The 288,358-nt window shown below is 44.1% G+C and overlaps 1 protein-coding gene across 7 annotated transcripts; it reads right to left on the bottom strand.

The window, feature by feature from the left end:
- Positions 1 to 60,546: 60,546 nt before the first annotated feature.
- SPOCD1 (SPOC domain containing 1) lies at positions 60,547 to 283,443 on the bottom strand. 7 transcript variants are annotated; one of them, XM_068265400.1, is made up of 15 exons: positions 283,234 to 283,443; positions 276,337 to 276,635; positions 256,185 to 256,229; positions 241,626 to 241,739; positions 232,314 to 232,440; positions 193,805 to 193,949; positions 192,069 to 192,228; positions 191,760 to 191,876; positions 184,621 to 184,749; positions 183,476 to 183,587; positions 178,327 to 178,453; positions 176,351 to 176,480; positions 169,241 to 169,330; positions 72,394 to 72,580; positions 60,547 to 61,305 (listed from the first exon to the last, which is right to left on the bottom strand). In XM_068265400.1, exons 1-15 carry the CDS (start codon positions 283,286 to 283,288, stop codon positions 60,737 to 60,739), a joined length of 2,406 nt encoding a protein of 801 aa, XP_068121501.1. In that variant the 5' UTR covers positions 283,289 to 283,443; the 3' UTR covers positions 60,547 to 60,736. The 7 variants fall into 7 exon arrangements, with proteins under 7 accessions (XP_068121501.1, XP_068121502.1, XP_068121504.1 ...); XM_068265401.1 differs by having other exon boundaries at positions 232,326 to 232,440; XM_068265403.1 differs by lacking the exon at positions 283,234 to 283,443 and adding an exon at positions 282,996 to 283,047.
- Positions 283,444 to 288,358: the final 4,915 nt, after the last annotated feature.

Below are 288,358 nucleotides of genomic sequence, written 5' to 3'. Positions count from 1 at the left end.
AAATGCTTTGTACATTAAAGCTGGCATGTTCTTTGTTAAAAATGATGTCCTGTATTAACTATTCAAAATGCTAGGAGGGCTCTACATGTAGCTGATCTTAGTTTGAATTACACAAGCACAACCAAATGCCTGCCGAAGCAGCTTGTTTGTCTAATATACTATAAACCCCATTGAATCCAGCAATCAAGGCAACACATTTTACTGTAGCAGTGTTTATCTCCTCTAACCGACTGCTTTACTGAGATGCCCAGATTAACATCACAGGAACCTATAGGCACAGATGTCCTGGCACCCTAGACTTCCCCCTCCATGAACCTACAAACACCCATTGAACAAAACTGCAAGTGTGCTGGCTGCCCAGCTGTCACTTCTCCCTTAGTTCACTTGTCCATCATAGATAGCTACAGGTGCTCCTTAGTATTAAGTAGCCAGAGCTATCCTCAGTATTAGGTAGCTAGAGGTGCCGCAGACTGAAGGGAGATCTGGTCAATACAATGGAATGCAGAGACACGGGTGAGTAATCTTTTATTTACACTCCGCTTGGGACTCTGAGTATGTAAGGTGGGAGGGAGGCACTTGAGGAGGGAACGTGCCTACAGTGGCTTATGGTAAATGCAGCCGTATTTACTGATCTTGTCCACCAAAGCGGCCAAGTAAAGTCAGGATGCATAGATACAGTAGAGTTGGGCCGAACGGTTCGCCGGCGAACGGGGTTCGCGCGAACTTAGGTGGTTCGCGTGCGGGTACCGCACGCGAACCTTTTGCGGAAGAAGTTCGGTTCGCCCCATAATGCACCTGAGGGTCAACTTTGACCCTCTACATCACAGTCAGCAGGCCCAGTGTAGCCAATTAGGCTACACTAGCCCCTGGAGCCCCACCCCCCCTTATATAAGGCAGGCAGCGGCGGCCATTACGGCCACTCGTGTGCCTGCATTAGTCAGAGTAGGGCGAGCTGCTGCAGACTGTCTCTCAGGGAAAGATTAGTTAGGCTTAACTTCTTCCTGGCTGCATACCTGTTCTGTTCAGTGAGCCCTCAGCCCACTGCATACCTGTACTGTGATCCTGCCACTGCATAGCTGTTCAGTGATCCTGCCACAGCATACCTGTTCTGTTCAGTGAGCCCTCAGCCCACTGCATACCTGTACTGTGATCCTGCCACTGCATACCTGTTCAGTGATCCTGCCACAGCATACCTGTTCTGTTCAGTGAGCCCTCAGCCCACTGCATACCTGTACTGTGATCCTGCCACTGCATACCTGTTCAGTGATCCTGCCACAGCATACCTGTTCTGTTCAGTGAGCCCTCAGCCCACTGCATACCTGTACTGTGATACTGCCACTGCATAGCTGTTCAGTGATCCTGCCACAGCATACCTGTTCTGTTCAGTGAGCCCCCAGCCCACTGCATACCTGTACTGTGATCCTGCCACTGCATACCTGTTCAGTGATCCTGCCACAGCATACCTGTTCTGTTCAGTGAGCCCTCAGCCCACTGCATACCTGTACTGTGATACTGCCACTGCATACCTGTACTGTGATCCTGCCACTGCATAGCTGTTCAGTGATCCTGCCACAGCATACCTGTTCTGTTCAGTGAGCCCTCAGCCCACTGCATACCTGTACTGTGATCCTGCCACTGCATACCTGTTCAGTGATCCTGCCACAGCATACCTGTTCTGTTCAGTGAGCCCTCAGCCCACTGCATACCTGTACTGTGATCCTGCCACTGCATAGCTGTTCAGTGATCCTGCCACAGCATACCTGTTCTGTTCAGTGAGCCCCCAGCCCACTGCATACCTGTACTGTGATCCTGCCACTGCATACCTGTTCAGTGATCCTGCCACAGCATACCTGTTCTGTTCAGTGAGCCCTCAGCCCACTGCATACCTGTACTGTGATCCTGCCACTGCATACCTGTTCAGTGATCCTGCCACAGCATACCTGTTCTGTTCAGTGAGCCCTCAGCCCACTGCATACCTGTACTGTGATCCTGCCACTGCATAGCTGTTCAGTGATCCTGCCACAGCATACCTGTTCTGTTCAGTGAGCCCTCAGCCCACTGCATACCTGTACTGTGATCCTGCCACTGCATACCTGTTCAGTGATCCTGCCACAGCATACCTGTTCTGTTCAGTGAGCCCTCAGCCCACTGCATACCTGTACTGTGATACTGCCACTGCATACCTGTTCAGTGATCCTGCCACAGCATACCTGTTCTGTTCAGTGAGCCCTCAGCCCACTGCATACCTGTACTGTGATCCTGCCACTGCATACCTGTTCAGTGATCCTGCCACAGCATACCTGTTCTGTTCAGTGAGCCCTCAGCCCACTGCATACCTGTACTGTGATACTGCCACTGCATAGCTGTTCAGTGATCCTGCCACAGCATACCTGTTCTGTTCAGTGAGCCCCCAGCCCACTGCATACCTGTACTGTGATCCTGCCACTGCATACCTGTTCAGTGATCCTGCCACAGCATACCTGTTCTGTTCAGTGAGCCCCCAGCCCACTGCATACCTGTACTGTGATCCTGCCACTGCATACCTGTTCAGTGATCCTGCCACAGCATACCTGTTCTGTTCAGTGAGCCCTCAGCCCACTGCATACCTGTACTGTGATACTGCCACTGCATACCTGTACTGTGATCCTGCCACTGCATAGCTGTTCAGTGATCCTGCCACAGCATACCTGTTCTGTTCAGTGAGCCCTCAGCCCACTGCATACCTGTACTGTGACCCTGCCACTGCATACCTGTTCAGTGATCCTGCCACAGCATACCTGTTCTGTTCAGTGAGCCCTCAGCCCACTGCATACCTGTACTGTGATCCTGCCACTGCATAGCTGTTCAGTGATCCTGCCACAGCATACCTGTTCTGTTCAGTGAGCCCCCAGCCCACTGCATACCTGTACTGTGATCCTGCCACTGCATACCTGTTCAGTGATCCTGCCACAGCATACCTGTTCTGTTCAGTGAGCCCTCAGCCCACTGCATACCTGTACTGTGATCCTGCCACTGCATACCTGTTCAGTGATCCTGCCACAGCATACCTGTTCTGTTCAGTGAGCCCTCAGCCCACTGCATACCTGTACTGTGATCCTGCCACTGCATAGCTGTTCAGTGATCCTGCCACAGCATACCTGTTCTGTTCAGTGAGCCCTCAGCCCACTGCATACCTGTACTGTGATCCTGCCACTGCATACCTGTTCAGTGATCCTGCCACTGTATACCTGTTCTGTGAACCCGCCACTGTATACCTGTTCTGTTCAGTGGACCCGCCACTGTATACCTGTTCTGTGAACCCGCCACTGTATACCTGTTCTGTTCAGTGGACCCGCCACTGTATACCTGTTCTGTGAACCCGCCACTGTATACCTGTTCTGTTCAGTGGACCCGCCACTGTATACCTGTTCTGTGAACCCGCCACTGTATACCTGTTCTGTTCAGTGGACCTGCCACTGTATACCTGTTTAGTGAACACGCCACTGCATACCTGTTGTGTTCAGTGAACCTGCCACTGCATACCTGTTCTGTGAACCCGCCACTGTATACCTGTTCTGTTCAGTGGACCCGCCACTGTATACCTGTTCTGTGAACCCGCCACTGTATACCTGTTCTGTTCAGTGGACCTGCCACTGTATACCTGTTTAGTGAACACGCCACTGCATACCTGTTGTGTTCAGTGAACCTGCCACTGCATACCTGTTCTGTGAACCCGCCACTGTATACCTGTTCTGTTCAGTGGACCCGCCACTGTATACCTGTTCTGTTCAGTGGACCTGCCACTGTATACCTGTTCTGTTCAGTGGACCTGCCACTGTATACCTGTTTAGTGAACACGCCACTGCATACCTGTTGTGTTCAGTGAACCCGCCACTGTATACCTGTACTGTTCAGTGAACCCACCGCATCAGTGCGCATACCTGTGCAGTTAAGTGAACCCACCTACCTACGTGAGTGCACGCAGTGTGATATACCACTCCGTGCATACCCGATATGGACAAAACAGGTAGAGGAAGAGGAAGAGGTAGTGGCAGAGGCAGAGGAAGGCCACCCGGCAGGTCTGCGCGAGGTCGTGTAAATGTAATTTCGTGTGGACCTGGCCCACAGTACAGTGCTCGGAAGAAGGCACGTCCCATCACCTCCCAAGATTGTCAGGACGTGGTTGAGTATTTAGCGACACAGAACACCTCATCTTGCTCAGCCACCAGCGCTACTACTAGCACCACTTCCGCTGCATTTGACACTTCGCAAGAATTATTTAGTGGTGGTGAAATCACTGATGCACAGCCATTGTTACAGCCAGATGAATTTTCACCAGCTCATATGTCTGCGTTACGCGACAACACTATGGATGTAACGTGTAAGGAGGATGAAGGACCTACACATTTGGATTTTTCTGAGGCAAGCGAAGCTGGGCAGGATGATTACGATGATGACGATGATAGGGATCCTCTGTATGTTCCCAATAGAGGAGATGAAGAGGGGGACAGTTCAGAGGGGGAGTCAGAGAGTAGTAGGAGGATAGAAGTTGCTGAAAGAAGCTGGGGCAGCTCTTCGTCAGAAACAGCTGGTGGCAGAGTCCGGCACCATGTATCGCCAGATTCGCCACCTATGTACAGCCAGCCAACTTGCCCTTCAGCATCAGCTGCTGAGGTGCCCACATCCCAGGGTGGCTCAGCGGTGTGGAAATTTTTTAATGTGTGTGCCTCAGATCGGACCAAAGCCATCTGTTCGCTCTGCCAACAAAAATTGAGCCGTGGAAAGGCCAACACTCACGTAGGGACAAGTGCCTTACGAAGGCACCTGCAGAAAAGGCACAAACAGCAATGGGATGGCCACCTGAGCAAAAGCAGCAGCAGCACACAAAAGCAAAGTCACCCTCCTTCTCCTCTTCCTCCTTCAGGTGCATCATCTGCTTATGCCGCTCTCTCCCTTGCACCTTCACAGGCACCCTCCTCCACTCCGCCTCTGCCCTTGAGCGGTTCCTGCTCCTCTGCCCACAGCAGCAGTCAGGTGTCCGTGAAGGAAATGTTTGAGCGGAAGAAGCCACTTTTGGCCAGTCACCCCCTTGCCCGGCGTCTGACAGCTGGCGTGGCGGAACTGTTAGCTCGCCAGCTGTTACCATACCGGCTGGTGGACTCTGAGGCCTTCCGTAAATTTGTGGCCATCGGAACACCGCAGTGGAAGATGCCAGGCCGCACTTATTTTTCCAGAAAGGCCATACCCCAACTGCACCGTGAAGTTGAGAGGCAAGTGGTGTCATCTCTTGCGAAGAGCGTTGGGTCAAGGGTACACCTGACCACGGATGCCTGGTCTGCCAAGCACGGGCAGGGCCGCTACATTACCTACACAGCCCATTGGGTGAACCTGGTGGTGAACGATGGCAAGCAGAAAGCGGCGGACCAAATTGTGACACCTCCACGGCTTGCAGGCAGGCCTCCTGCCACCTCCTCTCCTCCTGCTACATGCTCTTCGCTGTCCTCCTCCTCCTCCTTGGCTGAGTGGCAGTTCTCCTCTCCAGCTACACAGCCCCAGCTCCGCAGGGCCTATGCTGCATGCCAGGTACGACGGTGTCACGCCATCTTAGACATGGCTTGTCTCAAAGCGGAGAGTCACACTGGAGCAGCTCTCCTGGCTGCTCTTAAGAAACAGGTGGATGAGTGGCTGACCCCGCACCACCTGGAGATAGGCAACGTGGTGTGCGACAACGGCAGCAATCTGCTTGCCGCTTTGCATATGGGGAAGCTGACACACATACCCTGCATGGCACATGTCATGAATCTGGTGGTTCAAAGATTTGTGGCAAAGTACCCTGGCTTAGCGGATGTCCTGAAGCAGGCCAGGAAGTTCTGTGGGCATTTGAGGCGCTCTTACACAGCCATGGCACGATTTGCAGAAATTCAGCGTAAAAACAACATGCCGGTGAGACGCCTCATTTGCGATAGCCCCACTCGCTGGAACTCGACCCTCCTCATGTTCTCCCGCCTGCTAGAACAGAAGAAAGCCGTCACCCAGTACCTCTACAACTGGAGTAGAACGAAACAGTCTGGGAAGATGGGGATGTTCTGGCCCGACAACTGGACAATGATGAAAAATGCATGCAGGCTCATGCGGCCGTTTGAGGAGGTGACCAACCTGGTGAGCCGCAGTGAGGGCACCATCAGCGACTTAATTCCCTACGCGTACTTCTTGGAGCGTGCTGTGCGTAGAGTGGCGGATGAAGCTGCGAATGAGCGTGACCAGGAACCGTTACGGCAGGAACAGGCATGGGACCAATTTTCATCAGACCCAGCTGTTTCCTCAACACCTGCGGCAGCACAGAGGGGGGAGGAGGAGGAAGAAGAGAGGTCATGTGCAGAAGATGAGTCAGACTCAGAGGATGATGAGCAAGGTGTTTCTTTGGGGGAGGAGGAGGAGGAGGAGGGGACAGCGGCAGGAGAACAACCGCAGCAGGCGTCGCAGGGGGCTTGTGCTGCGCAACCTTCCCGTGGTATTGTTCGCGGCTGGGGGGAGGAGGTTGACTTACCTGACGTCACTGAGGAAGAGCAAGAGGAGATGGAGGGTACTGGATCCGACTTTGTGCAGATGTCGTCTTTTATGCTGTCCTGCCTGTTGAGGGACCCCCGTATAAAAAACCTCAAGGGGAATGAGCTGTACTGGGTGGCCACACTACTAGACCCTCGGTACAGGCACAAAGTGGCGGACCTGTTACCAACTCACCGGAAGGTGGAAAGGATGCAGCACATGCAGAACCAGCTGTCAACTATGCTTTACAATGCCTTTAAGGGTGATGTGACGGCACAACGCCAGCAAGGTACCACTGCCACTAATCCTCCTCCCGTGTCCACGCAGTCAAAGACAGGACGCTCCAGCGATCTCATGGTGATGTCAGACATGCGGACGTTCTTTAGTCCAACGCCTCGCCGTAGCCCTTCCGGATCCACCCTCCACCAACGCCTGGAACGGCAGGTAGCCGACTACCTGGCCTTAAGTGTGGATGTAGACACTGCTGTGAACAGCGATGAGGAACCCTTGAACTACTGGGTGCGCAGGCTTGACCTGTGGCCAGAGCTGTCCCAATTTGCCATCCAACTTCTCTCCTGCCCTGCCGCAAGCGTCCTCTCAGAAAGGACCTTCAGCGCAGCTGGAGGCATTGTCACAGAGAAGAGAAGTCGCCTAAGTCACAAAAGTGTTAAGTACCTCACCTTTATAAAAATGAATGAGGCATGGATCCCGGAGGGCTGCTGCCCGCCCCAAGACTAAGTCAGTCCCCGCACATACAGCATCTCTGCCTGCACGCCGTGTGACTGGCTGCCTGGCCTGCCCCAAGAAGACTAAGTCGCTCCCAGTCCCTCCACACAGCATGTCTGCCTGCAGGCCGCTTCACTACCTTCTCCGCCACCACCAACAGGGTCCGGGACTCCAGGCGGATTGCTGAATTTTTTAGGCCGCTGCTAGCAGCGGCCGCTGTAATAATTTTTCGGGTGCGTGTACATGACTGCCTAATTTTTCTGGCTGCACTGCGGGCAGCTGCAACAACAAAAGAAAAGGCATGAACATGCGCCCATTCCCCTTCGTGATCATTACCTTGCCGTGGTGAAGGGGCTTGCGTATCACAATGGAGCAATGACCGGCGCCTAGATGAGTGTCTCGGGGGGCACACCCACGATAATAAGGTCGTTGCCTCATTGTGGTCAGACCAAATTTGATCAGCTGGACAGTCACTGTTCTGTCATTCAGCTACATCAGCCAGGTGACTGACCATATGGGCTGTAAAGCCACCAAAACCTGCACTCTCGCCATGGTGCGCACCAGTCCAGCACGGCCGTCACTACACAAACAGCTGTTTGCGGTGCGTTACACGATGAGTTTGGTGCGTCAGTGTGAAGCAGTACCTTAATTACACTACCTGATTGATGTATACACATGCAAGATGTTTGAAAGCACTTTAGGCCTGTCATTTAACATTCAATGTGATTTCTGCCCTTAAAACGCTGCTTTGCGTCAAATCCAGATTTTTCCCGGGGACTTTTGGCATGTATCCCACTCCGCCATCCCCCCCTCCAGGTGTTAGACCCCTTGAAACATCTTTTCCATCACTTTTGTGGCCAGCATAATTAATTTTTTTTTTCAAAGTTCGCATCCCCATTGAAGTCTATTGCGGTTCGCGAACTTTAACGCGAACCGAACCTTTCGCGAAAGTTCGCGAACCCGGTTCGCGAACCGAAAATCGGAGGTTCGGCCCAACTCTAAGATACAGTAGATAAATACCGGTAGATGCATAGACAGGCAGATTGATAGATTGTTAGATAGATAGATAATCTACAGGTAAGTATGAGAGTATGAGGATAGTTTTGGGGATTGAAAAGGACTTGTTTGTAATAAGCTAGGTACACACCTTTTGCGACAGTCGTTTGAAACGGCTCCGAAACAATCAATTGTCAGATAATTATGCACAAAACTTTAACAAACCATGATTAAAACTAACGATGAACAACCGTTTTCAGTGGAAAATGTGGATGTGATTGAACGATTATTGTTTAGTTCTAAACATGTATATTGCTTTCGTTACTTATTGATTATTGTGCGCATGTGCAGAATCGTCACTCAACAAACTGTGACATCATTTTTGTATGCACACGCAATATTTATTATTAATGGTTGTTTGACCATAGAGCCAGTCCGCATATGTTGTATGAGCTCGTTCAATAAGCAGATCAGTTTCCCAGTCGGCGAACACTCGTTCATCTGCTAATTGTGTTGTTCCGAATAATAGTTACCTAAAGTGTGTACATTGCTACAGGTAAAAGGACAGCAGGGTGGGTAGGAGGAAAAATATTTGTACACACCAGCATTAATGAGGTACGTCCATGTCTCTACGGGGCAACTTTATCAACATCTACTGACAAAGCATGCAAGTGGGGCTATGTCAACAATCTGATATTCATATTATACCCAATCTACTCCAGTGCACCCTCTAACAACAGGATTGGTAAGATTGCAGCATACACAGTGATCCAACAAATCAATGCAAGCTGAAAAATTTAGGAAAGCCAGTCACTGAAAATACATGCAAATTACCGTATGTGAAATGTGTGATTTAAAGTGAATGAGAACCGCATTTAAAAAAAAATGAAGCAAATACTTACCTAAGGAGAGGGAAGGCTGTGGGTCATATAGAGCCTTCCGCCTCCTCTCTCGGTGCTCTCTATCCTGTGCTGGCTCCCTCCCGTTTCAATCCCCCACCGAAAGGGTATTTGGAAGTCTTCGGGAGCCGTGTCCTCCCGAAGACGTGTGGCTCCATACTGCACAGGCGTGAGCGTGCAAGAGAGCGTGCTTGCGCAGGTGCAGTACAGGGCCGCCCTTCTTCAGGAGCACTCGGGCTCCCTGAAGACTTCTGAAGCCTCCTTCGGCCGGGTAAAGCAGTATTTGACTAAATTAGTCAAAGACTGCTACCTGGCGAGCCAGCACTGGAACAAGGGGACCAGGAGAGGAGCGGGAAGGCTCTATAGGACCCAGAGCCTTCCCTCCCCTTGGGTAAGTATCTGTGTCATTTTTTTAAATGCGGTTCCCATTCACTTTAAGTGGGTTGAAACAAAAATGTTCAATAATGAACAATTTAGACATTTTAGAATACATTTACCATTCATATTGCTTCAGAGTGGGATAAACAGTGATGGATAGGGGAGCTTTGCTAGATGCAGGCACATATTTAAATCACAGGAGCCTATAGGCAAAGATGTCCTGGCACCCTAGACTTTGAACTTAAAAACCCCCTCTGAACCACACCACAGGTGTACATACCAAGCTGTCAATTGTCTCTTACTCTCCCAGCCCATCACAGCTACAGGTGTCCCTTAGCATTAGGTAGCCAGAGGTACCCCCAGTATTAAGTAGCTAGTGGCACTATGGGAGGGGAGTGAGCCGCCTTTTCATCATCAGACACCTGTAGGCACGTGCCTACAATGCCTTATGGTAAATCCAGCCCTAGCTAGAAGTAGTACACAAGCTAACCTACACAATCTGTTCAAAGTATTTAAAATCTGTTGGCCCTGTGTAACGATCGGTGTCAGCACACAGAGATAATCTGATTATTGGTGATCTGCAGTATCACCAAGAATACAGATTATACCTGATTATTGATGATCTGCAGAATCACCGATAATCCAAGTATAACTAACCTCTGGACACCTTTATAGTGAGAGTGTTTGGTGCAACAGTAATGACTTTGAGTAAGACCACCCGATGAGCAGGTGGTCTTTGGCAGTATGGGCGATACTGCCTTTTGGTAGGAACAGAGACCTTCCAGTAGCCTGAGAACTCCAAAGGGGTGGAGTTTCAGGGTAAGGTAGGCTGAACCTGTGAGTGAGTGACACCTGAGGGTGGTAGTCACTACCAGGTCTGGAGACTATCTCTAACGAGAGACATAGCTCTCGAGGTCGGGCAAGCCAGGTCGGTAATGTTATAATTTAAGTAGGCCTCAGTTATTTGGACTGAGTTAGTCAAAAAGGCTTGGGGTGCAGACCTGCCCTTTAAGGGGATTTTCTCTTAGAGAGAAAATCTACAGTTCTGTCAGCAGAACGAGGACATACCAAGAAGCTGTTCTATGGACAAGGCCACAGGTCTCACTGACCTCAACATGTACACCACAAGAACAATCAACATAGGCCATGTTTACAAAATACCACATTCCAGTATGTAAGCGAAAGGCATCATTAAATATTAATCGAGTAGGTGTGTATTATGACACCACGAGGGGTCTAAGCCAATAGTCCTGTTTGGGGGATGGCTAAGATGGGGTCACATTTAACTCTTTCCTAGTCGGTATTAAAGAGCCAGGTGGGCGAACGGAGCTCACTCTGATTCCTGCTCTGCTTCCTACTTTCATGCTATCTAGATGCTGACTGGGACCTCTAAGTATTTCCATTCTATATGTAATCTGATCTAATGTATGCTGTACATAGGTAGTCTAGAGTAACGTAGTCTAGAAAGAAGGTAACTGACTAACACTCAGGAGGAATGTCAGTCAAGAGCTGTAACGCCAAGAACTTAAACATGAGAATCTGCTTTGCTAGGATATGATGAACTGTTTCTGTATCTTTGTTTCCTGAATAAATAACTTGTACATTGAAGAAGCCTGAGAAAAGTCTATCTCCTGCTTGCTGTGTATAGAGTCAAGTTATCTCACAGTCTGTGAGACGCAACTATAAGAAGTTGCTGGTGTCGAAACAAATAGGTGATTTATAACAGTGGTGCTGAAACCCTTCACTGTCTAGCAAAACAGGCAGACAGGGGCCAGGGGCCGATGTTTTCAAGCGACACAAGCGGAGTAGACGCGGACTGGAAAGCTTATCAAGCTGATAAGTGGTGTGCGTGAGCCAGCACACGGGCTGCAATTCAAAGGAAATCAGTGGCGAAACTCTTGGACGTTAAACGTACGCTACAGGTGTACATGCAGTTAAAAGCCTAAACTGGATCACAGGTTACTGGAACGCTCCAAAGTCGGCCGCAACTGCCGCAGGAGATCGATCCGCTGAGCCAGTGTGGGGACAGAGAGAGATTACGCTCAGAAGTTCCAGGGGGTCCAATCAGAAGTTTCGCGGGAAAAGTTGCAAAAGCTGATGAATTGCCAGGCATATGACGTCCGGGTCCAGGCAAGTATGATTTACGTTGTTATATTGCATTATCTTTTTTGTACAAGGAGTTGATAATGTGTTCTGTGTTATGTGCAGCTTCGGTGTAAAGCGTACATAGTACTAGCTTTAATGTTTCTGTGTTGCATGTTACATAGTGGGTATGTATATATGGTTGTCTGTTCATAGGCAGGATTCTTTTCGCTGGACAGTTGTTAATGGTGTTATTTGCTGTATTTTTTTTTGTTTTTCCTTCGTTCTCATCTCACTGAGTCTGGGAAGCAAGCCAGAGGTGTGTGGGGGGGTCCCCAGCAGCAGAGATAAGCCAGCGGTGTTTCAGTCTATTAGTAGTGGATGAGGGAGAGAGGGAGAGGCTGGTAGAGAGAGAGGCTGGTAGAGGAAAGCATAGAGGACACAGCACGCTCTAGTAGTTCTGAGCTATGTCTGAGATAAGCGGACGGCTGTCTTGTGTATGTTTTTGAGGTATGTTTTGTGTGAGGTATGTTTTTTTCTTCGGTGAGCTGGGTAGACAGGAATGCACAGCCCACGTCTCTGGGTCACTTTGAAGGTATGAAGCAGTTTATAGCCACAGCTGAGATAGTGGGTGAGGTGCTACTGTACTCGGCCGTTTTTTTCGGTCAGCATGTTTTTTCCCTCTGTCCGTAGGGGTGTTTGTGAGATGTTCTGCAGGGTAGAGCCTGTAGTTCAGAGATGTGTGTATTGGGAACATCTGCTTAGGTTTTCCTGAGGTGGGGGAAGATAAGGGACTCCACGAGCTACGGTGGAATTTCTGGTATTTCTTTTGTGGTTATGTTTTTCCATGTATGTAGCGGAATGCTGATTTTCTGCAATGCGTATTGATGGTATGTGTAACTAGGCATAAAATGTTTGTTCTGTTGATTTTGTTTTTTCTCCTAATGTGTATAGGATTTAGAGGTTGCTATGGGAGATTGTATAGCAGCCATCCGCCCCCAAGTGTCATGGCCCCCACACGTCATGGCAGGGGGGAGGAGGGGCTGGGGGATCCACGTCACGTCAAGCTGTGCTCGCGGCTCCGGGCAGAGCAGCTGCAAGGAAGGGATGGTAGAGATAATGAGACATTCTACTGAGTATCTCGGATCCCAAAGTATTTCCCCAGAGCCTGGGTCCAGGGAAAGGAATGCCAGAGTACGTGCACCAAGCAGTTGCTGCGAGACTAGCATGGTCACGGATAGGAATTGTTTCCCAGCTAGGTGCAGGGAGACACGTAGAAGTCAGATATTTCCCAGGGAAGTGATTTGCAAGCGCAGTGCAGATCAGGAAAGTATCTGTAGTGGGTTGCTTATGGGATTATTCCTTTAAGTCAGGCACCTTAATGGGTGGTGCAGCATGAGTTCCCAATAGAGTAAAAGGGGGGACAGTGCATAAGGGGGTGCCGGAGATGGAAAAAAAGGGAGTTGACCAATCCAGGTATCCGTCGCCACGGCTGCAGAGCGGTAACGTTTTTTTCCGGTTTTTGTCGTGGACAGGGCCAGAGCTTGACTAAGAGGTCAATGCTGGGCTGGGACTGTTTGTGCGTTTTTCTCATCCACTGATTGGTCAAATGTGTTTTTTCCAGCTCCTACCAAGTCTAGCACAAAGAACAAGAACTGGCAGCGGTTCATGGGGCAATTATAAAGATGAAAGAATTGCCATTTACAGAGTGACAGGGTATCAGTACAGGTTTGCCATACGACTACCTACCCAGTGGGCATTCAGGGATCTGCATACAGGCATTTACCGCTGGAATGCTTAGCCCTGCACCCTGTGAAGTTTAAGTGCAAAGTACTCCTTCCTACAGGGAGGCAGCCATTTTTTTTGTAGTATGGGGGTAGTAGCACGGCAAACATTGGTCAGAGGGTACAACACACAGAACTTCTAGCAGAGCTGGTATCCCAATGAGGTTCTAGGTGAGTAAATGTGAAAATGAGTAAGAACATTGCAGGCTCACCTGCAAAGCAACAACAGGTGTGTGGCATCCGTAATCTGTGCATGCGATGGCCGCATATGTACAGAAAGGGGGGGATGTGGAGGGAGCTTGCAATGAGGTGAGAGCTTCCAAAGGTGAAGTCCGCGGGAGCATATTTTACACAGGTAAGTACTTAGGAAAGTACTTAGGTAGGGGAGAGAAGTTTAACTCCAATCTACCAAAAAGAGTAAACAGAGTTCATGAGAACCATAAAGCAACGAGATCAATTACGGTATATATTGATCAATCTAAAGTGTACAGAGTACAAGCCGCAGGGCGAATCCCAAATCATTAATAAGAATTGATTTGTTTGTATTTCGATTTCAGGAGTTTCGCAATATGGAATCGAGACAGCTGCAGTGCTGGCAGCAACGATGGAGATGTCAGTCGGATAAGAGAAAGGTTCCAGATGCCAATCTGAGTTTGGAGAACAGCGAGATTCCTGAGATTGGAAAGAGACTAAAAAAACGGACTGAGCAAAGCATAATGCAAATTGCTAATGTTTTTCTTTCCCAAGGAGGTGCTTTTATAATGAAGAGTACCGTGCTGATGGTGATCCTAGGCTGCCATTTCGTCCTAGGAGAACGAAGAGAGGACATTCTCATGAATAATAAGGGGTTAATGAGAACACAAGGCCCAAACATGTTGATGTTGGGTGACAAAGGTACTAATCCTTTCACACCTCCCTCTAATTGGCACAGATGGGCCAAGCAGGGATGGAGGAAAAGAGCACTTGTGCCAGGTGAAAATAAATTAAATGGCACAATGTGGGTGAAAGGTCTGAAAGGTCAGGTGTGCTGGCAGGGTGACTTGAACGGCAGTGTAAATCTGCTATTGAATGTCACACTCCCAGAATCGATGCACCGATCCAAAGTTTTGTTAAAGGGTACATTGCAGTACAATGGGTACATGCAACAGGTGGAGTGTGTGATTCGGGGGTACCTTGTCTTGGTTATACAGAGTGAGATGGTTCCAGATTGGAGAGGAACGAGCAGGAGGCGTCAATTCTCTTACCAGAGAGACGCAGGGGACAACATCACACTCTGGGGTTACCAACGGAGGGTGTCTCTGAAACAACTATACACATGTAAAGGCTGGAAAGCCGAGGGTTTGTGGTTCTCGAAACAAGAAGTAAAAATCGAGATCAAGCCACATTTCCAGGTGACAAAGAGGGTTGGGAGAGCGATCCCGAGGGAGGGAAAGCCAACACATGGAACCCCATTCTCACTACACGGGTCACAACAGGGGACGATATTGCACAGTCCATATGCAACCATTTATCCTCATGCTAGTTGGATAAGTGAAGAGGTATTCTCTTAATTGAAAGATTGCAGAGAGTACAGTCTTCCCGACCCTTAGGTACATATTGTGCTTCAGGACATAAGGGGGGAAGAGGTCCAATCAGGACAGTTGGGGACATATTTTGTCAGGGAGATGCTAAAAGATCCTGTACAACGGAGATTAGACAAGGGGAGGTATATCGATTTTTCTGGAGAAGGATCTTTTGCATGGAAGCTTCGAGATGTTTGGGTGAACAAATGGAAACGCTGCAACATTTCTTTAGGCACCGCCACTTCCTCAGTTTCCACCTCAACACATGTCTTACACCATGACCTGAGAGGTCAACCTTTTTTGGTGCTAGACGGGGAGGTGAAACGAGTAGAGTTGTCCTCATGCGGGTAATTCTCACAGAGGTACCTGTGTTTGCCGGGGCAAGTCAAATTTAGTGAAGAAGCCTGCTGGCTCAATAACACAGAATGCGAGGCTACCATTCAAAAGATCCGCCCTGAAGCCAAACCAATAGTTCCGGTGGCTGAAGGAAAGGTTTGTTTTTTTAGCATCATGTCTAAGGACACATTCAAGGTACATTTTCATAATTGTTCCGAGAAGGGGGATCTGTCAAGGGGAACATATTGTGTGAGCGGAGATCCCATATGGATCAAGTCATCCAGGTTTGATGACGTTATTTCTCAAATTGTTAAGAGAACTCTAAAGTTCAAAGTTTCATGTGAAGTTCCCATCCTGAAAGAGAACACGACATGGGACAAAGGGGAACAGGGTTTGATCCAAGACGACCACACTTTGTTACAACGGTTAAAAAAAACAGTAAGTTAGAGGTAAGATTTCACCATGATCCAGGTGATCTTAACGAGGTAGAACACAAAAATAAGCAGGTGAGTTCCAGTCTGACCTGGTGAAAAAGGTTTCCGGCGATGTTCCTGGGACACTCGGACTGGGCCTCTGCAGTTCAAAAGTTTTTCCTACACCCACTGGTCGTCTGGATGGGGATGACAACTTTGGGCATCATTATCCAGGTGAGGTTGTGTGTTAAATTACGCAAAACAAATTAACCTGGTCAAGAGATTGGTGCCTCATAAACAATCTCATGAACCAATATTTCCAAATTAAGGGATATACAAGGTTACGGGTATAGGTGTAGTAGTACCTGTGATGGAGCTGATTGTATAAAGGCGCTCTTTTAGAAGGCACCTGGCACTGCTCCGTTGTGTAACAAACAAACGAGTTTCACTTTTCTGTGGTCATGCAAGTTTGTGAGTGATACGCAAGTGACGCAAATGTTGAGCATGTGGTATAGAGGGACTTAGAAGTAGGGCCTCCTCAGAGAGCCTGGTTACAGGAAGGCCAAGAGGTCTTGCCCTCTCTCCCAGGGATAACTGCCTAGAGCAGAGAAGTTGTGTGAGCACGAACATCAAAAAGTGAAACATAAAGAAAAGAAACCAGGTACTGCAGGGTTCAGAAGCAGGGATCTGCGGATCAAGCCTTTTTAGGGGGGATTGTTATAATTTAAGTAGGCCTAAGTTATTTGGACTGAGTTAGTCAAAAAGGCTTGGGGTGCAGACCTGCCCATTAAGGGAATTTTCTATTAGAGAGAAAATCTACAGTTCTGTCAGCAGAACGAGGACATACCAAGAAGCTGTTCTATGGACAAGGCCACAGGTCTCACTGACCTCAACATGTACACCACAAGAACAATCAACATAGGCCATGTTTACAAAATACCACATTCCAGTATGTGAGCGAAAGGCATCATTAAATATTAATCGAGTAGGTGTGTATTATGACACCACGAGGGGTCTAAGCCAATAGTCCGGTCTGGGGGATGGCTAAGATGAGGTCACATTTAACTCTTTCCTATTCGGTATTAAAGAGCCGGGTGGGTGAACGGAGCTCACTCTGATTCCTGCTCTGCTTCCTACTTTCATGCTATCTAGATGCTGACTGGGACCTTTCTATATGTAATCTGATCTAATGTATGCTGTACATAGGTAGTCTAGAGTAACGTAGTCTAGAAAGAAGGTAACTGACTAACACTCAGGAGGAAGGTTAGTCAAGAGCTGTAACGTCAAGATCTTAAACATGAAGATCTTCTTTGCTAGGATATGATGAACTGTTTCTGTATCTTTGTTTCCTGAATCAAATAACGTGTCCATTAGAGAAGCCTGAGAAAAGTCTATCTCCTGCTTGCTGTGTTGAGAGTCAAGTTATCTCACAGTCTGTGAGACGCAACTATAAGAAGTTGCTGGTGTCGAAACAAATAGGTGATTTATAACAGGCAACACACAGACAGATAAGGTACAAAGACAGAAGACTGATTCGGTATCTTAAGCGAGCAGGGTTTGGCAACAGGTAATCAGATATGCGAGGTACCGAATCAGAAAGCAGAGGGAAAGTCAGAAATGCAATAGGTCATAACAGATATCAAACAATGCCTAGTCTTGGGTGTGAGGTCCGTGGTCTCTACACCCTGGAACTAGTCTGGAGTATAACAGAATGATAACACAAGTTCCCTAGTCTTGGGTGTGAGGTCCGTGGTCTCTACACCCTGGAACTAGTCTGAAGTGTAACAGAATGATAACACAAGTTCCCTAGTCTTGGGTGTGAGGTCCGTGGTCTCTATACCCTGGAACTGGTCTAAGGAATAACATAGATGATACACAGTATTCCTAGTCTGGGGTGTGAGGTCCGTGGTCTCTACACCCTGGAACTGGTCTAAGCAACCGCAGTGCTGGACGCGGAATCAGCCGCCTTGCCGGCAGTACACACGGCGGCTTTTCCACGTTTTCTTACACCCTGAAACTAGTTGTAAAATTGTCCAATGAAAATAGGATGTGTGTATGTACCCATAGCAATAGGATATTGGAGTAGGCATGGCAGACATCTCTGTGATCTAGTTTTATTGTATTTTATTTCTGCTATACTGTACTTGTATGTAGTTGAGTTTAGTTTCTTATTTCTGATAATTACTTGCATACTCTGTGTTTTTGCACCTCAAGGAAGTGTTTCCTTTTTTGGTTGATACTTATTATTTCTTTTCTAATTGTAATCGGATATTTCTGTGGCCCTGACTCAGAATAGTATTTCTTCCAAGTTCCCTTTCAATATATTTTCACACCTTTTTAATTAAATGCTTTTCAGCTTCCCACATATGACAAAAAACAAACAAACCTCAAAATAAATTGTACCCAGTTACTACAAGTTTGATATTATGTTCCTACCTACTTTTAACTATATACAAGAAATAACTGGCACACCACGCAGTTGAAATGCTTAATTAGTAGTTGTATTATAAACACAAAGGAAATTTGCATATGGAGTACAAACAATGGGCTTTACACAAACAAGGAATGGCCCAAACTGTGACACAGTGTACAAAGCATTACCCTAGGGTAATTTATATTGCTCATTGTACAATCTCTGTTTTTTCCTATATACGCTGCCAGTTGCTTCCTATTGTGGTCTGCCGTTGGGCGGACATTTGACACTGTCATTTGTTTATACAGGCAGCAGTCAGCTCGTATGCAATTGATTGTTCTTTTTGATCCCTTTTGCTGTATATGCCCTCATTGTGTATTTTTGCTTGTACACTGTGTCACAGTTTGGGCCATTCCTTGTTTGTTTAAAGCCCATTGTTTGTACTCAATATGCAAATTTCCTTTGTGTTTATAATACAACTACTAATTAAGCATTTCAACTGCGTGGTGTGCCAGTTATTTCTTGTATATAGGATTTTGTAAGACCTAGTGATAGGTCTGGTTTATTGACTGAGCACCCTCTTGTGTTATACATACACTTGCTACTTTTTGATGGTGTGCATACCAATATTCATTTAATGCCTACCTACTTTTAACCCCTTGCTAAATGCTAAAAAAGGTATTTTTAAGTAAGAAAACCTCCCCTCAGAGAAAACAGAGTAATTACTGAAACAATGCTCATGTTTTTTTTTTCTTTCAGTTTACCAACTGGTGCCTCAACTTGTTATTAACTCAAATGAGGTAAACAGGGTCCCTTTGCCCTCATCTCCCCCCCACCTCCTTCCCCACCACCACCTCCTTGCTATGCACTGGTTCCCTTTTTTTAGCACAAAAATAGGTCTATTATAAGTGTAAGTTGCCATCCAAGTTGTCAATTTCAAGCCCACTGCATCTCTAAAGGCCCGTACCCACTTGTACCCAGCATGCATCTCCGAGACGCACCCCGGTAGTTTTTTCAATGCAAGTACGCATGCAATTCCATCTAGTCATGCCATGCATCTGTGGAGAATAGCATGCGTGTTCTGAAATTATACTGCTAGTTGTCAGTTTTTTTACCCCGTAAACAAATTCAGGGGCAGTCTATTAATTTCAATAGGCTGCAATTCCTTGTCTGAATTTGCATGCTGAGCCGTGTGCGCTTGCGCAGTAGAGCGTACCTGTTCCAGCTCGGCTACTACCGCCGGAGCACTACTGGAGAGCCGCTAGTGCACCCGCACAGGCAGGCAATGTAAATACTATTGCTCTGTGCTTTTCGGGGGGAACGAGCTAGCTATAGAAGATGGTGGGAGCTTCATTAGGATCCTCCTCCCAAGGTAAGTAACCCCTAGGGGCACTTTTTTCCCTTCAAATAATTCAAGATCACCTTAACTTCTCTTATCTTACTGACTAAAATGTATTTTGTCTTAAGCTGGCCATACACTTATATATTCTAAACAGGAAAAAACATTTCTAAAACTGCTGTATGTGTGACTATTGTACTCATTCCGAGCAGCAAAATCCAGACTCAATTCTGGGCCAAACTGTATGCAGTGTACAATGGAGAGGGGAACGCGGGAGCCACAGCTGTTCTCACACTCCAATTGGTCAAATAAATTCAGGACACACTTACTGTTCCTCACAGAAGGGTTAGGTATGAGAGGCTATACCATCCAACCGAGTGCCCATAGTTTTAACACACTCCCCCCCCCCCCCCACATACACACACACACACACACAAACACACACTCAGCTGTAACATACTCCCCAGCACTCGGTTATACTCCCAATCCCCACCCCTGCCACTCACACCCAATTTACCTCCTTTGTGCCGCCATAGCCAGAATGCAAATTGGCAGTGCCCAAAGTACCAGGCTCATGGAACGCCCATTTTACCTGATTCGGCACATCAGACTGTGGTGGGCAACTCTGAGCAAGATTTAAAGGTATTATATGAAACATTTAACAGACAAGACTGCAACATGATCTGCTGTGTATACATTTCTTTCCTTCTTTCGCAATTCAGGCAACTGAAATGAATTGTGACACACGTAAACATTGAAGACAGGTTTGTAGCAGATATAAGACAAGGAACAGTTCCAGAAAGTGTTCTCAGGGGTTTTATTTATGTTCACGACTGCCCTGTTATAGTAAATCTATTACACTCATCATAAATGCCTTTCTATGAGTTCCCAGAGAAACCCACGGTCACTTGTTATCATGGAATACATAGGCAGGTAAATCATTTTTTGATGTATTTTTTCAGCTATCCTGAGATAAGGTCTAAAAACACAGGTAACTCTTAAGTCCCCAGTTTAAATGTCAATGTATTCCAAGACTGTGAAAATTCTCATTCTGCAGTATGCCATCCTTCCATATTGGATCACCACCTAACTCATGCTTCAACAGCCTGTCCTCATTTCAAACCATGAACTGTTCATCGGACTTAAGGATCATTTCAGGATAGTCAGCAATGCACATGTGCACTCTCACCTTGCAGCTCTGGGTCCACAGTTTGAATCCCAGTCAGGGCACTATCTGCAGTGTGTATGTTCTCCCATGTCTGCATCAGTTCTCACTTCCTCCCTTATCCCAAAAATATACAGATAAGTTAACTGACTTCTCCTTAAAATTGACCATAGACTACGATAGATGTATAAATATTTCAGGGATTAGATTGGGAGCTCCTCTGAGGGACAGTTAGTGAAAAGACTATATACGGTATACTTTGAATAGTGCTGCGGAAAATGTCGATGCTATATAAATACAAAATAATAATAATGCACAACTTAGAGAGGCCTGTGCCCCCCCCCCCCCCCTTCATTTGTATGTACCATGGGCATGCTTTATACAATCTCCCTGTACATCATCATTTTCTACAGTAAATAAGTCACTAGAAACATGCCCAATAACAATAAGCAATGACACTGTCAAGCTAGAAGCAAACAGAACAGGACTATGACCTAGCAACATAGACATATTCTTCCTATAACTTTATCTACAGTATTAACACATTGGAATTGGTCTTTAAAGTCTAAGGGCCATATCCTATTACTGAACTCGCCAGTGCTAAGTGCTGGCGAGTTCTTTATTTAGGTGATGGGGGCATCGCCTAATCCTAGTAAAGTGATCCCCCAAGCGAAAAAGAACTTGCTTGGGCAATATAATTGCCTAGCGATTTCTTTACACGGAATGCAGTTACCCTTTGCATTCCTCCGGGAAGCGATGTTTGGCAGACATGAGCGTTAGCTTAGACCTGCAAAGAGCAGGTCTAAACCAGGTAACGCACGTCATCGCTAACAGCATCTGGGGGTCTCCTTTAATAAGGAGACCCCCAGAGCTCCCCGTCAGGTTGCCGCACACCTTAGAAGACCCCCACATAGCTCTGCCGGGCACCCATGTTAACATACATACCGCCGCTGATCACTCGATGCCTCTCGCAAATTCCATTTGCATAATTACAGTGTATCTAACACTGTAATTACTGTCCGAATAGGAGCCCAGGCAAAGCATCTTTAAATCTGAAGCCGGGGCTCCCATTGGCCCGCTGTCTGAACCAATAAAATGGCTCAGACAGCGGATCAATGGGGAGCCTCAGCTGCAGATTCAAAGTTGCTTTGCCCGGGCTCCTATGCGGACAGTAATTACAGTGATAGATACACTGTAATTACGCAACAGAATTTGCGGCGAGAGATGTCGGGTGATCATTGGCGGTATGCATGTTAACATGGGTGCCCGGGCAGAGCTACGTGAGGGCTTCTAAGGTATGCGGCGACCCTATGGGGAGCTCTGGGGGTCTCCTTATTTAAGGTGACCCCCAGATGCTGCGGCGGAAGATGGCGGCGATGTTCGTCATGTGAGTGCACATGTTTGGGGAGCAAGGCCGTGGTGCTGAAGGACAGCACCACAGCGTAAACCTCACTCCCCATCGCCCGGTAATAGGGAGCATCGCTCAGGCTTTCGCCTGAGTAATGCTACCTAACGATCGGCCATCGCGTGAAGGATATGGGCAATAGGATTTGCCGGTAATCGTTGCGCGTTGGCAAGGTGATAAGTAGCTCGCATCTGCAAGCTACTTATCACCTTGAATAGGATATGGCCAAACAGCAAAACCCCACTTATAGGGATTTAATTTTTGGTGCGGTCGCATGACTACTCTCTAAGCAGACTGCATTACTCCTTCCCACACACAGCTGGCTTCCTGGCATCCAGACACCACTTCCTGTCCCTCAACCTTATGAAGGCACTAACACTGATGAAAGGTTAAATGGCATGTCAACCCCAACTCTCTCTGCATAATCCCAAAATGGCACAGAACACATCCCTTAAACCCCAATTGCAAAGCCACGCCCCCTCCCACAGAAGAAAGGCAGATAAGCAGCTCATCTAGCAGTCCCTTTTGTTCTATAAGGAACAACAGGCGAGTGGGTGATTGACAACATGCACCCCCACCCCGGGCCAGAACTATCATAGATGAAAGGGGGGCACTTGCCCCAAGGCCTTTGAGTGCTGCTGAGTTGCCCAGGTCTCCTGCTGACTTGTACTCCCCGGGGCCCCTGTAAAGCTTTTTCTTCATAACACCTCACCTGTTCCGGTGTGCTGCTCCATCCGTGTTTCCCATCTTCATCCCCACTGACTGCCTCTATGTAATAACATTCGGCAGGTCACTGAGAAGAGGCAGCCAGTGGGAATGAAGATGGAGAACATGGACTAATGAGGCAGCAGGTTGGAACAGGTGAGGTGAGTTGCTTCACTGACAAAACTATGCAGGGGCCCTGGGAAGCACAAGTAAGGGGGAGACCTCGGGGAGGCCCGGCAGTGCCTGGTGGCCCTAGGGCAATTGACCTCTTTGTCTCTATGGTAGCATCAGCTCTGTTCACACTACAAGCATTATTCTAAGTGCCAGTAATTTAAAAAGCTCTTGCTAATGTAATGTTATATGTGTGTTCTCACTTGCATGCTGCGATTTTTTCAAAAATCACCTCTAGCATTACATTATCAAAAGCTTTCCAAATCACTGGCACTTAAAAAACGCTTTTAGCGTTAACCAGCCTGCTGGGTCACGCTACAAGAGAATTTCCTAAGCGCTTGTGATTTTAAAAGCTTTTGCTAATGTAATGCTTTGGGTGTGATCCCATTTGAGCAATGTGATTTTATAAAAATCACCCATAGCATTGCATTAGCAAGAGCTTTTCAGATCACTAGTGCTGTAAAGCCCTTGCAGCATGAACCAAGGTGAAACTAAAGGAAACTGAAACTAGAACATTCTCAGCAATGGCTCAGAAAAAAAGACACAGCTTGCAGTTAGTTACATAAGCAAGGCATACAAATTAATTTATTAGATTAGATACCTGAAAAAATACACTTACTGCACTTAAGCACAAATGAAAAATTAACAAGACTGACTAGCATCAATAAAGGATTTAGGTACCAGTCAAGCTTTTTTCCTACCAGGTGTTCCTGACCTGACAAAGCTAATACCATTATTACTACAAGGTATTTATTTTTTATCTTCAGCTTGTGTAAAAAGGAGAGAGCAGAGCTAGATTGTTGAGCTCTTTGAATGTCACCTCCACCCATATCATAAAAGGCCTCCATTTCTGGAGTGTGAATTGTAACAATCGCTCTGAGCAGCGTGAAATTGTTGGACCAAAATGACAGTTGTTTATCAGATTCAAACATTTCCAATAACACAGTCATTGCCCAGGAGATCCGTGGATGGGTGTTTTATTACATGATCTGCCTGCCTGATCTGTTTGCACCAGATAATTAAAGGGAATTATTTATTAACATTTCCACGCAGCAAACTGCAGAAAACCGTGGTTGAAAAATATCTACTGTATCCCATTTAAACTAACAGAAGTGTTTATTTCCTGGAAATGTTGTCTTGTAGGGAATATTTTACCTGGTTTTATAGCCATGGGCCAACTGCAAATTAGGTTCAATAAAGTTCTGAAGGTTAGTAAGCAAAGGGAATGAAAAGTGATTGTGAAATCTAGACAGAACAGAAGTACCCATCCTTTGTGACACAGAATGGGAAAAAAAAGATTGTGAACCATTTTAAAGGGACCCTGAACAGGTTAAAAACCCCAGAAATTATGCTTACCTGGGGCTTCCTCCAGCCCACCATAGGCCTCGAGGTCACCCGGCGTCCTCCTGGCTCCTTCCCTGGTCCCGGCTACATGACGACTTCAGCCTGAAGTCATCAGGTCTGCTTCCCGCTGCAGACGATTGTAGCATTACTCCAGCCGGCTACGCGTGATGGCCAGCGTCAGAGTCCAGCTCATGCGCGGTTCAATCTTAGAGAGTGGCGCATGTGCAGGACTCTAATGCCGGCGTGATGACACGTAGCCGCCGGTGTGATGACACGATCATCCACGTTCCAGCAGGAAGCAGCCCTGACGACTTCAGGCTGAAGTCGTTGTGTAACCGGAGCCGGGACCAGGGAAGGAGCCAGGAGGACGCCAGGGAACCTCTCAGCCTACAGTGGGCTGGAGGAAGCCCCAGGTAAGTGTAAATTCTGTTTTTATAACCTGCTCAGGCTCCCTTTAAATAAGAACATGAAAATAAATATTTGATGAATATATAGGTACATTTTAATTGACAAGGAGCTGTAGTGAAAGTAATGTAGTGAATAAAATTGCTTATTTTCTTACAATATTTCATTTATAAATTATTTTGTCAGTGTTTGCCTGTTCTAAAATCTTTCCTCTACCTGATTTACATTCTGAAATTTATCACAGGTGGCGACATCATTAGTCCTGCCAGGTTATCTGTGCGAAATGTTTGTTAACTGATAGTTCTATGCACAGAGGGAGATATTGCATATTTCCCACAATGCAATGAGGTTCACAGACAGCAAACTGTCAGGGCCATGGTCATGACATCACACTGAGGGAGGGGTTTCACCACAATATTAGCTATACAAATGTCCCCGATGATCTATGTGAGAAAAGGTAAATATTTCTCATGGGAAACAGGGTATCTACTAGGGTAGCTACTGATTGGAATGAAGTTAAATCCTGGGTTAAAGTTGCTCCTTAAATGGTGCAAGCTGAAGACTATTCTCAGTTTTGTTCTTATATGAAGTATAAAAGACATGTATTTTGGAAAGGTGGTACCTTCAGTTTATGTCCCATGGTCATTGAACCCTCACCAGATTTCTGGACTAAAAAAGACTATTGAGTACCAAGTCTCAATATATGAATAACTAGCACAAGAACATTTGTAAAGTGCTTTTCTCCTGTAGGACCCAAAGTGCATAGAATCAATTCACTGTGAGACATTGTAAACCATTGTATTGGCAGCATATACTGAAAACACTTGGCAAAACAGTAATTTTCAACACCACATAATTAAAGGTGCCCTGTGCTAGATTTATTTGCAGTCACCACACTGACAGGAGTCATAGTTTTAGTGTGCCATCAAAGTAAGAATTACTTGGGGACAGAGGGCTCAGTTTGGGGGTCTCAGGGCCGGAGAGCAAGTGATGATTAGCCTAGAACTATTGGTCGGGGGAAAGTATTCCCCACTCAATCAGTCCCTATGCCCCAATCTATCATTGCAATCTTCACCTTGTGTGGAACAGGAGACAGAGTAGCGTCTACCTGACTACCTTTACGTTCAGGCCTTAATGGGAGAGATACCAACAGTACCCACAAGGTAAAAACACAGGCAGAGAAGTCAATACAAGCCAGGGGTCATACAGAAGAGATACTTAACGTCCAATAGAGCAAACCAATCTCAGAGTCGGGTACAGGCAGATGTTGGTCCAGGCAGCAAACACCAATTGTCAATTCCAAGCAAAAGGTCAATCCAGGCAGCAATCACAAATGGTCAAAGTACAGGCAATGGGTTAATCCAGGCATCAATCAAGAATAATTCAGGTACAGGCAAAAAGTCAAATCCAGGTAAACAATCCACGCAGGACCAGATTTACCATAAGGCACTGTAGGCACGTGCCTAGAGGAACCTGGTGATGAAAAGGCAGGCTCACTCCCCTCACCAAGTGCCTCCCTCCTGCCTTATTTATGCAGAGTCCCGAGCTGAGTGTACAGTGGGTTGCAAAAGTATTCGGCCCCCTTGAAGTGTTCCACATTTTTTCACATTACTGCTATAAACATGAGTCAATGTTATTGGAATTCCACGTGACAGACCAACACAAAGTGGTGTACACATGAGAAGTGGATCGAAAATCATACATCATTCCAAACATTTTTTACAAATAAATAACTGCAAAGTGGTGTGTGCATAATTATTCGGCCCCCTTTGATCTGAGTGCAGTCAGTTGCCCATAGACATTGCCTGATGAGTGCTAATGACTAAATAGAGTACACCTGTGTGTAATCTAATGTCAGTACAAATACAGCTGCTCTGTGAGGGCCTCAGAGGTTGTCTAAGAGAATCTTGGGAGCAACAACACCATGAAGTCCAAAGAACACACCAGACAGGTCAGGGATCAAGTTATTGAGAAATTTAAAGCAGGCTTAGGCTACAAAAAGATTTCCAAAGCCTTGAACATCCCACGGAGCAATGTTCAAGCGATCATTCAGAAATGGAAGGAGTATGGCACAACTGTAAACCTACCAAGACAAGGCCATCCACTTAAACTCACTGGCCGAACAAGGAGAGCGCTGATCAGAAATGCAGTCAAGAGGCCCATGGTGACTCTGGACGAGCTGCAGAGATCTACAGCTCAGGTGGGAGACTCTGTCCATAGGACTATTAGTCATGCACTGTAAAAAGTTGGCCTTTATGGAAGAGTGGCCAGAAGAAAGGCATTGTTAACAGAAAGCATAGGAAGTCCCATTTGCAGTTTGCCACAAGCCATGTGGGGGACACAGCAGCCATGTGGAAGAAGGTGCTCTGGTCAGACGAGAGCAAAATGGAACTTTTTGGCCAAAATGCAAAACGCTATGTGTGGCGGAAAACGAACACTGCACATCACTCTGAACACAGCATCCCCACTGTCAAATATGAATAAACATACATATATCCAGGCACATCGCCTCTAGTTAGGACATTAAATAAATTATTAGGGAAAGGGAGGTGCTGAAGAGGGTGTGGCTAGAAACAGCAAAAATCAATTAACCCTTCGCACACTCACATGCAAATGTTCAAACAAATGCATTCACAGATTTACTCATCCAGGCACAACTGTTATCCCTACAGCTAAATTAAAAGCCAGGGTTTTAGTTCACAGAAGAATGCATTCTTATGCTTAGTCACCTATACTGCGTAGAAGTACCCAGGTAAACATAGGTGTCCTAACTCTGGCCCTGTAACATGCATAGTACAGACATGCAAACACATTCATTGCATCAAACCTATCAATGGATTAGGAGCACACATCCTAACTTCCTCTCCTGGGAAAGACAGTGCATCTTACCAATCGCACAAGGGAGCTAACGTTATGTGTCCATGTGCACCATGCGCATACACCAGCATAAGCTGTCTGCATGCTGACAAACATACAGGGGAAGGGGGGAGTGCACCGAATTGGACCCTAGCCACAGGGGTCAATGATAAGAATAAACATACATATATCCAGGCACATCGCCTCTAGTTAGGACATTAAATAAATTATTAGGGAAAGGAAGGTGCTGAAGGGGGTGTGGCTGTTTCTAGCCACACCCCCTTCAGCACCTCCCTTTCCCTAATAATTTATTTAATGTCCTAACTAGAGGCGATGTGCCTGGATATATGTATGTTTATTCTTATCATTGACCCCTGTGGCTAGGGTCCAATTCGGTGCACTCCCCCCTTCCCCTGTATGTTTGTCAGCATGCAGACAGCTTATGCTGGTGTATGCGCATGGTGCACATGGACACATAACGTTAGCTCCCTTGTGCGATTGGTAAGATGCACTGTCTTTCCCAGGAGAGGAAGTTAGGATGTGTGCTCCTAATCCATTGATAGGTTTGATGCAATGAATGTGTTTGCATGTCTGTACTATGCATGTTACAGGGCCAGAGTTAGGACACCTATGTTTACCTGGGTACTTCTACGCAGTATAGGTGACTAAGCATAAGAATGCATTCTTCTGTGAACTAAAACCCTGGCTTTTAATTTAGCTGTAGGGATAACAGTTGTGCCTGGATGAGTAAATCTGTGAATGCATTTGTTTGAACATTTGCATGTGAGTGTGCGAAGGGTTAATTGATTTTCACTGTCAAATATGGTGGTGGCAGCATCATGCTCGGGGGGTGCATCTCTTCAGCAGGGACAGGGAAGTTGGTCAGAGTTGATGGGAAGATGGATGGAGCCAAATACAGGGCAAACTTGGCAGAAAACCTCTTGGAGACTGCAAAAGACTTGAGACTGGGGCGGAGGTTCACCTTCCAGCAGGACAATGACCCTAAACATAAAGCCAGGGCAACAATGGAATGGTTTAAAACAAAACAATATCTATGTGTTAGAATGGCCCAGTCAAAGTCCAGATCTAAATCCAATCGAGAATCTGTGGCAAGATCTGAAAACTGATGTTCACAAACGCTGTCCATCTAATCTGACTGAGCTGGAGCTGTTTTGCAAACAAGAATGGGCAAGGATTTCAGTCTCTAGATGTGCAAAGCTGGTAGAGACATACCCTAAAAGACTGGCAGCTGTAATTGCAGCAAAAGGTGGTTGTACAGAGTATTGACTCAGGGGGCTGAATAATTACGCACACCCCACTTTGCAGGTATTGATTTGTAAAAAATGTTTGGAATGATGTATGATTTTCGATCCACTTCTCACATGTACACCACTTTGTATTGGTCTTTCACATGGAATTCCAATAAAATTGATGCATGTTTGTGGCAGTAATGTGACAAAATGTGGAAAACTTCAAGGGGGCCGAATACTTTTGCAACCCACTGTAAATGAGAGGTTACTCACCTGGGTCTCGGCATTCCACTGACCAGATCTCCCTCCCATTAGAGAGAACCTAAGGTGAAAATAAACTCATAAGATAAACAATTGCATCTATGCTCCTACTCCTATAAATTACTTTTTTTCAGTTTGCTTGGAATCAGTCAAATCGCTGACTGGGCATGCTTGTTGGGGCACTGATTTTTATGCAATTCAATAAATTTAGGATTTGTTTTTTGTAAATAAATCCAGGACACTAAAATTTATATGCATTCAACATCTAGAGGCATGACCACTATTTTACGAATTTACTTACTTATTCTGAGCCTAAAGGCCCATACACACATCTGATTTTTGCGAACGACGGGTCGTTTGAACGTCCCGTCGTTCAGTCGTCCGCACGCCAAATCGGGCGTGTGTACAGACTGTCGTTCGCGTGATAAGACTGAGTTTGAGCGATCCGCCGGGCGTATGGGCCTTTAGTCAAGCAGTTTTGCGGACTCATTTCAGTTGTTTGATCAGACAAATTGATTGTCTTGACTTGTGAACATGAACCAAGTAAAATTATTTAAAATAAACACATAAAGTACTTGCAAATTAATATTACATACTTACCTCGCCATCAGTTCCTCTCAGAAGCTCACCATTTCCTTCTAACAATGATTCCTTCCAGTTCTGACAAAAAAAATTGTTGTCAGAACTGAAATATATCAGTTGCTCGCAGTTGTATATCAGTTCTTGTCAGTTACAACTGAAAGGACAACTGATGTGCAAGGTAATGTCCATGTTTCCCTATAGCTCAAGTGGGAAATATTACAGGTTTATAGTGTGCTACCCAGAAGCTGTTACAAGGTCATCACCATTTTTAAAATGGAGTACTGAGAATTCTATTGATCACAGTGTACAAACAGGACGCGGGAGAGCAGAAAGGGATTGATGAGCAGACTACGCAGTAGGTAATTATGATGGGCTTGATTCAGTAGGACAAATAGCACGCCTTATCAAAGTTAACACACCTTATCAGAGTAGCATAGCGAGCGCTACGAACCCGCAGGGGCTCATGGCAGGACGAGTGGAGCTCTCATCATTGCCAATTAGCAGGCATAATTGCGCTATGCTACTCTGATAAGGTGTGTTAACTTTAATAAGGTGTGCTATTTGTCTTAGTGAATCATGCCCGATGTGTTTATGTTTATTTTGACTTTTCATTTTCAGTTCAGGGTTGCTTATATACATACTGTAATGTTTCCTTTTATCGTAATACAGTAATGTCAGCACTCAGTTACAGCTCTACAGTGAGCAGGCAGTTATGCTCAAGGAAAAATATGAAAAGTCCTCTTAAAATATAACCTTGTGCTCGTATGGATGAGCAACAAAGCAGTTTGTGATATAATAGAGGACACAATCATAAGCATGAGACCCAGGCTTTGATGGCTCCCAGCACTAACAATGTAATGGTAGTCTTGTTATTTTTATTGAATTTTTGGTAAAGCTATGTTGTGTGAAAGGGAAGAAAATGTTTTTACAGGTATTTATTGCAATCTGCAGCAAAACTGGCAGAGACAGAGAAGTATTCTGCACAATGTTGCTAGAGAATTAGGGCCTGACTTTTTATGACTATTTTTAGTCATTAATCAAGAAAAGCAAAACACATGGCCTGAAAGTTTATTGCACAAGTCTTTTGTTCCTTTCAACCAGAATGTCAGAAATATTTCCTGGTTGTAAATATGTCTCCCTGTGCATCACATGCAATCAACAGCTGTAATAATAATCCAAATGATTTTCCAATTCCTGGGCATAGAGCCATATAAATCCCTACCTTGCTCTTATAAAGGCTGAGATATCGTAAAACAGCTGTCTGCAAGTTAAACTATATGGCCCAGTAAAATGGGCATAGGCTATAGGCATGCTGTGGAAGGAATAATTTGCATGTTCGCTCACCAACCTGGAGTGATGTGTTATGGGACTACCTTCTTGCTCAATTTAAGCTGGAAATTTACTAATACCTTCTGCTTTAAGGGGGTAAAAATATATCTGATATACTATTCTGGTTCTCCATGACTTAACTGGGTGCTCTGTAGCAATCATTCCCAACAATCACATTAAAGGATAACCATATCCTATATAATAATCTCCGTCCCCGCATCCTCCTGTGTCAGGGGAGCCACCGTGCACGTGCTTAGGGAAGAGGTCATGATGAGCACCGTGCGCCCCACGCGAGGGGGGGGGGGAGTTGTGGACGTGCGACCAGGGGGAGGGGGGTAGTGGCTGTACGCTCGCATTAGTTTGAAAGCATGTGACATGGCTGTGGACAGCACGTTGCCTAGCGCCCGTTATAAAATGGGCAGGCCTTTTGCAAAGGTATGTATAATGTGTAAATACAGTAATTATTATTACTATTATTAGCTAGTTGGTACATATGTCCCTACAGAAGGCCTAAAACTATCCTTTCACTCTCTAAAGCCACATACACAGGAAAGATGACAAGATAGCTGTTCAGGACCATCGTAAGTGAGAATATAGTGTGTACAGGTGTCCCCTAAGATTGCATAAAGATCCATTTCACTGGGTCACTTTAGCATCACCTAATTAACACTTGAGACCACTGTTCCCCTCCTAACCCTGCCCGCAGGAAGCCACTTCACTGTGCCATCATCCCTCCTCCCTTCTTCCTGGAAACAGATGCCTCCGTCGTACAGCGTTCCTACACAACAGTACCACCTGAAGGATAGAGCTTAATCGTGACGGGTGACACTTATCGAGTGTTTGTACCTAATTTTAGAATGAGTGACCTCTACTGAGGATCATTTCAGCAAAGTACACTGAAGACTGAAAGTCCATTTAAGCACAGTGGAATGCATCTTATCAGAAGGGCAGTAAAACTATCAACTTTTCACACTGCTTAGACAGGGCCTAGGTGTCATGTGCCTTCACCCTGTTTCCACACAAGAGGAACCCTTCAGAACCAGAGCATTTTTATTGCTTATAAACTGTGCACCGTGCTAATTCATTTTCTTTTCAAATACAAAAAAGCTGAGCTGAATGTGGCAACAGGCAGGTAGATGATTCATTAAGAGAAACAAGCTGTAAGATGCCTTCATACTAAGCAATTACTAAGCCATCTTCTAGCTAGAGATCTTCAGCTATCCTGCACCACTTCCTCATTAAAAATTGTCTTTTACTAGGAGGAAAGAGTGTGAAACTCTTGCTGGGGTAAGAGCAGAAAATAACAAACCTTGAGGAAAGTTAGAAAGTACTTTTTAAAATAAATCTTTGAAATATTAAAAACAGTTTGCGGCAAGCGTGCGCAGTTGTGCAAAGACAAAGTCACCAACCGTTACATAAGTGTTCCTATGTTCTGCACTGACCCAGGTAAAATCCGTAAACCCTTGCCACCTAGTAACAGATAATTGGCCCATATGCAATTCACTTTTTCTCCAAAGTTTTTTCCTAGGTGATAATTTTTCATCTTCTCTTTAAAATAACTTTTCAGCATTTCACAATTGAAAAAGTACCAAATGTAGTAGAAAAAGTACTATCAAAATTATTGTGTGTATTTTCTTGCAATGCATTTTTTATTGTCAAAGTGGGCAAAATATCAACTTGGAGAAAACTAGAGAAAAAGTGAATTGCATATGGGCAATGGCTGTTATTAAATTCACTTTTTCTCCTAGGTGTTCTCCTATTCATCTTCTGTTTGAAATCACTTTTCAGGACTTTGCAAACGAAAAAGTACCAAATGTAAGTGGAGAAATACTACTTCAATAATTCTGAATATTCTCTTGCTTGCTGATGGCTTAAAATGCATTTTACTGATAAGGGGCCACATGCAATTCACTTTTTCACCTGAGTTTTCTCCTAGGTGAAATTTTCAAACTTGTCAATAAAATGCCCTTTAAACCACCAGCAAGCAAACAAATACTCGAAGTAATGTTTATAGTACTTTTTCATCTACATCTTGGTACTTTTTTTATTGCAAAGTGTTAAAAAGTTATTATAAATCGAAGATAACTTATGTTCTTCTTATGAGATCTCCAAAGATCTAAAGCCTGTGGAGGTCTAAGTAAAACAGGGCAATTGTTTCCTCAAGTATGTAGACATTTATATGAAATTACCAGCATTGCCAAGCATCAGAAACTTGTATTATAACAGCTACGTTACTGTTACACATCATTTGCTGGTGCTGGATTGTGTATATATGGACACCCTGAACAAACCTGTGAGGAAACAAAGTTTAAAAGTTAGATACTAAATGCAACAAAAAAACAGAAGGGTTTGAAGGCCGTAACTGGATCAAATTTAAAACATAGCTTTAACTCAGATCCTAAAATGATCAGGAGTACAGTCCTTAATTCTTAAAGGTAATACAGTTGTGGTATTTTGTCAATGCAGCAGTGTAATAGCGGCATGTTAGCCCAAATCAGAGCCCAGGAGAGTATTTATCATGTAAACCCTGTGCACCAATACTACGGGGATTTGCCTGTAACCACTGTGGTAATTTATATAGCACCCAAGGAGCATGCACTACTAGGGCATCCCACAATTCCCAGTGTAGCACACTGCACAATACCATCATTCTTTGTACTAGGGTGCAAGTTGTTGTTTTTTCAGGCGAGATGATTCTCACGCTCTGTGCTAGCATCTCGTACTGAAACACAGTGCAGCTTTGTTGTCTATTCTATCCAGTTGCCTAGCTCGTGTTGAAATAAACAAATTAAAGCAAACTCTTTGCAGTGGAGAGAAATCAATTTATCAGTGACCACCTGGTGTCAGGTGGGCAGAAGCAATAATGCACAGCAAGGTGGGCGAGGAGAGTCGCTGCTTAGAGATAGTGAGCATGCATCCGATAGCCAAAGAAAAATGGTTTAGCAGCGCAGGGATAAAAGCAGCTTCTATTTACAGAACAGGTCAGCTGAGAAACCAAGCAATCAGCTAGATATTACTAACCACTCTCCATTATCTGCTGCCTCTTACAGCTTAATCCCCAATGTTTTTGGCTTCTTTTCTTGGCCATTACATTTTCCTTCCTTTATGTTAGCATTACGGGGTCCCCAGAGCAGTGTCTCCTCGACCTCTGCTTTTTCTGCAACGGCAGTAAAGAGTTGGCAATCCTGACCTGAGGCAGGGAGTTTAAGGCTGTATCTTCTCACCTACACATTGCCAGAGGGAGAGAGTTTAATTAACTATACATTCAATCAGAGATACCAATTCCCCTGTCAAATCTTCCTACATAAGAGTTCACAGTGCTCTTTTTGTAGACGTATATTGGAATAAGACAGTTAGAGGCACAGCTTCCTACTTTGCTGCCAGAAGCATCAATTGCAATGGTAACCTTCTTATCCCTTTCACATCTACTCAGCATTAGCTGTGCCTCAATGTCAATGTTAATGTCAATGTACCCACCTGGCACAGGGTCACGTGAACACAAATGGTATTTACTGAACACAACCTAAAGCATTCATAATCACTCCCCAAAGTCCCCACGTTTTGTGCTCACAAGGAAGGTTTGCATTTATATTTACAAGATGTAACTTTAAATTACAGGCAGGGAAAAAAAAACAGTTCTGGAATAAAAATGCTAGTGGTTAATGTAGCAAAGCAAAGGAGTCTTACCTTATTGGACACCAAAGAATTAGAAAGTCTATAAGCCATACAATTAGTTTTCACTTATGGTACCACCACCGGGGGAAAACTAATACTGGAACTCACCAGGATGCTTTGCTTCTGCGCAATTACATGGAGCCCGAATGGGCGAAGCTTTTTCAGCCAAGCCTAGGGGACTCCATGCTGTTGTACAGGCACAAGGTGTCCTGCACCCATGCTGCAGCTGTGCTCTATTACAGATGGGAGCGCGGCTGCAAACTTCCAGAGGGTCCTGCACTGGATCGATGGTCTCAAGAAGGACTTGGTAAGCCTCTGGAAGATCCAGAGGCTTCCCTCTATCGTACTGTTGCCTTTTTTTTTAATTACCAGTTTACTGTAAATAGAAATTTGTAACGTAAAACTTTTTCTTAAATTCTGGTTTTGTAGTTATTGACTGCAAAAGTTCTAACTTCCTTCAATATCCTTCAGCACCAACTGACGTTGTCAGAGTACGTCACAGAGCTGAGTTGAGAGATACTAGAGTTACCTTTAAAGAAAACAAAATGGCTGTTTTCTGCCTGGAAGAAACTGTCTATTGTTATTAAAAGTCAAAGGCGTAAAACTCCTTCTTAAGGTTCATTTAGGGCTCTTCAATTGGGAGGCTTGTCAGGTAGTTTAGCCTCCCTTTTGACAGGCACGAAGCAGGGGCATAACTACAAATCATGGGGCTCCCAGAAAAACTTTGATGCCCCCCCCCCTATGTTTACACCCTTTCCTTTGCCTACCTTTTGTAACCCTCACAGCCTGGGGACCCATCTTGCAAGGCTCATGAAACTAGTGTGAACATTGCAATCATCACACCCAGAACAAATGTAGCCACAGAAACACCTGATTTGAAGAATGGACACCTTTATCGGAGGAAGAGAAGGTTAGAAGTCAGGCCCCATCACAGCTCTGGGCCCCCCTCGGGTTGCAGGGGCGGCTCCCCTGTAATTTTGGTCCTGTCACCGAGCACTTTCCAGCTGCAAGTTAATGCAGCTAAATGGCAGCTTTTGTAACTCCACAAGTGTCAGTAAATCATATTGCCTCTTAATGAAGCTGTGCAAAGATGTGACTCAACACTCTGCTTGTCGCTAGCTTTGTGAAACAGGCCTTAGGCTCTGTTTCCACTTGAGTCACACGTCCATTTCTGAAATCGAGGTGGCACTAGTGCTATCGTGAAAATGTATCCAAATCCCCCTGCTGTGCCCGTGCTCGGCAATTGGAATTCAGATGCGTCTTCCAAAGAAATGCTGAAGACGCAAATTGTTTTCCAGCACGCAAATCCGAAACAGCCTATTGATTTCAAATGGCATGGGAACTCCCTACCCATAAACCTTTATGAGAATATTCATATCTCTGCAGATCGCATTATCCTCATGTGCTGTCTACAATACATTTTTGGAAAATGTGTGCGAAAACACGCCCTTGACAATGCTATGACATCACACACATTTTTATATGAACAGTGTACTACTGTTATACTACAGGCGTTATATATCACACATGGGGCCTGATTCACAAAGCCGTGATAAATGATATCACTTCCGTGATATGTTTAGCGTACGGGTTAGCGCGCGTACAGGTTTGCGCGCATTAACTTCCCCGTTCAAGCGCTAAAATATGGGTTAGCGATTGAACGGGGAAAGTTAATGCGCACAAACCTTTACTTTTATGCGCGCAAACCTGTACGCACGCTAACCCGCACGCTAAGCAGATCACGGCCGTGATATTATTTATCACGGCTTTGTGAATCAAAGTCATGGTGTAGACATGACCATACTAAATAGATTTCTCTGAACAGTCTCATTTATTTTAGAGACACCTTTAGCAAGGAAGTATAACAATTATCTTTAACTGTAAATTACCTAGGCTGCATCGTGGAATTGACTATATATGGAGAATCTCCTTCACTCACAAGAACTGCAGAATTTACTCTGCAGGAGTGATGGAACATCTTGTAGGAGAGAGAATCTATTTCTTCATCATTAGCTATGACTTTGGCTCCAGGTCCAGCCCACAATCTGCTGCTCTTTTCTGTAATCTTCCCAGACCCTCAATTCAACCGCTAAAGTCATTTCAGGTTCAGACTGCATGCCTGAAGCACTGCTACAAAGCCCAATCACATGATTCAGGCCTCCTTCAGACAGACAGCTGAACTGCACACTTGTAGAGCAGTTCAGTGTCCCATCTACCGGCCACGAGCGCCATTTGGGTGCAATTTAAATGCAGCTGAATTACATAATTTGTAACACCTGACGTGTCAGCACTTGACACAGTGGTTTTGCTCCATGGCAGACTGGGCATGGCCATGCTCAGAAGTGACTCCATGGTGGGGCTGCCTTTCTTCTGAACAGTAACCAGTGCCCGGTCGGGGCATGAGAGCAGCTGACGAGCGGTGACCTCACCTCCTTCAGCTGCCCATCTGAAAGAGATCTTTGCAGAATGCCATCACCCAAACCACCTGCTTTCCTCCTCTAAACACCAGTAGTAAGCAACTTTTCCTCATATCACAGTTTGCTTTAAGTATTCTCCCTTTCACATTTTCTACAGATAGATTGATGTCTGCTGTCTTTATACTCATTTCTACAAAAAGCTTCTTGTCAGGAGAGGGTTACTCAGTAATGTAGGAAATGAAATCAATGGGAGCTAATGTAAGTCTGATATGTAAGGATGATGGGATCAGGAGTCAGAATTTCAGTATGACCCGACCACAGTAGGTAAGGAATGGACTCTATCCAGACAGACCTCTATGTATTATTCATAGGACATGAATACACTGTGCAAATAAAAACCCTGAGAGCAGAGTCAGCTCAGGGGAATGGCTTTACATTAAAGGAAAGAGACATACACAGGTCCACAACCAGAAGCACACGCACATAAAATGTCTACAATTTGCTTATTCTGATACATTAAAAAAAAGCCCAAGAAGCAGGATAAATTAAGTTTAAAAAATGTATATAGGTATAGTTACAGATTGCCCTGCAAGCTCATGGTGAATCAGAATACTGATGGTCAAGTAGATGCAAATAACTTCAAGTTGATGCAAATGTATGCAAATGTTTATGCAGTTTAAAACTGAACCAATCAAATCCTGTTGCGGTGACATTTGTTTGGTTCATTTTCAAGCTGTATAAATTGGCACAAAAATTTGCATAAACTCAAAGTTATTTGCATCTACTTGACCATCACGAATTCAGAACTCCTAGGAGTGTGTAAGGGGCTGAAAGAGATCAAAAAGCCTCCTTACTAAAATGTTATGCAAAACAGGTCTGCCTTTTTAAAACAGAAGGTATTTGTGATTATTCAGGTTGGAGTGAGCTCTGAGGTGTTCCACAGTGCATCACTGCTGAATATGTAAATTATTTCTTTGTTGTCCCTGAAAGCTAAACACACCTCCAGAACGCTGGAATGTGTCAGTTTGCTAATATTAAAGAGCCAAACTATCCAACACGCATACAGACTTGTTTGTATCTGTAACTCTGGGTGTTTCAAGTCTTTCCCCATAGAGCCACATTAATCCATGTCATGCGCTGATGAGGATCATCCAATTTAAGACAGTCTGTATGCATGTGGAATTATTTTGGCTCTGTCATATTAACAAGTGGACACGATTGTATTCCAGTGGTTCTGGAGGTGTGTTTAGTTAGCTTTCAGGGACAACAAAGAGATGATTTGCATATTCAGCAGCGATGCATTGTGGGATACCTCAGAGCTCACTCCAGTCTGAATAATCACAAATACCTTCTGTTTAAGAAGGAAAACATCTGTTTTGTATAATATGCATATAACACTAGCAAAAAAAAAAATCTTACCTTTGTATTTTCCCAAAAAATGTATGGTTTTCTAAAGTTTTGGTAGTTCAATTTTCACTTAAACAGCACAAGCGCGCCCAGAGCGCTCCTGTCTGCAGCTTCTGTGTGCAGGCAGACAGGAGCGTATATAGAGGAAGCACACAGTGGGCAGAGTATGTGCTTCTAATTCATCTTCCGTCTAGTCAGAGACACAACGCAGGGGAAGGGGGTTGGGGGATGAGTGATGCAATGGAGGGGAGTGATTCATAATGGGTGGCCTGTAATAATTAGAACCCAATACTGCACACATTGTCATGTATAGTTTAACAATTATGGGGTCAGTTCAGGTGTCCTTTAACGACTTTTCACTTTTCAGCGCTGAGTCCATTCTTCTGCCAATAAATTTATCAGTTCTAATCACACTGAAATGGTCTATACATTGTTTTTTTTCGCCACAAAGGAGGATTTCTTTAGGTGGTGCTTTTTGCTAAGAATTATTTTATTCTAATTGCATTTTAAGGGGAATAAGAAAAGAAATGGAAAAAATTAATTATTTCCCAGTTTTCGACCACTATCGTTTTAAAATAAAACGTTCTACTGTGGATATATTTGCCCATTTGTCCTGGTTATTGCAACGTTTAAAATATTTCCCTGGTACAATGTGTGGCGCCAATATTTGAACTGGAAATAAAGGTTATTTTTTTCAGTTTTGCATCTATCACTAATTACAAGCCCATAATTTAAAAAATAACAGTAATATACCCTCTTGACATACAGATTAAAAAAAGTTCAGTCCCTAAGATAACTATTTATGTATTTTTTTAGTTGTCTTTTTGTATGCAAATGTTTTATTTGGTAACTATGGGAGCATGTGGGAGGTAAGGGGTTAATTTTAAATGTATGTGTAGGATTTTTTTATTAATGACTTCAGGACGAGAGCAACTTTCACATATCAGCGCTGCTCCCATTCATTCACCAATAGCTTTATTACTACTTATCACACCTAAATGATCTATAATGTTTTTTACAGGACAAATTAGGCTTTTAGCATGTGATAATTTTGTTTAGTAATTACCTTATTTTCTATGCATTTTAAAGGGAACATAAGGGAAAAAAATTGAAAAAAAAACACTATTTCTCCATTTACATTCAGTATAGCTTTACAATAAACAGTGCTAACTATACGTTAAACCCACAAATTGTATTTGCTTATTCATCCTGGTTATTTAAACATTTAGATTTTGTTTCTAGCACAATGTATTGTGACATTATTGTATTTGGAAAGAAAGGTGTCTTTTTCTGTTCTTTAATTTTTTTCTTTCTCATTATACACTATCAATGATTACAAGACCTTATTTGCAAAAATAACAGTAATATACCCTCATGGCATACATTTTCAAAAAGCCATGTTCCTAAGGTAACAATATAGTTTTTTTACTTTTATATTCTGTAACTTTGTTATCATTTTACAAGTCTTTTATTTTGGTACAGAATATGCAAAAATTTAATTGCTTTTGATTCAGTTTATGACTAAAAAGAATACACAAGACATGGGCCTCAACCCTAAAACTGTCTAAATTGTATTCTACTACTTATGACGGTTAAAATGTTACCACATATGTCTCTTGTAGATTTCTTACACCTTTCCCAAGTTTGATCATAATTTTGAAAATGAATTTTTATGTTTTGATTATGTTTGTCCCTAGCTATTTTTTTTATGTGACCAGGTCCAAGCTGTAAGACACACCAAAATGTATTCTACAACTCGTCATGGTTAAAATGATACCACATGTGCCACATTTAGTAACAAACTGGTGGTGCATTGGCCACAAATACAATGGACGTATATATACGTCCTTTGTCATGAAGTGGTTAAAAATTTTTTTTATAAAAGTGTAATTGCATTATTTGGCTACAAGATGTCCTCACGCATTATTTTCCAGAATGTACTATTAGTACACGAACAGGAAGTAATGCGTGAACGTGTTACTTCCTTAGTTACAGTGACTGCAGGCATCTCATTGATGCCAGCGATCATTAACACAGGGACTTAGATTAATGAATGGGAACTGCGTTCCCATTCATTCACTTCCCATCTAAAGATTAGTGGCGAGAACGTGAGTGGGAGTGCACGGCGGCAAGGGACGAGTATCTACATCCCTGCGAGGTGTAGTGGTGTTTTGCAGGGACGTAGATACTCGTCCCAGGAGAGGGTAAGTGGTAAAAGGAAATAGGAAAAGAATAGTGAAAATTTCATTGCTGCATGCCTTTTAAAAATTCTCCTTGCCTGGCTTGTGTGACGATTCTTTGCCTTTTCGAAACAGGTGTGCATGTTAGGTGCTCTGATTGCATCCGTTACATTCTTGTTTACAGGTGTGTGACTCAGATACTCCTGAGCCAAAAAGATCAGCATGCGTAAAATAATGCAACAATTTATTAACAATGATCCTCAATTGCAAAAAAAGGAGAATCCATCATGTACAGTACATACCGTAATATCATTGAAAGATTCAGAGAATCTGCATCCACAACGTTGGCAGGACTTATGGGGGAAGGAGGTGTATAATTTTGCAATGGTAGGTGTATTTAGGAAGATTTCACAAAAGCAAAATTGACTTCAGAAGTTCAATTCCACAACAGTTAGTACACCATGCTGTCCGCATGGTCACTGCCATTTAAATATGATCTCTTTACCCTCATTGGTCATGACAGGGAATGGAACTCTTCCACAGTTCAAGCAGGCCTATATTGTATTAGACAAAGAAGGATGTAATGAAATGAATGAAAAACTTAATGAAAATAACGTAATGAATAAAATTGCTTATGTTTTTACAATACTACTTTTTAAATTATCTCGTGAGCGTTTGCCCATTGCAAAATCTTCCCTAACCCTGATTACTATTCGGAAATTAATCATGTTTGCTTATTCAGTGTTCTGAAGACACTAGAAATAATACCTGGTCTCCCACAATGCTCTGGTAGGATAATTCTGCATAGTTAAACAGCCTAGGCTATGACATCATTGGGAGGAAACCCCCCTCCCTAATGGTCTGATGATCTATAAAGACCATTTGGCATCGCCAGAATTTGCAGCGCATTTTTAGTTTTATACCTCTTCCACTATTTTTTGTAGCACAGACCCTCGGGTCCCTTCTTAACACTTTTTATGGGTTTTGAAATTATTATATCATATTGTAAATTATATTTGCCAGTCTGTATTTCTATTTGGCAATCCTACATATATTAGTGCACTGTCACTTTAATTCCCCTTTGTAAAAAGTCCAGGCCGCTATACATTTTTCCTGTCACTAGGTGGAAGCCTTGAGCTCCATCTATGATACGACAGCCTTATGCAGACTTGCAAAGGACTTCTAATAAGTTTGTCCTATTTAGGCCACCGTATCCAGGAAGTGCTACTCCCCATGCGTCCCATGCTGGATTGACCTGTAACCCAGCATGTCATTGGCCGCCCTTGGTGGAGAGGAGGCGGTGCCTTTAGCAGCTATTGGCTGCATGCTGATCTGTTTAGGATTTAAACTGACAGCAAATAGCCGCCCTCCGCAGCCTCCGTAGAAGCGTATTCGCGCGAAACGGCCGTAAGGCTCTCATCCCCCAGCACCCACCGCACAGCTTTACCAGCAAACCGGTATGTTACGTCTCAATATGCATACAATTGAATCCACGATGTTGCACCATGTGTTATAAATAAACAAGCAGTTTACAGCAGTGCCGGCATTTCTCATCCTTTTCTCTGTCTGCATATGATGTCTATCTGAGCCTGAGCACGCTGGTCTATCTGCATCGCACCGAATACCTGGTCTGCACCCCTGAAAACCCCCCCCTGAACCCCTAGCTGCAGTGCCAGCACCTTTCTATTCTACCTTCCTTTGTGACCTTCTATCAGTACAAATGCTTGAGCACGCAGCATGGCTGCAGTAGCAGCAGCACAGAGAAGTGCAGTGTATACAGAGCCAGATGAGGACAATATACACAGTTCAGATGAGCAGGAAGAAGGGGGTGCAGTAGAAAACGGCAAAAGTGATGTGAAGAAATTCTTCAAAAATCCGTCCGTATTTGCATCATGCAATAAGACGGTGGGTGCTGGGGTTGTCGAAACTAACCTGGGAAGGTTGAGTGAAAAGGAGGTCTGTTTTTTTTGGACTAAAACCACTTTGCAACAACACCAGGAGGACGACAAAATTGCAGCAAGCGATTTTAGGTGGTATGTGGAGCCTTCAGAGTACCGTGATGATGATGATTTTGCAGATTTGGAAAGAAGCCTATATTGAGCATGCCACAGAACTACAGAATATAGTTTTAGAAAGGAGCAAACAGGAGCACGCAAAAACTTTGCATGAGATTGGAACAATTAAAACGCATTATCAGGACCTAGTGGATCGAGAGCATTACATGAAGACCCTGAGAAAAATGGATCACAAGCCTAACTGGTACTCAGGACCCCATAAAAGAGTGCACATTTTGCACGTTCCCTGGACCCTTGAATTTAAAATGTTGCTGCTCTGGACACTTAGTATCCTGCACTTACGTGTTTTCTTTAGGAACATCCAACTTACAATACTGGCTCCTATGCTGGGGATATCCCTACCCTTCTTTTCCTCCCCTTTTCCCCTCCCCTATTTTCCCCTCATCCCTCCCTGATCCCATACCTTTCCTCCCACTTTTCCCTCCTAACCCCAGTAAATAACCCGCCCCTCCCCCCTGCACTGTTCTACAATGTTTATTATATTTGTGTTGTTAAATAAGTCTTAACAGCTATATTACTGACCTCCTTACCTCAATCTGAGTTACCCAGGATTATGCGCATATTACAGCGCATTTTTAGTTTTATACCTCTTCCACTATTTTTTGTAGCACAGACCCTCGGGTCCCTTCTTAACACTTTTTATGGGTTTTGAAATTATTATATCATATTGTAAATTATATTTGCCAGTCTGTATTTCTATTTGGCAATCCTGCATATATTAGTGCACTGTCACTTTAATTCCCCTTTTGTAAAAAGTCCAGGCCGCTATACATTTTTCCTGTCACTAGATGGAAGCCTTGAGCTCCATCTATGATACGACAGCCTTATGCAGACTTGCAAAGGACTTCTAATAAGTTTGTCCTATTTAGGCCACCGTATCCAGGAAGTGCTACTCCCCATGCGTCCTATGCTGGATTGACCTGTAACCCAGCATGTCATTGGCCGCCCTTGGTGGAGAGGAGGCGGTGCCTTTAGCAGCTATTGGCTGCATGCTGATCTGGTTAGGATTTAAACTGACAGCAAATAGCCGCCCTCCGCAGCCTCCGTAGAAGCGCATTCGCGCGAAACGGCCATAAGGCTCTCATCCCCCAGCACCCACCGCACAGCTTTACCAGCAAACCGGTATGTTACGTCTCAATATGCATACAATTGAATCCACGATGTTGCACCATGTGTTATAAATAAACAAGCAGTTTACAGCAGTGCCGGCATTTCTCATCCTTTTCTCTGTCTGCATATGATGTCTATCTGAGCCTGAGCACGCTGGTCTATCTGCATCGCACCGAATACCTGGTCTGCACCCCTGAAAACCCCCCCTGAACCCCTAGCTGCAGTGCCAGCACCTTTCTATTCTACCTTCCTTTATCGCCAGAATTTGCCATCCAACTTAACATCACAAGACATGGACTGGACAGGAGTCTCAAAAAGGTTAAAGCAGGACTCTGATTCCAACAAGCGTAAAGTTCCCAGTCCATGGTAATGGAAATACTGAGCAGACAGAAACTTTAATAACTTATTTCATTTCTATACCCTTTTATCTACTGTGGACTGTATTGTTTAAATAAAATGGCACAGTTGCTATATCCTCTGCCTGTGACCGTTGTGAGCATACGTGGCCACGAGCAGGTAAGTAAACTACGCTAATAACTGTGTACATAGTTCATGTATCTGCAAATGTAGACCTGTGCATAGGCAGTATTGCCGCATTGTATGCTTGTGTCGGCCGTGCGGACCTATGTTTACAGCAACAGTAACAATTGAATTAAACAAAGAAAAACATATGACCAACAAGCGGAAGGTGGTCCACATCCTTTGCCCTGGAAGAAAGACCATTCCTGCACAACTGTTCTAGCGCCCATTAACATAACAGACTATGGGCTTGATTCACAAAGCCGTGCTAACCTACTTAGTACCTTTTGGCGTGATAAGCAGGGTGCTAAGTAGGTTAGCACTGTTTTGTGAATCACATCGCGCGCAAAGTCCCGCGCGCAAAACTTTGCGCACGCACCATATCACATAGAGGTGAATGAGCACTTTACGTACACCATGCTGCACGCTGCGCGCACGCAGGACTTTGCGCGTGAACAGAACTTATCATGCCTAAACGGAGTTTAGGCGTGATAAGCGGCTTATCACAAGCGTGCTAACAGTTAGCACGGCTTTGTGAATCAAACCCTATGTCTTGTTTTTCTATAATCTTTCAATGCACTATTCTGTTCTGAGGATTCACACTATTGCACACTCTGGGTGCTATTGTAGAGATATATATTGTGTTTTGCACAGAGCAAAGGGTTAAACCAAGGTTGTTATGTATAACTGTTACTTTTCAGGTCATGTTAGTGATGGTCCTGTCTAGAGCTCATGGATCAGCATATGATCAGAAGCATATGATCACTAGTCCCTATATGGACATGTTTGTAGATTCACCCTCTCACCACCACTCACCAGGTCAGTCGTCTTGACCTGTAGGCCAGTGCAGGTCCCCAGCAGGTACACCACTCCTGCTAAACCACATTGTAGATCATAGAAATCAGAGACCGCACTCAGAAGGCTTTTTCAACCACTGTATTCACAGGAAACCAAGCATGACAAAATACACGACATGTTTCGGGCGTCGCCCTTCCTCAAGTGAACTTGAGGAAGGGCGACGCCCGAAACATGTCGTGTATTTTGTCATGCTTGGTTTCCTGTGAATACAGTGGTTAAAAAAGCCTTCTGAGTGTGGTCTCTGATTTCTATGATCTACTATATGGACATGTGGTGGCAAACAATTTGATTGTATGTGTGCACATTGGTTTTTCTGTTAGCCTACTTTCAGCTGGCTGATACATTGTAGTCCCAGCCACTGAAAAACGTATGTGCTGGGGCTGTAGGGGGTGTGATAGGAGAGTAGAGATTTGTGACATAAGTAATACTTGGTGTGTAGGTGGCAGCTCATAAACCAAATGATGGCAATGTCTTCTTGCATTCCATTTTCCCCCATGGTTATGAAAATAAGATTCTAGATCTGTGTTTGAGGAGTCATAGTTCACAGTGGTTAAATCATACCAGCACATTTAAATTCCTTACAGTATCTAAAGCCACCTTGACATTTGCACTGAAAGCCAGTGTACATCCTGAGCTGTAACTTACATTTTTGCTTTCAAGGTTTACCTTGGATGCTGTTTGCCTGGTAGCTGTCCTACTTCTCATTTCATATGTAATCACAGGGCAATTTTATATTCTTCACACTTACACAGCAAAGTACACAAAAAAAATGTGCTGTGAGGCAAAAACAAGTGCTATCAACATTTTCTGTTTACTGCTCTTTGTAAATGATGAATCGTGTCATGGAAATGTTACCTGCAGTACAAGAGGGTTTTTTTATATCAATTTTCAGAAGAGCTATGTTGTTAGGTGGAAAATTGTCTACACATAAGTGCCACCTGATCATTAGTGACTGCTGGAGAGAATTTCATTAGAACAAGCATTTTGCAATGCCGCATATCTGCAGAAACAGTCTACTTCTTCATGCACATGTGACTTGCCACTGAATTAATTATACCACAGAGAAGAGTAAACTGCATGATTTGATCTGAAATATGACAGCAGGTTAGATGAAATTCAATATGAAAGCACTTTCTGCCACAGGCAGTAACATGCAATAGCATATTATAATAAGGATGAATGGTTGGGGTGACAACTGGGAGCCTGTGGGTACTGTAATTGTAAACCAAAGTCACCACAGCCCACTGCACCAAGTCATTTGCATACATGGAAATATGCGTGATGACAAGTGAAAACTTTCAGGGGTTTAAGTAACGCAACCTTTTGTCACATTATATAACCAGTGTTTTTGTCAGGGAGATTGCATAAGTAAATTTAGTGCAGAAAACACTAGGAAGAGCACCATATAGATAACTACGCATGAGTGGCATTTTTGGCACAATGAGGAAAAACAATGGTACAGAAAGGTTGATTTGCTAAGATTTGCGCATGACCAGTAGAATGAAGCTGCTCAAGCACAGGTTTTTTTCTTCCGTGCATGAGCATTCATTCTACTGGCCATGTGAGGTCCTTACTTGGACACAGTCCCACCATCAGGGCATCACTGGGGTAAGGTGTATGAGGCCCGGGATGAGTCAGGTGACCATTCAGTGGCAGGGGGCCTAGCTGCAATGTTTGGACAGCAGCGGATGGCGTGTGCACTCATGAAGGGGGGAAATGTTTTTGTAAGCAATGTATAGACTTGAACTGAAGTGAACTGGCAGAATTTTATAATTTTTGTAGTGGGCCCAGAGAAGGCTAAGTGCACATTACGGAGAAAATCACTTCTGTCACATTAGGGGGCTTTTAGGTCTACAACAAAAATCCTGGAGGTTTAAATTAATATAATGTATATACAACTTAAAACAAGTAAGTCTATTACTTGGATATTCACAGCTGTCTCCCATGTCATTTAGCAAACATCAGAATCAGAATCAATTTTATTTCGCCAAGTAAGTTTGCACCTACAAGGAATTTGTCTTGGCAGTTGCTTAACAAACACAAACAAAAACAATGCAAGGACAGACAGTGTGTATATTACAAGTCAATGACATTATGCAAGAATAGTGGCAGTAAACAATGTGAGAATTGTTCATTTACAGTTCTATGCTGATTACTTTCAAGTCCTAGCAGCTCTAGCGGGGTTCTGCATTTAGTATGGCTACCGCTTGAGGAAAAAAGCTGTTCCTGTGTCTAGAGGTTTTGGTAGCGATTGACCGGAATCTTACTCCTGAAGGCAAGAGCTGGAAGATGGAGTGAGCTGGGTGAGAGGGGTCAGAAGCAATTTTGGTTGCTCTCTTTCTGCACCTGCTAGCGTAAAGATCCTGCAGGGAAGGTAAACTACAGCCAATTATCCTTTCCGCTGTTCGGATGATGCACTGCAGCCTCACCTTTTCTAATGTTGAGCCGAACCATACATTCATATATGATGTTATGGTGGATTCGATGATTGCAGTGTAGAACTGCACCATTAAATTTTGAGGTAGACCAAACTTTTTCAGCTGCCGTAGATGGTACATCATCTGTTGCGCTTTCTTGACAATAGTGGCAGTGTTGTCCCATTTTAGGTAGTGTGAGATTGTGGACCCAAGAAACTTGAATGACTCTACCTGGGTTATTGTGGATCCATTTATGGTTAAGGGGAGGTGCTGGGGGGGGGGGGGGGAATCTCCTAAAGTGTATTATCATCTCCATGGTTTTGAAAGCATTTAGTTCCAAGTTGTTGCTGCTGCACCAGGAAGAAAGTTGTCCCACCACATGCCTGTATGCAGACTCATCCCCGTTTTGTATGAGACCAACTACTGTTGTGTCATCTGCAAACTTCAGAACCTTAACAGATGGATCTGTGGAGATACAGTCATTGGTGTACAGTGAGTAGAGCAGTGGGGAAAGCACACAGCCCTGGGGTACACCAGTACTAACTGTCAGAGAGCTTGATGTGTGCTTCCCAAGTCTGACCTGCTGTCTCCTGTCGGTTAAGAAATCGGTTATCCATTTGCAGATGGATTCAGGTATGTGTAGCTGGGAGAGCTGGCTGTGTAGCAGGGATGGTTTTATGGTATTAAATGCAGAGCTGTAATCTATAAATAAAATCCTGGTGTATGTTCCTGGGGTGTCTAGATGCTGTAGTACATAATGCATACACATGTTTACGGCATTGTCTGCGAATCTATTAGGCCTGCAAGTTGCTTTACTCTTGTCCAGCTGCCATTGTTGTTTTTTATTGAATTCTCTGCACCAGAATGTCCTCCCCTTCAATAGAAAACAAGTTGCTCAATCAGGAGAAAGCAGCTTTCTTTACAGTGCTCATTCTACAGCTGTCACCAAGAACTATCATTAAAGATTGTTTTGGGTATGAATCAATTAAAGTGCGCATTTAGCTTTATTCTTCTAGAACAGTTTCTTTCTATGGCCTTTATAATCCATATCAGGCCCCAGAATCTAGACGATTAGCTATTACTTTGTTTTTTGAGATCACCTCTTCTATTTTATATTCTTCTATTTTATAATTCAGCTCTAGAATGTTATATTCTTTTGATAGATGATTTTTATTACAAACATGCAGATAATATATGTGCAGGTATACTGTACAGAGAAGAAGGCTGTGAAGCAGGCAGGTTACAGACTGAAGACAATCCTATATAGTAATCAGTCTAGCCAGGCAATCAGTGACATGTTATTCAACTGTGCTCCTAATATTATAAAAAATAAAATAAATTATCGCTCACAGCATATAGTCCTGTTCAGGCCTGCAGCTGTAAGACACTTTGGCTATCATTCATAAAGCATTCCAGCATGCGGTAATGCTGAAAACAGCTGACTTTACCGAGCACTTAGCAAAATGTCCATTCATAAAAGCTGTTACCACATGAAAAGCTGACATTCCCGAGCAGAGCGATAAATTACCGCCTTGTGTGGTGATTATCTCAACACGTCACTAAATGTCAATTCATAAAGATTAGAGCAGGCGGTATCAGGACGGAGAATACTGCTCTCTTGGAAGAGGCGATCAGCATGCGGATAACAGCTAAGTTAATGGAGACAGACCTCCCAGGCAACAGCAGTGAGAGCAGAACAAAAAAGGCTTTCCAGAATACCCAGGCTGTGTTTTTTAACCTCTTGGGTACCTGTTTTCAGGTGTATTTCACATCAGAAAGCCTGCATGTGTAACATTTCTTGAAGTTCTTCTAAGGTGTGGCAATTAACCACTTAAGGACCGGGCTGTGTTTTAGAGATCTGTGCTGCGTGGGCTCTGCAGCCCGCAGCACAGATCGTGAATACAGCAGGGCGATCAGACTTCCCCCCTTTTTTCTCCACTAGGGAGATGACCTGCTGGGGGGGTCTGATCGCCGCCGCTCTGTGTGGCCGAGCGTGGGGGGGGGGGCTCCTCAAAGCCCCCTCCGCAGCGTTTTCCGCCGTCCCTACCTCTTCCTGCCTCTCGCTCTGGCTGTGCTGTGCGCAGGACGGATATCCATCCTGCGCATTGTAGGATAGGCTTCAGCCTATCAAATGACGGCGATCCCCGGCCAATCAGAGGCCGGGGATCGCCGATCTGCCCTACGGCGCTGCTGCGCAGCAGCGTCGTATGATGTAAACAGCGGGGATTTCTTCCCCGCGTGTTTACATTTTGCTGGCGAGCCGCGATCGGCGGCTCTCCGGCTGTTCACGGAAACACCCTCCGTGAACTGACATGGAAAGGCCACTCGATCGAGCGGGCGTTTCCATGGTAACCCACTTAAGACCTGCTGACGCCTAGAACATTACTGAAATGGTTAAACAAAGCACTTTGTCCTGCTATTCAGCTTCAAATTTGCATCCAAAGTGGAGATAACAGTATCTTTGTTTGCATTCCAATGTTGATACATGTGTGTAACACAGTGTAACAAGTGAAAAGGAGCTCTCTGTGCTGCAAGCACACAAACAGCTCAGAACAGCTAATTAGAAGATGTTAATATATAATAAAAAGCAGTTTGAATAAAATGCAATGGCAGGTTTCAGGGCAAGATAAACTACACGTTGGAAACTTGTAATTTGTAAACAGACAATACTACTTATGCACAAAAGCAAATATGATAACTGTATGAGCAATACGAAAAGTAGGAAAACACATTTTTATTGAATGTTATGTCGGAGTTTCAGACCACTTTAATATTGAAAAACATAGCTTTTTCAAAAAAGCTTAAAGGGAATGTCCAAGCATAATAAAAAAAATGAGTTTCACTTACCTGGGGCTTATATCAGCTGCATGCAGACATACTGTGCCCTCGTAGTCACTCACTGCTGCTCCAGTCCCCCACTGGCAGCTTGCCGACCTCGGAGGTCGGTCGGACGCATTGCGTACATTTTTACGCATTCCCGTTAGTGCAGGAACATTAACACATACATTTTTACGCATTACTGGTTCAATGCGTAAAAAATTTACGCATTGAGCAAGTAACGCGTAAAAATGTATGTGTTAATGTTCCTGCACTAGCGGGAATGCGTAAAAATGTACGCAATGCGTCCCGCCGACCTCCGAGGTCGGCAAGCTGCCAGCGGGGGACTGGAGCAGCAGTGAGTGACTACGAGGGCACAGGACGGCTGCATGGGGGTGGTAGAAGCCCCAGGTAAGTGAAACTCATTTTTTTTATTTTGCTTGAACCTTCCCTTTAATGTAATTTGTAGATGACATCCTCAGAATAAGTTACATATTTAAGTAGACATAAATAAGCTTGCATGGCAAAACTGTCACAAGATGTCATCTATAGTGACGCAATTCTATAACCCAGGGTTTACCTGGATTTATTGGCATGGGATAAAAAGATTGTCCATTGTTACAGAGATGTATTCCCAGTATTAAGAGACTGGTTGTAGTGAGCATCATTTTCTATGTTTTTATGACCTTAAAAGTGGACGTGACTGTCTGAATACCAAGTGTTAACATTTTTTTTTTTGTTTGTTTGTTTTACTGCGACAGTATGTGTATAATGCCAGAAATGAATACAGGCGTATGGTTCTTATCACATGACATTATTTTCTTAAGTGAATAGAAAGAAAGGTAAATGAGTATGGCCAGGTTACCAACATCCAATGCTAAGGCTTTGTATTGCTGCTATGTCTGATTCACTTATATCTGTAGACTGCAGTCTTTTTGCTCCTTTCAAGTTATCCCTAAAGCAACAACAGCAAGATGGAAGATGTGGTTGACAAATGTAAGAGCTTCGTAAATAATTTAACACTTGTTTCTGACCTTGATATTAACCCTATGAGCTTTATTCAATATTACACTACCTCTTCACATCATGTATTGTTGCTAGAAAGCCGTGATGGAGTTACTCCAGTAAAAAGCTAAACCTCCATTTTTTATAAATACCATATATTTTGTGTATTTCTTTATGAGCAACCACAGGCATTAACCACAAGAATTCATGGGAATCCACAGCAACTATCACTCCTAGACACGCTTGAGCAGTGGCATCCTACCCCATGTATATGACTAGATACAGCAACATTTGGTCACATACAACACATCAAGATTTTTTGAGGCATAGATTAACCACTTCCATACCAGCAGTCACTGCCCCCGTAAGGATCAGATACTGCTGGCACGGTAAAACGCCACCTTCCGACGAATCGCTGCACATACCCGCCGCTCACAACCCTTCCCCATCGCCGAGGGCTTCTCTCTCTGCCGTCTCTATGATGGCAGAGTGCTGACAGCTGGTCAGGAGCCGCTTCCATTGGCTCCTGACACTGTCTATCAATGGGAGCCAATGTGATTGCTCTCCGTGATCACGCGGTCAGGAGCCAGTGAAAGCGGCTCCTGACCTGCTTACAGAGCTCTGCCTACTTATAGAGGGCAGAGCAAGCGAATTGCGGTGGGTTCAGAACAGCGAGATCAGCGGGGATACGCGACTTATCAGGATGTTGAATCTACGTAAAGTCCTGCTGGACGTAGCTTCATACTGTATCAATCCGGAACTAGTTTAAGTTTTGAACACACACACACGTGTAGAAACTATAGGAAACCAGCGCTGAACTACATGTATTCAAAATAAGTCATCAGGGGTACTTACCCGGTAGAACAGGTGTCCCCAAACGTTTTGGGTCAAGGGCCGCCGGGTCATCATACTTCAGACTGCTGAGAGCCCGGAGTATACATAACATTAGAAGTCTTTGCGGGCCAGACAGTGAAGCATACCCAGGTGACAACCTGCAGTCCAATTGGACAGCAGTGTCACCTGATGTGGAATTTGTTTGAAAACTAGCAAATTACTGCTTTCTGGCTTCTATGTGGATGGGTGGTGCCAGCACTGCTATTCTATATGCGGACCACCAATATTTAAAGATGTAGCTGACTGTGTGTGGGGGCCGGTAAAAAAGCCTCAGGGTGCCACATTCGGCCCGCGGGCCTTAGTTTGAGGACCACTGCTGTAGAGACTAGTAACGTCACTTCTTGCAAGGGGAAAACTCTACGTTATTCAATCAGTGCAGAATTTTAAGCAGAAACAATGCAGCACTCAGCACAGCTTCTGCAGGGCCCACTTATGTGTGTATTCGAGTTATCATAGTCCCAATGCTGTGCACATCCTGCAAATCCTCTTTGAGCTCGGCTGTTCATTTAGAGTAAAAGTGCTTAGTGGTCATAATAGGGCTATAAAAAGGTAAAAAGGGCAGGTTACGGGTAGACTGGGGCCACACTTGTTTCTGGTCCCCATAGCAATATCTATGGCTGCTATACCTGTTTCTATGCTTCTATGTGGAGGTATACCACAAAATTTCAGCTAGTCAGGTAGTAGATTCATGATTTATAGGACTTGTTTTTCCTACCTCCAGACTGCTTATTAAATTGTGAAGAACAGTTCACACCTCTGAGATCTTTTCTGCTCTCCTTTGCCATAAGCTGCCTGAAGTCAATAGTGTCCAGCACACAGTGCTTAATGACCTGTCAGATAAACTACTATGCGAGGCAATAGAGAATAGAAGTCTTACAGGTAAATTTCTGCTGTGCAGGCACTCACAATAAGTTCATATAAAGATAACTGTAATTATTATACTGGCATTACAGGTATAAAACTACTGTTTCAATTAATATATACCCAAGATGTCTTTTTAAAATATTTTTGCCAAACATTTCAAAATGTGCTTAGTTGATACAGTTTCAGGATAGGTTACATATTTCATACTGTGTTATTTCACACTTGATTTTCAAGATAAGTGAATATTCGAGCTCTGTTACTTTCCACTGGGAACTTGCAATCTGGCTGCAGCAGTTACAGCCCAATTACCAGTGACCGGTGTTTTGATTCAACATGCCAGGATAATAGTTTTGTCTATAAAGATAGCATCAGCTGCTCTCTACTCTAATTCCTAGCTAAATGGCAGTGAAAAATATTCTAGAATGAAAAATATTCTAGCATTTTCTTATGTGGAAAACGATCACAACAAAACTGGAAGTGATGACAAGTAATTCGCCTGCTAGGAAGAAAGGTTGTTACAAAAATAATGAACATGTATAAAAAAAAATCACAACACTCTCCAATGTCAAGCAATTGACATTTGATCTAAATATATAATGGGTATAGCATCCAATAGCTTACACAGCATTAAAAGTAACCGGAGGTGTGAGACTTATGGGAGCTGTCATATTTAGGTCCTTTTAAACGATACCAGTTGCCTGGCAGTCCTGCTGATCTTTCTGTTCAATAGGGTCTGGATTACACACCGGAAACAAGCACACAGCTAATCTTGTCAGATTTGTCATAGACCACAATCACTATAGGTGACCCTTTCTCCAACCTCCTTCCAGGAATATTCTCACCTGGCTGCCAGTGGTTCACCACACGCTTATGAGCTATTCAAATAAGATGAGGGAGGCACACTTGCTTGGCAATATAAATTGAAAATGTTTGTGTACTGTTGTGTACAATATAAGATATATTGCCAAGCAAGAGTGCCTCCCTTGTCTTATTTGAATAGATTTGTCATAGACATCTGATCTTCCTGCTTGTTTAGGGTCTATAGCAATATAGTAATAGAGGCAGAGGATCAGCAGGATAGCCAGGGAATGTGCATTATTGGGAATTGTGCATTATTTAAAAGGAAATAAACATGTCAGCCTCCATATCCCTCTCACCTCAGGTTCCCTTTAATGTACAGGATCTGGGTGCCTTGGATAAAAGAAGATTAGTCTTTCCATACATTAAAGATTAAATATGTGCAATGACTCTGAAGCAAAACCAAATCAATAAATTGGTGCATTGAACAACTAGATGCAGTTGGCACATCCTTTTTGTGCAAAAAAGTGTAAGGTGAGCAGGGAGGCTGTCCAGCATCATTGTATAAACCTGTCGGTAACGTCAGATTTCTAATACTTACTGTGAGTAACATCAACATAGGAGAAAAGTAATTTATGGCTCATTTTACTCTGTAAGAAATGTACTTCTTATTTGTATGTTTTAAATTTTAAGATTTTCACGACAGTTCCTCTTTAACCACTTGACGACCAGTGGATTTCTGTCTGATCTGTGTTGCGTGGGCTCTCCAGCCCACAGCACAGATCAGGATTATGCCAGGGCGATCAGACTTACCCCCTCTTTTCCCCACTAGGGGGATGTCCTGCTGGGGACAGTCTGATCGCCGCCGGCTTGCTGCGCTTTGCGGGGGGGGGGCTCTTCAAAGCCCCCCTCTGCAGCGTTCTCTGCGCTCCGTCCCTCTCCCTCCCCCTGTGAGCTGCGCAGGACAGATATCCATCCTGCGCTTTGAAGGATAGGCTTCAGCCTATCATAGGCCGGCAATCCCCGGCCAATCAGAGGCCGGGGATCGCCGATCTGCCTTACGGCGCTGCTGCGCAGCAGCGCTGTATGATGTAAACAGCGGGGATTTCTTCCCCGCGTGTTTACATTCTGCCGGCGAGCCGCGATCGGCGGCTCTCCGGCTGTTCACGGTGACACCCTCCGTGAACGGACATGGAAAGGCCGCTCGAACGAGCGGCCGTTTTCATGGAAACCCGCAGACGACCAGTTTACGCCAATCGGCGTTAGCTGGTCGTCAAGAGGTTAAAGGCTGTTGGTTCAACTTCAACCGACCCTGATTTACATACCCATATTTTAGATAATGTATGACAAAATAATGGAAACACCTTGAAAATAAACAAAATATATTTTAATATGGTGTAGGTCCACCTTTTGCGGCAATTGCAGCCTCAATTCTCTGAGGTATTGATTCATACAAATTCTGAATTGTTTCCAAAGGAATTTTAGCCCATTCTGTGGTTAAAACACCCTCCAGTTCTTTTAGAGATGATGGCGGCAGAAATCGACTTCTTACTTAAATCTCGAATAACGACCATAAATGCTCAATAATATTAAGGTTTGGGATTGTGGTGGCCAGATGAGATGCTCAGCTTCATTAGAATGTTCTTCGTGCCATTCTTTAACAATTCTAGCTGTATGGATTGGGGCATTATCATCTTGAAAGATGGCATTCCCCTCCGGAAAGTTTTTGAACCATAGGATGAACCATAGGATGAACTTGATCGTCCAAAATTCCTAAATAGTCTCGGTTGTTAATTCTTCCATGAAGGGAAACCATTGTCCCGGCGGATTTCAAGAAATAGCACCCCAGATCATCACAGAACCCCCGCCATGTGTTACAGTTGGTAGAAGGCAGTCTGGATGAAACGCTTCTTTCGGCTGTCTCCAAACGTACACTCAGCCGGAGGTCGGAAATAAGGTAAACGATGATTCGTCAGAGAAAGTCACATTTTTCCACTGCTCGAGGGACCAATTCTGGTGGTTTCTACACCACTCTAAACCAGGGCTGGATTTAGCATAAGGCACTATAGGCACGTGCCTATAGGCGCCTTATTGGGATGAGGGCGGCTCCCGCAATGTCTTCTACACACTAGAAAAGTGGGGATCATGATGTCATTGTTAGCCCTGCTCGGCCCGCCCACTGTTGCCACGATCGAGTCTCTCAGCACTGCAGCACTACAAAGTAGCTGCAGCCAACCAGTGTCTCACTGATCAGCGGCTGCCCGCTGCCCTTTCTCACAACTACAGTGATTGTTTTGAATCATTACAGCCAGCCGTACCACTCTGCAGGCATCTGGCCGCCTGGTCTGTCTCTGTGACCAAAGCGGAAGTGAAGCATTCCACGCGTCGCTCACCGCATTCAACTGGCAGGGCACTGTACATTACAGCTCTTCCAATGCCTCTCTCCCTTCCCAGTGAAGTTGATCATTTGCAGGAAACTTGCCATCTCTGTAGAGAGCGGCACTCCTGACAGGCTGTAACACTTGAGGGGTGAGCGATGATCAGGTCACTTCCTCCTGGCTCTGGCCGGCTGTCCATGCGTTTCATCAGAAAGACGCAGCCAGCTGTTCTGCACTCCGTGATGAGGGAAGTCTTGGCTGCAGGCAGACACACAGGCAGGAGCCCGGAACAGAGAGAGCCGTTTGATGAGGTCAGTCACACAGTTAACCTGGCACACAAGCTGTGACTTAAGGTCAGTTTCCATCACAAATCAAGCTGTGCCTGCACCTTCATTCTTCCTACCTCTTACATTTATTTATTTTTTACCCTTGTGAAGGGCTGAAGGATACCAAACCTGTATAGTCCCAAGAGACAGCACATTCCCCCTCAGCCCATGCTGAATTACGCAAAAAAAAGCTGTTCACATTTATAATAATGAAGTTTCTCAGTTCAATCTCACTAGCGATGAGCATTCCTCATCCAAACACGCTGTTCTGAACAACTTGGAACAGAACATGAATTAGTAAATTACCCTTGGCATAGCCGCTGCATGCTGCCCTAGATGGTGTTCCAGCTCATGATACTTCCTCCTTCACAGCCGGAAGGAGGAAGTAGCTCAACCACCCGTGCCGCGGTCCGCTGTGTTTCAAATTCATGTTCTGTTTCGAGTCTTCGGAACTGAGTTCAGATGCATTGCAGAACGCTCATCACTAGATCTCCCGAATGTGTAGGACATGCACCCTAGTGCTAAATCCCCTTCTGATCACTAACCTAGAAACTATCGCAATGTTTGCGCTATAAGTAAATTTCCTTGTGATTTTAATTATTTGTTTGTTGTTGGTAATAAGTTTATTTCATAAGAAATGGGAGCATGATTTGTGGGTGTGGCCTTGCTAAGGTGCGGGGCATAGGGCACTACAACTTTTGTGCCTATTGGCTCCTGAGCTGTAAATTCGGCCCTGCTCTAAACGCTTTGAAACATTTGTCTCTGAGAGCAGAGGTTTTCTAATTGCAGTTCTTCCGTGGAATCCAGATTTGTACAGCTCTCGACGAACAGTTTTTGTGAAAACTGGGTTCTGTAGGTGTTCATTCAGCCCTGCAGTGGTTTTAGGAGCCGTGGTTTTGCAAGATTTTCTAACAATTCGATTTAGAGTCCGGCGATCTCTCTCAGACAACTGAGAGAGACAAGATCGAGAGCCTCAATAGTGCAATATGTCAAACCAATTGGTCAAAAGAGTAAATATATGAGAATATACTCACAAAGGTGGGTTACCTTTGGTAACCACTCCGTAGGCAGGTGGTCGCTCTCCATAGAAGTAGAAAAACGGGGCAACACCCCTCCAATAAGTGTTCAAAACGGAGGCACCAATAAAGATAAAATACTTAAAAACTGTTTACGGATTTTACAATCTTAACCCATTCAGGTTCCGTCGTTTTCACGTGAGAAATGTTCACCTCCCATTCATTAGCCTATAACTTTATCACTACTTATCACAATGCACTGATCTATATCTTGTTTTTTCCGCCACCAATTAGGCTTTCTTTGGGGGGTACATTTTGCTAAGAGCCACTTTACTGTAAATGCATTTTAACAGGAAGAATAAGAAAAAACTGAAAAAATTCATTATTTCTCAGTTTTCAGCCATTATAGTTTTAAAATAATACATGCCTCCATAATTAAAACTCACGTATTGTATTTGCCCATATGTCCCGGTTATAACACTGTTAAAATTATGTCCCTATCACAATGTATGGCGACAATATTTTATTTGGAAATAAAGGTAAATTTTTTCCGTTTTGCATCTATCACTATTTACAAGTTTAAAATAAAAAAAATATAGAAATATTTCATCTTTACATTGATATTTAAAAAGTTTAGACTCTTAGGTAAATATTTACATGTTTTTATTTTTTTTTATTGTAATGGGTTTTTTTTTATTGTAAACATTTTATTTGGGTAGTTTTGGGAGGGTGGGAGGTAAACAATAGATATATAATGTAAATGTGTGTTAATTTTAAATTATTTTTTTTTACAGGTGTAGTATTACTTTTTGGCCACAAGATGGCGGCCATGAGTTTGTTTACATGACGTCACTCTAAGCGTAACACACGCTTAGAGTGGCGCATTGGGAAGGGAACGGCCAGAAAAGGCGCAGCTTCTGAGAGAAGCTGTCGCTTTTTCAGCGGGGGAGAGGAATCAATGATCGGGCTCCGTAGCCCGATACATTGATTCCCTGGCTACCGAATCCGCGGCCGGGAGTGCGCGTGCACGCGCGCGATCGGCCGCGGGAGCGCGCGGTGGCGCGCATAGTTCCTGGACGTAGAAACTACGTCCAGGAACCAAAATAGGTTAAGTTCTTATAAGCCTTCTCTGTCCACCAGCGTGAAAGATGAGAGAAAATGTGTAAAGCCAAGTGGAAAAAACATTCAGAGAGGATATTTTTTAATATCATTTATTAGAAGTTACTTGTGGCGAGGTGAATGAACCCTCTAATCTTACCCAGATGTACACACCTAGCCGCTCACTCCGATCCTTCAATGAACTTCGCCTGACTGCCCCCCACATCACCCAATCCCATGCACGCCTCCAGGACTTCTCAAGAGCTGCTCCAACACTATGGAACTCGCTACCTCCCCCATTAGGGTTTCCCCCTCCTTCAACATCCTCAAGAAGGCCCTCAAAACTCACCTTTTTTACTCTGGCCTACCCCCCCCCCCCCTTAGTAATGCTCTAAACCTGCAGCTGAACTAGTCCCCTATCTTTGGTGTCCCCAACTCTCTTGTAAGCCTTTCGGGCAGGGTTCTCCTTCTTATGTCTCCTACCTGATCACGCATCTCCATTATCGTACTCCCATCCTATGGATCTGAGTGAACCTGACTTGCCTAATCTCCATGCTCCCATCCAGTGACTGACTAAGCATTACCTTGTACTCATACTGTGCTACGTGATTTGGTTTTCATGTATTGATGTATAGTCTTATTGCTGTATGTCACCCCTAAATATTGTCTATAACCTCAACTAATGTACAGCATTGTGTAATATGTTGGCGCTCTATAAATACAATAAATAAAAGTATACATTGAAAATACAACAATACTACCTAGCTAATCCTTTACCATTGTGTAAGTTTTTTTGATAAGTGGGTTGCTGCAGCAAATTCAGGTTACCACCATCTTTAAAAATGCAAAATGCATGAAAAACGCAATAGCATGTAATTTTTCTGCAATTTTGTAATTCTGGAGGCCTGTGTAGTAGTTGTTCCAGCATGCAACACGATCCTGCCGGATCCCTGTGGGCTAGGTCCACACTTGTGCGTTTGCAGATCGGATCCGTTTCAAATGGATCCGTTTTTCTAAAAAGGATTTTGCACGCGAACGGAACATAATGGAGTAGCGCCATTACCACGCACCTCATAACGCAGTACGCGCGCTAAAATAGCACGCGAACAGCAACAGCTTAGCAGTGCAAACTACTTAGCACCCTAGTTTGCACGTGCAAAGCTTTTAGGCATGATAACTAAGTTATCACATTTTTGTGAATCAAGCCCATTGTAACAACATTGGAATGGAAACAAAGATACTGTTATCACTAGTTTGGATGCAGATTTGAAGCTGAATAGCAGGACATCCCCCCATCCTCTTCGATCGCCTCCGGCGATCAAGCCCGTCCTGCAATCCTGTTCTGAACGGGATTTCCATTACGGCTTCCCCCGTTGCCATGGCGACCGGCGGGATGACGTCACCGACATCATTGACGTCAAAGGGGGTCCCGATCCACCCCTCAGCGCTGCCTGGCACTGATTGGCCAGGCAGTGCACGGGGTCTGGGGGGGCTAATCGACGCGGAGCGGCGGCGATCAGAGAGCACACGCTAGCTGCGTGTTGCAAAGAAAAAAATTATGCATATCGGCCCAGCAGGGCCTGAGAAATCCTCCTGCGCGGCTTACCCCGAACGTTACCGCCAGGAGAGTTAAGCCAAATATATAAATAGAAACATTTGGAAAATGTTCTGCAATTGGGTACATGCAATTTGGTCCTGTTCATATGATCCATAGCTCCTAAATTCTGCTTTTACTTTCAAATTAACAAAAAAATAATCACCTAAAATGCATAATATTTATGTATTTATTAACAGGTAAAAAAGTAGCAAACATTTTTGTTTCAAAAGAAATCAAAGAAGCATCTACTAATATTTATGTATTTACTAACAGGTAAAAAAGAAGCAAACAGAATATACATGCCCCTCCCCACAAATCTAAAATTGCAGTTACACTGGTTAACGGGTCATCCCAAAGAACTAGTATTGAAAAGGACAAAAATTGGGGGGCCCAAACATATCCGATAGGTCAAGCAAGTTGGGGGGGAAACTATCATAAAAATGAGGAGAAAGTGGAGGAGGAGGGGGTGGAGGAGGAGGAGGAGAAGGCGGAAGGGGTGGAGGAGGAGGGGGCGGATGAGGAGGAAGAGGGGGCTGAAAGTTGGGGACTATATTAAAACCTGGCCAAAAATGGTTTACTTCTAGCACAGGATTTGGCTGCCCAGGCAACGTATTATTAAAATTGTTATTCTGAGCCACTCCAGCCAGATTATTTGTTAGAGCACTAAGAATACTCATTAGCTCCTGCATGCCTACTTCCCCGATCTCTGTGGTTTGCTCACTGGTAGGAGGATCTGCAGAAGGCAAAGCCTGCTCTGTCATCTGCCTCTCTTCTCTCTCCACATCCTCCAATATTGATGAAAAAATATCATCAGGGACATATAACTCATCTCTCTGCTTGCTGATGTCCTTTTTCGGATGGGATGTCCAGGATGGGTGGTTTGGAAGGAGAAGAGCCAACAGCATGTGAGGATGACCATCTTCAAGGCCTAAAGAAAACACAGTGCACATATATTGCCAAGCTTTCAGTATTATGACTATTAATACTTACTGAACTACACACATTACTACAATAAACACACTGCTATACAAAACAGTTCAGGTAATCCCAAAATGAAAAATAGAATACGTGTTTGATACTACACTTAAGGTTATTTTACCTCTTGCCGACCATGTCACGCCGATGGGCGTGGACGCTGCAGTAGCCCCAGGACTGCCTAACGCCGATTGGCGTAAGGTCCTTGGGGCCTGTTTTGCAGGAGATCACGCGCGCTAATGCGTGTGTGCATCTCTGCTTGGTAGGCGATTGCCACTAGGAGACTGAGAGCTCTGTTGGTGGGAAGAAAAGGGGGGGGGGGGGAATCACTTGTGTGCTGTGTTGTGCGGCCCTGCAGCTAGGCCCTAAAGCTGCAGTGGCTGTTTTTAAGAAAAAAGGCCTGGTCTTTAGGGGGGTTTAACACTGCGGTCCTCAAGTGGTTAAAGTGGATGTTAAGGCATTCCTGTACTGACTGTACTAAATCCTACTAGTGACACAGCTGCATAATATGCAGCCTTACCACCTCAACAGTAATCCCTGCTGTTATTAATGGGGCTTTACTGAGCCCCAGCGGGATACCCTTATCTGGCTGGACCTTCTGGTTGCACCTTTTGCCTGCTGCCCATAGACATAGTCTCTCCAGCCCTGTAAGAATAGGGTGATTAATAAGAGAGAAAAGTCCTATCAGTCTAATCAGGAACAACTTACTTTGAGTACTTTTTAACTTGCTCCATGCTGAAACACTACTATATAAATAAAGTTGCAAACAAGAAAAGTGAAAACTTGTGAGAAAAGTATAATGCGGCAAAGCCGAGTCCCTGGCAAGACAACATGTTGAATACTGAACTGCAACTTAACCATTTCAGCCCACTGGGATTTTTCACCTTATGCATCAGAGCAATCTTCAACTCCCATTCATTCGCTAATAACTTTAACACAATTTATTGATCTATATCTTGTTTTCTCCGCCACTAATTAGCCTTTCTTGGGTGGTACATTTTGCTACGAATTATTTTTTAATAAATGCATTTTAACAGGATTAATAAGAAAAAAATGAAAAAAAATCATTATTTCTCAGTTTTCGTCCATTATAGCTTTAAAGAGACACTGAAGCGAAAAAAAATTATGATATTATGATTTGTATGTGTAGTACAGCTAAGAAATAAAACATTAAGATCAGTCTAATTGTTTCCAGTACAGGAAGAGTTAAGAAACTTTATTGTAGACAGATGAACAGGTGCATTAAAGCATATCAGTGACGTTTCGGAGGACAATCCCTCCTTTATCAAGCTCTGTCCGTGTCTAAATGAATATATTCAACTTTTCACATCACATTTATATATGAAATGAACCAATCATAGTGTTGCAGCCAATGCTGTGTCCATCACAACCACCGCTTCTCCCTTGTCCGCTTGTTTAATTGGGATTATTTTGTTGTTACTAAGTTCCCTAATTGCAGCTCTTTCTTCCGGACTAAGGTTATGAGATATATGTAGATTGTCCAGACTTCTACCATCTCTCAAAAGGTAATCAACCTCATATATCTCATCTGGTTCATTGAGGTTGTTGTTATCTTGTAACTATTTCTTAGTTGAAGACCAATTCTATTTACAGTTAAGGGGTACAGCGATGGGCTCGAATGTGGCCCAGTCCTACGCAAACATATTCATGAACGCGTATGAGGAGGCGTTCGTATATACAAATCAAATATTTACCTCTCATGCCATTTGTTGGTTTTGCTACATAGATGATGTGTTTTGCGTGTGGGCGGGGCCACATTTGAGACTGGTCCAGTTTGTGGAAGAATTACATGCTAGCTGTAGAGATATACGACTTACGTTGCATACTGACAGCCGGGAGGTAAGCTACCTGGACGCAACCTGATGCCGCTTTGCCATCTTCCTCTCTCCACTGGTCGGCGTCTTGCTGGGAGTGTCTGGGCGCCGCTGATGTCATGTCACGCTGTCCCACACGTGACCCGTGTACGGCAGGTTTTCATTGGCTGCCATAGAGTGTGCATATTTAGTAGCAGTCCCCTATCAAGTCCGCTTTGCGGGACGGATGGGGATTGGTCGCCAAAATTGGCTGCAACACTATGATTGGTTCATTCCATACATAAATGTGATGTGAAAAGTTGAATATATTCATTTAGACACGGACAGAGCTTGATAAAGGAGGTAATGTCCTCCGAAACATCGCTGATATGCTTTAATGCACCTGTTCATCTGTCTACAATAAAGAGCTAAATACTTACCTGATGGTGCCGGTCCTCACTTCTTTTGTATGCAAAAAAGCCATTAAGCTCTACGACTTTCAAAGTCGTGGAGAGGGCTGTTTTCTGACTTTTATTATCTCAACTGTTAGTGAACAATTTTCTTTTTCTCTGCCAGAGGAGAGGTCATTGGTTCACACACTGCTCTGAAAGAATCATTTTGAATGCTGAGTGTTGTGTAATCTGCACATATTATAGAATGATGCAATGTTAGAAAAAACACTATATACCTGAAAATAAAAATATGAGAATATTTTCTTTGCTGCTAATCTTCTAGTAATTATTCATAGTACACAACCAATTCATTATTTCATATATTTTATTTCGCTTCAGTGTCTCTTTAACCACTTGAGGACTGCAGGGCTAAACCCCCCTAGTGACCAGGCAATTTTTAGCTAAATTGGCCACTGCAGCTTTAAGGCCAAGCTGCAGGGCCGCACAACTCAGCACACAAGTGATTCCCCCCCCCCCTTTTCTCCCCACCAACAGAGCTCTCTGTTGGTGGGGTCTGATCGCTCCCCCCATGTTTTTTTCTTTTTTTTTAATCAATATTTGTGTTGCTGCTTTTTTTAAAAAAACAAACTGTTGCTTTAAACCCCTTCCCTCCCTCCCTCCCTCCCACCCCACAGCCGGCCAATTACGGCGATCGGCTGTCATAGGCTTCTGCCTATGAGAACCGATCGCTCTCTTGTCCCCCATGGGGACAGCCGTGTCACACGGCTGTCCCCAGTGCAGCGCTGCTGCTCATCGCAGCGCTGCACCTAGTAAATAGACGGCGTGATCGCCGTCTAACAGTCTCCCGAGCGGCAATAGCCGCTCGGAGACTGAAGGCGGGGCGGAGCTCCGCCCTCCGTGCATGAGATGCGCGCGCACCATGCGCGCGATCTCATGCAAAACAGAGCCCCAGGACTTTACGCCAATTGGCGTTAGGCGGTCCTGGGGCTGCCGCCGCGGCCACGCCTACTGGCGTGACGCGGGCGGCAGAAGGTTAAAGGGAAACAGAGAGGAAGCAAATTAAAAAATAGGAAAATATTTTATACATACCTGGGGCTTCCCCAGCCCCATAAGCCTGTATCACTCCCACGCTGCCGTCCTCCGCTGCCTCTATCGCCGGTACCGGGTCCCGTCACTTCCGGCGGACGCGACCAATTTGGGCTCTCTCCATATCTTTACGCTTGCGCAGTATGGAGGCGGATGCGTAAGGATATGGAGGGAGCCCCTGTGCATGCGGAAAATTGGCCGCGTCCGCCGGCAGTGACGCACTATGCGTGCGTCGACTGGCTCGACTGGCCGAAAGTACGGGACCCTGTACCGGCGGATGGAGGCAGACACCATTTAAATTTTGTCCCTATCACAATGTATGGCGCCAATATTTTATTTGGAAATAAAGGTACATTTTTTCCGTTTTGCGTCCATCACTATTTAACAGCTTATAATTTAAAAAATGTTCGTAGTACACCCCCTTCAAATGCATATTTAAAAAGTTCAGACCCTTTTACTTTTTTTCCATTAAAAGTTGTATTTGGGTAATATTTAGGTGTGGGAAATAAACAGTTAATTTTTTATTTTATTATACGTGTAAATTGTAATGTAAAAAATATGTAGCTATAGTTTTACTATTTGGCCAGAAGATGACCACCTTGAGTTTATTTTTTTCTCCTTGTGCTTCTCGCTAACCGGAAGCACAAGGAGGACGGGGAAACTTTTTTTTGCAGAAAGACTGAAGCCTCTAGTAAGAGTGCTTCGGTTTTTCTGCTGGGGACACGGATCGGTGATCGGGAACCATGTTCCCGTTCACTGATCCCAGGGCTACCGGGGGAGAGCACGGGGGCGCGCCCACGATCATGCGCGGGGGCGCGCCGAAGCGCAGCAAGGGCGGCAGAAATACATATAGTTGGAAATTTTCTGATGTTTGTAATTATACATTTGTTGCAGGGATTGTTGTTTTCATCAAGAATGTGGTAATATTGATCCAATGAAACTGAATAACAGTCTGGTATAACACGATAAAATGTTGTTTCTTTGCTCTTTATCGCCAATAAAGTTACCCTACTTGCAGTACAGCAGTGTAGGGAAGTCCCATTGCATGGGCATGTTATATCAAGTTCATTCCCAAATAGCAACTAGTGGTCAAAGATAAATTTGGGGACATATTGCAGCAGAGGCAATGCAACTAATAAGCATCCAAGCAACTTTTCAGCTGCTTGGCCCTGTACATTCTTATGGTGTGGCTGAGCAGTTGCAGCAGGGGATAAATACTGACTACAGTTTCACTTTAATCTGGTGGTCACTCCCTTTAGCCTCCTTGGCGGTAACCCCGTACTATACACGGGGTAGCCGCCGTGGAGTATCACATGGCCCCAGGGCTTTTATTTTTATTTTGAAATGGTGCAATACGCTTTAGCTAGCGGTTCGCTAGCTACGCGTATGCACAAAGTTGCTCCGGTCCCCCGCGATCACCCGCAATAGCTCCCGTTATTTGTACCCCCCAGCGTTCCCACGCCGGCGCAGCTGCCCAATCGGCTCCAGGCTTCGCGATAACGGCGACCGGGATTGCGGATGACGCCATCTCCGCTCGTCGCCATAGCAACGCTGGAAGCCGATCGGGAAACCGCTTTTCGTGGGATCGTGGCGAGGTACGTATAACCGGAGGTGATGGGCGGGCATGGGGGGGGGGCGGAGCAACTTGGTACATACGCTTAGCTAACGAAATGCTAGCTAAAGCGTTTGAATTTTTTTTTTTCAAATAAACCTCCCGGGGGACGCAGCCTGAGAAACTGCGTACCGCCAAGGGGGTTAAACCCCATACTGGAGTGTGTAGGTTTTAATTTTTCTAAAACTGACGTCCTGCAATACTCAGTGAGGCTGATTCATTGAGGCTACTGAGGTTAGAGAACAGTGGTGAACATAAATGATCAACTCTGGCCTGCGTCACATGAGAACCTAATGGGTAGCTGAAAGATAAGTAAATTAGCAGTTGTGGGACTACAATTATATGTAGCACCCACAATAAGAGATAAAAAAAGAAGGCTGCCATTAAAGATAAAGTCTACGGTAGCACACATTCTAGTTGAGAACCTTTAAATAATCAACACGAGAGGATTGCAAACATAACAACCTTGCAACCTAACAGCAAAAAATAAAAGTATATATATATATATATATATATACACAGTACAGACCAAAAGTTTGGACACACCTTCTTATTCAAAGAGTTTTCTTTATTTTCATGACTATAAACATTGTAGATTCACACTGAAGGCATCCAAACTATGAATTAACACATGTGAAAGTATAGTACATAACCAAAAAGTGTGAAACAACTGAAAATATGTCATATTCTAGGTTCTTCAAAGTAGCTTTGATTACTGCATTGCCCACTCTTGGCATTCTCTTGATGAGCTTCAAGAGGTAGTCACCTGAAATTATCTTCAAACAGTCTTGAAGGAGTTCCCAGAGATTCTTATTACTTGTTGGCCCTTTTGCCTTTACTCTGCGGTACAGCTCACCCCCAAACCATCTCGATTGGGTTCAGGTCTGGTGACTGTGGAGGCCGGGTCATCTGGTGCAGCACCCCATCACTCTCCTTCCTGGTCAAATAGCCCTTACACAGCCTAGAGGTGTGTTTGGGGTCATTGTTCTGTTGAAAAATAAATGATGGTCCAACTAAACGCAAACCCGATGGAATAGCATGCCGCTGCAAGATGCTCTGGTAGCCATGCTGGTTCAGTATGTCTTCAATTTTGAATAAATCCCCAACAGTGTCACCAGCAAAGCACCCCCACACTATCACACCTTCTCCTCCTCCATGCTTCACGGTGGGAACCAGGCATGTAGAGACTATCCGTTCACCTTTTCTGAGTCGCACAAAGACACCAAGTGGTTGGAACCAAAAATCTCAGATTTGGACTCATCAGACCAAAGCACAGATTTCCACTGGTCTAATGTCCATTCCTTGTGTTCTTTAGCCCAAACAAATCTCTTCTGCTTGTTGCCTGTCCTTAGCAGTGGTTTCCTAGCAGATATTCTACCATGAAGGCCTGATTCACACAGTCTCCTCTTAACAGTTCTTCTAGATATGTGTCTGCTGCTAGAACTCTGTGTGGCATTGACCTGGTCTCTAATCTGAGCTGCTGTTAACTTGCGATTTCTGAGGCTGGTGACTCGGATTAACTTATCCTCCGCAGCAGAGGTGACTCTTGGTCTTCCTTTCCTGGGGTGGTCCGCATGTGAGCCAGTTTCTTTGTAGCGTTTGATGGTTTCTGAGACTGCACTTGGGGACACTTTTAAAGTTTTCCCAATTTTTCAGACTGACTGACCTTCAATTCTTAAAGTAATGATGGCCACTCGTTTTTCTTTACTTAGCTGCTTTTTTCTTGCCATAATACAAATTCTAACAGTCTATTCAGTAGGACTATCAGCTGTGTATCCACCTGACTTCTCCAAAACGCAACTGGCGTTATAAGGCAAGATGTCCCACTTATCAAACCTGACAGGGCACACCTGTGAAGTGAAAACCATTTCAGGTGACTACCTCTTGAAGCTCATCAAGAGAATGCCAAGAGTGTGCAAAGCAGTAATCAAAGCAAACGGTGGCTACTTTGAAGAACCTAGAATATGACATATTTTCAGTTGTTTCACACTTTTTGATTATGTACTATACTTCCACATGTATTAATTCATAGTTTGGATGCCTTCAGTGTGAATCTACAATGTTCATAGTCATGAAATTAAAGAAAACTCTTTGAATGAGAAGGTGTGTCCAAACTTTTGTACTCTCTGTACTATATATGAAAACCCAAATTTCCTATCTCAAAAAATTAGCATATTTCATCCGACCAATAAAAGAAAAGTGTTTTAAAACAAAAAAGTCAACCTTCAAATAATTATGTTCAGTTATGCACTCAATACTTGGTTGGGAATCATTTTGCAGAAATGACTGCTTCAATGCGGCGAGGCATGGAGGCAATCAGCCTGTGGCACTGCTCAGGTGTTATGGAGGCCCAGGATGCTTCAATAGCGGCCTTAAGCTCATCCAGAGTGTTGGGTCTTGCGTCTCTCAACTTTCTCTTCACAATATCCCACAGATTCTCTATGGGGTTCAGGTCAGGAGAGTTGGCAGGCCAATTGAGCACAGTAATACCATGATCAGTAAACCATTTACCAGCGGTTTTGGCACTGTGAGCAGGTGCCAAGTCGTGCTGAAAAATGAAATCTTCATCTCCATAAAGCTTTTATTGAGTGCATAACTGAAAATAATTATTTGAAGGTTGACTTTTTTTGTTTTAAAAACACTTTTTTTTCTTTTATTGGTCGGATGAAATATGCAAATTTTTTGAGATAGGAAATTTGGGTCTTCATGAGCTGTATGCCAAAATCATCAATATTAAAACAATAAAAGGCTTGAACTACTTCAGTTGTGCGTATTTGAATCTAAAATATATGAAAGTCTAATGTTTATCAGTACATTACAGAAAATAATGAACTTTATCACAATATGCTAATTTTTTGAGAATATCCTGTGTGTATATATATATATATATAGATAGATAGATAGATAGATAGAGATATATATATATATATATATATATATATATATATATATTGTGTGTACAGATTTGCAAATTTGATTCTCCAATATTCTTCGACTTAAAGGAGCCCTATCAATTAACATGTTTTTGGGAAGTGCTTCTAACTAGTGGTGTAAACATCTGAATGCTTATCTCTTTGTTTACTGTTATTAAATTCCTTTCACAATTTGCTGATGGGACAGACTGAGCAGGGTGACGGGCCAGTAAATCATGAGGGGAAGGGAGATCCCTCTAATTACATCTGTTAACCCTGTGTGTGAGAAAGCTCTATCCTAACTGCATCTGCAAGCTGTGTCTTTCTGAATGAGCTGTCTGCACGGAGAGCAGAGGAAATGTATCTTGTTTGTAACTGTGTGTGAAACCTGACGCCCGAGGCTTTTCATATAACTATCTAGTCTCACATGCAAAGAACAGCACTGGCTGTGTAATATTGAAGCAGAGACTCACTTTTGCAAATGAATCATTCTAATGCAGCTAAAATCTACACACAATGAATTAAAGGTTTCGCCTCTGATATTTAACATGAAAAGTGTCATCTTAGAATACTTGGTTAATGAGCGTGTTCCTTTAAGTAAATGAACACCACTGATTTTAACTACCGGTAGTTAACTACTGAGGGGTTTTTCTCCTTAAAGAAAACCCGAGGTGGGTTTGAAGAATGTTATATGCATACAGAGGCTGGATCTGCCTATACAGCCCAGCCTCTGTTGCTATCCCAAACCCCCCTAAGGTCCCCCTGCACTCTGCAATCCCTCATAAAACACAGCCGCGCTGCTGACACGCAGCTTGTCAGAGCGGGCAGTGTTTATCTCTATAGTGTCAGTCTGCTGCTCTCCCCGCCTCCTGCAGAACTCCGGTCCCCGCCTGCGTCCCTTGCCTCCTCGCTGATTGGAGGGAAGGGATGGGGGCAGGGACTGGAGCTCTGCAGGAGGCGGGGGAGCAGCGGAGACTGACACTACAGATGTAAACACAGCCCACAGAGCTGGGCTGTGATTTATGTCTGATTGCAGAGTGCAGGGGGACATTAGGGGGGTTTGGGATAGCAACAGAGGCTAGGCTGTATAGGCAGGTCCAGCCTCTGTATGCAGATAACATTCTTAAAACACACCTCGGGTTCTCTTTAAGGACCAGAGCAATTTTCACCTTTCAGTGCTCCTCCCATTCATTTGCCAATAACTTTATCACTACTTATCACAACAAAATGATCTATATCTTGTTTTTTTCACCACCAATTAGGCTTTCTTTGAGTGGTACATTATGCTAAGAATTATTTTATTCCAAATGCATTTTAACAGGAATAAAAAAAATGAAAAAAAAATTATTTCTCATTTTTTAGCCATTATAGTCTTAAAATAATACAAGCGACTATAATTAAAACCCCCATATTTTATTTGCCCATTTGCCCCTGTTATTACAACATAACTACTGTATATTCTGGCATACAAGACTACTTTTTAACTCTTGAAAATTTACTGAAAAGTCAGGGGTCGTCTTATACGACGGGTGTCATTGATGCCAGGTGATACTCCCTATCTTGTTACTGCCTCTCAGATCTCGCTGCTGAGGACTGAGAGGCAGAGAAGGAGGTAAATAGGATACAAGGGTAGGCCAGACAGGTGAAAGAGGTGTGTTTTATGGGCACAGCGCAATCTATTCTTCCATACCGCTCTGATAAACAGATAAAAATAAATACATTTGCATGCGTGAGTGCGAGGGGTTAATAGATTTGTTTGCTGTTTTCTAGCCACACCCCCTTCAGCACCTCCCTTTCCTTATTAACTTATATAATGTCCTAACTAGAGGCGATGTGCCTGGATATATGTATTTTTTCTTGTTACTGACCCCTGTGGCTAGGGTCTAATTCAGTGCACTCCCTCCTTCCCCTGTATGTGTTTGTCAGCATGCACACAGCTTATGCTGGTGTATGTGCATGGTGCACATGGACACATAACGTTAGCTCCCTTGTGCGATTGGTAAGATGCACTATCTGTCTCAGGAGAGGACGTCAGGATGTGTGCTCCTAATCCATTGATAGGTTTGATGCAATTAATGTGTTTGCATGTCTGCACTATGCATGTTACGGGGCCAGAGTTAGGACACCTATGTTTACCTGGGTACTTCTGCGCAGTATAGGTGACTAAGCATAAGAATGCATTCTTCTGTGAACTAAGACCCCGGCTTTTAACTTAGCTGTAGGGATAACAGTTGTGCCTGGATGAGTGAATCTGTGAATGCATTTGTTTGAACATTTGCATGCGTGAGTGCGAGGGGTTAATAGATTTTTTGCTGTTAAACAGGTAGACAAGGAGAACTGACCAATCCCCACTTAGAGAGAGTTGACCAATCCAATCAGTCAATCGCCTATATACTGTTATATACTGGGTACCACATACATTACAGCACCAGTATATGTTCATACACAGCACCAATATATGATCTTTTCTTATTTTGTGTGCGTTGGAAGAGGTGTAGTCTTGTACGGTGAGAATATCCCAAACACTATATTTTAACTGGTAAAGTTGGGGGTCGTCTTATACGCCCAGTCGTCTTATATGCCGGAATATACGGTATTTATGTTTTTTTTAAATATCTTTTTTTCTAATATGCAAATGTTTTATTTTGGTAACCATGGGAGAGTGGGGGGTGGTAAAGGGTTAATTTTAATGAGCGATGTATGTATTTTTATTTAAGAAATGTATGTAGGTGTGCTTTTACTATTTGGCCTTTAGATGTCCCCCCACTTTATCTTCCTGTGTGTACTGTTAGTATCCTAACAGGAAGTAATGCTTGTATGTTATACTTTTGTTTTATCAATGACCACAGAATCACATTGACACCGGTGGTGATTGATCCCAGGCACTTAGATCGGTAAATGGGAACTGTGTTCCCATTCATTGAACTGTGCACTAACAGGCAGAAACGAGAACGTGCGCAGGGGCCGACTATCTACATCCCTGGGACATAAGATGAAGTCTTGCGGGATGTAGACATACTGCACTCGTTGCAGTAACAAGTTAAAATGCCCTACAACATGAAAATTTACAATAAAGAATAATACAATGAAATCAATTAACATACAACAAAGAACAAATCCAAAATAGTGTAATATTCAGTAATACAAAGTGACTAATTCACACTAGTTAGGTTTTCTCAATGGTTACCAATCGTTCTGCCTTACCTGGACCTCCCAGAGGCCGCAGTTTGGAAGGAATTGGTTGGCATGCTGGCAGAGGAATAACAAATGCTTCCAATCTGTAGGTTCTGATGATTCCATATCTCAGCTTGCGGTTCAAGTAGGAGAAAAGTCGACTATAGGATACAGCATCACTGGCAGACCGGGGACTCAGACGGAGCAAGCACATATCCTTTGTGAACATAAAGCAATGGGATTTGTATGCTAAGCTATCATCCAACAACAAACATGGCAATACTTGTAAAAATGAAGAAAAAAGGAAAAAGACTGGCACTGCGGTCATGGGACTAGCCTAGAGGTGGCAGTTCGATCAGGAGGGATCAGGGTATTTGCCTCCTGTGTGCTCAGGATGCTGAAGCAGACATCAAGTATACATATAACAAGGAGATTGAACCATCCGGCACTACATATCAAGGTTAAGCATATTTGTCATTTATTGTATCCATTCATCTGATCACACAGACAGGTCCATCAATTCAATACATGTAATGACATACCCTTACTGTTCCTAGCTGTGGGGTAGTGTGGGAGCAGCGGTCCGCCTGACAGCTGTTTCGCTCTAAGATGAGCTTCTTCTGATGTTTCCTTGCTGGGTTTGGCACCATCCAGTGGCTTTCTGAATTTCCGCAGTGTAGTCGGAATTGGAAAGCCACTGTGGAGCGCAAAACACTTCCTACTTCCTTATTGTGGACTTCATTGAGTTCCGCGTCACAGGCATATCGAAGTACGCGTGCGCAAGTATTGTTTCATGCGTCATCCGTAGTTACGGACGCATGCGCACGGGACGCATCAAGGAGGAGGGAAAGTGACGCTTAGCGGCGTGACGTATGCGGAAGCCGGAGCGACTGCCCGGCATTATAAATGAACCCGATAACGGGCCGAACACCGCGCACGGAGCCTCAGAAGAAACTCATCTTAGAGCGAAATAGCTGTCAGGCGGACCGCTGCTCCCACACTACCCCACAGCTAGGAACAGTAAGGGTATGTCATTACATGTATTGAATTGATGGACCTGTCTGTGTGATCAGATGAATGGATACAATAAATGACAAATATGCTTAACCTTGATATGTAGTGCCGGATGGTTCAATCTCCTTGTTATATGGCAATACTTGTGATAAACAAAATTACAGAAATTATTGAGCGGCTTCATGCTTCACATATTCACAGTACATTAAGAGCCTGTTCAAATCCTGCTTTTACAATGTATGTGCTTCTTGCAGTGGAGTATAGCACTGTGTTAGCCACCAGTTAAAGCAAAAAGTTTTACATCAGGATGCTACCATTTATTGGACATACAAGAAAAAGAGCAAGCTTTAGTCCAATAAGTGTTCTTCAGACTCGATTCCTGTAGACTCAGGGAGAATCTGAAGAAGGCGTATTGGCTGAAAGCTTACTTTTTCTTTTAAAGTGAATGTTTACCAAGTTAAAAATAAAAAAGTCAAATAATCACCTAAGGAGAGGAAAGGCTCGGTCCTAATGAGCCTTCCCTCTCCTCTCCCGATGCCCGGTCCCGCGCAGGATCCCCCGTGGCAGTATTCGACCAGTTCGGTCAAATACTGCCACTTCCGCAGCCGAAAGGGAGCTTTCGGAAGCCTTCGGGAGCACTCGGGCTCCCGAAGACGGGCTGCTCCATACTACGCATGCGCGAGCGCCCTCTATGATGCACTCGCGCGTGCGTAGTATGGAGCGGCCCGTCTTCGGAAGCCCGAGTGCTCCCGAAGACCTCCGAAGTCCCTGCGGCGGCGGACGCGTACGGGGGAGCCAGCGCAGCACCGAGGGCACCGGGAGAGGAGAGGGAAGGCTCATTAGGACCGAGCCTTCCCTCTCCTTAGGTAAGTATCTGACTTTTTTATTTTTAAATTGGTAAACACTGGCTTTAAGGTTGCCAATAAATAGAGTTGGGCCGAACGGTTCGCCTGCGAACGGTTCCATGCGAACTTCAGTGGTTCGCGTCCCGCAGGCGAACTTTTGTGGAAGTTCGGTTCGCCCCATAATGCACCATGAGGGTCAACTTTGACCCTCTACATCACAGTCAGCAGGCCCAGTGTAGCCAATTAGGCTACACTAGCCCCTGGAGCCACTCCCCCCCCTAATGCAAGGCAGGCAGCGGCGGCCATTACGCTCACTCATGTGCCTGCGTTAGTGAGAGTAGGGCGAGCTGCTGCAGACTGTCTCTCATAGGGAAAGATTAGTTAGGCTTAGCTTGTTCCTGGCTGCATACCTGTTCTGTGAACCCGCCACTGCATACCTGTACTGTGAACCCACCACTGCATACCTGTACTGTGAACTCACCACTGCATACTTGTTCAGTGAACCCACCACTGCATACCTGTACTGTGAACTCACCACTGCATACCTGTTCAGTGAACCCACCACTGCATACCTGTTCAGTGAACCCACCACTGCATACCTGTTCAGTAAACCCACCACTGCATACCTGTTCAGTGAACCCACCACTGCATGCCTGTTCAGTGAACCCACCACTGCATACCTGTTCTGTGAACCCACCACTGCATACCTGTTCAGTGAACCTGCCACTGCATACCTGTTCTGTGAACCCACCACTGCATACCTGTTCTGTGAACCCACCACTGCATACCTGTTCTGTGAACCCACCACTGCATACCTGTTCAGTGAACCCACCACTGCATACCTGTACTGTGAACTCACCACTGCATACCTGTTCAGTGAACCCACCACTGCATGCCTGTTCAGTGAACCTGCCACTGCATACCTGTTCTGTGAACCCACCACTGCATACCTGTTCTGTGAACCCACCACTGCATACCTGTTCTGTGAACCCACCACTGCACATCTGTTCAGTGAACCCACCACTGCATACCTGTTCAGTGAACCCACCACTGCATACCTGTTCTGTGAACTCACCACTGCATACCTGTTCAGTGAACCCACCACTGCATACCTGTTCTGTAAACCCACCACTGCATACCTGTTCTGGGAACCCACCACTGCATACCTGTTCTGTGAACCCACCACTGCATACCTGTTCAGTGAACCCGCCACTGCATACCTGTTCTGTGAACCCGCCACTGTATACCTGTTCTGTTCACTGAACCCGCCACTGCATACCTGTTCTGTTCAGTGAACCGGCCACTGCATACCTGTTCTAGCCATGGTGCGCACCAGTCCAGCACGGCCGTCACTACACAAACAGCTGTTTGCGGTGCGTTACACAGTGAGTTTGGTGTGTCAGTGTGAAGCAGTACCTTAATTACACTACCTGATTGATGTATACACATGCAAGATGTTTTAAAGCACTTTAGGCCTGTCATTTAGCATTCAATGTGATTTCTGCCCTTAAAACGCTGCTTTGCGTCAAATCCAGATTTTTCCCAGGGACTTTTGGCATGTATCCCACTCCTCCACCTGGGGGTCCAGGTGTTAGACCCCTTGAAACATCTTTTCCATCACTTTTGTGGCCTGCATAATTTTTTTTTTTCAAAGTTTGCATCCCCATTGAAGTCTATGGCGGTTCGCGAACTTTTACGCGAACCGAACCTTACGCGGAAGTTCGCGAACCCGGTTCGCGAACCTAAAATCGGAGGTTCGGCCCCACTCTACCAATAAATGGTATCATCCTGATTCAAAACATCTAGTGTTTCTTGCATATACTTTATATTTAATATCACTGGAGAGACGTTCTTCCATTTCATGTCATTTAGGACTTTTTCTTGGGAAGATCTCTCCATTTTTTGTCTAAACAGGAAATAATGAAAATTTTCACAGACAGGGACACAAAACGGCAATAAAGATTAAAAAAAAAATAGATTAAACCCTTATCATCTATCCAAAATTTAAATACCTTTTTGGAGTAATTTAGTTATTCTCAATTATTTTTACATTTACGGTACTCATGGCCTTTTATATTGAGTCAGCTCTGACTCTCTCAACCTTTCGATGAAGGTGTAAAGTGAAATTTTCCATAAGTTAGGCGTTATAAAGTAACTCACAAAAGTGAATACATCTCTCACATTTTTGTAAATATTTTACTATATCTTGACATGGCATAACACTGAAGATATGACATTTTTATACAATGTAAGTAGTCAGTGTAAAGCTTGTATAACAGTGTAAATGTCAAATTAACTCAATACACAGCCATTAATGTTTAAACCGCTAGCAACAAAAGTGAGCACACTCCTGAGTTATGTCAATATTTTGTGTGCCCACTATTATTTTCCAGCACTGCCTTAACTCTCTTGGGCACAGAATTAACTAGGGCATCACAGGTTGCCACTGGAATCTTCTTCCACTCCTCCATGATGACATCATGAAGCTGGTGGATGATACAGACCTTGTGCTTTTCTATCTTCCATTTGATTGTGCCCCACAGATTCTCAATAGGGTTTAGGTCTCGAAACATGCTTTGCCAGTCCAGCACCTTTACCCTCAGATTCTTTAGTAAAGCAGTGGGTCTTGGAGGTGTGTTTGGGGTGGTTATAAAGTTTGGAATACTGCCCTGCGGTCCTGTTTCTGAAGGGAGGTGAGCATGCTCTGCTTCAGTATGTCACAGTACATGTTGGTTCCCTCAATATACTGCAGCTTCCCAGTGGCGGCAGCACTCATGCAGCCTCAAAACATGACATTTCTACCACCATGGTGAACTGTAGACAAAACACACTTTGTGTACTCCTCACCTGGTTGCTGCCAGGCACACTTGACACCATCTGAACTAAATACGTTTATCTTGGTCTCTTTCGACCACAAGACATGGTACCAGTAATCCATGTTCTTAGTCTGCTTGTCTTCAGCAAACTGTTTGCAGGTCTTCTTAATCACTTCAGGACTGTAGGCTTACACCCCCTAGTGACCAGGCTTTGTTTTACAATTTAGGCCACTGCAGCTAGCTGCAGGGCCGTACAACTCAGCACACAAGTGATTTCCCCCCCCCCCCCCCCTTTTCTGCTCACCAACAGAGCTTTCTGTTGGTGGGCTCTGATCGCTGCTGGGGTGCTTGTTTATAAATATTTTTTTTGTTGGATACATTTTGCCATTTTTAAAATTGTTTTATTTCCTACCCTCCCTCCCCCCATCAGCCAATCTCAGCGATCGGCTCTCACAGACATCAGCCTATGAGAGCCGATCGCTCTCTGTACCTCCCAGGGGGGCAGCCGTGTCACACGGCTGTCCCCAGTACAGCGCTGCAGTACATCGCAGCGCTGTACGCTGTAAATAGGCGGCGGTTTCGCCAGCTCTGTCATTCAAGCAGAGATGCGCACGCATTGGCGCGCGATTTCCTGCAAAACCCCGCCCCAGGACTTGGCGCTAATTGGCCTTAGGAGGTCCTAGGGCTGCCGCCGCGTTCACTCCCATCAGTGTGACGCAGACGTTATGTAGTTAATATTAGACATAAGTGGGGAGTAGGGTTAGGTCTGGTTCACACTGGACAGACCAAAAAAGGCTCAGTTTTTATTGTGAATCAGTTTTTGATCCAATTGGTTAGTACCCGGTCAATGCAACACGTCTGTCGGTTTGGATTTATCGCAGCCTCCCCAAACTTGCTGTCTGTTTGGAGGGCAATGTGAATGGATCCCACTGATTAACATAGGATTCGTTCACCTTCGGGCCTTAGCAGCACTTAAAGTGACTCTGTAACAAAAATTACAAAGTTTTTTTCTACCATCCTACAAGTTCCTAAACCTATTCTAATGTGTTCTGGCTCACTGCAGCACTTTGTACTATCACCATCTCTGTAATAAATCAATGTATCTTTCCCCTGTCAGACTTGTCGGCCTGTGTCTGGAAGGCTGCCAACTCTTCCATGCTGGTCTGTTCCGCTATGCACACTACAGTGTGTGTTTTATTTACATAAGCCAGCAGCTTCTCTGCTATCTTATCAGTAATAGAAGAGAGCTGGATAAAAATCTTCCTCTGTTAGGCTGTGAAAGTAGCTGGCTGACACATACTGAGGAATTACAAACACAGGCACAGGCAGAGCTGTCTGCAGGAAGCCTGTAATGTTCAGTGCATGAGAGAAGAAGGGGACAGAAGGTAAACACACAAATGATCTTTTGAGATTCAAAAGGAAAGCTGTATACAGCCTGCTTGTGTATGGATGTATTTTCTATGTGTGGACATATTGTACATCAATCTACTTCCTGTTTTGGTGGCCATTTTGTTTGTTTATAAACAAACTTTTTAAAACTGTTTTTGACTACTTTTTTTTTTTTTTTCCAAATAATTTTTATTAAAGCACTCAAGGAGAAATTTTAACACATATTGAAAAAGTGCATATACATTTTGTGTGCATATAATTTTTAAGAAAGCATGCATTAGAATAATAATAAACAGACATATTTTCTAGAAAACATTTCGTCTCTCTACAGATTATTTATGTGCTAAGAATAAACCTCATAACGACATTAGTCTACTATAAGCTACCACCTACCCTACTCTACTCTCTCCCTGTGCCCTCAATCAGTTCCGCTCCTCTGAATCCCCCCCCCCCCCCCCCTTCCGCTCCAATATATTATGCCCTGATCTCCAATCTCCCCAAGGTACCTGCTATTTTACTTTTTAAATACCATGTAGTATTCTCAAAGGCCTTCATTATATGAAATATTTGGGTATCTGTAAGGGTTTTTTCTATGTAGATGCGCCATGTCTTAAAATAATTAGCCGTTTTGTTTTTGGCTTCTTTTTCTAGATTTAATTGCTCCATTAGCATTATTTTATTTAATAATTCAAGGACTAAAGAGACTGTGGGAGGTTCCGGGTTTACCCAGTGAGTTAGAATGGCTTTCTGGGTAGCTAATAAAAATAAGTGTTCAAATTTTGTGATAGGAGGGGCATCTTGATCTTCCTGAAGATCTTGGGCGTGGAATAAACATAACATGAGATCTAAATTTCGTTTTTTACCTGAAATTCTGTTCATTTCCCTTAAGGAATTTTCCCAGAATCTTTGTATTTCCCCACAGTCCCATAGGAGGTGATTTAAGTCTGGAAGGTCACTAGAACATTTAGGGCATACTGGGGTTGTTTGCTTGGCTTCTGCTTCATGTATAAATGGACCCTTAATGGGGATATAAGCCCTATGTACGACTTTGAGGTGCATCTCTCTCCAGTTTTCGCTCGGCATAGCCTTTCTGACTGCCAGCCAACCACTACAAGCGGCTTCCTTGAATTCCTCCTCAGAAATTGAGAGTTTCTCAGACCACTTTTTTATATAGATTGTGTGTTTACTTAAGACTTTGGCTGATTCCCTGACAACCGCATACAACCATGAGAGTGAGCGTTGCTCCTGAGGTTGATTTAAAATGTCCTCAAATATTTTGCTTGAAAACAAACTACGCTCTCTACCCAAAGTCTGGGTTACATATGATTTTACTTGGTTATAATAAAAATTGTGGGATTCTGGTATGGAAAATTTTGTTTTTAGTTCAATGAAGGATAGAAGTGTATAGTCAGGAGAAAGAAGGTCTGCTAACTGGAGTATTCCTTGGTCGGCCCACTTTTCATAAGTTTTATGCATAAGGCCTGGGATAAATGCCGGGTTGGCCAAAAAAGGCATTCTGGCTGAAAGATGTCCTATCATTCCCATTTTTTTCCTTATCTCTCTCCAACAAATTATTGTGCCTCTTATTAATATATTTTGCTTGATATACCCTGGGAGAGCCCCCAATTTGGTATGTAAAATTCCCAAGAAAGAGTAAGGAGCTATTAGTTCTACATCTAATGGAGTGTTAGTCACATAGGAGGTATTTCCCAGCCAGTCCCTAATATGGCGAAAGATAGCTGTTAGGTTGTATAATCGGACGTCAGGGAAGTTAAGGCCTAGATGGCTCAGCGGAAGCTTTAGTTTAGTTAAAGCAATACGTGGCTTTTTGGAATTCCATATAAATTTGGTAAAAGCAGATTCCAGTCGTTTAATATCTGCATGTTTAATCAAAAGGGGTAACGTTTGGATTTGGTATAATAAACGGCCAAAACTCATCATTTTGATCAAGTGAATTCTACCCATCAATGAGATTGGTAAGGAAATCCATTCCTGTAGTTCCTTGACTACACGAGCAACCACTGGGGAGAAATTCAAATTGTAAAGTTGGCTAATCTCCCTTGGGATCTTAATTCCCAGATAAGTAATGTAAGAAGAAGCTATCTTAATTGGGAGTTGAGCCGTCTCTCTCGTGGATCTCCTATGATCTAAGAATAAAAGTTCACTCTTATGGTAATTAATTACTAGGCCTGATAATCTACCGAAGTCATTTATGTACTGGATTACCCCTGTCAAATCCCTTATTGGATTAGCCATGTATAATAATATATCATCCGCAAATAAGGATGTTCGAAGGATCTGGGTTCCAATCTGCAATCCCTCGAAAATATCCGAAAGAGCAAGGGCACGCGACAGGGGCTCAATAGCCAAATTGAATAATAATGGAGATAAAGGGCATCCCTGTCGCGTACCCCTCCCCAGGGAGAAGGAGGAACCCAGACCCCCCGGAATAGAAATACGAGCCACCGGAGAAGAATACATCAATTGAATATATATAAAGAAATTGCCAGTGAAACCATATGCTTTGAGAACCGCAAACAACCAGGGCCATTCAATACTATCGAAGGCCTTCTCGGCATCAAGTGCCAAGAAGGCCTCCTTTCCAGTAGCTTTTCCCTGTAACCTGAAATGTTCAAGAGCTGCCAATGTTTTTCTTACATTAGTTACTGCACTTCTCTGCTTTACAAATCCCACTTGATTTTCAAGTATAAGATCTGGGAGGACCTCCGCCAATCTCTCAGCCATTATTTTAGACATGATTTTAAAATCTAAATTTAATAAAGAAATGGGTCTGAAAGATGAGGGATCTAATGGGTCTTTTCCAGGCTTCGGAATTAATTTTATACGGGCGTCATTTGCTGTGGGAAGAAAGGTTTTGTCTTTTAATATACGGTTATATAGGGCTGCTAGTGTTTTGGGGAGTTCTGTTTTAAGTAATTTAAAAGATTCAGCAGAAAGACCATCTGGTCCTGGGGCCTTCCCTAAGGCTATTTTCTTAATCACATAGGTTACTTCTTGAGGTGATATAGGGGCATTAAGGGAGATAAGATCTTGATCGGAGAGTATAGGGAGGTTAATTGAAGACAAGTATTGAGCAAAATCTGTATTTGGAGGTATTTTAGATTCATATAATTGCTTGTAATAGGAATGAAAGATGTCAAGGACCTCCTGTTGTTTTGTAATAATCTTCCCAGAAGTATTTTTGATCTGCATAATATTTGAACATGTCCATCTTGGTTTTGAGAGATTGGCTAAGATCCTCCCCGATTTATTACCTAGCTTGTAGAATCTTGCTGCCCAAAAAGATCTGAATGTTTTATCATATTTTTCCAGCCAGACATCTGCCTCCTTTTTAGTAGCTATCCACTTTTGTCTGGTCTCCAGGTTAGGGTTTTGTAGGTGCTGAACGTAAGCCTGACGTGCCTGATCGCATGCCTCTTGGTATCTGGTTGAGGTTTTTTTCCTAGAAGAGCTGGCGTATGCCATGATCTGTCCTCTTAATACAGCTTTAGCTGCTTCCCAAAAAAGTGTGGGAGTCTGCCAATGTTGCTTGTTATTAGAGCAATAATCTCGCCACCAGTTGACTAGTTCTGGTGCAAATTGTTCGTCCGTATACAAAAATGTGGGGAATCTCCACTCACTTCCTCGTGTTATAGGAGGGAAAGTGATATTTGTTAGCAAAGGGGCATGATCTGATATCACTAAAGCCTTGATTTCTACTGTTGAGAAAGATGTTACCATGTTGGCAGAGACTAATATATTGTCTATTCTAGAGTGGGAAGCATGGACCTGGGAATAATGTGTAAAATCTTTATCAAAAGGATGAAGGTGCCTCCATATATCAATTAGCCCAGTAGTGCCCGCAAAAAGTTTTAAATTTTTATCCTGTTTTCTAGCGGATGTGCTATCTTGTGAGTATGCAGATCTATCCAATTGAGGGACTATGACGGAATTAAAATCTCCAATAATCATTACTTTAGATGCTGATGGAATAGAATTAATATCTTCTTCCAAAGCTTGGAAAAATTCTGTGTTATCTGTGTTTGGAGCATATATTCCCCATAGGAACAATGATTTTCCATCAGCTTTTATCTCGACTTTCACCCATCTGCCATTAATACTATCATAATCATGAAGCAAGACTTCCCCCCTAAAGTTCCTATTAACCAAGACCAATACCCCCGCCCTACGACCTTCTGATGGTGCTGCTATCACTTGACCTACCCAGAATTTTGTCATTAAATTTAGGTCCTCCTTCCGGAGGTGTGTTTCCTGGAGGACTGCCAAATCAACCTTCATTTTGTGCAATTGTCTTAATACCTGCGTGTGTTTTTGGGGAGTTCTTAAACCTTTCACATTCCATGTCACAATTTTCATGGTGGTTGGAATAACTTTTCAAGAAATGGGTGTTTGAAGTAAATAAACATATCATTGATCGAGCGATGGGTGTCCCAGCAGCACCACATCACTCGCATAGCTTGAGGGGGGGTAGGGATCCCTACAATTGAGGAACAGGGCCTATATGGTGAGGACATCCAATGGAGAGCAATTATCATCAAACATTCATCATAATACTGAAACATTAATGAAGAACAAACTAACCGAGTAAGAAAACAAATTCCTTCTAGGCACTTATATGAGTATCTTAAGGTGAGTGCACCATCAAATTTTTTGTTTTGTGCATCTCTTCTTTTTACTGACTTCCTTTTTTCTGAAAGTGTGCAAGTAATCAGATTGATCAGAAAAACAATGTAGGGCAACAATCTAGCCCAGCACCGTTTCTCCGCCAGATTGCAATGGAGGGGTAGTTCCCCCAATCCTGCTAAGCTGGTCCGCAAATATCCCTCCCTCTTATAAGATTCCCTAACATGTACATATCATTAAGCAGAAATAGCATTTAGCATAAAATAAATTTCTAAACATAAGAGGAATCTGTAAAAAATAGAATAGTTAGCATACTTAATGTGCTTAATGTCCCCGACCTTGGAATAGACTCCAGGTTGTTTTTAAGAGAACATTACCCTCAGAAAAACCGAGGCTTGTAAATTTCAGTCTTCCCAAGGAGCAGAGTCTTGGCTTGAGCCAGGTTCTCCCAACCTAGGTGTAGTCGGTCGATCTAAGTTTGTCATCTCTTGTTGGAGTTGAGATTCTGATGTTTGTGAACTCGGAATGTCAGTTGTTAGGAGGCGAACATGAGCTTCCGCATCAGAGGGTGAGGTAAATGACACTGGTTTTCCATCATCGGCATATATGAATAAAGTAGCTGGGTAGTTCAGAAAGAATCTAATCTTCCGCCTTACCAGAGTCTGACAAACTGGATTAAACGCCTTTCTTGCTTTACTGACTTCTGCGGAGTAATCCGCAAACAAAAGCAGTTTGCGTCCTTGTATTTCTAAAACCTTCTGATTGCGATATGCTCTTAATAAAGCCACTTTCTCTGAGTAATCAAGGTACCTTACTATCACCGGTCTGGGAGACTTTCTTTCAGGGCGCAGTTGCCCGATCCGATGTGCTCGTTCGACTTTAAGGGCAGTGTTCAGCCCCAAGGCCTTCGGGATCTCCGTGGCGCAGATCTCTGGCAATTCCGCTGACTTTACTGATTCCGGAAGCCCGATAACCCTTAGATTGTTTCTCCGCGATCGGTTCTCCAAATCATCAATCCGGTCAAATATTATAACTTGTTTGTTGGATGTCGTCTGCGCCAGCGTTTGGGCCTCCTCACATTTCTCAGTTAAGGCGTCTACTCGTGTCTCAAGGTGTTTTGTTGCGGCCTGTTGTGCCACGATCTCTTCCTGAAGCCTACGCATTTGTTGCCCGAGGGCCTCCGAGATCATAGCTGATAATTCAGGGCGTAGGAGAGTCACTACCTCCGTGGCCAGTTGTCGGTAGTCCAAGTCCGCTGGCTTACGAGAGACACTATCAGTGTCTGTGTCCGAGGCCTCGTGGTCTGATCCTGCCGCCGCCATCTTAGAGTCGCGGGGGTTACCGCGCTGTACTTTCGGCGGACGTTTTTCTTTGTCCTTGGTGGATCTGGTAAGCTACCGGTCCATTGTCTGGTATTCCACAGCCTCTGACATGGTTCTAATGACTTGAAATCTCGGTCGGGGAGGCTTTTCAGGAGGTTCACGGACGGAGCTCAGCAGTTAAGCTTCCATCCCTCTCAGCGCCGGAACCGGAAGTCTTTTGACTACTTTTAAGGCGGCGGGGAGCGGCGAAATTGTGACAGAGGGTAATAGGAGATGTCCCCTAACACACTGGTATGTTTACTTTTGTGCGATTTTAACAATACAGATTCTCTTTAAAAATAGTGCAGGACATTTGGGCGCAGCCACCTCCACCATAGGCCGTAATAGCAATTACGGCTATAGCAGCGCTCAGTGAGTGATTTGGGCGCTGTCAAAAGATGGAATATAAATTATTCTAAAAGCACTGTAATTCAGCTGCCAGCAATAGCTTGAAGTCGAATTAAAGTGAACCGGAGACGAAGCACCCTCATGTATTTTACCATATATATCAGTGGAAACATTAGAGAAAACACCTACCCTGCTCTCTGTTCCATTCTTCACTGCTCAGCCTGCTTCTAATCAGCCCTGATAAAATCCCAGACTGAGCATTCAGTCTGGCTTTGCTCAGGAATCATTATAGCTGAGTCTGTCTTCTCTGATGTCTTTTCAAGCCCAAGCCTGCCCCCTTCTGGCTCTGCTTTCCTGTTCTGTATATTTGCAGCATCACAGTAAACTGTTATGAGATGGGAGGAGCTGCTGATGTAAGAGTATATTGAAAAACGTTTTTTTAAATCTATATTTGTTAGACATAAGAGGTTTTTAGAAATGGTGATTTAATAATAAATAATAATATGCTTTTCTGACAAACTGTGTTTTGCATGGAGTTTTAGTAAAAAACCCCCACAAAAAAACAGCACTCCAGAGCGACGAAAATACCAGGTATAGTATTTATTTTGTAAAATCTATTGGGGGATATGTTTATTTAGTGCCAAAGCGTTCATCGCTGGTTTCCTTTAAGTCTTTCCCTACTATCCATGGCGGCCTAGAGGTGGAATAGTAATTAACACCACCGGTACGTGTTCAGGTGCAGGGTAAGCTTTTTAACGGCTTTACCCTGCACCCAAAACTTCCGGCGGCAGTTTCATAGGTATGCGGGCCTTAGGCATAGGTAGAGAGGACTAGTGTTAGGAGTAGGTAGCCGAGGGGTAAAGTGAGAGGTAGGTTAGGATAATTGATAGTAGAATATCAGTCAATTTACCAACATTCTACTAACAGAAAAAGCAGATACCAGAATATTGGTAAGTGTACACATATTTTACTAACTGTGAAATCCGCACCCATTTTTACATAGGGCTATTTTAAATGTATGCCAACAAGTAACATGACACTGGTTATGGAAAATTTCTAATATGTGAGAATTCAGACATTCTTTACATAGGGGTGTACTCACTTTTGTTGTCAAACGTTTGTCAAGACATTGATGGCTGTATGTTGTATTATTTTGATGGAAAAGCAAATTAACACTGTAATACAAGCTATACAAGTGACATATCTTCAGTGTTTACTTGTGAAAAGATATAATAAAGTATTTGCACAAATGTGAGAGGTCACTTTTGGAGATACTGGCCACTTACATAACCTCATCAGGGATCTGGTTGAGAGAAGTGTGGTTCAGCATCAGGTCAAATTACATGGGAGATATAGCCAGCTAATGGCATGAGACTGGAGATAATCTACTAGTTCAGAAGGTACTCTGAAGCTGGAGTTCTTTTGGATATGACGAATTTCTTAGCTTTTATTGCAAGTGAGAATCATGTCAAAGTAATATCGGGAACCAGAAACATATTCATATATATCTTTAATTACAATATGCCCTTTCTGGAGTTTACTTCAAAGTTCTAAGTGCTCAAGTAAAGGTTTTTTGAGGGCATTTTGATATAATGTAAAGCTATTTTTACCCTATCTGTAAATTGGTTTCAAGAACTCTGTGTGAAGAGAAGTCATCAATATTTCTGAAATGCATTGAATGGCAAAGACTGTAATTGTAATCTAATATGATTGAATAGATAATCTTAGATTTGTTTTTGCCACAAAACTAACAATGACCATGGCCAGGCAGCCATTACCAGCTTCTGACTTATGACTGTTATCTACTATCACAATTACTTCTAATTGGATGTATAGACTTTTCTAAAAGCTATCAATACCTATTCAGAAGAGGCTAATATCTCTGGTTGGGTGGTTTCCATTGACATTTTTACACCACAGGGCATTGTCACCATGTTAAGCTCCAGTTGTAATTCCAGCAAATAAAAATACACATTCCTAAATGGTTATGCTCAAAACTGTTACTTTTGAAGAAAGCAAAATATTTTAAATCAACTTAAAGAGAATCTGTATTGTTAAAAATCGCACAAAAGTAAACATACCAGTGCGTTAGGGGGCATCTCCTATTCCCCTCTGTCATAATTTTGCCGCTCCTCGCCAAATTAAAAGTGGTCAAAAACAGTTTTTAAAAGTTTGTTTATAAACAAACAAAATGGCCACCAAAGCCGGAAGTAGGTTGATGTACAGTATGTCCACACATAGAAAATACATACATACACAAGCAGGCTGTATACAGCCTTCCTTTTGAATCTCAATAGATCATTTGTGTGTTTACCCCCTGCAGCTCTCATCCACTGAAGAGTGACAGGCTAATTGTTTCTTCCTGCAGACAGCTCTGCCCGGTGTCTGTAATTCCTCAGCATGTGACAGCCCAGGCAGCCAGCTCCTTTCACAGCCTAACAGAGAATGATTTATCCAGCTTGTAAAATATAAGAGAGCAGAGAGGCTGCCTAATGTAAATAACACACACGGGAGTGTGCATAGAGAGGGCGTGCATAACAGATCAACAACACTGAAGAGTTGGCAGCCTTCTAGACACAGGGCGACTAATCCGACAGGGGAAACATAAGTTGATTTATTACAGAGATGGTGATAGTAGAAAGTGCTGCAGTAAGCCAGAGCACATTAGAATAGGTTTAGGAACTTGTAGGATGGTAGAAAACAGGATTAAATTTTTGTTACAGAGTCTCTTTAACCACTTAAGGAACAGGGGATTTTCCAATGATCGGTGCTGCGTGGGCTCTCCAGCCTGCAGCACCGATCAGGATTGAGCTAGGGCGACCAGACTTTCCCCCTTTTTTCCCCACTAGGGGGATGTCCTGCTGGGGGTCTGATCGCCGCCGGCTATTTCTGGTTAGCGGGTGGGGGCTGGCTCCTCAAAGCCCCCCTCCGCAGCGATTTCCGCCCTCTCTGCCCTTACCTCCCTCTCCCGCAGGCTATGGGCTGCGCAGGACGAATATCCGTCCTGCACCGCCTAGAATAGGCTTCAGCTTATCAGATGCCGGCGATCCCCGGCCAATCAGAGGCCGGGGATCGCCGATCTCCTTTTCGGCGCTGCTGCGCAGCAGCGCCGTATGATGTAAACGCAGGGGATTTCTTTCCCGTGTGTTTACATTTAGCCTGCGAGCCGCGGCTCGCAGACTGTTCATGGAGACACCCTCCGTGAACTGACATGGAAAGTTTCCATGGTAACACCACTTCGACCTGCCGACGCCTATCGGCGATAGGCGGTCGTTAAGTGGTTAAAGTGTCATTATACTGATACTTAAAGCCCATTTCTGCTTATCCACTTGGGCCTCGTTCCCACTATACGTGTTGCCATGTACATTTCTCCAGCGCATATGGTGTGCTGACAAGCGGGAACATCAGAAGTGCATAGACTGCACTGTCTTATGTTCACACTATATGCACTGTGCAGCATTGTGATGCGCTATCGCTCTGCTGCACGCATTTTTCAACAAATTGCTGTGCTGACCTATTTACTGTAGTGAATGGGATCAGTAGCGCACCACACAGCGGTGCAGATGGTGTGCGAGCGCACACACTGTGTTCAGATCCCATGGCCATCTGAGTTTCATAATTTGAATGAGGCTTTATGCTTACAATAACTTAGAATTGAACCCTAATGAATAACACAGTACACTTGCCAAATTAATTCTACCCCCCTTTTAAGATAAAAACACCTGGCCCCACTATGACTAAGCTGTCACACTGTGTTTAGCTTGTATACTGGTCTCGACCTGAAGTATACATTTTGAAATTGTCCAAATTGCTTTAACAGTTGTAAAATGACTGTGTGCACTTACTATGATCCCTCTATTCAAGTCCCGATAATGCCTACAAACATGGCGTACAAAAGGAGTAGAGGCTGCTCATGACTCATTTTTTATAATGTTACAACTGGTTGGGGAAAACTTCTGTTCTAGGACAGAAGCAAAACAGTAATATAAGTGATTAAGCCTCATTTTAAAAGCCTACTCCACTTAGGTCAAAAATGTAACATGAGACATTACTACACATGCCATTCTGTAAATGAATGACATTTAATATTATCATTCTACTTCAATCTGCAGCCTCTATATACAGTAGCTTCTTAGGAAACCTTTCCAACGCCTGGGCCAAGCATTAGCAGGGTTCCGGCTGTTGGAATTTAAGTATGATATGCTTGAATTCGGAGCCCGCAGTTACTTTAGATAACTGGTCTTAGTAAAAGGACTTGCTCTGCAGAGTTTCTCTTTAAAGGAATACTATCGATTCACATATTTTTTTCAATTGACACAGAAATTGTTTGGAAAGTGCTGCTAAGTACTGGTGTATACATTTTAGTAGCAACTTCTTTGTTTACTGTTAGCAAAATACATTCAAAGTTTACTGACGCCAAAACTGACGGCTGACTGAGCCATGAGGAGAGGGGAAATTCCCCTCACACTTGATCAGTTAACTCTATGTGTAGCTCTGTGTGTGACAGAGAGAGACAGGACACATGAGCTGCAGCTGTTGGGAGCTCTGTTTCTGACTGAAGTGTCTGAAGAGAGCAGAGGAAATGTAACTAATTGTCACAGCTTTTTCATATTGTTTTTGCTTTCAGAGTTTGATATGTTTGATATTTGCTTTCTGTAGTCTGATATGCAACTCTGGCTGTGTATTGAAGCAGACACCCCATTCTGCAATTGATTTGTCCCAATATAGCTAAATCCTACCCTCAATAAATTACAGCTTTTGTGTGATGATCTGCTCAGCTGCCTGTGCAAGCAGGCAGCTTTTTGACCATTGTTCAGGTCTGCATTCTGCAGGTCTCTTTAAGAGAGACCTTTTGTCAGTTCTGCAGCTTGCTTCTGCTGAGGAATTTGCATACGTTTGTCATGCAGGAAAATTCCTAAATTTTGCAGCATCAAAAGTAAAAGTAATATGTCTAATAAAACTTTTCCTGATGTTGTCGCTATTTCTACTGCAGATGCGTCTTTTTCTCACCCTGTTCACACCTGTAGGGGCCCATTGCCTGGTGACAGTTGCTCCAGTGTTTCTGTCCTGAACACCTTACAGTCTGCCCCGCAGATCGCGGAGGTTTGCGCTATGGAAGCGTCAGTTTCACAACCTAAAGCGATTTTTGATTCGCAGGTTTTGCGTTCTGGCTCCTCGGATTTGACATTGTTAGCTGAATCTAAGAGTGAGACAGCGCTTCGGTTTTGCGAATCTGACTCTAAAACATCTTTGCTGGGTCCAGAGAAAGTTTCTCTGAGCCTGCCCTGTACCATGAATAACAATATGATGTCCAATCACACTGACATTTGTGAGTCCCTTTCTTGTTCTGAGGAAATGCTGATTCTGCACCCTGTACTCTGGATGAGTTAAGATGGCCTTGTTTAGAGTCTCCTGCAGTGTCCCTAGAGGCTCATCTAGGTATTGCCACTATACTCACCTGTTTTTCTGCAGTTTTGGAGATGCAAGCTAGTATGACTGCTACGCAGAATTCTGGGTGCAGCAAGATTAAAGTTAGGGAGTCAGAGTGTGTTCCAGCAAATATTCCTGTACGTTCCGCTCCTGATGATGAAATTCAGTCTCCGTTTATGGTGGAACCTTCCCTGGGACATCTGCCCTGTTCACAAAATAAAGTTCCAGTTTTGCCCTGTAACATAGATAGTTCAGAATCCTTCTCAGAAAACTTGAAAAATGATGTTCCAGAGGTCTTGTCTGATGTCCTGGAGACCTCCGAGTTCCTCCCAAAGGGTGCAGAACTTGTAGGAGACGTCTCCTGCCCCCCAAGCCCTTCTGAGGTGTTGCCCACTTCAGTAGGCATTGCTGCCTTGCAGACTACTTTTTCAGCTCTGGTGGAGCTTCAGTTATGCGTAGTCAATGATGAGTTTTTTTTTGAAAGTCCAGTGCTTGAGACCACTGCTCATGATGATCCTCTGCCCGGTACTGGTTTTGGTCCTGTCGTGCCGGACTCTGAGGTTGGCAGTTCCCCGACATGTTCTGAGGTTTCTCCTGTGCTGTGTACCCCAATGTGCTCTGTGACCCAGAGAGCCCAAGTGTGCCTCGGTTACCAGCATGCTCAGATGCTTCCTCGGTGGAGACATGCTCTGATATGGCTTGCCTGCTTGCATGCCCAGAAGTGGTCCCTGATAGTCTTGATCTTGATGGGTGTCCTCGTAATTCTGAATCCGGAATTGTCATTGGTTCCATGGGGGTTCTTGATAATTCTCCATGTGAGCCTGGTGATTGTTCTGCCCTCTTGGGATCTCTGTGGAGCTTCAAAAGGTTCTGGGAGATTCCGGGAGAAAGTTTGCTTGGTACCCTGGATAAGATCAACAGTGGCTTTTGTGTTGTAAGGGACACTTCGAACAGGTATTGTGGCAGGTTTGGTATTTTCGGACGCTCCTTGGAAGGTGGTGGGTATTGTCTGGAGGGTGTCGATGGCTTCTCCTCTGGCGTTCACAGTCCTGATGGGTGTTATACTGAGACTGGTAGTACTGATGGGCATGTTTCGGTGGCGTTTGCTTCCGATGAGGTCAGTTTCGGCTGGACTGACTCTGGAATTGGGCCTTGTCGAGCTGTCCTGACCTTCATGAGTCTTCAGTTAGAGTCCTTTGCTAATAGCAGTTTTGAGGGTCGTCTGGAATTCGACCCTAGAGGGGGGGGGGGTACTGTGATGATATACTCAGCTGCCTGTGCAGGCAGGCAGCTTTTTGACCATTGTTCAGGTCTGCATTATGCAGGTCTCTTTAAGAGAGACCTTTTGTCAGTTCTGCAGCTTGCTTCTGCTGAGGAATTTGCATACGTTTGTCATGCAGATTGCCTAGCCACATCCATTGTGGGCTTGCCCTATATATGCCATGTGATTTCACAGTACTGCGCTGGTCATAAGGAGTCTTCCTGTGAAACACTCTGGAGAGTGTCAGCCTTGCTCATTGTTTGAAGATAAGCTTAAGATTAATTCTTGGGACTGCACTTAGGCAGGTTTCCCTAGTGCAGTTAGGATTGCATATCTGTTTTGTTTGTCTGTTGCGATTGTCCTGTCCCTGCGGTGGTCGACAGGAAGTCATTCTGATCTTTGTTCTTGGAGTATAGCTGGGGCAGCGGTTGCTACCAGCTATCTCCTCTATCTGTCTTTGCCTGGATCGCACTCGCCTAGCGCTAGTGCTGTGGATCCGTCTGATCTCCATCTCTCTGTCTCCCTGGATCGCACCGGCCTCTTTTCACTAGTGCTGTGGATCCTATCTCTCGCTTGTCCCTGTTTTCGTGTGTCTGTCTTGTCTGCTACGAACGCTTGCTGGAGGCTTGGTGAGGTAACCGTTAAGCAAGCGCTCGCGTCCTCTGTTTCATGTTTGTCTGTCGGTGGTTAGTTAGGCGTGCTTGTCTCTATTGTGCTTATCACGTGGAGACCGCGCATGAACGCGTGCACTGTTGCGAATGAGTGCGGTGTTCGCGTTCAGTTAGCGTTTGTTATTTTCCTTGTCTCCTCATTGTATGATTTGCTGTGCCTTTGCTACTCTCGTGCTCCGCCTTGCTGTAGCCTTGTGTCACGTCTGGCGATCGCACCTCTCGCGATCGCGTTCCTACTTCATATCTGCTGTGGTGTGTGCACCGTCGCGGGTTGGCGACTAGTTTGGGGCACACACACACAATCTGTCTCTGTGCTCACTCTCAATCGCTTCTCTTGCGATAGCGTTCTTCCCTTCGTACAATTCCTGTCTGGCGTGTGTGGTAGGGCAGAGGAGCTGTTCCTCTGCACTCCACAGCTCCACCTGCCGACAGGAATTTCCCTCTGCAGGTGCATTGCACCTTCTGCTGGGTTCCCGCAAATTAAACGCTTGTGGAGGATTTCCACAGTGTCAGCGCACATCCTGTGCGCTGATCACGGAGAGAATTCCACAATCGTTACATTTTGCCTCTGATATTTAACATGAAAAGTAGGAAAATGTTTACACAGCTACTTAGACATTATTTGTACATTGTCATTTTAGAACACTTGGGTATCGATAGTATTCCTTTAAAGGAAAACTTAAGTCAAATAAAAAAAATGACATTTACTCACCTGGGGCATCCCTCAGCACCCCGAAGCTGGATGGTGCCCTCGCAGCCCCGCTCCGATCGTCCTGTCCCCGCCGGCGGCTACTTCCGGTTCGGCGACAGCCGCCGACAGGCTGGGAACGCGGCTGATTTTCCGCGTTCCCAGCCGCTGCTATCACTCTCTATGCTGCTATAGCGTATATATAGACGCTATAGCAGCATAGAGGGTGATAGCAGCGGCTGGGAACGCGGAAAATCAGCCGCGTTCCCAGCCTGTCGGCGGCTGTCGCCGAACCGGAAGTAGCCGCCGGCGGGGACAGGACGAGCGGAGCGGGGCTGCGAGGGCACCATCCAGCTTCGGGGTGCTGAGGGATGCCCCAGGTGAGTAAATGTCATTTTTTTTATTTGACTTAAGTTTTCCTTTAAGGAGGATTTCTTGCAGAGAGAAATAGAGGCATTTCTAGAAGCACGATGTAGAGCATTGTGCTGTGTCTCCCACAAGACCACAGCGCGGTATTAGCTTGAGATGTACAGACATCCAGGCTGCAGTGGGATAAACATTGTGTTTTAATATTTCCTGAAGGTAAACAATTGCCAGGGAACAGAAAACAATGTTCTCCTAAGAGCAAGGGGGCAGGTAACTGTAAAGAAGGGTTTTCCAGTGCATGCAGTTAAGACTGTGCTGGTCATTCTATCACATGGTCTTGCCAGCCTATGGCAGGCTGAGATTACTGAAAGCGGACTCCACCCGCTGGGGGTGGAGTCCAGGGTTAACTCTTGACTGGCTGTTTATAAGGAACAGAGGGTCTAGGGCAGGTATGTTAAACCAGTCCAATGAGGGCCGAGATCCTCACTCATTTTTGATATGGCTAAAATTAATTGATGGGTCTGAATCAGGAAAGGTGTGGTCCATCAGGTAGAACACATTCCTTTCTAATTCCTAAACACTGGCATGGATCTAGCCCTTCAGGCCTGGAGTTCGACACATGTGGTCTAGGGGAAAGGGCTTCCACTTTACTTCTATTCATTTCGGAACCTCTTGTAACGTCATTTATCCGTATGCTGTATATAGCCAAGTGCTGTCTTTCCACAGCATAGCATAGATGTTCATAAGATAAAGACTGGTCGATTCACAAGTGATGGACCAAGAGCATGAAACGTGTTAACGTGCATGATGAGTTAAAGTGGACCCAAATTAAATATACAAGATTTTAGAAATAACATCTATTTTCTAAACTATAATAATAAATAGCAGCCTTTTTTCAGCTGCATGATGACAAATATAAAATATTTTACATTTATTGGAGAAACCCCTCCTTTCCTTTCATATTGCCGGGACAGAATCCGGCAAACTGGTGGAGTTGATGGTGTCCAGCAAAGGAGGAATTGCTAATGGCTGCCACCTGTATAACCCTAGTTATGAAAAGATAAAGGTGAAAAGCATGCACTGAAATGCTCATAGGCTTGAAGGAGTGTTTATTTATCTTTGTATGTGTCAGAGTGGTGCAACTAAATATTTTGAATTAAAAAAATGTTTGGTTTGGGTCCGCTTTAATACAGATTGATTGCTTCGCTAAAGGTAATGAACATGTAACGAAGATTGCTGATGAACACACCTGTATATCTGTTTTGCTAAATAAACTCCTTAAACTTTCATCTAACAGTTCTATCTCCTTTGCTGTTGCTGTGATGAGTGTCAAGTTATTACATGTTCTGTGATATGGTGCCGAACAAAGGTGTTGTGTTGTTGCCCATAGCATCTAACAAATATTTATTACACCGGCCACTGCACAGGAGCATCTGATAGGTGTTGAATTCACCGCCTTCAGCCTCCTGTGAAAAAGAGGCTTACGGGCCCATTCACACTAAAGTTAAAAACACCGCATTTACCGGAACACAGTTAAACGCAAAAACGGAATTTAAATGCATCCTTTGCTCTCAATAGGATGCATTTCAACTGTCAAATGGAATGCAATGCATGATGCAATCACTGGACCGCCAATACAAAGTCCCAACCTGCTGCATTTTTCTGCAGCCACACTGCAAAAGCCAGACCGCAGACACAAATCAGATGCAATAAAAGCCTATGGGAATCGTTCCAGTTCCATTTCCACTATACTTCCCACCGCACATAAACCGCATACCTGTCTCGTGGAAATTCAGCGCTGCCGTCCCAGCTCGTCGCAGAGACCAGAAAACATAAGGGTTCCTGTTTTGCAAAAGAACCAGTGGGAATCCTCCTGCAACAGAGAAAATTCCCACTGGTTCATGTGGACCAATGAGAATCCTCCCTGTTGCTAGGTAGGATTCACATTTTTTTTTTTTTTTTACAAACCATCAGGTCTCCGCGCAAGCCAGCAGACGAGTGGCAACAGCACGGGTGGCAGAAAAAGCGGTAGATGGGTGATGACGCAAATGCAGCGACCAGTGTAGACGACACCTGCGCATCCGCACAGGATGCAAGAGCGTCATAATCATATGCGAAATTGGCACAGTAAGCGCATCTGCTTAGGACGCTTTCGCATTCTGAGCGGATGCGCAGGTGTCGTCTACACTGGTCGTTGCATTTGCGTCATCACCCATCCACCGCTTTTTCCGTTGCCTATGTTGTTGCCACTGGTCAGGATGCAAGAGCATCCTAAGCAGAGGAGCGTACCGTGTCGTTTCCGCATATGCTGCATTTATGTAGTGTGAACCCAGCCTTGCTCTTTTCATCAGCAGCAAATAAAAATTGGCTGTACCAGGTTGGAAGACTGCAATAAATTACTAGTACTGATTTGAATTTGACTACAAATGCAATTAACCAGAGTTTATTGATCACTCTGATCACATTTTTAAATTGATGACTGTAAAGACTGAAAAGTGCATGGCTAGAATTAAAGCAACCCTGAGCTGAAAATAAACGTATTAGGTAATTAATTGTATGTGTAGTGGTTACTGGAAATAGAACATTAGTAACATAGAACTAAGTCTCATTTTTTAATACAGCAAATCTAGCTGCAAACAGCTTGAACAGAATATGATGATTTCTTCCTGTAATACAATGAGAGCAGCCATTTTCTGTTTGTCACATTACACACAGGCAAGCTGATCTGTATTTCCAGCCCTTAGCTTGTGAAAACTCCACCCCCCTTCTTCTCCTCACCTGTCTCTCTGAAATCTCTGGCTAGTAACCACCTCCTGCCCAGACTGAGCTCCCATAAGCCCTTGCTACATGGGTCTGAGAGTGCCAAGGCACTGGAGAAGCTGTGGGCGAGGCTTGTTTAGTTTATAGTGAATTAAGAGTATTAAAACAAAAAAAAGTATTGGGCTTGAGGAATGTCCTATAAACCAACTATATGAAAGGAGCACAATTATGCAATGAGTGAAAGTTTATCTCGGATCCACTTTAAGGGCTTAATTTATAAGACTGCATACTTGGTAACAGTAGGTCAGTCATAACTCAGGTACTACCTGTAAATTGAGGGGGAGGTTGGAGGCTTTAGAAGCACCTTAGGGTAGTGAATGGTATGAGCACCACACCTACTCTCAGAAGTACTAATGGGAAGCCAATCTGCTGCCTCCAGAACATGGTAAAAGCCCCGGCATGTCTTCTTTGTTGAATTTGTGAGGGTCCTGGTTAACTGTGAGGAAATTTGTGTGTGTAAGGAGAAGGGTGGGCAGAGTGAATCTCTTAGGTGTGTGTGTGTGTGTGTGTGTGGTGGGGGTGGGGTGGGGGTTGAGGTATAACTTTAAAGAACAATTATCAAAGAAACTGTAAACTCCAGATACCTGTAGAGGTTTTAACCAGCAATACTAAAATGCTTCTAAGAGGTCTCTCAGCACAGCCTGTGCCTGTGTGAAAAAAAGCCATGTTTACCCAACTGATCACACAAGTATAGACCAGAGGCGCCAAAAGTATAAAATCACAATATTAAAAGTTTTAAAAAAAAGCCTAGGAGGCAGTGGTGGACCCACCTCCTGCAAGCAGACCCAAAAGGCTGTATTAATTCAACAAAAGTATTTATTGGGTATACTCCAGGGGGATTCGCGAAATCCCCCTGGGATTTAATATTGTGATTTTATACTTTTGGCGTCTCTGGTCTATACTTGTGTGATCATATATATCCACCCTTGGTGGAGGGGGGTACCCCTTTTTTCTGCTGTCTACAGAGAGCGACTTTTTAATCCTGAGTGAGGACAGGAGAATCTCCTCACCTGCCTATACAGTGGTTGCCTGTAGGTAACCCTGGTTTGTGAGTATAATATCATACTCTTTTCATAATCCACGTGTTTTTACATATTACACTATTGGGCTCTCGGTTTTTTCTCCTTTACATATGTTTACCCAACTGTTTTGTAACAATTTTGTGTCGGCATTGGGGGAGGGGGAGGCAGAGCTGAACTGTAACCTGGCTACAAACTGTTTACTTTACACTGCGTGGCAGAGAGAGGCACACAGTCAGGAACACAAAGCTTCAGCTGATGATTATTTACACACATTTGAAGCTATATTTCTGCTTTCTATCATTCTGAACAGATTTCAGTCACAGTATTAGAGCCAGTGAAGATTGTTTCTGTTTGCTGGATGTGCTGAGTACATCCTCCATAGTAATGCCCACAGTGAGAACTGTTCTCTGTAAATGTCATTTTCTTCATATAAAACATGAAAAGATGAAACCCTTTGTGTTGCTATTTGCTAGTGCTGTAATTACTGGAAATATATGTGGCATTTAGAACTTTAGCTAACTTTGAAAATTGTCCTTTAGCAGCAGCCATGACAGTCTGGTGTAAAACCTGCTTTGTTTAGCTGCACAACAATCAGAAGTAATGACTCTTGAAATTTCCAGCACTAAAATCTTATCAGCTTTATTTTCTCAGCTAGAGGGTTTTGCCTTCTACTTTCTTTTCTGGACACTAGGTTGAATTTGACAAGCTGTAGGGCCACCTCAGTTTGCAAATATAATAACTCATGTTGTATAACACCTGCTGAACTGGATAACAGAAATGGACTTCAGACAATTTCTAAGTAGCAATAGCAGTATATGTATCTATGTTTATCTCACATTTATCTCATTGTGTCACTTTAGGTATGCTTTAAGCAAACAGATGTGCAGCAATACATTACTTTACAGCAGACATTGTAAGGTGTCAATCCTCTTACAGTATGTTCACTTCCGAAGACTGCACTGCACCCCTGCAGCCTTTCCAAACCTCTAATGCAAGCACAGGGTTTTTGTTTTTTTTACTGTAACGCTGGGGGGTCATACTTTCTGACCAGCCAGCACAACAAGGCTGAGAGCTAAATTATGGAAGAGGCTACACTGGCTGCCCAGAGCAACTGCAGCTCTGGGCTTCTGATAAGACGCAATGGCAGCGCAGTGCGATGTTGCGCTGCTCTTGCGATAGCAAACATTCAGACAGATACAAGCCAGACTGGAATGAGGTAGCTAATAGCAACCACAGCAATGGCTACCTGCAAGGACAGGACTAGGAGGACAGAGGCTGACAGAATGAATGCTTGCTAATCTAGTCACTATCACAGTGACAGCAACCATTCACAAAAACAAGAGTGAGGTAGCCAATAGCAACCACAGCAATGGCTACCTAGCAAGGACAGGACAGAACAGTCAGAAAATAGCAGAATCAAAAGGCAGGCAAATGTAATACATAGACAAATATACAATAGATATGATTTCCTAGCGTATTACAATTTACAGCTATCAATGTAACTACAAACGACTGACTAACATATGTATATATATCGGTAATGAACCGATATATAACATAAGCAAGGAACACTGGCTAGGATCAGGAGCAATACAGCGAACAAGACTAGGCAATACAGAATCTCTATACTAGACGGAGTACGTATATATGTCCCCGTGGGAAATATATAACGTAGCTCCACAGGAATAACTTAACTAAGACAAGGAATATATTTTACAATATCAAGGGACCCAGTAACAGCCTAGACAGAGCTGAAACTATGACGGGTAGAGCACGCTTGCAGGAAGCAGACCTTTATATTGAGGTTATCCAATGAGAGCAGAGATGCAAATCTCCACACAGCTGAATGGTAATCATTCAATCCTGTGCTGGCCTGAACACCACTTGCTAGCTGAAAGACCATCATAACAAATGCATGCAGTACTATGCAAGAACATGCATGCAGGAAATCCAGGGCTATTAGTGGAATAATGACAGCATCCTGAGCTGTCCAGAACTGCAGAGCAATTGCAAATGACAAAGTGACTCACTGCGAATGCGCAACCGAATGCAGACTGACAAACCAGAACTGTCCACTTGCGGCTCCACCTGCAATGGACAGAACACGTCACAGGAGGAATCCTAACATTTACTTTTATTTAAGGCCAGAGGATGATAACTACAGCCTAAACAAAAACTGATTTTCACACAGATGGCTTATGCATGCACTTTTCACATAGTTGCATAGTCATAGTGCATGAACAAGGAGTGGATATACAAGTATATTGCTGCACATTTATGGTGCAACCATGTTTGATATATGTTTTGCTGTTACAAGAACACTCTGAACAAGCCTGATACCAATTTTACATTCATAGCCTGTAGCCTTGCGTTGGAAATCCTTTCAAGAAAGATCAACCTCAATTATCTGCAATGAAATAGCAGCACTACAGAAGAAAGCAGACATATTTTAAAGACTTAGGCCTCAATTCACTAAGCTTATCTCCTGTCTTTAATAACTCTTCTAGAGTTGTTACCATGGTGATAAGGCATGTAGTATTCAGGAAACAATGGCCTCAATTCACTAAGATCATGCTGGAGATAATAAGGCAAGAGAAAACTTATCTCCACACAGTGAGAGAGTTATCTTATCTCTTCATTCCTTACGTTACCTCTTCTGTAGTTAATTTACCTCCTCTGTAGTTAATTTACCTCCTCTGTAGTTAATTTACCTCCTCTGTAGTTATTTTCACATGCAGTTAATGAACAGCCTGTCTTTAACTCTGGAGTTATTTTAAGGATTGAAGAGTTAACTTAAAGACAGAAGAGTTAACATTAGGCTTGCCTGAGTTAAAATGTTTCCTGAATACTACATGCCTTATCACCATGGTAACAACTCTAGAAGAGTTATTAAAGACAGGAGATAAGCTTAGTGAATTGAGGCCATTTTACCTCAGGCAAACCTAAAGTTAACTCTTCTGTCTTTAATTTAACTCTTCAATCCTTAAAATAACTCCAGAGTTAAAGACAGGCTGTTTATTAACTGCATGTGAAAATAACTACAGAGGAGGTAAATTAACTACAGAGGAGGTAACTTAACTACAGAGTAGGTAACTTAAGGAATGAAGAGATAAGATAACTCTCTCTTAGGTGGAGGTAAGTTTTCTCTTGCCTTATTATCTCCAGCATGATCTTAGTGAATTGAAGCCTTAAAGCAAAATGGTGACCTCAGTTTAATCAAAAGCAACCCAAACTGTGCAAAAGTTGATGAAAAGATGGACAAGAATGTAAAATAGAACAGCCGATTATGTTAATGCAGGAGCCAGCAAATGCATTGAATTAAAAAGTACCTGCATTATAAATTTGATTTAAATCTAATAAGTAGCCAAGATATATAAAAACACACGTGTGATTTTCTCAATTATGCAGCAACATAGTGATTGCTTTGCCTTATGTGTGTAATATTGCACAAGAATATTTTGGTACTTTACCTGGTTGCTTACCTGTGATGCAAGGGGAGGGATTAGCCTTTTTGATTGTCATGGGTGGATATCCACCCAGTGGTATATATTTGATGTGCACTATGTGGTGAATTGTTTGTCTGCACTTTCTGAAGAAGGGGACCCGCCGCGGCCCCGAAACAATTGTCATGTATATGTGCTGATGAAGCAATAAACAGAATTGTTTGCATCTTGAAGCTAGTGTGCTGACCTGAACCTACGCTTGACTGCTTACACACTGAAAAGAGATGTAATTTGATCTAGGCAGGAAGGCAGCAAGCAGGGGGGTGGGGGTACAGGGGAGGGGGGGGGATAACCAGGCTGGAAAGGAGGACACAATGCTGAGGGTGTACTTTAGTACAGTTTTCCCCAACCTTGTCCTCAAGGCCCACCAACAGTGAATGTTTTGTATAAATCCACAGAGGTAGTTAATCAGCTCTGCTGAGACACTAATTACCCCACTTGTGATTGTGTGTGGTTTCCTGCAAAACAAGTACTGCTGGTGGGCTTTGAGGACAGGGTTGGGGAACTCTGCTTTAGCAAGGCTTCAGCATGGAGAAAAAAGTGCTACTACAGATATACCGTATATACTCGAGTATAAGCTGAGTTTGTGAGCCCAAAAAGTGGCCCAAAAGTGAAGGTCTTGGCTTATACTCGAGTCACTAGCCTTTGACTACCCCCCCCCCCCCCCAACTAGATTGCCACCCTTCCCTAGTTTGAAAAGAACGCACACAGAATGGATTTTAAGAGCTGTGCAGTGTGCAGCGATCACCCGTCTCTCTTCTCGCTACCCTTCTGCCGAGCTGAGGAATATACTCTGCTTTAGGCTGCCCGGGGCCACCCACCGGCATATGCACAGAGGCGCGGTCACCCCCGAGTCTCTCTTTTCCCATTACCCTTCCCCAGAGCGGAAGCAATATACATTGTTTTTGGCTGTCCCTGGACCACTCACCTAGCATATTCAGAGATGCGCACAGCAGAGTGTTCACTAACTCATCCAAGCTGCCTGCTGCAATCTCGTATGTATGACGTCCCGCAGTAGTGCATGTAATGAGAGGCATCACTGCGGGACGTCATACATACGGGACTACGGCAGGTGGCGTGGATGAGTGAACGCTCTACGGTGCTTGTCTCTGAATATTGTGGGTGGCCTGGGGACAGCCGAAAAAAATGTATATCACTGTGCTCTGGGTAGAAGTAGTGGGGAAAGAGAGACTCGGGGGTCACCTCGCTTCTGTGCATATGCTGGCTGGGTGGGTGGGCCAGGGCGGCCTAAAGCTCTGAGGAAGGGTAGCGGGGAGAGAGGGTTGACCGCGGTGTACTGCTCTTAAAATTCATTCTGCACTCATTCTTTCCAAGCTAGGGGAGGGTGGCAATCTATAAATGTAAGCCAGACCATTTAGACATCAGATGCAGAGTGTTGTATTGTGACAGGTGCATGTCATGTCTATTCCTTCTTACCCTCTAACATACTGCAATGAGCTGGGCTGCTACAGTTGAAATATTTGTTAGCTTAGAGCACTGTGTCAGGGAACTCAGATTTCCATTTTATTTGTATACACACGCCAATTCTGCAAAGTATAAGAACACCTCAAATTAGAGAAGCAATTGAAGTTTAATCACCTGTCGTGTAGCTGAAGCTGCCACATTAAGGATGCTATATGACTGACTGATATCTTGTACTTATGCATATTATATTAGGCACAGTAGTCTTGAATGATTCTCCCCAAGTCTCTGCAGAGTGGGTAAACACTTGGCTGTTGTGGCATTTCCTACCCCTGGCTTATACTCGGGTCAAACATTTTTTCCTGTTTTATAAAGGAAAAGTTAAGGGTTAGCTTATACTCGGGTCTGCTTACACTCGAGTATATACGGTAGATGTGAGTATGTTCTATCCACTTTGATGCACCAGATGTAAACTTTATATGTTCATCTAACTGTACACAGTGCATAGACTACATAAATGTATTGCTATTCAAACCTTTTTTAGTCTGGAGGTGCTCTTTAAAGTCAAGCTGCATGTATGCACTAACTTAAACAGCAGAAAATGAAGCGAGCTGTAATGTCATTAGACCAGTTTGATGACTGATCACTATTCAGTTATGCATTCCATATTATTTGTCTTCCATTTGTCCCGTGTCATTGAAATCTGGCAATTCTTCATCACAAGGCATTCATAATCTGCCCTTTCATTCTGTGTTGCTATTCCATACTAGTTTCCATACCTAACTGAGATCATTACTAAACTGCATGTTGGAATTTATGGGTTTTCTAGGTAAAAACTATCTGAATTGTAAATCCTGTATATCCCATCCCATAGCACAGTGCCGCGGAAAAGGATTGCGCTTTATAAATCAATAATAATAGCCAAGTTACAAAATAATAAGCAATTTTGCAGCCAAACAAGGCACGTATTCCTTCTATGCTAAAGTATGCTTCTATGCAAAAGTACTTGCATCCTGCGACACTAGGACAACATGCTGTGGAAGCCCGATGGTAGCAAACACCCCAATTCCATTTTTGACTATAGGCAAGTGAATGCAGTTCAGACAGAGCAGATAATCCACCAGGCAACCTAGGCAGGTGCCTGGGGCCTTGTGGGTGTCAAGGGGCCCACCAGCCACCTTTTCTGACCTCTCTCCACTTCAGCTTACCAAAAAGACCACAAGGAGGGCCCAAATATACTACCTTGCCTAGGGCCCCATTGCATCTTAATCCATTTCTGAGTGCAGAGGCTGGAGTATGGCCAGGAGGGTGAGTGGAGGAATGGCTATGGTCCATACCATGAAGTCCTGATCCAACAGGACCTCACAGTTCACTTTTGATGATCTAGGTTTGGATAAAATGAGGTGCAAAAACTTAAAAATATATTTTTCTTTATTTGAGAAGGAGTTATCACATCACTATGACTTTACAACATTTTAATGGAAGGCGACCAGACCATAACCTTATAGTTCTCCATAACCTGCCTGGTTATTATTCATCGCTTCTCCCACAACCTTCATCTATAGAGCAATGTTTGTCCATATTACACTAACAAGGAGCTGAAGAAAAGTGATAAATCATATATAAACAGATAATAATAAAATAAAATGAATACACAATGTTAGAACGCCTCATTCTGTAAATTTAAGATGTTATGATGTGTCAAGCATACACCACCAGTTCTGGTTTGACAGTTAACCAGTAGTGACATTAACCACTTGCCGACCGCCCACAGCCCATGGGCGGCGGCAAAGTGGATGCCTTAAGGACCGCAATACGCCTGACGGCGGCGGGTCCTTAAGGCGTGTACGGGGAGCGATCGCGTCATCTATGACGCGCGCTCCCCGCGGCGATAGGCCCCGCCCACCTTGCCCGATACCCCGCCGGCCAATTAGCAGCGCCGGCGGGGTTTAAATTTACGATCTGGCCAATAGAAATGTATAATACACTTTGTTTACATGACAAAGTGTATTATACAGGCTGCCTCCTCCTCCTCTGCACGCAGCTTCGCACGGATCGTCCGAGGAGGAGGCAGCCCTGTAGTGAGAGCAGCAAACAGGTTTTTTGCACCCACAGACCCCCCGATCACCCACCCCAGCCCTCAGGACCCCCCCTGACCACCCCAGCACGCCCCTGTGTAAACCCAAGCACCCCCTAATAAACCCATCAATCACCCCCTGCCACTATCTGCCGACGCTGATCTGTAGATTAGGTCCCTAACTGCCCCCTAGGGTCCCTTGATCACCCCCCCCTACCCTCAGATCCCCCCCCAGCCCCCCACCCCTGTATACTGTATAAATCTGCCTCACCCACTGACCACCTGTCTATCACTTTTCTATCACCCCTTGTCACCACCACCCATCAGAGCAGACCCTAAACTGTCCCTTGGGGGCACCTGATCACCCACCCAGACCCCCAGATTGTCCTCAGACCCCCCCCTGATAACCTCCCCAGTGCATTGTTTACATCTATTCTCCCCTGTAATCACTCACTGACCTCCCATCGGTCACCCCCTGTGTCTGCCACCCATCAGATCAGGACCCAATCTGCCCCGTGCGGGCACCTAATCAACCCCCCTCACCCTCAGATCGCCCTCAGACCCCCCCCCCCCCCCCCCCAATCACCTTCCCAGTGCATTGTATTTGATTGTGCTGTCATTGTATTTCATTGTGCTGTCATTGTATTTGATTGTCCCGTGATTGGCCTGTGATTGTCCCGTGATTGGCCTGTGATTGTCCCGTGATTGGCCTGTGATTGTCCCGTGATTGGCCTGTGATTGTCCCGTGATTGGCCTGTGATTGTCCCGTGATTGGCCTGTGATTGTCCCGTGATTGCCCTGTGATTGTCCAGTGATTGGCTTTGATTGTCCCGCGATTGCCCTGTGATTTGCTTTGATTGTCCTGTGATTGTCCCGTGATTGGCTTTGATTGTCCCGTGATTGGCCTGTGATTGCTTCTGATTCCCCACTCGCCACCACCCCCCTGTCACTATCCTAGTGATCTAAAAACAGTGATCAGTGGAAACTGTCACTTTTTTAGTATCACTAGTGTTAGCAGTTAGGCCAGTTAGCTAGGCCCCTTTGTTAGTGTCAGTTAGTGCTCAGCCCAATGCACCACAGTCACTAATTAGCGTCATCACTGTCGCTAATCAACAATGTTACTATATAGTATCTGTAAGTGATCATTACTGATCGCAGTCAGATCTATTAGGGTCACTAGGATCCACTAAAAAACGCAGTGTTTGCCCGATCAGGTCTGATCGTTCGCCTGCACTTGCGTTCAGCCCACCCCACCGCAGTGACAGAATTTTTTTTTCTGATCACTGCAAAAACCACTGTACACTAGCTGTGCACTGTAAACATCAGTTTTGATTTTTTTTTTATCAAAACTCAGTGATCACAGCTTTCTACCGCTCAAATACTCCCTTTCGCTAAGTAGGTGCTCTTTTTTCTGGGTAGTCTCAGAGGAATACCCCCTAAATTTAGCAGTCCACCATGGCAAGAAAGGGGTATTCCGATGATGAGGTTCTCAGGTACATGGCCCAGTCGGATGAGGACGATTGGGACGAACCATTCGACGAATCATCTGGGTCAGAGTTTGTACCTGAATTGAGCAGTGGCTCACTGACCGATAGTGATGACGAGGTTGAGGTCCCGGCTAGAGCCAGGCGTACCACACCCCATGTCGTTGGACCGCAGGTGGCGCAGGATCAGCCTCAAGGGCAGCAGAGTGGTGCTCGTGCTGGTCTGAGATTTCATGGTGGGGCAGGCACCAGCAGCACAGCATCTCCTGGACCTAGAACCAGTACTTCCGTACACCCTGGTGAAGTGGCGAGCACCAGCGTGGAAGTTGAAACTGGTTCGGTGGCACGTGTAGTAACACCCCAGTCGCAGCCAACAAGTACACGGGCCCGTACTACCCCTAGTTTACCAGAGGTGCTGGCAAATCCAAATTGGCAATCCCCTGATACCGCCGCACCCGTACTGCCCCCTTTCACCGCCCAGTCTGGAGTCCAGGTGATGACAGATAATCTAGGATCGCCCCTAGACTTTTTTTATCTGTTCATCACCCAGGATCTCTTAGACCTAGTCGTGGCAGAGACCAACCGTAAAGCCACACAATTTCTAACCGCCAATCCGAATGTCTTCCTTGCCCAGCCATTTCGGTGGAAACCAGTCCAAGTTTCCGAACTTAAAATTTTTTGGGGCCTTCTCTTAAACATGGGACAAATCAAACAAAATGTGTTGCGGTCTTATTGGTCTACAGACCCATCACAACATGTTCCCTTGTACTCTGCTGCCATGTCCAGGACACGATTTGAGAACATCCTGCGCTTCCTGCACTTCAATGATGATGAAACCTGTCATGAAAGTGACCACCCTGCTTTTGACCGGCTCCACAAAATTCGGCCCCTCATAGACCACCTGTCATCAAAATTTGCAGATGCTTATACCCCTGAACAGCAAATCTGCGTAGATGAGTCCCTCATACGTTTTACCGGGCGCCTTGGCATCAAACAGTACATCCCAAGCAAGCGCGCCCAGTATGGGGTGAAACTGTATAAGCTCTGTGAAAGGGCCACAGGCTATACATCTTATTTTAGGGTCTATGAGGGAAAAGACTCCAAATTGGAGCCGGTCGGATGCCCTGACTACCTGGGGAGCAGTGGAAAGGTTGTGTGGGACTTGGCGTCACCCTTGTTCCAGAAGGGGTACCATCTTTATGTGGACAATTGCTACTCAAGTGTGGCCCTCTATCAGCACTTAAAGTTAGAAGGAATCCGATGCTGTGGCACCGTGCGGCATAGTCGCCGGGGCTTCCCCCAACAACTCATTACCACCAAACTTCAACGGGGGCAAAGGGCCGCATTGAGTGCTGACGACTTGCTCGCGGTGAAATGGAAGGACAAGAGGGACGTTTACTTTCTGTCCACCATTCACGCAGACACGACAGTCCAAATTCAACGGCGAACTGAGGTCATTGAAAAACCCCTTGTCGTCCACGAGTATAATACCAACATGGGAGGGGTGGACTTCAATGACCAGAGGTTAGCGCCCTATTTACTTTCCCGCAAAACAAGGCGCTGGTATAAAAAAGTGTCCTTTTATTTAATTCAATTGGCAGTTTACAACAGCTTTGTTCTCTACAGTAAGGCTGGGAGAACTGGATCGTTTCTACAATTTCAGAGACAGATCACTATGGAACTCCTGTATCCAGGAGGTGCCCGGGCCCAACCCCAAGATGCAACTAGCAGGCTGCATGGAAGGCATTACGCCTATCCGATTCCGAGTACCCCAGGTCACCGAATCCGAAGAAAACGTTGTCGTGTCTGCAGCAGGGCTGGAACAAGGTGTGACACCACTGTTTATTGTCCCCGCTGCCCTGACCAGCCTGGACTATGCCTAGGGGAGTGTTTTGAGAGGTACCATGAGCAGGTACACTATTAGAGAGTAGGGAACTACAGACACAGCGGTAGGCACACAAGGGTCTCTCAGTGCTATTTCACACTGCTGCGATGCGTTAGGGCAAAATGCCTAGCGAAAGTCACACTTTGCGGTCCCCCCCTACGCCGGAAGTGCTTGACTTAACGCTAGTGCATGCCTACGTTACTGCGTGGCTTTTGTGGCAATTTCGATCGGCCCGGAAGTCATGTTAGTCTATGGCGACGCAGTCCATTACTAGGCCGAATGCTACTCTTGTGGTATTCCCTGAAGGTCTGTTTTGGACGATACGGTGCGGCGGGCTCAACCCACCGGATATGTCAATATGCAGTGTGAAACCAAACATCTGGTTTTGAGAGAGCGTAATACACAGGGCTGCCAGAAACCTCTCCTTTCACTTGGGACAAAATGCGTAATGTACTTCGCCACAACTCTGTGCGATTTGCACTTCGCACATTGTCCCATGGGGGAGGAGAGGTTTGTCCTCGGGAGGTAAGTTAAAAAAAACAAAAAACAGGTAAGCAAAGAAGCTAATGTTTAGTTTGCAATGTTAAGGTTTTTATTAAAAAAAGTTCAGTTTTATTAATGTTAATGAAGTAATTGCTTTGCTGCTTGCCTGTTTTTGTTTTTTTTTTTGTGTTTTTTTTCCTTTTTCCATCCAATAACCTTCCAGGTGGACCGAGCGAACGACTAACCAGCTGCAGCACTGATGGTGCATCCTGACAGAACATTGCGCGTCTGTCAGCTTACACATAAGTCGGTGCATGCAGCGCTGCAGGACGAGATTTCTCCTCCGCAGTCAAAAAGATACGTTTGCCGAGGCATATGGGCCGAGGAGTGGTGTTGGGGATTCATATGCTTTGGCAAACACTTTGTATCAAAAAAGAACTCTGGCAATGATTTGTTCATCCACATCGATCAGTGTGAATGGATAAATCAGGTTTGCCAGGGCATACGAGCTGGTGGGTTTGGATTTTTGGGGCGGCAGCTCCTATGTCCTGGCAGACGCCTTCCTCCTCTTTTTTGTATTGTTTTGTCTTTTTTCTTCTCTCTTTTTTCTATCCAGACCGACCAATCAGCTGCAGCACTGATGGTGCATCCTGACAGAACATTGCGCGTCTGTCAGCTTACACACAAGTCGGTGCATGCAGCGCTGCAGGACAAGATTTCTCCTCCGCACTCAAAAAGATACGTTTGCCGAGGCATATGGGCCGAGGAGTGGTGTTGGGGATTCATATGCTTTGGCAAACACTTTGTATCAAAAAAGAACTCTGGCAATGATTTGTTCATCCACATCGATCGGTGTGAATGGATAAATCAGGTTTGCCAGGGCATACGAGCTGGTGGGTTTGGATTTTTGGGGCGGCAGCTCCTATGTCCTGGCAGACGCCTTCCTCCTCTTTTTTTTTTTTTTTTCCAAATTTTTTTGGCAGATATTTTTTCATCCACATTGATTGATTGTTTGACGTTCATTTTTCCTTTCAGCCCACAGTGCATTACCCTTATGCCCAATATAAGGAGTATAGCAGAAACTCCTAATACTGGCCATACATGTAATGATTGCAGAGACCCTAAAATGCCAGGACAGACCCCACGAATGCCATTTTGGAAAGAGGACGCCCAAAAGTATTCCGTGAGGTGCATGGTGAGTTCATAGAATGTTTTATTTTTTGTCACAAGTTAGCAGAAATTGTGGTTTTGTGTTTTTTTTTTTTTTCACAAAATGTCATTTTCCGCTAACTTGTGACAAAAAAAAAAAATTTCCTATGAACTCACCATGGCCCTCATGGAATACCTTAGCGTGTATTCTTTCCAAAATGGGGTCATTTGTGGGGTTTGTTAACTGTCCTGGCAAGTGGGCGGGGTGCTAAATTTTGAGCACCCCTGTAAAGCCTAAAGGTACTCATTGGACTCTGGGCCCCTTAGCGCAGTTAGGGTGCAAAAAAGTGCCACACATGTGGTATCGCCGTACTCGGGAGAAGTAGTACAATGTGTTTTGGGGTGTATTTTTACACATACCCATGCTGGGTGGGAGAAATACTTCTGTAAATGACAATCTTTTGATTTTTTTACACACAATTGTCCATTTACAGAGTTATTTCTCCCACCCAGCATGGGTATGTGTAAAAATACACCCCAAAACACATTGTACTACTTCTCCCGAGTACGGCGATACCACATGTGTGGCACTTTTTTGCACCCTAACTGTGCTAAAGGGCCCAAAGTCCAATGAGTACCTTTAGGATTTCACAGGTCATTTTGCGGAATTTGATTTCCGGACTACTCCTCACGGTTTAGGGCCCCTAAAATGCCAGGGCAGTATAGGAACCCCACAAATGACCCCATTTTAGAAAGAAGACACCCCAAGGTATTCCGTTAGGAGTATGGTAAGTTCGTAGAAGATTTTATTTTTTGTCAAAAGTTAGCGGAAAATTGATTTTTATTGTTTTTTTCACAAAGTGTCATTTTCCACTAACTTGTGACAAAAAATAAAATCTTCTATGAACTCACCATACTCCTAACGGAATACCTTGGGGTGTCTTCTTTCTAAAATGGGGTCATTTGTGGGGTTCCTATACTGCCCTGGCATTTTAGGGGCCCTAAACCGTGAGGAGTAGTCTGGAAATCAAATTCCGCAAAATGACCTGTGAAATCCTAAAGGTACTCATTGGACTTTGGGCCCTTTAGCGCAGTTAGGGTGCAAAAAAGTGCCACACATGTGGTATCGCCGTACTCGGGAGAAGTAGTATAATGTGTTTTGTGGTGTATTTTTACACATACCCATGCTGGGTGGGAGAAATAACTCTGTAAATGGACAATTGTGTGTAAAAAAAATGAAAACATTGTCATTTACAGAGATATTTCTCCCACCCAGCATGGGTATATGTAAAAATACACCCCAAAACACATTATAGTACTTCTACTGAGTATGGCAATACCACATGTGTGGCACTTTTTTGCAGCCTAACTGCGCTAAGGGGTCCAAAGTCCAATGAGCACCTTTAGGCTTTACAGGGGTGCTTACAATTTAGCACCCCCCAAAATGTTAGGACAGTAAACACACCCCACAAGTGACCCCATTTTGGAAAGTAGACACTTCAAGGTATTCAGAGAGGGGCATGGTGAGTCCGTGGCAGATTTCATTTTTTTTTGTCGCAAGTTAGCAGAAATGGAAACTTTTTTTTTTGTCACAAAGTGTCATTTTCCGCTTACTTGTGACAAAAAATAATATCTTCTATGAACTCACTATGCCTCTCAGTGAATACTTTGGGATGTCTTCTTTCCAAAATGGGGTCATTTGGGGGGTATTTATACTATCCTGGAATTCTAGCCCCTCATGAAACATGACAGGGGGTCAGAAAAGTCATAGATGCTTGAAAATGGGAAAATTCACTTTTTGCACCATAGTTTGTAAACGCTATAACTTTTACCCAAACCAATAAATATACACTGAATGGGTTTTTTTAATCAAAAACATGTTTGTCCACATTTTTCGCGCTGCATGTATACAGAAATTTTACTTTATTTGAAAAATGTCAGCACAGAAAGTTAAAAAAATCATTTTTTTGCCAAAATTCATGTCTTTTTTGATGAATATAATAAAAAGTAAAAATCGCAGGAGCAATCAAATAGCACCAAAAGAAAGCTTTATTAGTGACAAGAAAAGGAGCCAAAATTCATTTAGGTGGTAGGTTGTATGAGCGAGCAATAAACCGTGAAAGCTGCAGTGGTCTGAATGGAAAAAAAGTGCCTGGTCCTTAAGGGGTAGAAAGACTGTGGTCCTCAAGTGGTTAAAGGACAGCTATTGAGACAAATTGCAAAGTTTAAAATAAATACATATAAAATGTGCATTTTTCCAGAATAAAATGCAATATAAACTACACAATTTTTCCATGTTGCTGTCACAGTAAGTAGTAAAAAGCTTACAGATTTTGGACTAGACCATCTCTTCATGGGAGATTTTCAATATTACCTTTATTCTTTACAAAAGCACTCTCTTGAAAGAATCTTGTCAGCAAGCTTCCTTATGCTGGATGCACACCATGCGTTTCCGCGTTCGATGCGTCCGTCGATACGCATCGATTCGATTATTTCCGACATGTCCGATTCAAGCTTCGATGGATCGTTAGGTCGATTTGCCATACTTTACATGGCAATCAACCTAAAAATCATCGAAATGCGTTCCGAAATGCTCGGAAAGAATCGAATCGATGCTTATCGACGGACGCATTCGACGCGGAAACGCATGGTGTGTATTCAGCATTAGTCATGTTCACACCAATTTGGCAGTTGGATGGATTGAGCAACTGCATATATATATATATATAGATGGATGGATGCATGGATGGATGGATATAGATAGATAGAAAGATAGATAGAGAGACACCGCTCAAAAAATAAAGGGAACACAAAAGAAAGACATCCTAGTTCTGAATGAATGAAACATTCTTAATAAATACTTCATTTTTTTACATAGTTGAATGTGCTAACAACAAAATCACACAAAAATTATCAATGGAAATTAAATTTATCAACCTATGGAGGTCTGGATTTGGAGTCATACTCAAAATTAAAGTAAAAAAAAAAAACACTACAGGCTGATCCAACTTTGATGTACCGTATTTTTCGGACTATAAGACGCTCCGGACTATAAGACGCACCCAGGTTTATGGGGTAAAAACCAGGGAAAAAAAACAAAAACTAATCCTAGGTGAGTCCATGGTCCAGGGGTGTCTTATGGACCTTTCCTCCCCCCCAAAGATGTCTCTGTCTAAATTACACTTACAAGCTACACCCCTGCTGCCCCCATAGCTACACTGCACTACACAACAGCCCCCATCCTCCCCATCTACATTAATCAATCACTACAATTACATTTCAGGTTCTCACCAGCCCCATGGTGGCAGTAGCTGGGTCCGGTCTGGGTGTCCAGGATGCAAATCATTCAATTGTGGTGAGCAGAGGGGAGGCAGCAGTGTGATCCATAGTAGCAGCTGTAATTACCTGCAGTACATCACCTTTGATCTTAATCTTTAATTATGCCCCGCAGCAGCCTGATCCCTGAAGTAGCCGCTGTTATTACCCGCAGTGCTTTACCATAATCTTAATCTTTAATTGTGCCCCGCTGCGCTTTACCATTGATCTTTAATTGTGCCCCGCTGCGCTTTACCTTTGATCATTAATTGTGCCTCGCTGCGCTACCTTTGATCTTTAATTGTGCCCCGCAGCGCTTTACCTTTGATCTTTCATTGTGCCCCGCAGCAGCGCGATCCGTCGTCCCCGCAGCAGTGAGATCCACAGCGCTTCCAAGCGGCATTGGAGCAGCCGCTGTAATGATTTGCAGGGACTGTCACGTTGTACGGCTGCCTCTATCTTCATGCCCAGCATCAGCGCAATCCCAGCTGACAGGCACATCTTCAGCCGCTTTAGTGGCAGAGTCCTCAGAGGCTTCCGTACTGCCCTGTGTACTGGCGCCCTCTCATGACCACGTGCGCCGCAGGTCATGAGAGGGCGCCCCAGTACGGAAGCCTCTGAGGACTCTGCCACTAAAGCGGCTGAAGATGTGCCTGTCAGCTGGGATTGCGCTGATGCTGGGCATGAAGATAGAGGCAGCCGTACAACGTGACAGTCCCTGCAAATCATTACAGCGGCTGCTCCAATGCCGCTTGGAAGCGCTGTGGATCTCACTGCTGCGGGGACGACGGATCGCGCTGCTGCGGGGCACAATGAAAGATCAAAGGTAAAGCGCTGCGGGGCACAATTAAAGATCAAAGGTAGCGCAGCGAGGCACAATTAATGATCAAAGGTAAAGCGCAGCGGGGCACAATTAAAGATCAATGGTAAAGCGCAGCGGGGCACAATTAAAGATTAAGATTATGGTAAAGCACTGCGGGTAATAACAGCGGCTACTTCAAGGATCGGGCTGCCGCGGGGCATAATTAAAGTTTAAGATCAAAGGTGAAGTACTGCAGGTAATTACAACGGAGTGGAAACACTATGGATAGCGCTGCTGCCTCCCCTCTACTCACTTCAATAGAATGGAAACAAGTGCCAGGATAGGTAGGTTTGTGCTACATTCGGACTATAAGACGCAGTAACTTTTTCTCCCCACTTTTGGGGGAGAAAAAGTGCGTCTTATAGTCCGAAAAATACGGTAATGTCCTTAAAGCCAGGGCTGTGGAGTCGGTACAAAAATCCACCGACTCCGACTGCTCAGATTAGGATTCCACCGACTCCGACTCCTCTAATTTGCATATTACAATCTGGTTTGTTGAAAGTATGTAACATGAAATTCGTCTCTTAACTGCCAACGCTTAGGAATTTTAAAAGACAACTGAAGTGAGAAGGATATGGAGACTGCCATATTTATTCCCTTTAGTCATAGACTAAAACTAGTCCTTGGTAAGAGTACTTGTAAAAGGTCCAACCTGGAACAAAGAACATCTATCAGGCCCTAGGCAATGTAACTGTGGGTACATGTAAGAGTGATGTGCAGGTACTCTGCAGGGGAATAAGGAGATTCTTCCTCTATTACACATTCTTCATGCACACTCTGAACCAGGTTTATGGGTGACAGACAACACCTCTGTGTTCAATGTGCACAACATTCTCAGTGGATTCCCTGCAGCTCTGTGGAGAGTGCATATGTAGAATATAGTACTACTGTGTAACAAAGTAAACCTGAGACAGATGAAATTAAAGTTTTATACATACCTGGGGCTTCCTGAATCAGAAACTTTATTTCGCCAAGCACGACTGGGTCGTGCACGGAATTAGGCTTGGCACGTACAGGGTACTGATATATGATATACAGTAGTTACAAATACAGGACAGGACATGCAGTAGGAACAGAACATTATATAACATTTATGCAGAGGGAGACAATGTGGCATAAGTTACAATACAAAAAACAACCGAAAGGTACGCTTGAGCTGGAGCGCCGTCTATGTGCAGAGTGCTTCATGGTATTGTGGAGTGGGGATGGGCATGTCCATGGAGAGAGTTCAGGAGGTTGACAGCCGAGGGAAAGAAACTGTTCTTATGTCTTGAGGTCCTGGTGTAGATGGATCGGAATCGGAGCTTCCGGCTCGAGGGGAGCTGATTAAAGAAGGTAGCCTGGGTGTGAGGGGTCATTGGCGATCTTTAATGCTCTGGTGTTCAGCCTGGAGTGGTAGAGGAGGTCCAGAGTGGGAAGGGATCTCCCGATGATCTTCTCCACAGATTTGCTGACCCTCTGCAGTTTGAGCTTGTCGCTGGCGGAGGAGCTGGTGTACCAGACCAGGATGGACGAGCATAGGACGGATTTGATTGTGGCTGAGTAGAAATTTGTCAGAAGTTTTTGGACCATACCGAACTTTTTCAGTTGGCGGAGAAAGAAAAGTCTCTGTTGGGCTTTCCTCTGTGTTGAGGCAGTGTTGGTGTTCCACCTCAGGTCATTGGAGATAATTGTGCCCAGTAGGCGGACACTGGGGACTCTTTCCACTTCCATACCATCAATGTGGATTTGAGGCGGGGTAGAGGTGCGCCTCCTGAAATCAACGATCATCCTCCAGCCCCCTTAAGGCTAATCAATCCCTCGCTGTCCTCCTCCACCACCTGGATCTTCTGCTATGAGTCCAGGTACTTGAGCTAGTCTGGCGTAGTGCGCATTATTATTATTATTATTTAGTATTTATATAGCGCCGACATATTACGCAGCGCTGTACAGTATATATATATATATATATATATATATATATATATATATATATATATCATGTCACTAACTGTCCCCCAAAGGAGCTCACAATCTAATCCCTACCATTGCCATATGTCTATATTATGTAGTGTAAGTACTGTAGTCTAGGGCCAATTTTTTTTTTTAGAGGGAGCCAATAAACTTATCTGTATGTTTTTGGAATGTGGGAGGAAACTGGAGTGCCCGGAGGAAACCCACACAGACACGGAGAGAACATACAAACTCTTTGCAGATAGTGCCCTGGCTGGGATTCGAACCAGGGACCCAGCGCTGCAAGGCGAGAGAGCTAACCACTGCGCATGCACACACTCCGACGCCGGGAGCGTACTACACCTGCGCAGCACTGTTGCGCAGGTGCAGAACGCTCCTGGCTGTGGAAGCAGCATGTGGCCGGACTGCGCTGACTGGCTGAATTAGCAGGACTCATAGCAGAAGATCCAGGTGGTGGAGGACAGCGAGGGACTGATTAGCCTGAAGGGTGCTGGAAGAAGCCCCAGGTATGTATAAAACTTTTCTTTTCATTCTTCTCAGGTACCATTTAATTCGTAGTCACCAAACCAAATTTTAACGACATATCAAATTATTTGATTTCATGAGCAAAGAGAGTGCGTACATTTGCATAAATCAGAATCAACGCAGAATTATTTCCATCTCATTGACCATCTCTATTAGTGACACGGCTTCACATCAGGATTTATACTTACAGCATAGATGTTATTTAGTATATATGTTACGGCCAAAACCAGAAATCGGCCAATTCTAGAATTGGCCGGCCGTTTCTAGAACTGGCCGATTTGACGTCGGCCAAAGTCCAAAATGCCGGGAATTTCTGACATTGGCCGGCCAGTTCTAGAAACGGCCAAAGCCAGTCGGCCAAAGTCCAAAACGCACAAATCCCAGAACATCCTGGGTCCTGTCCAGCACCATGAATTGCACTCGGAACTTCCTCTCTGCTCTGAAAGATACAGCATAATAATCTTTTTTTAAAGAAAAGCATTTCTTAGTTACAGCTGATACAAATCCTGCAATAAATTTGCAGTGCGTCTACAGCCTGCTTTCTTTGGAGCAGACATATTGTTAACATACTGTGCTTTTAAATTAGCTGCTCTGCTGTGGCAGTCAGGTGACACAGGGGACAGATCAAATTACAGTGATGATTAGTCACAGATGAGGGGGGATGCATGGCTGGGGAGTGCTTTGCATGGCTGGGGGGCTTTTCTGGGTGCTTTGCTTTGCTGGGCACTTTGCATGGCTGTGGGTGCTTTGCTGGGGGGCTGTGCATGGCTGTGGGTGCTTTGCTGGGGGGCTGTGCATGGCTGCGGGTGCTTTGCTGGGCACTTTGCATGGCTGTGGGTGCTTTGCTGGGGGGCTGTGCATGGCTGCGGGTGCTTTGCTGGGGGGCTGTGCATGGCTGCGGGTGCTTTGCTGGGGGGCTGTGCATGGCTGCGGGTGCTTTGTTGGGGGGCTTATGATTAGTGACAGAGGAGGGGGAATCAGACAGGCTAAATACATACAGGGTGCTTTTCTCTGTTTTCCTTTTACCCTGTGCAAGAGTTCAGCGTGGAGAGCTGAGGGCGGAGGTGGTATCAGCTGCAGCATACAGGCCAGCCCCGGGTCACTGCAGGAGAGGAGAGGAGTGAGGAGGACTACGCCAAGGCGGCAGCAGGGACACCGCGGGGAGAAGTTGGAGAAGGAAGGCGGCGGTGAAATGAGCTGCAGCCGGTATCACGTCGGAACACCGGCAGCATATAGGCAGCCCTGGGTCTTCACAGAAGGTCCTCGAACAGAGAACAGGGGCCAGCAGGACACGGAGCGGGGGACAGTGGGACATGGAGCGGCGGACAGCGGGACTGAACTCAGAGCGGGGGACAGCGGCACAGCAGTACTTAGGTGAGCTTCGGGACTTGGCCGGCCACATGTAGTTAGAACGCGTTCTGGCCGGCCAAAGTCCGACATGGAGGAGCATTTTGTACATTGGCCGCAGCAGCCAGCCACTTCACGTTTTGATCGGCCAGAACGCGAAGTGGTCAGACTTCGGGTTCTGGCCGTAACATATATAAGAGATTCCTGTGTACACAACATATATACAGTCACAATCAGATGTGTATATCTGACTTTAAAAATACGGGGACTGCTTTATTGAAGCAGCACAAGTAACTAATTTTGATTGGTTTATTTCATTTTTGTGGACTAAGCACAGCTATTACTGTATGTATAAATACAAAGAGAAAACACTGCAAATGAACAGGATATCAACCAGAAGCTATAAATAGTATGTAGCGCTCGTCTCACCTCGTAATTTACTCATACAAGAACCAAACATTGAAGAGGGAGCACAGAGCTAATATTGACTTATTTATTGAAAAAACTCTAGTTGCAAAAAGACATAGACTGACAAACCTATAAAAACCCCCTTTAAAACCAAATTGATCAAATGGACTTGTTGTAAGCATGTGTCCCTAAATAGGAGTGCACTTCCTATATACCTAGGATTCAAAACATGCATGCATATTATCTCCGGCCCAGTTTGATCAAAACAACATGACATCCAGTGCAAGGTCAGGATCCGTGTGATCTTCAGTGCTGACCCCCGTGTGCAGCTGTGCACGCCTCTATGGATTAGCACGCAACCAGGGGCGCCTAAAGCCACTGGCACTAAAGGCAGCTGCTTGGAGCGGCATGAGGGGGGGGGGGGCGTGCTGCTGCGGGGGGAAACTGCGGCTAATCGCCGCTATTGCAATCAGCTGCAGCTGCGCTCGTTTCCAATCCTGGTTTATTTACACTCTGGCTCTGCCGCCTGAAAGCACGCCCCCCGCCCAGGCCCATCCAATAGACTTTTAGCCAGGCAGGAACCTCTCACTAGAGTCCCACCCACTCCACCTCCTCCTAATCCCCTGTCCCGCCCCTCTCCCTAGCAGCAGCCGCACGATTTGTTTACTGCTGCGTGTGGTGCTGCCTCTAACTCCGCCCCCCGCCAGCCAGAAGTTTGGGTCCCTAGGCTTGCCGCTGCTGTCTCACCCATCCACCATGCTTCTCCTGTGTCCCCCCTGTGTGATGAGCAGGCAGAGGTGAGGGTACGGTTGACACCCAGCCGGTATATGGCCGTTTTTTTCTCTCAAAAACTGGGGCCAGAATATAATTTATACCTGCACGTCATCTGCCGGAAAATCCCTGCTGCGCAATCTAAGTCATGACACACAAAAGTGTCATTAATATGGAGGAAAGATCTAGCCAATAGCAGCAGCAGCACCAGCTTTCCACTAGCCAATGCTGGAGCTGCTGCTTGAGGCTATCCAATGAGGAGTGGAGGAGGGAGGGACACAATTTAGAAACGAAGCCCGCACTACAGAATAGGGAAGCTCCATGCTTCTGTATGATGTGTAGTGTATATCTTCTTCCTCAGTGACAGTCAGAGCAGCTGCAGGCAGCTGAGAGGGGGCAGAGGAGACCCAGAGAGGATCGTTATCAATAAGGTCAGCTCACAGGAGTCACATGCTGACAGGCAGCAGACATGTAGTGTGATAATGAAACATCACACAATAGAAAGAGGCAGCACTTTGTGTAAGCTCATCAGTGACTATACTTTTTCCAGTTTAGCTCGGTACGTGTGGTTTTTTGTTTTTTTTTCTTGTCACTGCCTTTGAATTGCAGACAGACAAAGAACACTGTGGAGAAAGGACTGTTTAGTATACATTACAGTAAATGTGAAGTGAGGTAAAATCTGAAAGACTGATACTGAGTGACAGGGAAGGCTCTCTGGATCCTATAGAGCTTTCCCTGACTTCTCTTGTTTCCCTCTTTTCAGCGCCATCACTCCCGTTTAAATGTGCCGCAGAGGAAGGCTTCAGAAGCACTTGTGTCTCCTCCCCAAGTGCTTCTGAGGACATGCGGCTCTGTACTGTTTGAGTGTCCATGTGCAGTATACTCATGCACGAATACGGATCCGCCAGTCTTCAACAGCACTTGAGGACCCAAGTGCTTCCCAAGCCTCCCAGTCGTGTATTCGACCAGTTGGTTGAGTACGCACAAGGGGGGAGACGGCGCTGGAACGAGGGGTGCAAGAGAGGACAGGGAAGGGTCTATAGTATCCAGAACCTTCCCTGTCCATAGGTAGGTATCTGACTTTTTTTTTTTTACCACTTCGCTTCACATTTACTTTAAATAGAGTTTGGTACCTGGGCTGTGGTTGACTAAGCAGAACGATGGCCCTACAACTGTTTCATATGCCTGTGCTTCTTATGGGGGCTCTTTGTCATGACAGCTCTATTTACTGCTGTTTTTCTGCACTTTTATACAATGCACAACGTTATAGTACACCTGACCCATGAAAAACATAATGAAAACATGGTGGGCTAGATTACCTTTTCCTACATGTCCAGATGCAAGTTGTTTTCCTCCTCAGAGTCCCTCCCGGTCCACTTACCTCCTGAGCCTTTCCAGAAATCCCTCTGAGCAATTCTAAACTGCACAAGAGCTGGTTTTAAGGGACCCTGAGCTGTACTTAAAAACTGAATTTGGACCTACCTGGGGCTTCATGTAGCCCCCCATAGCCAGCGAGATCCTCCAGCATCCTCCTTTCTTCTCCTGGTCTGGCTGGAAGCTCCGGTAATCAACGACTTTGCTGCGACTGTCACGTCATCTCGCCAGTCGCTGTGAGCGGTTGTTTCTTTAGAGAGGCGCGCATGTGCAGGAGGCTTATGGCGACCGGCGTGATGACATGAGAGGCGTGTGGCGGGGGTGTACACATGTGACTTCACGCAAAGTCGCCGATTACCGAGCCACCAGCGGTACCAGAAGAAGAAAGAAGAGGATGTCAGAGGACCTCGCGGGCAGGAGGAAGCCCAAGGTAAGTCCAAATTCCTTTTTTTAATTGCAGCTCAGGGTCCCTTTTCATTGCACATGGGCAGTGAAATAAAGTGCTTTAGGCACAAATGTTTTGGAACTTGTGCCTGTGCAGTTCTGAATCGCTCTATGTCACTTGGGGGAACTTCCAGGCAAGTATTTGACTGACAGGGGAGATGTCCAATAATGCTTTTAAGATTCGGGGCCCCGATGTGGTCGCTACCTCTGCACCCCCTGTTGCTACGCCCCTTAGAGCAACAATCTAGGACTTTGCTCTGGGTGCCCATACATCTAGCCATGATAGGTAGGTCAACCAAGAGACAAATTTCTCTCTGAACGAATCTGATCAGAGAGAGATCTGTCAGCTGCCCATACACCACAGGCTGATTCCCGATCAATTTCATGCTGAAACTGATCAGGAATTGGTCTTGCGACGCCGCATCTGACCTCCCGACGCTATCCCCTAATGTAAATTGTGTCCCCAGGTTCCCTGTGCAGTATAGGTTACCTGGCAGTGTCCGTCTCTGCTCTGCCTCACATACATTGCTGCATTAGGATTATTTTATGGTGAAACATTGCTGCTTTAGGATTATTTTATGGTGAAACATTGCTGCATTAGGATTATTTTATGGTGAAACATTGCTGCAATAATGTACCCCTGACGCCAGTATTTTTAATGTTTTCCTCCCTGGTGCTGTGTGACTAGCAAACAGCGTCATCCTCCCACCTCCAGCACTCCCTGCGGCCCCCGTTCTGACATCACATATGGGCAGGGAGGAAGTGCCAGTTCTTCCTTCCTGTGCCAGTTCTCAACTCAGCCCCTTCCACCTGCTGCTTCAGTTCCCGTTATGATCTGCTGCACACAGCACGTAGGGGAGCTGCGCTGTGTGCGGTCTTGTGGTGATTGAGGTTGGAGGGATAGCCGACCTCAGTAATCACAAGTCCGCACACAGTCCAGCTCCGCAGCCCGCTGTGTGCAGTGATTCATAAGTGGAACTAGAGCGGCAGGTGGAGGGGGCTGCATTATGAACAGGCAGAGGGGACAAAGAACTGCCACTTCTTATCTGACCATATTCAACGTTCTGCCTCAGTCAAAGATTACGACTGAGCAGAATGGGGTCTACAGGGGGCACAGGAGGGGGAGGATGGTGCTGTGTGCTAGTCGCACCGCACCAATAACGTAATCAATATTAAAAATATCGGGACCAAGGTCTAGGTACTTTAAGATTATTGTCATGGGGGGGGGGGGGGGGGGACACCACGGGAGGGGGGGGCGCCACAGGTTTTCTTGCCTGGAGTGACAAAGTGGCTAGAGGCGCCCCTGCACGCAACCATTACTGACACGTATCAATTCGCATGTCAAACCTCAACTGGCTGCTCTGTATGCCTGTGATGCACGTTTTGAATTTTTTTTGCAACTAGAGTTTTTTCAATAAATAAGTCTCAATATTAGCTCTGTGCTCCCTCTTCAATGTTTGGTTCTTGTATGTATAAATAATTTATGATGACTATTATCTGAGAAATAGAACATTTATCATATTTTCTATTTTAATTACAGTTTAAATTCATTAGGAGTCGGAATCTGTGCATTTTTTCCCGACTCCGACTCCAGGCACCCAAAAATTGCCCAGACTAGTAGTGAGTGACTACGAGGGCACAGGATGGCTGCATGGGGCTGGTAGAAGCCCCAGGTAAGTGAAACTAATTTTTTTATTTTGCTTGGACCTTCCCTTTAAAACAAGTCAGAAGGATGCTCAGTAGTGTATGTGGCCTCCACGTGCAAGTATGACCTCCGTACAACACCTGGGCATGATGAGGTGGCGCATGGTCTCCTGAGGTATCTCCTACAAGACCAGGACTAAAGCATCCACCAACTCCTGGACAGTCTGGACAGTCTTTGCTGCTCCTCCTGTTCCTCCTTGCACAAAGGAGGAGGTAGCGGTCATGCTGCTGGGTTGTTGCCCTCCTACACGTCTCCTGATGTACTGACCTGTCTCTTGGTAGTGCCTCCATCCTCCATGCTCTGGACACTACGCTGACAGACACAGCAAACCTTCTTGCCACAGCTTGCATTGATGTGCCATCCTGGATGAGCTGCACCACCTGAGCCACTTGTGTGAGTTGTAGACTCCGTCTCATGCTACCACTAGAGTTAAAGCACCACCAGCATTCAGAAGCAACCAAAACATCAGCCAGAACCACTCCTTTATTGAGGATGTCTTGCTAATTGCCTATAAATTCCACTTGTAATTTATTTCATTTGCACAACATGTGATAGTCAATCAGTGTTGCTACCTAAGTGGACAGTTTGATTTCACAGAAGCGTGATAGACTTGGAGTTACATTGTGTTGTTTAAGTAATCCCTTTCTTTTTTGGAGTAGTGTGTGTGTGTTGTGTATAAGTATATATATATATATATATATATATCATCTATCTCATCAGCAACACACTCACAAGTTGCCCTGTTGACTGGGCTTGGGATGAAATAGAAGAATTAATAGTGTATTCTCTCAGATAGTCCCATATGGGGGGAGAATATAAAAGCCTGGTGGTTTTGCAGAAACAATTTGCTTATAGATGATATTCATAAGGTAACAGATGTGAGATGTAAGACTTGGCTCTCTGAGTAGAAGCTTTGGATCAATATGTCTTAGAAAGCATAGATGTTTCATGCATCATAAATAAAACCTTGGGGAAAATGAAAACCCAACAGAGCTTTTGTAAGCTTATTACAGTGTCATGAAGGAAGTAATAGGCAATCATTAGCTAATGGATCTCTAAAGGGCACGGATTCATTTTATGAGAGATAGGATAAGAATAACACAGTCCACCCAGAAACTTTGACATAAAATCATATCCGGTAAGTACAACTTTAGTGGTAAACAAAGTTTAAAAAAACAAAGCAAAGCAGTTAAAATGGTTTGTGCCAGTGTAAACAGTCATACAGTTTTATGCAAGTTCAACCATAGTTCCTGTGCGGGTTTTCCATGCAATACATCAGCATAAGCCTGAAGAGAGAGACCAAATTCTTTAGGTGAACTTTTAACACTTCTACACAAAATGTAAACATGATACTACTCTTGTATCCATAAGTACCCACAAGCAAGATTTTTAGATTACCAAAGGCTGTTGCTACTTGTTTATGTTACGGCCAGAACCCGCAGTCTGGCAGCAGCCAATGTCAGAAATAAGTTTGATGCTGGCTCCACCCCCTGCCTCCCTCTTCTCAAGAGTAGGCCCCATGCAGTCCTGCGGCTCCAGCTCCTCCCCTCCTCTCACCACTGGCAGCTACCCAGTAACCACCCTGTATCTTCCTGCTATCATTCGTCACTGCAGGGAAGTACCACAAGGGATTCGTGCCACCAGAGCGGGTGCTGGCAGAAGCAATGTCTGCAGCATTCCCGCTCCTCCAAGTGCTTGCCTACGGCAATGAATGGTGTGCGAGGGGAGATAGAGGGTGGCTAGGGGATAGAGGATGCCAGAAGTTATAGGAGTAAGCAGGGGAGGAGCCGGAGCCGTCAAGAGGAGATTGCTGCTGGCTGCATAGCAACCGAATGGCAACTCTATGGGCCTACTCGTGAGAGGAGGGAGGCAGGGGGTGGAGCCGGCATCAAACTTATTTCTGACAATGGTTGCTGTAACACGGCCACTTCGCATTTTGGCAAGCCAGAACCCGAAGTGGGCAGACTTCAGGTTCTGGCCGTAACATATACATTACTATTTTAACGGCATGCAGGCCTCTGTGTTGCTGGGCCCCATGGGTGTTGTACAGGTTGCTAGGACATCAATTATGCCCTTGAATCAGGGCTGTGGAGTTGGTACAAAAATCTTCCGACTCCAAATCCTCAGTTTATGAAATCCCCAACTCCAACTTCGGGTACCCAAAACAGCTCAGACTCCGACTCCTCGACTCCGACGCCTTAGTCTAATACTTACCAGGGTTGTGGATTTTTTACAAAAATCATCAGACTCCCTACTCTGACTCCTCAGTATATGAAATCACCGACTCCAACTCCGACTCCGGGTACCCAAAATTGCTCCGACTCTTCGACTCCGACTCCACAGCCCTGCCTTGAATAATCGCTAGTTCAAAGTATTTTTCTTTCACAGGAATGCCACATTTAACTCTCTGGTCTGAAAGATGCTGGCACGGTTTTTACATTGAGCTTTTGCTTTGTCTTTTAAAAGAGCTTAAAACACAGTGTGAAGAATAAAATCAAGAAAACCGGAAGAACTTAAATTGAAACGAGCTGATGAAAGAGGAAGCAGGAAAACATGGCTGCTGGGTATGGAAACAAAGGAGTACTGGTATATGCTGCCGGCTAAAATTTCCACAGACGTACCAAATTGTTGCATACCAGGACAAACATACAGGTTTAAATAGTACACCAACTCCTAACAGTTTGGGCTTTTGTGTAACAGCGATAAGCACATCTGTTGACAACCCTGTTTTTGTCTGCAATTTTACAACTGTCATGTGACTCCTAAATGCAAATACCAATTGATTGCTACAATATATGTTTTAAAAATCTTGTGTCTATGTATACAACAAGTTGCTATTATATTCCTATATGAAGGTAAGCATATTTTCCTAATACCTACTATATAGGATGTGTACTTACTGTACAGTCATTGTAATCCCACAGACCTCTCTCACACTGCAAGTTGCCAGTTTGCTAAGGGCTCTTTCACGCCAGAGCCCGTTTTCTGCGGTTTAACGCAAAGTCAAAACTTTGCGTTAACCAAGGTAAAATGGAAGTCCATAGACTTTCATTTAACCTTTCACACCGATGCTGCATTTCGGTTCGACACCCCCGGGAGCTTTTAATCGGCAGGAGCCGGCGTTTTCCCGTCGGGTGAATTAATAGCTACCGCCGCTGATTGCGTCGCACCGCAACATCCCGACGACAAGCCGCAGGCTATTCAACGCGTGCAGGAGAACGGCTCCGGCACGCGTTGTTAGATGTGAAAGAGCCCTAAAGCTGACTGGAAACAAAATACTATCAATCTATTAACGTTAAAGGAGTACTAAAGTCTATATAGAAAACGTTTAGTAAAGCAACTGTAACAAATTTAAAATCCTATCCTTTAAACAGCTTTGCTATTATAAAGCAGTACATAAGATATTTGAGGGACAACTATCAAATTTACCGTAACTCAAATTCTAAATGCCACATATACTTCTAATAATTACTAGTAAATAGCAATACAAAGGCTTTTTTCATCTTTTCATTTCTTATGTGAACAAAATATGACATTTTCACTGTGTGCATTACTATGGTACTATGGAGGACTGTGTCCAGAACATCCAGCATACAGAGACAGTCCTCACCGGCTGTAATCCTATGACTGGGATCTCTTCAGAATGATATAAAACAGAAATATAGCTTCAAATAGTGTTTAAATAACTCATCAGCTGAAGCTCTGTGTGTTCCTCTCTCTCTCTTTCTCTGCCTCATGCAGTGTAAACAGAGTTTACAGCCAGGAACAGCTCATTCTGAATGGGGGGGAGCATGGGGAACAGGAATAAAGTAAGCCTCCTTCTCTTCATATCCTTCTCTGTATCTAAAAATCCCTCAGCTGTTCTCATATGATTTGTAAAAAAGCAGTGTGTGTGTAGGCAAGGCAGAAACAAACAGTAAATCCTTCCTCCGTGAATAGTGACAGAAGTGGAACCTATCTACATGGTACAGCTCTAGCCCGATACAGACACAAACTGTTACAAACAGCTGGTAAACAAAGCATTTTTTCACACAGGCTGTGATGAAAGACTTCTGAAAAGCTTTCTATTCTATTGATGCTGACTAAAAGCTCTTTAGGTATGTGGGGTTTACAGAGCAGTTTATTTGATAGTTGTTCTTTAAGTTATAACTTAACCCCCCCCCAACACCTAGGAGAGTCACTCAGCCCACCCCTCCCCCTTACACACAAAAATGTCCACACAGTTAACCAGGACCCTCACAAATTCAACAAAGAAGTCATGCCATGGCTTTCACCATGCTCTGGAGGCAGCAGCAGCTTAACTTCCCATGAGTACTTCTGAGAGCAGGTGTGGTGCTCATACCACTCCCTACCCTAAGGTGCTTCTAAGGCCGCGGAACTCCCCCTCAATTTACAGGTAGTCCCGGAGGTATGACTGACCTGCTGTTGCATACGCTGAGCCAGGCTCAATTACGTCTTTTTTAGGACGCATGTATTGAAGAAAGGAATCTGCACACAGACTTGTAGGAACGTTGCTTGAAATTTATTGTTCCCCCATACACACATGCAATCTGTGATCTGAGTGTAATGGCCGACGATCGTTTCGGGGCCTGAAAGGGGTCCCCTTTGACTTTTAGGACGCATGCGACAGAGACTGTGGAAAGCCTCTAGAAGTGGCATGGGACTTGCCGGCAGAAAGCAAAAGGAAGCACTTGGAGGCAAAGAAAGTTATCTTGGCGCTGGCCATGTAGCGCTTTAGTTGGGCATCGCTATAACAGCAATGCTATAGTCCATGTGCCCAACTCACCAACAGCGTACTAATATGTATGCTCAAGGTGGACAGGAGGAGGCGCAGTGAGAAGAAAGAAAGGACAGACAGAAAGAAGCATAAGGGGATAGAAGGTATCAGAAGGAGGCACAGAGGGTGAAAGAAAGTGGCACAAGGGGACAGAAGGAGGCACATTGGGATGGAAGGAGGCACAAAGGAGAACAGAAAGTGGCACAAGGGGGTGGAAGTAGGCACAAAGAGATGGAAGCAGATATAAAGGGGTACAGGAGGAGTCACAGGAGGATGGAAGGGGGGACAGAGGTGGCGCAGAGCAGGACACTGAAGGCACATGGGGATGGATGAAGGCACATGGGGAAAGAGGTAGCACAGAGAGACACCGTGGATGCACAATAGGGCAGAAGTGGCACAGAGGGGGACACTAAAAAAAAACAGGGGAACACAGTGGAGGCACGGGGGTGTAGAAGGAGGAACAGGGAGACAGGTGGCACAGAGGGGCCACAGTGGAGGCACAAGTGAGCAGAGCTAGCAAAGGGGAGGACAAAGAAGGCACAGAGACACAGTGGAGGCACAGGAGGGCAGAGTCGAGGCACAGGGGACAGACATAGCAGTGTTTTACCTTACCTTCAAATTCATATACAGTCCCTATCTTGTTAGTTAATCAGGGACAACCTGTACTGAGCAGCAGGGTACATGGTATGCATCACAGAGAATCCAAGTAAAAAGTGCCACACTACTGTTGGAAAAATCTAAATGAGTTTTAACATATACTCATCACTGTTATTTCCCTTTGGGTAAAGATGAGCAACTATTCAGTATACATATACAATAACATAGGAAGTCGGGACGAAGCAAATATTCTATCACACTTTATTACATTAAAAAATCGGTACAAAAATCCACAGACTACGACTCCTCAGTTTAGGATTCCACCGACTCCGACTCCTCTAATTTGCATATTACAATCTTGTTGATTGAAAGTATGTAACATGAAATTCGTCTCTTAACTGCCAACACTTAGGAATTTTAAAAGACAACTGAAGTGAGGAGGATATGGAGACTGCCATATTTATTACCTATAGTCAGACTAAAACTAGTCCTTGGTAAGAGTACTTGTAAAGTTGTAAAAGGTACAGACCGGAACAAAGAACATCTATCAGGCCCTAGGCAATGTAACTGTGGGTACATGTAAGAGTGATGTGCAGGTACTCTGCAGGGGAATGGGGGGATTCTTCCTCTAGTACACATTCTTCATGCACAATCTGAACATGGATCAGGCCCTAGGCAATGTAACTGTGGGTACATGTAAGAATGATGTGCAGATACTCTGCAGGGGAATAAGGAGATTCTTCCTCTATTACACATTCTTCATGCACAATCTGAACCAGGTTTATGGGTGATAGACAACACATCTGAGTTCAATGTGCACAACATTCTCAGTGGATTCCCTGCAGCTCTGTGGAGAGTGCATATGTAGAGCATAGTACTACTGTGTAACAAAGTAAACCTGAAACAGATGAAATTAAAGTTTTATACATACCTGGGGCTTCCACCAGCCCCCTTCAGGCTAATCAGTCCCTCGCTGTCGTCCTCCGCCACCTGGATCTTCTGCTATGAGTCCAGGTACTTGAGCCAGTCTGGCGTAGTGTGCATGCACACACTTAGCCGCCGGGAGCGTACTACACCTGCGCAGCACTATTGCGCAGGTGCAGAACGCTCCTGGCTGTGGAAGCTGCATGCGGCCGGACTGCGCTGACTGGCTGAATTACCAGGACTCATAGTAGAAGATCCAGGTGGTGGAGGTGGGCAGTGAGGGACTGATTAGCCTGAAGGGTGCTGGAAGAAGCCACAGGTATGTATGTAACACTTTTCTTTTCATCCTTCTCAGGTACCATTTAATTTGTAGTCACCAAACCTAATTTTAACAACATATCAAATTATTTGATTTCATGAGCAAAGAGCAAAGATTCTGATTTGCATAAATCAGAATCAACGCACAATTATTTCCATTTCATTGACCATCTCTATTAGTGACACAGCTACACTTACAGCATAGATGTTATTTAGTATATATAAGAGATTCCTGTGTACACATCATATATACAGTCACAATCAGATGTGTATATCTGACTTTGAAAATACGGGGACTGCTTTATTGAAGCAGCACAAGTAACTAATTTTGATTGGTTTATTTCATTTTTGTGGACTAAGCACAGCTATTACTGTATGTATAAATTATTTATGATGTCTATTATCTGAGAAATATAATTTTTTTTTCATATTTTCTATTTTAATTACAGTTTAAATTCATCAGGAGTCAGAGTCGGAGTCGGTGCATTTTTTCCCGACTCCAGGCACCCAAAATTGCCCCGACTCCGACTCCACGACTCCACAGCCCTGATCACAACTGGCCTGCTCTGTAAAATCATTTAGAATGCTGAGTAGTGTGTAAACTACAAACATTAGAGAATGATGCAATGTTATAAAAAAAAGACTATATAACAGAAAATAAAAATATGATAATATTTTCTTTGCTACTAATGTTCTAGTAAATATCCGGACTACACAACCAATTCATTATATCATATTTTTTTTTGCTTCAGTGTCTCTTTAACCTCTTGCCACCCGCGTCACGCCAATGGGCGTGGCCGCGGCGGCTGCCCCAGGACCGCCTAGCGCCGATTGGCGTAAAGTCCCGGGGCTCTGTTTTGTAGGAGATCGCGCGCAGGCTGCGCGCGTATCTCCTGCTTGGGGGGCGGAGTTCCGCCCCGCCTTCAGTCGGGAGACTATTAGACGGTGTGATCGCCGTCTATTTAGCCTGTGCAGCGCTGTGTGACACGGCTGTCCCCCTGGGGGACAAGAGAGGGATCGGCTGTCATAGGCAGAAGCCTATGACAGCCGATCGCTGTAATTGGCTGGCTGTGGGGAGGGAGGGAGGGATGGGGTTTAAAGAAACAGCCTGTTTAAAAAAAAAACACAAACGAAAATATTTATTGAAAAAAAAATAAACATGGGGGGAGCGATCAGACCCCACCAACAGGAAGCTCTGTTGGTGGGGAGAAAGGGGGGGGGGGGGGAAATCACTTGTGTGCAGTGTTGTGCGGCCCTGCAGCTTGGCCTTAAAGCTGCAGTGGCCAATTTTACTCAAAATGGCCTGGTCACTAGGGGGGTTTAGCCCTGCAGTCCTCAAGAGGTTAAACCCTTCAAGAAAATTACTTTTAGGTAAATATTACAATGTAACATCCAAACCTGCACGTACACCATACATTTCCTCTAATCTATGTACAGGCTAAAAAGCTACATGTGTTGCCTGGAGCCAAACAAACACTCAGTGCAGTGATGCTCCATGAGATAAATGCATTGTTACTATTAGAGGATATTAAACCTATGTTTCATTAGTTGCTGACTGTTCCATAGAGACTACATTTAGTGCAGGAAAGCAAGAAACATGTTAAACAGAAATAATTTTCCTGCCACCGCTCATATCAAAAATGTTGCATTGATCCTTACAGAAATTGTGATTTATCAAGAGTGGAGCTGGAAAGGTGTGGCAAAACAATGTATATTGGCAACTGCTCCACATTTGCTCCAGTATGCTTGCACCTGTCTTGATAAATCAGCCCCAATCTCATTCAATCTTTATACAAAGACCTATTGTTTCCCTATTAGATCAATCCATTGCAGCTTCAATAGAGTTATCCCATTTGAGATCAGTGCACTGCTTTTGGCCTCAATTGGCAGAACTCATTGTGCCGTAAATTCTTTGGAATGCTTTGATCTCTCCCTAACAGAAAATACAGAAATGGAAAAAGCAAAAGTCCTCTATTATTGTCTCACACTGCCCCCTAATGACAAGTGGTGATAAGTACACATTAAAGCAGTACTATTTAGTAGCAAGCAAATTTAACAAATAAGAACTAAAAAATGTGCTAAAATAAATTGGCCTGGAGCACTTGCAAGCCTCTAAATAAATGTGCTGCTAAATAGTTAAAAGCATGTATAAAACACATCTAAAAAGGAGCCTAAGCCTGGTTCAGACAGACATTTATGCAGCAGTAGACAGCAGCCGTGACGCTTGTCATCTAAGCGATGTCCATTCAAGTGAATGGACAGCCGCCGGCAATATCGTTAACCAGCACTTGCACAAACAGACACCTGTCTGAACCTAAAGCAAAGTAAAAAAAAAAAATGACCAGAGGATCGTTCCAGGACGGCACAGGCACAGGGCGGCTGCAGGGGGCTGGTAGAAGCCCCAGGAAAGTGAGTCTAAATTTTGCTTTAGGTTCCCTTTAAGATCAAATTGTATTTGCAATGTATTCTTCAAGATCCAGTCTAGGCTGCCAAAAAGTATTACAAATACAGAGAAGCAATGGTCTGAAGTCTGGAATTACAAATGCATTTCTAATCAAATCCATTTAAAAAAAAGCTTTCTGGAATTAATATTCTGAACACTTGACAACTCTGGAAGTGTGTCAGGACCTTACACTGTTTTGTTCATTGCAACAGTGCAAAGTGCATTCTTTTTATTATTATTCTTTACTTATAAAGTGCAATATAAGAAATACACACTGTACTTTGTATTAGTGCATAGTTACAGACTACCGTGACCCAGAATTACTGACATATTCCCAAAAGAACAAAACAGACAGCTATACTTACATTTTCCATAATAGACACAGTAAATAAATAAGGATTTTATCTGTCTTCTATGTGACTTCAGGCAGGAATGCTTTCCCTTTCAACACAAACTGGACCAAGCTTTTCATTTCACTTTCCCTAGATCCACCAAAGGCTTCTGAGGGGGTATTCTGATTTTATTTGTTATTTAATTTAATTGACATATTCTTAATCTTAAGGGCATATGCACACAGATGTTAAATGCAACCAAGTATACAAGCTGGGTAATCAGCAGCTGTGAATCACTGCCCAAATAGAACATGAATAGCTTTATAAATTATTCAGTTTCTGAAGGGAAATCCTAAGATTTACATCAGAAGTCCACAATTGGGGCCTTATGATATTACAGGAATAGAGGATGATTGTGGAACATACATTCTATAGATATATGGGTACACACCACAAGATAAAATGTATACGGTGTAGAAACCAGGGCATGGTACTCTTGTGGAACAATAACTGTACTCATTACAGGTCTCATGTTATTGGGTGTGACTTTAGAACACTTACTATTTCTCTACTAGCAACCAAAGAGCTTCTCTCCTTTCTATTACTAGGGCAGGATAAGACATGTAAGGGGGCACTAATGAGAAGAGAAAAAATGCTCTACAGTCAGAAACTTCATACATGCCCCAGTACATTGATACTAAGGGCCATAGCTCACTTGCACCACTTTTGCAGAAGTTGCTGATCGCTGGTGATTGGCAAAGCACTGCACCAATGCAACACTATGGGGAAAAGTCTAAAGTAGAAATGCGCTGCATGACGGTAACCTGCTCACTACCTCAGAATTTATTTAATCTTTGAAGATAGAACTGGTTGCTTCTGTATTTATAGACTGCCCTTTGCTGGGACTTCACAAATACTCCTCTGCAAGTTTTCAAATGTTTGGATTTGTCCTGATCCATACGTCCTGAAGTCCACTCGCTGATGCATGGGGATTCCTTTTTTGGAATGCATCTATTTGGGTAATGGACATTTTCATTGTGCCCCCTTTATAGTGTATGGACACTTATTCTAGTGCCCCCCTACATATTGTCCTATGGATTCAATGTAATTCAATTGTGCTATGTTCTTTGCATATATAATATATACCTTTGAATTCCACTGTATGCTTAGTATCCATGTGCCCCCCCTGTTTAGGTGTCTCCTTGCTTGCTATTCTAGGCCGCTGTTTTATTTACTAATTATATGCCCCGATATATACATAATTATCGCATATTGCTTGCACTAATGTTAAACCGCAGTTTGCGTACAGAAGCCGGAGTGCACCCCATCTTGGTTTACTACGCTTGTGGTGACGCACTTCCGCTTCCTCACCACTTGGCGATACAGAGATTGGCTCTCTGTGTTCCACTTGACAGGAAGTGCGCCTGTTATCGTGCCTCCATACCCTTCAATGCGCAGATGATCACAATTACGGGCTGGCCAATTCTTGATGCTCTTTTTAAGATATATATTACAGAAGATACCCATAATCCTTAGCTCCTGATGAAGTGGTCACGTGGACCACACTACACGTGGAGCATATCTGCGCCTCCCTCTACCTGGATGGAATGCTGCCTTACCCTCCTTTATTTGTGGAACGCTGGGCCGGTGTAGTATGTTTATTATACACCACTAATTTCCATCTGTAATGCCTGTCATATCATAATGCTTTTTCACTTACTGTATTTTTTGGTGGGGAAAAAAGTAACTGCGTCTTATAGTCCAAATGCAGGGAGTTCCTGACTTGTGAACGACTGCCAATACAAACCTCCAACTCGCCGCAATGTCGGGGACTCCCTGCACTGTGCCCAGGCAGAGGAGGACACAGGGACAAACGGAGGACACAAGGGGGACATAGAGGAGGACACAAAGGAGGACACATGGGGAACACAGAAGGATACAGGGAGACATAAGAGGTAGAAGGGGGCATGAGGTACAAAGGATGCATAATCCACAAGATGCCCTTTCACCATGGATGAACCAGGTATATATTTTTTCCCCTGGTTTTGCCCTCTAAACCTAGGTGCGTCTTATGGTTAGGAGCGTCTTATAGTCCAAAAAATACGGTATATGATTTACTGGTTTGCTATAAGCATATGACTTCCTGTATACCTTGGTTCTCATAGCCTTCTCACTGAGCACTTTCTAATATTAGCAGGCACTTGTCACTTTCTCCACTAGACCCGGCTCTCCACTCTATACTTGAGTCTCATTTTGAACCCCAGGTTAAGTGAATAAGCAGCGGAGGGCATTTCTCAATTTTCAGAGGTGAGGTGCTATTGTTAACTTTTTGACATTATCATGTGTCTAAATAAGTTTCTTTCATTGGTTTATACCCCTTTTTAAATGATTTTATGTTTTTCTGCTATTCAATAAAGTTTAATATTTTGTACATTCTATTGCTGATGCAGTGTTTATGTACAGGTTTTTTTCCTTGTCTGTTTGTTACTAGAAAAGCGCTGCATGCTGCTAATTTTCAATTGCCTTGGAGCGATCGCGATACAAAGCAATGAAGAGCTTTTTGTGATCCTGGACGTGTGGACAAAACCGTGGTATTACAGAGATTCTGAAATGGCGGGTAATTTCTGAACCACTGCCGCAGACTGTAGTGTGTGGCTGGCATTAAGGTGCTTTTCACTTTAATTGAAACATGGAATTTACAATATAAACAGCGTAATTCAGCTGCCAGCACGTCTTTCTCCGGTGTCAATGCCAGCCTGGAGGGGAAATAGTAATTATTGCTGATGGGACTTTTGCAGGTGTAGGTTGAGCCATAACATGTATGCTACAAAGGGGCCCAACCTACTGCTTTGCTCAATTCTGCAAGAACAAAAGTGAATCTGATGAACTGTAACTGTATTTTAAAACCAGAAACACAGCTGATTGATTGCATCTTGATTCATCTACAGTATACTAGTACAATAGTGTTCCTAGAAGTGTGCATCAAGAATTCTATTTTTGCACTAAAGTGGGAGCACCCTTAATGCAAAAGACCAGCATCTTGTTGTTATCTACAAGCATGCAGAAAAGCATTTGTTGGCTTTTGGCAGCACTTCCTTTTGTGCAGAGTGTTTTTGTTATCCCCGCAAGGGGACGCAGAAGTGTGGCGATAAATGATCCTGGAAGCAACTTGACCGGCTAAGCACTGGGCAGACGATGGTGAAAATCGGGATTGAAACGCAGCCTTTGTGCAAACAACAGTAAACGGCGGTAGTCGATCGTACTGACGGCTATCCATTCATCTGGATTGAAAGCATTAAATGAGGAGAGCCTTGGCCATCATTTACTGTCACAGAACCATCCATGTGAACCAAGCCTAAGGCCGTTGCTTTGAGTTTACTAAACCATTAGAAGTTTGAGATTACATATGTGCCGTACCTAGAACCTGCATGAACAGTGGGATGCAAAAGTTTGGGCAACCTTGTTAATATTCATGATTTTTCTGTATAAATCGTTGGTTGTTACGATAAAAAATGTCAGTTAAATATATGATATAGGAGACACACACAGTGATATTTGAGAAGAGAAATGAAGTTTACTGGATTTACAGAAAGTGTGCAATAATTGTTTAAATAAAATTAGGCAGGTGCATACATTTGGAGAAATGAAATCAATATTTAGTAGATCCTCTTTTTGCAGAAATTACATCCTCTAAATGCTGCCTGTAGGTTCCAATGAGAGTCTGGATTCTGGTTGATGCTTTTTTGGACCATTCCTCTTTACAAAACATCTGTAGTTCATTCAGGTTTGATGGCTTCCGAGCATGGACAGCTCTCTTTAACTCACACCACAGATTTTCAATTATGTTCAGGTCTGGGGAGTGATATGGCCATTCCAGAACGTTGTACTTGTTCCTCTGCATTAATGCCTTAGTGGATTTTGAGCAGTGTTTAGGGTCGTTGTCTAGTTGAAAGATCCAGCCCCGGCGCAGCTTCAGCTTTGTCACTGATTCCAGGACATTGGTCTCCAGAATCTGCTGATACTGAATGGAATCCATGCGTCCTTCAACTTTGACAAGATTCCCAGTCCCTGCACTGGCCACACAGCCCCACAGCATGATGGAACCACCACCATATTTTACTGTAAGTAGCAGGTGTTTTTCTTGGAATGCTGTGTTGTTTTTCCTCCATGCATGACGTCCTTGTTATGCCCAAATAACTCAATTTTAGTTTCAACATTCCACAGCACCTTATTCCAAAATGAAGCTGGCTTGTCCAAATGTGCTTTAGCATACCTCAAGCGGCTCTGTTTGTGCTGTGGGCGGACAAAAGGTTTCCTCTGCATCACTCTCGCATACAGCATCTCCTTGTGTACAGTCCCGGCCAAAAGTTTTAAGATTGTCAAAAATATTGGAAATTCGAAAAGTTGGTGCTTAGGTTTTTATAATAGCAATTTGCATATACTCCAGAATGTTATGAAGAGTGTTCAGATGAATTGCATAGTCCTTCTTTGCCATGAAAATTAACTGAAACCCAAAAAATCCTTTCCACTACATTTCATTGCTGTCATTAAAGGGCCTGCTGAGATCATTTCAATAATCCTCTTGTTATCTCAGGTGAGAATGTTGACAAGCACGAGGCTGGAGATCATAATGTCAGGCTGATTGGGTTAGAATGGCAGACTTGACATGGAGGGTGATGCTTGAAATCATTGATCTTCATTGTTAACCATGGTGACCAGCAAAGAAACGCATGCAGCCATCATTGCGTTGCATTAAAATGGCTTCACAGGCAAGGATATTGTGGCTACTAAGATTGCACTTAAATCAACAATTTACAGGATCATCAAGAACTTCAAGGAAAGAGGTTAAATTCTTGTTAAGAAGGCTTCAGGGCGTCCAAGAAAGTCCAGCAAGCGCCAGGATCGTCTGCTAAAGAGGATTCAGCTGCGGGATTGGAGTGCAACCAGTGCAGAGGTTGCTCAGGAATGGCAGCAGACAGGTGTGAGCGCATCTGCAAGCACAGTGAGGCAAAGACTTTTGGAAGAGGTGAAGACTTTTGGAAGATGGCCTGGTTTCAAGAAGGTCAGCAAAAAAGCCACTTCTCTCCCAAAATAACATCAGGGACAGATTGATCTTCTGCAGAAAGTATGGTGAATGGACTGCTGAGGACTGGGGCAAAGTCATATTCTCAGATGAAGCCCCTTTCCGATTGTTTGGGGCATCTGGAAAAAGGCTTTCCAGGAGAAGAAAAGGTGAGCGCTACCATCAGTCCTGTGTCATGCCAACAGTAAAGCAGCCTTAAACCATTCATGTGTGAGGTTGCTTCTCATCCAAGGGAGTGGGGCTCACTCACAATTTTGCCAAAAAAACACAGCTATGAATAAAGAATGGTACCAAAACACCCTCCAACAGCAACTTCTTCCAACAATCCAACAACAGTTTGGTGAAGAACAATGCATTTTCCAGCACGATGGACCACCGTGTCATAAGGCAAAAGTGACAACTAAGTGGCTCGGGGACCAAAACATTGAAATTTTGGGTCCATGGCCTGGAAACTCCCCAGATCTTAATCCCATTGAGAACTTGTGGTCATTTCTCAAGAGGCGGGTGGACAAACCAAAACCAACTAATTCTGAGAAACTCAAAGACGTGATTATGAAAGAATGGGTTGCTATCAGTCAGGATTTGGCCCAGAAGTTGATTGAGAGCATACCCAGTTGAATTGCAGCAGTCCTGAAAAAGAAGGGCCAACACTGCAAATACTGACTCTTTGCATAAAGCTCATGTAATTGTAAATAAAAGCCTTTGAAACGTATGAAGTGCTTATAATTATATTTCAGTACATCACATAAACAACTGAAACACAGATCTAAAAGAAGGTTAGCAGCAAACTTTGTAAAAACTCATATTTTTGACAGTCTCAAAACTTTTGGTCAGGACTAAAGTGTGCCGAATGGTTGAACAATGCACAGTGACTTCATCTGCAGCAAGATGATGTTGTAGGTCTTTGGTGCTGGTCTGTGGGTTGACTCTGACTGTTCTCACCATTCGTCGCTTCTGTTTAGAAGATTTTTCTTGGTCTGCCATCTTGAGCCCCAACTTGAACTGAGCCTGTCTATGGTCTTCCATCTCCTCAATATCTTCCTAACTGTGGAAATAGACAGCTGAAATCTCTGAGGCAGCTTTCTGTATCCTTCCCCTAAACCATGATGGTGAACAATCTTTGTCTTCAGGTAATTTGAGAGTTGCTTTGAGATCCTCATGTTGCTACTCTTCAGAGAAAATTAAAAGAGTTGGGAAACTTACAATTGACACCCCCCCCCCCCCCCCCTTAAATGCTCTTTCTCATAATTGGATTTACCTATGTACAGTGGTGTGGAAAACTATTTGCCCCCTTCCTGATTTCTTATTCTTTTGCATGTTTGTCACACTTAAATGTTTCTGCTCATCAAAAATCATTAACTATTAGTCAAAGATAACCTAATTGAACACAAAATGCAGTTTTAAATGATGGTTTTTATTATTTAGTGAGAAAAAAAAATCCAAATCTACATGGCCCTGTGTGAAAAAGTGATTGCCCCCCCTTGATAAAAAATAACTTAAAGGTGGTTTATTACACCTGAGTTCAATTTCTGTAGTCACCCCCAGGCCTGATTACTGCCACACCTGTTTCAATCAAGAAATCACTTAAATAGGAGCTATCTGACACAGAGAAGTAGACCAAAAGCACCTCAAAAGCTAGACATCATGCCAAGATCCAAAGAAATTCAGGAACAAATGAGAACAAAAGTACTGTAATTGAAATTTATCAGTCTGGTAAGGGTTATAAAGCCATTTCTAAAGCTTTGGGACTCCAGCAAACCACAGTGAGAGCCATTATCCACAAATGGCAAACACATGGAACAGTGATGAACCTTCCCAGGAGTGGCCGGCCGACCAAAATTACCCCAAGAGCGCAGAGAAAACTCATCCGAGAGGCCACAAAAGACCCCAGGACTAGATCTAAAGAACTGCAGGCCTCACTTGCCTCAATTAAGGTCAGTGTTCATGACTTCATCATAAGAAAGAGACTGGGCAAAAACGGCCTGCATGGAAGATATCCAAGGCGCAAACCACTTTTAAGCAAAAAGAACATTAAGATTCGTCTCAATTTTGCTAAAAAAAACCCATCTCAATGATTGCCAAGACTTTTGGCAAAATACCTTGTGGACCGACGAGACAAAAGTTGAACTTTTTGGAAGGTGCGTGTCCCGTTACATCTGGCGTAGAAGTAACACAGCATTTCAGCAAAAGAACATCATACCAACAGTAAAATATGGTGGTGGTAGTGTGATGGTCTGGGGTTGTTTTGCTGCTTCAGGACCTGGAAGGCATGCCGTGATAGATGGAACCATGAATTCTACTGTCTGCCAAAAAATCCTGAAGGAGAATATCCGGCCATCTGTTCGTCAACTCAAGCTGAAGCGATCTTGGGTGCTGCAGCAGGACAATGACCCAAAACACACCAGCAAATTCACCTCTGAATGGCTGAAGAAAAACAAAATGAAGACTTTGGAGTGGCCTAGTCAAAGTCCTGACCTGAATCCTATTGAGATGTTGTGGCATGACCTTAAAAGGCGGTTCATGCTAGAAAACCCTCAAATAAAGCTGAATTACAACAATTCTGCAAAGATGAGTGGGCCAAAATTCCTCCAGAGTGCTGTAAAAGACACATTGCAAGTTATCGCAAACGCTTGATTGCAGTTATTGCTGCTAAGGGTGGCCCAACCAGTTATTAGGTTCAGGGGGCAATTTCTTTTTCACACTGGGCCATGTAGGTTTTGAGGTTTTTTTCTCACTAAATAATAAAAACCATCATTTAAAACTGCATTTTGTGCTCAAATATGTTATCTTTGACTAATAGTTAACGGTTTTTGATGAGCAGAAACATTTGAGTGTGACAAACATGCAAAAGAATAAGAAATCAGGAAGGGGGCAAATAGTTTTTCACACCACTGTAGGTCATGGGTCACTGAGCTTACCAAGCCAATTTGAGTTCCAATAATTAGTTCTAAAGGTTTTGGAATCAATAAAATGACAACAGTGCTCAAATTTGTGCACCTGCCTAATTTTATTTAAACAATTATTGTGCACTTTCTGTAAATCCAATAAACTTCATTTCACTTCTCAAATATCACTTTGTGTGTCTCCTATATGATATATTTAACTGACATTTTTTTATCGTAACAATCAATGATTTATACAGGAAAATCATGACGATTAACAAGGTTGCCCAAACTTTCACATTCCACTGTATGTGTCCAGTACAGTGTCCATTGCAGAGGAGTGCCATTCCTATGATGAATGACGGTGCATTCTGCTGTATGAAGAAAAGTGCACTGCTGCATTGTAACAGTAAATAGAAATACAATGCGCAGATGTGAAAGAGTTTATGCAAGAGTTTTAGTATGTTCACTGTGTATATGCTGTGCACTGCATTATAACAAAAAAGACAGTGTAAACGTGCCCTTAAATTGTTTTATGGCAAGGTTCGGCTGTGGATATGAAAAGTTTCTTTCATTTTATCAGCACAGCTACTGACAGATTTCTGATTCAGCACAAAAATGTAACCTAAAACAGGGACCTGGCTGAAGCTTTCAGGAATTAGTGCTTGCACTGCTAGCCACCTGATCAATACACATAATGAGCCAAAATACATTTCAAATGATATCCTCTGGGATGCATTGGCTGCTCCACTATCAAGAAACAATCCTGTGCAGAAATCCACACTATAGTATATTTTTGCGATAACTAAAAACTCTACCTTCTATTTCTGTTAAAATTTCGGTTGTCACCATCTTTTGCATCTCATAAAACTAACTTAAAGGGGTTCTTCCGCGAATGAGGAAAAAAAAACAAAGTGGTTTATGCATAATCTATTAAAAATCCTTCTAGAATAGTGTGAAAAGTTTTTCAAAAAAATGAATGGTTTCTTCAATACAACATGTAATGTAATCAGTGACGGCTGACGGAATGTGAGGCTAAACCATTTGTTAGGGGTGGGTTTTTTTGTACTTTCATTTAACAAATATAACTGCTGCTGCCTATCTAGTTTTCATTAGTGTAATCCAGGGCTATGATGAATTGCTGTTGAATTGCAGTTATAGCTGTTAAAATAAATGGCTCAGCTGCTCTGTAGTTCCTTGTTGTACTTCCTCACAGAGAGGACCCCCCTCCCTGCAGGCAAATGTCAGGCAGATGTCGGGGCAGCTCCTCATCTCCTCTGTGAGCACATCACGTGTTTACCTGTTGCCCAGCAACCAGACTCCAGTGTCTGTGCAGACTACTTCCTATCCTCTGCACTGCATGAGTCATCTGTTCCTCCCTGCTGTGAGAAACATATAAAATAAGTGACTACAGCTTCTCTGAAGGAGTTATTTGTTATCATAGTCTGTGTTCCCTTATCTTATGTGTTAGCTGCCAGAACTACTAGTTCAATGTTATACAGTGAGTCATGACATTTGTTATTTAGCTGCAAAGAAAAGCAGCAACAAAAAACTGTGTGTTTACACTTTGTTTTCTAAAGTTTATGTACATTGCAATAAAGTTTAGGAATGGATGCTCTCTCTCTCTATATATATAAAATGTGTGTGTGTGTATGTATGCATGTATGTATGTATGGGTGTATAATATATATATATATATATATATATATATATATATATATATATATATTAATGTATGTGCCGGAACGTGAGTATCGCAGGTGGGTGTGTTGAATAGGAGGGTGTATAAGGCATGCTTGGTGGGGTGAGGGTAAACTGGTGTAGGATGATGTGTATGCTAAGGCCTAGCGCCTATTTATTAAACGAAACTTCAAACAACAATGATTTCCCTATGATATACTTACCGGGGGCTTCCTCCAGCCTCTTGAAGCCGACACGTCCCACCCCGCATCTCCGATCGCAGCTACCAGCCCGGGGTTGTTCGCCGTGTACAGAAGCCGAACGTGAGGTCGTCCTTACTGCGCCTGTGTTAAGCGCTGCTGTCAATCAAATCCACGTTGTCTGCAGCTTACTGCGCAGGCACAGAACTACTGCGCCTGCGCAGTACGCTGTGGATAACGTGGACTTAATTGACAGCGGAGCTTAACACAGGCGCAGTAGAGAAGGTCGGACTCTGCACATGGCGCGGACCCTAAGCTGGCAGTGGCAGCTGCGTTTGGAGATGCGGCTTGGGACATGGCTTCAAGGGGCTGGAGGAAGCCCCCAGTAAGTATATCATGGGGAATTAGTTTTTGCTTGATGTTCCTTTAAAGGGTCTTCCAACTAGTGTTCATATATGTTTGTATATATTTTTTTTTATTGAACATATGTATGTTTATATTTTTTTGTAATTATATGTACATATGTATAAAAATATGTATAAATACATATTTATATACGAATCCTCTATAAGAATCTCTGTGTGTCCCAGCGTCACGCTGTCCCTGTGTAGCTTGGAGCTGTGTGCCACGGCTGCTGTTCAGCGCCATCTTGTTCTTGTGAAACAAAAGACTGCACAACAAAAGACTAAAAACCAGGGCACTGAGGATTGCGAACGACCCCTCACACCCAGGCCACTGCTATTTCAACATTCTGCCCTTGGGACGGAGGCTACGAGCCAACCCCACAAAAACCATGAGACACAGGAACTCGTTCTTCCCCTCGGCAGTCAGCCTCCTAAACTCCCTCCACATTCTACCACCAAAGCAAGCCCCAACGAGCGGCGAGGCCGGCGGTGCTACGGCTGACCAGCACACAAGCAGACGCGTAGCTAGGGGGGGTCAGAGGGGTACATTTGCCCCCGGGCGGGAGGAGAGCAAGGGCGCATAAGCCTAAGTGCAGAGCTGGCCATAGACTGAGCGGAGCGACTGTAATAAGTCTCCGCACAGTCATTCTCCTCCAGACTACAGTCTCTGCACTCTCTCTCCTCCTGAGCGCCCCCTCCCCTCTCCAGGGCGGGGCTGAGCAGAGGAGACCGGGTAATTCAAGGGAGTGAGGCGAGCTGAAAGTGAGCTGTGGATGGACAGGTATGCGGGAGGGGGGACTGTGGGGTGGGATGTATCTATGTATATATCTGCACGCAGCGTGTATAGGGGCTCTCCTGTGTGTGCACCTTTCTCCCTCAGCCGTCAGGCCAGCTTTCTGCACTAACACATGCTGCTGTTGTTATGCTGTCCCCCAAGTCCTGTCTCTTGTCCTGGGCCAGTCCCTCGGCTAGCTGAGCTCCAAACAGCATTCCCATTCCTGACAAACCGCATACTGTCCCCCCAGGCAGCCCCCCTTGGCCCTTGCCTAGCAGCATACTGTCATCCCCCCATGCAGCCCCCCTTGCCTGGTAGCAGTAAATATCCACTTTCCCTGACAGTCTCCCTCCTGCACAGCCCTCCCCCTTCTTTTGCAGCCTCAGTGACCAGATCTAAGGTCACTAAACACTAAGTATTGACAGGTAATTGTTCTTAGAAACTCTGTTTTTCATGGCATATACAGTGGTGTAATGTACCTGTCATCCTGTACACACATTACACAGCAAGCTAAATGCATGTGTATTAGTGCATGGTGCCAACATGTTAACCAGACGATGTATGGGCAGATCGACCAAGAGACAGATCTCCCTCTGATCGGACAGAGTTCTGCTGCCTGCCCATATACCGCAGACCGATTCCTGATCAATTTCAGCATGAAAACGGTATTGTGGTGCTGCATTCGCCGCCCCTGGTGCTGTTCTCCAATGTAAAATGTTCCTCTGCAGTGCGGTATACGTTACCTGCTAGCTCTGGGCTCCATCCACATACACGCGTCCCACGTGGTTGCCGGTGTATACGTGGTAGCATGCATGACGTCACACACACACCCACCCACGTTATGCTGGCAACCACATGGGGAACGTGTATGCTGACGGAGCCAGTGATGGACAGGTAAAGTATACTGCACTGGGGGTAAGCATTTTACATTAGGTATAACAGCGCCTGGGGGTTCTGTCACATTCTTCGCTCATCCCGATACTGCACGCCGTTACCACGGCACATCCATAGAAAGAAAGTCAGCCATACATTGCAGCATGTCCGCTCAATACATGCGACCAATTTTGGCCCAAAATTGGTTGCATCGTTGATCGAGCATGTTCATGGGATCCAATTATAATAATAAAATTGGATGGTCGAGCCACCAAGTCACCTTATGTATGGTCACCTTTATATTATCATTATTGTGTATTGTTTACATAATTTTCTGCAGCACGTTAAAGAATACATAGTCATATCACTGACTGTCTACAGAGGAGCTCACTATCTAATCCTACCATAGTCATAGTGTAATGTCCTACCATATTATTATGTATTTATATAGCACTGACATCTCCTGCAGCACATTACAGAGTACATAGTCATGTCACTGACTGTCCACAGAGGAGCTCACTATCTAATCCTACCATAGTCATAGTGTAATGTCCTACCATATTATTATGTATTTATATAGCACTGACATCTCCTGCAGCACATTACAGAGTACATAGTCATGTCACTGACTGTCCTCAGAGGAGCTCACAATCTAATCCTACCATAGTCATAGTGTAATGTCCTACCATATTATTATGTTTTATATAGCACTGACATCTCCTGCAGCACATTACAGAGTACATAGTCATGTCACTGACTGTCCTCAGAGGAGCTCACAATCTAATCCTACCATAGTCATAGTGTAATGTCCTACCATATTATTATGTTTTATATAGCACTGACATCTCCTGCAGCACATTACAGTGTACATAGTCATGTCACTGACTGTCCTCAGAGGAGCTCACACTCTAATCCTACCATAGTCATAGTCTAATGTTCTACCATATTATTATTATGTATTTATATAGCACTGACCTCTTCTGCAGCACATTACAGAGTACATAGTCATGTCACTGACTGTCCTCAGAGGAGCTCACACTCTAATCCTACCATAGTCATAGTCTAATGTCCTACCATATTATTATTATGTCTTTATATAGCACCGATATCTACTGCAGCACATTACAGTGTACATAGTCATGTCACTGACTTTCCTCAGAGGAGCTCACACTCTAATCCTACCATAGTCATAGTCTAATGCCCTACCATATTATTATTATTATGTATTTATATAGCACTGACCTCTTCTGCAGCACATTACAGAGTACATAGTCATGTCACTGACTGTCCTCAGAGGAGCTCACACTCTAATCCTGCCATAGTCATAGTCTAATGTCTTACCATATTATTATGTATGTATATAGCACTGACATCTTCTGCACCACTGTACAGAGTACATAGTCATGTCACTGACTGTCCTCAGAGGAGCTCACACTCTAATCCTACCATAGTCATAGCCTAATGTCCTACCATATTATTATTATGTATTTATATAGCACCGATATCTCCTGCAGCACTGTACAGAGTACATAGTCATGTCACTGACTGTCCTCAGAGGAGCTCACAATCTAATCCTACCATAGTCACAGTGTAAGGTCCTACAGTATTACTATTATGTATTTATAAAGCACTGGCATCTTCTGCAGCACTTTACAGAGTACATACTGTAGTTGTGTTACTCTACCTACCTAAAGGGGAGGGGGGGGGGGCTCTCTTGCTACCTAAAGGTGGCCTCTCTGGTTACCTACAGGGTGGGATCCCTGGCTACACACATGGTGGCCTCCATGACCACGCCCACATACTAATATATGACCACACCCACTTTCTCCGGAAAGGGGGGGGGGGCGCAAAAACTGTCTTTGTCCCCGGGCGTTCAAAACCCTAGCTACGCCTCTGCACACAAGACTAACTATTAGACATCCCAGTGACACACTGGGACTGTAATGTGTTCCACAATGTATTGTTAACTGACACCTGTTGTGTATTCTGTCTCTTTCTATGTACTCTTCCTGAGCTTTTGTACTGTGCCAAAAACAATTCTGGGCATGACCCCTCATGCTTGGCGAAATAAAACTGATTCTGATTCTGATAGCTTGGTCCGTGCTTTTTGCTACTGCGCATGTGTGCAGCACGGACCCAGCCTCAGATAGACAGGAGGACAGGGTGCCGGCCGGGCGTATGAGCGGGCGGCCGGGTGTGCATGCGTATGCAGTAACATGCGGCGGGGCAGCGAGAAACACAGACCTAGAGCCCGTTTTTAAACGGGCTTGGGTCTGCTAGTATAGGTATATTTATATACATTTTTATATTTGCATCTATGCATAAATATATACATATATGTATAGGTTTATACTTAGAGACAATTTAAAAAAAAGAATCTCCCCCTGGCAGATACTTACCTCGGGAGGGGGAAGCATCAGGGTCCCAATGAGGCTTCCCCTTTTTCTGTAGCTTAGGGGAATCCAGCGCTGGCTCCCCCCAAAATTCTTCGACAAAGCCTGACATTTACTGCGCAGGCACGGCAATATTTACCTGCCGTAATCCTGCGTAGGCGCAGTAGTGGCTGTTCGTTCGGGCCAAGGCGGAAATTGTTGAGCCCGATTGTATCCGCTGTACTGTCAAGGCGCAAAGCACTCGCACCTGTACATTAGAGCGGATATGACCGGGCGTGGCTATTTCAGCCGTAGCCCTAATGAAGAGCCACCACTGCGACTGCGCTGGTTTGCGGCACAGCGCCAGGTATGTATTTACCTCATCGTTCTGCGTGGGGTCGCAGGGCTGGATTGTCGGGACGGGGAAGCCTCGTTAGGATCCAGAGGCTTCCACCCCATGAGGTAAGTATCCCCAGGAGAGGGGTATTTTTTCGTTACAGGTTTTCTTCAGATATATGTCATAGTATGTATATGCATATAATTATATGTATATTTAGCAGTATATGACTATCTGAATAGCGATATACGTATATGTGTATGCAGGGGCGTAACTAGAAATCCCTGGGCCCACTTGCAAAACTTTGGATGGACCATACCCCAGGTATTCTAACCCCTACCCTGCGTATTCGTGCTCTCAGTATAAATAGCTAGGTATAGTTGCCCCCAGTATAGGCAGATACAGGTGCCCGCCCCCGGTATAGCCAGGTATAGGTGACCTCAGTATAGTTAGTATTAGGTGCCCCCTGTATAGATAGGTGCCTCCAGTATAGCCAGGTTTAGAATGCCTCAGTATAGCCAGGTATAGGTGCCCACAGTATATCCAGTCATGAATTTCCTCAAGTATAGCTAGGCATGGATGCCCCCAGCATAGCCAGGCATAGGCGCCCCCAGTACAACCAGGTATAAGGGCCACACACAGCGGCGGGGAGGCAGGGGCAAACGCAGGATTTTTAAAGGGGGGATTCCTGAAAGGTCCAGAAGCACTTATGTCCCCGAGTGCTTCCGAATACAGGTGGCTCCATACTGCCCATGCACAAAAGTGCGCTGGCGTATTACGGAGCTGCCTATCTTTGGAAGTACTCAAGGATACAAGTGTTTCTGAGGGCTTCTGGAAGCAGCAAATTTGAACAGTGGACAGCGCTGGAACAACTCCCCGAGAGAGGAACGGGAGATAGACTTAGTTTGGACAATTCAGTGGAATATGTCACATAGCGCAATCGAAACCCATATGATGCAGGGATATATGCATCTGCGGAAGATGGCGGCGCTATATAAATACTAAATAATGGTAATTTGCCTCACCAGGATTGCACTTTTATTTAGCTTTCCTGTATGACAAGAAGACACAGCCAGCCAGCTGTGGGAAGAGGGAAACAAAGGTGAATGAGGGAGGGCTGGTGCACACCAAGAGGGCTTCTGAGCATTTCTCAAATCAACATTGATTTGAAAAGCGCTTGACTAATGTTCCCACAGCAGCGTTGTGATTTTTTCAAAATCGCAGGTATACCGCATGTAGCATTTTTTTGAGTGATTCATTCAGAAATCGCTCTGAAAATCGCACTCACTAATTGCTAGCGATTGCTATTGTGATTTTGGCGTGCACTAGCCCAGAGAGAAGAGGAGTGGAGAGAAATTGAGAATAGCCTGAGATGGAGCATTATCTGTATTGCAGTCCCACATCACACAGAGGCTACTTGCCTGTAATAGGACTCCTGTCCCTGCCAGTCTCTCACACAAGTCAGAAAGCAGCCCTCCTGGAGTCTAGGGACTGTCAAAAACTGTTCACCTTGTTTAACACCTTATCCACACATGCGGTCATTATAACATAGGGGAGAGACAGATTTTTGCCCACGGACCCTCCAGGCAAGCTCTGCATCATGCTGTGTACATTTACCAGCTTGCCTGCCCTTTAATTGCAGTTTTATCAGCTAGCCTAGTATTTTGCATTGCCTTACAACAACAAACCTGAATACACCAGACACCAGCCCTAAATCACTGAATGAAAGGGGACCTGGGGGGAGATTGCCACCCAGGTGGAGTGGAGAGAGATAGAGCAGATAGCGTATCTGTATTGCAGTCCCACATCACACAGAGGCTACTTGCATGTACTGTGTCTCCTGTCCCTGCAAGCCAAATCCAAAAAAGCTTTATTGGCAGGACCAAATACATTTAGCATTGCCAAAGCAAAAACAAAACATTAACAGCGCCACGGAATATGTTAGCGCTTTATAAATCAATAATAATAATAATAATAACATTAACAACATGGTGGTGGGGGGGGTTGTGGGAATAGGGGAAGGATATAGGTATACTGTCCATAGCGGTGTGGAGAATGTAAGGCTGCAGGCAGCCCTCCTGGAGTTTAGGGACTGTCAAAAACTTTTCAACCTGTGACATACTTTATGTAGCTGTCTACATGCAGTCTTTACAATAGGGAAAGAGCTGAGTTTTTCCCACAGACCCTACAGGCAAGCCTCTGTATATTTACCAAGCTTGTCTGCTTCAGTGATTTCAGGGAATTTTTTTTAAAGGTACAGGAGTCTCAGGGGGGTGTTCCATACATCCAGAACCCCCGTCTGGATACGCCAGTGGGAGGGGGCCCTTTCCCTCCCTCTTCAGCGCTCCCTCCTCCAGCATTAACAGCAGCAGCAAGCAGGCAGGGAACAGTGAACACGGACATACTTCCGCGTTCCATGCGACACAGGTTCTTCTCTGTTAGCGCTTGACGCTACTTCCTGTTTTCCAGAAAGTAGCGTGAGGCACTGTCACAGAGAAGACCAAACCTCCGTTGCATGGAATGCGGAAGAGGTGTGGCCGCGTTCACTGTTCCTTGCTCGCTTGCTGCTGCTGTCAATGCTGGAGGGGAAAGTGCTGAAGAGGGAGCCTGAGGTGAGGGAGGAGGGGAGTGGGACCCCTGACTGCCTCTCTGTGTAGCCATAACTCCTCCATCATGCAATGCGCGCCCACCAGCACCTCCCAAAAAAACAATTCCTAGGCAGGTATCCCGTGCAGGCGCCCCTGTGTGTATGTATATATACAGTGGGTTGCAAAAGTATTCGGCCCCCTTGAAGTTTGTCACATTTTGTCACATTACTGCCACAAACCTGCATCAATTTTATTGGAATTCCACATGAAAGACCAACACAAAGTGGTGTACACGTGAGAAGTAGATCGAAAATCATACATCATTCCAAACATTTTTTACAAATAAATAACTGCAAAGTGGGGTGTGCGTAATTATTCGGCCCTCTGAGTCAATACTTTGTAGAATCACCTTTTGCTGCAATTACAGCTGCCAGTCTTTTAGAGACTACCAGCTTTGCACATATAGAGACTGAAATCCTTGCCCATTCTTCTTTGCAAAACAGCTCCAGCTCAGTCAGATTAGATGGACAGTGTTTGTGAACAGCAGTTTTCAGATCTTGCCACAGATTCTCAATTGGATTTAGATCTGGACTTTGGGCCATTCTAACACATAGGGCCTGATTCACAAAGCGGTGCAAACTTTTTTTGCGGACTTTTGCGCGCGCAAAGTGCCGCGATTCGCGCGATCGCGGACTTTTGCACGCGCAATTTGCGGCAAATTGCGCGCGCAAAAGTCCGCAATCGCGCGAATCGCGGCACTTTGCGCGCGCAAAAGTCCGCAAAAAAAGTTTGCACCGCTTTGTGAATCAGGCCCTATGTGTTAGAATGGCCCAAAGTCCAGATCTAAATCCAATTGAGAATCTGTGGCAAGATCTGAAAACTGCTGTTCACAAACACTGTCCATCTAATCTGACTGAGCTGGAGCTGTTTTGCAAAGAAGAATGGGCAAGGATTTCAGTCTCTATATGTGCAAAGCTGGTAGTCTCTAAAAGACTGGCAGCTGTAATTGCAGCAAAAGGTGATTCTACAAAGTATTGACTCAGAGGGCCGAATAATTACGCACACCCCACTTTGCAGTTATTTATTTGTAAAAAATGTTTGGAATGATGTATGATTTTCGATCTACTTCTCACGTGTACACCACTTTGTGTTGGTCTTTCATGTGGAATTCCAATAAAATTGATGCAGGTTTGTGGCAGTAATGTGACAAAATGTGACAAACTTCAAGGGGGCCGAATACTTTTGCAACCCACTGTATATATACATACACACAGGGGCGCCTGCACGGGATACCTGCCTAGGAATTGTTTTTTTGGGAGGTGCTGGTGGGCGCGCATTGCATGATGGAGGAGTTATGGCTACACAGAGAGGCAGTCAGGGGTCCCACTCCCCTCCTCCCTCACCTCAGGCTCCCTCTTCAGCACTTTCCCCTCCAGCATTGACAGCAGCAGCAAGCGAGCAAGGAACAGTGAACGCAGGCATACCTCTTCCGCATTCCATGCAACGGAGGTTTGGTCTTCTCTGTGACAGTGCCTCACGCTACTTTCTGGAAAACAGGAAGTAGCGTCAAGCGCTAACAGAGAAGAACCTGTGTCGCATGGAACGCGGAAGTATGTCCGTGTTCACTGTTCCCTGCCTGCTTGCTGCTGCTGTTAATGCTGGAGGAGGGAGCGCTGAAGAGGGAGGGAAAGGGCCCCCTCCCACTGGCGTATCCAGACGGGGGTTCTGGATGTATGGAACACCCCCCTGAGACTCCTGTACCTTTAAAAAAAATTCCCTGAAATCACTGAAGCAGACAAGCTTGGTAAATATACAGAGGCTTGCCTGTAGGGTCTGTGGGAAAAACTCAGCTCTTTCCCTATTGTAAAGACTGCATGTAGACAGCTACATAAAGTATGTCACAGGTTGAAAAGTTTTTGACAGTCCCTAAACTCCAGGAGGGCTGCCTGCAGCCTTACATTCTCCACACCCCTATGGACAGTATACCTATATCCTTCCCCTATTCCCACAACCCCCCCACCACCATGTTGTTAATGTTATTATTATTATTATTATTGATTTATAAAGCGCCAACATATTCCGTGGCGCTGTTAATGTTTTGTTTTTGCTTTGGCAATGCTAAATGTATTTGGTCCTGCCAATAAAGCTTTTTTGGATTTGGCTTGCAGGGACAGGAGACACAGTACATGCAAGTAGCCTCTGTGTGATGTGGGACTGCAATACAGATACGCTATCTGCTCTATCTCTCTCCACTCCACCTGGGTGGCAATCTCCCCCCAGGTCCCCTTTCATTCAGTGATTTAGGGCTGGTGTCTGGTGTATTCAGGTTTGTTGTTGTAAGGCAATGCAAAATACTAGGCTAGCTGATAAAACTGCAATTAAAGGGCAGGCAAGCTGGTAAATGTACACAGCATGATGCAGAGCTTGCCTGGAGGGTCCGTGGGCAAAAATCTGTCTCTCCCCTATGTTATAATGACCGCATGTGTGGATAAGGTGTTAAACAAGGTGAACATTTTTTGACAGTCCCTAGACTCCAGGAGGGCTGCTTTCTGACTTGTGTGAGAGACTGGCAGGGACAGGAGTCCTATTACAGGCAAGTAGCCTCTGTGTGATGTGGGACTGCAATACAGATAATGCTCCATCTCAGGCTATTCTCAATTTCTCTCCACTCCTCTTCTCTCTGGGCTAGTGCACGCCAAAATCACAATAGCAATCGCTAGCAATTAGTGAGTGCGATTTTCAGAGCGATTTCTGAATGAATCACTCAAAAAAATGCTACATGCGGTATACCTGCGATTTTGAAAAAATCACAACGCTGCTGTGGGAACATTAGTCAAGCGCTTTTCAAATCAATGTTGATTTGAGAAATGCTCAGAAGCCCTCTTGGTGTGCACCAGCCCTCCCTCATTCACCTTTGTTTCCCTCTTCCCACAGCTGGCTGGCTGTGTCTTCTTGTCATACAGGAAAGCTAAATAAAAGTGCAATCCTGGTGAGGCAAATTACCATTATTTAGTATTTATATAGCGCCGCCATCTTCCGCAGATGCATATATCCCTGCATCATATGGGTTTCGATTGCGCTATGTGACATATTCCACTGAATTGTCCAAACTAAGTCTATCTCCCGTTCCTCTCTCGGGGAGTTGTTCCAGCGCTGTCCACTGTTCAAATTTGCTGCTTCCAGAAGCCCTCAGAAACACTTGTATCCTTGAGTACTTCCAAAGATAGGCAGCTCCGTAATACGCCAGCGCACTTTTGTGCATGGGCAGTATGGAGCCACCTGTATTCGGAAGCACTCGGGGACATAAGTGCTTCTGGACCTTTCAGGAATCCCCCCTTTAAAAATCCTGCGTTTGCCCCTGCCTCCCCGCCGCTGTGTGTGGCCCTTATACCTGGTTGTACTGGGGGCGCCTATGCCTGGCTATGCTGGGGGCATCCATGCCTAGCTATACTTGAGGAAATTCATGACTGGATATACTGTGGGCACCTATACCTGGCTATACTGAGGCATTCTAAACCTGGCTATACTGGAGGCACCTATCTATACAGGGGGCACCTAATACTAACTATACTGAGGTCACCTATACCTGGCTATACCGGGGGCGGGCACCTGTATCTGCCTATACTGGGGGCAACTATACCTAGCTATTTATACTGAGAGCACGAATACGCAGGGTAGGGGTTAGAATACCTGGGGTATGGTCCATCCAAAGTTTTGCAAGTGGGCCCAGGGATTTCTAGTTACGCCCCTGCATACACATATACGTATATCGCTATTCAGATAGTCATATACTGCTAAATATACATATAATTATATGCATATACATACTATGACATATATCTGAAGAAAACCTGTAACGAAAAAATACCCCTCTCCTGGGGATACTTACCTCATGGGGTGGAAGCCTCTGGATCCTAACGAGGCTTCCCCGTCCCGACAATCCAGCCCTGCGACCCCACGCAGAACGATGAGGTAAATACATACCTGGCGCTGTGCCGCAAACCAGCGCAGTCGCAGTGGTGGCTCTTCATTAGGGCTACGGCTGAAATAGCCACGCCCGGTCATATCCGCTCTAATGTACAGGTGCGAGTGCTTTGCGCCTTGACAGTACAGCGGATACAATCGGGCTCAACAATTTCCGCCTTGGCCCGAACGAACAGCCACTACTGCGCCTACGCAGGATTACGGCAGGTAAATATTGCCGTGCCTGCGCAGTAAATGTCAGGCTTTGTCGAAGAATTTTGGGGGGAGCCAGCGCTGGATTCCCCTAAGCTACAGAAAAAGGGGAAGCCTCATTGGGACCCTGATGCTTCCCCCTCCCGAGGTAAGTATCTGCCAGGGGGAGATTCTTTTTTTTAAATTGTCTCTAAGTATAAACCTATACATATTTGTATATATTTATGCATAGATGCAAATATAAAAATGTATATAAATATACCTATACTAGCAGACCCAAGCCCGTTTAAAAACGGGCTCTAGGTCTGTGTTTCTCGCTGCCCCGCCGCATGTTACTGCATACGCATGCACACCCGGCCGCCCGCTCATACGCCCGGCCGGCACCCTGTCCTCCTGTCTATCTGAGGCTGGGTCCGTGCTGCACACATGCGCAGTAGCAAAAAGCACGGACCAAGCTATCAGAATCAGAATCAGTTTTATTTCGCCAAGCATGAGGGGTCATGCCCAGAATTGTTTTTGGCACAGTACAAAAGCTCAGGAAGAGTACATAGAAAGAGACAGAATACACAACAGGTGTCAGTTAACAATACATTGTGGAACACATTACAGTCCCAGTGTGTCACTGGGATGTCTAATAGTTAGTCTTGTGTGCAGAGGCGTAGCTAGGGTTTTGAACGCCCGGGGACAAAGACAGTTTTTGCGCCCCCCCCCCTTTCCGGAGAAAGTGGGTGTGGTCATATATTAGTATGTGGGCGTGGTCATGGAGGCCACCATGTGTGTAGCCAGGGATCCCACCCTGTAGGTAACCAGAGAGGCCACCTTTAGGTAGCAAGAGAGCCCCCCCCCCCCTCCCCTTTAGGTAGGTAGAGTAACACAACTACAGTATGTACTCTGTAAAGTGCTGCAGAAGATGCCAGTGCTTTATAAATACATAATAGTAATACTGTAGGACCTTACACTGTGACTATGGTAGGATTAGATTGTGAGCTCCTCTGAGGACAGTCAGTGACATGACTATGTACTCTGTACAGTGCTGCAGGAGATATCGGTGCTATATAAATACATAATAATAATATGGTAGGACATTAGGCTATGACTATGGTAGGATTAGAGTGTGAGCTCCTCTGAGGACAGTCAGTGACATGACTATGTACTCTGTACAGTGGTGCAGAAGATGTCAGTGCTATATACATACATAATAATATGGTAAGACATTAGACTATGACTATGGCAGGATTAGAGTGTGAGCTCCTCTGAGGACAGTCAGTGACATGACTATGTACTCTGTAATGTGCTGCAGAAGAGGTCAGTGCTATATAAATACATAATAATAATAATATGGTAGGGCATTAGACTATGACTATGGTAGGATTAGAGTGTGAGCTCCTCTGAGGAAAGTCAGTGACATGACTATGTACACTGTAATGTGCTGCAGTAGATATCGGTGCTATATAAAGACATAATAATAATATGGTAGGACATTAGACTATGACTATGGTAGGATTAGAGTGTGAGCTCCTCTGAGGACAGTCAGTGACATGACTATGTACTCTGTAATGTGCTGCAGAAGAGGTCAGTGCTATATAAATACATAATAATAATATGGTAGAACATTAGACTATGACTATGGTAGGATTAGAGTGTGAGCTCCTCTGAGGACAGTCAGTGACATGACTATGTACACTGTAATGTGCTGCAGGAGATGTCAGTGCTATATAAAACATAATAATATGGTAGGACATTACACTATGACTATGGTAGGATTAGATTGTGAGCTCCTCTGAGGACAGTCAGTGACATGACTATGTACTCTGTAATGTGCTGCAGGAGATGTCAGTGCTATATAAAACATAATAATATGGTAGGACATTACACTATGACTATGGTAGGATTAGATTGTGAGCTCCTCTGAGGACAGTCAGTGACATGACTATGTACTCTGTAATGTGCTGCAGGAGATGTCAGTGCTATATAAATACATAATAATATGGTAGGACATTACACTATGACTATGGTAGGATTAGATAGTGAGCTCCTCTGTGGACAGTCAGTGACATGACTATGTACTCTGTAATGTGCTGCAGGAGATGTCAGTGCTATATAAATACATAATAATATGGTAGGACATTACACTATGACTATGGTAGGATTAGATAGTGAGCTCCTCTGTAGACAGTCAGTGATATGACTATGTATTCTTTAACGTGCTGCAGAAAATTATGTAAACAATACACAATAATGATAATATAAAGGTGACCATACATAAGGTGACTTGGTGGCTCGACCATCCAATTTTATTATTATAATTGGATCCCATGAACATGCTCGATCAACGATGCAACCAATTTTGGGCCAAAATTGGTCGCATGTATTGAGCGGACATGCTGCAATGTATGGCTGACTTTCTTTCTATGGATGTGCCGTGGTAACGGCGTGCAGTATCGGGATGAGCGAAGAATGTGACAGAACCCCCAGGCGCTGTTATACCTAATGTAAAATGCTTACCCCCAGTGCAGTATACTTTACCTGTCCATCACTGGCTCCGTCAGCATACACGTTCCCCATGTGGTTGCCAGCATAACGTGGGTGGGTGTGTGTGTGACGTCATGCATGCTACCACGTATACACCGGCAACCACGTGGGACGCGTGTATGTGGATGGAGCCCAGAGCTAGCAGGTAACGTATACCGCACTGCAGAGGAACATTTTACATTGGAGAACAGCACCAGGGGCGGCGAATGCAGCACCACAATACCGTTTTCATGCTGAAATTGATCAGGAATCGGTCTGCGGTATATGGGCAGGCAGCAGAACTCTGTCCGATCAGAGGGAGATCTGTCTCTTGGTCGATCTGCCCATACATCGTCTGGTTAACATGTTGGCACCATGCACTAATACACATGCATTTAGCTTGCTGTGTAATGTGTGTACAGGATGACAGGTACATTACACCACTGTATATGCCATGAAAAACAGAGTTTCTAAGAACAATTACCTGTCAATACTTAGTGTTTAGTGACCTTAGATCTGGTCACTGAGGCTGCAAAAGAAGGGGGAGGGCTGTGCAGGAGGGAGACTGTCAGGGAAAGTGGATATTTACTGCTACCAGGCAAGGGGGGCTGCATGGGGGGATGACAGTATGCTGCTAGGCAAGGGCCAAGGGGGGCTGCCTGGGGGGACAGTATGCGGTTTGTCAGGAATGGGAATGCTGTTTGGAGCTCAGCTAGCCGAGGGACTGGCCCAGGACAAGAGACAGGACTTGGGGGACAGCATAACAACAGCAGCATGTGTTAGTGCAGAAAGCTGGCCTGACGGCTGAGGGAGAAAGGTGCACACACAGGAGAGCCCCTATACACGCTGCGTGCAGATATATACATAGATACATCCCACCCCACAGTCCCCCCTCCCGCATACCTGTCCATCCACAGCTCACTTTCAGCTCGCCTCACTCCCTTGAATTACCCGGTCTCCTCTGCTCAGCCCCGCCCTGGAGAGGGGAGGGGGCGCTCAGGAGGAGAGAGAGTGCAGAGACTGTAGTCTGGAGGAGAATGACTGTGCGGAGACTTATTACAGTCGCTCCGCTCAGTCTATGGCCAGCTCTGCACTTAGGCTTATGCGCCCTTGCTCTCCTCCCGCCCGGGGGCAAATGTACCCCTCTGACCCCCCCTAGCTACGCGTCTGCTTGTGTGCTGGTCAGCCGTAGCACCGCCGGCCTCGCCGCTCGTTGGGGCTTGCTTTGGTGGTAGAATGTGGAGGGAGTTTAGGAGGCTGACTGCCGAGGGGAAGAACGAGTTCCTGTGTCTCATGGTTTTTGTGGGGTTGGCTCGTAGCCTCCGTCCCAAGGGCAGAATGTTGAAATAGCAGTGGCCTGGGTGTGAGGGGTCGTTCGCAATCCTCAGTGCCCTGGTTTTTAGTCTTTTGTTGTGCAGTCTTTTGTTTCACAAGAACAAGATGGCGCTGAACAGCAGCCGTGGCACACAGCTCCAAGCTACACAGGGACAGCGTGACGCTGGGACACACAGAGATTCTTATAGAGGATTCGTATATAAATATGTATTTATACATATTTTTATACATATGTACATATAATTACAAAAAAATATAAACATACATATGTTCAATAAAAAAAAATATATACAAACATATATGAACACTAGTTGGAAGACCCTTTAAAGGAACATCAAGCAAAAACTAATTCCCCATGATATACTTACTGGGGGCTTCCTCCAGCCCCTTGAAGCCATGTCCCAAGCCGCATCTCCAAACGCAGCTGCCACTGCCAGCTTAGGGTCCGCGCCATGTGCAGAGTCCGACCTTCTCTACTGCGCCTGTGTTAAGCTCCGCTGTCAATTAAGTCCACGTTATCCACAGCGTACTGCGCAGGCGCAGTAGTTCTGTGCCTGCGCAGTAAGCTGCAGACAACGTGGATTTGATTGACAGCAGCGCTTAACACAGGCGCAGTAAGGACGACCTCACGTTCGGCTTCTGTACACGGCGAACAACCCCGGGCTGGTAGCTGCGATCGGAGATGCGGGGTGGGACGTGTCGGCTTCAAGAGGCTGGAGGAAGCCCCCGGTAAGTATATCATAGGGAAATCATTGTTGTTTGAAGTTTCGTTTAATAAATAGGCGCTAGGCCTTAGCATACACATCATCCTACACCAGTTTACCCTCACCCCACCAAGCATGCCTTATACACCCTCCTATTCAACACACCCACCTGCGATACTCACGTTCCGGCACATACATTAATATATATATATATATATATATATATATATATATATATATATATATATATATATTATACACCCATACATACATACATGCATACATACACACACACACATTTTATATATATAGAGAGAGAGAGCATCCATTCCTAAACTTTATTGCAATGTACATAAACTTTAGAAAACAAAGTGTAAACACACAGTTTTTTGTTGCTGCTTTTCTTTGCAGCTAAATAACAAATGTCATGACTCACTGTATAACATTGAACTAGTAGTTCTGGCAGCTAACACATAAGATAAGGGAACACAGACTATGATAACAAATAACTCCTTCAGAGAAGCTGTAGTCACTTATTTTATATGTTTCTCACAGCAGGGAGGAACAGATGACTCATGCAGTGCAGAGGATAGGAAGTAGTCTGCACAGACACTGGAGTCTGGTTGCTGGGCAACAGGTAAACACGTGATGTGCTCACAGAGGAGATGAGGAGCTGCCCCGACATCTGCCTGACATTTGCCTGCAGGGAGGGGGGTCCTCTCTGTGAGGAAGTACAACAAGGAACTACAGAGCAGCTGAGCCATTTATTTTAACAGCTATAACTGCAATTCAACAGCAATTCATCATAGCCCTGGATTACACTAATGAAAACTAGATAGGCAGCAGCAGTTATATTTGTTAAATGAAAGTACAAAAAAACCCACCCCTAACAAATGGTTTAGCCTCACATTCCGTCAGCCGTCACTGATTACATTACATGTTGTATTGAAGAAACCATTCATTTTTTTGAAAAACTTTTCACACTATTCTAGAAGGATTTTTAATAGATTATGCATAAACCACTTTTTTTTTTTTTCCTCATTCGCGGAAGAACCCCTTTAAGACATAAGATCAGAGTCCAGTCCACTAGTATTAGTCCTTGTGCCTTTAGTCCATTCCTCATGAGATACACAGTAGCTGCTGCAAGTCTTTGTGACAAGTTGCTAAGCAATTGCTTATATAGAATATAGCTGCAAACAAGTACTTTAAGCTGTGGCAACAAGTTGCTCTAGTGTGCTTCAGTTGCTAACTTGTCCCCTATCTGGGACAGCTCCATAAATTGTACTTCTAACACCACCTGCATCTTCACAGCCTTCCTATTCACAGATCTCCACTCTCTGCCACTTCTATTTATAAGGGAGCCCTTCCCCAGTGTGCAACATTTGCACACGTGCAGTGACTTAATTTTGTGGGTCATGCTGGGGAACACCTGGAAGTTCCAGCTGGTTTGGTTCTTTAGCACCACCCTTTACACCAATCTGAGGGAGGTGGAGTAAGGCTGGGTTCCCACTACAGTGGAAGACTGATATTTTTGTCCGTTTTACTGCATCGCAAAATTGACAGTGAATGGATCCTATTTCATAAATAGGATCCATTCACACTTTTCAGTCTGATCCATTGCAGTACCGTTGGCTCCAATGCAGTAAGCGGACCGCAATTCTGTGATGTCCAATATTTTCTTGGACTTGCGGATTAATTTACCATAAAGCCTATTGTTGAAACGCATCCGCCCAGAGCTCCAAAAAGGACACTACCCTGTGTGCTACCGCTAGCCATTCATACTCTGGCTGCAAGTGGGTGTGAGGAAGAGGCAGGCTATGAGCATCATAAGAGAGGAGAGTCCCAGGGTAAACTTCTTTGTGGATATGTAGCTACTTTTACAGCAGGGGTGAAGCTAGGGTGGGGGCATTTTTTAAATATAAGCACTGCTGACCATTGTGGCATGCACATTACTGTGGACCTGTAAGTGATCAGGGCACTTTAGGTCACCTTTAAGACTCACATTGGTCACTAACAGGTAGTGTCTTCACTGCTTCTTTTGCATCAGTTGTTACAGAGTTTAACTGACATTTTCTCAAGGGCTGGCCATACTACGGGTACACTGCTCATAGAGTACCATACCTATTGATGCCAATCTATGCAGTGACAGTGTGGTTCCTTAATGTCTCCCACAACCTCCAAAGCAAAGATCTGTACAGCACTTGTCTCCAGAACTGTCGCTCGAGGGATCAAATCCCAATCCCTTTGAGTGACAATTACTGTGTGTGTGTGTACACACCTTTAAAGTGGCGCAAGATACCTTCAGCCAGTCATTCCCAAGGGAAAAGGTAATCAGCTAAGTAGCTTTTCTCAAGCCAAGCTGAGGGCACTACAGGAGTTCGTGTCCCATCTATCTCTACATAGGCTGATCCCAGTAGGCATTACAACAGAACAATGGCAAAACTATGATTGGTGGATTGACCTCTAGCTAAACTCTACAGCCAGCTTAACACTGACACCAAAAGTCTTTCTTGCTCTGGCTGAAAATTGGCCTGGATATGGTTAGATTAAGCCCGAAATTTATTTAAGATTTCTCAGCTCAGTGATCTTTAAAACTCAGCCATATCCTGCTTCCAAAAAATATCTGAAGAATTTCACAGTGAGATAAAATTATGCGCTCAGGATCACACACACACAGCAAGTGCCTTGAGCATTTCGTTATTGATAATCTACACAGGCAGCACTTTAAAGATCAGATAACTTTGTGATTTCAACATAAAGGCTGCAAGTGTACAGTACAAATGAGGCGTGAAGAGTAGATAAATAAATGTTTGTGCCAAGACAGATAACAAAAAGGAGAAATAACAAGGTTATGAAGCAGCCCGTTATTGTATCAACACACAATGAGCATCGGTTCCCACAACAAAAGGAATTATAACAAGTCTGTAATCACGCTTAACTTCTATCAACTGTTATTTTTTTCCAAATGACATAAACGAATGTGTAAAAATATATAAATAGTGCCTGACACAGGGGTAATTACAGCTCTGAGCTATCTTCAGATCTAAATATACCATCTAGTGCCTTAGTAAGCAGAGTTTTCAAATGTTACCTGTTAGTGTAAAAAAATCTACTGCTAAAAATCTTGCTTGAAAAATAAGCTTACATGACATTAAGCATGGTAAATGAGCTGAAGGACTCACAGCAAAGTCTGTGCACAGGAGCTTGGCTTGCATCATCACTCTGGCCAGAATGCAAGGACCTGTCACAACTTCCTGGGATGATTCCTGCTTCCAGCCCAGAGCATGCAGTCAGTGCTGTGGGAGGTCGGCATTCAAGGGGCTACTGACCAGCTATTCTGAAAGTGATTTATTAGACATCTACAAAAGTAGCTTATACTCAGATAAAAAAAGGTTCAACCAAGGAGTTACACAGACTTTAAATTAATTCCCAATAAACTATAATTAAAAATCAGTGCTGCTTAACAGCACGACATCGGGAAGATGGAAATATCCAACCTGACGGATCGTATCTACCGACAATCGTTACAAAACTATAGTGTGTACAGACATCGGCCGAGAACGATCGTTACAAGGGCCAATGCGCCTGCGTTGAATTCTGCCCAGCTTCCGTACTTCCTTTGTAGCGCGTCCGTAAAGATTGTTACATTGCTTATTTCAATTAAACTTTGTTTTCAAGTTAAAAATCATATATTTGTATCTATTGTAACTCCATGTTGGTGGGTTTTTTTTTATTTTCTATAAATATGTACGCAACATTTCCTTCTGATCGTTCTTTTCTGCGAGAACGATCGTTAAAATGGGTATGATGATCGTTGCATCGCATCGTTGCATTCCTATCGTTGCCATATCGTTCGTCTTTCAATTATCGTTCCTAGCGAACGATCGTTATCGCCAGTGTGTACGTAGCATTAGATGTGTCTTGTTACGTAGACTATGATTTATAGATGATTAATATTGTGTTGCAGAGGGTTAGTTGTGGTGCCTTGGGGGCAATGTGCTTCCAAACATTTCCCCATTGAGCACTGAGGCTAAAATGGATCATATGAGATCTGAGATGAAAATGTAGTGTCAACAGAGCTGTCCTATGATATTGCTTAACAATTCACAATGATGGATCACTAAGCACTAGTGTTCAATTATTGTAGACTTTCAATGTAAACTTTCTAAATTGTTTGCATTTCTGATATACAAGACCCTGACATTTTACATACTTTGTAGATGACCTGAGTAATTGAGTATGAAAAAGGGAGTTTCCTTGGCAGTCATGGCTACCCCTTTGCGTTTCATGGTTATTCCCATCTAAAACCTACTCAGTGTAGTTGTCTATTAACCACTTGAGGACCTAGCCTTTACCCCCCCTTAAGGACCAGTGCTGTTTTTTCAGATCTGTGCTGGGTGGGCTCCACAGCCCCCAGCACAGATCAAATGACAGGCAGAGCGACCAGACCGCCCCCCCTTTTTTCCCCACTAGGGGGATGATGTGCTGGGGGGGTCTGATGGCTCCTGCATGCTGCGGGTGGCGGGGGGGGGGGCACCTCAAAGCCCCCTCCACCGCAGGATTCCCCCTCTCCCTCTCCTCCCTCGCTTCCCCGAGAGATCGGAGGCTGCACTGGAACGGATCTGACCTGTGCAGCCTCTAACAGGCTCCCCGCTGTCATGTGACAGCGATCCCCGGCCGCTGATTGGCCGGGGATCGCTGATCTACTACAGTGCTGCTACTGTAGCAGCGTTGTAAAAATGTAAACAAAGAGGATTATTTCCGCTTGTGTTTACATTTAGCCTGCGAGCCGCGATTGGCGGCCCACAGGTTATTCACGGAGCCCCCCGCCGTGAAATGACAGGAAACAGCCGCTCGCGCGAGCGGCTGTTTCCTGATTAATTAGCCTGCAGCCGGCAACGCAGATCTGCGTCGCTGGTCCTGCAGCTGCCACTTTGCCGATGCGCGGTATGAGTGCGCGGTCGGCAAGTGGTTAAACTGATGGATCAATAATAATGAACAGAAAAAATACAGTGGTAGAATTCCTTACAAACGCTCTAATGTTTTTGCACATTTAAGTGATCCAGGTATTAAGAACTTCAGCATTATAAATGTCACGTGATTATGCATGAAAATAGCTCCAAGAGTCAGTCTCCACTAGAAGCAAGTTTGAGCATTTCAAAGGCACACAAATACGCACAGCAATAATTTCCTATGGGCATTATTCCATAAGATGCGAAATTCACATGCAGAGAAAAAACGGACAGCAGTGTTACTTCTTGAATCAATATGGAAATAAAAACTAAAATTATGCAAATGTGCATGCAATTTTGCATTTAACCACTTGAGGTGTGCGCAGGCATGTTTATTTATTTATGATTATTTTTTAAATACATTTTACCATTTTTCTTTATTTTCTATTACCCCGCCTTCCCTCCCCCCACTAGCCAATCAGCACAACCGGCTGTCATAGGCATCAGCCTATGAGAGCCGATCGCTCTCCTGCCTCCCTGTACAATGTAAACAGACAGCGGTTTCGCCATCTAACAGTCTCCTAGCGGCTGGGAGACTGATGACGGAGCGGAGCTCCATCACTCAAGCAAATATGCCTGCGCAGCGGCGCGAGCGATCTCCTGCAAAACCCCGCCCCATGACTTCACACCAATTGGTGTTGAGTGGTCCAGGGGCTGCCGCCGCATCCATGCCAATTGGTGTGGAGCGGTCGTTAAGTTATTAAAACCACATATATGCCTATGCGAATTTGCATTTGCATGCAAGTTTTGCATCCGAAAAATGACGAATCGCATGCCTTTAGTAGAAATGTATCCTTATACTTCTTGATGATCAGGCCTCATTTGTACCAAAAATCATGGAAAAGCACAGGAAAGTGAATGCATTTTTCAAGCCCTTTACCCATGAAATTATGTGCATGTGCTGTGAATTTGTAGTTCAATAAAAATTACTGCATTGAGATGCATGCTTTTTTATTTTCACAAAAATGTATGCAGCAGACAGTTTGCTTTTTAGCAAAATCACAAATGCACTGGGGGAATAAAGTAAATGGGTTCCAATGGAAAACAATTCACACTTTTATTATTGGACTAATTGTTTTTTTGTTAAACACTGGGGCCCATATGCAGTTTTTTCACCTGCGCTTTCTACTAGGCGAAATTTTCACACCTTGCCATAAAATGCCTTTTACAACACCAGCAAGCAAGAAAACACTTAAATAAAGTTGATAGCACTTTTACACCAATTTTTGGGTACTTTTTTAATCGTAAAATTGAAAAGTTATTTTTTGAGAAGATGAAAATTATCTCCTAGGAGATAACTCAGGTGAAAAGGTGAATTGCATATGGGCCAGGCTGTGACAAATCAGACCAAGTAAATGCCTCATAGACCCATATGCAATTAACTTTTTCTCCTGAGTTTTCTTCTAGGAGATCATTGTTCATCTTCTATTTAAAATAACTTTTCATCACTTTGCAACTGAAAAAGTACCAAAAGTAGGTAAAAAATGTATTATCAAAATTATTTTGAGTATTTTCTTGTTTGCTGGTGTTTTAAAAGGCATTTTATTGACAATTTTAAAAATATCACCTAAGAGAAAAGTAAGGAGAAAAAGTTAATTGCATATGGGCCATAGTGATAAGTTCTGGCACGGTCACTAAATGTCTAAAATTCCCTGACACGTCTACTTAAAGGAGTCGTAATGAAAGTGTCTTCTTTTACTTACCTGTGGTTTCTTCTGGCCCCGTGGTCTTGTAGGTCTCTGGCTGTCCTTCCGGTCCCCTTGCTTAATTTGCTGTGCGGCCTGGTAAAGTCCGAGACTTAGCTAAGTCACACACTACTGTGCATGCGCTGACTCGGCGGCGCGCCTCCTTGGTCATGCTTCCATTCTGCACATGCGTGGTTACAAGTCTTCTCAAACTGCAAATTCACTTATGGGGTACTCTTGAAGGGGTAGACGCTTTCAGTGATAAACCTCGTTTTGAGGTCACTCTGCTTGATTAGTCTCACTTCTATAGAAATGCATAGTTCTATTAGACACTACATTGATTGCTGTTACTCTTCTTTAAGCTGTTATCTCTAGGAATTCATTGTGAAATATTTGCATACCTGTTGCAATTTTTTTTTATTATGTAATAATCTTCTTAAGGTGTTCTGATGATACACAAGCAAAATGTACACCAGTTGACTTATTGCTATAGTCATGTTACTTGTTTGCAAAAAACAAAACTTTTCTTTTATTCAATAAAAATCTATTGAAAACAAACTGCAAATTCGCAGAACGCTCCTGTCCATAGGAGTGTGATCAAAGAGCATTGCCAGGTTAGCACATGCGCAGTATTGCGCAAATTAGTGACTATCGGGCCTCACGGCAAATCAAGGAAGGGGACTAGGAGGACAGCAAGAGCCACTGTAATTACGATTTCGGTATCTTTTAAATCCCAAGTAAATAAACATGATCTCCTAGGTATGTGGGGGCATTCAGTTGCAGAGCTTGTTATTGTCCGTCTATAAGCAATTTGTAAGCAAGTGGTCAGAAGGCCAGGCCACTTCCTGAACACATACTGCCATAGCTATAGCCTGCAATTTTTTCAATCTATGCCTGTCCTCTCACAGTCTGAATCAGGGGCGGACTGACCATTAGGGCACTCAGGCACGGACCGAGGGCCCATGGTCAGGGGGGGGGGGGGCCCGCCACCCGCCAGAGAACCCTGAGCAGGAGGGGAGACAGCCAGTGAAGGAGGGCGATGGGCATAGCAGCGGAGAAGGGGGGGAAGTTCCCCCCCCCCTTCTCTCACCTTGGGGCCCCCCTTCCTGGCTCTCCCCTCCGTAATCTGCAAAGTGTCGCACAGCTGGAAGCGGCTGACAGCGGGGGGAGACTTACTGCTGTTCAGCCACCGGAGGGAGCGCTGTTCTGTGTGCCGCTAGTCTGGGCTTCTCCTGGAGACACCTACAAGCCTGGCTGCATATACTGAGGGCAATTACAGACCTGGCTATACTGGGGAGACCTATACACCTGGCTGCATATACTGGGGAAACCTATACACCTGGCTGCATATACTGGGGGCACCTATACACCTGGCTGCATATACTGGGGAGACCTATACACCTGGCTATACTGGGGAGACCTATACATCTGGCTGCATATACTGGGGGCACCTATACACCTGGCTGCATATACTGGGGGCACCTATACACCTGGCTGCATATACTGGGGGCACCTATACACCTGGCTGCATATACTGGGGGCACCTATACACCTGGCTGCATATACTGGGGGCACCTATAAACCTGGCTACATATACTGGGGAGACCTATACACCTGGCTGCATATACTGGGGAGACCTATACACCTGGCTGCATATACTGGCTGCATACACTGGGGAGACCTATACACCTGGCTGCATATACTGGGGGCACCTATACACCTGGCTGCAAATACTGGGGAGACCTATACACCTGGCTGCATATACTGGGGGCACCTATACACCTGGCTGCATATACTGGGGGCACCTATACACCTGGCTGCATATACTGGGGAGACCTATACACCTGGCTGCATATACTGGGGAGACCTATACACCTGGCTGCATACACTGGGGGCACTTATAGACCTGACTACATATACTGGGGGAACTTATAGACCTAGCTACATATACTGGGGGCACCTATAGACCTGGCTGTATATACTGGGGGCACCTATAGACCTGGCTGTATATACTGGGGACACCTATAGACCTGGCTATACGGGGGACACCTATACACCTGGCTACATATACTGGGGACACCTAAAGACCTGGCTATCTATACAGGAGACACCTATAGACCTGGCTATCTGTACTGGGGACACCTATAGGCCTGGCTACCTATTCTGGAGACACCTGTAGACCTGGCTACCTATACTGGGGACACCTATAGACCTGGCTATCTTAACTGGGGACATCTAAAGACCTGGCTATCTTAAATGGGGACATCTATAGACCTGGTTATCTATTCTGGGGACACCTGTAGATTAGGCTACTTATACTGGGGACACCTATAGACCTGGATACTTCCACTGGGGATACCTTTTGACCTGGGTACCTATACTGGGGGCACCTATTTTGGGGGAACTGTTGCCAGATTAACTATTTTTGGGGAACTGCTGCTGCCAGATTAAGTGTATTTTGAGAAACAGCTGCCAGATTATGTGTATTTTTGGGGAACCGCTGCCAGATTGTGTATAATGGGGAAACTGCTGCTTCCAGATTCTGTGTATTTTGGGGGAACCACTGCTGCTACATGTATTTTTGGTGATCCGCTGCCAAATTATGTGTATTTGAGGGAACCGCTGCTGCCAGATAACGTCTATTTTGGGGGAACGACTGCCATATTATCTGTATTTTGGAGGAACCTCTGCCAAATTGCATGGATTTTTGGTGAAATGCTGTCAGATTACATGTATTTTGGGGGGAAACACTATGGCAGAGTTCAAACTTCCCCGGCAGACCTTTTACACCACTGCTAAGGTCATGTATATTTTGCCCCACCCATGACTACGCCCACATTCTGTTGCGTGACCACACCCATTTTTTGGCGCGCGTTTTTGTCAGTGTACAATATCACAATATAACATATTTACTGTTGTCAGTAAATTATTATATCTTAGTCTGTAAAAATATAACGTGAAAGGTGGGAAACACTGGTATGGGGGCCCCATAATCTCCTATTGCCCGGGGGCCCTATGAGTTGTCAGTCCGCCCCTGGTCTGGACAGTGGGATAAGCAGGGGTATCCACTAGGGGCTTATTCAATTCACTTTGTATCCAAAGTTTTATCCTAGGAGATAATTTTTCATCTTCTGTTTAAAATTACTTTTCAGCATGCTGCAATTGAGAAAGTGCCAAAAAGTAGGTGAAAAGTACTGTCAATTATTCAGAGTATTTTCTTACAGGCTGATGGATTAACAGACATTTTATTGATGAGGTGTAAGAATATCACCTAGGAGAAGACTTAGAAAAAGTGAATTGAATAAAGGCCCTAAAGAGAAAGAAAATAAAACAAAAACTTTAGTTGCAAAAGTCACTCTCTACAGAGAAAGATAGCATTTGCATTTTAGTATTTTAGATTTTTGCCTGGAGGTGGACTTTAAACTGTATGTAATAGCTAAAGCAGCATCAGTGTGTCATGATCGCTGCTGCAGCAGGTATTGCTGGAAGTAGTAGTGCTGCAGCTCAGGCAGTTCTGATCTCTTTCCATGCAAGCTGCATAGCTTTGTCTGCCTTTCCCTGCTGTCAGCTTGTGACTGATTATCATTCACCTGTGTGGGAATCTGCATGTCTGCTCCCATTGGATGACCTCAGTATAAAGATCTGCTTCCTGCAGGACTCCTCGGGTTTTCATAGCTTCAGTTTAAGCCTGTCTTGCTGTTGCTTCAGCCCCCGATCGTGTTTCTTGTTCTAAAGATACTTTGCTGGTCTTTGCATCATATGTTGGTTCATTGCCAATGTATATGCATACCAGCACGTTTATTATTTTCCTTGTATTCGTGTTACGTTGATACATCAGTGTCGCTGATGTATACGTACACGAACTGTTAATATCCTGTGTGCAGTTAGTCAGCTTTCCAGCACGTTTTGGTAGGTTGCGCGTATCGTGATCACCCGTGCTGAGTTAGTTACCCTGCTCCTGGTTCTGTTTGTGGATTGCGTTCATCTCTGCAAAGAGAGAACGAATCCTTCTGAATCCTGTTCTGTTACTGTTTGTGGATTGCGTTCATCTCTGCGAAGAGATAACGAATCCTTCTGAGTCCTGTTCCCTGTATTACTCCTGTCCTAGTCAGAGTTCCTGCTTATGTCATATATCGGTTCATTGCCGATATATACATATGTTAGTCAGACGTTACAAATAGTTTCATTGATAGCTGTAATTGTAATACGCTAGGAAAACATACGTATTGTATTTTTGTCTGTGTTACTTTCATCTATCTCTATCCTGCTATTTCCTGACTATTCTGTCCTGTCTTTGTGAGGCACGCCATCGCTGCAACGCATTGGCTGCCTCATTCCAGTCTGTCTTGTTGTGGACGCTTGCTGTCACTAAGTAGCGGCTAGCTAGCAAGCGTTCATTCTGTCTACCTGTCCTGATCTCCTCAGTTCTGGTTTATGCGCTCAGCGCTACCTTGCGCTGAGACGTTATCGCAAAAGTATTGTTTGTGGCTGTCGGATCTGCACCGGCTCTGTGCGCCACAATCTCGTATTGGAGTCAGTCCTCCCCTCCACTATACTAGGGATAGCCTGTTTCCTTGTGCTAGTGTGTGTACCTCCTTCATGTCAGCTCATGCGTTGCATGCTGACTGTGGAGAATACACCACCAAGCCTTACACAGTGCCTGTAGTTTACACCCATCGTTCACAAGAATGTTAAAAACAATAACAATCTATTTAATTCTGGTGTTTCACTTAAAATGCATACCAGTTCTTCATCATTGTAATTCAGGTGACTAAGTGGCTTATTAGCTTTAGCCCAGCAATTCTTGGTGGTAATACTGACAGAGGGCACCTCTGCATGCACACTGTGTATCAATACCTTTATTATTATCTCTTCTGTATCCCTTCTTCAGGCTTTTGACTGTGCTCATGGGAATCCCAAGGACCCTTTAGTTAAGTTCTTGTTATCTGACTCCCACTGCACTTAGGTTGCTATGAGACCAGTATTAACTCAGGTTTTTAAATGAATTAGTATTGACTGATCCAGGCCCAAAGGAGTTCCACACTGAAGTCTTATTAACCTACTAGAAAATGTGTGCATGTTGTGTGCTGTGAATGGCTCTGTGAAGCTGAATATAGGCATTTATGAGTATGTGAGGCTTTAATGTGGACTTTCTTTGGGTGCTTGATTTATTTACTTGCCAGTCACTGCTCCTTCTAGGCTGCCCTTTCTACAGTTGAGACAATCTCACCAAATTGAGAGGCTATTGAATGTCTAGTCAAAAGTGACATCTAACTTCTAGTAAATAAATAAAATGGCAGCTTACTAAGGCCCTGATAGTACAACTGAGGGGGGAAGATGGGGGAAGCAGGTATCCGGGTCATTTGGGGATCATAAGGATTTAAAAGGGTATTTCTGATGACTGCACTTAGTAAATGTAGTTATCCTTTACGTTTACACTAATCATTTCAAGCTATGGTGTCCTTGTAGTAATTAATTCTTCATTACCTTAGTACAAGCTGGCCACACAAGTTCCACAAATTCCCAAATGGATTCCGGACAGATTAAACCTTTGGATGTCATGACATTTGGCAGTTCCTGCACAAGAAACGAACAAAAAAAAAACTTTAGCTCTGAAACCCGGCGAGCTGGATGAAATACACCACACCCAGAAACTCCATGCAGGGCGGAAATGAGAATCTTCAGTGCCCACCACCACAAAGCAAAATGAAGGCTCACCAGAAATTGAAAACCCAAATAATAATTTCTCTTTTTCTGCCAATAACCATTCTATTCACAGCCATATAGTCTCAAATCTTGAAATCGTAGCTCAGTAGTGACCCAGCATGCATAAGTATGAATCGAAGATAATAAAAAGTGCCTGAGTACAGACTTACTTTAAGATAATTATTATCACACTGCAAACAAAGTTAAAAACAAAAACACTTACATTCAGGACCCAGTCCCCTGAAGAAGATGCTGGTGCTATATAAATCCAAATTTTTTTTATTAATATCGTTAATACTGCCCTTACTATCTTTAAGTAGCAATAGATATATTAATAATAACGGATACATTTTACTTCAGTCGAAAATGACATCTTTAGTATATTGGAAGCTCCATTTCCCCAGGTACAGGCAGTATTAGAATCTGCAAAGAGTTGATTTGACTGCTGATCTTGACAAATGGGTAACTGGTATGTAGGAAGCAAATTATCTTCAGTATGGTGTTGTTTTGGTAAATCCCCGGTTCAATCAAGTAGGCTGGGTTGAGGTCCGTACACACGCCGGACTGGAGGCAACGACGGGTCCGTCGTCACCTCCTGCTGGGCGTGTTTTCAGCAGACAGTCCGGTATGTGTACAGTCTGTCGGGCGGATCGCTCAGAAACAGCCGTATCAGTCTGCAGACAGACTGTACACACGCCGGACTGTCGCTGGAACACCCACCCAGCGGGAGGTGACGACGGACCCGTCGTTGCCTCCAGTCCGGCGTGTGTACGGACCTTTAGCCCAATTATTTAATGAATAAGCAGATCTGACCAGTTCTGGGCACAGCTGTGTTTTACTGGAAAACGTTACCTAATTTGCCATCTTGTACACATAATTGATATAAAAAGTGTACACGTCTGTAAAAATGCCAGGTTTTTGTTATGTAAACAGGCAGAATATGCCTCTGTGTCCCATCTGCCCACCTCGGGTTCTCATTAATGCGACCTACGAGCTACACTTTAGTGTGACCTCACATAATCTGTATAACGCTATCGAAAAACAACACATCTGTTAGGGGAAAAATATTATAAATAATAGAAGGAAAATAAATGTGCACACCATCCCATCTAAACTCTCCGTTGAAACACCTATTTATTAACCACTTAACATCTCAGTCGTTTTCAGCTTATGCATCCGAGCAATGTTCACCTCCCATTCATTAGCCTATAACTTTATCACTACTTATCACAATGAACTGATCTATAGCTTGTTTTTTCCGCCACCAATTAGGCTTTCTTTGGGGGGTACATTTTGCTAAGAGCCACTTTATTGTAAATGCATTTTAACAGGAAGAATAAGAAAAAAAATGAAAAAATTCATTATTTGTCAGTTTTCGGCCATTATAGTTTTCAAATAATACATGCCTCCATAATTAAAACCCACGTATTGTTATTGCCCATTTGTCACGGTTATTTCACCATTTAAATTATGTCCCTATCACAATGTATCGCGACAATATTTTATTTGGAAATAAAAGAGCATTTTTTCCGTTTTGCATACATCACTATTTACAAGCTTATAAAAAAAAATAGAGAGAAATATTTCATCTTTACATAGATATTTAAAAAGTTTAGACCCTTAGGTAAATATTTATGTGTTTTTTGTTTTTTTATAGTAATGTTTTTGTTTTTTTTTATTAAACATTTTATGTGGGCATTTTTGGGAGGGTGGGATATAAAAGTGTTTTATTTGGGGAAATATTGGTGTAGTGTAATCTTTTTGGGTATTTACTTGTAGTTTTACTTTTTGGCCACAAGATGGCAATCTCGATTTTTTTTACATGACGTCACTCTAAGCGTACAATGTACGCTTAGAGGGACACAGCTTCAGAAAGAGCGAAGCTTCCGAGAGAAGCTGTCGCTTTTTCAGCGGGGGAGAGAAATCAATGATCGGGCTCCATAGCCCGACACATTGATTCCGTGGCTACCGACTCCGCGGCCGGGAGTGCGCGCGCACGCGCGCGATTGGCCGCGGGAGCGCGCCTGTCCTCCTTGACGTTTTTATACGTCAAGGAGGACAATACAGCTACAGCATTCACTCTTCTTGGGCACCAACCTGCCATGATTAAAGAGCTTATATTAAAGAGACTTAAAATAATTTACTCCTCTCAGTTTACAACCCAATAATAATGATTCCTATCAACAGAAACAACCTCGATTTGATTTGATTGTTTTGGTCAAACGTGAAAATCTGACGTTTTTATTGTACCGTGTATGGGCACCATTAGGAGGATAAACCTGACAATGTAGCCAACAGTTTTATAATGTGAGTGCCCAAGGCTGGATGGATTAGATGATGCCACTCCTGCAGTAGATCAATGGAGTTAAAGCCGGCACCTCCTTCATTATATGTAGCAATTCATTGTGACCCCAAAAAAGTGCAATTTATTGTGACAAAAAAAGAAACAACACCAACGCTTCCGAAGCAGTTGCACCGAAGACGGGGTGAATCCACCTCGGCAAACCTGCCTACAAGCAGTGTCAGCAGTCCTTGATGGCAGCAGATTTTTACAAGTTGCAAGCGCTGGAGTGGAATGACTTTTATGAAAATTGTCTTAAAGATATGGAAAATATCTAGAACTAAATTCATCATTCATTCATAATCCTGAACTTTCACACTGTAAGGCTAAGTTTCCACTGCTGTGAATCCTGTCCGTTTCCCCGCAAAACCCCCTGGGGGATACTTACCTCAGGAGGGGGAAGCCTCTGGATCCTAATGAGGCTTCCCCTGTCCTGGCAATCTAGCGCTGCAACCCCCCCTGAACAGCGGGGCGGAAATAGCCGAGCCCAATCACATCCACTCTATTGCGCAGGGCGAGTCCTTTGCGTCTGCACAGTACAGCGGATACGACCAGGCTTGGCTATTTCCACCTAGCCTGAACGAAGAGCCGCTACTGCGCCTGCACTGGATCGTGGTAGGTAAATATGTATGCTCAGACGTAGAGTTTGTAAAGCCTTGTCGAGATGGTTTCGGGGGAGCCAGTGCTGGATTCCCCCAGCTACAGAAGACGGGAAAGCCTTACTGGGACCTTGAGGCTTCCACCTCCCGAGGTTAGTATCCCCCAGAAGGTTTTTTTTGTTTGTTACAGAGTCTATTTATATCTGTAACAAAAAAAGAGCCCCTGGGGGGGGTACTTACCTTGGAAAGGAGAAGCCTCTGTATCCTAAAGAGGCTTGCCCCTTCCTTTTCAGTAGAAGTAATCCAGCGCTGGGACGTCCGAGGATCTCCTTGTCGGCTTGTGCACATGCGCAGTGGCGGCTCTCCATTCGGGCCTCGGTGGAAATAGCCGAGCTTGATCAGGTTCGCTCTACTGAGCAGGTGCAAGCTGTATGCGACTGCACAGTACAGCGGACCCAATCGAGCTCAGCTATTTCCGCCAGACCCTGAACAGAGAGCAACTACTGCGTATGTGCACAGCAGCATTTGTAAATATTATTGTTGCTCTGTGTCTTAGGACCCAGAGGCTTCCCCCTCTTGGGGTAAGTACCCCCCAGGGGCACTTTTTTTTATTACAGGTTTACTTTAAGGCTGCTTTCACAGTGAGACGTTAGTGCAGCCTGTAACGCACCCCACCGCACAGTAATGAAAAAACAATGTGCTGTTCACAGTGCCCACGTTGCGTTACATTGTAACGCAGGATGTCAGTTGAATGTGCTGCATGCTGTGCGTTATGCACGGCGTTAGACTGTTTGCACATGCTCAGTAGTGTTGGAGGAGGAGGTCTTCCCTCCTCCTCCTCGGCCAGCCACATGGCTAATTAATATTCACTGCACGGTGTGACGTGCAGTGTTTACTTCCGAGAGCGCCGCTCTGTGCGACGATTGGCTGGTAGGAACACGTGATGCTGCATGCGTCCAAGAGTACATATCACAGTACGCGTGAAGAGCCGCTTAACGCGGCTCAATGTAATGTCCAGCTTCAACCGCACTATGCATCGCGTTAGGTGCACGTTATGCGACCTTAACGTGGCATCTAACGCAACGTCTTAGTGGGAGAGAAGCCTAAAGGTGGGGTAAATTTATAAATGAATTGTTGTGGTTTACAACACAAAAACATTTTAACAGGAGTGCATATACTTTTTATATATATATATATATATATACAGTGGGTTGCAAAAGTATTCGGCCCCCTTGAAGTTTTCCACATTTTGTCACATTACTGCCACAAACATGCATCAATTTTATTGGAATTCCACGTGAAAGACCAATACAAAGTGGTGTACATGTGAGAAGTGGAACGAAAATCATACATCATTCCAAACATTTTTTACAAATAAATAACTGCAAAGTGGGGTGTGCGTAATTATTCGGCCGCCGAGTCAATATTTTGTAGAACCACCTTCTGCTGCAATTACAGCTGCCAGTCTTTTAGGTTATGTCTCTACCAGCTTTGCACATCTAGAGACTGAAATCCTTGCCCATTCTTCTTTGCAAAACAGCTCCAGCTCAGTCAGATTAGATGGAAAGCGTTTGTGAACAGCAGTTTTCAGATCTTGCCACAGATTCTTAATTGGATTTAGATTTGGACTTTGACTGGGCCAATCTAACACATAGATATGTTTTATTTTAAACCATTCCATTGTTGCCCTGGCTTTATGTTTAGGGTCATTGTCCTGCTGGAAGGTGAACCTCCACCCCAGTCTCAAGTCTTTTGCAGTCTACAAGAGGTTTTCTTCCAAGTTTGCCCTGTATTTGGCTCCATCCATCTTCCCATCAACTCTGACCAGCTTCCCTGTCCCTGCTGAAGAGATGCACTCCCCGAGCATGATGCTGCCACCACCATATTTGACAGTCAGGATGGTGTGTTTAGAGTGATGTGCAGTGTTAGTTTTCGGCCACACATAGCGTTTTGCATTTTGGCCAAAAAGTTCCAATTTGGTCTCATCTGACCAGAGCACCTTCTTCCACATGGTTGCTGTGTCCCCCACATGGCTTGTGGCAAACTGCAAACGGGATTTCTTATGCTTTCTGTTAACAATGCCCTTCTTCTTGCCACTCTTCCATAAAGGCCAACTTTGTGCAGTGCATGACTAATAGTTGTCCTATGGACAGATTCCCCCACCTGAGCTGTAGATCTCTGCAGCTCATTCAGAGTCACCACGGGCCTCTTGACTGCATTTCTGATCAGCGCTCTCCTTGTTCGGCCTGTGAGTTTAGGTGGACGGCCTTGTCTTGGTAGGTTTACAGTTGTGCCATACTCCTTCCATTTCTGAATGATCGCTTGAACAGTGCTCCGTGGGATGTTCAAGGCTTTGGAAATCTTTTTGTAGCCTTAAGGTAGCCATACACTGGTCGATTTGCCATCAGATTCGACCAACAGATAGATCCCTCTCTGATCGAATCTGATCAGAGATGGATCGTATGGCTGCCTTTACTGCAAACAGATTGTGAATCGATTTCAGCCTGAAACCAATCTGCTGAGCTGCCGCTGTCACCCCCCTGGCCCTCGCATACATTACCTGAAGCCTGGTCCCGGGCATCTTCTCCGCATCGGCTCCCGGCGGGCATCTTCTCCGCATCAGCTTCCGCATCCCGCATAACTTTCTGTCACTCCAGAGCGCCCTCTATTTGTACTTCTGCTGTCACTGCAGTGACACAGGAAGTTATGCTGGATTCCGGGATGCGGAAGCTGATGCGGAGAAGATGCCAGCCGGGAGGTGATGCGGAGAAGATGCCGGGAGCCAGCTTCAGGTAATGTATACCTGCGTCGGTCGTACGCCACTAGCGATGCGCTCATTACCCTGCGGCGATCGATGGTAATTTTCCGCACGGCGCGATCGACGGGACAAATCTATTTCGGGCCGAAATAGATCGAAAATTAGCGTGTTGCGTGAACGATTTGACAGCAGATTCGATCCCAGTGATCGAATCTGCTGTCGATCGGCGGGAAATCAGGCCAGTGTATGGCCAGCTTAAGCCTGCTTTAAATTTCTCAATAACTTGATCCCTGACCTGTCTTGTGTGTTCTTTGGACTTCACGGTGTTGTTGCTCCCAATATTCTCTTAGACATCTGAGGCCCTCACAGAGCAGCTGTATTTGTACTGACATTAGATTACACACAGGTGCACTCTATTTAGTGATTAGCACTCATCAGGCAATGTCTATAGGCAACTGACTGCACTCAGATCAAAGGGGGCCGAATAATTACGCACACCCCACTTTGCAGTTATTTATTTGTAAAAAATGTTTGGAATCATGTATGATTTTCGTTCCACTTCTCACGTGTACACCACTTTGTATTGGTCTTTTACGTGGAATTCCAATAAAATTGATTCAGGTTTGTGGCAGTAATGTGACAAAATGTGAAAAATGTCAAGGGGGCCGAATACTTTTGCAACCCACTGTATGTATGTATATATATATATATATATATATATATATATATATATATATGTACACTTGATATACAAGACCATTAAATTATTATGTAGGAGGATAGACAGTTCCATGCTATAATGATATCTAGCACAGCTGTCATGTTTTTTAATGTTGCGTGCTATGTGATGAATGCATTGCTCTGATAGATCTATGCATTTTATGGTCAACAAGTTCATTATTACAACTGCAGTAGTTTAAGAGCAAGAAATTGATAGTGTAGAGCAGTTTATTTGACAAGCATAATATACTAAAACTCAATTAGAGGAATAAAATTGCACAGATGGAAAACATAAAAATGAAAGGTTTTTTTTTTTACAATCTTAAACCCACTGGATAGATTCCAAGGCAATACATTGTAAAATGTGTTTAGGTCTATACAACTAATTGTCAGCTCGTTAAATAATGTAATCAGCACTAGGAAACTGAATGTTTGATTTGATTTTTCTGACATCTCAATTACAAATGACATACCTGGCAAAGATGGGTGCTGTACCCAGAAACTTGAAAGGCTGTAACTTTAAACTGTTTTATAGAAAACATCTGGATCAACCCTTTCCAGACTGGAGGGGACGTCTCTTGATTGTCAATATTTAGGTCATCTCTGGAGGAGGTAACAGAATGAGTTAGTAAGTCAAAAGTTCCAAGTTTATAAGATTTATCTGTATGATACAAGAAATATTTGTAAAATAACATTTTTTGTAGAGCACTGTCACAATCATGCCGTATTGTAACTGGAAACATTGGTTAGATGATTGAGTATCCATGGGGGGATACCAGTGACACTGTCAGCGTCAACTATCTAGAAAGAAAGTCATTTACAGTGCTACAGTGCATTTTACTCTAAGACAAATGTACATTGTATACATGTGTACACAGTTGTTTTAATTTTTTACAGTATTCCATCATAGTGACCCTTTAATTCAACAAATACCCTTTTTTTTGTAAAGCAATGTGGAAAAGTCTCCTCATTGACTCACAGACTCCTGCCTATGTACGTCAATAATTTGCTCACGTTACTGCTATCCATGTCACACCTTCTCTTTCTCTGATCCACGTCTCTGGACTTGCCATCCAACAGTGTGTACCTAAATTATCTGCTAGTGGAAATGACAAACTGCATGCTGTGAGCAGCCTCCATGATTCTGACACCACAGATTTAATCTTAAAAATATGTTCAGGGTAAAAAGACTTCTTGTCCTGGGTTCTACTTCTCTGCACTTCTTACTGTCACATTGCTTCATTTTTTGCCTGTTTGCTGCCTTACCTTCACTTTCTGGCTGAATATGAGCTGTACTGTGGTTCCTTGAATACAGACTGCGGAATTTGAACTCCCCCCCCCCCTTACATGATTTTTTAGTGGTTACTACCGTTTATCCAGGAAATATTTTATCCGCAAGTAATTTTTGTTGTCTAGTGGTTATTACCGTAGAGTGTCATATTTTACACATACATATATTGTTATAATTTAATTATGTTTTTAGATTTTAACTCTGAGTGCCATCCTTGTTCTTGTTTTTAAAGCATGATATTTGACCTGAAGAAGCGACATTTGGTCGCGAAACGCGTTGTCCTTAGTGCGAAATACATTATTTATCATTTACCCTGTTTATGAGTCTTCGTTACCAGGTAAGACTTTCCACTCTTACCTCAGCATACTGATATCAATATTACCAACTGGGCGCCTCCCTCAGTGTTTTATACTATATGAACATGAGCTATGTCAGTTACCTATTCCAACCTTATGCAGGAGAACAGAGGCGCCAAAAGGATAAAAGGAAGCTAAATGAGCTTAAAAACCAAATTCTTGGTAAATAGAGGAGGTAGTGGTGGACTTACCACGTCCAAGTAGACAAACAACGACTGTAGTAAAGACAGTCAATATATTTTATTTAAGAACTCCAAATATGCAACGCATTTCGCAGGTTTGATCCCGCTTCATGAGGCAATAACAAAGGAGCAATAGCATATGTGGTCAGTAGAAGAGCCAGGCACCTATTCCAGCCTGTACATGATTATAATTATAAGCTTCATTACAGTTGTTTAATGCTGTAAGCCAGAGGTGCCCAAATTTTTTTGGGTTTGTGAGCTACTTTAAAAAATTAGCAAGTCAAAATGATCTACCTATGTACAATTTTAGGAGCACACTTGTATATACAGAATGGAAAATGTAGTGGGGTCGGGATCTACCACAAAGTACTTCGTGATCTACCTAATGGGCACCCCTGCTGTAAGCTATTGCCAGTCAGGCAAAACCAGGGGTCGTCACCTGGTGCCACCATTACAGTGTGAAATTTTCACCATCAGCAGCTGTTTTCAAACCTAAGGGTGGTGTTTTGCCTGCACTATGCCCCATTTTAGGGCTATAAACTACCCTGGTGATGCAATGGGTCTATGTCATAACAATAAATGCCATCTTCAGGTCTTCAACATAAATACAGACACTCAACTTTTCCTCATGGATTGCTTCTGTCTGAGAAATAAGTTCTCCTGCAGTGCCATTTTCTATTGCTTTATTCTGAGAGTTGCTTGATGTCCACGATTCAATGTTCCCTTGATCTGAGGGCTTAATTTTCCCTATGGAACACAGCAGAATATTGAAAAGCAATCAGAAGATAAACATTTGTAGTTAATTTTATTTTTTGCAGGACTCAACATAAAGCAGAGCTTTTTGAATCTTATTTACAATGGAAAAGACATTTAGTATCAATGACCCTGATTCACTAACCTACCGATAGATTGCCAGGCGCAGGCAGCACTACTAGGTTCAGTACCCTAGCAATGCTAACACGGGTTGAGCTAGTGAGGCAGCACACGCCATGCTGTCAGTGATAGTAATAGTACAATTATGTATGTCAATCTTCCCGTAGGTTAGTGAATCAGGACCCACAGTCCCAAGCTTATCTGATCACAACAGGAAGTATTATAAAGTACTCATACATGAAGGCTTTTATTCCTGAATCAATGATCAAAAACATAGAAGGTTCCTTACTTATCCACATCTGCTGTTCAAGGCATCCAAACTCCCTACAGACAGCAACATGCTGTGATGATCTAAACTCTGTTATGCAACAAACTGAATCTATGTATGTGTTTAAAGTGTAATCAAAACATTTATGCATTTATCCCACGTGGACATTTGCTGAGTAGTGCATGTATGCAGAGCACAGACGTATCTCCCTTTTATCAGCAAGTACCGTATTTTTCGGACTATAAGATTTTCTCCTCAAAAAATGGAAGGAAAAAGTCACTGCGTCTTATGGTCCAAATGTAACTATTTTGCCCAGGTATGTGTCCCCTTTCCTGAGTCCCCGGCTGCTGTCCCATGTCCCCTCTTCTGTCCTGTGTTCCCTCCTCTGTCCCTGTGTCTCTAGGGGCATTCCACAACAAAGTGTTTAGGCTGTGGCCCCCGGGGTAATGTGCGGCTCAGGAGGGACAAGTTTTACCTGGACAGAGGGAGAAGCCATCCATATCCCTCAGCTGCAGCGATCGCATCCCTCACCAATAACAGCCCGCACCTATAACAGCCCGCACCGATGAGAGAGGGAAGAGAGCAGCAGGGCATGCCGGCTGACCTGCAGGCTGCGGCTTACAGCATAACGGGGCCATAGAGCAGGGATGAGTAGCGGTAATCGTCCATAGCAAAGTCGCTCGGAGCAATGTAGAGAGAAAGGTGCACAAGACCACTGTACAGGACTTTCCTGGGGTGCTCTAGGCTCAAAAAGCTTTAACCATGACTGTATAGCGAAGAGTAGAGCAGCCGGGCACATCCAGATAAAAATGCCTTTATTCAAAAAATGTTAAAAACAATTCAACAACAGGCCATGGCAACAATCCACCAGGAGAGAGAGGGTGGACATGTGCTTCCTGAGGAAGCACTCTTTTGTGTAGTGCGAAACAGCTGTCGACACCTTTACATGTCCACCCTCTCTCTCCTGGCGGATTGTTGCCATGGCCTGTTGTTGAATTGTTTTTAACATTTTTTGAATAAAGGCATTTTTATCTGGATGTGCCCGGCTGCTCTACTCTCCCTCTGTCCAGGTAAAACTTGTCCCTCCTGAGCCGTACATTACCCCGGGGGCCATGGGTGCCACATGCTTCTCCTGAGGGTAACGACATGCTGGGGGAGCAGGGGAGGAGTGTCATGTGCTGTTTGTGGCCATATCATGTGAGGAGAGGATGAGGGACAGACAGGGCAGGGGTGTAATTTACTGGAGGGCAACAGGGTGTCATGTGCTGGGGGGATAGGGGTGTGTGTGAGCACATATGAGGACACAGGGGGCACAAGTAAGGACACAAGGGAGACACAAAAGGTACAAGGACATAATAATGGGGGGGGGGGGGAGATACTCAAGATGCCCCTGCACCATGGACGCACCAGGTTTGGTACAGTATATTTTTTCCCCGGGTTTTTGTCCTCTAAACCTAGGTGCGTCTTATGGTCCGGAGCATCTTATAGTCCGAAAAATACGGCAATAAAAAAAAATCATCTACCCAATAGAAAAAATACCCATCAGCATTCACTTGCTGTATTAGTCATTTGTGGTCATTATGTAGTCTAATAATTAGATTACTGCATCAAAACTCTACGTATAGGTATATTTGTTATATCACTTTCATGTCAGAAGATCCAAGTGCATCCCATGCGCTGTTTCCGGACTGATGAATGCAATTTATTCTCCAGTATGCTCTGGTAACATGCTGCATTCATCCTGCCATACCAGATGGTATACTTTTTGTCATGGGCATTGTTCCTTTCTCTTTGAACACAGTATGTATGGTTGTGACTATGAAGTTCAATTTTGGTCTCAAGACTTCAAAGGACTTTGTTGTCTAGATGTTTGGCACATGGTAAGTGGGCTGTTTTGTGGATTTTGGCCCAGTAAAGGTTTCTTTCTTAACTTATTTGTTCAAGTACCTCCTTGTAAACATCTTGACAGAAACACCAGTTGTTTGCGCAACTGAAATGATTTATGGGTGTTTCTTGGCATTTAAGACAGTGACCCAAGCAGTGGTGACTGAAATCTTGCTATGTCCACCTGAGTGACAAGTAGAAAGCCACAATGGCAGCTCTGCTCGATCCGCACTTCAGTCTACCCCTCTGATTCTACTTTATCTTTCCTGCTACTGTAACTCTGTAATTCTGCTCATGTGTATTTTACATCCTAGCTTACTTCATGTGTATTCTACTGTACTGTCCTGTTATATTATTCCACCACCAACCCTGTGATAAATCCAATTCCAGGTACAGCTCCTATTGTACTTGGCGAATAAATCTGATTCCGATATTGCCTTGACAATAACAGAACTTTTCACTTTTTTTTTAACACACTTTGAACGCTACTGACAGATGTTTTCAGATCTCTGAACATCTTTTATATCCTTTTCCTGGTTTCTACAATTCATCAGCCTTTGCTTACAGGTCTTTTGACAGTTCTTTTGATTTGCACATGGCTTGATATCCAGCACAATTAGTGCAGCTCTAAATTAAAGATAAGACTAAACTGATTATGCATACCAAGACATGGATTACAATCAAAAAAGTTATAGGTGCAGACACTCTCCCTTAATTTAAACCTTTGTGTCAACCTGTGCGCATATTATCAGCTACAACATTCAGGCAGGGGTCACACTTGGCTTTCAGTTTCTACACTTTTCAGAAAACTGAAAGACAAGTGTGACCTCTACCTTACAACAGCTAATGTAATGTATAGAGAAAACTGACAAATTGCGCAAGATGTCAGTTTTTTTCTGCGCGCGAAATCTACATTCAAGTGTGACCTAGCTCATTGATTAACATGAGTTCTCAGTTGAAAACAGTTTTTCTGTGCAGAAAACGCGCACGAAAGCCGACAAGTGTGACCCCTGCCTCAAGGGTATGTAAACTTTTGATCAGGTGCATTTGGGTTATTTCATTATCATGATTTAAAAAGGGCACGCAGAATAATGAGGAAATTATTTGCTTCAGCTAAGCACACTCCCTAATTGAAAGGAAAGCTTTCTGCATGATTACTTATATTATTCTAACAAGGTGTGTAAAATTATGAGTACAACTGAATAAAGGAAGTCAGTAGCATTCTTTGCATGGTACTATTTAACTTCTAAACCCACTAATCCAGATTCAAATAATTAGTAGTCTTAAAATAATAGTTCTAACTTAAAAAAAAAAACCTAGAGGAACAAATGCAGAAATCTGATTATGTAGCAATTACAAAATGAGTCTGGTTAGCTAAAGACCTATACACATTTGCAATTTGGGACGCCTGAAATGATAGTCCAAGAACGTTTTGCATGCCTATTGCAAGTGAGTACAGACCCCACCCCCACCAGAGCAATAGCTGAATGGCATTGTAGTGTAACACTGCAAGTGATTCTCCCTCATGGCTCTTTTCCACTATGAAACATGATCGCCAGCGCAATTGCATTTCAAACCAATTTCCACTACGCGATTGGGAATGAGCTACAATACTCAGTATAGTAGAGCTCAATCACATCCAAAATGCAGCAGGATGACAACTGCCCTCGGGCTAAAATCGCAACAAAATCGGATCGCACTACTGGAAATGTACCCTGCGTTTTGCGCTCCGTTAGCAATCAGAATCAGATCGCAAAACGCAGGGTTGTGGAAACGGGCCCTCACTCCATTTAACAGAAAACACTGATTGAGAGACATATCGGTAATGAACGGCCATTCAAAACAATAAAGGATGATCATCTTGGACAGCCATTATTGTAAATGATTAGGGGCCTTACAGTGTCCCTGTATGGAGTATGCCATCTTGTTTCCTTTTAAATAAGATCTATTGGCTCTCTTTGTCATTGATTCTCAATACTTTAAGCCACAGACCCAGAACAAGCACGCACATTGGGCTCGATTCACTAAAGTGTGATAACTGCTATCACAGCAGTTATCACGCGCGCTGCCGCGCGCAAAGGTTTGCGAGCGAACAGCGTTACTTTGCGTGATTAGCAAAGGTTTGCGCACGATCACATCATGCGCAAACCTTCGCTTATCACGAGAAGTAACGCTGTTCATACGCAAATCTTTGCGCACGGCAGCTCGCGTGATAACTGCTGTGATAGCAGTTATCACACTTTAGTGAATCGAGCCCATTATGTGCTCTGAATAAAGCTTGACCCCACACATTTGATTTAAGTGTGCGATCCAGATACCTCTTAGGCAAGAACAAGAACAAGAACAGCAGGACAGCCAGGAAACTGACATAGTTTAAAAAGACATAAATACGGCGGCCACATTCCTCCTATTGCAGGGTCACTTTAAGGCCTACTTCAAACAGTAACTTTCCTGGAGATTATAAGATTAAACTGACAGGAAAAATTACCTACAGAAATAACGTTGGAGGTAGTTTACACATGCAGTCATTTGTAGGATTTGTTGTAACTGCATTTTAGGCAGCAGCAGAAAAACAACCAAATGCAGCATAATTCCCCCTCCAAGTTGTCACAACTTGGAGGGATATGTAATCCCGAATTACCCTTACGCGCATTACATTGCTGCTACGGAGCACCTAGTTTCAGTGCTTGGCGCCATAACAATCTGCATCTATCTATCCATCCATCCATCCATCTTAAGCTTACCCATGCAAATTAGACAATTCACATCCAAAAGATGGCTCTTGTGTTGGGATGTGGTATCCATGTTTTCTGGGATAATGGACTTTTGGCGACATTGCTCCTTTGGAGTTGTGTCCTAGGAAATAAATACTCCTAATTTAAAAAAAAAACTTTAAAAATAACTTTTGCTCTACCCCTTCTCATTAAAAGACATGGCCATATAAACAAAAAGGGTTGAGAGAAATCGAGACATTAAAATTATACAAAAATAGTAAGACAATAATAAATGTATTTACAACATGTAAAAGCACTAGATAAACCTCTTCCTTCCAGAGAATTGAATAACTTTAACCGCATATGGTAGCCTAGGGATTTATTACAAGCATAGTAAGTCTGACAATGTCCCAAATTACCCTTCACAATAGTGCTCATGACAGGAAGTTAATTTTGTCATCTGCGTATACCTGGAGAAAAAAGCAAAATACTATAGAGAAAATATGATATAGAGAAAAAAAATCAGGCAAACTCAACATTTTTCCTTGCTTTCTGTTTTGATATTGGGAAAATGTCTAAATTGAGAAAGGAACTTAAAGCAAACCTGAAGCGAAAACAAACATTTGAGATAATGAATTGTATGTGTAGTATGGATAAGGAATAGAACATTAGTAGCAAAGAAAAAAGTATCATGTTTTCCAGTACAGGATGAGTTAAACTTCAGTTGTTATCTAAGCAAAAAGGCTTGAGCTCTTCGACCCACTCGGTCAAATACAGTCCTGTTTTCTGAAGCATATGAAAGAAACAGTGAGAGATGGCTTGAGATAAGGTTCAGGCGCAAATGTGATAAACAGCTGTATCTATCAATCTAATCCTTAATGGGACTTTCCTGGAATACTTACCCGTACTATGGTTTTAAGGGTTTAAAATCTAGGTTTGAAGATGTAAAGCAGGCTTGAAGTGGAAATAAGCGTATAGGATAATTGATAGCATGTGTAGTTTAATGGTAAAAAAATGTTATAAAAAGGAGTGTTCGCCAAACCAAATTTGAACAATGCAAGGAAAGACAAATTGAGAATGCATGGCTGCAAAATTATAAAGTCACATCATAAAGTGACTCAAAATGTGCTCTCAAAGTGGTGCAATTTTGTTTTTAAAGAGAAGCATGTACTCACAGACAGATCCTCCAAAGTGTACATCTGATCTATGGACGCTTCTATTTCTATAAGCCCCTTGTGTGTAAGTTTTGTCTTTTGTTGGATATGCTGATAGTCTTTCTCAGCTCTCTCAAGGATTTCGAAAGCCTATGAAAAAAAAGAACATGAATATTGACATGACGGGAGAAAGGAAAAAAATATTCTGACTACAGACTTTTCCCACTTACAAACTTGAGTTAGAAAGGTCTCATACATACAAAGTTGTCATGTCTAAAATATATTGAAGTGTTTGTGTTATTATGTGTTTGAGTTATTACATCTTACAGCATTGAATGAACTGATATAAGTAGGTAAAAGAGAACGCGAGGTGGGGATCTTAGAACGAAATCTATACACAGAAGCTTTGTCTGGCTATAGTGCCCTGCCTCTGTTGCTATTTGAATCCCCCCTAAGTCCCCCCTGCGCTCCGCTCTCCCCCATAAATTACAGCCGTGGTGGCGACACGCAGCGTGTCGCAGCGGGCTGTATTTACCTCCCTAGTGTCACCCACGCCGCTCCCCCGCCTCCTGCAGAGCGCCGGTCCCCGCCCGCGTCCCTTCCCTCGCCGCTGATTGGAGGGAAGGGACGCAGGGCGGGGACCGGCGCTCTGCAGGAGGCGGGGGAGCGGCGTGAGTGACATTAGGGAGGTAAACATTGCCCGAGAGTGCGGCTGTAATTTACGGGCTAGAGCGAAGCGCAGGGGGCACTTAGGGGGGATTCAAATAGCAACAGAGGCTGGGCACTATAGCCAGAACCAGCCTCTGTGTATAGATTTCTTTCTAAGATCCCCACCTTGGGTTCTCTTAAAGGGTTCTTTCACACAGAGAGAAAAACTGTATTTATCAGCCTCCCCATTTGTCGAGAACAACCTAAACTGCCTGCCCAGAGTTGTCTGAAAGTAATTTATATATATATAACTGTACAAGTACGTATAAGACATGGCTTGACTTACAAACAACTAGGAATGGCAATGCTTAGGAGAATTAATGGAAAGCACGTTGCTTGGGGGTAATATTCGACTCATCTATCTCTTTTATTCCTCATGTTCACTCCATAACCAGCTCCTGCCATCTCCAACCCAAAAACATATCTCACATCCGACCTTTTCGCACTCAAGACACAACTAAAATGTTAATATATGCTCCGCTCAAGTCGATACTGAACTCAGCTGCTCATCTTGTTCATCTTTCTTCTCGATCGTCCTCTGCTGCCCCTCTCTGTCAAGCTCTTCCCTGGCTGCCAATTAACCAAAGGATCCAGTTCAAACTCCTAACCCTAACCTACAAAGCTCTCTACCCGGGACATATCCTCACTAATTTCCAGATACAAACCCAATCGCAATCTCAGATCTGCACATGATCTTCTGTTGTCCTCCTCTAGAATTACCTCCTCACATTCACGTCTACAAGATTTTGCATGCGCTTCAACCTTCCTCTGGAATGCCTTCCCACAACACTCGCCAACCTTTGTTACCTTTAAACACACTCTAAAAACTCATTTGTTCCAACAAGCATATGCGCTACCTTAGGCCACATCCCTTTGTCCTAAGACCAAATTGCACTCCTACTAGGTATCCTAAAACACACTGCCTCTATATATTTGTTGTATACTACCCCTCCTCTTGTTTCCCCCCATTCCCTTTAGATTGTAAGCTCGCAAGGGCAGGGCTCTCTGCCCCTTTTGTGTCTTGGAAATCATACATTTTATTTATCATGTTACTTTTATCACTGTCATTACCAATTCTGTATTTTGTATCATTTTTGTATTTTGTCACCAATTATGTATCTTGCATATTGATGTACACCATTGTCTGTATTATTATGTACCCCATGTTTGTTTCTTACTTTGTACAGCGCCATGGAATATGCTGGCACTTTATGAATCAATAATAATAATTAAAAAAAGCATGTGATCAGTTTGATCGGCTGATAGACTTGTAAGGCTGATTTCCTGGTAATGATAATGCCAGGAAATCATCACAGAAAATCAGCACATTACAAATATATCAGCTGACCAACCTGATCACATGCTTCTCCATGAGTTCTCCTAAGCATTGCCATACCTACAAACAACCTCCTAGAACACAACCTGTTTTTAACCACGTGCCACCCGCCCATTACCTATGGGCGGCAGCAAGGTGGTTCCGCCATGATCGCGTAACGCCGATCGGCAGCGGCACCTGAGGGACTAATTAGACGGGGATCGCGGGCAGGGATGTGCGTGCATCTGCCAGCATTAGGCTCCGCCCACCCGCAACGTCGGGCCAATCACCTGCCGGTCAATTAACAGTGCCGGTGGGTTGTAAACACCCTGATCTCCCGTTACTAAGTGTATAATACACTTTGTTATGTATACAAAGTGTATTGTACTGGCTGCCTCCTCCCCTGGTGGTCCCAGTGATCGAGCGACCACCAGGGGAGGAGGCAGCTGTGCATGTAATCACACAAGCACACTGATCCTGCCCCCCCCCCCGCCCCCTGATCGCCCACAGCAACCCTCAGACCACTGTTTGCACCCAATCACCCCCTAATCACCCATCAATCACTCCCTGTCACTGTCAACGCTATATTTTAGATTAGGCTCTAATCAGCCCCCTGGGGGCTCCTGATCACCCCCCCACCCTCAGATCCTCCCCAGACCCTCCCCCCGTGTACTTTATACATCTATTCTCCCCTGTAATCACCCACTGATCACCTGTCAATCACCCATCAATCACCCCCTGTCACTGCCAACCATCAGATCAGACCCTAACCTGCCCCTTACGGGCACCTGATCACCCGCCCACACCCTCAGATCGCCCTCAGACCCGCCCTCAGATCACCTCCCAATTGCATTGTTTACATTTGTTCTCCCCTCTAATCACCCGCTGATCACCCATCAATTACCCCCTGTCACTGCTATCCATCAGATCAGACCCTAATCTGCCCCTTGCGAGCACCCAATCACCCGCCCACACCCTCAGATCGCCCTCAGACCCCCTCTGATCAACTCGCCAGTGCATTGCTTACATATATTCTCCCCTGTAATCACCTACTGATCACCTATCAATCACCCCGTCACCCCCTGTCACTGCTACCCATCAGATCAGACCCTAATCTGCCCCTTGCAGGCACCCAAACACCCGCCCACACCCTCCGAGACCCCTCAGACCCCCCCTGATCACCTCCCCAGTGCACTGATTGCATCTATCCTCCCCTCTAATCACCCCCTGAGACACTCATCAATCACCTCCTGTCACCCCCTAGCACTCCTACCCATCAGATCAGGCCCTAATCTGCCCCCTGCGGACTTCTGATCACTCGCCCACACCCTCAGATCCCCTTCAGAACTCCCCCCCCCCCATTCACCCCCCTGTCACTATACTAGTGATCTAAAAACAGTGATCAGTGAAAACTGTCACTTTTTTAGTATCACTAGTGTTAACAGTTAGGCCAGTTATTTAGCTAGTGCCCTTCGTTGAGTAGTTAGCGTCAGTTAGCACCCAGCCCACCACACTGCAGTCACTAATTAGTTGCTGATTAGCATCATCACTGTCGCTAATCAGCATTGCTACTATATAGTATCTGTAAGTGATCATTACTGATCGCAGTCAGATCTATATTAGGGTCACTAGAATACACTAAAAACGCAGTGTTTGACCGATCAGGCCTGATCGTTCGCCTGCAGTTGCGTTCAGCCCGCCCCACCGCAGTGACAGAATTTTTTTTTCTGATCACTGCAAAAAACACTCTACAATAGCTGTGGCGCTGTAAAGATCAGTTTTGATTTTTTTTTAATCAAAACTCAGTGACCACAGCTTTCTACTTCACAAGTAGAGATGTCGGCGAACGGTTGCCGAACCGTTCGCCGGCGAACTCCTCACCTGTACTACTTCCGGGTCGCTATGACCCGGAGTAGTACGCCTGCGCTAGCCCAGAGATGCGCCTCCTAGATCGCGCTCCTGTTGCCGGGCACTTTCTGCGCATGTGCGTGACGTCATGAGTGACGTCACGCTCATGCGCAGAGAGTGGCCGGCAACGGGCACGCGATCAAAGACGCGCACCGCCGGCCCAGAAGCTGTACTACTCCGGGTCATTGCGACCCGGAAGTAGCAGCGGCTCCATAGAGGTTCACCCACGAACGGTTCGGGCCATCTCTATTCACAAGTACTCCCTTTTACTAGGTAGGTGCTCTTTTTCCTGGGTAGTTTCAGAGGAATACCCCCTAAATTTAGCAGTCCACTATGGCAAAAAAGGGGTATTCCGCTGAAGAGGCTGCCGGGATTCTGGCCCCATTGGGGTGAGTGCGATCGGGAAGCCTCATCCAACGAATCATCCGGGTCAGAATACGAACTGGTGAACAGCAGTAGCTCTCTGACCGATAGCAGTGCCGAGGTTGAGGTCTCAAGGGCAGCAGAGTGGTGGTGCTAGCGCTGATCCGAGTTTTCTTGGTGAGGCATGCACCAGCAGCGTAGCATCTCCTGGACCTAGCACCAGTACTACCATAGACCATGGTGAAGTGGCGAGCACCAGCATGTTAGTAAAAACTGGTTCGGTGGCACGTGCATTAAGACCCGAGTCGCAGCCAGCAGCAAAATGGGCCCGTACTACCCATAGTCTCCCAGAGGTGCTGGCAAGTCCCAATTGGCAATCCCCTGGTTCCGCCGCACCCGTACTGCCCCCTTTCACCGCCCAGTCTGGAGTCCAGGTGGAGACAGATAATCTAGGATCGGCCCTAGACTTTTTTCATCTGTTCTGCTCCGTGGATCTCTACGACTTAATTGTGGCTGAGACCAACTGTTATGCCACACAATACGCAACCGCCAATCCAAGAAGCTACCATGCCCAGCCTTTTCGGTGGAAACCACTCCAAGTTTCCAAACTTAACATTTTTTTGGGCCTTCTCCTTAACATGGGTCTAGTCAAAAAGAATGTATTGCGGTCTTATTAGTCTACGCACCCAACACATCACACGCCCATGTTCTCTGCAACCATGTCCAGGTCACGATTTGAGAACATCCTGCGCTTCCTGCACTTCAGTGCCAATACAACCTGTCATCTAAGAGGCCACCCTGCTTATGACCGGTTCCACAAAATTCGGCCCCTCATAGACCACCTGTCATCAAAATTTGCAGATGCTTATACCTCTGAACAGTCATTTTGAGGCATTTGGTTTCCAGACTACTCCTCACGGTTTTGGGCCCCTAAAATGCCAGGGCAGTATAGGAACCCCACAAGTGACCCCATTTTAGAAAGAAGACAGCCCAAGGTATTCCGTTAGGTGTATGGTGAGTTCATAGAAGATTTTATTTTTTGTCACAAGTTAGTGGAAAATGACACTTTATGAAAAAAACAATAAAAATCAATTTCCGCTAACTTGTGACAAAAAATAAAACCTTCTATGAACTCACTTGTGGGGTTCCTACACTGCCCTGGCATTTTAAAAAAGTGTCACACATGCGGTATCGCCATACTCAGGAGTAGTATAATGTGTTTTGGGGTGTATTTTTACACATACCCACATACCCATGCTGGGTGGGAGAAATATCTCTGTAAATGAGAATTTTTTTGATTTTCTTTTTGTCATGTCCTTTTTGATATTTACAATAAAAACTAAAAATCACAGCAGCAATCGTATAGCACCAAAAGAAAGCTGTATTAGTGACAAGAAAAGGAGGTAAAATTCATTTAGATAGTAGGTTGTATGACCGAGCAATAAACTGTTAAAGCTGCAGTGGTCTGAATGGAAAAAAAGTGTCTGGTCCTTAAGGGGTTTTAAGGCTGCAGTCCTTAAATGTTGGTATTATCCAAGATGGTGCCGGGTTCGGTCGCCGCGGCCACAGGGCTCCGGCCTTTTTTATTTTTTTTACTATAATCCAGTCTCCTCCGAGCTCCGCTTCCTGCGGGGTAGTATGCGGAGGGCAGGGGCACGCAGGTCTCGCTCTGCATCCGAGCCTTTTGGTCCCAGTCTGCCTGCCGAATTATCAGCTGTTTGGGACCCACGTGCTCATCGCGAGATCCCAGGAGTCAGCTGCTGCGGACGTGGGGGAGCCAGGAGCGTCGCCTCTGCAGCCGCGAGGGAGCAGGACACTGAGCCGGCCGAACTACCGCTGCCGCTTGCTGGTTCTCTGGCATCGCCACCTGCGTGGAGCCCACCATGGCAACGCTGCACAGGACGCATCGAGTCCTGTATCGGCACTGGGCTGAGCCGCCGCCGGGGTGACCAGACGCCGCTGAGGGCCCCCCGCATCCACGTGGACTGTGATGCTGCAGCTGCTGCCAGGGAGGACAGTCGCCGCGGATTGTGAGCGGGCCACCCACCTCACAGCTAGGTGAGGTCTGACTGCCGCTGCTTCCCCCCGCTGGGTCAGGGCTGCTACATCGCTGTGGCCACAGCAGGCCAGTGTTCCGCTGCCTCTCCGGCCATGCCGTTTCCGCTGCCTCTCCGGCCATGCTGTCCTCTCCACTCCACCACAGAAGTCAAGTGTCCCCTCCCAGCGTCCCCTGGATGAATTTCGGGCCATCCTCGCACCACACGTTGACGGGACAATATGGGGTAATGCGCATTCGAGCCCTTGAGTAGCCAGGCTGGCCAGCCAAGACACCGCGGCAGCCATAGGAGGACTCTTTCTTTTTCTCTGCAGCAGCCAGGGACAGCCAGGTTACCTTAAATCCAAAGGGAGCTCTCTTTCACTTTCACTGTATGCACTGTACTGTATGCATCTGTTTATCTTTTTCTCTCTCTCTCTCCCCCAAGATGGACCAGGGGCATCTGATCAAAGTATCGCTGCAGAAGCGTTTTGAGTGCCATAGATGGCAGCAGATGTCCCCATGGTCTTCTCTTTGGGTCCATTCCATTCTACCTATGTTCTGCTTCACTCCGTACTATGCATTGTACCTACTGTATGTATAGCCGTATATATGTATGCGTTATATGTATCTACTGTGTACCTACTGTATGCTGCCTGTTCAATTTCTGTACTGTACCACCACCGACCCGGTTGTGCCAAAACCAATTCCGGGTACAACTCACGTTGTACTTGGCGAAATAAATGATTCTGATTCTGATTCTTAAGTGGTTAATAGGGGACTCCTGTTTTTATTAATAAACTGTATTGCTTCAGGACAAATCACACTCACATGTCGTCTCTTTTCATTTCTCCAATCTGATAATTCTTGTCCAGCCATTTCTGTAGTGCTCATATGAACAAGGCTCTGAGGAGATACCTCACCAAGCGCTACACGCTGAAAGAAGGCCTGAAAAAAAAAAAAACCCAATATCTTAATACACTATTACTATACTAACATCCTAAAACTATGCTGACAGCAAATATAATGAGGAAACAGGGCAGCGCATTACATTTGGCTTTTGCTGGATATGGAGATTTTACAGTCGGTAATGTCCCAGACACACTCACAGATCATTTTCAAAGGAGCAGGATAATGTACCTTATTCTTGGGGTCTTTCAGATTGAAGATCAGACTTCTGTATTTGTTTTTATATCTCACACCAGTATCGTGATACATGTTAAATATCTCCTGCTCCACATTCTCTGCCAAGCCCTTTATTGTTTCCTCCTGGACATGAAGATCTGCTGTCTCTTGAACCCTGGAATAGATTAAATTTTAAATGAAGACATTTCTATAACTGAAACAAAAACAATGATGAGTAACCTTTTGAGGATTTGCAGGCTAACGAGAATGCAGGCTAGCCATGCATCTGTTGCTATGGAGTAGGGCAGAGGGATGACAAGTGGCACACAACCAAGCGGACATCCATCATCTTATCAGATCTTGTATACTGCTGGGCCAGTGCAGGGCTGTTAGGTGATGGAGGAATTCTTCTATACAGTGTTATAGGCTTATCATCCTCTGCATAACCTTGCCAGACATGAATAAACAGCCCATGCTGGCCCGACAGCAGAGGGACTTCTTATGTGAGGGCAGATTTCACACGCTGTAGTGAGAAATTCACTGATTCAACACTGATTTAATCAGTGAATTTCTCACTACAGCGTGTGAAATCTGCCCTCACATAAGAAGTCCCTCTGCTGTCGCACCAGCATGGATTGTTTATTTACACCTGGCAAGGCTGCTCAGAGGATGAGAAGCCTATAACGCTGAATAGAAGAACTCCTCCATCACCCGTCAGCCCTGCACTGCCCCAGCAGTGTACAGGATCTGATAAGCTGACAGATATATTTTTTCCCCATTTACTACCATTATCTGCTATTACAAATCCCTTGTAACTCCTAAATGGCTTCTGGACAAAAAAACCAAAAACTTAAACTTTGATAGTTTTCTTTTAAAGAAGAACTGTACCCCATAATTGAACTTCATCCCAATCAGTAGCTGCTTGGGATGACATTGTGGTGAAATCCCTCCCACAGTGTGATGATGTGAGGACTTAGGTCCTGACAGTTTCCAGTCTGTGAACCTCATTGCATTGTGGGAAATAACAGCTGTTTCTAACTGTCAAGCAACCAATATCTCCTTCTGTGCATAGGTATATCTATAAAAAACAACCTTATAGCCTATTGGAATGTTGATGGGTGTGGTTATAAATAATGGCAGTTAGTGCTGTCTGTTTTTTCTCTTGTCTGCCAGTAGTAAAGATGATGACATGCAGGCTCATTGTGATCAAACAGCATGAACAAATGGCATGGCCAATATCAATCAATTCTTGATCTCTCTTCTATTATTTAACATTTTTTCTTATCTATGTACTGATTTATTTTTCCCCCTTTTTGCTATAGCTCCTTTTTAAAGGACAACTGTAGCAAGAGGGCTATGGAGGCTGCCATATTTATTTCCTTTTAATAAGTCACAAAGATGGATAGTGACATATTATAACAGAATCTTGACAACATGGCCATATGGGCAGGTACATGGCAGATGAAATTTAATGTTGATCAATGTAAAGTCATGCACCTTGGAAGTATCAATGGCAGAGCTTTACACGCAATGAAGAAACATTTGTGTATTGCAAATTATGGTATAATGCACTAAATATGTATGAAAAAAGACAAAAGTCCCATCTAGGGCTTTAATGTGCAAAGCCAGTGTAAGAGTTTATAGAAAGCAATCACTACTGACAAGTTACTATGCAGTACAATTCTACCCAATTCTAGCATTTGACTGGTATGCAAAATGTTCTGAAATATAAATTCACTTGTCAGCAGTACCTGTTTAGCAGAACATCATGCAGCCCCTGTACAGTCATGGCCCGGATATATTCCACAGACAGTTCTGGGGCATGCTTTTTTGATCTACTCTCCTTACTATTTATTTTTGTTTTCCGCGTCCTTTTGCGTCTGTTTACTCTTGAGCCTAGATATTAAGAGAAAAAAAATCTTTAGCATGCATTCATGAAAAAAATAATGCTAATGCATACACAGTAAACAGCAGTGTAATGTGCAAAATTTCAAATGCGTCCAACGGCTAATGAATATACAATATATATGTTTAGTAATTTTCACTAGTTATTTAAAACAGAGCAAAAGTAAAAAAAGGAAGCAGCCCAGCTTATAACAGGGCTCGTGTGAAAAAAGCGTTTTAAATGCTTGCCTTTTAAAATGACATTGTTTTAATTAATTTGTCCTTAGAAATTATAAGTGCTCTCAGCTCATATAAAGCTTGCCCAGTACTGCATGCTGCGTTTTTTTCTTCGTTTTTTTATAGCATCCAGGGAAAATCAAAATCGCAAAACGGAATTGGAATCACAAAACGGAATCGCAAATCGGATCTGCAGTGTGCAGGGAGCCTCAAGTGGACCTGAACTCTTGCACAGGACAGAAGAAATACAGAGAAGTGCATCCTGTATGTATTTACAGAGTTTAGCCTGTGTACTGCCTCCTCATTTGCGTCTAATCACAAGTTGTAATCTGATCTCTCCCCCGTGTCACATGACTGCTTATGGCAGATAAGCAGATAAGCTCATTTGAAAGCACAGGCTGTTAACAATATGTCTACTTCTATGAATCAGGAAGTAGAAACAGTGCAGATTTAGTTCAGGATTTGTATCAGCTGTAACAGGATTTGTATTAGCTGTTTAAAGGTTATTATGCTGTTGTGTATCTTTTAGAGCAGAGAGGAGTTCTGAGTTCAGGTCCACTTTAAGCCTTCTGTATACGCTAGATGATTGTCATGCCAAGGTGGCCACCTCACTCAAGAATCCAATCTAAACCAGGACACCAACTGTATGGAGTACATACAGGGGTTGGACAAAATAATGGAAACACCTAACATTTTGGCATTATAATCTTTGAACATGTTTTAAGCAATAAAAACTTTTTATTATTTTTGTTATTTGATATGTTGATTTAAAATAATTGTTTTTTACAGATATTTAAACAAAAGTTGGTGATCATTTATAAAAATGGCAGATCTCTTACACTTTCAAAGCGGCCAAATTGTTGGTGCTTGTATGGCAGGCGCTACTGTAACAGAAATTTCCTGAATGCTTGGCATTTCAAGAGGTACTGTCTCAAAAGTAATGACTGCCTTTGAAAGAGAAGGAAAAACGTCCTCAGCAAAGCACAGTTGTGGCTGAAAGTCGAAGTTGTCTAAGAGAGACCGTCAGACTCTAAATCGAATTGTTAGAAAAGCTTGCAAGACCACGGTTCCTAATATCACTGCAGAGCTGAATGAACACCTACAGAACCCAGTTTCCACAAAAACTGTTCGTCGGGAGCTGCACAAATCTGGATTCCACAGGAGAACTGCAATTAGAAAACCTCTGCTCTCAAAGACAAATGTTTCAAAGCGTTTAAAGTGGTGTAGAAACCACCAGAATTGGTCCCTCGAGCAGTGGAAAAATGTGATTTTCTCTAACCAATCATCGTTTACCTCATTTCCGACCTCCGGCCGAGTATACGTTTGGAGACAGCCGAAAGAAGCATTTCATCCATGCCTTCTCCCAACCGTAAAACATGGCAGGGGTTCTGTGATAATCTGGGGTGCTATTTCTTGGAAATCCGCCGGGCCAATGATTTCCCTCATGGAAGAATTAACAGCCAGACTATTTAGGAATTTTGGGCGACCAAGTTCATACTATGGTTCAAGAACTGTTTCCGGAGGGGAATGCCATCTTTCAAGATGATAATGCCCCAATCCATACAGCTAGAATTGTTAGAGAATGGCACGAGGAACATTCTAATGAAGTTGAGCATCTCATCTGGCCACCACAATCCCCAAATGTCAATTTATCAAATGGCGCTGCAAATTATACCAATATTAGGCCATAAACTGGAAAGTTCAAACTTAAAAGAGAGTCTCTCTGTATGCGCTTTTCTATGGGGTGTAGCAACTCCCTTCTGTAAAGTCTCTTTATGTAGATAGCGCTCCACTGTAATAGTCGATTAGAAAATAGGGGGTCCCCTTTAGGACCGCACTCACCCGCTCAGGTGGACCACTGTCAGACTGGTCATATGCATTTAAACGATCATCCGATTAGAATCAATGGGGTCCTCCGTCCGTTATCCAGATGATAGCGTCCCCACTATAGTAAGATGGCTCCACTTATAGGTAAATTTTCCCAACGCTCCTCATGGAGGGTGTGTGACTCCAGGCGTACCTCACAGAGGGAATAAGTAGACCATCGCGTAATTCCGTAAAAATATTTGACAGATTTATTGCTTAAAGTATACTCACAAACATATGTTTGGTACAGGCGTTTAGAGTGGGTAACTAGCTCTCCCCCGTGCCTCCCGGGTAAGGCCTATAGGTGGTAGTCCGTGCCGCTCGATCTCCGCCGACCGTTCCTGCTCCGAGATGTTATTCCTGGTTGTCCTGTGGCTCCACCCGACGCGTTTCGTCACACGCGTGACTCATCAGGGGCGTGTGACGCGCCCCTGTTGAGTCACGCGTGTGACGAAACGCGTCGGGTGGAACCACAGGACAACCAGGAATAACATCTCGGAGCAGGAACGGTCGGCGGAGATCGAGCGGCACGGACTACCACCTATAGGCCTTACCTGGGAGGCACGGGGGAGAGCCCGTTACCCACTCTAAACGCCTGTACCAAACATATGTTTGTGAGTATATTTTAAGCAATAAATCTGTCAAATATTTTTACGGAATTACGCGATGGTCTACTTATTCCCTCTGTGAGGTATGCCTGGAGTCACACATCCTCCATGAGGAGCGTTGGGAAAATTTACCTATAAGTGGAGCCATCCTACTATAGTGGGGACGCTATCATCTGGACAACGGACGGAGGACCCCATTGATTCTAATCGGATGATCGTTTAAATGCATATGACCAGTCTGACAGTGGTCCACCTGAGCGGGTGAGTGCGGTCCTAAAGGGGACCCCCTATTTTCTAATCGACTATTACAGTGGAGCGCTATCTACATAAAGAGACACCACAATCCCCAGACCTCAACATTATTGAGCATTTATGGTCGTTATTAGAGATTTAAGTAAGAAGTCAATATCCGCCTCCACCATCTCTAAAAGAATGGGAGGGTGTTTTAACTGAAGAATGGGCTAAAATTCCTTTAGGGACAATTTACAATTTGTATGAATCAATACCTCGGAGAATTGAGGCTGTAATTGCCGCAAAAGGTGGACCTACACCATATTAAAATATATTTTGTTTATTTTCAAGGTGTCTCCATTATTTTGTCCAATCCCTGTATGTTCTCACCTCGTTTGCGTGAATTTCCTCCTGGTCTAACCCCACCCCCACACACACACACTCAACCTCCTCCCACTTCTCGGAAACATGCCAGTAACTTAGCTGGTCTACTTATAAATCATTTCATTGCAAAGTACAAGTCATATACATCAAAATCATAGACTCCCCTATGATTCCCATAAAAAAATCATAGTATCTACGCAGTAGTTGCAAGGTGTATTAATCTGAATATACTGTCTCTACAGAAGTTACACTTGGCCCTATCCCTGCTATGGCCTCATAGGATAATGACACTTATTATTATGATGTATCAAAAAATAACTGCAGGAGATAGATGAGACTTTCCTGAACTGCTTGAAATTCCTATTCCAGCCGCTAGAAGAACTACTTCCATGAAAATGTTATATTAGGTAACCCCTTTAGTAAATCATGTCATAGCAAAAGAATTAAATTCTTACTATATTCCGTTTTGAAAAATTTCTCAGAAGTGTAAGTTTGTAGTAGCAGTTACTTTGCTGTGAGCAGAGTGACATTGGCATCACTGAGATTATCCCCAACCTACTCTCTCTGCTTTCTCCAACACTCTATGGATGATAAACACTCCCATCACTTGCTCAGCTCCAGGACTTCTCCAAAGCAGCCTCTACTCTATGGGACGCACAACCTCACCCCATCAGGCTCAACCCCACCTTCAACTCATTAAAGCAGGTGTTAAAGTGTACCTGACAGAAAAAAGTGCCCCAAGGGGGTACCTACCTTGGGGGGGGGGGGGGGGGAGACTCTGAATCCTACAGGCTTCCCTCGTCCTCTTTCTGAGGTAAGTATCTAACTTTTATTTTTCCTAACTTACAGGTTTACTTTAAAAAGACTTCTGTTCGCCAATGTTTACTAATATTAGTACTTTATATACAGTATAACGTTTACAACAACAGTAATACTCTGTTAATGTCTTTCCCCTCAACGAATGATCCCATCCTACTGCCAACTGTCAAGTCTTTATGTAAACTGCATCTGTATGCTGCAGCTCAGAAGCTTGCCCATATTCTTCATAGCCAGTTGTTTTCCTCAGCAGGGGAATATCTTGCAGAAAGCACTTTGCAAAAAGACAAACATCCAAAAAGTGCAGCACACATGTAAATAACTCAAGACACATTGCTGTGCTGTCAGGCTCCTCTCCTCTGCATTGCTAGATTACCAGACTGCATTCAAGATAAGAATTCACTTTTAGTTTCCTTCCCCCATTTTTCTCTGTTTTATCTCAAGAGCAGGCACTGTTGATATGACAATACTGTACTAATCATTCCCTTTCCTCTAGCAGTTCTCAGGTAGCTTACATGGATTTCTGCAGCTTTGTACATCTAATGACGTAGGTTCAGTTTTGGGATGTACTGTGACTTAAAATGTTTATATTTGTACGCCTGACACATTTTCTCGCGGCATCCATTTTTTTAAACTGACTTTGCCAGAAAATACTAGGTATATAACCTGTTCAATCTTCTAAGCTACAGAAAAAATGCTGCCAGATTTTGAGTTTCATCATACAATCTACGGGAAGATTTAACATTTCGCTCATGCAGCTCAGCACAGGAGGACCACACCATGGGCTTGATTCACTAAACCGTGATAACTTAACCACTTCCCGACCGCCGTATGTACAATTGGCGGCCGGGAAGTGCACCCCGCAAGGACCGCCGTATTGACAATTGGCGGCGGTCCTTGTAGGGGCATGGGCGGAGCGATCGCGTCATCAGTGACGCGATCCTCCGCCTCCGCCTGGCGCCGCTCACCCGCCGCAACATCCCGCCGGCCATACGGAAGCGCCGGCGGGATGTTAACCCCGCGATCGCCGCATACAAAGTGTATAATACACTTTGTAATGTTTACAAAGTGTATTATACAGGCTGCCTCCTGCCCTGGTGGTCCCAGTGTCCGAGGGACCACCAGGGCAGGCTGCAGCCACCCTAGTCTGCACCAAGCACACTGATTTCCCCCCCCCCCCCTGCCCCAGATCGCCCACAGCACCCATCAGACCCCCCCCTGCCCACCCCCCAGACCCCTGTTTGCACCCAATCACCCCCCTAATCACCCATCAATCACTCCCTGTCACTATCTGTCAACGCTATTTTTTTTTTTATCCCCCACCCTGCTCCCTGCCCCCTCCTGATCACCCCCCACCCCTCAGATTCTCCCCAGACCCCCCCCCCCAGACCACCCCCCCTGTTTACTGTATGCATCTATCCCCCTGATCACCTGTCAATCACCTGTCAATCACCTGTCAATCACCTGTCAATCACCCATCAATCACCCATCAATCACCCCCTGTCACTGCCACCCATCAGCCAGCCCCTAACCTGCCCCTTGCGGGCAATCTGATCACCCCCCCACACCAATAGATCGCCCGCAGATCCGACATCAGATCACCTCCCAAATCCATTGTTTACATCTATTCTCTCCTCTAAACACACACTAATTACCCATCAATCACCCATCAATCACCCCCTATCACCACCTGTCACTTTTACCTATCAGATCAGACCCTAATCTGCCCCTTGCGGGCACCCAATCACCCGCCCACACGCTCAGATTGCCCTCTGACCCCCCCTTATCAATTCACCAGTGCATTAATTACATCTGTTCTTCCCTGTAATAACCCACTGATCACCTGTCAATCACCTGCCAATCACCTATCACCCATCAATCACCCCCTGTCACTGCCACCCATCAATCAGCCCCTAACCTGCCCCTTGCGGGCAATCTGATCACCCACCCACACCATTAGATCGCCCGCAAACCCGCCGTCAGATTACCTCCCAAATGTATTGTTTACATCTGTTATCTTCTCTAAACACCCACTAATTACCCATCAATCACCCATCAATCACCCCCTATCACCACCTGTCACTGTTACCTATCAGATCAGACCCTAATCTGCCCCTTGCGGGCACCCAATCACCCGCCCACACGCTCAGATTGCCCTCAGACCCCCCCCTTATCAATTCGCCAGTGCATTAATTACATCTGTCCTTCCCTGTAATAACCCACTGACCACCTGTCAATCACCTGCCAATCACCTATCACCCATCAATCACCCCGTCACTGCCACCCAACAATCAGCCCCTAACCTGCCCCTTGCGGGCAATCTGATCACCCACCCACACCAATAGATCGCCCGCAGATCCGACATCAGATCACCACCCAAGCGCAGCGTTTACATCTATTCTCTCCTCTAAACACCCACTAATTACCCATCAATCACCCCCTATCACCACCTGTCACTGTTACCCATCAGATCAGACCCTAATCTGCCCCTTGCGGGCACCCAATCGCCCGCCTACACGCTCAGATTGCCCTCAGACCCCCCCTTATCAATTCGCCAGTGCAATATTTACATCTGTTCTCCCCTGTAATAACCCACTGATTACCTGTCAATCACCTATCAATCACCCATCAATCACCCCCTGTCACTGCCACCCATCAATCACCCCCTGTCACTTCCACCCATCAATCACCCGCTGTCACTGCCACCCATCAATCAGCCCCTAACCTGCCCCTTGCGGGCAAACTGATCACCCACCCACACCAATAGATCGCCCGCAGATCCGACATCAGATCACCACCCAAGCGCAGTGTTTCCATCTATTCTCTACCCTAAACACCCACTAATTACCCATCAATCACCCCCTGTCACTGCTACCTATCAGATTAGACCCCTATCTGCCCCTAGGGCACTCAATCACCCGCCCACACCCTCAGAATGCCCTCAGACCCCAGCCCTGATCACCTCGCCAGTGCATTGCTTGCATCTATTCCCCCCTCTAATCACACCTTGAGACACCCATCAATCACCTCCTGTCACCCCCTAGCACACCTACCCATCAGATCAGGCCCCAATTTGCCCCGTGTGGGCTCCTGATCACTCGGCCAATCCCTCAGATCCCCCTCAGACCCCCTTCCGATCACCTCCCCAGTGCATTGATTGCATCTATTTTCCCCTCTAACCACCCCCTGAGACACCCATCAATCACCTCCTGTCACCCCCCTAGCACTCCTATCCATCAGATCAGGCCCAATACAACCTGTCATCTAAAAGGCCACCCTGCTTATGACCGGTTCCACAAAATTCGCCCCCTCATAGACCACCTGTCATCAAAATTTGCAGATGCTTATACCCCTGAACAGTCATTTTGAGACATTTGGTTTCCAGACTACTCACGGTTTTGGGCCTGTAAAATGCCAGGGCGGTATAGGAACCCCACAAGTGACCCTATTTTAGAAAAAAAGACACCCCAAGGTATTCTGTTAGGTGTATGACGAGTTCATAGAAGATTTTATTTTTGTCAAAAGTTAGCGGAAATTAATTTTTATTGGTTTTTTTTCACAAAGTGTCATTTTTCACTAACTTGTGACAAAAAATAAAATCTTCTATGAACTCGCCATACACCTAACGGAATACCTTGGGGTGTCTTCTTTCTAAAATGGGGTCACTTGTGGGGTTCCTATACTGCCCTGGCATTTTAGGGGCCCTAAACCGCGAGGAGTAGTCTAGAAAACAAATGCTTCAAAATGACCTGTGAATAGGACGTTGGGCCCCTTAGCGCACCTAGGCTGCAAAAAATTGTCACACATGTGGTACCGCTGTACTCAGGAAAAGTAGTATAATGTGTTTTGGGGTGTATTTTTACACATACCCATGCTGGATGGGAGAAATTTCTATGTAAATGGACAATTGTGTGTAAAAAAATCAAACAATTGTCATTTACAGAGATATTTCTCCCACTTAGCATGGGTATGTGTAAAAATACACCCCAAAACGCATTATACTACTTCTCCTGAGTACGGCGGTACCACATGTGTGACACTTTTTTACACCCTAAGTACGCTAAGGGGCCCAAAGTCCAATGAGTACCTTTAGGATTTCACAGGTCATTTTGCGACATTTGGTTTCAAGACTACTCCTCACGGTTTAGGGCCCCTAAAATGCCAGGGCAGTATAGGAACCCCACAAATGACCCCATTCTAGAAAGAAGACACCCAAAGGTATTCCGTACGGAGTATGGTGAGTTCATAGAAGATTTTATTTTTTGTCACAAGTTAGCGGAAAATGACACTTTGTGAAAAAAAACTATTAAAATCAATTTCCGCTAACTTGTGACAAAAAAATAAAAACTTCTATGAACTCACCATACTCCTAACGGAATACCTTGGGGTGTCTTCTTTCTAAAATGGGGTCATTAGTGGGGTTCCTATACTGCCCTGGCATTTTAGGGGCCCTAAACCGTGAGGAGTAGTCTTGAAACAAAAATGACCTGTGAAATCCTAAAGGTACTCATTGCACTTTGGGCCCCTTAGTGCAGTTAGGGTGCAAAAAAGTGCCACACATGTGGTATCGCCGTACTCGGGAGAAGTAGTATAATGTGTTTTGGGGTGTATTTTTACACATACCCATGCTGGGTGGGAGAAATACCTCTGTAAATGACAATCTTTTGATTTTTTTACACACAATTGTCCATTTACAGAGGTATTTCTCCCACCCAGCATGGGTATGTGTAAAAATACACCCCAAAACACATTGTACTACTTCTCCTGAGTACGGCGATACCACATGTGTGGCACTTTTTTGCACCCTAACTGCGCTAAAGGGCCCAAAGTCCAATGAGTACCTTTAGAATTTCACAGGTCATTTTGAGAAATTTCGTTTCAAGACTACTCCTCACGGTTTAGGGCCCCTAAAATGCCAGGGCAGTATAGGAACCCCACAAATGACCCCATTTTAGAAAGAAGACACCCCAAGGTATTCCGTTAGGAGTATGGTTAGTTCATAGAAGATTTTATTTTTTGTCAAAAGTTAGTGGAAAATGACACTTTGTGAAAAAACACAATTAAAATCAATTTCCGCTAACTTTTGACAAAAAAATAAAATCTTCTATGAACTCACTATACTCCTAACGGAATACCTTGGGGTGTCTTCTTTCTAAAATGGGGTCATTTGTGGGGTTCCTATACTGCCCTGGCATTTTAGGGGCCCTAAACCGTGAGGAGTAGTCTTGAAACGAAATTTCTCAAAATGACCTGTGAAATTCTAAAGGTACTCATTGGACTTTGGGCCCTTTAGCGCAGTTAGGGTGCAAAAAAGTGCCACACATGTGGTATCGCCGTACTCAGGAGAAGTAGTATAATGTGTTTTGTGGTGTATTTTTACACATACCCATGCTGAGTGGGAGAAAGATCTCTGTAAATGGACAATTGTGTGTAAAAAAAATTAACAAATTGTCATTTACAGAGATATTTCTCCCACCCAGCATGGGTATGTGTAAAAATACACCCCAAAACACATTATACTACTTCTCCTGAGTACGGCAATACCACATGTGTGGCACTTTTTTGCACCCTAACTGCGCTAAGGGGTCCAAAGTCCAATGAGCACCTTCAGGCTTTACAGGGGTGCTTACAATTTAGCACCCCCAAAATGTCAGGACAGTAAACACACCCCACAAATGACCCCATTTTGGAAAGTAGACACTTCAAGGTATTCAGAGAGGAGCATGGTGAGTCCGTGGCAGATTTCATTTTTTTTTGTCGCAAGTTAGAAGAAATGGAAACTTTTTTTTTTTTTTTTTTTTTTTTCACAAAGTGTCATTTTCCGCTTACTTGTGACAAAAAATAATATCTTCTATGAACTCACTATGCCTCTCAGTGAATACTTTGGGATGTCTTCTTTCCAAAATGGGGTCATTTGGGGGGTATTTATACTATCCTGGAATTCTAGCCCCTCATGAAACATGACAGAGGGTCAGAAAAGTCAGAGATGCTTGAAAATGGGAAAATTCACTTTTTGCACCATAGTTTGTAAACGCTATAACTTTTACCCAAACCAATAAATATACACTGAATGGGTTTTTTTTTATCAAAAACATGTTTGTCCACATTTTTCGCGCTGCATGTATACAGAAATTTTACTTTATTTGAAAACTGTCAGCACAGAAAGTTAAAAAAATCATTTTTTTGCCAAAATTCATGTCTTTTTTGCTGAATATAATAAAAAGTAAAAATCGCAGGAGCAATCAAATAGCACTAAAAGAAAGCTTTATTAGTGACAAGAAAAGGAGCCAAAATTCATTTAGGTGGTAGGTTGTATGAGCGAGCAATAAACCGTGAAAGCTGCAGTGGTCTGAATGGAAAAAAAGTGGCCGGTCCTTAAGGGGTAGAAAGCCCTAGGTCCTCAAGTGGTTAAATATCACACCATATCAAAGATATCACACATTAACAAAGATATCACACCTTATCAAAGATATCACACATTATCAAAGTTAACATGCCTTATCAGAGTAGCATAGCGAGCGCTACAAAACCGCAGGGGCTCTGGGCAACATGAGTGCCACTGCTAATTAGCAGGCATAAGTTCGTAGCGCTCTCTATGCTACTCTGATAAGGCTTGTAAACTTTGATAAGGTGTGATATCTTTGATAAGGTGTGATATCGTTTATAAGGTGTGATATTTGAGTTATCACGATTTAGTGAATCAAGCCCCATGTGTGAGGGGAGAGAGAGAGTAACACAGTAGGGTCACTGTTATTTGCTTGGGGGAGGAGGGGAGGCTGATGCTAGATTTGTGTAAATACAGTTGCTTGAAAGTACAATCAACTGGTGGCCTCAATTTAACACTACCTCCCCCACAGAGCACAGCAGAAAACACTTGCCAGAGCTCTGGGCATGGTCTTACATTTGCCAGCTGTTCTGCTGCATTCTTCCTATGGCTCCCGATCCATACACATGATCTGTGGTGGGTCAGGTGACACATCAGGAGCCTACGGAGGATGCATCAGAGCAGCCAGCAGCTGCAAGAAATGAAGATGTCCGGCACCCATAGCTCTGGTGTTTCCTGCTGTGCGTTGCTCTGTATTGGTGAGAGAGGCATGTCCTCATACGTGCTGGTTTGTTGAGAGAGTCCCGGTTGTCTCAGTTAAGGCTAACAGACTGGACTGTACAGAGCACGATTCTAATACCAGTTTGCATACTACAGAGCAGCTTTGATTCTGTAAGAATAACATGACTAAATCATTGAGATAAATATATTAAAAGTACCTGGGTGGCTGCATCCTGCAGCTCCTTGCAGCTAAAATAAAGAAGTGGGAATGGCTTCTCTTGCTAAGACCTCCTTTGTTTGCTAATAGTGCTTATTTCTATGTGGCCGGGCACTGCAGTTTCACCATTGCCCCACTTACCCAGTGTGTAATAAAGCATCCAACCATTCCCAAACTCTCCCTGGTATATTTTAAAACCCATCTATAAACTCTGCCCCTCTGTTCTTTATTTAACCATTTTACAAAGACGGGCATTGTAAACATTTTTTAACACACTAAGGAGAAGCAATGAGATTTGAGCTACAAAGCAGCAGCACATGGAAGAGGTAGGCAGGGTCATATCTGTGCATACACAAAAAGACTGGCTGCTTCCCCCTTCCAGCATCTCCTCTCAATGTGATCTAAACTGCTGTCTTTTTTCATTTAACTCACTTTCACTGTCATCTCAGCAGGAATTAGAGCCTGGCAGTCAGGTGCTTTCAATATATTTATTGCAAAATGTACAGGTGTGCAATACAAAAAACTTATGGCATTGTTAATTACTGAAATTTTGCTATGATACTGTTATGCTCGTCACAGGCGGTAGACAGATAACAGCTCTTTGCAGCAATATACTGATGATGAGACACTAGATAATAGAGAATAAAGTTTTACAGAAATGAGCTGCAACTGAAGATGGCAAACATATGGTGAACAACAAATAACCCAGCAAGCCGTACAGAACCTACGCTTACCGATGAGAACAAAACAATGAATACCAATATATAGAAATACGTATATACAGCAGTACACAGTGAAAGTTAGAGAGCAATTGCAAAGTCAGTGGAAGAATGCAAGGTAAAAAGCAGGTCATTGGAACAGCAAGAACAAAGGTAACAAGAACAAGTTGTCTAAAAATCAGCAGTACACAGAGGCCCAACAACTGAGATACTCTGGCAAAATCTTAGGGAAAGAGAAACCGTTATATTGGAAGCTCTCAGGTGAGCTGCAGGCAGATGAGTTTCACAGTAACACCTGCTTGTGTGGAGATGGAACTCTTTAATAAACACATGATGCCACCTGCTGGTGAAACAGGGTGTTGCAAAGTATCTCAAAGTTTGCAGAAGCCCACCTCCCAGTGGAAAGCCACTATAGCTTAGACCAGGGCCCGGGAGCCTGATGTGGCTCTTATGATGGCTACATCTGGCTCACAGACAAATCAGTAGGGGTTGATTCACTAAGCTACACTGCTCAAGCAACGCAGCTTAGTGTGGCAGAGCAAGTAAAATTTTCAGAGTAGGCACGCTACTGCTGCTCTCACAGAATTACTTTTTAAAATATGTGGCGTTTATGGCTCTCTCAGCCAAAAAGGTTCCCGACCCCTGGCTTAGGCACATACTGCAAACAGCAGGTAAAACAGGCACTGCACAATTTCTGGTACATATGGATTTCAAAAATGAGTCTTTAAAGTATAGTTTCAGCTCATGTGAGAAAGTCAAAGTGCTGATTTTTCCCCTGGCTTTACCTATATATTGTAGTCTGAGCCTCATCTCTGGCCATGTATATATATATCCACTGAAAGTCACTGACCGACAAGAAATCTCCCGCATGTGCACCGTATGACCTGGTGCAGTATGCAGAGTGATACTGTGATCTCTTGGGACTTCGTCCAACATCACCCAATAATCTCATGTACTTCCCTTAGTATCTTCCTGCAATCTCACACTCTTACTTGTGGCCATTCTACAGCCACTAACACGCTTTAAATTATGACAAAAGGCCACAGGCTCAAGATAACCTGTCAGAGCTGTGAAGCAGGAAATCAGTCATTGCAGTGTATATGTTACGGCCAGAACCCGAAGTGTGGCCACTTCTAGTTCTGGCCGGCCACTTCGGGTTCTGGCCGGCTGATGCGCGAAGTGGCCGCAGCGCTGCGGCCAATGTGAGAAATGTAATGTTTACAGCCGTCTCGCCCGGCCCAAATGGATGACAAACTTGCTTAATTTTAATGAAATGTAGCCGGCGGCAATGTCATAGAATAGATGAAGCCGCCGGCTTTCGCGCACTGCCTCTCCCCGATCCACCCTCCCTCCTCTCCCCGCCTCCCATTACAATACGTAGCAGCCGGGCGGGGACATGCAGCCGGAGAGTCGTTCGTCGCAGCAGGGGCAGCAGAGCGGGGGAGGCTGCAGGCATCGCTTCTGCCAGCACCCGCTCTGCAGGAACGGCAGGATTCCCCTGCCGCGACGAACGACTCTCCGGCTGCATGTCCCCGCCCGGCTGCTATGTATTGTAATGGGAGGCGGGGAGAGGAGGGAGGGTGGATCGGGGAGAGGCAGTGCGCGAAAGCCGGCGGCTTCATCTATGACATTGCCGCCGGCTACATTTCATTAAAATTAAGCAAGTTTGTCATCAATTTGGCCGCGGCGAGACGGCGTCAACAAAACATTTCTCACATTGGCCGCAGCGCTGCGGCCACTTCGCGCATTGGCCGGCCAGAACCCGAAGTGGCCGGCCAGAACTAGAAGTGGCCACACTTCGGGTTCTGGCCGTAACATATATAAGAAATGTATCTTCACAAGGAAAATGTTACTTCAAGGATCTGTGCCTCTTAAAGGGACTCCGAGCAGTGCAGAAACTATGGAAAGATGCATATCATTTTAAAGCTCTCTTTCTCCTCTTTCCAATGATATATAAACCGCCGCCCTACGCCTTTTAGTTATCGCTATTTTTACGATTGAAATTGCCGCGGCCGCGATTTCAATCGCGAAAATAGAGAAAACTAAAAGGCGTAGGGCGACGATTTAGGTGTCACCAGAAAGAGGAGAAAGAGAGCTTTAAAATGATATTCATCTTTCCATAGTTACTTGTATTACACAGGGCGACACTTTCCCCAGTGTCAGCAGCTCCATTCAGCAGAATGGAGCTGCTGACTTTAGGAAAAAGTCGCCCTGTGTAATACAATATAACTACGGAAAGATGGATATCATTTTAAAGCTCTCTTTCTGGCGACCCTGTAGCGAAGCTGGCAATGAAACTGACACCTATTGATGTCCGTTTCTATGGCTACCAGACTTCGCTATTTGAAGTGCGCAGTGTAGAGGCGGCGGAGGCATGATAGACTCTATAGTAGGTAAATCTGTCAGTAAGGTAAATCTGCCGACGTGACTCTAAAACTATACAAGGATGCTATCAGGTAAAAAAAAAATTGTACAGCCACATTACATGTTACTACCTATGCTCCACATACATCCATAAATATTACAGTGACAAAAAACAAAGAATTTAGCCATAGTGCCACTTTAAAGGGACGAATTAACAAAGAAATTGAGGCAAATTAACGATTCTTAACCTTCTGTGCCGACTTGGAATTCTTAGCACAACTCAAGCAGCAATTATTTTGTCTCATGTCAGGCGTAAAGATAAAATAAACAGCCAGTGAGGGAACTGCAGAGGCATTATGAACCTGGTAGCATCTGAAAGTGTTCTTTAAAAAAAAATGTATAGATTTTTTTCCAATTATTAGTGAACTGAGCCCATAGTTCAAAACACATGTTTAAAATACCACTTTCACGAGCCACACAATAATGCTTTTAAAATCACTGTCCTTGAAGACTCATTTTATATCTCACTAACTGATATGCCTTGATGTCTTTTTTTATTTACAGAAAAACTACACTCCCAACCAAACCAAAGTTGGTAATAGACTGGCAAACAAACAAATGGCCTGTCAGCTATAGATTAGAATATAATAGTTATATTAATAAAGCGGGAGAGATGTATCTTCTTTCAACTAAAATCAGCTTATTTACAGGGGGAATTTCCCATCTATGGGCATATTAAATAGATGCAATGACAAATGAACAAGGAACGTATTTGTGGATTTGTTTCTGTATGCCTGCTATCTCTTTACACTAATGGTTTATCTCTCAGCTTTGAAATTTGCTACTGCTATAAAAGAAACGAAGCTTAGAAAAACAAGATATAATATCACAATCGTAACATTTCAAAAGTGCATTAGAAAGAGATCTCTGTACTCTCAGTTATGTTATTTTCTCATCTTCACAGTGCTATTTTCTAGGGTGTTTGTCGCTGATCTCCCCAGGAAGTGATAAACATGCTATTTTCTTCCAGCATTTACTTTAAAGCTTAGGCAAACCATCGAGAAGGAAAGCAGAATACAATAAAATCATGGTTGGAAAAATACAAATGCTCCTTTGCAGGTAACTCCAGCTCACAGGGCATACTGAACTGAATTACATGCTGACACCACAAGGATTCAAGTGCCATTGTAAAACTTCCAGCTTCTACTGAGGTAATTTCTGTACAAAAAATGGATAATAACGCAAAGCCTTTGAATTCTAAAATAAAAGCTTGGTACAACAAAAGTCCCATTGTACAAGTTAATTGTAGCGCACTGAATTAAACCATTCTCTCTTAACTAATAAACTTACATAACCATAGGTGAATTGGAACATGCATACCACTGTGTCGTGGGGTTGATTTACTAATGTTGGAGAAGAATGGAGAACACTGGAAAATTTAAATGATCAAGCAAACTTTAATGGCAGGTTCTAAAAAATGGATGTATGTTGTTTGCAATCTTTGTCTGGGTCATTTCAGAATACAGCAAGGACTGCTGAAAGGATGATGAATGATCAGCCACATGTATGCACCCAGGTCAAACACAGGATAATATAGATTTATTAAAAAGAACAGTGCTGACTGTGGATTTTGCACAGGACTGTGTCACACAGCTGCTTCATTACTAACATATTAGCAAGCTCACTATGTTCTAATATGACAAAGGTTACGATGCAAACTTTTCTGCCTAACAGGAAAAAACTGCAGAAACTACATTCTCCACTGTTCCTTAACTGTGCTAACTCAACCCATAGGACCCATTCAATCTATACACCCACCAGTGCATTAAAAATATGCTGTGCATTATTATGAGTTTAGTGTAATGATCTGCATTCAATTAATTTAATGCTATGCGTTATTCCAGACATGCCCCCCTTATAATCAGCTTCAAAGGTCTTCATCTAGCCAGACCACTGTCTAGACACTACACCACTGTTTAGACACCAGCCCGGGCTTGGCTCCATTCAGTACACTTTACTCAGTACACTATCCCAAATCCACCCCTTTCATACCACCCCACAAATCCCCATACTGCTCCCAAAATGCCACATACCCCTTACCACATCAATTGCACAAAGTCCCCTCCTCCCCCATTGCTCTGTATAGACTTTAATTCATAAAGGGTTGTTTCGATAAAAAAAAAAAATCAGGTTGGTTCCGTTTTGTTACGTGCCGTTTTCCCACTTCTATGCAGTGACAGCATTACAATTGTAAAAGGTATTCCTGGCATCCCTTTAGATATATCCCTTGTTCTACTCCCTCTGAATCTGTCTCTTAGGCTTTATCAACATTTTATTTAATGGACAGCGTTTAGATGAACTTCCAAGAAACATAAATGCTAAGATGATTTCCCCACTTGCTCCTATGCATCTTCAAACAGGAACCTAAAGGGTTAAACACCCGAAGGGCTGCAGGGGAAATCTCTTTTGTGCTGGCTCTCTCCTTTGCAGCCAGAGGGGGGTAAAAAAAACTCATCCCTCCACAGAACATATCAGAGCCTATTAGAGGGACTTGCAGAAGAGGGAGGCTGTACCCCTGATGAGTCACTGTTCCTAGTGATGAAATGCGTAGGGCGGAGCCTAGACACGCATGCTTCCTGGATTGCACTAGACGGAGGTTACCAGCGCTGATGTGGGGAGACCTGGCGGCCGTCAATGGAGGATATGTGGGATACGCTGTTATTTATTTTATCTGACTTTCGACTACAGTGTATTGATGTGCCTGGCATAAAGAATCTATTCGGTGAGCAGGGTACTGAAGGGGGGAGTGTGACCCCTATCCTGCATGTGGTGACAGCTTTCCTGCACAGTGTGTTGTACGACACAGGGTGTACTGCTGTTGGAAGATTACCCGCTATGTGCCTGAATTTCTCTTCCTTAGGGTTATGAATATAATGGTATAAACCAGGAAGGAATACCAGACGCGCAGCTGCATCTACACTACAGGCTGTTCCTATTGGATCTCTGCTTCCATCAGTGATGGGCTATTGCACAATGAAGATAGTTTCCGGCACATCAGAGCTAAAAGTAATTACCAAACATGTTACTTGGCTTTACCGTATGTTCTAATCTTTATGAATTGACATTAACTGACATGTGTTGAGGTTTTTACCGCACAGGTTGATAATTTCACTCACGGCTCTGTAATTTCTACTTGCCATGTGGTAACAGCCTTTATGAGTCAACATTTTCCTAAATTCTCAGTAAAATCTTTCCAGTTTAAGTCCATTTCGTCAAGCTTCTCCATGTACCAGGCTCACCCTCCTGATCTGGAGAACCTTCCCTTATTCACTCTCTCTCCAAGCCAGACCATCTATGTATACAGATTTACGAGGGTCGCCAGACTTTAGGCCTGGTCTTGATCCCGCCTTTAAATGGCTATATGATTCCCAACATTTTTGTTTAAAGTATTTCTTGTCAGGGGGAGGCTTCAGCCAATGCACTCACTATTCCCTTTATGGCCCTTATCTTTCCACAAACATTTCCAACTATCTCACGTATATCACTATCTATGATCACTGCTTCCCTCTGGCCGACTGGATCCTCGTGTTACTTATTTTGAAGATTGGTGAATGCATAGACCTCTGGAAGATGGCATCATCTCTTATCTTTATGCTGAGTTATCTGTAATGGGTTCTAACCCTATTTAGTCAATTCTCTCAGCCTGGGAGAAGTACTTGTCTCCCTCCTATTCCCCCACCACCTGGGCATCCTGCTATGACTCTTTATTTAAAGGTAGCTTATACTACTCAAAAATTGAGACCAATGTTATATTATTCCACCGCACTTACATGACCCCCTCTAGATTAGATATGATCTCCCCATCCAATAGCAAAGCTTGTTTTAGGGGTTGCTGCTCGACTGAGGGCACTTTATATCATATTTGGTTTGATTGCCCTAGGGCAGCTTATTTTTGGCATAAAGTCTCTAATCTCATTTAGTTCGTATTGGAAGGACCTTTCTCTAAACACCCAGCCATCCTTCTACTAGGACATAAAAAATCTACTACAAAATATCCAGCCCACTGTCTAATTCAATTCATCGCTATGGCAGCTAAATCTTACCTGGCCTCAATGGCTGCAACCCAGATTGGTTCTTGATCTGGTGATAAGTAGAGTGCACAGGCTTATAATATATGAGTGGATGTATGGAACATTTTCATGACATGGGACCCATTGTTGGTGTATGCTGATGCCCTGAGCCTGAGGTATCCAATTTACTTCTCCTAAGGTAACCTCTAACTCTGTCACCCTGCTGTTGCTCTGTTGTTCTTACTCTTTTTATATCCGATCTGACCATGGATGGATTGTTTATGTTAAGTTGCTACCTTTCCTTCCTTCCCTTTTTTTGAAGTACAATTTTGACTGTGCTACTTCCTGTTGTAATATTTAATTCCCCTTAATTGAGACTATGTAAGTGCTTTTTGTGGATTGTCTTCAATATTATCCCCCCTGCGAGGAATGTACTGCATGTCACCTATAGAGATCTCCAATAAAACCTTTTGAAACTAAATGCTCAGTAAAATCAGCTGTTTTCTGTGAATTGAAGCCCTAGCGGAAGGAGGTCTGTTGGCTTTATCAGCCGCACCTCCAATCCAATCAACCTCAAAATATTCCTGTAGCCTCAGTTCACACTAGGGGCTTGATTCACTAAACCATGATATTCACTAAACTGTGATAACTCATATCACGGCCACGGTAGTGTTTTTGCTGTCGCAAATTTTCCACGCGCAATCGCACATTGAAAATTCACGATTACGCACAAAAACGCTAGCGCGGCCGTGATATGAGTTATCACGGTTTAGTGAATCAAGCCCCAGGTCTACTGCCCTGCATTTTTGGTAGGCCGGCCCCAGTTAAAAATTGGAAAGAAGCAAGCAATGATTTCTCTAAGGGCCTGTTACGCCAATCCACGTTTGACATGTCTGGTTTGTCTGTTCTATTACTACAGTCTACAATCCTGACAAATACAATTTTATAGAACACCAGACTGCATTGCTGTTCGTTGTATATTTACTATGTGCCATTTTATCTTACAACTGGCTTCACTTAACATAAGTGCATTGGTCTCATGGGTTTCCTTACCATATCTTCCCATTACTTAGACCCGCTACTCACTCACTCATTGACCAGGTCTTGATCTCCTGCATGTGCATAGGGTTTGCCCTTTTACACGACATCACACTAGGGGCTTGATTCGCTAAACAGTAATAACTCATATCACGGCCGTGCTAGCATTTTCACGTTTTTGCGCAATTGCAACTTCGTGATTGCGCGTGAAACTGCTAGCGCAACCGTGATAGAAGTTATCACGGTTTAGTGAATCAAGCCCCATATGCCCATATGCGCTGCTGCAGTTTTTACCATTTCATCCAGTAATTGTACAGTTTGTGACAGCGTGATTGCCTGGAGGGCAAAAAAATCTTTAGGGCTCTTTCACATCTAACAACGTGTGCAGGATCCGTTCTCCTACACGCGTTGAATAGCTTGCGGCGTGTCATCGGGATGCTGTGGTGCGACGCAATCAGCGGCGGTAGCTATTAATTCACCCGACGGGAAAACGGCGGCTCCCGACAATTAAAAGCTGGGTTAACCTTGGTTAACGTCAAAATGCAGGAAACGGGCTCTAGTGTGAAAGAGACCTTATAGCTGTTTGCATTACCATGATGCCCTGGTATATTAAAGAGCCAGTATTAAATGAACAGGTTTCTTTTTCTCTGCTGCGTTTTTCATTGTTTTAGTCATTTTCCAGTCATTTTGTAGATATAGCATTGTTAGGCAAAATGTAATTGGTTATTGGATGTAAAATAATATAGGCTTGTGGACTGTAACTGTCCCCTGTGTGGGAGATCTATGCAGAATACTAATCCTGCCATAAAACAATTTTTTCATTAGCTGCTATTACTGGACTTACAAGACACTTGTACCCATCAGCTAGAGCAGGAGTGCCTGTCTAATTGTTTTTCTGGTTAAACAACATTTTTATGTCTAGGGTCTACTAAGACTAATGGTGGCCTTACACGGTACAATAAAAATGTTCTATTTTCCCATTTATTCAACCATAACAGTTGAATCAAATAAAAGTTAAAAATAATCTTTTTTTCGATTAAGAAAATGAACGGTTATCCCGTTTAATGATAGTACGATCAGACATGTTGGAAAAATCTTCATATTCGATCTAATGGAATAATCAAAGGAAATTATCTAATGAAAAAAATTGTATTATCTATGGGCATCGGAAGAATAACTTGTTATTTTTTTACTGGGAATCCCACAAATTCTAGCGGAATTTGAGGGTGGTGCTTTGCAAGGACAGAAGAGCTGCATTTTCATATCGTCAACTTATAAGTACAGAAATTCTGATGCTCTAAACTACACTCTCTGCTGAACCCCCAAATCTCTATGTGAATGCAGGCTGGTGGATTCCTACACTAACTGCACCAGGACTGTGCTGGCCGCCCCTGTTCCATGGTTGGCCTGGCCGTCACGTCTTCACTACCCCGCTGTGCTCACCCTCATGGAGCCCTGCTGGCGTCACGGCTCACGGGAGCACAGGGGAGGCTGGATGGAGCTTTTTATAGACATACACCATGAAGCCAACATTTTGAGATCAGGGATCTCTTTATCAAGGCAAGACAAAGAGAAGTATTGGTTGTATTTATTAGCTTACCTACTTAATCTGTTCATAGTATTCAAAATCTGTTGAACCACATACTGCATGGAGGTGGTAAAATTGTCCATTCATTGTCTTGGGTATATGTGTATCCATGGGTCAAGATAAAGTAGGCCCTGAACACTGGCAGTGTATGTGCATGCTCTCTCATTTTCACTGTTCCTCCTTTATAGTGATCTTCATGTTATAGCGTCACCATAAACACTGCCCTCTATATTAGTTCCCTTGGCACCCCTCGAGAGCTGGAAGCAAACCAAACGTCTTATATTCTATTATCCTGACCAACCATTCCTGCAGACTCATCACCTTCCTGGGCCTCATGCTGAACCTCTCCTCTGCTTTCCTACCACAGCATGGCATGGAGGGCAGGAATCAGACAGACACATGAGGAAGAAGGTCCCAGAAAACCATGGATGATGTGAACATGAACAGAGTCAAACTTGCATTCACTTTAGGTAATGACATTTATTTACACATTTTGGGCTTGATTCACTAAGACACATAGCATGCCTTATCAGTGTTAATACGCCTTATCAGAGTAGCATAGCGAGCGCTACGAACTTATGCGTGCTAATTGGCAATGATGAGAGCTCCACTCAACCTGCCCTGAGCCCCTGCGGGTTCAATCATTTTAAAGGACATTATCCCCGCACTCTGATTGTCCCAATCCTGTCACTTGACAGGAAACTTGACAGGCAGCCTATTGGGCCAATCAAAGTGCGGAGATAATGTCCTAAGGTGAATGGACCCACAGGGGCTCAGGGCAGAACGAGTGAAGCTCTCATCATTGCCAATTAGCATGCATAAGTTCGTAGGCGTAGCGCTCGCTATGCTACTCTGATAAGGTGTATTAACACTGATAAGGCATGCTATGTGTCCTAGTGAATCAAGTCCTTTGTATTTTATTTGCAGGTTTTCCCTTTTTTGTGCATTGTGGTTTGCTCACATTACTCTTTTCCAAAAATGCATATTGCAGTATTCAAGGCAGTTAGCAATAAGCACTTGCCATAGTAATCCTACTCTTTTAAGACTACAAAATATTACTTAAACTGCTTCAAGTTTATCACAATAAAGATGGAGGCTTTGTGATAATATGCATAAAAATTAAAGCTTTCTAAACATTATCACTTTTCTTCATTACGCTAAGTGGCTATAATTTTAAAAAGCCTTTCAGTGTTATAAACAAAGAGAATTTTAAAGGTGCAATAAACAAATAAGCTATTAAAAAGGTACACAAAAGTATATACATAGCCAAAAATAAATCATTCTAAACTCCAAAGAAACAGGCAAGCAAGCCCATGTTAGAAATGTTGTACGTCTATTAAGCATTAGTAAATCCACTTTAATGAATTTGTTTTAAATATGAGTTGTTTGTGCAGTTTTACTTTTAGTGTTTTTTTTTTACTTCACTGTTACACTGCAACAAACTTAGATGGTTATGTCTGTATCATTCCACTTAGAGGCAAGGTGGAGATGAAAGGGGTATGTCAAAGAGGTGTGTATTTTTAGGCACAGCAGGCTATTTGTCCTTGTTGTCCACCCATCCCTATTATATGTCTTCCTAAAAGATATTGACTATAGATGTATTTCTCAAAGGAGTACCTGAAAAAGGTCCATCTGATCATTTACCTTATTTTCAAAGTTAAATGCACAGCAAGGTAGCAAATCAAAAAAACATAAAATTCCTTTTAAAAAGGGAGCACTTCCTTTCTATAAAGAAAACAGGTCTGTCTGGTGTATACGTTTGTTCATAAAGTCCAGACTCCAGATGATTCCTGCTTATAAGCTTGCTATTGGTGTGGTGGATTGGGTCAATATGTCATTTTGATGTTATCTCTAAAACTGTGTTTTTGCTTTATTGCTCCTGCCTGTTTGCTAGTAGTTCATTTGCCATTTGCTTGTGCTGTGCTTGTTCACAGTCTTCAAAACCAGCAATGAAAAGATGAAAAATAGAGGTTACGAGACGAGAAGCACAAAACAACAGGTAAGGTTATATAGGGACATAGAAGAGACATTAGCAAAGCCTGTGTAAAATGATCTGTTAAAGTGTACCTGTGGGGTGCAGCGCTCCTGATCAGTACTGCAGTGAGTTGCAGTGGGGGCAAGCAGAATGTAATAAGCTCCTACGAAGATATTGGAACAAAAGTAGAAAAAAAAGCAGAAGGATAGAAGAAATTAAAGGTGACCCAAAGCTGAAAGAAGAATTAAAGGGGAACTTCAGCCTAAACAAACATACTGCCATTAAGTTACATTAGTTATGTTAATTAAAATAGATAGGTAATATTATCGCTCTCCCACCCTGTTATAAAAGAACAGGCAAATGTTTGTGATTTCATGGGGGAAGCCATCTTTTTTGGTTGAAAGGAGGTGAAGGGAGCACGAGACACAACTCCAAATGTCCTGTCTTTGTCCTGATCACCCCTCCCAGCTGCATGCGCTAGGCTTCAAATCTCACTCAAAATAAAAATAAAAAAATCACATTTGCGCCAAAACAGCAGAAGGAGAACAACAACATCAGAAATCCCATCATGCTTTGCACAGCAGGGAAAAATGCCCGGGCAGTTTTCTTCTGTGCAGCTAAAAATGAGGCTTTGGTAAGAAAAGCAAAGTTCTGATGCTGTGAAACTGTTAAAGAAACACCAATGCTTTTCAGTTCTGCAGAGCAGATTTTTAGTCTGGAGGTTCACTTTAAGAATTAAAAAAAAAAAAAGTTATTGTATCGTATATTGTATCAGTTACAAGTATACAGATGAAAAAAAGAATACAGATCAGAAAAAGGAAGAGCATAGATGATAGTACACAAAATGCTATCTACAGAGCCCCTACAGAAAGGGTCATTAGCAAACCTTTTTATTATTGTACATTACCTATATATGAGTGGGCACCTGCTACTCCTATTGGAATTTTCTTAGAGGGAACCTCCACCCTTTCCAAATCCCTCTACTGGTAGCTCAGGCCCACAACTTCCTCTGAGGACTTAAAGGGAACCTTAACTGAACGGGGGGTAAAGAGGTTTACTTACCTGGGGCTATTACCAGCACCCTGCAGCAGTCCTGTGCCCTCGGCGCCGCTCTGGAATCCTCTGGTCCCCCGCTGTCACTTAGTTTTGTTTTTGACGACTCACCAGTCGCCGGCCGCCATGCGTATTATTGGACGCATTCACCAATGCAATTAGCGCTATTGCGGACCGCAACGCGTACCGAAATACGCGTTGCCGCATTCCGCACGTGTAGATATGCGACAAAGCGTATTTTTGTACGCGTTGCGGTCCGCAATAGCGCTAATTGCATTGGTGAATGCGTCCAATAATACGCATGGCGGCCGGCGACTGGTGAGTCGTCAAAAACGAAACTAAGTGACAGCGGGGGACCAGAGGATTCCAGAGCGGCGCCGAGGGCACAGGACTGCTGCAGGAGGCTGGTAATAGCCCCAGGTAAGTAAACCTCTTTACCCCCCGTTCAGTTAAGGTTCCCTTTAAAGAGAAACTCCAACCAAGAATTGAACTTTTTCCCAATCAGTAGCTGATACCCCATTTTACATGAGAAAGACAATGATTTTCACAAACAGACCATCAGGGGGCGCTGTGTGACTGATTTTGTGCTGAAACCCCTCCCACAAGAGGCTCTGAATACCGCGGTACTGCTGGCAAACTGCCACAATGTAACAATGTTCAGAGACAGGAAATAGCTGTTATTAGCTGTCTAACAGACAGAGCAGCTAGAAACAGCTAAATAACCTGCCCACAGTAACAATGTCACCATGTAATAAATGTCAGAATGTGAATCTGGGAGAGGAAAGATTTTACAATGAGCAAACACTGACTAAATCATTTATACATAATTATGGTAAAAAATGAAGCACTTTTTTAACTACATTATTTTCACTGGAGTTCCTCTTTAACTGCCTTGAGGATTACAAATACCTGCAATTGGAGGTTGAGCACTCCATCATGAGTTTATATGGCCCAACTGTCAGAAAATGTTCTAGGTTTTCCAGTGACAGTGGCTTCTTATGGTCTAGCATTTAAACCCCCTAGTTAGTTACACTCCTCTTTTTACTTTTATTTACATATAACTGACTGCTGTATAACATTTTTAACAGTGTTTCCCACAAAGGCATCAATTCACAGAGTGTTACCGAACGTATTACCGCACGTTCGATAATAATTTCAGTTTGGTAATTCAAAAGCAGTACAGTAATTCACAGAAAAGTATCAAACAAGTTTACGACCATTCAGGGAATGGTCGATAAATGTTCGTTACATGTGTGATATGGAATCGGTAACATTTGACAGAAATGCAATTCAAAGAGGAAAAAAGGAGGCGGGAATTAAGAGCAGTTTAACACCTAAATCTAGCTGATATTATTTCATTCTCGCACAGCTGCTCTCCCACATTGGCTCTCGCTTCACTTTATGGAGTTCTCAACCATTCTGACACACACACACACACACACACACACTAATAAATATAAATTACTCAAAATAAACTACATTACAAGTTTCTGCCTGCTCCACGTTTACCGAACAAAATATCAAACACTTTACACCTCCTATCGTACACTCCTCTCATTTGGTAAAAAAGAATGAATTGCTCTAAAAATGTACAACAATACCACATTCAGTAAAATACCTACTTTTTTTCCTACTACCGCAGTTCATTCTGTGAATTGAAGCCTCAGTGTGTTTGAGGCACAACTCATTTATCTACCTCATTTATTAATACCCCTTCCCAACCTGTTCAACACATCCCCAAATAATTTTTTGACGGGAAATGACATAAGTGTCTCCCAAAAGATAGTAAGAGGATGTACAAGAGGAATTATTGTGGGGAAAACCATTTCTCAGCTTTTATTTACATTTGAGCTAAAAGTGTCCAGTCCAAAATTATTCATACCCTTCTCAATAATCAATAGAAAATCGTTTAATAGCTATTACAGCAATCAAACGCTTCCTATAATTGCAGACCAGCTTTTTGCATGTCTCAACAGGTATTTTTTCCCATTCATGAGCTCCAAATCTTTCAGATTGGAGGGCTTTCTTGCCATCACTCTGATCTTTAGCTCCCTCCATAGATTCTAAATTGGATTCAAGTCAGGACACTGGCTGGGCCACTCCAAGACGTTAATGTTGTTGTCTGCTAACCATTTCTTCACCACTGTTGCTGTGTTTTTGGGTCAGTCATGCTGAAATGTTCATTGGTGGCCAAGGCCAAGTTTCTCTGCACACTACCTGATGTTGTCGTTGAGAATCCTCATGTACTTCTCTTTTTTCAAGGTGCTGTTTACTATGATTAAGTTCCCTAATCCATTGGCTGAAAAAACAACCCCAAAGCATTAGGTTCCTGCCACCATGTTTGACAATGGGGATGGTGTTCTTTGGGTTGAAGGCTTCTCCTTTTTTACACCAAATGAAGGAAACCTCATTGTGACTAAACCATTACATTTTTGTTTCACAAAAGACCAGAAGCCTTCTTCTTTGTCTAGATGAGCATTTGCAAAAGCCAAGCAAGTTTTTATGTGCCTTATCTGGAGAAGTGGTGTCTGCCTTGAGACACAGCCACCAGCAGAGCCCAGATTCACCAGGATGGCCTTGGTGGTTATCCTTGATTCTTTATCACCTCTCTCACTATCCTCCTGGCCAGCACAGGTGTCACTTTTGGCTTCCGACCATGTCCTCTGAGATTTTCCACAGTGCAGAACATCTGTTTTAATAATACTGTGCACTGTAACCACTGGAACTGGAAAACATTTAGAAATGGCCTTGTAGCCCATTGCTGACTTGTGAGCCACAATGCTCAGCCGCAGGTCCTCACTTTTGTCTTAGCCATGACTGTCCACAAACCAACTGCAGAGAGCTGCTGTTTTTCACCTGCTCAATTGATTAAAACAGATGTTCCCAATTAATCAGGGTAATTAGGATGATTTAGAAAAGCTTGGACTATTTGGAATGGTATAGAACTTTGGATTTTCCCACTGTGACAGTTTGTGAAGGGTATGAATAATTTTGGACTGGACACTTTTTGCTCAAATTTAAATAAAAACTGAGAAATGTTTTTTTTCCCACAATAATGTCTTTAGTACATCGTCTTATCTTTTGGGAGACACCTACAGTATGTCATTTCCCATCAAACAATGACTTGCTGGTTGAATAAAAGTAACTTTAAGTCAAAATTTGCCAGGGGTATGAATAATTATGGGCAGCACTGTACATGCACAACCCAGTGAAATAGTTTACACAGTTTACACTGTATGAATGGGGATTACTTTTTTAATTATGTGAAATCTGCATAACCTGTTCCTGTAAAAGCAAGAAGTTTAGAATCAGGATAATATCCTATAACACATTCTAAAGGCTCATTTCCATATAGCATTCATGTGCAATCGCAGGGACAGCAGACAGTGCAAAGACTGCACTGTCTGCCGTTTACATACATGAGCTGTGATTCACCGCTGAATCGCTGTGCATGGTTTGCTACATTTCGGGGCGCTTCAGCACGTGATCCCATTCAGTATAATGAATGGAATCGCAAGCCCTGCAAACCCCCCCGCCGGGAATGACGTGCCAACGCAGAGCCACGGGGCTCTGCGCTGCATGGAAACGAGCCCTTACTGTAAGTTGAGAACTCACTGTATATAAAAGAATACTGCATATACTGAATTTGCTTTGTAATACTTTCAGTAGTACGCTCAATTAAGTTTGCCTGTATCATATTTATCATGAGTATCTAAAGCAGTACAATTGTGGTCAAAACTGTAAGATATAATGCTTACATATAAAAAAGGATGTTACATGAGTACACATTATTAACCATATGTACAGTCCAAGCTGGTGCCATAAAGCTTTCTGCCAGTATAGGTAGTGCTGCAGTTTTGAAGGTCACATAAATCCCCATTATATACCATATGTTTGTGCCGTAAATCTGTGAGACAGTGCAATAGCAAAGACCTTTCACTTTTTATGAAGCATCCCAATGCAAACATAACAGCAAAGATTTAGTTAGTTTGCTGCTATGAAGACTTTAAACTTCATAGCGCTATCTGTCCTCAATGCAGTAGCTGTTATTATCATTCTGGTCTTTATCAAAGGAATGCCATCAACCTGACACAGACTGCGCTATCAAAACAGCACATACTTCTATGTCTCTATCATGGGCTATCTACAGGGCAGATAAGGTGTCATGGTGTACAGAATAATACATGGAATTTGCACCTGTTGTTTTACTATAGCATCACTGCCTGCACTGGCAAAAGGCTATATGACACTGAGGCCCAGTGCACACCGAGCGGTTTTTGGAGCGATCCGCCAGCCGCATCCGCCTCTAAAAACGCTTGTCTAATGTATTGCAATGGGATGGTGCACACTGGCGGTTTGCGGTCTTTGCCAAGCCGCAAACGCGCCTCCTGCTGCGCGCTTGCGGTTTTCGGAAGCGTTTCGTCCTCAATGTAAAGTATAGGAAAAACGCAAACCGCTCTGAAAAACGCTAGTTCAGAGCGGTTTGCCAGGCATTTTTGATACAGTAGCTGTTCAGTAACAGCTTTTGCTGTAACAATATGTGTAATCTGCTACACAAAAACGCACGCAAAACCGCTAGGTATGTTTAGAAAACCTACCTAGAATCGCTCTGAAATCAGCTCCCAAAACCGCTAGCGTATTGCGGATCTGCTAGCGGTTTTGGTGTGCACTGGGCCTAACATGAATTGAAGATAGGAACCACTTGATTGAAGTACATCCTTGAAGTATTTATGTTCAACTAGATAAATTAACCCTTAGACTGGAGCCCTGCAATGGGTGGGATACCCAGGCATGGGTTACCCAAAATGTGGCTCAGAAATAGCTCAGTCTATGCCCCACCCATTTCTGTCTGAACAGCACGATGATGTTGAGACATAGTCATGCTCATAGATTTTGATCAGCTGCGCAAAAATAGGCGGGGGGAGCTGTGGAGAACTGCTTCTCCTTCCTCTCCTAAGCCGCATGCAGAGTAGCGCAGGAAGCAGTGTAAAGTTTTCGGCTTGAATGCTGCAGATCTCCTCCATGCTTCACAGCTGCACACTCTCTGCTGCCATTCCCCAGCTCCCAATCACATGACTGGTGCGAGTCATGTAATCGGGGAGCCAGAGAATGGCAGCAGAGAGTGTGTGGCTTTGATGCATGGAGGAGACCCGCAGCACTGCAGCAAGTAAATATTACACCTCTCCCTTCATGGCAGGAGGAGGGGGGGGGGGGGGGTAAAAATATTATTTGTTTTCTTGATTGGCTGCATTTGCATGGGAGAGCGAAGTTGAGAGACCTAAGGACCTAGAGGGACCATGCTATCTTTTTCGAGGGAGCTCCCAACATTCTATTGACGACCCTGATTGTGATACAAACTCCTCTAGATAAGCTGATAATGTGACCAGGGATTTAAATAACAGCCATTTTTGTAACATTAATTTCCCATTTTCAGGAAAGGAGGTCAAGAAAATCTGTAATATTTATCTAAGTAAGGTTTGGGATTCCTAACTTACTAGTTTGAAGTCCTTTTCTTGACCCCTCATGCTAGCAGGAGACCAAGGCATTACAAAAAAAAAATTGGGGAGTGTGGGAGGTAATGAGTTAATTTATTGTGTAAAACTAATGTATTTGTATATGTAAAATGCTTTAGGGTGTAGTTTTACTATTTGGCCACAAGATGGCCACAGTGACTTTGTTTACATGCGACCTGTAAGCGTCCGGAAGGACGCTTACAGGAAGCACTACGAGGCTGGGAAGATCACAATGATCGCGCTGTTTCTCAAAGAAGCAGCAGATCATTGCGGGGGCTTAGATCAACGAACGGGAATGGATTTTCCCGTTCATTGATCTCCGGGCGAGCGGGCGGCGGCGTGCACGAGCGGCGGGAGCACGCGCACGAGCGGCGGGAGCGAGGACAGCGGCGGTAGCGCGGAAGGTACGGATTTCTCGTTCCCTTGGTTTTTTAGGGGGGGAAAAAGGGACGTGGTTAATAGGTCTATAATTACAAAACTTAAAAAAATTGTCATGATTCCTAAACAGAAAAAAATATGAGAATCATTTCCATTTGTCAGTAAAAAGACCTCATTCTGTGTAAGGAGACAGCAACTGCATCAGTTTACTGCTGACTGAACTGGTACATATTTCTGTTTTAGACAAACCCTGTGTCAAGCTAAAGGTGCCCATTAACGGTACAATTTTTCACTAAATGTGATCTTTCACTGCGATTTGAATGATCGTAATTAATCTAAAAGCAATTATCGAATGTTTACATGTACTGAACGATTCTTTCTTGAAATTTGATCCTATTTTCCAACTTTTGGATAGATTTTATCCTATAAAGCAATCGACCAAATAATCATTCACTATCAATTGCCTTTATAAATGGCAAATTTTCTATACAATTTGATTGTAAAAATCGCATTGAAAGATCGCATTTGGTGAAAAAATTGTACCGTTAATGGGCACCTTTAGAGGAAGTTGTGACATCATCACTAGAGGCAGTACTGACTCCAGCAGTTTTGAAATATAAAAACAATGGCATCAATTTACAAAGCTTTTCTCCTGACTTTATTCAAGAATTTAAATAATTTTTCTTATCACATTCGTGATAAATTGAGTAGTATTCAGTAAGATTTCTAATCCTTAATTTCAAGATTTCATGCAATCCTGAACTTTTGGATTAAATCCGTAAATTGTACCCAAAGGGGAAAGTAGTGCACCAAATGGATACTTACCTCAGTAGAGGCAGGCCCTTCACCGATCCAGCGCCAAAAACACTGGAACCCACTCGATAAGGGCTTTGTCAAGTGGTGCACGCAGTGCACAACTGTCCGCAAATGAATGCAGCCACTCTGTACAGGTGCGCTTGTGCAATAGCATGGAGCCGATCAGGCTTTGCTCTTCCCCCAGGCCTGGACAGGCTCTGTGTTACTGCACATGCGCAAAGAGGCCTGCGCAGTGTGTCCACGCTCGTTCATGGATGGGAGGGGGTAAATTATTGCCTTGCGGGGGTATGGATTTGAACCACTTTCTAGCCACTAAGCTGGGAGCAGTAGTGCAACAGAGTTTGGCTACACTATAGCCGACCTCTGGGCTTTATGTAGGTAAGGGGACGGTTAGTGTTAGGAGCAGGTAGGGGAGGGTTAGTGTGAGAATTAGGTTACAGAGAGCTATAGTACAATATTGGTATAATTACTGATACCCTTCTATCAACAATCATAGAATACTGGTAAAATGACTGCTATTCCAGTATCGGTATTACCTCATGCCCATTTTTCCAGGAGCCCTTATTACATATACACTGGTAAGCCAAAGCAATCAAAATTCCTCTTTCAGCAAGCACAAGATCAGTGTTACCGTCTATACGCTCACTACTCTTTATGCTGCCTCACTAAATAAACTCATACTAGTACAGATCTTATAAAACAATATTGCTTTTTTATCAGGCCACTGACCTTTGTGTTACTGTTTTTTTCCCTGGCAGTGGTTAATGACCCTCGTATATTTTATAACTTTAAACTGTCATTATTTGCTATCTTGCTCAAACTAGGTCACTATGGAAGTTCTTTAATAGGGTTTTCGCACCAGTATATCAAAAAACAATAAATGAAAATCAGTACACAGCTCAGATCTTGCCATCACACTGAGTATCAAAGCTTTTATCACATGCTTGTGGACATGTTAACGGAAAAGTCTACAGAACACAAAGATACTCTATTCTAAAAGCTGCATTTCAGGAACCAAATATTTTAGTTGCAGTATATGACTCCACAGCAACAAATTATAATAGGCTGCTAGTGAAGATTCAAGAGAGGCAGCTTGAATTCATGTAAAACCAGAGTTCAGGTTCCAGTGTATAAACTGTATTTCATATAAATGCAATTGTAAAAAAATATGCATTCAAAATTACTTTGCGGGAATTACTGGGTTTTGCAATAAACAAAAGCATAAATGCGCAAGTGCAATGGATCACAGGTACCCACATCCACACCATCAGCAGCAGACAGCTTATTCTCTGTCAATCCCCTCTCACCACAAATAGTAGTGAAAGGTTCCATGTCAAGGGGGCATCTGTGATATCCACCACAGCCAATGTCTTGCTGAGAAATGGTCTGTCCAAGGCAAGTGTTACAAACCTCATTTAACAAATTTACACTGTAGAAAGGGCAGAATAGTCAGTATTGTGTTGCCTTATAATCACTGCTAGATTTTATGCAACACAAAGTGACCTGTTTATAAATATGAAATAAGACACCTTAAAGTGTACCTGAGACGAGAAACATCTCAGGTACCATACTTACCTGGGGCTTCCTTAAGCCCCCTTAACCTCCCTGGCGTTCTGGACGAGCTAGGCTCGTCCAGAGACGCCGGAGGTCCCCGCTCAGGCCCCACTGGGCCGATTTGAATATTTTTGTTTTAAACATGCAGCAAGCACTTTGCTTGCTGCATGTCCTACCTGATCGCCGCCGGTCGCCGCGATACAGGCCCCCCAAGACCCCGTGCGCTGCCCGGCCAATCAGTGCCAGACAGCGCTGAGGGGTGGATCGGGAGTGGATCGGGACTCCCTGTGACGTCACGACGTCGATGACGTCACGACGTTCGTCGCCATGGCAACGGGGGAAGCCCTCAAGGAAATCCCGTTCAGAAGGGTCTTTGCGCCGGCGGCGATCGGAGGGGTGGGAAGGATGCCGCAGGGAGGGGGGAATCATGTAGCTAGCGCTAGGCTAGCTACATGATAAAAAAAAAGTGCAAAAAAACGTTCCCGCAGACGCAGGAATCAGAACGCCAGGCAGGTTAACGCTGCTTGTTCCTTGCCATCTCCCCGGGAGGCCCGTCACCCACAATAGTGCCCAAAAGCCTGGCCGAGTCATGCAAGCGCGGCCCGCTCCCGCGACCTTCCTGCACTTGCTTGCGAAGCACTTCTACAGAACACTCCCAGGGTCAGGAGCACGACGGGGGACCACACCTGGCTGGGCCGTGCAAGCGCGACAAGGCCAGGCTGTCATGGACAATTGCGGGTGACAGGAGCCACCCGGGGAGACGATGAGTAACGAGCGGCCTCAAGGAGGCTTAACCACTTCGCATCTAGACCTTGTTTCCCCACTTATGGACCAGAGCAGTTTTTACATGTTAAAACCAAGCACACCATTGTTTTTCTTGTGAAATTCCCAATAAGTTTGATGTGTCACATGACCCTCTTCCTATTGAAAAAAACAAAAGTTGGATTCAAAATGGCCACCATGGTCACCACCCATCTTGAAAAGTTTTCCCCCTCACATATACTAATCTGCCACAAACAGGAAGTTAATATCACCAACCATTCCCATTTTATTAAGGTGTAGCCATATAAATGGCCCACCCTGTATTTATAGATTATGGCAGATGAATTAAGAGCTGTGTTGACAGGAATTAGTTGGAGCACCATAAGCATAACCTGAAATGTACAATGGTGGAATCATCTACATTTTAATCAGCTTTACTGCAGGTAGCCACCAGAGGGCTCTCCCCATCCACACTGCTTATTTATGGCAATGAATGTAAGAAGCTACCCTCAGTACAGCATAACAGTAATAAATTAAAAAGAGCCCAAGGTGGGCTCAAAAAAATAAAAAAAACCTAAGCTAACTGATCTAGGGGACTGATTGGATCAGGTAGCCTTAAAAAACGCCGCTCCTGTGGGCCGCAATGGCCAACTTTCACTTTTATGACCTATAGGTCACGACTGTGTGTCTCTCATACAAGCAGGGAGGCGAGGGAGCGGCAGGGGGTGCGCCCAGGGAGAGCTGCCCAATGGCAACTCTGTAAACCCTGCAGGAACGCCCCTGGCGGGCATTTTGAACAGGGAATCCCTTTCCCTATGTTTACCTCCAAGATAGCGACAAATATTGTCGCTGATCTTGGGGGGCTATAGCACGGCGGAAGGGGGGGGGGAGAGCAGGGGGTGGGACAGAGGCATGTTATGAGGCAGAGAACATGCCTATGTGTCCCATCTGCCCACCATTTGCCCACCTCGGGTTCTCTTTAAGAGTTGCAAAAAGCTTAGATGTAGGCTTTGATCCACACACAGAAATTGTTTATAGAAAATGTAATCTTTCTGTAGTGTTAGATGCATGATGGGATTAAAAGATTTTAAAGCCTATAATCAAAATAGCCCAGTGATGATTTCTACCATCCTGACTGGTTGATCTGGCAAACAAAAGCCCTAGAAAGATCACATCTAAGGCTCCTTCCACACTGCAAACAGTCCATTGCATTGTGATTCTTCTGCAATAATTGCAATAACACTGCGGTGCAATGAAAGTATGCCTCACTTACATGGTACATGCACAAGTCGTACTGTTGATGCACTGCAAACAGTGCATTACTGCATTGGAACCTACCGCACTGCAATCAATGTCATAGCTCCATAGGGCTATAACTGCTTCGGCAATGGAATGCATCATTTTTGTGCGGCACAAGGGAGCACAATAAATATGAAAGAGGCCTAAAGACCAGCTACAGCAGCACGTTTTACTACTGGTACATTCATCTATAGGTATAAAGTACTGCATCCAGTTCTGCAGACTGTCAGGGGGAGTTGTAATAATTTCCCCACAGTCTGTCATCCTACCAGTGAGATTGCACTCAACAAGAGGTGTTGTGCTGCAATTTTACATCACTTTGAGGCTTCTAATTAAAGTCAATGGAAACCGTGCTTAAGAAAAAAAAAGCCAGATACTTACCTAAGGAGAGGGAAGGCTCTGGGTCCTAATGAGCCTTCCCACTCCTCTCCCGATGCCCATTCCAGAGCAGGATCCCCCGTAGCAGCATTCGACCAATTCGGTCAAATGCTGAGATCTCCGCCACCGAAGGGAGGCTTCAGAAGTCTTCAGGTGCTCAAGTGCTCCCGAAGACAGGCCGCTCCAGACTGCACACTCGTGAGAGCCCTCACTCGTGCACTCACAGTATGGAGCCACCTGTCTTCTGAAGCACTCGGCTCCTGAAGACTTCCAAAGTCCCCCGCAGCAGGGAATTCAAACGGGGAAGCTAGCGCTGCACTGAGGGCAGAGGAGAGGGAAGGTTCTATAGGACCTAGAGCCTTCCCTCTCCTTAGCTAAGTATCTGGCTTTTTTTTTTTCTTAAGCACAACTCCCAATTGCTTTAACTGTCCTGCCCTGCTGTCCTCTTGCATAATTATGGGGATTGCCTCTTATAACTAATTTTTACACCTGTTTTTAGGATACACCATCAAAAATCATTAGGAATCCGCCGCTAGAAGTGCCTGCACAATTTACAAAGTAAGCTCAAATCCTCTGTAAATAAGCTGCTAACATCAGTAACAACTGATTTCCGATGAAAATGTATTACTGAGCCAAAGCAAGTGCTTTGACATATGCCCCCTCAGGGTTCTGTGTAGTGCTGTAACAAGTCTAGGGAGCTTTTAGTAGCACATATATTTTATACATAAAAATGAGGGCTTCGAGCTTAACATTCAGAGCTACTGTTGTCACAACCTAGTTTGCAGCAAATTGACATCTATGACCAGCAATAACCTTCAAGTCATATCTAACAATATAATAACTCACTGGTGGCTGCACCACTCAATTGCTGGCTATATTTGTAAGATTAAATCCAGCAACTGGACATTTACAATACTGCATACAAGGGGCTTGATTCACAAAGCGGTGCTAACTGTTAGCACGCCTGTGAAAACCCCCTTAGCACGTCTAAACAAGCTTTTCGCGCATAAAACTTTATGCGCGCAAAACTTTATGCGCGTAAAACTTTACGCGCGTACTGCACAGAGCGCAGGGCGCTCCGTGCGAAGTGCCTATTAAAGCCTATGGGACTTAGCGCGCGTAAAACTTTGCGCGCACAAAGTTTTACGCGCGCAAAATTAGCGCGTGATCTGATTGAGAACTCCGGTGCTAATCTACTTAGCACCCTGGTTAGCACGTCTAAAGACTTTAGACGTGCTAAGTAGGTTAGCACCGCTTTGTGAATCAAGCCCAATAAGCTTTAAAGAGAACCCAAGGTGGCATATTGCTATCCTAACAGGACCCAGAAGCATGTCATGTGCACAATAACATGCCTCTGGGTCATTGTACTGCCGCGGCCAGCCCCCCCTGTTCCACGCTGCACCCCCTTAAAAGATCACCAGGCTAGCGACAATCTGCTTGTCGCTAGCCTGCTTTATTTATATGAGGCTGTTAGTCAGCCTCGTAGCATCTTGCCCTCGATTCCAGGCTCCCCCTGCCGCTCCCGCCTCTGTTAGCTTCCTCCAATAGGAAGCCAAGCTGCAACCCAGGAGTATTCCACACACGACATGCCTCTGGTCCTGTTAGAACAACAATATGCCACCTCGGGTTCATATATCGGGTTCAATATCAGTATACAGTGGCTTGCAAAAGTATTCGACCCCCTTGAAGTTTTCCACATTTGTCACATTACTGCCACAAACATGAATTAATTTTATTGGAATTCCATGTGAAACACCAATACAAAGTGGTGTACACGTGAGCAGTAAAACGAAAAGCATACATGATTCCAAACATTTTTTTACAAATCAATAACTGCAAAGTGGGGTGTGCGTAATTATTCAGCCCCCTGAGTCAATACTTTGTAGAACCACCTTTTGCTGCAATTACAGCTGCCAGACTTTTAGGGTATGTCTCTCTCTACCAGCTTTGCACATCTAGAGACTGAAATCCTTGCCCATTCTTCTTTGCAAAACAGCCCCAGCTCAGTCAGATTAGATGGACAGCGTTTGTGAACAGCCATTTTCAGATCTTGCCACAGATTCTCAATTGGATTTAGATCTGGACTATGACTGGGCCATTCTAACACATGGATATGTTTTGTTTTAAACAATTCCATTGTTGCCCTGGCTTTATGTTTAGGGTCGTTGTCCTGCTGGAAGGTGAATCTTTGCCCCAGTCTCAAGTCTTTTGCAGACTCCAAGAGGTTTTCTTCCAAGATTACCCTGTATTTGGCTCCATCCATCTTCCCATCAACTCTGACCAGCTTCCCTGTCCCTGCTGAAGAGAAGCACCCCCAGAGCATGATGCTGCCACCACCATATTTGACAGTGGGGATGGTGTGTTCAGAGTGATGTGCAATGTTAGTTTTCTGCCACACATAGCATTTTGAATTTTGGCCAAAAAGTTCCATTTTGGTCTCATCTGACCAGAGCACCTTCTTCCACATGTTTGCTGAGTCCCCCACATGGCTTGTGGTAAACTGCAAACGGGACTTCTTATGCTTTTCTGTTAACAATGGTTTTCTTCTTGACACTCTTCCATAAAGGCCAACTTTGTGCAGTGCACGACTAATAGTTGTCCTATGGACAGATTCCCCCAACTGAGCTGTAGATCTCTGCAGTTCGTCCAGAGTCACCATAGGCCTCTTGACTGCATTTCTGATCAGCGCTCTCCTTGTTCAGCCTTTGAGTTTAGGTGAACGGCCTTGTCTTGGTAGGTTTACAGTTGTGCCATACTCCTTCCATTTCTGAACGATCGCTTGAACAGTGCTCCGTGGGATGTTCAAGGCTTTGGAAATCATTTGTAGCCTAAGCCTGCTTTAAATTTCTAAATAACTTTATTCCTGACCTGTCTGGTGTGTTCTTTGGACTTCATTGTGTTGTTGCTCCCAATATTCTCTTAGACAACCTCTGAGGCCGTCACATCACTCATCAGGCAATGTCTATGGGCAACTGACTGCACTCAGACCAAAGGGGGCTGAATAATTACGTACACCCCACTTTGCAGTTATTTATTTGTAAAAAAATGTTTGGAATCATGTATGATTTTCATTCCACTTCTCACGTGTACACCACTTTGCACTGGTCTTTCACGTGGAATTCCAATAAAATTGATTCATGTTTGTGGCAGTAATGTGACAAAATGTGGAAAACTTCAAGGGGGCCGAATACTTTTGCAAGCCACTGTATATTACCAATATTTTGCTATCGTCATTTTCACTGTAATAGTAGAATATATGTTAATTCACTGATATTCTACTATCGAGTTTTCTGGACACTCCAATTTCCCCGGCGCCCTTTTTGCATGTATATATTTCTACATCCTATTTAATCTACACATGATTTTGCCTTTAACAATAATACAAGATATTATCTTCAATTACTGAGAGCACTGTAAATCATTAAAACAAATGAATATGTATCATGTTTGGTAAAAACTACTTACACAGTGGCTCACCTGACCCTTGCTGGCTGATTCCTCCTTGGGGTTCATTAAGGACATCTGTTTGTGGCTGGCAAAAATTATCATCAATCTCACATATAATGATATCGTTGACATCAACAGCAACATCCTGCCAAAGCAAACAGTTATCAGCAAAATTGCATTACTGATTATAAACTCCACTTCTTAAAGTGGACCTGAACTCTCGAACGTGACAGAAGGAAAACATAAGGAGAAATGCACCCTGTATATATGTAGGGAGTTCAGCCTGTCTAATTCCCGCTCATCTGTGTCTAATCACAAGTTGTAATCTGATCTCTCCCCTGTCAGCTGACTGCCATGGCAGATAAGCTAATTTGAAAGCACAGGATGTTAACAATATGTCTGCTTCCCTGAATCAGGAAGTAGAAACTGCAGATTTATTTCAGAAATTGTATTAGCTGTAACAAAGAAATGTTTTTCTTTAAAGGTTATGCTGTTGCGTATCTTGTAGAGCAGAGAGGACGTTCTGAGTTCAGCTCCCCCTTGGTTGTTGTCTTTTTGAATATACTTTCACCTCACACACCTCTGTATTTGTCCTTAAGGTGCATGCCCACATCCAATGTTGACTGGCCGATTATATCACTTCTATGTATTATGAGAGCTTACCTGAGGCCTGGAACCCACTACAAAACGCTATCGCTAATGGCAATCGCTAGCGTTTTGAATGAGCAGTTTGTAAGCGATTTCATGAGCGATTTTAGAAAATGTATTCAATTTGCCAGCGGTTGTGTAGCGATTAGCGTTTTAAAGTCTGATTGGTCCTTTCAATTATTTGTTACAGTGTACATTAACTTTAAAACACTAGCAAAATGGCTCAGTGCAAGTTTTGATGAGCGATTACGCCAGTGATTATATACTTTAGAATCAGAAGAATCAGAATCACGTTTATTTCGCCAAGTACAACGGGGGTTGTACCCGGAATTATTTTTGGCTCAGACAGGGTCGGAGATGGTACAAACACATGCGTGCAATCCAACATATACAGTCAGGTACAGTAGTACAAGTAGCATATACCTATATATACAGCATACTGGCTATAACGACGGACGCGTGGGGGAGTCTGGAGAGCTGTGTGAGGGGAGCAGCCGGTGGCCATCTGCCGGTGGTGCTCGCTCAGCTCCGCAGCAGCTCCAGACGCCCCGCCGTGTGTCCTGGAGAAAAGTGGACAGTGAAAAGAGAGAAAAAGAGAAGGAATATCTAAAGAGACTGAGGAAGGAAAGAGAGAAGAGAAAGATTGCAGTGCAACCCAGTCCATTTAAATGTCTCACTTGGCAGGCAGCTGCTGCTCTGGCACTGTGTGGTAAGGTGCTAGTGGGTGCCAGTTCGGTGGGCCCCAGCCAGATGCTGGAAAAACTAGGGCCCAGCAGCCTGAGGACCAGGATGGCCCCAGCAAGGTTCCTGATCAAGGTACCTCTGTGGAGGGCCTGGATGCCTTCAGTGGCAGGCACCAGCAGCGAGGAGACCCTGGACAGTCGCGGTGGAGAGGCAGCGGCAGAGAGCCACGGAGGCATTCACTGTGCAGTGGTGTCTCTGTGGTTGTTGTCCACATGGTGGATGGCTGAGGCTCTGTGATGGCGGCGATCCCAGGATCCGGAGCACAGCATGCCCAGGCTCTCCATGGTGCGGAGAGCAGCGGTGGAGTGGCCTGACCTCCCCAGAGCGGCTGCAACTGCCTCTGACCTCCCCCGGCGGTGGAGCGGCTCCATGTGTGGCCCACGTGGTGGATGGCAGCGGCGGAGTAATGGCGGCGATCCGGGTGTTCTGGAGCACAGTGCGCCCTGGAGAGCAGCGGTGGAGCGGCCTGACCTCCCAGAGCGGCCGCATCGGCATCCGCGGCAGTGGAGCGGCTCCGTGTGTGGCCCACGTGGTGGATGGCAGCGGCGGAGTAATGGCGGCGATCCGGGTGTTCCGGGAACCGGAGCACAGTGCGCCCTGGAGTGCAGCGGTGGAGCGGCCTGACCTCCCCAGAGCGGCCGCATCGGCATCTGCGGCAGTGGAGCGGCTCCATGTGTGGTCCACGTGGATGGGTGTGATGGCGGCGATCCGGGTGATGCAGAATCCGGGTGATGCAGGAACCGGAGCACAGTGCGCCCAGGCTCCCCGTGATGAGCAGAGCAGAGGTAACTCCTCTGTCCTCCCGGCGCAGGTGAGACACAAATGGAAGGGGGGAAAAAGCTAGCAGAGCCGGAGCCCCGTGTGCCTAGGCGTCCTACTCAGGCGCCATCTTGGAATTGAAGCGCAAACGCTAACAAAATGCTGCATGTCCTGCGTTTGTGATTTTGCTAATCGCAATCGCTTCTGTGGAATTTGCACCATCCATTTACATTGACAGAGCGTTTAGGGAAATCGCTAGCGATTTATCACGCTCCCTAAACGCTCAAAAAAATCACTCTAGTGGGTTCCAGCCCTTACACAATCCGTTGAAATCTGTTCAACCTCATTACTATATGGAAGTGGTAGAACTGGCAAACCAAGATTGGATGAGTGTACCAGGCTTAAAACACACCTGAAGTAAAAGAGATATGGAAGCCAACATATTTATTTCCATTTAAACAATGCAAGCCGCCTAGCTGTCCTGTTGATCCTTTGTCTCTAATACTTTTAGCCATAGACTCTGAACAAACATGCAGATCAGATGATTCTGACTGAATTCTGAATGGATTTGCCACATGCTTGTCTTAGATGTGGGACTTAGACACTACTGGTGCCAGAACAATCAGGACTGCCAGGCGATGCACATTGTTTAAATGGAAATAAATGTCAACCTCCATATCCATGACACTTTAGGCATGCTTTAGGAATGATAAACAGCTCCACTAATAGAGAAGCTCTGGGCCCAATTAATTTTGCATTTTTACCAGATTTAACCACTTGAAGACTGCGGTGTTAACCCCCCCTAGTGACCAGGACATTTATTACTAAAATGGCCACTGTAGCTTTAAGGGCAAGCTGCAGGGCCGAACAACTCAGCACACGAGTGATCCCCCCCCCCCTTTTCTCCCCACCAACAGAGCTCTCTGTTGGTGGGGTCTGATCGCCCCCCAGGTATTTGTTTGTTTTTTGTAAATATTTATTTATTAAATGTTTAATAAAATGTACTATTTTTTTTTCTTATATCCCTCCCCTGGGCAGCCAATTACTGCGATCGGCTGTGATAGGCTTCAGCCTATCACAGGGGATCGCGTCCCTGTGTCCCAGGGGGACAGACGTGTCACATGGCTGTCCCCAGTACAGTGCTGCTGCAGATCGCAGCGCTGTAGAAAGTAATTAGACGGCGAAACAGTCTAACAGTCTCCTGAGCGGCGATTGATCGCCGCTCGGAGACTGAAGGACGGGGCAGAGCTCCGCCCCCCAAGCAGGAGATGCGTGTGCAGCCTGCGTGCGATCTCCTGCTAGCCCCATAGACTGCGTGGAGCGGTTCTGGCGTGGAGCAGTCGGCAAGTAGTTAAGCAGCCTATATCTCTACTAACAACTGTGTTGTTTGTTTCAGAAAAAATATGATTAAAGTAGACTGGAACTTGAAAAAGAAAGAAAATAAAACTAAATATAAAATATACACATTAGACTAAGCCAAAACAATAATTTACAGTGGCAAGAAATGTATGTGAACCCTTTGGAATTATAGTGATTTCTGCACAAATTGGTCATAAAATGTGATCTGATCTTCATCTAAGTCACAATAATAAACAATCACAGTCTGCTTAAAGGGGAACTGAAGAGAGAGGTATATGGAGGCTGTCATGTTTATTTCCTTTTAATCAATACCAGTTGCCTGGCAGCCCTGCTGGTCTATTTCTCTGCACTACTATATGATTAAAACCAGAAACAAGCATGCAGCTAGTCTTGTCAGATCAGACTTATAAGTCTGAACCACTGAAACACCTGATCTGCTGCATGCTTGTTCAGGGGCTATGGCTAATAGTATTAGAGGCAGAGGATCAGCAGGGCTGCCAGGCAACTGGTATTGTCTAAAAGGAAATAAACATGACAGCCTCCATATACCTCTCTCTTCAGTTCCCCTTTAAACTAATACCACACAAATAATTAAATGTTTCCATGTTTTTTTTGAACACACCATGTAAACATTCACAGTGCAGGTGGAAAAAGTATGTGAACCCTTGGAGTTAATAACTGGTTGAACCTAATTTGGCAGCAATAACTTCAACCAAACGTTTCCTGTAGTTGCAGATCAGATGTGCACAACGGTCAGGAGTAATTCTTCACCATTCCTCTTTACAGAACTGTTTCAGTTCAGCAATATTATTGGGATGTCTGGTGTAAATCTCTTTCTTGAAATCATACCACAACATCTCCATCGGGTTGAGGTTAGGACTCTGACTGGGCCACTCCAGAAAGCGTATTTTCTTCTGTTTAAGCCATTATGTTGTTGATTTACTTCTATACTTTGGGTCATTGTTGTGTTGAAACATCCATCTTCTGCTGAGCTTCAGCTGGTTGACAGATGGCCTTAAGTTCTCCCGCAAAATGTCTTGATAAAAACTGGAATTAATTTTACCTTGATGCCCCACCACCATACTTCACAGTTGGGATGAGGTTTTGATGGTGGTGTGCCGTGCCTCTTTTTCTCCACACATAGGGGTTGATTCACTATAGCATGCTTTATCAGAGATAACACACCTTATCAAAGATAACACCCCTTATCTAAGTTAACACACCTTATCGGAGTAGCATAGAGAGTGCTACGAACTTAGGCCTGCTAATTGGCAATGGCACTCATCCTGCACTGAGCCCCTGTGGGTTCGTAGTGCTCGCCATGCTACTCTGATAAGGTGTGTTAACTTTGCTAAGGCATGTTATCTTTGATAAGGCATGTTATCTATGATAAGGCTTGCTATCTCTGATAAGGCGTGCTATTTGTCATAGCACATTTTAGTTCATCAACCCCATAGTGTTGTGTGTTTTTTCTAAACAACTAAATTTTGGTTTCATCTGTCCACAGATTTTTTTGCCAGTACTGCTGTGGAACATCAAGGTGCACTTTTGCAAACTTTAAACGTGCAGCAATTTTTTTCCTCTGTGCTATCCTCCCATAAAGATCCAATTTGTATTTAGTGTTTTAAGTATCATAGATTTGCTAACAGGGATGTTAGCATATGCCAGAGACTTTCGTAAGTCTGACACTGTATGATTCTTCTTCACCTCATTGAGCATTCTGCGTCGTGCTCTTGCAGTCATCTTTACAGGATGGCCACTCCTAGGGAGCGTAGCAGCAGTGCTGAATTTTATCCATTTATAGACAATTTGTCTTACCGTGGACCGATGAACAGCAAGGCTTTTGGAGATGCTTTTATAATCATTTCCAGCTTTATGCAAGTCAACAATTCTTAATCGTAGGTCTTCTAAAGAGCTCTTTTGTGCGAGGCATCATTTACATCAGGCAATGCTTCTTAAGAAAAGCAAATTCAAAACTGGTGTGTTTTTTATAGAGCAGGGCAGCAGTAACCAACACCTCCAAGCTCATCTCATTGATTGGACCCCAGTTGGCTGACACCTCACTCCAATTAGCTCTTGGAAATGTCATTAGTCTAAGGGCTCACGTACTTTTTCCACCTACACTGGGAATGTTTACATCGTGTGTTTAATAAAAACATGGAAACATTTAATTATTTGTATTGTATTAGTTTAAAGGGAACCAGAGATGAACGTTTTACACAAAATAAACATATCAGTTGATAGCTTGTAAAGAATAAATGCTCTACCTGATAATTTTGCCACTCTGGTGTGCCTTTTTTAGTGTTTTTTATCCATTATTGCTCCAGGAAAAATCAAATATGGCCGCCGGCTCATATCCCTTCTCCTTCCGGGTTATATGAGTTGTTCTGGATGTGCTGTCTAGGCTATATGAGACTATGCTGCTATCTAGGCTAAATGCAGCCTTTCATCTATGTGCTTTCATTTTGGTATGATCTGCCTGTAGGAAGTGTCACTGATAATAACTGCAGTTTCATTCCTATGAGAATCTAGTGCACACAGAGCACACAGGGATCATATTACAGCCACAGGGCTTCTCTCTCAGGAGCAGCAGCCCCTCCCAGTCATCACAGCTCTCAGTATGCAAAGCAGAAGATCTAAGCCAGGAGGGGGAAGGCTTGGGCTTGAAAGGACTCCACAGAAGAATGACTCAGCTATAATGATTCCAGGTCAAACCTCGACTGAATAGTCGATGGATTCTTATCACAGTTGCTAATAGACTAATTAAGCAGATAACAATGAAACTAAAAGCAGGGTAGGTGTTTACTGTCATGTTCCCACTGATAAATGTAATAAAATACATGAGGGTGCTTCATCTCTGGTTCTCTTTAAGCAGACTGTTATTGTCTATTGTTGTGAAGATCAGATCACATTTTATGACCAATTTGTGCAGAAATCCATACAATTCCAAAGGGTTCCCTTACTTTTTCTTGCAACTGTATATATTCCGTTGAGATAATCAGAAAGTGTGTACAGGTTTCCCCAGTGTTGGCCTACTCTTCAACGTTCTGGTGGGACCAATCGCTACCACTCATGCAGCAGGCTACCTCTTATTCCTCCCTCTGGTCTTTAATGAACAGAACACTGTCTTCGGCCTGCAGGCAAGTTGAGTGTCTGTACAGCACTCATTCATAATCTGCGCCCCAAAAACGATCTGATATTTGAAAATCAGGCATAAAGTTTTGGGCCTACAGGACCCTTTCTCAGGTGGAGGCACATGAGAAAGGCAGCATGTGGCCAAAATGTTGTGCCTGTTTTGCATGTATGGCCATTTGTAAATATAGAATAGACCAGCAGAAATTCACTGCTTTCATTCCAGCTGAGTCGTTTTGAATATTTATAGAACCTCTCACTTCTGGTTAAAATATTTGCTTTAAGGAAAGGTGGGGGGGAAAGGCTGCGCATCCCTAAACACATGTTGCAATTGAATGGTTAATCGCACAGGCATACACCGCCTCTGCCAGACTGAAAAATGCATGCCCTGCATCCAAGACAAGTGCTAACATTTATTAAACTAGAAGGTAGCTTCAAATATGGTTTGCATGCAAAGTATATTATACTAGACACTTGCGCCACGGTGAGGCAGACCTCCGGGCAAGTGACCTAACCTAAATTTAAAACCTCGGGAGCAGCTATGCAAAAAAAATGTGTAACTTACATTTGGTAGAGCAGCAAGGAGAACGCCTGAGCTGGCGTTCTCCTTGCTGCTCTACCAAAATATTTGCTTTGTTTTTTATTTTTTTTCTCCTGCCAATAAATAGTAAAATGGCATTCCAACTGTAGTGAAGGCCGTAGTTATTGAAGAATGAACATGAGTCACAGTGAAGACATTTGCACAGCAGCAATGTTATTTTCTTCGAGTGACACTTACTGTTTAACAGCTTGATTCGATGGGCATTCATTTATGAAATAAGCTGCTTAATTTCTGGCTGCTGCACACTGCCATTTTCCAGTGTTTTCACGACCCTCCCATTTGTTCCATAAACTGTTCTTATCCCTGCTGTACAGTTAGCAGATCCGACTGAGCATGAAGTAGCTAAACACACAAAGTATGTGCCAAGCACTCTTGGGAAACAGTGGAGTGTGTAGCAGCATGGGATATAATAAAACACATAGGATGGGGGAGTCATGCTCCATGAATTAAAATATCGCAGTTGCACAGCAAATGGAAAATATATGCCTAGTTAAGATTTTTATGTATGAATGCAATAAGACAACTGTGTCGGCTGAAAACATGAAATTGTGCTTCTTTACTAAACAAAATAAAAACTAATAGTAAATGTGAAACAACGACATGTAAATAGCAATGCTTACCATAAACTACTGGTAGCATTTACAAACAAGTCTATTCGCGAGTGAATAGAGCTCTAAAATCACTAGGCTATGTTTCATTCATTGAAGAAAGATCTGGAAGAAGATCACACCTAAAGAATAGTGGGTGTAAGTGAAAGTGTCAGTTATGCCTGTAGAATTTCTGACGTGAAATAATATACAATTTCCTGCAGCAAGCTCCCTGTACCAGAACATGTTCACATCATAGTACTCCTCCACAACATACTGTATAGAGATTATCCATTCATTCCATAAAGATTTTCCTTGAAGAGAATCCATGAATAAGCAGGTGATTGAATTAAGAAGCTAAAATATTTGTCTCCAGTTCACTCAGTGTGATGATGAGATTATGTCTCACTTCATCCTGTTTCAAACTACAGAGGAAGCAGATATAAGACATGATCACAAATAGTCAAAAACCTCTAAACCAATCACTTCATCACACCAATTACAGTCTTCTATATGATTTTCAGAAGAATCTTTGTGGAATGTACTGATCATCTTTAGTGTTAGTAACATAGGTTGAAACATCTACCCATCATGTCCAATCTGGCATAACTGAAGTTGTTTTGATCCACATTAAGGCAAAAAATACATGCTCTGGGAAGCCAAAGCCAATTTGACCTGGCAAGAGCAGGTCCTTCCTAATCACACAAAGCAGTCAGATAAATTCTCCAAATCACAGCACCACCCTTTAGGCAACGCAGATGGCCATGCAATCGAAATGCAATGCAAGCAATCGTACTGCCATCAGCGTTGCCATGCACTGCTGCTATCATTTATTACGGTGAATGGGATCATTGTCTGCATTTTGCTGAAAATGCATGCAGCAGTGCGATAGCGCATCGCACAGCTGCACATCACACACAGTCTGAATGTCAGAAGTGCTGGCCATGCACTTCTGACGGTCTTGCGTGTTGCTGACTATACGTGCTGCTGAAATACGCACGGCAGCTTGTATTGAGTGAACAACGCCTTAGTAATTGAAACTAGGCATACCAGTAGCCTGGCATACTGAACAACAAATTAATGGGGAGACATCCCTTTTCCTCTTGCATTGCCTTAAGGGAGGGACAAGGGATAGACTATTAGGATTCTGCCCTCCAGCAAAGCTCTATGGGACAGAATGCAAGGCCCAAACCCCCAGAGATTGTGTGACTTTGCTTAGCTTGAAGGGGTTGTAGGTACCTCAGATTTTATTGGAAAGATGGGAGTGGAAGCACATTATTTGCCATTCAGATATATGAAGAGTGAGATAACTAGAGTACTAGAAAGAAGCTGCTGTCTTTCTGATGACCAGGTGTTCTTTCTTTTTATCAGCTAGCCATTAACAGTAGAGTCTAATCGGGTAAAAAAAAATGTAAAAATATTAGTTATTGACATTTACAAATTTGATTAAAAAAATGCAAGTATAGTTATTTCTACTAAAGTCTTTTAAACTTTTCCTACCTTTGGACTTTGCTCAGGCTCATCCAAAGGATTCTCCAGCTCATCTAGTATCTGCATTTCTCTGGAATCAGCATCCCATGATCCCAAAAGTCTTATATTTTCTCCTTCTTGTCTCTGTAGCAATGATATAATAAACTTTAGAACATCAAAGTATCCCTCACAGAAGATAAAGATTGCATTTACAGCTTTGTATGTGCAGAAATATGCATGTGTCACCTCAATGTGATATGAAACATGGTGATTTGCAAAAATGTCTCTTGAAACTAACCTTGCAAAAAGCTAATTTCCAAAAGCCCCTAGAGCAGAGTTCCCCAACCCTGTTCTCAAGGCCCACCAACAGTACATGCTTTGCAGGAAACCACATACATTCACAGGTGGGGTAATTAGTGTCTCAGCAGAGCTGATTACCTACCTATGTGGATTTCTACAAAACATGCACTGTTGGTGGGCTGTGAAAACAGGGTTGGGGAACACTGCGGGCCTAGAGGATTTCTCTAGGAGAGATTTGTTATGCTACCTGTGGTCAATCCCTCTGGGTATACTGGCTATGATCTTGGACCTCCTGGCCGTGGAGTCCACCAGCTACATGCATAGCTATTATACCTCCATTTTGCATGCACTGTTGCGTTATGCTGAGACACACTTGATTTTGTTTCTTATAATTGTACCCCTTCACCCTTCCTTCATCGCCACTTTACCCTTCTCTTTTTTCCCCACAGCAGCTGGGGCCCAGACCCATTGAGGACCAATATGCACTTATGATATGGATAACATCCTTGAGGTGCCTAACCTTGAACACTAAGGGGTTAAATGTCCCTGAAAAAAGATCAGCATTACTTACAATGTTGTATAAAGACAAAATAAGCATAGCCTGTATACAGGAGAACCATTTCAAAGCATCCATGGTACCCAACCTTTCTAATAGAAGGTTTCCATACATTTATCATAGCAACAACCAATACTCAGTCTAGAGGAACAGCCATTCTCCTTTGTGAGGATGTGCAGCTTGCCAACCTTCAGATACTAAGCGACCCCAATGGGCATTTTTTCTTATATATAAATATAAAAATCATATGCTCACTATAGGCTCCTTTTATGCAGATAACGCATAACAAAATAATTTCCTAAAAGCCTATGAATACGAATTAGACACATTTGTAAAATGTAATATCCATCTGGAAGGGGACTTGAACTTAACCCTTGAACCTGACTTAGACATCTCATCATGCAAATAAGCTATCTCTAAGAAGCTCCTACATAAATTTCATGATGTTCTCCAGAAAAGTGAACCAGTGGACTGGAGAATATACTGTATAATCCAATTGTAAAAGACTATACTTTTTTCTCATCTCCACACAACACATATGACAATTGACTTCATCTTTATATCCCTTATATAATGGGCTCTCTGAGGTCCAAGCAGCTGATATTGGTCCTACCACTTAATTTGCCCCAATTTTGGTTGATCTGTCCATGCGGATTGGCACTTTGAGAGCTCATTTTACAAACCAAACAAATCAGCTAGCAAGCTGCCTCCGAACTACAAGCATACTTTGAACAAAGAAGAACTATCTCCTTATTATACATGGGAAGCACACACATGCTATATCAGAGTAAATCGGGAGGTTTTGGTGCACAGGCGCCTGTCATAATTTAGTATCTCCATGGACCACAATGCACGTTTACAGCTAAGAGGGTGATGTGGGGATCTTTTTGACAGAACATTGCAAATATGGGAGCGCCGTGTGCGAAACAGGTGGTTTCGGCAACTGGTGCTGAGCGCCAAAACCAAATGGCCCATAGCAGCAATGTTATGCTGCGTGGGGCACATAAGAGTAGTTCGGGGCTCCTCTCTCCGAGTTGTGACGACTTGGAGGGGGAATAGTATTTAGCGCCACCGGGGAGTTTAGCGGCAGTAGGGAGAGCCGTCATTCGGTTCTTCCATCGTCCAACTCAACGACTGCGTACTAATATGTCCGCCACCGTTTGGATCATTCTGGTGTGGCACTGCGGTTTTGGGGGGGGGGGGTGCGCTGGGTGGTTCTTTTCATGCCCACTACAGAGAACGGCAGGGATGGGTGAACAAATCGGCAGTGGGTTTGGCTATATTTTAGTCAAACACATATAGCGGCAAAATGGGCAAACTCACAGGTAAAATAGTACACTGTAGCCCAACCTTTCTCAAACTTTTTAGGTTCAAGGAACTTCTACAAAATTTAGTGGATCTCAGAGAACCCCTGCATAAAAATGTGGGATACAACTCACGCCAATTTTCCCTTCTACCCACTATTATATATCTCTAGGTTAGCAATAGTACTATAGTCATAATACATATACATCAATCACTACACCATGTTACAAATGCAGAATGTCCCACATATGAAATGCAACCATCACCCCCATATGAAGTGCAGAAATTACCTCCCCATATAATATGCAGCAATCATTTCAGATATGAAATGCAGCAATCACCTCACATATGAAATGCAGCAATTACCTCATATATGAACTACAGCAATAACCCACATATAAAATGAAGCAATCGTCCCCACAATGTAGCAACTGACTCCACATATGAAATGTAGCAATCACCCCACATATAAAATGTGGAAATTACACCCATCTGAAATGCTGTAATCACCCCAACATAATAAATGCAAAAATGATCCTACATAGGAAATAAAATGCAGCAATCAACCCCATATAAAACACAGCTATCACCCCAAATATATAATGCAGCAATCCCCAACCACCCAAACTGAAACAATCATCCCACATATACAATGCAGCAATCACTCTGCCATATATGAAATGCAGTAATCAACCCCCCATGAAATGCAACAATCACCCCTATATAAATGGCAACAATTATTCCACACATGAAATCAAAACAATCACTCACGAGCATGAAGTGCAACAATAAACAAACATTCTATCATTGGTGTCAGTGGGCTTTGATTATACACCTCTCCTCCACTGCCACCAACTGTCCCTCTCCATAGCCAATCTCCATCATTGGGGTTAGTGGGCTATCAAACCCCTCCCCATTTCGCATTACTAGGACAAAACCCATGGATCCTGGCATAAGTGGGTGACTTAGGCTCTCCCAGGGCATGGAATCTAAGTGATTCACCAGAGTGCCCGGACTTCTTTGCTGTGTGGCCAGCAGGTCCCTCCCTGGATTACCCAACTGAAGATGTACAAAAAGGGAGTCAGAGTACTGAAACTGGTCAAGGTCTAGGCCAAAGGCAATCATATCGCCAGGTCAAGTGGCATTTGTACCTTAGAGGGAGGCAAGGGAACACTAATACGAACTCTTAATATGATTTATTGAGACAGTTCTCAGTCCATCCGTAAGTTGCTCCTTTCAACAGATGCTTAAAAAGCATTTGATAGGTAGACTGAAACTACACAAATAGCACTTTGAACTACATCGATATTCCAAATAGCATGTGTTCCACCTTATATTCCCATTCCAACACTAAAGTAAAAGCGAATGACGCTTTTGACAGTCAAAATGGCACAAGGCAGGATGTCTATTACTCTGGAGCCTTTCTTTTGCACTGCCAGGGCTAATCCCTCAGTCCATGTCTTCCATTTTCCCAAATCAGAACACAAGGAAGCAGATTACGTGGTTGACTTATTATTCCATCTTACTACTCCCCACATATCACCTAACCTTATGCAGTGTTCTCCCTAGCATGTGTTAGGTGGGCGGCCCGCCCGGACAAGTCAGGTGACCTCCCGGAAGAGAAACCAGGCCGTGCCTGAAAAAGAATCAGTCCATTTGATTTCAATTGCAGCTTCCACATCGTGGCAATTTGTCTCTCTTGTCTCCTCCCCACCCACTCAGCTTGCAGTACAGTAGCCAATTGGTTAGGAGAGGCTTTGAGTAATGTTGTTATTCAGAGGCCCCGCCCCCGTATCAGGAAGAAGAGCGGCACATGCTGGAGCTGGCAGGGGATCTGCACGCTGTTTATCATGGGAGGCATTGCCCCTCACTGCTAACTTCCAGACATCAGTAAAATGAGAGCCGTGCTGGGTCTGGAATTTATATACAGTAAATCCCACTGGTGGAGGATTCAGCCAACATTTCCTCCCACTCTGTCACAGCTGCACTCACCATCTCATTCACAATGCCAGCATTGCTGAAGAAAGATAATTCTGTAGCTGGTCAATTAATTTTTCTTTTTAAAGGAAAACTTTACTTATACGTAGGATGTGTTTTTTTTTACTCTTCAACATGAAGTAGTAGCTCTCCCAGGGTCACTCTCTTCCCCATCTCACACAGACACAGTGCATAACTTACACTGCTACTACTGGGCTGCAAAAAAAGTTATTAACTGTGCATAACAATGTTTTATGCACGTTTTGGTACTGAATGGAGGGGATTTATTTGCAGCGCTAGTATGATGTAAAACTTTAGGGCTTATTCACACAATGTGCTATGGTGTCAGTTATGACAAACTGCACGTGTGTGATCCATATGGTAACATGATAGTCCATAGACTTTCATGTTACCATTCACAGTACAGCTTTGGGTTCCTGCGTGTTCAGATGTAACATGTTCAAGAATATTTTATTGCACGAAGTGCACATTTTCCCAAGGTTCCATTGTGCTGCGGCTGCCCACGTGCTTTAATGCATAGCAACATGTCAAACGCATGCACAAAATTCCATTTGTGCATGCGTACTGTAGTGTGAATGAGCCCTGTCTGGCTTTACAGTGGAAACCACTGAAGCATGAGGATGCGTGGAACATATCCGACAAGAGCTTTCAGACATGGTATTGCAGCAGCATTCGCCGATGTTTAGAAGCGCAGCTGTTCTGCTTTGGTATGGCTGTGCCTGCGCAGTAAGCCAAGATATTTCTATCTGTTGAACAGATAGAAAGGATGCTAAAAAGTCAATGCCAAACTTCAAAATCAATCTTACTTTTTTTATTGAAGGTTAATATTAATTCTCATGTCCCCAGCTCTTACTCGTACATCAGCCGCAAAAGAGAAGTTGCAGTGCATGCTGGGGAAGGTTCTCCTTTACTTTTTCTCCCCTTCTCCGCAGACACAGCTAGTTCACCCTGATTGGCTGCAGCCTGTGTCAATCTCACACCTATTCCTCTCTCATTACCCGCCTCAGTGTCTGCTACCGTCCGCCCCCTCCCCGCACTCCAGCCGCATCGATGGGCATCCCCGCTGCTTCAGTGGGCACCTCCGCATCCATGGGAACCCTCCGGCCCTGCTACCATTTCCATAGGGACTCCCCCTGAATTTACCCTCAACCCTGCAGCATCCCCGCTCATCCCGCAGCATTACATAGCTTAGCGGGGGAAGAATAAATGCAGTTTCATCGCCTGGAACCATGTTAACATGAGTAGCATGGCTGGGGGGTTCCCGTGGATGCGGGCGTCCCACTGATGTGGCGCTCTCTATTGCTGTGGGGAAATGGGGGGAGTAAGGGAGGAAATTACATCAGCATTGGCTTCAGCCGGAGGGACTAAAGATGACTCCTGCCAGGGAACAGAATTCTCCTTATTTACTTTTTTTTACTTTATAAAATTCACTGAAATCAAAACGTAGACAGTGCAATTAATCTGTTATGTAAATAGAGCAAGTATTTATCTACTTAGATATGTCGGGTTTTTTTGCTAGCATAGTATGGCTGAAAGCTCCTCTTTAAGAAATGGGTGGGTATGGAAGAGGAACTTATCACCTTTTCAGTGAACCTCACTCCATAGGTTATCAATACCTATAAGCCAGCCGCTTCCTTTGTGGAACAACCTCTGAGTATCTTTACTAAATACAGGGATAGGCAGAATGTCTCCCCTGGCCTTGTCAATCCAATTTTTGCCCCGGGGCCTTCTACACATAGCCACTTAAGATGGAGAACACTGTCCAGATTAAAATTCTCTGAAGACAGAAGAGTGGGTATCCCTAGACTTCCTTAAAATCACACTAAAGTCCACAAACTTAGAAACTTGGAGCCACTTCTTTCAATTCTTTTGTCATAAGGTTCTCGGCTAATCTCTCCCTCATTTTGCAGATGTCTGCCTTGGAGAGAACCCCATCAGGAGCATGGTCTAACTCAGTGATCTGCAAATTTAGCTCTCCAGCTGTTAAGGAACTACAAATCCCACAATACATTGTGGGAGTCTAAGAGCCACAGTCATGATTCATAAAGGAAAATGAATTGTGGGACTTGTAGTTCCTTAACAGCTGGAGAGCCAAGTTTGCAGATCACTGGTCTAACTGACATGCTTGATGTTAAAAAAAAAAAAACTTAGTTCCCATCTTAGTAGCTTCACTTCAAATGAAAGAGTGATCTTTCCTGGACATTCTCTGACCAACAATGGAAGAAAATCCTGATCTTAGCCCACAAAGCCTCTATATCCTCGAGAAGCCAGGAGTAGGGATACAAAATCTTTTCAAGATGGTATTATACTCCTGCTAAACTGAGCAAAATGTTTAAACTGAACAACCTGTTTCCTAGCTCTTTGTCCCTATGCTGGAGCAACAGAAAAGAAAGGGGAACCCTCATTCATATACTTTGGCAATTCTCAATGCTCACCCAAGCCTGGAATGAAGTCAGATACTTTATATTCAAAACCAGAGACTGCATGCGGTCTAAGTCAGAGAAAAAGTAAAGGGCAGCCAACTAAACATACACTTTCTCATTTAAGTTTTCCTTTGATACCTGGTAGTTTTCTGCTCTAAAGTTTCACCCCAGCAGCTGTGTCGCAGATCCAAATTTTAGTAGAACATCAGTACCAAACAGGAGCAAAAGGACAAGAACTGAGCAACAGTGAGAGCTTCATGATGGGAGGCTAATAAGAATGCTGTGCCTGCTGCTTGTGTGGAAAACGTCCCAACTCAGTTAGATTTAGTGATTTCCTGAGGCAGACAGGACAAGATAAAAAGCCATCTTTTTATATAATGAACAACTGTGCAGACTGGGTCTGTGTTTAACGGAGCCTAATATCTTGCATTTCATAACTAATATGAATGTTGAGGCTATGAATGAGGTTTATAAATATAGACACAATGGGGAGTCTTCACACGCTACATTCAGGTGAAAATAAAGCTTATGCTTTTTTTATCAACCGCAATACAATGTTTTAGTCTAAAAACCTGTGTTGGTCCTACAAGTTGCTTCAAGAGATTTGTGACAGCTTTCAGGCAGAAAATAGGAAGTGCCTATAATAAGAAATCTAGGATACGTTTTATTTTGGTGCAGTACTATTCCTGAGGGAGATTTATGAATCAAGCATCTTAGCTATTGTATATATGTCTTGCACTACTCTGGAACTAGACACTGTGTGCTATGTAACGAGATTGATAAATCGCTCCCTGTGAAATTTTCTTGCTTATCTTTGGAGGAAGAAAGATATTTTGAGCTACTCAGTAACTAATGTAACTAAAGCTGCCTGCAAACTTTAATTTTATTCCACCAAAATACACATTTGTGATTGTCTCAGTCAGAAATCTAAAACATGTTGAGGTGTTCCAAGACATGTCTGGCCTCCTCTTCTGCAATTATTTAATGTCATTTGTTCCATGGGAACATCAAAGTAAGTTCCAGCAACATGGTGCCATTCGCTCATCCAAACCCATCCACTCCCCTCCGAGAGATGAATAGCTTGTGTATACAGTGATCATTCGAAGACTCCTGCTCAAAATAATCTTTACATATTGTTGTGGGAAATATAACTCTAATGTGTGTATGGGGCTTAAGAACTTTTCATTAAATAGTCTGTTCTACAAAAGATTGCTTTAGTATGGCAACAGCTTGTCTTATATTTCTTTGACCAAATTACTCATTCCTCTGCACTGGAATGGCACCAGCATTAGTACATAAATTTGGATTCATGGCTAGTTGCCTTATGAGTGTTTGAAAAAATATCTTCCTGTACCATATTAGACATGTGAAAGAGACACCATGAGTGGTCAACACAAACAGTCCCCTAACTCTGTAAGATCCAGTAAAGCTTAAAAGATGTACCTGGATATAAGTTTACTTTTCAAGCTAATAAAATTAAAGGGATACTGTAGGGGGGTCAGGGGAAAATGAGTTGAAGTTACCCGGGGCTTCTAATGGTCCCCCAGACATCCTGTGCCCGCGCAGCCACTCCCCAATGCTCCGGCCCCCCCTCTGGTTCACTTCTGGAATTTCAGACTTTAAAGAGAATCTGTATTGTTAAAATCGCACCAAAAACATACCAGTGCGTTAGGGCAGGGGTCCCCAACCACCGGGCCGCGGCCCACTGCCGGTCCGTGGGCAGTTGCCACGGTGGGTCTGGCCTCTCACCCCCCTCCCCCCGCGGCCGCCGCTCCTGTCACCTTATGAGCTGGCGGCCGCTTCCTGTCACTGATTCCCCGTAGCCGCTTTGAGGATTGCAGCATCTCCTTTTACAGCAGCGCTTCCTGCGCAGCTGCTGTAAGGAGGGAAGAAAGCGAGACAGCGCCGGTTTCCATGGTAACGGCAATCGCCGCTACAGGAAGCCGCTGCCCCGCTTTCTTCCCTTCTTACAGCAGCTGCGCAGGAAGCGCTGCTGTAATAGGAGATGCTGCATTCCTCATAGCGGCTACGGGGAATCTGTGACAGGAAGCGGCCGCCAGCTCAAAGCAGGTAACAGAAGCGGCGGCCGCGGGGGGAGGGGGGCTACACTGGGGCACTATACTAGCTATCCTGGGGCACTATACTAGCTGCACATGGGGCACTATGCTAGCTATACTGGGGCACACTGGGCACTATACTAGCACTATACTAGCTATACTGGGGCACACTGGGTACTATACTGGGGCACACTAGGTACTATACTAGCTATCCTGGGGCACTATACTAGCTATACTGGGGAACACTGGGCACTATACTGGTGCACACTAGGCACTATACTAGCTATCCTGGGGCACACTGGGCACTATACTAGCTATCCTGGGGCACTATACTAGCTATCCTGGGGCACACTGGGCACTATACTAGCTATCCTGGGGCACTATACTAGCTATACTGGGGCACACTGGGCACTATACTAGCTATCCTGGGGCACATGGGGCACTATACTAGCTATACTGGGGCACACTGGGCACTGTAATAGCTATCCTGGGGCCCACTGGGCACTTTACTAGCTATCCTGGGGCACTATACTACCTATCCTGGGGCACATGGGCACTATACTAGCTATACTGGGGCACACTGGGCACTGTACTAGCTATCCTGGGGCACTATACTAGATATACTGGGGCACACTGGGCACTATACTAGCTATCCTGGGGCACACTGGGCACTATACTAGATATCCTGGGGCACACAGGGCACTATACTAGCTATTCTGGGGCACTATATTAGCTATCATGGGGCACTATACTAGCTATCATGGGGCACTATACTAGCTATACTGGGGCACACTGGGCACTATACTAACTATACTGGGGCACTATACTAGCTGCAGCGGGGTACCTAGACTCCCTATACTGGGGCAACTGTGCTTGCTGTGCCGCGGCGAATAACCCCCCCCCCCCCCCCCGGGCCCCAGAGAAAATGTTGGACGGTTACCGGTCCCCGGGCTGAAAAAGGTTGGGGACCCCTGCGTTAGGGGACATCTCCTATTACCCTCTGACACAATTTTGCCGCTCCTCGCCGCATTAAAAGTAGTTAAAAACAGTTTTTAAAAGTTTGTTTATAAACAAACAAAAAGGCCACCAAAACAGGAAGTAGGTTGATGTACAGTATGTCCACACATAGAAAATACATCCATACACAAGCAGGCTGTATACAGCCTTCATTTTGAATCTCAAGAGATCATTTGTGTGTTTCTTTCCCCCTGTTCTCATGCACTGAAGTTTCAGGCTGCTTGTTTCTTCCTGCAAACAGCTTTGCCCTTGTCTGTAATTCTTCAGTATGTGAAAGCTCAGCCAGCTCAGAGGACGATTTCTCCAGCTTGTAAAAGATAAGAGAGAAGAGAGAAGCTGCTCTAATCCTAAATAACACACAGGCAGTGTGCATAGAGGGGCCTGGAAGGGAGAGTTCATAGCAGAACCACAACACTGAAGAACTTGGCAGCCTTCCAGATACAGGCCGACAAGTCTGACAGGGGAAAGATACATTGATTTATTACAGAGACAGTGATAGTATAAAGTGCTGCAGTAAGCCAGAACACATTAGAATAGCTTTTTGAACTTGTAGGATGATAAAAAACAGGATGCAATTTTTGTTACGGAGTCTCTTTAAAGTCTGAAAACCACTGCGCCTGCGTTGCCGTGTCCTCACTCCCACTGATGGCACCAGGAGCGTATTGCGCAGGCCTAGTATGGTCTGTGCCTGCGCCATGCACTCCTGGTGACATCAGGGGAAGCGAGGACACGGCAACGCAGGCGCAGTGGTTTTCAGACTTTAAAGTCTGAAATTCCAGAAGTGAACCGGAGGCGGGGCCAGAGCATCGGTGAGTGGCTGAGCCGGCACAGGATGTCTGCGGGGGACCATTAGAAGTCCCGGGTAACTTCAACTCCCGACCCCCCCTACAGTATCCCTTTAAGCAGAGGATAAAATTATCATTATTTGTAAATTAAATAGGTCAATCATAAAGAGCTGAATTAAGGAAAATTATGATTGGCTGAGCTACAGAAGATTCCAACTCTCCTCAATGTATCTAGTATATGGAAAGTTTGCGAGGTTTTGTAACAAATACAGTATCTCACAAAAGTAAGTACTCCTCTCACATTTTTGTAAATATTTTGTTATATCTTTTCATGGGACAACACTGAAGATATGACTCTTTCAGACAGTGTAAAGTAGTTAGTGTGCAGCTTATATAGCAGTATCGAATTACTGTCAGAATAACTAAAAACAGCCATTACTGTCTAACCCGCTGGCAACAAAAGTGAGTACACCCCAAAGTGAGGAATGTCAAAATACTGCCCAATTAGACATTTTCCCTCCCCGTGGTCATGTTACTTGTTAGTGTTACAAGGTCTCAGATGTGAATAGGGAGCAGTGAGTTCATTTTAATCAAAGTTGGTGTTATTGCTCTCATACGGGTCACTGGTAGTTCAACATGGTACCTCTTGCAGAGAACTGTTTGACCATCTTAAAGGATACCCGAGCCGAGTCGTAATAAAACAGTTTGCCTTTACTTATTTGGGGCTTCTTTCAGGCCCCTGTAGTCTTGTAGGTCCCTCGCTGTCCTCCTGATCCCTTTCATTGATTTGCTGTGCAGCCTGGTAAATGGTAACGTGATCATGGGGGCGCGCTGCCACGTCAGTTCATGTGCATTAATGCGCCGAGTCCCAGACTTTACCGGTCTGCATGACATTAGCTCTTCACTAGTAAAGTCAGAGCAAATGCTTACAGAATGGCTTAACAGCACACGCGAGTGTATATCCGGTTTATCATGGACAGCCAAGATGATAAAAAAAAAAAAGAAAAGCCCTCACCTGGGGAGCCTTCCAATTAGGATCATATAAATTGCTCCTCCTTGTCCACAAAATTTCATGCAGAGCTCATATGATAAACTTATGGATTAATACAGCAGGTCCATAAGTATTGAGACATTGATACAATTCTAACATTTTTGGCTCTATACACAACTACAATGGATTTGAAATGAAACAAACATGTGTATAGATTATAGGACACAGAGGAATGTTCTCTGCCCAATGACATGCCTCTGTGACCTTTTGGTGCTACCATCAGTCCCCCCTGGGCTCTGTTGTCCCCCCTCAAAGCTAGCGGCAATTTGATTGTCTCTGGCTTCCTTTTCCCTTTCAGCCATCAATCACTTGCTCCCCCCGTCTCCGTCAGCTCACACCCCCACCTCTGTCAGCTTGCTCCCCCACCTCTGTCACCTCACTACCCCACTTCCCAGCTCCCTCCAATCAGCAGTCCAATCGGCAGAAGAAATCCAAGATAGCCATGACACAGAAGTACTTCCTGGGTCATGGCCATCTTGGATTTCTTCTGTCGGTGATCGGAGGATGAACTGGCGGAGGAGGATGAACGGGGCCATGGAGAGCGGCGTGGAGCAGTGCAAATTGTTCTGGGAGGCGGCGTGCAGCAGGTAGCATGTTTCTCTTTTTCGATGCCGCCTCAGGTTTTCTTTAACTGCAGACTGTCAGCTTTGTTAGAATGTTAGAATTGTGTCGATGTCCCAATATTTATGGACCTGACTGTATGGCTCTTAATCCATGCAGCCACTCCACAACAGCAGTATGCATGTTGGATTAGTATGGCTCTGTAAAATTAAGAGTTATAGGCACATTTTACACTCCAGCAGTTTTGGTTGTGTATATCGCTTACAGGGACATAAAGAGACAATCATGGGAGAACTTCCTTGCTCACTTAAAGCTGTATTATTACAAATGCCTAGATACAAAAATGGGATGGTGACTGAAAATACCAAATTGCTTTATTCAAACATCAAGGATCACATAAATATACATGTAAACCATGTTGATTACAAAACGGTGATAGTGTGGCAGCTGGAAATGCAATAGGATAACACTGAGATAGTTCCTCCCACAATCCCGTGATCAGGAGGGGATATTCATGGTCACAACATAAAGTTCTATATAGATTGCAGTTATGCAGATTGCAGCAACAAACTATTTAATTACATTCTCCAAAAGGCAAAAGATCATTCAAAGGAGTTAAAGTCTGGCAGGAAACATGGCTGAAAAGTGTACTAGTTAAGGGCTCTGCCTCTGATACAGGAGACCAAGGTCTGAATCTTGGCTCTGCCTGTTCAGTAAGCCAGCACCTATTCAGTAAGGAGTTCCTTGGGTGGGTCTCCCTAACACTGAGTGCGCTCTTGTGGCTGCCTCACAAGCGCTTTGAGTCCGACAGGAGAAAAGCGCTATACAAATATAGGAATTATTATTATTATATTATAGGATAAATCCTTATGCAGCCTCCTGTTGCATAAGACAAGTGCTCCATAAAGCTTGACAAAGGATTATGCACGAAGTAGCAGAGTGCAATACAATGCATTCATAATTGAATAGTTGAGGAGTTAAAGCCCACCAGAATGAATCCTTATGCAGCCTCCTATTCAAATACGTCACATGTTGATATACTGTACATCCTGTATGATAAGTGGATCAGGGATGAAGATGAATCAAAAAGGCATGCAGAAGCATGCACCACCAAATCTAAAAATCAAAGCCACAGTCAGAGTGGTTTTGCAAAGTTCAGTAAGCAATAGCATTGTTTTGAACAGCATACTTATCTCCAGTGTAAAGAAGGTGGAAGCAGTAGTCACTCTGATGATGCCGGTTCACTCACCGGTGAAACCAGTTGGCCTGTGACAATGGCGGCGGTGGCAGTGTGGAGCAATTACTCATTACATTGAAGATATTAATGCTGTTCAACACAACCCTATTTCTATTGCATACTGAACTGCAAAACAACTCTATGACTGCAGCACAGTGGATAAATAAGCTTTTGAATTGCACTTGTTGCTGCAACTGGCCTCAGGATTAACATTTAGAACTAAGGATTTTGATGTGATCTCACTGCAGTGATCGCCAGCAATTCACAATTTGTGGAAAATGAAAAAGTGGTGCATGCAGCGCTTTTCTGAGATTTTGGAGTGATTGAGATTCAAATGTTATAAGATCACAGTCAGTGAACAAAACGAGAAAAATCACTCTGTAAAACACTAGCTATTTTGCAATCCTTTGTGAATGGGACCTACCAGAGGAAAGGCAATTCCCTCAGTAATTAGGCAGCAGCTTACAAAGGAAGAATAAGTCTCTCCAGCTGGTGCTCTTGGGAGTAATCTACGCAGGCCCAGAATAGTGTGTAGATAGCGGACCACAGCTTATGGGTCTCCGACTGACATATTGCAAATGCCCCCTCCCACTTTCCACTATAGCTGGATTCAGAATACTGCAGGGGTCAAATAACAGGCTTCCTATAACGTAAGTCCTACTACATCTGGGTTTACTATAACAAATAAAAATTCTGTGAAATCCAAACGTGGACAGTGAAATGCATATGTAATGCAAGTACAGCCAATATTTAGCTACTGATATATGTGTTTTTTCTCTCTGAGACACTATTCCTAACAGCTCCTCTTTAATAACATCATAGTAGGTGGGTGAGCATGAGCTTTCTGTGTACTCTGTGAATCAGTGCTTGGAGTTTTTCCTAGTCCAGTGTTTGGAATTATCATTTAATTGTTCTTCTTTTCTTGATATATTCTTTATTAGTGAAAGATTTCTAAAGCTACCATCAGCCAGTCAAACACAAGATTGCTAACATGAGTACGAGGATACTTGTGTCACCCAACGTTTTTCAGAAAGCAATTTCAAAAGGCATTACAAACATTTGCATCCATTTAACTCATCCATCAAGCAATGCCTTCTATTTGTTCATTCAACAAATCAAATAATGTTTTCTTGCAATTAATTGAATGCCAAATTGCAGTTCATAGACTCTGTTATGGGTGGATGCACAGAAAATCTTTCTAGCCTAATTGCGAATGCTAACATGACCTTTCACTTTGATGTGTTTGCAACTTAAATGAATCTAACTAAAGTTAAACAGGAATGTAAATGACATACATACATAAAACACAACTTTGACACCATTTGGCTGGACAAAGTCTTCTTCCTGAGTCACAAAGAGAAGATACACACTGTAATGTGGCGATATTACAAAGTCAGATGATGTAACCTCTTAGCAAGATGTGGTTTGTTATAGTGCAAGGAAGCAAAGAGTATGCTCTACAGATAAATAATACAGCTTTCAGTTTCTTACAAGGTGCATTACAAATCATATGTGATCAGTTGGAATGGATGAACTAGACCTAATTAGTGCTCCAAATTGTGCAGGTTCACAAAGCATTAAACACATCCATCCTCTCATTCTATATTTCCTTCTTATTTTTTTCTTGTTAAAGAGACTCTGAAGTCTCCAAAAAATTAGGTTTTTACTTTAAAACCGTCTTTAGCATAATTGCCCCACCTAAACCCCGTGGCTGAAAACTCGATTAATCACCTCAAACTCCCCGGGGCACATTGCAGGGAACGCTTCCGTATAAAGGCAGAGCTTTGGGTTGTAGCTCTGCCTCTACACGCATCCATCAGCGTGGATCACCACCTCTCTGTCTTCTTTCACGGAGAAGGGTGGGGGAGAGGCGGCAATCAGTGCTGATTGACGCGCATAAAGGCAGAGCTACAGCCCAAAGCTCTGCCTCCCCGGGCAGCAAAATTCACGACCAAAAAAGTTGTGGATTTTTGCCCAGCGAGTTTGGGGTGATTAATTGAGTTTTCAGCTGCGGGGATGTGGCGGTTTAGGTGGGGCAAATATGTTAAAGACGTTTTTAAAGTAAAAACCTGATTTTTTTTAGAGGCTTCAGAGTATCTTTAACTCGGCCTTCAATTTTTTTTACATGCGGCCGATGTTAACTCCTCTCAGTGTAGTCTACTTTCAGAATTCTACTGTTGGGTGGAAATCTACCAAGTGTCACCAAATCCCATTATAACTTGAAAAATGCAAGTATCAAGTATAACATTTAGGGACCAGGATAACACCTCATTTGGCACAATTCATAGGCTCTAAACATTTTTTGATGGCGTGACAATCTTTTTATTCCTGATCACAGAAGTGTGGTCGCACTGGACCCGTTCGGGCTTTGACAGAAAGACCTTACAATGCAGGCACAAGCCGTCAACAAAGCCATGTTGACAGTCTTTCTAGGGATGCAGAACTGGAGTGGTGGAGGAAGACGGGAGAAGCCTCTGGATTATCCAGAGGCTTCCCTCTATCCAGGTAAGTACCCATTTGGGGCACTTTTTCTGATACAGACATCCTTTAAAACTCCATCTGAACCTAACAGAACATCTACTTTATAAATATGAATCTAGTGCTCCTACAAACTCATTCTTGTGAATACTAGATTCAGCAATGAACAAAATGTATACTGCCATATTAATGTGCCAGAAAAAAAGAAACTTATGTGTAGGCAAGTATTTCATTTTCCAATTTCCCGGCACATACATTGCAGCAAGCATGTGTGAAATAACTATAAAACATACAGGGAGGTTAGTGTACAAGAACAAAAAATGTATTATTATACAACATTTTGAGACAGAATCAAATGACCAAGGATAAAGAAATAATTCTGTGCACAGAAGTTTAGCTTTTTTGCTGCTCTACAGATGGTTTCTGCTGGTACTTTTGAGGTGGCTGCCATTCCTCTGGTGGATTGAGAAAATACCTCTTTTTGAATTGAAATTGATATGCCTCCTGTATAGTTTTAACTAACCAAGATGTAAATGTTCAGGAGAATACAGCAAACTCTTTTGGGTCAAAATTATCCGTCAGAATTTTGGAATGTAACAGTACCTTTCAAGAATGCTTTCATGCATCTGGTAACATCTAAGGGGTTAAATTATCCTTTTGTTTAGAAGGTGGGGAGGGAAAACCCTTGATTAATATGAAATAAAGTAGCCACTTTAAAGAACTACCCAAAGTACTACTCTGTCTGGGAAACAAAATTGAGGAAGGGTTCCATATGCTCAACACTTGTACTTCCAAGACCCTCTTGGCTAAGGAGATAGAAAACAGGCCTACTGTGTTCAGAGTTGAGCACCAGTTAGAAAATGATTGAACATCCAGCACCACGCACAGAGAAAAAAGGTTTTGTGGGAGTCAAAGTTTTGTAACTCCATGTTTGATCTGTATGACTAGAGGGTAAACTGATGATTTCTAACCCAGCAGAGATGACATAGCTAATACCTGAACTTTAACAAGTGTAAGTCAAGAGCTGACTGCTGAAAGCCCACAACATTTTGTATTTGCGGCCAGTGAGGGCTGAAATTGTTTTCAGATACAAACTTTGTTAATTTCCTGCTCATTTTCTGACAGGAAGAAGCTTTAGATGGCTTCTGGGACTAAAACAGGGTAGAAGATAGTTCGTTTGAGCAGCCGAAGATTGTAGGTTTTGCGCTTTCAAATTCCACGCCATTAAATGAAGCTTTAGTAGATATGGTTGAAGCAGGTTTACTTGTGATAATATGTTCTGAGTTATGGAGAGTTCAATGGGAATTATTTAATTCAGTTCCCAGAGGAATAGAAGCCAGGGTATCCTTGGCTAATAAGGCAAAATAGTAATGATCACGATTCCTTTCTCAATTGTTGTAGAAGGTTGGGAATTAGAGGAGTGGGAGGTAATCCAGAGTGAAGTTCCATGGATGAGCAAGGCAATCTACTCCTGCTGCTGTAGGGTTCTGGTACATGGAGGAAAATACTGGAATTGCGGTTTTCACAGATGTGGCTAAAAGTTCTACTTGCAGTGTGCACAATGCTTGCGGTAGATGAAGGAAATTTTCACTGTCCAATTCCCCTAGACTGTTTTTCCCAAACTCTCTGCTGAAATGAGTGTAGAACGAAGGCGGTTACCCCTTGTCCCTTTTTCTTTATGTATGATATTGCTGCTGTGTTGTCGATTTGTAAGAGCACTGAATAATAATTTCACACCAGACAAGAAAGGATTTCATCACAATGAATGCTGCCCAGAGTTCAAAATATTTGATGGAGATGCATCAGACAATTTTATCTTTATTAGGTTGTTCTGGCAATGTGGGTGTCATTGTTTCATTTACCAAGTATGAAGAAGGTGAACTAAGTATTTATCCAGGTCCTAGTCAACTTTTCACCAGGTTTATACATTTTTGCCTTTCAAAATGTGCTTTTTAAGAGGTCTTCTAAAGTTTAGTCACCTAGGATGATGTGGCTTTGGGTTCTGCACAATTTATCCAGATTTTGCTCCTGTTACTATAAATATTGCTATATCCATTTTTGGTCCAGAAATAGTGCTATCAAACACTATCGATTTCCGATTCAATTCTGTTATCTTTTCTTATCTACTTCCATTCACTTCTAGGAGAAATCGATCAGAAAAACGATCAAAAATAAGATCGGACAGGTTGGATATTATCTATCGAACCATCTATCTAACATTTTGTATGGTGTGTACCTAGCATGATGACTGACAAAGCTGAGTGACAGGACTGACTGGTGACTGACGGTTGACTAGCAGGCTGACTAAACTGACAAACAGCATGGCCACTGGCTGGGGCAGTAACGTGGACTAAAGAGCACTGGATGAAGATTACTCAGAGTTTAAATGCACGCATGCGCTTCTCAGAAGCCCGCTTGATGGGAGGAGTTGGAGGACTGCATCCATGCTATCCCAGCTGGCCTCCGAGAACAGCAGAAGCCAAAGTAGCGGAGAGATCTGTTGGATCCGTGGATGGGTAAGAGTGTCCCAAGGAACTCCGTGGAACTTGTTGGATTTGAAAAACTAGTAGTTAGGGACTGCTCACTGCTCACACATAAGCATTAAATAAAAAATCTTCAGCATGAACAAATGGTAATGCTGTGAAGATACATTAAAGAGTCATGGGAAGGCCCATAAAAGTACACTGACATTAAAATGTCTTCAAAATGCCTACATCTGAACCACTGTAAAATGACTATTTAGGAACAATTCTAATAATACCTCTGAACAAGAACTGAACCCGGTTCACACACTGAACATTCAAATAATTGCAGTCTTATACTTGTTTGCAATAATGCCGGGGATTTCAGGTTTCTTCACAGATAGGCATTTCAAAATTATTCATAATGCCTCCCTTCCAGAGCCAAATTTACATTTTGTCATCCCCTAGACACGCCCTGCCTACCAAATACAGTTGTAATTTTCATGTACTGCAGACCCTCCTCCTGTGTGCTATAACACTCCTCCTGTTTCATGCACACCCACCTCCCCCATTTGCAACCTTCATGTGCAGTAACCCCTTCCTCCATGTATATAGTATCCCACAAAATTAAGTACACTTCTCACATTTTTGTAAACATTTTATTATATCTTTTCATGGAACAACATGGAAGATATGACACTTTGATACAATGTAAAGCGGTCAGTGTACAGCTGGTAAAACAGTGTAAATTTGTTGTCCCATCAAAATAACTCAACGCACAGACATTAATGTCTCAACCACTGACAACAAGAGTAAGTACAGCCCTAAGTGAAGAATGTCAAAATTCTGCCCTAAGTGTCAATATTTTGTGTGCCTACTATTATTTTCCAGTACTGCCTTAAAGGGAACCAGAGGCCCCAGGAAAAAGATACTATACATACCTGGGGCTTCCTCTAGCCCCATACGCACGGATCGCTCCCACGCCGCCGTCCTTTGCTGCCTGGATCCGCCGGTATCGGGTCCCGTCAAGGCCGCCAGTCGGCCGGCAGACGCGGCCAATTGTCCGCATCACACGGCGCTCCCTCTATACAAGTACGCATGAGGCTGCCTACTGCGCAGCCGCATACGTACGGGTATGGAGGGAGCCGCTGTGATGCGGACAATTGGCCGCGTCCGCCGGAAGTGACGGGACCCGGTACCGCCGATCCAGGAAGTGGAGGATGGCAGCGTGGGAGCGATCCAGGCTTATGGGGCTGGAAGAAGCCCCAGGTATGTATAAAAGCTTTTTCTTTATTTTTGTACGTTCCTCTCTGGTTCCCTTTAACTCTCTCGGGCATCGAGTTCACGAGAGCTTCACAGACTGCCACTGGAATACCCTTCCACTCCTCCATTACCAAGCTGTGGATGTTAGAGATCTTGCACTTCTTGATATACTTATGGCAACAGCTGCAAATATTTTTTAAAAGTTTGAGGTCCATGAGGCTATAACCAACTGTCCTTAATGTGGCCACAATAGGAAAATCAGCCCAGAATGGGTAGAAGTTTAGTAAGAACATCGGTATCTGATAGCACCATCCACTGGTTTTTGACTAACAGCAAGCACAATGGAAGAGCAATAAAAAAAAAAAAGTCAGAGCGCAATTTTCTAATATGTATACTGAAAAGCATCAGTTCTTCATCCATACACCAAAAAATTGAAGCTTTTAAAGTCAAGTATACCACACTTACCTTAAAGTGTACCCGAGCCAAAGCACAGGTACATCATCAGATACTTACCTAAAGAAAGGGAAGATTGAGGATCCTATTGAGGCTTCCTTCGCTACTCCGTGGTCCCCCGTTGCTTCCCCGGTCATTGCGCACACTTAATCCAGGGGGCTGCGCTCAGCAACGGAGGACCACGGAGTAGCAAAGGGGGGCCGTGAGTTTTGGGGTGGGGGGGGCGCCCAGCAATGGGGTGCTTGCAACAACCGAGGTGAGCCTCATTAGGATCCTGATCTCTTCATAGTGAGTATCAGATTTTGCACCTGAGCTTCGGCTCAGGTTTGATTTAAAGAGACACTGAAGCGAAAAAAAATGTTATGATATAATGAATTGGTTGTGTATTACAGATAATTACTAGAAGACTAGTAGCAAAGAAAATATTCTCATATTTTTATTTTCAGTTATATAGTGTTTTTTTATAACATTGCATCATTCTCTAATATTTGCAGTTTACACACTACTCAGCATGCTAAATGATTTTACAGAGCAGTCTTGTGAACAATTGACATGTCCTCTGGCAGAGAAAAAGAAAATACAGTGACTGACAGTTGTGATAACAAGTTCCAGAAGACAGAGCGCTCTGCGACTTTGAAAGTCGTGGAGCTCAATGGCTTTTTTTTCATAGATAACAACTGGAGTTTCTTAAATCTTCCTGTACTGGAAACAATATTAGACTTATGTCTCTGCTCCTAATGTTTTATTTCTGAGCTATACTACACAAACAAATCATTATATCATAATTTTTGTTCGCTTCAATATCTCTTTAAAACATGAACAGTGTTCTCCCCAGAATTTTTTTTTCAGCCGGAAATGAAAAAGTAGCCAGGTAGGGTTGGATTTCATAAGGGGGGGGGGGGGGGAGTTGCTGTGATTTTTACATTTCACAAGGACGCTATTTCATATAGATGTTATTTGCTGCTGGGGTTGAGGGGTATTGCAGATAGTGTAAAGGAGTCAGTATCATACTAAATTAGTATAGAGTTGGTCCCTGTACACTATCTGCAATACCCCTCAATGCCAGCAGCAAATAACATCCATATGAAATAACATGCATGTGAACTCTGCAAGAATCACCCCCCACCCACACACTGCCCTTTCAAGCCACCTGCACAGCCCGCCCAGCCAATCACTGTTCCACCAGGAAGCGTGAGGTCACACATGCATAGTAGCGCTCCTGCAGTGTACAACGGCAGCTTTTGCTAATGTGCGAGAGCCGGGCACTGATTGATAGCAGGCAACTGAATGCTCCTCCCTGCAGGTTAAGGTTTACAGCGCCGGCTTTTGCTAGCTAACCAGGCGCATGATTGCTCCTGGGCGGTGATTCAAAACAGTCGGGCAGCCTGCCCACCTACCTAATTAGGTGGGCAGGTGTTCTCCCCAGAATTTTTTTTTCAGCCGGAAATGAAAAAGTAGCCAGGTAGGGTTGGATTTCATAAGGGGGGGGGGGGGGAGTTGCTGTGATTTTTACATTTCACAAGGACGCTATTTCATATAGATGTTATTTGCTGCTGGGGTTGAGGGGTATTGCAGATAGTGTAAAGGAGTCAGTATCATACTAAATTAGTATAGAGTTGGTCCCTGTACACTATCTGCAATACCCCTCAATGCCAGCAGCAAATAACATCCATATGAAATAACATGCATGTGAACTCTGCAAGAATCACCCCCCACCCACACACTGCCCTTTCAAGCCACCTGCACAGCCCACCCAGCCAATCACTGTTCCACCAGGAAGCGTGAGGTCACACATGCATAGTAGCGCTCCTGCAGTGTACAACGGCAGCTTTTGCTAATGTGCGAGAGCCGGGCACTGAATGATAGCAGGCAACTGAATGCTCCTCCCTGCAGGTTAAGGTTTACAGCGCCGGCTTTTGCTAGCTAACCAGGCGCATGATTGCTCCTGGGCGGTGATTCAAAACAGTCGGGCAGCCTGCCCACCTACCTAATTAGTCCTGGGGAAAAGACTGATATAAGGTGTGTAAACACACGCAATGGTTCACAGACTGAGTTCTGTACGGACACTTCACTCTGCTGTAGGGATGGCCAATGAGTTGCAAATAATCCCCAAGGTGATGCAGGATTATGTAAATTCATGCATCTTGAAAACCAAATCCTGGCATTGTGACATTTGATCGGTTCATTTTTAAGCTGAATAAATGTGGATACAAAACTTGCATAATAATGAATCAACTTGCAGTTATTTGCATCTCATTGACCTTGCACTTTCCTGTAGCAAAACAATGTGTTTTTTTCTATGGAAGGGCAGGAGGGACAAAAGCACATAATAGAGCGACTTCTGGCAGAAGACTAAGCATTCCGGTTTATTAAATCATCTTGGGGACACCCGTACACATTATTCCATTTCCAGCTGATGAAGCCACGAACAGCAGCAAGCCATCTATGCACTCATCTGGGCTCTTGCACAAAGTCAATAGCTGCACCGCACAGATCTCATTGATAAGCCAAATGCCACACGGCACCAGTTCCTACACGTATTTAGATGTTGCAGAGTAAAAATTCCTGCAATACATCCCATAATGCATATATTCCTGCACTGCCTCCCGTGGTACATAGATTCATGCACTGCATACCAATCCCTGCACTGCCTGCCATGCTGCATACCAATTCCCAGTCTGAAATCAATCCTGTATAGCAGTTCTTGCCTACTGGACTGAGTCTCGGGTTTAACTACACTGCTCTGCAATCAGCGTGCAGCTCACACCTTAAAAAAGCACCATTATATTCTCATTTACAGCACTCGAACAACACAAGAAAGCTGATCAGCAAGCTGCAATAACTGCCTTGTGGAACTTGTAAACAGCATAGAACAGCCCAGCACCAGCCCCCCGCACTGCACGGCTGAATGAACGGATGCAGTGATGGCCAGCAACTGCACCCAGCACGTGTTCTCTCCAGTGGTGCTAAACTTTGTGCGGGGCTCCCATCCAGCCACGTGCAGTGTGGGCATCCCATGTGCCGTGTGGAGATACGGCGGCCGCTCACCTTCGCTGCTCTATCCTTAGGCTGGGGGGGAGGGGGGGGGGAGGGGAGCTCCTTCAGCACTTCATACGCAACTGTTGATCTTGAAGACATCAGTGTATACGCCATCCTCCAATCTCAGTGAAGGGGAGGGTGATAAAGGCACGCTCCTGTAGTGTTCAGCTGTAGCTTTCGAGAGCCGTGACGAGCCGAGTGCCGATAATAGCAGGCAATGGATCACTCCTCCCTGCAGATTAATTTGCAGCACCAGCTTTTGCTAGCTATCCAGGTGCACCCAGGCGGTGTTCCAAAACAGCCGGGTGGCCCACTAGTTTGGTTTTGGGGCGGTTTTCTGTATCTGGCACAGGATACCTTTACCAAGACATTATGGAGTAAGATGTATTGCCCAGTGTCAAAAAGCTCCATCTCAGTCACAGCTCGTGGATAATAACCCAAGACACACAGCTAAAGGTGTCCAAGGATGACTAAGAACAAAATATTGGACTATAATGAAATGGTCTTAGCCCTATCAAATATGTATGAAAAGAAGTGAGACATGCAGTCTGGGGAAAGTACCATTCCCTGGTGTTTTCCATGTCAGCATACTAATAGGCAAAAGCCCCGCCTCCTTTTGCCCGGTAGGACGTCTTAATTTGTTAAATAGCCTAGTTTCACCCCATGCTGATATTCTTTTTGATGTCCACGCCTCCAGCAGGACTACTCTCTGGAACCTTACCTCCGCTTGTAGCGGGTACCAACAGTGTGGCTCAGCTGTTGTGGTCCATGTCTTAAGCAGCTAAATGCTCTCACAAGACATGGAGACCTCTCTGGTGTTCTCTGGGGCATTTGTTTTCAAAAGTTCCTGCGTGCTCTTTAAATACCTTAATGGTATTGAGCTTCCCCGCAGCTAGCAGCCACCAGTATTATTCTATTTAAAAGTTTTACCTATTACTGGTGGCGGCGCGCTGTTTATGGGCTGTGTGTTACAGGATCCCGGGAGAGCGTCCTACACGTAGTCTGCCTGCAGCTCCTATGCGCGCGCGCAACAACTTCCTCTTTTACTTAGAGAACAGGAAGTTCTCTGGTGGCCATCTTGGTTCTAAGCGCTGTTGCCCTCGCATTGACGCGCTTCCGGCGCGTACATAAGGAGGCGTTATGGCAGTTTCCTTCTGTCGTGCTGCAGCGTTCTCTCCGTGGTGGACAGGTCTTCTGCGTCTACTAGAGTAGTGAGTATGATGTTTATAGCAGTATCTATTGTGGCAGCTATGTTTATGTCTCTGGGGCAATGCCTTAGAATAATTTTGTTCTCAGCCGGTACTAGCTGTGTGAAATGAGGGAGGTATATATGTATATTCATATACACTGAGCCTGATGAGAATGTTGTATTTATATGTGTATATACATCTGTAGGATAGGCATATAATATCTGCACATTTGTTTATATAGAGGTTTTGTTTAGGTATATACTTTAGATATGCATATAGTGTTTGATTCTATTTGCATTACACTCTATTGTATATGTTGATTTTAGTACCTGATTGGCTGCCGTGAAAGATTGGTAAATCCAATATCTTTCTGTTTGTATAGCTGCTTATTATGGGGAAAAATAAAGGAGAACACCAAAACTCGAGTTCGAAGTCGAAATCGAAATAGAAGTCGAAATCAAATAGGTAAGGTTGGTAAGTGATGGGTTTTGTTTAATTGAGCCAGTAGATTATACTAAGACTGCATATTCTTTGCAGAAAAGAATCTCAATCAAACACTAAGGAAGATGCCCGGGAGGGAGGCAGCACAGACCATCACTCACGCCATTCCAGTGTTAAAAGCCAGCCCAAAACTAATTCTGTGGCTACTTTAATGGACGAAAAGTCACGTTCTCGCTCACCATCCCACAATAGATCGTCTTCTTCCAGTGCCTCTCTAGGGGGATATGAGCCATATTTTAACCCTAATGTAGAAAAACCTGCATTTCCTAGCAAAGAAACTTGCTGGATCTGTGGAAGACTAGCATTACCTAATAAGAAAGTATGTGACCTTTGCCACCTGGATATTGCAAGAAAAGATAGAGAGGTCTCCACTTTAATAAAACAGGTGGTTAAAGACACAGTATCGGAGTTGACATCTAGTCAGACGAGTTCCAGACCAGGTCCTTCTCGTTTTCTCTCTCCAGAAAAATATTCTTCAGAGGATGATTCTGATCAAGAGACTGTTGGGTTTGACTTTTCGTTAGTACCTCCCTTTATTTCAAGAATTAAAGAGGCAATACAATGGGAAGATGAGGTCACTTTGCCTAAGAAAAAAAGAAACTATAAACAATTAAATAAAATTAAAGTGTCATTTCCTCTATTATAACAACTAAGAGAGTTGATCACAGATGAGTGGGAACAGACAGTTAAAAACCCCTCATTAAAAAACAAATTACAAAAGATGTATCCGCTGTCCGAAAATTATGAAGTATTAGTGGCATCAAATCCGCTTGTAGATGCGTCATTAATGAAGATTGTTAAAAATGTCACCTTACCCCTGGAGGATTCAGTTTTACTTCAGCGATCTTATGGATCGCCAGATTGACCAGGACTTGAAAAGAGCGTTCTTAGCCTCTGGAGAAGTCACAAGAATAGGAATTTCCCTGACGTCAGTAGCAAAGGCGTTAAAAGTATGGATAGAAGATGTTCAGAAATCAATTCATGCAGGTGCCGAAATAGAAGATGTGACTTTTGCTTTAGAAGAGTTCAGCCTAGCTTCAGATTTTGTGGGTGCAGCAGCAGTAGATACAGTGAAAAGTTCCAGTAGATCTATGCTTTATAATATTATGGCCAGAAGGGCACTGTGGCTAAAGCCATGGTCTGCGGATCCCACGTCCAAACAGTCCTGGACTAAAATACCGTTTGACGGAAAAAATCTTTTCGGTCCAAAATGGATAGTGCAATCTCAAGAGTCACAGGAGGTAAATCCGGACTCATTCCACAGGACAGAAAGTTTAAAAGAACAAAGTATCCGCAAGTATAGAGGCAGCAGTATAACAGATTTAATGAGGCAAAATCCTATAGACCTGGAAGGGAATTTAAAGGAAAACTTTAAAAAAAACGGCCAGCTGGTCGCAATAGCAGCATAGGGGGCGATATACAGGCTGGGAACGCGAAGAATCACTCGCGTTCCCATGCCTGTCGGCCGGTGACGGCCAAACCGGAGGTGTTCGCCGGCGGGTCCTGGAGCGTCAGAGCGGGGCTGCGAGGGCACCGATCGGCTGCTGGGGGCTGAGGGAGGCCCCAGGTGAGTAAATCTCATTTTTTTTTGTTGACTTAAGTTTTCCTTTAAAAGAAATTGGAAGTCACAACCCTTTCAGAGAGCGACCAAGTCTAGAGTTTTTCAACAGGCTGGTGAGACCAAAAGGTCCTTTTGAAATGAGGCCCGTCCAGAGTGGACCAGTGGGTGCGAGGCAACTCCTTTTTGGCGAAATCTGGGCGGGAAAGATAGAAAATTCCTGGGTAAACAAAACAGTCTCAGAAGGACACGGGTGGAAGTTCAGAGGACGTCCTCCGAAGTCCAGGTTTGTGGTGACACAGATTCCAAAGGCTTTACAAAAGAAAAAAAATCTAGAAGATTATGTTTCAGACTTAATAAGTCAGAAAGCAGTCTGTGTAGTGCCTCATTCAGAGAAAAATACTGGTTACTATTCAAAGATATTTCTAGTAAAGAAGAAAACAGGAGATCTGAGACCTGTTTTAGACCTCAAGAGCCTGAAGAAATTCATATTCATACCAAAGTTCAAAATGGAAACTCTCAAGTCAATTATAATGTCAATTCAGCCAGGAGATTGGATGTCAAGATTTAAAAGAGTGGAGGGCGCTACTGTAGGTTGGTATCAGAGATTCCTATTTCACCCGCTGCTAACTGGTCACGTGTGGGGTCCCACTGACCCCTTACAATTCTATCAGCTGATCACATGCTGCCCTGTGAGTTCTCCTAGGTACGGCCATCCCTAGTCAGTTATCACTGAAATCCTGGGTCAGACAAGTCAACATGGAAATAATACCTGATATGCACGAATAAACTTTTCATATGAGATCTATGTTGATGGACAATTCACCTTCTAAGACCCAGGAGAAACTTCTATCAATATGGGAGGGAACATCTAGACTATAACATCCCCCAGGCGGCAGTTCACTTTTCACTGGCTTTGATAAAGGCGACTGTGGACCGCTGAAACGCGTCAGCAGTTCAGTAAATCCACCTGGGGATCCGAATTGCATTAAGGAATACAGCACACTACTTAAAACGCACGGAAAACGACTCTTATCAAGTCCGTGCACTGCAGCTGTATAGTGTTAACCACGCAACCTTGCAATAGTAGACGCAGGCAACAGGTGACGTCACCGGAACTGAACTAGCCGCCTCCTGAAACTGCCACTACGCCTCACCGCTACAGAGGCAGAGGATTACACGGGAGACGCGAACTGTCACAAGTTGTAGAGCAGCCGGCCGTAGCTCCAACGCGTGAACTGGACTTATATCTAGAGGCATCCCAAAGGGGAGCGTGAGTATATATAAAACTACATCTAAACGGATTACCGCTCCTGAAATACCTATTGGACAGCGCTAGTACGGGGAAAAAACAGTATGCCACGGTGCTGACTAGTGAATCAGCACCTCTACTACCCAATAGGACTAATTACAAGGGGAACGGTAAAATCATCGAAGAGGAACATTGTGCAACGGATACTGATACTCCCCAATCTACTGAATTTCCATCATATAGTCAGTGGTCACCATCCATATCTAGTGCACAATATATTAGTACTCAAGAAGTTGTATGCGCCAAAACCCCTCCCCCTCTTGGCGTACTTATCCCAAATAACCCCATACCTATCCATTTCACACATCCTCTTCTTTTTTTACACATTGGAAGGTCTGAGTGTGTTTGAATGGATGAATGTTTTATGTTAAAGCAATCTTATTGATTAGATGGGTACCGATATTGTCTGATGTAATACAATTTTATGTGTATATTTTATGAATACAATTGTTTGATACATGTTTTATAAAAATAAAACCATATACTTTTAAGTACCAAGTCTATGAATAGGCATCTAAAATTATTGAGGATCCAAAATACTGATTAGTTATACCCAGCGCAACTAGTCTATTGTTTTATATAGGAGATTGGATGTCGTCCATAGATCTCAAGGACGCGTATTTCCATGTCCCGATTCATCACTGTTTTCAACGGTTTTTACGTTTTGCGGTAGGTCGGCTTCACCTACAGTTTCGATGCCTGCCGTTCGGTCTAGCGACCTCTCCGCGTATGTTCTCAAAGGTTCTTCTTGCCGTTATTTCGTTCACGAGGGTTCAAGGAATACGCGTCCTACATTATCTGAACGACATCATTCTCCTGGCATCTTCAGAACAACTCCTTCTACAACATCAGCAGTATGGGTGGATCATAAACTTCAGGAAGAGTCAGCTAGTACCAAAACAAAAGATGGACTTTCTTGGGGCAACACTGGATACGGTCCAAAATTCAGTATCGTTGCCTCAACACAAGATGCAAGTGATCTGGAACTCTCTGGAGGATCTATTCCAAATGAGATACATTTAAGCTCGGAGATGTCTGAAAATAGTGGGCCTAATGTCATCGACAATACAGATGGTGTCCTGGGCACATTGGCATCTAAGGTCGTTTCAGCTAAAACTTTTTGCTCAGTGGGACAAGACAAGTATGAATCAGCAAATCTACCTATCTCATCGGGTAAAAAATTCCCTGTCATGGTGGATGAGCGTTCACAACCTGGACAATTCACGCTTCCTATTTCAGCCCAAATGGGAAATAGTGACCACAGATGCCAGTGGTCTAGGGTGGGGAGCAGTGTATGCGGATCAGGTAGCTCAGGGTTCTTGGAAAGTTCAAGAAAAAGATCTAGTGTCAAATATCTTAGAAATGAGAGCTGTGTATCAGGCTCTTCTGCATTTATTGCCTGTCCTGAGAGGTTCAGCAGTTCTTCTCAGAGTAGACAACAAAGCAGTTGTATCGTATATCAAAAAACAAGGGGGGACTCACAGTCTAAGTCTCATGGAAGAATTAACTCCAATCATGTCTCTAGCCCAATCCAACCTCCTGGATCTGACTGCAGTATATCTGCCGGGGAAACAGAATGTTCAAGCCGACTATCTTTCCAGACATCAACTAAACAACAACGAGTGGTCCCAACACCACTCTGTTTTTCGCCTGTTAGTACAGAAGTGGGGTCACCCCCAAGTGGACCTGTTCGCTTCATAGAAAAACCACAAAGTGCCTCTGTACTATTCAAGGTTCACGGATCACAATGCAATAGCAACAGATGCCCTAACACAGGTGTGGAGGTTCACAAAAGCATATGCATTTCCACCTGTTCCTCTGATTCACAGATTTCTCCTGAAACTAAGAGTCCTCAAAGTAACGGTGATAGCAGTTCTGCCTTACTGGCCAGGGATGCCCTGGTTCCCTCTCCTGTGGCAATTAAAAATGGAAGATCCGATCCCATTACCAGTCTTCCCGGGTCTCCTATCACAGGGAGTAGTTTACCACCAGAACCCTCAACATCTCAAACTGATGGGGTGGCGTTTGAGAGGGCTAGGCTATTAGCTTCAGGGTGTACATCCAGCTTAGTCAATACACTCTTAAATTAAAAAAAAAACGTCAACATCGGCATCATATAATAGGGTCTGGAAAGCGTTTAATGAGTTTGCAAATACTGCTAATTTTCAAGTATCCAATATGAGAGTTACTGATCTACTATCTTTTCTGAAAAAGGGGTTGGAATTGAAGCTTTCCTACTCGACTTTGAGGAGACATGTTTCCGCAATATCTTCTATTTCAGGAATCTCCTGGTCATCAGACCCCCTAATAAAGCAGTTCTTTAGAGCAGCAATTAAGCTAAAACCTCCAATAAGACCCAGATTTCCCAAGTGGGATCTACCTTTGGTGTTAAATTTTCTGGCGGAATCAAAAGACTGGCAAAACGACTCAGCCTCTATACAAAATCTATCAAAGAAAACTGTGTTTCTTGTTGCCGTTACATCAGGAAGAAGGGTGTCAGAGTTGCAAGCTCTCTCACACAAAGACCCCTTTCTAGTGTTCTATGAAGACAGACTGGTCTTGCATCCGGTTCAATCTTTCCTGCCAAAAGTAACTTCAATATTCCACCTTAACCAAGAATGGACACTGCCAAGCTTTAAATCTGTAGAGGATCCGTCAAAACCTCATCCTTTAGATTTGCCCTCTACTGTCAAAGCCTATCTAGAAGCGACAATAGCTTTCAGAGATTCTGATCGCTTGTTTATTCTTCCGAGAGGATATAGAAAAGGCAAGATGGCCTCTACAAGAACGCTAGCAAATTGGATTGTATCAGTTATCCAAGAGGCCTATAAATCAAATGGTTTACAGCCTCCGCAGGACATTGTTGCCCATTCAACAAAAAGTCTAGCTTCTTCTTGGGCATCCTTTGGAAATGTGTCTCTCTTGAATGTATGTAAAGCGGCCAATTGGGCTTCGGGTCATACGTTTTTAAGGCACTACTGTGTAGAACCAGCAGCTTTGTCTGCTGTAGACTTTGGTAAAAAATTAATTTCTTCATCAGTCTCTAATGCCTTGTGACCGATTTTTGTTTATATGATTCTCATTGAATTGTGTGTTCAGCATACCCATCCCTTGTTCTGTCTAGTTATTGCCCATTAGTATGCTGACATGGAAAACACCAGGGAATTTGGAAAACTGAATACTCACCTTCGGTAGTTTTCCTTTCCTGGTGTTTCTCCATGTCAGCATACGGGCCCACCCTGTGCTGTCGGCTCGTACTAAATTACATAGAATATCAGCATGGGGTGAAACTAGGCTATTTAACAAATTAAGACGTCCTACTGGGCAAAAGGAGGCGGGGCTTTTGCCCATTAGTATGCAGACATGGAGAAACACCAGGAAAGGAAAACTACCGAAGGTGAGTATTCAGTTTTCCAAATTCAAACCCGACACCACTTGTTCACAGGCGCAGAAGTCTTAAGGTCCGTACACACGCCGGACTAAAGGCAACGACTGGTCTGTCGTCACCTCCCGCCGGGCGGATCGCTCAGAAACAGCCGTATCAGTCCGCCGACAGACTGTACACACGCCGGACTGTCGCTGGAACGCCCACCCAGCGGGAGGTGACGACGGACCCGTCGTTGTCTCCAGTCCGGCGTGTGTACGGACCTTAAGTGAGAGCTACAATAATTGCTTATTTGCAGTAACTGAATTGCGAATTATTTGGTTAAGGATCCCATCATTTTTATCTGTGCCATTTTCATTTGTGATATTATTATTATGTCTGTTGGGAGTACATTTGAAATCGGCGCCGGTAGACTTGGGCGCAGGATACAGCGGTATATAGCTGATCCTGCTTCTGCACAAGTCCGGGCCGATTTAATTACTATTCCCCTTCCAGGCCGACATGGATAGTGGGGGAATGAAATAATTCGGCTTCCAGCGATTGCTGGAAGCCGAATTGTTATGTTTTTAAGCAACCTCGGCTCCGTCTTCTGACGGAGCCGACGTTACTCACTGAGCGCTTCAATAAGAGTGATTCCTATTGAAGTCTATAGAGGCGCCGGCTGCGCCAAAATCTAGCAGCGCTGAAAAGCACTGCTCCGTGTCTGTTGAAGCAAAACTCTAAGGCAAAATCTGACTCTGACAAAGAATAAAAACAGTCAGGGCTCGTTTCCACTATAGCGAATCCGCATGCGGGCACTGCATGCGGATTCGCATAGTCAATGTAAGTGGATGGGGCTGTTTCCACTTGTGCGGCGGCGGGAGCGTTTTACGGTGCGGCAGAAATCTGCACGGCAGAGCCGTCAGATTTCGCGTGCGGGAGGAATGCGGGAGAATCGCCGCTAATGCATTGAATAGGGAAATCGCATGCGGCTTTGTCATGCGGATTTCCCCGTGATTTCGCGTGCGATTTCGCATGGTGTGCTATGGAGCTTTACTCAGGCAGTGACATGGTTAAATTCGCCTGGCTCCTTGCCATGCGAAATCGCGGCTAAATCCACAGGCGGAAACGCAGCCGCATGCGATTTCTTCTGCGGTGGAATCCAGGCGATTCCGCACCGCAACAGTGGAAACGAGCCCTGAAGAGTACCAATAATTTTTGTCAGTTTCTTTTTATTTCAGATAGCTGTAGATTTCTCATTCTCTGCTGAAGGATATTAACAAATCTGTCCATGATTGTATGTCTGTATGGCCAGCACCAATACACACCAAGCAGCAACCAAACTTCACCAAACACAAAGGCTAGTTGGGGAACATTATGGTGTATTTCAAAAGGTAGTGGAAATAGCAGGCATGTAAATAACCATGGTGCCACCTGAAAACAGAAACCATCACAGAAACAAGGAACACGAAAAAAGAATTAAAAAAAAAAATGACAAATATGTAAAAAGCGGGATCTGACATCACTTCGCTTTGGAATAAATTAGGCATGCAATTACTCAACGACAGTTCTCACAGAATGCTTAAAAATTACATCAGCATGAACTCTTTCGGGTGTAAGCCTTGTGGTGCTGCCACATCGCGCCCAGCTGCTGTTCTGCTAATGTTTTATGTTGAGACCACCCCCCCAAACCCTCACCCACCCATCCACCCCCCCCCCCCCAAACCCTCACCCACCCATACACCCCCCCCCCCCGGTGTCCGTGCAGGTATACTTTACATGTCCGCTGTCCTTATAGCAATTCTGCCCCCGCGTGGTTGCCAGCACATACACGCGCACCCCATGTGTTATATGCCAGTAGTCACGTGGGGCCCAAATGCGGAAATGGGGCAAGGACACAGTAACATATGCACAGGCACCAGGTTGGGGGGCATAAAACTTTAAGGCAGATAGCAGCTGGAGGTTTCCGTTGCTTTCGTGATTATTGCACGCTGTTACCACACACCCAATCAAGCATGTCGGCCCAAGATTTTCCAGCATGTCCGCCTAATTGTCTATTAGGCACGATCTTGGCGCACCGATTTTCATCAGATTCGATAGTTATTGAATCTGATGGTCAATCAGCCGCCAAGTCTACAGATGTATGGCTACCTTTAGATACACTGTATACCGTATTTTTCGGACTATAAGACGCACTTTTTCTCCCCCAAAAGTGGGGAGAAAAAGGGACTGCGTCTTATAGTCCGAATGTAACAAAATACTTGTCCGGGCACTTGTGCAGCGTGATCCAGCGGTGTTCCTGTGAGGTGTAGCTGGAGCCGCTGCAACGTTCTATAATGTCTGTGTCAGTGTGTCCCCCGAGCGGCAGCAGCAGCACGAACGATCAGTGTTAACTCCCCGGGCGCATAGAAGCAGCTGCTACAACGATCAGTAATGCCCATCTTCCAGCTTGTCCCCCCGAGCCGTTGCAGCGTGATCACTGTTAACTCCCCGGGGAGGGCGGCATAGGAACACTAACATCCATCTTCCAGCTTGTCCCCCTCCAGCGGCTGCAGTGCGATCACTGTTAACTCCCCGGGGAAGGCGGCATACGATTGGTAACTTCCAGCTTGTCCCCCTGGAACGGCTGCAGCGCGATTACTGTTAACTCCCCGGGGAGGGCTGCATACCATCGCTAACATCCATCTTCCAGCTTGTTGTCCCCCTCGAGTGGCTGCAGCACGATCACTTAACTCCCCGGGGAGGGCGGCATAGCAGCAGCTGCTGTAATATCAATGCGGGTCCGCTCTTCTCACTGGCTTTTCGTCCCTGCATTAGCCCCGTGACAGCTAATCCGGGCAGAGCGGGACATCTCCAGCCACGATGCTTACAAAGTCCATCAGAGGCCACCATACTGCCTTGCTTATTGGTTAACCCTATGACCCCGGCGCACGTGCGCCGCAGGTCATGAGAGGGCGCTAATATTCAAGGCAGTATGCAGCCCTCCCCGGGGAGTTAACAGTGATCACGCTGCAACGGCTCGGGGGGACAAGCTGGAAGATGGGCATTACTGATCGTTGTAGCGGCTGCTGCTATGCACCCGGGGAGTTAACACTGATCGTGCTGCTGCTGCTGCTCTGGGCGCAAGCTTGAAGATGGCCTCACCAGGATACTCGTCATGATGGGTGAGACCTTAATTTAATTGCAGTGTTTAGTTAATGTAGGTAGGTTGGGGAAGGGAAGCAACACAAACCCCTTGTGTTGTGTAATGAAGCTGGGGGAGGGGGGGACATCAGGTGTTAGTGAAGTGTAGTGTAGCTGGGGGTGGGGGCATTAGGGGTTAGTGTAATTGGTGGGGGCAGCAGAGGTAAGCGTAGTTGGGTAGTGTAACTTAGAGACATCTTGGGGGGAATTTAAAGGTCTATTGGACACTCCTGGACCATGGATGCACCTAGATTTAGTTTTTTGGTTTTTTTTCTGTTTTTTGCCCTCTAAAACTAGGTGCGTCTTATAGTCCGGAGCGTCTTATAGTCTGAAAAATACGGTATATTTTAGATAGGGATTTAGGCTCCCTGCACACTGCAAATCTGTTTTGCGATTCCAATTCCGTTTCCGATTTTCAATTCCGATTTTCCCTGAATACATTCAACAGAAAAACAGATCAAAAAATGCAGCATGCAGTAAAGATTAAAAATCAGAATCAGAATCGGATGTAAAAAACGATTAAAAAGCGGAATCGGAATTGCATGCAGTGTGCAGGGAGCCTTAGTGATGCAATTTTATGATACCTTTCCTATGGCATACCTCACAATGTTATCTGAGCAGCAGACATTGTTTATATGTAGGACTTACCTTTTTGATAGGGCTTGTGATGGTGCTTTTGTCCGGTAACAAGCCTGTGTCCTCCGTAGTGTCGCCATCATTTGCTGATGTCTGGCAAACACTATTGTCTAAAGAATTATTGCTCTGCTTGGTGATTTGTGGAGTTGCCCATTCTGCCACAAACTGAACTTCAGAGTCTGAATCATCTGAAGGGTTTACTGGAGAATCCAGCTTGAATTTGTCAAACAATCCCAAGGGACTGCTGCTGTCATAGTCCCTGGGCGATACTGGCGGACTTGAAGGATCCATGTCCAAACTTAAACCTAGGTCTAAAAGCAAAAAATAAAAAAATCACATTCAGGTTCAGGTATAAATTTCACCAGAAGGCCTAGTACTCTAAACAAACTATGAATAGTTAATATACCGTAACTTGGTGTAACACTCCTCGTAGCCTCAGAACTCAGGCACCCAATTAAAAAGGAGCAAATGTACCTGAGGAAGTAACTGGCAATCTCTTCTCTGACCCAGACTAGAACAGGGGCTCATAGCTGAATCAACTCATGCAATGGTGGCACTATATGTACTCGAACCTACAGGCCTATTAACATGGATGACAATTCATTCCTTAAAGTGGTCTGAAACTCAGCATTTGTTCTTTGCTCTAAAATATTATTTAAAGCCTTTAACCTATTACCCAAAAAAAAGTGTAGCAGAACAGCATTCAAACAGTTAAACACAGCACTTCGTTCTGTAGTGGAAAGCTCCCTCAGCTTATGATCTGCATCTGAAGAGGTGATATTATTGTCTTTTGTTTACATTCCTCTGTTGCTACAATTAGTTACAGCCAGCCACCTGCTGAAACGGAACTGTACTGAGCTCACAAGCAGAGACATAAATTATTACTAGATAGCTGTTGTATTTATATCTATGAATAAAATGCGATGGCAGCTTTCAGAGCAGATAAACTGTACTTTGGCACCTTGTTTATTTGTAAACAGGCGATATTACTTGTGCACAAAAGCAAATATGATAACTGTATGAGTAATAAAAAGTATAAAAACACATTTTTATTGAATTTTATGTCAGCGTTTTATTTCACTTTAATATAAGGACAGGTTGTGATCATATATAATTATGTTATATTATGTAAAAGTTTGGAATTTGAGTCAGTATGCTCAGAATCTGACAAAAGAGACTTGTCCTGAAATGTATTCCTTTAACCACTTGAGGACCCACCCTTTACCCCCCCTTAAGGACCAGCGTTATTTTTTGTGATCTGTGCTGGGTGGGCTCTGCAGCCCCCAGCACAGATCAGCTGGCACGCAGAGCGATCAGATCGCCCCTTTTTCCCCCCTATGGGGATGATGTGCAGGGGGGGTCTGATCGCTCCTCCTGGCTGGCATGTTGCGGGGGGGGCACCTCAAAGCCCCCCTCCGCGGCGAAATTCCCCCCTCCCTCTCCTACCTGCTCATCCCCGGTGATCGGGGCTGCACAGGACGCTATCCGTCCTGTGCAGCCAGTGACAGGCTGTCCCCTGTCACATGGCGGCGATCCCCGGCCGCTGATTGGCCGGGGATCGCCGATCTGCCTTACGTCGCTGCTGCGCAGCAGCGCCGTACAATGTAAACAAAGTAGACAAATGTCTCCGACGTTTACATTTAGGCTATTCACGGAGACCCGCTCCGTGAGCTAACAGGAAACGGCCGCTCGCGCGAGCGGCCTTTCCTGATTAATTAGTCCTCCAGCTACCACTTTGCCACCGCACGGTATGAGTGTGCGGTCGGCAAGTGGTTAAGTAATTACTGTTGCAACAAAAAGTAACACATACAGCCTTTTTTAAATGCTACAAGTTAGCACCTGATGTGGTTTAAAATATAAAAAATACTTACCCCAATAAAAGAAAGCCTCTGGAACGCCTTCCGGATGATACTTGAGCCTAATGTTCCAGCACTGGGTCCAACTAAATATATCCGCCAAATTAGTGTATGATCGCAGCCATACTGCTCATGTGCGAGTACGGTCTACACCTGTGCAATAGCACAAATCCGCTCATGTACATCTTTTTTTCCCCATGCACATGTAGCTTTGGAGCAGGCACTGTTTTTACTTACACATGCGCAACACAGTTGCACCCATACACAGACGGGAGTGCAGCCACAAACCTGAAGAGGTGCCAAGCAGCAGCAGTGGAATTAAGAATAAAATGGGAAAACTGGAGCATTCAGAGGCTTCCCACTACTTAGGTAAGTATCCAATTTTTTTTTCTTTTTTGAAGTCACGGGTTTGCTTTAACTACTATCTTCTTTATTGAAGTCACAGTGAATACCAGGTAGGAAAAAAATGGGCTACATCATAAGGAGTCCTGTTCTGTTCTCCACCTGCAAGAGCTGAATCTCCTCAAACATTTTTTTAACAATAAAGCCCTGTACATACTATGTTGATGAACAGACTGATTTGTCAAGACAGGTGCAAAGAAAATGTTAGCAAACATACTGTACATCGGTTGTCCAGAGCAATCATTTAGGTTTGGAAGCTCTGGGAAACTGCTGTAGTTTGGCTTTTTTCGCACTTGTGATGATAAATCTGCCCCTAATGTGTCTACTCCCAGGTGCAGATCAGAGAGAAAAGAGTGAAGATGCAAAAGACACAGGCAGATTGCCACACAACGTGCCAAAAAGATGAATTCCTTGCTGATCAAAATCTGAACAGAGAGGGATCTATTACTGCCACTAACTACAGATCTATTAAAAAGCCATCAGACTGCCACAGCCCCAGAGCCCCCCAGGTCGCCACCAAGCTATGGTGCTCCTCCTGCTCCCCTGCAGAAGACTTGTGGCAGCAGATCGGCGATCGCACCCACCACCACTCACCTGTACAATGGGAATGGTCCTTCCTGTCTGCATCTCCCCAGTGCCGTACCCCATGATCTGGCAACATGTACATACTCGCATAACACTGCTGGGTCATGGTGTACAGGCACTGGGCAGTTGACGGAAGGACACATGAGGTAGTGCACTGGCCGAACAGGTGAGTGTACTCCACTACCACAAATACTCTATTAGCTGGAAAGAGACCAGGTGGCCCATGACTGGCCCCGGGCATACATACAACCATGCCCTTCCCCCTTTTAACCAAATTTACAGTCCTGTCCAGTTTATATTTCAATAGATTTTGGCCCGAAATCAATCGAAATTACGATCGGACAGTCAGATCTTTGGAAGATTCAATCATAGTAATCAAATCTGCCAGGGAAAATTGAATAGTGTATGGGCATCTTTAGTTGCCTGCCTTGACATGAGATGATTTAATAAGGAAGAAGTTCCATTTCAGGGAGGAATTAATGATTCACAAAGGAACCCTTCACATATCTGTGGTTCTATCGTGCGATTTTCAACATTTCAAGTATAATTGGTTTGGCATCTACCTGATCTGGTACCGCTTCCTATCAGCTAGTTTCAATCTGGGCATGCTGCCAAGCAATAGCATGTCCTATGCTAATTTTGCTGGAAGCTTAAAGAGAATCTGTACTGTGAAAATCTTACATAAATAAATGTACCAGCCTTCTCCTAGCCCCCTCTGTGACATTTCGCCGCACCCCTCTGCTTTCTTGGTGATAAAATCACTGTTAATTCATTGTTTTTGTAAACAATTAAAGAGAATCTGTATTGTTAAAATCGCACAAAAGTAAACATACCAGTGCGTTAGGGGACATCTCCTATTACCCTCTGTCACAATTTCGCCGCTCCCCGCCGCATTAAAAGTGGTTAAAAACAGTTTTAAAAAGTTTGTTTATAAACAAACAAAATGGCCACCAAAACAGGAAGTAGGTTGATGTACAGTATGTCAACACATAGAAAATACATCCATACACAAGCAGGCTGTATACAGCCTTCCTTTTGAATCTCAAGAGATCATTTGTGTGTTTCTTTCCCCCTGCATCTCTCATGCACTGACGTTTCAGGCTGCTCTTTTCTTCCTGCAAACAGCTTTGCCCTTGTCTGTAATTCCTCACTATGTGAAAGCCCAGCCAGCTTAGAGGACGATTTATCCAGCTTGTAAAAGATAAGAGAGAAGCTGCTCTAATCTAAATAACACACAGGCAGTGTGCATAGAGGGGCCTGGAAGGGGGAGTTCATAGCAGAACCACAACACTGAAGAACTTGGCAGCCTTCCAGACACAGGCTGACAAGTCTGACAAGAGAGAGATAAGTTGATTTATTACAGAGACTGTGATAGTACAAAGCGCTGCAGTAAGCCAGAACACGTTAGAATAGCTTTTGGAACTTGTAGGATGATAAAAAACAGGATGCAATTTTTGTTACGGAGTCTCTTTAAGATGGCCACCAAACAGGAAATACATCATCAGAGCAGGTGCCTGTTTGCAGTGGCTCCTCTCAAGCCTGACTTGACTGCTGGAATGTTACTCCCACTTGCTGCCTTAGCTGCTTATCTGGGCTTTGAACTGATCTTTCTGCACTCACAGCTGTTCACAAGGTCACAGCTCTGTGAGCCTTGCAGAGAAGCTGGCTGTAAGCAGAGACCTTGCCTGTGACTCATACACACAGCACACAGGAGAGCAGAGGGGGTGTGGAGGGGGCATGCATAATTTCTCCCTATCACAGCAGATGCAGCACATTCCTCCCTGGGTCACAAAACTTAAAGAGACTCTGTAACAACATTTTCATCCTTATTTCTTCTATCCTATAAGTTCCTATGCCTGTTCTAATGTGCTCTGTCTTACTGCAGCCTTTCCTAGTTGCACAGTGGCTGTGTTATCTCTGTTATATGATCTAATCTTCTTTCCTCTGTCGGGTCTGTCAGGCTCAGGCAGTCAGGCTGGAATGCGCTGTACTGTTTGTGATTGGATAGAAGCTATACACACACCCTCTCCAGGCCCCCTGCAGACTCTGTATGACTCACACACTGAGCTACACTCAGCTTATCACTTGCTATGTCTTTTGTTTTTAAACACTGCATAAAAATGGCAATTACAAGCCAGGACTGCAGCAGGGAGTGGAAGAAACAGCACACAGGGGCCCAGGAGAACATAATGAATAGAATGGTATGCTTTTTATTGTTAGAATTTTAGAGTACAGATTCTCTTTAACAAAGAAAAGATTAGATATATTACAGAGACAGTGCAACTAGAAAAGACTGCAGTAATCCAGACCACATTAGATCAGGTATAGGAACTTATAGGTTAGAAGAAATAAGGCTGAACATTTTGTTACAGAGTCTCTTTAAAGAAGGTACTGCATATTGCCTATGATATAATACAGGCGCATAAGTCAATGAAACTCAATGGTGATTGCGTCACAGCAACAAGTAAGGACTGGGACCCACTATGCACGCTTTGGCAGCACTTGGTTGATCGGCAAAGCGCTTTGCTAGTGGATCCTGATGGGGGTGGTCTCTCTAGCAGAAAGTTTGTTAGTGATCCTGGGGTGATTGCATCAATGCCTAAAGTAGCCAAATCGCGATTGTTCTGGGAAATCATGGCACTTCCGCAATTATGCAAATTGTGGGTGCTTTGCGTTTACGCAAAACGCCCATATTTGTTCCCAGCCCTAAGGGAGTGTTGATTACGTTTGAAAGTGGTCACCATATCAAGGGTCCCCGCTACAGATTTAGGTTGTATTCACACGGGCAATTAAAAGTTCTGTTTAATGAAATTAAACCAATCCGAACAGATCCTATGTAAAGCAATGCGATCCATTCACATTAGTCCTTTTGGAACGAATCCGTTCGGCCGTTCCAACTAGCGGACCACATGTATGGGTCCTACTCGGCTTTTCCAGTTCAGCCAGACGAAGCGGATGACAACTGATTGAATGCTAGCCTATGAGAACCAACGGTGTCCATTCTTACTAGGCTGCTCACTGTATATGTTTCACAAAATGCTCATCTGCCGCTGCCCATTCAGGTCTCTGCACACAAGAAACTAGTGATGGGGCGTTCGCTCTAAGAGCCGGCTCTTTGCTGCGAACGACAAGAGCCAGCTGTCAGTTTTGAAAGAGCCGATGCCTCAGCCGCCCCACACAGCTCTGCTTTGCTGTGTAATGAAGGGCGCTGAGGCATGCTGGGAGATGTAGTCCTCCTCTTTCAGCTTGTAGGAGTGTATGGGGCGGAGCAGAGCAGTAGCAGGAGGGATTGCCCCAGTCAGAGAAGCAGTCTGGAGTTGTCATGGAGACGGAGGCGGGGCTTTTACTCCGATTCTGAGTGGTGTCTAGTGATATTTAATGCAGAGCGGATTCAGAGCCGTAAGAGCCGGCTCTTTAATTGGAGACGATTCAAAAGAGCCGATTCTCCGAGAAGAGCCGGAATTCCCCGGGTTCAGGGAGAATTCCAAATAGTCTTTTGTAAAAACAATGGAGCCTGATGCTTCTGATGGGGCTCTGGGATCGGTATACTAAAGTTTCTAGCATGCAGGGACTCCTACAGCATTATAGTGACAGCAGATATCATGCACATCTCTGTGAACTGATATTTTCTAAAAAAAAAAGCAACAAAGGAAAGGTAGAAACTGTTGTGAGGAAGGAAAAGAGATGACGCTCATACAGCTATTGGAAGATCTAAATAGTAGGATATAAAGGACAATTTACATTTCAATAACAGAGTATAGAATTCAGCAAAATGCAATATTGTGATTCGATGTAAACTAGATGTTCTGTGGACAGGAATGATGCTACCCTATGGGCCCAATGTCTTCGTGGCTCTCATTGGCACAACGTATAGTAAAAGTGGTTGATTTCAATAACAGTTAATCAAGGCTTTTCTAATAAGAGACACAAGCTCCGCCCCCAAATGCCCGCACCGGACTGGCAGAACACTTATGTCAGGAGTCATCTACTCCTGCTCGACCCCCTCCCCCGAAACTCTGGCACTTCACCATCACGTTTCTGGTACCAGCCCCCTTGTGCTACTAACCAGATAGCGCCCGCGTGTCTATCTGCCCGCAGGTGGCCAGGTGCCCCTCAGCCATCCACCGACGATTATTCTTCACACGTCTTGTCAGCCGCTGAAATGAACGCCCCGCAGCGCCTCCATTTATTTGTACGTATTTAAGTAAGTCCCGCCCACAGAGAGCAACTTGTTGTCATCATGCAGTCTTCGCTGGTTCCTCTCTCCTGTGCGTGCTTTTGTCTTACGTAAGGGCGTGGCTGGGGAACTCGTGCTGTATGATTGTGCGCCGGGTTAGCCGCTATCTGAGGACTTTGTTTGCTGTAGTTGAGTGGTGAGGAGCGGCCTAAAGTAGCCTGTGCAAAGCCTTGCTATGGCTTCAAAAGTTTCTTCCATTGCCCATTTCCTTCGATAGTATTAAAAGTTTTATTGCTGATCGTTTTGTTTCGTTGTTTTTTTTTAACTGGTTTAAGTTTCAGTGCAAACCTGGGATTTTTAAAAAAGGCAAAAGTTACTTACCTTAGGCAGGGAGTTGGTTCAAGCACTGTGCCTGATCCAGCCAGAGCAGTGCAATTTCTATATTGTACATGTACAAGATACACATGTACTGATCCATACCTCCCAACTTTTTGAGATGAGACCCACACCCCTAGTCACACCTACCATAAAGATTTCATAAGAAAAAGATGTTGTTTTACAATGTAAACCACACTGGTCCTTTCTATCCTCGTGCATTTTCCTTCATATCAACATTTATATAAGAAATATATCAATGTAAAAGATAAGATGGGAATAAAGTTTAGAGGCAATTAAACACATTTTTCAATACCGAAATACATATATTTACATAGAAGGATGGACAAATGAAGAAAGAGGGACAGGGCTCCTAAAGAGGGACTGTCCTTCCAATAGAGGGACAGTTGGAAGCTATGCTGATCCAGGGCTCGTGTCACTGGGGAGGATGCATGCTATTCATGGGACTAATGGTGATGAAGTCCACTGTACATAAAATTGCACCAGTCAGATTTATCCATTGCAGACACAATAAAAATGGATTAATAACCAGTCCTTGGTCATGTCTTTTGAGCTTTCTGCCTGTTCCATGAAAATGCAGGGCATTGTACATAGTGTGAACCAACCCGAGCAAGCATATATCTCAAAAATCAGATATCACAAGCAAACAGTGGTGTAGCTAAGCAACTATGGGCCCCGGTGCGAGTTTTACATGGGGCCCCCCAAGCTCTCTATACATAACAAATGATACGGCACACCAAAACCTGCTAATTACAACCACAGTGTCAGAGGTGCCAGAAGGGGATGGGAAACAGCTTGTTAATGATTATTATCATTCAATATATCTATGGAAAGTGATTATTACCAGCACAGGACGAATAAAGAGCTAATACTGAAGTTGAGACAGGGCCCTATGGGGCCACTCTGGCCCAAGGGCCCTGGTGTGCTCAAAACCTCTGCAACCCCTATTGCTACGCCACTGGAAGCAAACTAAAGATATATAAATAATCCTTGCTGAGAGAAGAACATCAAAATAAGCCTTGATTTAAAAAACACAAAGCTTAAAGGGGAACTGAAGAGAGAGGTATATGGAGGCTGTCATGTTTATTTCCTTTTAGACAATACCAGTTGCCTGGCAGCCCTGCTGATCCTCTGCCTCTAATACTATTAGCCATAGCCCCTGAACAAGCATGCAGCAGATCAGGTGTTTCAGTGGTTCAGACTTATAAGTCTGATCTGACAAGACTAGCTGCATGCTTGTTTCTGGTTTTAATCAGATACTACTGCAGAGAAATAGACCAGCAGGGCTGCCAGGCAACTGGTATTGATTAAAAGGAAATAAACATGACAGCCTCCATGTAGCTCTCTCTTCAGTTCCCCTTTAACCTCCCCGGCATTAAATTGACATGCAATTTCTGTACCAAAAAAGGTACACATTTTTTTTGATGTTTGTTTATATTGCAAGCACTTTTTGTGGAACACTTGTAAGTTGCAGACTTGCAAGCTGTCCACAAGCATGCGTTCAATATATTTATATTGTAATTATTATTTTTATTTACTTTAATGTTCACTGCTATAGGCAGCAGTGCTGCCCATAGCATATTTTATATATATGTATATATATATATATATATATATATATATATATATACACACACAGTACAGACCAAAAGTTTGGACACACCTCATTCAGAGTTTTCTTTATTTTCATGACTATGAACATTGTAGATTCACACTGAAGGCATCCAAACTATGAATTAAATCATGTGAAAGTATAGTACATAACCAAGAAGTGTGAAACAACTGAAAATATGTCATATTCTATTTTCTTCAAAGTAGCCACCTTTTGCTTTGATTACTGCTTTGCACACACTTGGCATTCTCTTGATGAGCTTGGCTGAAATGGTTTTAACTTCACAGGTGTGCCCTGTCAGGTTTAAAGTGTAACTGCCGGGTATAAAATCAAAAATCAATTATTTATTTTTATCTGGTAAACAAGTAATAGGAATGCTAATCAGGCAATGCAAAAGTTAAAATCTCTATTTACTTTTCTTGTTTATAAATGATCATTCCCCAGTTTACCTGACTCTTATTTGGTACGTTGCCGCACAAATGAAGTTGCAGGGCATGCTGGGTTGTTCTTTTTTGCTTCTGTACATTAGTTAAGTCTGAGGGGAAATAAAAAAAGACAACCCAGCATGCCCTGCAACTTCCTTTGTGCGGCAATGTACCAAATAAGGTAAACCGGGGAATGATCATTTATAAACAAGAAAAGTAATAGAGATTTTAACCTTTGGATTGCCTGGTTAGCATTCTTATTACTTGTTTACCAGATAAAAATAAAGAATTGATTTTATGCCCGACAGTTACACTTTAATAAGTGGGATTTCTTGCCTTATAAATGGGGTTGGGACCATCAGTTGCGTTGTGGAGGAGTCAGGTGGATACAGCTGATAGTCCTACTGAATAGACTGTTAGAATTTGTATTATGGCAAGAAAAAAGCAGCTAAGTAAAGAAAATGAGGGGCCATCATTACTTTAAGAAATGAAGGTCATCAGTCCGAAAAATTGGGAAAACTTTGAAAGTGTTCCCAAGTGTAGCCTCAAAAACCATCAAACGCTACAAAGAAACTGGCTCACATGCGGACCGCCCCAGGAAAGGAAGACCAAGAGTCACCTCTGCTGCAGAGGATAAGTTCATCTGAGTCACCAGCAGGGCTGTGGAGTCGGTACAAAAATCTTCCGACTCCAACTCCTCAGTTTATGAAACCATGACTCCGACTCCAGGTACCCAAAATGGCCCCGACTCCTTACTCTAATACTTAACAGGGCAGTGGATTTTGTACAAAAATCATCCGACTCCCGACTCCGACTCCTCAGTTTATGAAATAAACTACTCCGACTCCGGGTGCCCAAAATTGCCCCGACTCCTCGACTCCAACTCCGACTCCACAGCCCTGGTCACCAGCCTCAGAAATTGCAGGTTAACAGCAGCTCAGATTAGAGACCAGGTCAATGCCACACAGAGTTCTAGCAGCAGACACATCTCTAGAACAACTGTTAAGAGGAGACTGTGAATCAGGCCTGCATGGTAGAATATCTGCTAGAAAACCACTTCTAAGGACAAGCAACAAGCAGAATAGACTTGTTTGGGCTAAAGAACACAAGGAATGGACATTAGACCAGTGGAAATCTGTGCTTTGGTCTGATGAATCCAAATTTGAGATTTTTGGTTCCAGCCATCGTGTCTTTGTGCGACGCAGAAAAGGTGAACGGATGGTCTCTACATGCCTGGTTCCCAGCGTGGAGCATGGAGGAGGAGGTGTGATGGTGTGGGGGTGCTTTGCTAGTGACACTGTTGGGGATTTATTCAAAATTGAAGGCATACTGAACCAGCATGGCAACCACAGCATCTTGCAACGGCATGCTATTCCATCCAGTTTGCGTTTAGTTGGACCATCATTTATTTTTCAACAGGACAATGACCCCAAACACACCTCCAGGCTATTTGACCAGGAAGGAGAGTGATGGGGTACTGCGCCAGATGACCTGGCCTCCACAGTCACCAGACCTGAACCCAATCGAGATCATTTGGGGTGAGCTGGACTGCAGAGTGAAGGCAAAAGGGCCAACAAGTGCTAAGCATCTCTGGGAACTCCTTCAAGACTGTTGGAAGACCATTTCAGGTGACTACCTCTTGAAGCTCATCAAGCGAATGCCAAGAGTGTGCAAAGCAGTAATCAAAGCAAAAGGTGGCTACTTTGAAGAACATAGAATATGACATATTTTCAGTTGTTTCAGACTTGTTGGTTATGTACTATATTTCCACATGTTTGGATGCCCTCATTATGAATCTACAATGTTCATAGTCATGAAAATAAAGAAAACTCTTTGAATGAGAAGGTGTGTCCAAACTTTTGGTCAGTAATATATATATATATGTATGTATATATATATATATATATATATATATATATATAGTACTGACCAAAACTTTATAAATGAGTGTTCAGAGGGTTCGTTTGGTAGCTAGTGAAGGGTGAGGTGTTTTTAATTTCCTTTTTTCCCATCCAATTGACTTTTGGGTTTTTGGATTAGTTCCCACTAGACTGCTTATAAAAACAGGCATTTTGCATGGTAGAGTAGGACTCACCAGATTGGGGACACTTTGGCGCAGTTGGTGAGCTTAAGCGCGTTAAAGCGTAACCAAGAGCCCCTGTCACTGTTTTCCTGTTGTGTGCTGAAGCCCCTCTGCACTTATGTATTTCAAATGGAATCTGGGGACCTCCAGCGCTGCGTGCATGCTTTGCATAGAGTTGTATAAAAAAAAAATTGGTTTGTGCTGCTCACCCCTTGGTAATTTATTTATAACTTTCCCCTGTGAGCCTGCATGACCACACCCACCTCTAGCACAGTTAAGTATATAAATGAGTGCATTGCACATGTTCAGAGAGTTCGTTTGGTAGCTAGTGAATGGTGAGGTGTTTTTAATTTCCTTTTTTCCCCATCTAGTTGACTTTTGGGTTTTTGGATTAGTTCCCACTAGATTGCTTATAAAAACTGGCATTTTTGCCTGGTTAGAGTAGGACTCACCAGATTGGGGACACTTTGGCGCAGTTGGTGAGCTTAAGCGCGTTAA

This window comes from Hyperolius riggenbachi, chromosome 2 (assembly GCF_040937935.1).
Source record: "Hyperolius riggenbachi isolate aHypRig1 chromosome 2, aHypRig1.pri, whole genome shotgun sequence".
Lineage (NCBI taxonomy): Eukaryota > Metazoa > Chordata > Amphibia > Anura > Hyperoliidae > Hyperolius > Hyperolius riggenbachi.
Note: the sequence above shows the minus strand (reverse complement) of the source record. Positions and strands in the feature narration are given on the sequence as shown.

Bases quoted from the DNA above. Each gene is read 5' to 3' on its own strand.
- SPOCD1 (XM_068265400.1), bottom strand. From the start codon at position 283,288: ATGGCTGAGGGGCACCTGGCCACCTGCGGGCAGATAGACACGCGGGCG. The intron at 276,636-283,233 runs GTTAGTAGCACA...TTTTGCTTTTAG, and splicing joins AGACACGCGGGCGCTATCTG to ACCTAGGTTTAAGTTTGGAC. The intron at 192,229-193,804 runs GTACTGCTGACA...AATCTATTCCAG, and splicing joins CATGATGTTCTGCTAAACAG to GGTTCAAGAGACAGCAGATC.